At 39.4% G+C, this 288,358-nt stretch overlaps 4 protein-coding genes across 13 annotated transcripts in view; 1 reads left to right on the forward strand and 3 right to left on the reverse strand.

The window, feature by feature from the left end:
* IRAK1BP1 (interleukin 1 receptor associated kinase 1 binding protein 1) overlaps positions 1–10,581 on the forward strand; it is a 13,690-nt gene extending 3,109 nt beyond the window's left edge. Inside the window, exons 2-4 of the mRNA XM_054063301.1 lie at positions 5,043–5,108; positions 9,164–9,294; positions 10,277–10,581. Coding sequence (XP_053919276.1) covers positions 5,043–5,108; positions 9,164–9,294; positions 10,277–10,547 — 468 coding nt within the window. The 3' untranslated portion in view covers positions 10,548–10,581. The remainder of the gene's footprint in view (positions 1–5,042; positions 5,109–9,163; positions 9,295–10,276) is intronic.
* A 19,496-nt stretch (positions 10,582–30,077) lies between these two features.
* Positions 30,078–143,792, reverse strand: PHIP (pleckstrin homology domain interacting protein). Of its 3 annotated transcripts, none has more exons than XM_054063684.1 (40): positions 143,604–143,792; positions 143,452–143,510; positions 142,666–142,695; positions 142,484–142,543; positions 132,408–132,558; positions 132,197–132,295; positions 123,597–123,757; positions 113,659–113,880; positions 112,952–113,052; positions 106,057–106,127; positions 104,601–104,701; positions 104,446–104,486; positions 103,557–103,655; positions 101,395–101,548; positions 100,457–100,591; positions 85,426–85,554; positions 80,202–80,427; positions 77,065–77,202; positions 75,530–75,713; positions 74,761–74,884; positions 67,605–67,745; positions 66,416–66,492; positions 65,449–65,680; positions 62,545–62,664; positions 58,585–58,692; positions 58,056–58,180; positions 57,766–57,848; positions 52,869–52,980; positions 52,606–52,667; positions 50,943–51,098; positions 48,962–49,082; positions 47,002–47,127; positions 45,127–45,199; positions 44,679–44,729; positions 44,258–44,407; positions 42,462–42,614; positions 39,526–39,689; positions 38,777–39,057; positions 38,307–38,468; positions 30,078–36,405 (listed from the first exon to the last, which is right to left on the reverse strand). In XM_054063684.1, the coding sequence occupies exons 1-40, from the start codon at positions 143,650–143,652 to the stop codon at positions 35,765–35,767; spliced, it is 5,472 nt and encodes a 1,823-aa protein (XP_053919659.1). In that variant the 5' UTR covers positions 143,653–143,792; the 3' UTR covers positions 30,078–35,764. The 3 variants fall into 3 exon arrangements, with proteins under 3 accessions (XP_053919659.1, XP_053919658.1, XP_053919660.1); XM_054063683.1 differs by having other exon boundaries at positions 30,078–36,408; XM_054063685.1 differs by lacking the exon at positions 143,604–143,792 and having other exon boundaries at positions 30,079–36,408; positions 143,452–143,511.
* A 19,421-nt stretch (positions 143,793–163,213) lies between these two features.
* Positions 163,214–186,617, reverse strand: HMGN3 (high mobility group nucleosomal binding domain 3). Its single transcript, XM_054063687.1, is given in 7 exon segments — positions 163,214–163,516; positions 163,518–163,597; positions 163,714–163,827; positions 166,122–166,169; positions 166,805–166,834; positions 171,583–171,633; positions 186,456–186,617. Coding segments are annotated over 7 exon segments (381 nt in total). The 5' UTR covers positions 186,471–186,617; the 3' UTR covers positions 163,214–163,473.
* A 59,460-nt stretch (positions 186,618–246,077) lies between these two features.
* On the reverse strand, positions 246,078–265,575 carry LCA5 (lebercilin LCA5). Of its 8 annotated transcripts, XM_054063470.1 has the most exons (10): positions 265,475–265,573; positions 265,218–265,268; positions 264,277–264,463; positions 259,102–259,480; positions 255,984–256,513; positions 254,469–254,606; positions 253,108–253,204; positions 251,888–252,033; positions 249,863–250,001; positions 246,078–248,063 (listed from the first exon to the last, which is right to left on the reverse strand). In XM_054063470.1, exons 4-10 carry the CDS (start codon positions 259,295–259,297, stop codon positions 247,264–247,266), a joined length of 2,046 nt encoding a protein of 681 aa, XP_053919445.1. In that variant the 5' UTR covers positions 259,298–259,480; positions 264,277–264,463; positions 265,218–265,268; positions 265,475–265,573; the 3' UTR covers positions 246,078–247,263. The 8 variants fall into 8 exon arrangements, with proteins under 8 accessions (XP_053919445.1, XP_053919447.1, XP_053919446.1 ...); XM_054063472.1 differs by lacking the exon at positions 264,277–264,463 and having other exon boundaries at positions 265,475–265,575; XM_054063471.1 differs by lacking the exon at positions 265,475–265,573 and having other exon boundaries at positions 265,218–265,362.
* Positions 265,576–288,358: the final 22,783 nt, after the last annotated feature.

Consider the following 288,358-nt stretch of genomic DNA (forward strand, 5'->3'; position numbering starts at 1 on the left):
CCCTGCTTACTCCACTTTTCCCCTATGCATGTCTGGAAGCACAATTCCATTGCCATCAGAATGACTTGTTGGGTTGAAAACAGTGCATTTTTGTATGGGATTGCAGGCCGAATTTATTGAGTTTCCATTAAGTGAGTTAATGGGATTTTAAAGTCTGGTGGGTTTTCAGAGGAACAGAGGAAGACGAGGCAACTTGTCATGCTTTTGTATTTGTTAGTAGAGAAAATTATGTGCTTCGTACCCGCAGCCATGGTAAGCTATCAGATCATGGGGTATTTTTTCATTCTGGCTACAATTAAATGGCTTCTCAAGAGTGTGGATGGAATAGAAAAGGTAGTTGCAGATATTTACTTTAGGCTGAACCTGAAAGCTTCCAGTTTTGACGTGAGCTTGATTGAACTAGGATAGCACAGAGCATTCGGCATATGGTGGATGGCATACAAAGGAGTAGGCAGAATGTTAAATAGGTCAGTGTGCTTTAGAGGGGTTGTATGCCCTACTGCAGCCTAGAAAAAATAACTGCAAAAATGAAGTATGACCTGGACACACAAGTGGTTATATTTGGGTGTATGCAGTCAGATGCAGAAGTGTAATGGGAACAGGTAAGGAGTGGTGATGTAACCTAGGTGGAGAGTGGACTTTTTTTTACAGTGTGAGAGTTGAGCATTCAGTGTCTTATAATAATTTCACCGTAATCTTTTGCTGTTTCAGAGTTACCATGCATTGCAGAATGGAGATGATAGTTCTTTCTGCTTTCCTTCAGGGACTGTGAAATGCTGCTGAAGTTGTGGGTTTCTCAGTGTTAGCAAAGCGTTAGCTCTAGGGAACTCTGAGAAAAACAACATGAAGTTGGGGTTTTTTTCAGAGTAGTTCCCTGTGGTATAATTTTTAGCGCTTTGTTCCATCCAATTTTAAATCACTCCACTGCTGGAGCTTTTATTTGCCTTGTAGCTTTTTTACTAACAATTCTCACTGCTGGCAATTTGTTCTTAACTGCATTTGCTAACATCACTTGTAGCTAATACCATTCTAGAGCACTGTAAAATTAATATCTCTTCACAATCTCCATATGGTACTAGTTGTTGCAAGTTTATCTAAGATATCATCTGGCTATTCTATATATGTATGTTTAATTAATCTGTAAAACAATTTCCTTAACCCTCATTGCTACCGTAGGAAGTCTGAGATCAGAAGTGCATAACCTTTGCAGCAGCAGGAGCTTGCATTAGCAGCTTGTGAGGATGCCTGGGGGCAGCACCTAATTTCCATATATATTTACACAGGATTTTAATCGGAAGTAGATGCACATAGTAGCATTTATTTATAGAGTGCTGTAAGTATATGCAGCACTTCAGTGCACAGAATCAGCTTTGAAGGCTGCAGGGAAAGTAGAATCAATAGGGAAACCAATCTCTCTTACTCAGCCCAGCTGCTCCAAAGTAAGGTTTTTTAATCTTTCTCTACCAGCAAACTGATTTTATATTTCCCACCTCTGATTTATTTGGGGAAGATGGTGGGGATGACACTTGGGTTTTTTTAACCACCACTACTGGCATTCACCATCTTGTTTAAAAACAACATCAGTAATATATTTGTTGTACTAGCCAGATTGTTATTTGACAAAACAAATAAACCAGCTCAAAAACTATATCTGGTAGGCTCTGGCTTAGAGTTTCCCTGTACTGGGATATATCCTTGGATATATGTGCAACATTCTCCATATTTTGAACTGGTTATTTGGGAGTCACAGTTATGGATGCACACGTCCAAACAGTCAGTGAAAAAAAAAAAGATTTTCAAGTTTTGTTTACTCAGTTACAAAATCTTCCAATTTCAATATATCCTTCAAGAAAATAGAAACCTGCATAAGACATCACCTGTTTTAGACTACCACGTATTTTAAGAAATACCCCCTACGTATCCTTACATTTGCTGAGTTCATATCTGCTTTCTACCTTTCTTAAAATAACTGTTATGTATTTCTGTTATTTCTTGAATGGACATTAAGCTGCAGAAACTTCTTCACTCTAGATTTTTCCGTTGTTGTTCTGTCCATCTAATGCCAAACCGAGCAGACAGAGCTGTGAGGGGATGAGAAGCTGGAGGACAGGTACCCGTGCTGGGTATGCGCTGACTGTGGGTGCTCATCCTTAACTATCTGGGACATGACTGTCAGGAGACAGAGCACACATCAAGATCCCCATTAACTGTTTCTTTTGTACTGAGAACAAAAGTGCTGTGTTCAGGTGGAAGAAGCTAAGCCTTTGGGTTTTTAAATATCTTTATTTTTCGCAATGTAAAGTTATATTTGGTACATTAGTGCAAACGTACATTTTAAGAGGCATTTCCAAGTGTCTCCAGATTTTTTGTCTGTAACTACACGTCAGTGTAGTTACTACAGTGGTGTGTTAGTGTACATTTCCAAACTACAGATGTTTTCCCATACTGAGACTGGTCTTGTGTTTCATAAGACAGTCTCACAGTTATGTTAACTCAGTAACCAGGAACAGAACACAGAAACTTTATCTGCTGGTAGACTTTTCTCATACTGTATTGTTATATAGCTGTGTGTCCTTGAAGTGTGCTTTCGCTGATTATCTACTTAGTTTTTTCCCTATTCTCATATTGGGAAAGTACCAGTCATTTCTGTAAACAACAACAGTGTCATGAGGGTGGACGCAATAGTCCTCTGAAGAATAAATTGTTCAGAGGATACGCCATACTAGCAGAATGCAAGTGAGATTCTGTTAAGAACTGTTCAGTGGCTTCTGGAGTAATTATCACATATAGTAGTGTTATAGTAATTTAATTTTTTCTACTATGAATCTTGACCAGATTTAGAAAATGGACAAGTGCTTTTCCAGAAGTCTGGAATACCTGGCACATCAGAAGTGTAGCTTTCTCAAAGTCAGAGTGAAAACTATTTTTCCTGTGACTGTTGCAATCAAATGGATAGTACCTCAGCCAAAATATGAACGGTACACATAAGCAGTAGGAAAAAAAGCCTTTTGCTTTGGATGAAGTTGAAGTCCTGATTCCAATTTAAAATTCTGTTATCACCTACCTTTCTTTTCCATGTCTTTGTCCAAATGCACTCCCAAAGAGGAACATAGTATCTAACAGAAGCAGTATCACAGGAGGCCACCTTGCTATGACATCAGGGATTATTTCAGCCATTTATCTTCAATAACACATACAACTACTGTCAAATCTGATGGGATAAAAATTTGCATGAGGGCAATTTTATAATAGATGGCACAAAATGATCTTTCACTCAGTGCATTGATCTTGCAATAGTGCCTGGAGCCACAGGATGGCACTGTCCTTAAATACATTAGAACCTTACGGAGGGCAAAACCAAATTAGAAGACTAATCTGTTCTTCAGATAAGAGAACTCTTGTAGGAAGGATTAAGGAGCAGGGACAAGGGAAAACAAATGCACCTTTCCAGTGTTAACTCCAACTTTTTACTGCAGCATAGTTTTTTCTGTAAAGTATGAGTTGTATAAGCTGTCAGTGCTGGACTGACTTGATCACTTGTGACTATCTGTAAAAGGGGAACTACAGTCTTTGGTGATGAACTAGCCCTGGTCTTTGCACTTACTAGAAAAGATTTTCCAAAACCAGGATTCTTGTGCTTGTATTTGTGCACTGCCAATCAGAATCATTAGGTTGGAAAACACCTTTGAGATCAACTCCAACTGTACCTGTCCACTACTAAATCATATCCCTAAGCACTTCATCTACCTACATTTTAAATACCCCCGATCTTTCTCCTCCAGGCAGCTTTCCAGCCACTCTTCCCCAAGCCTGTAGCGCTGTATGGGGTTCGTGTGTCTTGAGTCCAGGACTCTGCACTTGGCCTTGTTAAACCTCATCCCACTGGTCTCAGCCCATCTATCAAGCCTATTCAGATGCTTCTGTAGAGCGTCCCTGCCCTCCAGCAACTCAACACTTCTTCCAGATTAATGTTGTCCACAAACTTGCTAAGGGTACACTCAGTCATAACATTGAATATCCAGAATTTTTTTCTTGTAGGCTGCTGTGCAATGGTAATTACGGATTTCATTTCTGTATGATATTTTAAAAGGAAAAATGAAATTTATATAAACTTACGCATGCATGTTACATTATAAACTTGAAGATTTGAGCCTCTGTAGGAAATATTGTGACACAAAGCATCTTCTGAAATGTGTCAACTCTGAAAGCAAATATTGTTTTCCTATGCAAATAAATTTAATGAGTAAAACTTATTCAGCAATTGGAAGGCTTAGTATCTGTTTCCCTATGGTTCCTAGGTATTAAATGCAAAGTTATCCTTACAATTAAATTGTAAACTGCGTTTTTTGGTGTGTTGTAGTAATTTTACAATAAATTGTTCATCCAGACTTTTTACCAAAGAGGGATGTGGGTGAAAGAAGAGCGATTGTTAGGCTGCTAGCAAGTTGGTCCACTATTCCGATGTAACCGGAGTTATTCGGTATCTTAATTCAGTATCTTGTTTGTAAGCCTTACAGGATTTGCTACTGCTCTGTGCAGCCAGTGTGTTGAACAATATAGTTGCTGTTAACACAGAAGTGTCAGTGGTGACATAGCCTCTTTTAAAGGTTACCGTTCTGCCAGAATAACCAGTGCTCAGTCATTGTCCAGATCATGTCACGACAAGCTACTGCAGTTAAAATATCTTAAAATAGGGGTCTGAAAAGCACTTTTCATGTATTAACTTTCTGAAAAGAAGCTGTTAGCTTTTTGAACCAGGTGAATTTACAGTCACCCACTGATACACACAGCTGCTAGCTAACAGTCACTTTTAAAACCTAATTGTTTTCTTTGAGTGAATAGCAGCAAAATTGCATTATAGAGCTACTGTATAATTTACTTTTAATAATGTCGAGATTTGCGTGGAAAATTCCAAGTTTCTGTTGCTAAGTCATAAGTAATAAGCTAAAACAGTTCAACTTTCACAGGACACAATGTACGTACATTTCCAACAAATGCTTAATTTCTGTCTTTTAAGATTATATTCTTGTGCTTTGCTTTAGGAAGAAAATATGACTATAACGGAGGATTTTAGCAGAGTAGAAAATACTTACCAAATGGAAGCAGAGGTATGTATTCAACCTAACCAAAGTAATCTAAAAAAAAGAATAAGAAATGTAGCAAGGACCAATGAAAATACTGAGGAGTGGATGTTCCCTACAGTAAAGGCAGCGTAGCCCGAAGGAACTGTTGAAGGACTGCAGTTTAAAGCAGAGTTCAGCTGCAGTCTTCTATGGTGTGCAAAACCTATTTTCTGGTACCATAATATAAAAAGAATTATTTTCTTCTCACATTATTGTGGGCTTTTTCAATATTACACCATGCTACAGCAGGGAATATTTGGTTCTGGGGCTCTAAGGTTGTCATTCTGTGGCTGTGTAAGCAAACCCACAATTCTGCACTCTCCTTCACCCCAACCCTTCCTGCCCTCTACTTTTTGCAAGGGGTTGTACTTAGGTTAGCAGGTGATAGGTCAGTTCAGAAAGCTGCTCCACTTAATAACATTTTTTTATTTTTCCACATTAGCTTTTATTTTTTCCCATTATTTTCGTTCTCTGAACTGCAGGCAATGCAAGGCAGAGGACAAGAGTGGATGGGGGACAACAGTGACATGACGGCCCTAACCCAGATCTGTTTAAGCCACAGCTGAACAGCATCTGGACTTTGGTCTGTTCTACACAACTGTGCCGTCAGCTTGCTGCAATAAAGGAAAGCTTATTGTTTTCTAGGTAATTGACTTGGAATTTTGTAGGTAAAAAGTCCTATGTGAAAGCTACATCTTATGGGATTAATCCCATTTACTTCAAAAGCAGCTCAGGGGAGTATATTTTTGCACGTTCATGCTATAGTAAGAAATAAATGCTGTGCTGGAAACATTAGCTGAGGGAAATGATGCATTTTCAGTCAATGAATCTTGAGAGCATCAAACATTAATCGCTACCCAGCAAATTTACTGTTTCTTATGAAGTGAACCTGGAAGTCTGCAATAAAATGATAGCTGTTTTATAGAGCTGTTATTTACAATCCCCTGAAACAGGGTTCAGTTTGCTTCCTTGAAGGCATATTCTCATCTAAATAACAGTAATAAAACCAGAAATAATTGAGAATTAGGAGAACAAAATTTGGATTTCAAAATGAGCTTTCAGATACTTAAGTGGTTTGCATCAATGTCATGTTCTGAATGACTTTAACTTCATAAATTAGACACCTACAATCATGAGAGCTTAAATTGCCAAGATTTTTAGATAAGCTATTCTTAAGGATTAGTAACACTATATCGAATTATTATTTGGGCTACAGACAAGCATAGGCTTACAATTTCAGTCTTAAGTGGTAACTTAACTGGTCATCTCTCTTCTGCTATTAGTTTCTATACAACAAAGATTGTAGGTGGAAAGCAAATTACATGGATACAGATGTTTGTTTTTAGGCAAGTGTAATTGCTGATCTAAAGTTGTATGGTTGTCCAAGACCTGGGTGTGAGAACTTGAAAAATCTAGCCATAGTGCTGTGATTTTGGCTGCCCTGTACACTTAAGCAGCAGTATGGTCCCTTTTTAAGCAGAGATTAGTTTCTCCTTGCTTTACCCTTTATATATTTACTTGTTTCATTAGTGCAGCTTCATAAACCAATGAAGTTCCATTGACCGCTGTGTTTGCATAATTTAGCAATATAAATGAATTTTGAATTAACTTCCAGTTGCTTTACTAAAGAGTTTGCCATTATATTTGTGTTATACATAATATCAGTATATTATTTCAGTCTCTAAACTCTTTTTACCGTTTGTCTACTGCAAGAGTTTTCAGAAGACACAAGAAATTCCCAGACAAATAGCTATTTTAAAGTATAATTAAGAATTCAAGACATGCTTTCGACTGATAAATTCTAATGTTATAACAAAGGAAAGTATGCAGAAGAATGAAGTTATGTATGAGGTCATGAAGCCCTATAATAATTTAATCATAATAGTTCATTTATTGCATGATGCTCTCATGGGATGAAGATTATGTTGGGTTTGTGCATTTCTTAATATACTTGCCTCCTTGTAAACCATAACTTCTTGTCCTTTACAGCCTTAGCCAAACTTTGTAATGGCCATAATGGTTTTGCAGACCCTCTTATTACTTTTTCACACTTTTAAACCTTAACTATAATGGAAGACATTTAAATGCTGCTTTGCATTTTAATGCTCAGGTATCCTCTGTAAATGTAAGTGGAATTTATTTGATCTAGCTCTAAATGAAAACTGTGATTGTTAGGGGGAGGAAACAACAAAATTAACAGCTAATCGCTCAGTTATGTTCTACCCCTGAGGGTACCTGTTTACATGTTTCTTTTTTAACAATGAGTTCCCGGGTGCCCAGAACTGCCCCAATCTGAGCAACTTATCTCTTGCGTAAAACCCACAGTTCTTTTGACTATTTTTTTTAATCCTTTTTAGGGAAGTGACATTGTAAACACTGATAGCAGTCTGGCAGACACGGTCTAATAGTGAGACATCCAACTTTCCACAAAATACAGCCATGACAGTTTTCTGGCAAAACAGCACAAGAGGATATATGCTTTTTATATACGTCCAGAACTCCCACAGAAGAAACAAATCTAGGTTTAGTCTTGTCTTCAGTCTTCGTTCAAATTGATACTGCACCTTCCAGAAAGTGATCTAGCCTCTAGGTTACAGATAAAGGGTGTGCAGCTGAGGTGAAGATGCAGACTTGGTGCAGTTTTGCACAGCAGGTGTGACCCTTTGTTCTTGAAGGATATGGAATATCCCTGGCACTCCATCTTAGTCAGTTTTTAAGGTGCTAAGCCTAGCTTTGGTCGGTTGTGTGAAGAGTGCTGAGCCAGTGCAAGGATTCAAGCCAAAATGAGGTATGTGTGCTGCACTCAGTACACCAAGGATAATAAGATGTGTGCATTAGTTACTTTGTGATAATTGTCAATATTAATTTTTTTACCTTACTCTGTATATGAAGGAGACTTCTCTCTCACTGAGAGTCAGTTCTGTGAAATATCTAATTTTCCATAAGGTAAATCTATGGGATCCACACAGGAAGCTACTGCAGGGCAACTGATATGCCATAACTTGAGTTTCTGTACCATGTACCTTCACCATATAGATTGCTGCATGGATTACAGCAAACACAGGGTTGTATGTCACAGGAGCTGGCAGTGGAATTTTCTTTACCATAGCTTTTTATCTTCCACTCCTGTCAAAGCTGTATTACTGTGCAAAAAGAAAGGAAAGAGTCAGGGATAAGAGAGAAGGTGAACCTGGCTTGGTGGTGAGAGTACTGTACTGGAAAGTGAAGATGAGGGTTTGGTTCTTCTAAAAAAAGAGTTTGGAACCTGGGTTTTCTGATTCCTTAATGTTGTAGCAGCTCAGCATCGTTGCTTTAATCATAGTGACTGTGCTTTCTTTGCCTGGAAAGTCACGACCTGGGTGGCACTTCCCAACAAGGAAGACTATACGGCTCTGGATCCAGGGCCTTTAGTGATGCCCTCTTCATAGTGCTTGGAAAAGCCCCTGAATTCCTGATTTAATCTGTATTTAATGCTTCTTATTGCCAGAGCAAGAGACAACTAGATTTTTTAGGTTTTTTTTAATCCAAGCGTGAAGTGTCCAGTTCTCTTTGAGCCCACTACAAGCTGGACTGGGCTAGGCTTAGTTTAATCTCGTAGTTCAACTTTCTTGAACATAATGCTTGGAACTAAAATGTGGTTTTCGTCCTGCACAATGTTTTCCACATCATTTTGCTTGGGCTTAGGCATAATTAACATGTAGTAATCTAAAAAGAGAAGAACCAGGATGCAGCTAGTCATGTGTTCCAAAGAACACATTCATTCTTCAGATCGTCTGCATACCAAGAATACCTTACTTCCTCACAAAACAGCATTTCCTAATCCTCAAATCATTTTATGACTTCTTTCTGTTGAAAACCTAAGGGTAGTCCATAGGGCTGTATAAAAGTGTCCTAAGTAAATAAATGTTGAAGTTACATACAGGACTAGCTTGTTTAGCTAGTTTGTATGTATCCGGCTTTATACTTATTTAAATACAGGTGTTTAATCATAGAGGGGAAATGAAAAAAATTACTTGTGTGACATCTGTTTTCACTCTCAGGTCTGTATTACATTCAGCGATTTTGGAAAAATGCAGAAAGTTTGCAATCTACTTATTGAAAAGTTAGGAACCTCTGTTACCATCAGTCCACCTCATTTCTACCATACACCAGAAGCTCTAGACACTCTTCGGTAAGTTCTCTGTCATGCCACAAATTTTACAGCCTTACATAATAGTTATTATGAATACATAATTTATACTGTTTGTAATGGGAGCAGATAGTTTCCTTTATGCCTATTAAAATTTATGTTGAAAGATTTCAGTATTTGTATTAAATGTAACTTATAAATTAATGTGATTCCAGCTTGTTCTTTCTACAGTGTCCCTATGCAAAGCAGAATGTCATAATTTCCCACTGATTTCCACTGGTAGTATAATCTATTGTGAATATTAGGTCTACAAAATGTAACTTAGGTTACATCGGCCTGTCTGCATTTAATTTGTATTTATTCATGAAGGTCCAAGTGTGTTACCAGATGTTGATAAATTGAAGTTCCCTTGCCAATTCCATTACTCTTAGCTGCTGCCATGATCTGAAAAGAACCATCTACGATGCTTGCTCGGCATCGAAACATGCTGCTTTGAAGCACTGTCTTGACATTTTAGGCATTAACTATTCAAAGTCCTGCTTCTCCCATTGACATTGGAGAGAAGCTTAGTTGTGGTTTGGAGTTTGCTTCTTTAAAGAAAAGAAGCATTCCTGGCCAACCAGCTGCTGCTCACTGGTTCTGGAGATGTCAGAAGTGTATTGTCTCAAAGATATCTCTGCAGGAGTCTAGAAGTAAGGCCATTGAGGTTAAATAGGTGCTGTCAGGCACTACAGCTCGGCCATCCAAATGCCTGGAGCAAGGGTTGATCTCCAGCTCTGCACCACACACCAGGGGTGCCTGCAGCATGTAGGTGTTAGAAATACTTGGTCATAGCTGATGAGAACACTTGACATTTTCTCCACACACTCCCTCCTCAGACTCCTAAAGTATCACTCCCCGGGGAAGGCGATGTGCTTTGCCTCTATGCAGTTACAAAAGCTGAGGTATTCAGAAAAGTGCTTGACGGGAATACTTGTACGTGAGTTGGCCTGCTTGTTATTGTGCTGCTTTTTCTGCCTCTCAGCCGCCAGGTATGCGTTGCTGCTGTTCGAAACACAAGGCGGAAAGCTCAAGAAGTCTGTCAACTGTTTGGCCAGTCACTGGGAAAACCTTTATTAATAAGAGAAGAAGAAACAAAAGAATGGGGATGCCACATAGACAGTCCTGTATCGAACTCCCCAGATTCACTGACTCTGCAGGAAAGAATCCAGAATGCTACTGCTTATGCTTCTTGTAGAGTGTTTGCTGTGTTTGAGATACGGGGAAAAGAACACAAAAGAAACAAGTTGCTTTAGAAACTTTCAAATACTACACATTTTCTTAATAAACTTTTTCATGCTTTCTTGAATTGTTTGTTGTTGTTTTTTTGCTTTATTCTTCTGGTAGCAAGTAAGGTTAAGAGAGGATATTAAGAATGTGGTCTACGTACTGAGCCAAAGCAGAAAATTTCTTAACGTGTCTGCCCAGGTGCAAAAAGCTAGACTTCCTAGAGTTTTCAGTCACTCAAAACTCTTCCTTTGCATGTATCATTGGAAAGCAGTGTGCTGCAGGCTTTCGTAAAAAGTGTAGTCAAAGTATTGCAGGCTTTGCGTACTGCAGCTCTTCTCAGAAATATTCCAGTTCCTGTTGGCCTTAGTTCTGTCCCCTGAAATTAAGGTTATGCTTAATTCTGAAAGTACGTTTCTTAACTGTTGCATTTCTTCCTCTGCCCCCTGTAAATGGGTAAGATACTTGATGTGCAAGACCTTTGGTACTCCTAGCTGAAACTCAGCTATATTTAAACCTTTCCTCTTAAATTTGGAAGAAAGTTATCCTTGTCCCAAGTCATGGTATACTGCATATATACTGTGTTTTGTTGTAGTGAAATGAATTGTTCAACATAAAACAAGCTTAGGAATGTTTTATTTCATCATTAGAAAAAAATACACATGAGTTTTATCCTAGAGTCTGGTTGCTCAGGTTTGAAAAGGGAATGTGTTGTGTGTGTGTGTATATTACGTGTACAAACATTTGAGTACTTCAGTCATGAGGATAGCTTTTTTTCAGCCATGGCAGCATTATGTATTTTGATCCATCATAGCCACTGAAATAGGCTTTCTTATCAGGATGATCTACCTGAGAAAAGTCTAAGGTGAATAAGCACCAGGGTTAGCAACAAATAAAAACTGATAGTTAAAAGGATCACTAAAGTTACTATGGGTAACTTTCTGAAAGCCCGCAATCAGTTTTTAAGTACGTGATATACATAGAGATAATTTCAGCAGGATTTTTTTCCATGTACCTTAACCTAATTGGCGTCATCAGAACAGTGGCTTTCTCAGACTGTCACAGTACTCTTCAAGTGCTTAACGTATATCACATGCTACATCTATACCAACATTAGTGTTTTAAAATCAAAACTGTTTCTTATTGTAGTAGTTGCCACTCATTTGTTGCTGGTAAAGCTATTTGTTATTTTTGTCAGCTCGATCAGTTACCTAATCCCACTAGGCAGCAGGAACAGGAAAGAAGTAGTTGGGGAACAGTGAGGACACACCAAATTGATGTTCTTAGGTAACACAGTGTCCAACGAAGGTACAACTCGCAAAGTGCAATCCAAGTTATGTGCTTTTTCATGATGCAGAAAGCTTGCAGTGAGCAGGTTAGACGTGTCGACTGCAGAAGGGTTAGGACATATCTAAGCATTTTCTCCCTAGTCTCAACTCCTCAGGCACTCTGCCCACTTAGGCTATAGGAAAGGCTGAGTAACAGCAATCCACAGACCTTTTGAACTTGAGGTACAGGCATGGCTTGCTCTTTGTAGTCAATCTCAACAGGACAGCTTCCAAATATCTGACTTTGTGAGTTTATTATCATCCATTCCCCTAATAATCTGTGGGCAAAATTAGCCTGTCATGCAGGGGAATAAAGCCATGCAATATCCTAAAGGCTAGTTTACACAAGGTAAATGTTTAAGGTGGAGTATCTGTTTCTGCCCATAGGGCTATAAGGGTAACTGAAGGGAGTCAGCTGACTGATGTAATGAAAGGAGCATTTTTTTAGACCCTAAATTAGAGTGGTCAGAACCCAGTTTGAAATACTTGTGACTCTTACCTGGAATAGCATAGTTCCTGCTCCTAAGTTCAGGCGTGTTAGCATGTTTTATATTACGATTGGCAGCTAAAACAGAAACAAGGTCTGGAACTAAGGCTTTCCCAAACAGAAGAGGTAACTGTCACACTGTTTGGCCCCGTGGGTTGAGGGACAGTTTCAATAGAGAGCCTAACTTACACAGTTCCCTGTGTTAAGGTTGTGAAAGGCAAAAGATGCTGATTTGAATCTCCTGTTTGACTCTGCCAAGCATCTCCTGTTAGGTGAATTAGTTATTTTAAATACAGATGTTGCCACTATCCAAAGTTTAAAAGAAGGCATCCATAATGGCACTGGATCCCTTGCAAAAAGTCGTTTGTATGTGGCATGCATGCCTGAAGGTTGCTTTCTGGGTCAGAGTCTCTGAGTAGTTTAAGAATCAGGTGTACCTTGCATAAGCTGGAAGTCAAAAGCTACTAAGACTGTGGTAGACAAAACAGAATCTTTGGCTCACAGAGAGTTTTGCAGTTAAGAAGGGAGACATTTTTCAGTCTGGGCATCAGCTGAACAGAAGCTGTTCGGAATGCAGATTTTTCAGAGTGAGATTGAGAAACTAATATACTTTGCTAGAACCGGTAGAAAGAGATTAAATGACTCATCCAACTTTGCTGGGTCAGTGAAATCCTAAAACAAAGTCCAGGTCTGCAACAGCCTGTACATAACAGAAGTCAAGTTGCTAAAGCACTTAAAAAACTAAGCAGTTGGATACTTTGGTAGGTAGTACCTGGGGTTGGTCATTTATGACCTTCTAAAAACAAGCATAGCAGTTAATTTATCTGCTTTCTCTATTAGTTTTCACAAACTTTTCAAAATAGATAGTATCTGTTAAGCCAAAGGCCAGCCAATTTTTAAATGATTACAAACAAGTTGCAACTGAATAAAAATAAACACTACCACTGATCCCATAATAATTGTTATCTCTTCCTCAGGAATGTATGCTGTAGATTTGCTGTTTCCATTCGCTTTGTTAATTAGGACTCGATAGTGAGGAGTATCTTTCAGATCCTGTAAAACCAGAAGGAAAGTAAATAGCCCCAAGGGAAAATGATGACTAAAGATTGCTTACAGAATCTAAACCCACTCAATATATACATGTAGCAAGTTCATTTTTATGATCTTACCAATGTCAGTTTATAAAAGAATCAAGACTGTAATACATGAAGTCTTGGCATATCTGAAACAATTTTTAAGAGTCAAGACTTTAATTAACCTTTTCTCCCATCTTGCAAAAAACACGTCTTAGAAAATCCCTGCTTTTTGTATATAGGTCCCATAACAATTTGTTAGTCACCCTTCTCCCTTCACAAGTGGCAACAGAGAACGCCGCAGAGATGCAAATTCAGGGCAAATTCACCTCTGATGGCCTTGGTCCCAATCCTGGACAGAGCTAAGACCACTTCCATGTATCTACAGCAATCTTCCAGACAAGAAAGGAAAAGTGTGGCTTACTACGATTTTTATGGTGCTTATGAAGACAAATAATGGGCCAGGGTCCGAGCATGCACATTACTATCCATAAACTGCCCAAAGGAACTCACAGATCTAAGCACAAAAAAGTTATGGATGAATGCAGGCAGATAACTGGAGTTTATGAAGCACTTAGTGTTGATGAACGCGACACGCAGTAGCCTCTGCTCAACAGCGTAGTAAAGAACTGCAAGGCAGAGAAAGGCAAGAAGTTGGGCTAAGCATCAGCTTGGCTGATGCTTAGAGGGGATTTGCAAGGACCAGGCTTAGCAGTTGCCTTGTAAAGGTCAGAAGTCATTTTCCATAGCTGCTGCAGTGTGAAAGGCAAGTTAAAAATACAAGAAGACAAAACAATTAAACTACAGTCATCACTACTGAAATTAACACAATAAAGATGAGCACAAGGACACAGGCAGAACAGAACAATGTAAGGTACACAAAAAGAGTCAGAATGCCTGATGAGAAATTCATGGCTGTTTAGTTGGAGACGACAATACCGAGAGGAGAACAAGAGAGGAGAAAAGAAAGCAAGGATGCAGGTGTTTCAGAAACCAAAGATGAGGGGCAGGTGGAAAAAATTATAGTGAGGAAGGCACGAAATACTCAAAACAGGACTGAATGTCTGCTCCCAGTTGAACATTAATTTGCTTCTCATTTTTTCTCATTCTCAGTCTTCTTTGACTTAATGATTAGTGCCTTCCAGCCACTTTAGCAGCAAGCCAACGGCCAACCCAGAGAGTTGCATTACCAGACCAGCAATGTCAGCAAAGATTTAGCATCTGATTTTCAAATGCAACAAAGACTTAGGGTAGAGCATTTCAAAAGCTTCAAGAACTCTAACAAAAATATGTCGTTAAATAGATTTACATTCCGAGTGTCCAGATTCCCAAAAACATTGCTTGTTAACTTAAATTAATTAAACACAAAGAATTACTTGCATTTCTTAGGTGACGATGTTACCAATTATATCTACAGTGGAAGATCAGAGAAAAGATTTAACAGTCTCTTAACTTCAGTTATGCACCAGAAGAAATATTCCCAAACATTATAGGCTGACACTGCTACTTTAAGTACAACGCTGTGTATTAAAAGTCAGTCATTTTAATTCGAGACATGTCCTGTACAACCCTGACCAGCAAAGCTTAACCAATTGGTGCAAAAGCAAAGCTCTACTGGAAGAACAGTGCAGAAGAAACAGAGGTGTCGCTCAGCTGCACAGGTGATATGGGATGTTGGAGTATTTTGCATTAGATTAGGAGGAAGTCTGTGTGTAACAGTGTTGCTGAGGCTTTTTATTAACCTGAGTTATTCTGTGTGTATTAATAAAGAATTTAATACATTTAAACCTGTTTCAGTGGAGGATATTTGTGCTGTAGCCATTCTTCTGGAGCTCTAGCTTTTACATCCCATCCAATAATGACTCCTGAATAGCAAGATCTTTTGTGAACTATTACCTGTCTCACACTGAAGGCTTCGGACTGTGTACATGAGTCGATTCTAATTTAACAAAGAAACAGACTTGGCAAGGGTAAGTGATCAAGTACATTAAACATTTAAACAGATGTTCTCCTGACTTCTACCAGAAGTGAAATGACTCACAGGCAAAGTAAACAAGGCAACAGGTAGCAAAATCCCTCAGAATTTCGCTGATATTTGAAAAAGCAGCGTCAAGCAAGGAAAGCATTTTTCTCTTTGTATGCCTTTGATATTACATAGGGGCCTTACTAGAGTTTTGGAAAGCATAAACACGTGTATATATTGATGATTACTTAAGCCTTACATACAATATTTTGCAATGCTTACACATCCTTACTGGTTTTGCCCATTTTTTTTCCAGTCTAAGCCACAGGATTCTTCTTTTCAGCCTGCAGGGAATTTCTTTCCAGGAGCAGGCTGATCAACTGCTTCTTTTATCAAGTTGATCTAAATCAGTTCATTCAAATCAAGTGAAAACTATGCCATATCATACATCAGTACAAAATAGACAGACTCAGATCTAGTCAATGAAATAGATACACACATATCGTATATCATATCGATACTGTTAACAACACAGGGTGAAAAGGATTTTATGCTTTCTGTTTTGCTTACTGAACATTATCAATAATGTTTCGAGAAGGGAAAAAAAAGACAAGCATTTACAAAGCAAGTATAGAAAGTTGCTGTAGAAGACCTTATAGAAGACAATATCACAAGCAAAATCCAAAAGGATTGCAAAGACCCCAATACCTGCAAAATAAGAATGTGTTTCTGCTTGTCACCAGTTTAGTTTTCTTTTCTCCATTATACCAATTCCTAAAATATGAAATTAATAACCCAGCATTCAAACAAGATCTTCAGAAACTGAGTTTTAGGAGAATCAGCCTTCTGATTATTACTGTCTTAAGCCTTTGTCTGAAGAGAGGGATACTGCAAAGCCTTTGATACAAAGTTCTTCATAATTTGAAGCCCAAACAGAACGAGTTTTATGTTAAAACTGCTTTTAAGGAATACAGAAGACAAAGGAATTTGTTCCAGTGGGAGAAAAGAGTAGGAATCTAATTTCTTTGCATATGTAACTCTGCAGTTGCATTATAATTTTTATATTAGAGGAAACCTATTTATTTTCTATAGATATTTTCTATACATTTTCTATACAATATATACATTATTCTGAACTCAAACAGAATGGTTCTTCAGTATCTTTTGTAAATTCTATTGTGAAATCTTTAAAGATTAGTTAACACTGCTATGGACAAGGTGTCTGGCAATAAGTCCCAGCTTAAGCCTATCGGAAGTACAACTTCTCCTTCTGCACTAGGTTGAATTTCATGGGAATTTAAAGGGTAAGTGCTAGGGGAGGGACGTCTTTTAAAAGGTGAAATGGTTTGTGGTTTTCATTGCCGTTGTGAATAAGAAAGCATAAAGAAACAATGAGCAAATTCAACACTTGAGAGGGGGGAGCTTTCAAATATTCCTTCTGCTGGTGACGTAACAGAAGCAGCCTGTGAACAAATGTATCTGGATTAACATTCTCCATCCATACCAGTCAGCAGCCTGTTGGTGCCAAAGAACTAAGAGTATAGGTTGTCCTAGTCTTCCTCCACTTTTATGGTGTTCACCACATTCCCTCTTTCAGTTTTATACCCTTCACCCTCCCTGGAAGAAAGTAGGAGCAGATTCCACAACTGTGCAAACAATACTTTTTTTTCAAAAAACAAGTCTTGGTTTAGCTCTAATCTGTAGGAAGACTTAAGGTTGACAAAAACCTTTTAACAGGGACTGGACTGGCTAAATATCCTGACTTGTCAGTCTGCATTCTTGAAAACAGCAGCTAATTTAGAAGGTTTGGAAGTTCTAAAATGTCAACATATTTTTAGTTCTTTATAGTATAAGATACTCAGAAGAAACAAGCAGCTCCAAAGAATGATTTGGTCTATTAAGGCTTTATCTTTAGATGTACCTTTAGCTTTCAACAAAGTTGCAAAGTGCTTTGTGGTGAACTTAAGAAAAGCACAGTTTCCCTTTCCATCCATATACTATTACCCCAGGCTTTCTTGGGGACAAAGCTAAGTCTGAATCCTCTGCAGCTCAGATGACTTAACAGCCTTGATTATTGCACATGGACCTAATAAAGGGTCTTTGAAGGTCCAGATACGGTAAAACTTTTGGACTATTTCTACTACACAAGAATTAAAACTCACAAATAAGCCTTTTAACCTCCCCAAACATCTCCAAGCAATGGTCTTCTGAGATTAAGATGGCACATATATATATATATAAAAATTGATATAATCTTAACTTTTCTATACCGACGCGTTGTTACGTGTCCACTAATGTAGTTTCTTCTTCCTAAAACCATAGATTTCTCATTTGCATTTTCTAATTCAAGTTTTCCTGAACTACCATATCCAGCACCATCCCATGGTACAGGACTGATCCTACAAACATGTAGCTGTTTACAATCACTAATATGGTTAATTCTCCTGATTTTGCAACAGGTAAATTTAAAGTGAAGGATTAAGTCGACAGAATTACTACCATGGTTTGTATTTAGTTTCATAAGGAGTTCAAATTTCCTGCTTGTGTAGAATACAGGCAAGAAGTTTTCTTAAAACTGGTCAAAAGTTCCAAATCAGTCTCAACAAGAAAATAAGAGGCATTTCCCCTTTGTTACTTATTTCACTCCTACAGCATAGCTTCTTGTTAAGACAAGGCCACATTTGAAATTTATTCATAAATGCAGATAGTGTGTAACATCCTACCTTTTTATAGCCACAGCTTTAAACGATCTGCCCATGCATCCAGACTCAAGTACGATTTTGTAAAGCTGCTCCACGAGGCAATCATCCTTTAATAACAAAAACAATAATCCCATTGTTATAAAAACCTTGTATAGTATTTGTATATGTATATATATTTTTTTAATATTTAAAATTTGCTTCTGTAGCAAACAGGAAAGAAAGTCAGTGACTAGGAAGAAGCTTTCCTCAAACTTAGTATCTAGACTGCAAATGAATATTATTTCAATTGTCACTTGTACCAATAAACCATACATAAATTTGGAAAAATTCCATTTTCCATGACAAGGTTGGTTGCTTTCTGTACTCAGACCATTAGAATTGCTAAGTTGCAACAAATTCTGCGGTTTCAACTGTAACTTGAGAATAGTGACCATGAAACATCTCAAAGATGGTGCATATAATCAAAAGACTATTAAAAAAAAGCCTACAAGTTTTTCATAAATCTAAATGGTTGTAGTTGGCTCATACCATGAAACCTGAAAATTTATTTAAGTCTCTGTCATTATGCATAAAGTTAGACTTAGTTCTTTTTTCATCAGGCCAATCTTTTGGTCTTATTACTTCACGTGTTAGAATTGAACAGATGAACCACATAACCAATGCACTACACAGGCTGCACTGATAAAACTGAGTCTCAGAATTCTGTCCTTGAATGGTTCATCATCGAGATCCCAACATTTGCCAGTGTTTACCACTATCAAATATTTCAACCTGATAAAGTATTCTCCACTTTACATTTGGAGATAGATACTTGCAACCTTGTCAATGCATAACTTCTTAATTCATGTACAAAGCAGCACTACTTTCTTAATTGTATCATTATGACTGCCTTAAGTAATTTACTACGAATGGGTTTTGTTGGCTAAGATTCCCTACTGAGTCATACTATGCAAGAAAATCTATTTTAACATTAAGTGTCAAAATGTAATGGAAAGTTAGAAATAGTCTTACTGATCAAACACTTCATTTTGCCCTTTTTAAAGGGAGGTAACCCATAGTAATATACATTGGAATGTCCAAAAGCAGAATGAGATTAAGGCAGTCACGCGCTCATGCGGATTACATACAGGTTTTTTATGTGAAGAAAACCATGGTTGTTATTCAAATTTTGAAGTATATCTTTAAACAGCTAAATGCAGTCACATTAAGCCACAAAAATATCTGAGCTGTGATGTGAATGTTGTTTTTTTGTAGGTCAGTGTGTTCCATCCACACTGACTTTCCAGCACAAAGTGTCACTGGGAATAAGAAAGAGAAGTCTCTTGTAAATAAATACAGTAGGGATGGAGAGACTTACAACCTTTCTGTTACTTGGATGCGTTGAGCAGAGTCCATCTCGTAACACTGGGATATGAAATATTGTGCAGGAAGCACAGACAGCAGCATGCGGAGCTGCAGCTGCACTGACGCGAGGCATTCCAAAGTTGCCTCAAAGACACTTCCCTGCTCTCTACTCTGAAAAGAGGAAGGAAAAACAACCAAGGAGAGACAAAAAATGTAGCCATCAACTTTTCTAGTTGTGCAGTACTTAAAAGTTCTCTTCAGATTGTTTTGTTGCTTCACAAGGTAACATACAATCTGTACACACATGTTCTGGTTACATCTGGAGCACACCTAAATGAGATCAAATGGAATGAAATTTGAGGGTAGTTATGAAAGCTAATCGAAGACTGATGCTGACAGCTTTGCAAGACAAAGAAAATGAAAACATATTTGAGAGTTATACAGACATCTCTTTCATCTAGAAAAACAAAAAAGGAGAAAAAGAAAAAGGAAAAAAAAGAAAAAAAAAGAAAAAAATGGAGCCAGGAAGTTGTATGGATGTCCAATTTCCAACTGAAAGCTGCTTTCCATGAACAAAATTAATCGCACTGTCTTATCATCTAATTAAGTGTATTAAATATGTCTGATATACCAGATTGATGGACTAAAGAAAAGTCTATTTAGATGCAGCGATTATTGTGCATATGACAGAACTGAGGGGTTTTTCTTTCAGATCCAAGGCATCCATGGCATCATGCCAAGATGATAACGATGTGTGCCACAGTCCCATCCCTAGAGTAGAAAAGGAATTGAGATTACCATTCATTCCACAGGCAGCTGCCACACCTTACCAGTGCATTAAGATATTCCTGACTCTTAATTAGACATTCACCTTCAGACTAGGTGCACATCTACTGTCTTTTTACATCTGCAAGGATTTTTTGGATCAGAACTAGGACTTCCTGAAACTCAAGATTAGGATCTTTTACACCGTAGTTCTCAAGAGTGCGCAGGTTTACTCTAACCGTCGGTCACCTGTGCCCTCTCAGTTCTATCTCCATTCTGCCTCCAACAGTGGCTGTTACAGACACTACTCTAATCTGTAGTACTCAGCATATGAACGTAAGTAATTGCTTCAGTGAGATACTGAAGTGAGATGTTTCTAGTTCCTGCTGTCCTAATTTATGCCATTTACAAAATAATTTGGGTTATAGCTATATATCCAGTACACGTGTATGTGGGAAACTGGATATATGAAAACTGCCCAGCAGGGTTAGGCAAGATCACAAAATGATGCTGGAGGAGGCACAAAGGATGTATTATACAGTATATGAAAACATCTGCGAAATGATGAATCGTTACCAGAAATGATATCTTTCACTTCTGCATTACGTGCTTTAGAGCCAACAGCAAAGCAAAAACACCTCCTAATTTTGACATGATCAGTAGTTGTACACCCAGAGGACTTGTTTATTCCTATATATTGAGCAGAGAGGGAGAGTCACAACCCAGTTCCACAGAACCACTCCCAGTACAATGTGAGGCTGAGGCTGGCCGGGACCCCTGGGAACACCACTGCTCTGCCCACTATGGAGAGGCTGCACAACTTCTGCTGCTGCAGGTCGTAGAATCAGAATTGCTAGGTTGGAAAAGACCTTTGAGATCAGAGTCCAACTGTACCTGTCCACTGCTAAACCATCTCCCTAAGCACTGCATCTACCCACCTCTTATATACCTCCAGGGATGGGGACTCCACCACCTCCCTGGGCGGCCTCTGCCAGTGTCTGATAGGCATTTCTGTGAAGAAATTTTTCCTGATGTCTAATCTGAACGTCTCTCAGCACAACTTGAGGCCATTCCCTCTCATTCTATCACCTGTCACCTGAGAGAAGAAACCAACACCCACCTCGCTACAACCTCCTTTCTGGTAGTTGCAGACAGTGATAAGGTCTCCCCTCAGCCTCCTTTTCTCCAGGCTAAACAACCCCAGTTCCCTCAGCCATTCCTCATAACATTTGTTCTCCAGCCCTTCACCAACTTCATTGCTCTTCTCTGGACACGCTCCAGGACCTCAAGGTCTTTCTTGTAGTGAGAGGCCCAGAACTGAACACAGGATTCGAGGTGCGGCCTCACCAGCGCTGAGCAGAGGGGCAGAATCACCTCCCTGGTCCTGCTGGTCACACTGTTTCTGATACAAGGCAAGATGCCATCAGCCTTATTGGCCACCTGGGCACACAGGTTCTCCTCTTGTTTCTAACAGCAGCTTTCCCAGCAACTGGATCCAACAGACAGAAAGGATGCGCTAGAGATGGAGATTGGGTCCATTTTGGCTGGACCAAAGCATCCAGCTGGGAGTCAAATTGAATGCTGCCCCAGCTGCCACCCAAACCTGTGACAAAAAATAGAAGCCTAATTTTTAATCTGAAAATATATCAGTTGCAAAGTGAACCTTTCTGGGTAGTTTCTTGAAGCTGAGCTCCATTCTATACATGTTGGGGTTGTTCAGCCTGGAGAAGAGAAGCCTCCGGGGAGACCTTATAGCGACCTTCCAGTGCCTGAAGGGGCTACAGGAGAGCTGGAGAGGGGCTGTTCACAAGGGCACAGAGTGATAGGATGAGGAAGAATGGCTTTAAATTGCAAGGGGGAAGGCAGCCCTGGATGTCCATACAGACTGGGGAGTGAGAGGCAGGAGAGCAGCCCTGCAGGAACCTGGGGATTCAGGTCAGTGGCAAGTGGAACACGAGCCAGCAATGCTCTGGTGATACCAAAAAATGCTGGCAAAGAAAACTCTCTAAGACTCATTCTGGAGTTTCAGAAAGCGAGCATCCTCTCTTAGACCTGGGTAACACGGAGGAGTGATCTCCGTAGATCACATGTGAGACCAGCGCTGGGGACGGAATGTGTTTCCCACTCACATGCATGTGTATAAATATTTCCTAGAAATCTTATGTATATTCTCTTACTTTCAAAGGTCTAATTTTATGAATTTTATGTTATTATGAAATTTCACAGCAGTTAAGTCTCTTGCTAATTTGGATCTGGCTCCAGCTCTGCCCGACCTTGCATTTGAGGTAGGGAGAAAACTCCAAGCAGAGGGTGATTACAGAAGAAGACACCTCTGCTCAGCACAGATCATCCTTCACACAAGACTTTATCATTTTCAAAGAATGAGTCGTGTCTGGAAAAACAGCATTCTAAAGAAAACACACTATCAGAGGGACATTCTGTCTACCTTTCAAAGAACACAGATGAAACTTCACTTTAGCTTAAATAAAAAAATTTCCATTTTTGTGTCAGTAACTACTTCTTGTATCACTGCCAGCCAAGAGGGCCAACCACATCCTGGGGTGCATCCAGCAGAGCATTGCCAGCTGGTGGATGGAGGGGATTGTCCCGCTCTACTCCACACCACCATGAGTACTGTGTGAAGTTATGGGCACCGCAGTATAAGAAGGATATCAAACTACTGGAGAGTGTCCAGAGGAGGCCACAAAGTTGGTGAGAGGAAGTCATATGAGGAAGAGGCTAAGTCACTTGGTTTCTTCAGCCTGGAGGAGACCGAGGGGACACCTCATTGCAGTTTACTGCTTACAAAGGGAGGAGGAGGAGCAGGCACTGATCTCTCTGGTGACCGGTGGCAGGACCTGAGAGAATGGCAGGAAGATGTGCCAGGGGGCTTAGGTTGGATATTAGGAAAAAGTTCTTCACCCAGAGGGTGGTGGAGCATTGGAACAGCCCCCCAGGGAAGCAGTTATGCCACCAAGCCTGACAACATTCAAGAAACATTTGGACAATACAGTCCGACACATGGTGTAAATTTTGGGATTGTCCTTTGCCCAGGTGGGACATCATGATTCTTGTTGGTCCTTTCCAAAACAAGTCATCCTATGATTCTGTGGGACAGGGCCACTCTTGGCTTCATGCCCTGCCCGGTGCCTGGCTGGAAAGGGTTTTAACCCCTAAAGTGAACCCAGAGTGGGGAATGCTGGGCCTGGCTCACCAGTCAGGTCTGCAGGCCAGGAGGTTACCTCCCTTTTGCTGGACTGGCAGTTGCCTTCCCATCGCACCAAAAGGGGTGGTTTGGGTCAGGATTTCTCTCTCTCAAAACACAACAAAACAAAGACCTGGTTAGACTTCCAACCCTCTTCATTTTTAAGGAAATGAAGGACAGAAGACAGACAGACAGAAAGTTAGTTTTATTTATTTATGCAGGTTTATTTTAAGTAGATGATATTTGCAACTCCCTTAAGTCATTTTTCTCTGCAAAGGTAGACAAGCATCTTCAAACCTGCTCTGAACTGAAGTCAGGAGGAAGTTCTCTAGGGTGCCTTTTATGCAAAAGGCGGCATGTTTTCTCACAAACTTTTAGCCCAGCCTCACTGCATGGCTCGAATCGCTGTGTTGGTATTTCTGAGAGCAGTTGGTGGTGGTCCCTGGGCCTGGTTCTGTCACAGGTGGATGAAAGTGTAACTGAAATAGAAGTCTGCTGTGTGGTTTGAGCAGGGCACGTGTCAGCCATCAGGCAGAGCTTCCCTCCGGGCCTGTGACTGCCGAGCTGCTTCATGGGGATCCAAGCCTCTTAATGAGCCTCCTCTTTCTCAAGGATTTCTTTGATGTAAAGTTAACAGCAAGCACATTCATTGATGACACCCAGATCAGAGTGTGAGCAAAGAAGAGGGTAGACTCAAACTGCAAGTGACCCAGAGAGGTGAGACCAACAGTGCTGTTACAGAGAGTGGGGAGAAATTCAGCAGTTGCAAATGTTGAGTCTTTCTGAGAGAGGAAATGTTCCAACCACCTCCTCTCACTCACCCTCTGCAAAGGGACGGTGTTATTGAGCTGTACCTACTTCAATAATGTAGCTTACGTTTCACTGTTTCTTCAGTATCTATAGTTATACTTTTCAAATGACAAACTTCAGAATGCACTTTTCCCTGCTAAAAGTGAAAAAGGTCTTAGAAATAATTTGGAAAAAAGCAAGAACTACAGCATGTGCTGATACAGGCTGAAATAGCCCTTGCTTTCTGTTGTGGATAAAATCAATGTGTAGCACAAATAGCGGCCCAACATACAACGTTATTAGATACCTAACAAGTCATTCTCCATCTTCTTCAGTAGTAGGACCTATAGCAATAGGGAAAGGGGGAATGGTTTAAACTGAAAAACGGTGGATTCAGACTAGATGGAGGGAAGAAATTTTTTACAATGAGGCAGGTGAAATACTGGAACAAGTTGGCAAGAGACATGGTAGATGCCCCATCCTGGGGTGGTCAAAGTCAGGTTGGAGCTCTGATCTCATTGAAGATGTCCCTGGTCACTGCAAGGGGCATAGGACCCAATGACCTTTAGAAGTCCCTTCCAACTGAAACCATTCTATGATTCTATAGATGGGGAAAATTGTGTAGCACCTCCTACGCTATGTCAGACACAGCAGGAGAGTAGTTAACTTTTAAGCAGAGCACATAATTGGCTGAGCAGTTCGACTTGCTGCTTGCGCTGAACTGAGGTTTCTTAGGCAGTAGTTTGAGCCTGGGGTCCATCAAAGATAGTGAAGAAAAACAAGCACAGTATCAGGGGACTTACATGCAGCATCCTGGGGCATGCAGTCAAACAAAGATAATCCATTTTTCTAGTGCATCAAGTGCTTTGAATTCCTGTGCCTTGGCTAGGCAGGAATCTAAGGAAAATAGCATCAGCATTCAGCACTGCTGTTTTCCCTTCTCCATTGCTTGTGTTGCTGCTTGATGTTCTTCCTTTCTCCTGCCATCTCAGGGTCTCCCAAGAGATCTTCTTGCTTTGGGACTGCCCGAGTTTGTCCATTGCATAACGGTTGTATAAAGATGATGAGGGGCTGGCAAATGTTACAACAGTGATTTCAAGGCAGCATTGGTGGAAAATACATGATGTGGGAACTAAGTAGACAGTCTTAGGGTTTTGTTTGTTGATGGATTTAAACTTGTGCAACATGGAAGGTATGCCCAGTTAAAAACTCACATAACTACTGACCTGGCCTAGAAATACAAATTTAACACAAGAAAAAAATACTTTTAAAACATAACCCATCAAGTTGTTTTTCTACATAAAATATAGTGGAAATATCTTCAGTTGAGTAATTCAACCATTTTTCCCCAACACAATTAAAATTTCATATTAGAAGGAAGTTAGCAGTTTAAGCTGTCTGAAGGTGTTTTGGAAGAGCTTGTCACAAAGGTGTCACAGATCATGGCCACATGAACACAAGAGAAGATGCCTGGTTATGCCCTTACATTGGCATTGCAGTAACAGAAGAATGAGTTTGGGACCTAAAGAGGAAAAATTGAAATACTGCATAAGAGCCCCACTTTCCTTCCAGCTCAGTCAGCACCAAAAGGAGAAAATCACACATAGCCCCAAGGAGAAAATCTGGGGCCGCCAATGCTGTGTTTGTCCCTCGCCAGCCCGGGCTGCAGTGAGCAGAGGGACCCAACCGCTCCCTTGGGCAAAACCTCAGGAGCCACATGAATACCTGATCCCACCTTAGGGTGGGTGAAGGTCTCAAAGTGTGACTCAAGCAACTTCCTCACAAACATTAAGACACCTTCCAGAAATACAAAGTGAATCAAACTGCAAGATGCTTCTGTCACAAAGCAAGTTGCTCCCCACATGTTTAAGCAGATGTTTGTAGTGCAAGAGCCATAGAGAGACTGAACGCCTGCGGGCTCTGTCGTGACTCAGAGGTGTGCAGAGAGGAGAGCCAAGCCCCTCCTTATTCCCTGCGGAACTGCAAGGCCTTGATACTGGTCTAACCAAAAGGATCTTCGTGGTCTGATTGCACTGGGATCCTGCACAGGATCACAGCGGTTTCCCTTACTTACCAGGCAATGGTTACCACAGCGGGAGTGCTTCCCGACCTTTCGACCGCAGCTGGGCCACCAGCAAGAGCCTCGGGCAGAGCAAGCACAGGCAAAGAGCCAGCCACAACTGTGTGACGAGTGCAGCCATGTGGGAGGGGAGAGACATCTTCCTCAACCACCTCTGCTTCATCCTGGAGACGTCAGCACAACATGCTTAAAGGAAGGTTTGAGCACCAGCTCTACCTGTCACTAACTGGCAACTCACAGAATAGTTTGGGTTGGAAGGGACCTTAAAGATCACCATCTCCAACCCCCCTGCCATGGGCAGGGACACCCAAGGCCCCATCCAACCTGGCCTTGAACACCTCCAGGAATGGGGCAGCCACAGCTTCCCTGGGCAACCTGTGCCAGTCCCTCACCACTCATGGGGCCCTGAGCAGCCTGATCTGGTGGGATGTCCCTGCCCATGGCAGGGGGGTTGGAACTGGATGGTCTTTAAGATCCCTTCCAACCCAAACTATTCTATGACTCTATGATTCTCTTGATAAGACAAGGCATATTTTCAGAGCTGTGAAACAACAGCAATTACCAAGCTGTAGAAAACAAGGAAAATTGTGTTCTGGTCTGTAAAAGTTGCAAACAACCTCCTTCATGAAGGCCAAGATCTCCATAAACCAGGTATAATCAAATCACATGCACAGAGGGAAATGGGAATTCTCAATAGATCTGCAAAATCCGGATAAGGGAACTGTTACTCAGGAAACTGCACTTCTGCCGTGAGTTTTCCCTGACAATTATAGTCCCCTAAGGAGGAGAGAGGAGGCTTAACAGGGAGTCAAGGGCGCCGAGACAAGTGCAAGAATAAAGCCCAAAGCTCACAAGAAGTTTTAATGAATCTAAATGTTGTAAAAAGGGTAGAGACAATGCTACACAGTCCCTTTCCAAAGCCAGAGGAAAATTACAACTCGATAAATTAGCATGTGAGGAAAAACACCCTTTCCATGAGACAATTTCAGATGATCTACCTTGCTTAAGACAAAGCTTATGAGTTCTCTAATAATTTTCCTAAATAATCTAACCTCTCATTTCCCCTGTAACTTATACTATCAGAAGAGTTTAGTATTAACACACATTTTAAAATCTCAAACCTTTTACAGCCATCAAACAGAATAAAAATTTCGAGTACTAGCTTTTTAATCCTTCCCCATATACTTGTGCATTCAGATTAACTGATGTCAGACAGCAGGAGGACAGAGCGCGCACACCCCCAGCTTTTCGCACTGCGATTCCAGTTGGGCAAAAATATGCAGGACACTGAAAGGAGCTGGTGTGATCATTCATTGAAGAATTTGACTGTTTTAATAATTTTGTTCAGTAAATGTCCTCAAAACCTTGGTGAATGGGAAATTTTTGACGGCTCTATTCCCTTTCTTAGCAGTTCACAGAAGCTTGCACCACTCTCCCTGACAATAAAGAGAATGCAATTTTTGAATTAGGGTGCTCAAATGTGAGAAAAGTAACCCCACAAGATTTCCCCGCTGTAGAATGTAAGTGAAATAATTCTTTCTAGTGTGTTAGTCATATTCCAACTACCTTTGCATTTAAGCTCGTCTATTAATTTGGATGTCCTTGTTCAAAGTCAAATTCAGAGACCTGAGACAAAACACAAATTAACAGATAAAGCTGTCTGGCCTTTGAATACTAAGGTTTAGTTTTAACTTGGAATCTTCAGGAATTTGTCTCTGCAGAAATCTGATGCTGAGTGAATCGATTGCCTTTCTCTGCTCTCGCTGACTCTTCCTTTTGGGTTTTTTTTTCACTCGTGCCTACAAGGTAAAGTAAAACTAGAGGCAGATAGGATGAGGCTTAGGTAAAACTGTCTCATTTCTGAGACAAGAGAAGGAAACATGAAGGAAATCTGCATGGCTGCTACTAGATTAGAAACAGCATTCCCAAATTCTTTCCTTTGTCCTCCCTTCAGTGTGTGCACAGCCTTCAAAGTACAAGAGCGGATTCAGAAATCCTCACTACACTCCTGTAAGAGAGTCAATTAAGCCTGTTATGAAGATGTCTAACTAAAGATTTCTCTGAGCTAGAAAAACAACTTGACATTTGGGGCTCTGAGTTTCCCGTCCACATTAGTAAGACCCACAAAAATTATATTTTGCATGCTAATTGTATGTCCAATAACTCAGTTATATGCTATTTAAATTCCAGTCACCTTCTACATTGCTTGCTGGTTCTAGTTCTCTGGCACTTGCTTTATTTTCACGTGTGCTTCAAATAGAAACGTTGATTAATTTTTAAAGCCATTCCAATTTGCTCATTTGTCTTTAGGAAAAATGACAAACACTCTTTTGCGAAGCTTATATTGATTGCCAGAGTGGGAAGGAACTCGGGTTTTGGCACAAGAACCTTGCACTCTGAAAAAAAAATGGTTAACTTCAGTGATCATACATCATTTCCATCATCTAATGAGCTTTATGATCTAGCAGGAATAAATGGTACTGACGAGGTAATGAAGTACTAGTACTGGCACAGTCAGCATCGAGCTGTCAGATACCAGCATTTCACAGCATCTGTTAATCCCAAGCGAAGTCTTGATTCCTACTCAAAGTAAAATAACCACAGAAGGTTTCAAAAAGACACCTGTCACAGGAATGACAAGAGAACTGGGAAACAAATCTATTTTAAGGATTCTGTATGAAGTTACACAGAAAAACAAGACCTTTACAAAACAAAAAGGTAATGATCTGCTTAAGACTATTCACAGCAACAAAGCTGAACCCCTGGACCTGAGGTAGCTTGGTTTTGGAAGAGCATACCGCTATGATAATCATACCGTAACGCTGAGGAGGCACAGACAATACAACTGTCACCTCCAGTCCTCAACACAAACGTGGAAGGAAGCGTGCTGCATTTTCAATATTCTAAAATTATTTCTCTCCAAAACAGGCCAGTTACTAAAATTACACAAATACCCGAGATAACAGAGATTTTTCCTCATATGCTAAAACAAGCCTTGCTTTTGCCAGACTCCATAGTGGACATGTCTGGAAAGCTACAGGGAACTCAATTCATTCTGCTGTGACCACCTCTGACCCCGTCGCTCAGCAGCGCACGTACCTGCATCTGGGCAGTGAGTCAGGGCTTCTTCGGTTACTTCCATGTCGATATCACGTAAGGTACATAAGGAGGAAAAGATCACCTGATAAAGCAAATAACACGTGAAATTATAACAGAATCCACATGGTGCAGGACTTATACGACAAAATAAATGTTTGCTTTTTTTCAATCTACTGAGCAGAAACATGTAGGAATAAGCAAACAAAACCTGCAGGACCATGCAGACGTGTCTCGTATTGACTTTTCTGTGCATCACCTGTTCTGGGCAACTAGACTGGAGAGCAGTACTCTACACGCAGGGAACTTCTCTGCCTACATGCTCTTAGCTTCTGGAGTTGTAGTGAAGCAGAGATTTGCACACAGACTGGACGAAGCTCTGGTAAAAACAGTTGTCACCTGAACAGGGATGGCTTCTCGGAGGATGAGGGGTACCCTGCTGCACATGGGAAAGTGAGCTAAGAGGACTGGCAAGGTGGGATCGTTAGTGCCAGATGCTAGTGCCTTTAAATTACCTCCAGAATTAATGGTTTTAGTGAAAAGCCCTACAGACCAGCACTCCAGAGCAGCATGCTTTTGTTGTAATTTTGTCTGTTCCCACATGATACACTATACCATACTGCATATTCTGTGAGGAATCAAAACAAACCAATTTTAGGCTGTTTAGGAATACATAAGCAATTGTCCCATAACACAGTAAATCACTAGAGAGAAACACACACTTTTGGACAGCTTAGAAAAACATGTTTTCTATTTATTTAAAAATAAGTTTGTAGTTACTACATTGCAGTGACAGTAATTCTTACACATACATTCTAGTTTGTATAAAAGGATTCAAAGTATTATGCATCAAAACTAACATAGAAAGTGTCCACATAACAGTAAAGAAATTTCCAATCCATATGTACAAAAAGAAAGGGCACTGTTATCCTGGTGAGATACTTCAGGTTATAACATGATAATCCAGATTTCCAGAAGGAAAAAAACCTTGATAAAGTTAAAGAATTATAGATTTCAAAACTGTTACTCATTACATACACCAGATTTGTGTTTTACATAATTCTGTACAAAATAAGCATAATTTTTAATCTGAAAATGTGTCAGTTTCAAAATTCACCTCTCTAGGTAATTTCCTTGAAGTTAAGCTCCACTCTATACATATTTAAGCATTATGACAGATTTAATTCACAAAAGATCATTATCCAGTTGTCTGCCACACTTCTGCAGTTTTAGTATGGTCCAAAAATGTAACTTCTGTACGGTCTCAATGTCTTGGCAAACCAACACACGCAGTTGTAAGCACAAAACAGTACATGTACATCATACAGGCATGTGCACGGTCGGCACTTCTATTTCTTTCTATGCCTAATTTGTATGACCTCATTCTTTGTTCTTTCACAGTAGAAATTCATAATATGGTACTACCTTCCTTCCCTAAAATGTATTGTTGGCATTATTTGAAGCGAATTTCCTGATGTATTTATCTGCATTAAAAGGATCCAAATCACTACTCACCTCACTACCTACCTCCTAAAAGCTAAATTTAATCACCTGTATTTTATTGCAGCATATAAGGTTTCTCCCTAGAGTGCCTTGAGGCTGTTATAACCTTGGGAAAAGGTGGGGAGGGGCGGGGGAGCTAATTGCCTTTTTCTGCATTTTAAGGTGCTTTTCAATCTGACTTTCCTGGGGCATTTCCTCCTCCAACACAATGTAAATACAACACGGCAAATCCCACATTAAAATTATCCCATAGCGAGAGCACCTAGAGGTTAGCTCTAGTTTAAAAGCTACCTGTTATTTACCCCAGACACAGCAGAAGTGTACAAGCTGTGTTCCCAATTCAGGAACAGGAAACTAGATAAGCTGTCAATACCAGATTTGTTATTGGAAACACATTGTCAAGCCTTGGCCAATTTTATGACATTTAATACACTTTCCTCCACGTATGAACAAGCATGTATATACATAATTTTACAGCGGAAAACTAACAGCCCTTTTATCACTTGAATATCTAGGTCCCCTTGGAAACCAATCTGTTACAAGAACCTCAAGGTAAAGAAAATATATATAATTTTACACAGTTAATTTGTCTTCATTAGGTAGTAAACAGAATATGAGCTTGTGCTGTTTCCAGGTGAAGTTTTAAAGCCTTCTACCTTCTTTATCACAGCACTGTTACAGAGTTGTATCTAAATTCTTGTTAAATAACCAACTCTTAAACATAAGGCAAAAAGAAAAAAAAAAAAACCTTTGAAAAAGTACTGCAGACAAAACGTACATCAGAGTAAGGTAAGGACTCAGGACACAATGCAATTATTGTGGTATAGCTGTATCTTGATGGACCAGCAAATATGTTAAATTACCTCAACAAGATTCGCATGCTTCAAACTAAATGCGAATGTTGATAAAGGTGAGCTTAAAACCTCTACCCTCCAATTTACTATGCAAGTACAGGGTGAAAGGGTCCCATCCAGTTAAGCCTATTGCTTTTCCAGAACAGGTCAACCATTTAACATGTGCCTAAATTCAAATTACACGCAAAAGCATTTACTCGTAGTCCTCGATCCAACAAAAATGAGCAAAAGATCTAACAATGTGGTGTAAAAATTGTAACAAGCTTGAAGTTACTGAACAGACAGACAATTTGTATGTTGTATGTAGTCTTTTTTTTTTGGTAAGACAAAAGCCTCTGGCACAAAATGGGAATTGGTACTTGAAAAAATATTTGTACAGCAATACAGTGAATAGGTTGTCTCTAAACTACAATTTATTTTTCATAGATATTAATATATCCTACGTGCTGCATCAGGGTCCTTTATCAATTAATACTTTTACAAATATTAAGCCATAGTAATATTTAACTCAACCAACTCAATCTTACAAGTCTATCAACAAACTGATCACGTGTACAACCCGGACACTGTACAAATAAACATATGCAAATATAATCACAGCAGTCTAATCACTGGAGGAAGACATTTTTCTGTAAAGTTGTATCACTGGTCATTGCCGAGTGATGAAGAGCTCTAGTTCAATATTGACAATGATGAACATCATAGTGGTAAAATTTAAGTTCAGTTCCCAGAGAACACACAAGAGAAACAAAATGGCTGGAGAGTTTTTAAGTAAGTAGGCACGGGTACAATGATTTCTGTTAAACATGTAGAGCACACTGGTATCACAAAAACAGAAGTGATTTCCTCACCGGCAGTTAGAGAACACACTGTTATTAAGATACCACCCAGTGGTAAATACCAATTTTAACGTTACCCAATATAGAGCAGAAATACCAGGACAATATCCTCATATCCATGTCAAATATAAATTAATTTAATGAATAAAACTGTGTGAATTGCTGCCAGGTCTGTAAGATCATTTGCACGTTTATGATTATGATCTTATGTAATATTTACAATGCATACATGAAACAAGCACACGATATTTTGATATTCCTTTTTCTGAACCAGTTGATAGGTACTTGGGATGGCATTATAAAACATGCACATAACTATAGTTCTCAAGTTATTTCAGAACATTGACCAACAGTTTATTGCTCACATTTAAAAGCTTAAGACTGTCTAATCAAAAGCTTTTTTTTGTGTTGATACAGAATGTCATAACAACCTCAAACAATACATTTTTCTCCGACCAAAATGCGTACTCTGATGGTGACGGAAGTCTCAGAAATAAAGTTTGCAACCTAGTGAAATTAAATTATAAAAATACAACTTTTAAATAAAGCTGGCATGAATTTCTAATAAAGTTTTAGTGTTGCTTCTATTAAAAAAAATGACCCAAATAATCCACAATTTATTTTAAAAGGAAAAACATTAATGTGCCTAACATGAGTTAAAAAATTACTGGCTAAAATCACCAATGTTTCGAGGTGGTAAGCAGTACCCAGGCTCTGTGGGTAAGGCCTTCTAGTCTCATAAAATTAAGATGCACAAATTTCTACCTACTGTTAGGGGAACGCAGATTATTTGTCTCTGAAACTTATATACAAGGTATTTTCGAGATATAAATATATACATAAACATGCCATATAAAACATTATTACAAATGGAGTAAATACAGAAGTTGAATTTTTGATATAATCTTTTATATATTACAATGCAGATAACATCAGGAAATTACACATTTTCAAATGATTGCCTTCATCAGTGAGATTTGACAAAATTAACAAGTAGAATTAGCTTTGATCTGTGAAGCTGTACTGCAACTGTACAACCCTAGCTTGTATTACCATGTGTTTAGTGACTCCATTTTAACTGAATGATAAAGAAATACTTGTTAGAAAAAATAAATATAGCAATACATGAAATGCAAGCTAATCCCTGCTCTCCAAATTCGTATCCAAAACAATTCAAAGAGAATCTGGAAAAATCTTTTAGTTATTTTTTGTAGCAAAATGCATTATGAACTACATGAAAATAGGTACAGTGGATACCAATTTGCTCTCCACGGTGGCATATTTATGTCCCTCTTGGTAGCAGATACCAATGTTCTTTGTTCAAATATTTAAGCTTTTGGGTTTTTTTTTTTTGTAACAGAAAATAAGAGTGAAGAATCAGTACGTGTACAGAATCTGTGCAAATTTAAGGTCTTAATTCTGTATGCCCTCCCTTCCAAATATTGCAGAGGGCGTTTGTAAAAAAAATTATTAAGTAAGGGTGTACAGAATTGAGGTTTCATTTCAGGTTTATTTTTTCAACTAAGTTAACGTCACACACCAAAAAGAAATCTTTCACACTACTCAAGCTTCCAAAACTATGTATAACCAGAAAATTTTGGTTACATTTTTGTACCATACCAGATCTCAGAAAATATGACTACTTCTGCATTTTTTTCCCTTAAAACTGGACAACATTTTAAGTGATAGAAAATGGTATTAAAGTTTGTTCGTAAAGGTATAAAATAACTAAATGTACCATAAACAAATAAATAACTGCTTCTCTTTTCCAGAGCAGTACATATAACAATACATTCCCCTAAGTCATATAGTTATCATTTACAATAGACAACTTAATTTTACTAAGGATGCGAGAAATAATAGAATACAAGGCACAATCATTAAATGGAATTTTTCTTTAGGGTGTATATTGACTCATGTCAGCGTGATATACCATAAAAAGTGCAGAAAAACACAATGTGCAATGAGACCACTGTATAAAACATGATTGCATAAAAAGTGATTTGGCCTTTTAACCTCAATAATTGAAAATAACCAATCTTCCCCTTAAAATTAAACTATAAAGTATGACACTTTAAAATTTATTTTCAATTCTAGTGCTATCTAAAAAATCCTGAAAAAAATTTATACCTGGGTAATATCTTATATGTATGTGTTTATGTATATATTAATATATACACATACACTTTTCTTTGTAGGTTAGTTTAGCCTCTTAAGCATGTCTAGAGTTGTAGAAACAACAATCTGGATCAGAAAGTAAACATAATTTCATACCTGTCCTGTAATTTCCTTGAATCCTTTAACCAATTATACATTTTGTCTAAAACATCTCTGTCAAAGGACCCCACCAGTGCATTATTTTCTACCAAAAGTACCAAAAAGGATACATTTCAGAACGTTAAGAACTTACTATTGAAAACAATACACAGCTTTTATCACTGCAAATGGTATGCTGTACTGACACTCAAAAAGAAAGAAAAAAGGCTTTCCACTGCACTGATTCTCAGTCTTTGGCACAATAAACAGAGATTTAGTGATTGATACAAGAATCAAGGTCTGAAAAATTAGACATTAGTCAAACTTTTTCCAATGTGGATATATATATATATTTGTGACAACATTTTTGCTATGTTTGGCAGAACTTGGATAAACCAACAGCCTGTGCTAGGCTTCTTTTGCAGTTGAACGTTCCATCACAACTGAAATCAAACATTTTCAGATTAGCAAAGTTTGGTATTTTTGTAGTTAACAGACATGTAAATGAATTTACTGCCACTTTTCGACAAAATCTGCCTTCCTAAACAACTTGACTTTACAATCAAAGTGTACCTTGCTCGGTCAAAAATAGACTCCTGTTTTCAGTTTGTGGCATAAAAAGTTCTATCACCTTTATTTAATCGTGTAGAGATAACTAAGCACTACTCGAGCAGAGTAGTTCTCAACTCTGTACGTCTGTGAGAGATTGCTTCAATTATTCTCAAATGTGAACAAAATGACTTGAAATGCATAACCTATTTGGAGGGCAATAAATAGCAAAAGTTTAAAATATATATTTCTTTCAAAGAATGTTCTTTCAGTTTATTTTTTGCTAAATTTTTCTCCTCAAATCAGAACATATTCTTCTAACCCATAATAGCAGCAGGGAAGCAGAATTCTGTTCTGCTGTTCCTCAACTGTACCTGCTTCATAGCATTCTGAAGTAAAACCCTTGACAAAAATTACCAACCAATTAAATTAGCTTTTGCTTTTTCAGTCAACTTTCGGACTCTGCCTCTACTAGATGTTCCAAAAGTTAAGGAGGTGTCTTCAAACAATAGCTGCCTTTGCTCTTCCTCAGAGTCATCTTCATTGTAAAAGGCTGTCCTCCTACCCTGGTTTCTAGTTCTCATGTGAGGTTCAGAATCTTTAAGCTCTTCAGAGCCCTCCTCCATAGGCTTAGCTATCTTTTTCCTCCTGCTTCTTGTTTGCATTTTAACATTCACAGGAACTAAGAGGTTCGAGCCTGGCTGATGGGTCTTTAACTTCCTTTTTGGCTTTCTACCCCCACGGCCTTTTTTTTGCAACAAGTCTTCCTTCATATTATTTCCAGAAAGAGAATTGCATGCAGTAGAAGCAGAGGCTTCTTCTGGTGTATCCCTTGAGGTCTGGATTGCATTCTGCTCTGCAGCCTTTTGCTGTTCAATCATTTGTAGCTTTTTTGGTTTCCTGCCTCTTTTCTTGTGCACCACTTCACAGCCAGTGTTATTAGTCTCCACCTTCGGTTTCCGTCCAGGACCTCTTTTAACTGGAGGTTTTGAAGGCTGTCCCCCATGTCCGTTCACCTGAATGCTTCCTGATGCCAAAGAGTTATTCTTGCAATCTGCTGTAAAGAAATGAGAGTACTCATCATGTAACAGATTTGCATTTGCATTTTCACACTGCCTTAATAAACCTCTTACTAATATATCTGAAAAGATTTGCAGTGATTGCAAATGTGTCAAAAACTAAGAAACCCAAAATCACGCTTCATGCCAGTATGCAATGAGGAGCAGCTTCTAGTGGGGTTTAGCTCAAGATAGCTTGAAGAGAAAAGGGGGGAGCAAGAGAACAGTTCAAGCATTTTTCTTCACTAGTATACCACCAGTGGACAAAAACTCCTATTTGGTATCTACAACTGCAAAATATTGCTCAAGAAGCATTGCTGCAAGGATTGGGAACGCTTCATAGCAAGTCATCTCTGGAGAAATGAAAAAATTTCTTTCAGCCTGACCCAGTGTGCTTTATAGCCAGTTCATAACCTGGTGATTCTATGATTCTATGATTAGACCAGGATTATTGCAACAAAAGCAAGGAAAATGGTAGAAATGTAGAAGACTAACAACAACAACAACAAAAAATTGTATGTGATTTTCACAGCTTTCCCACATTAATAGAAATATGGTAGAAAGTATTTAGTGGGATGTCCCTGCTCATGGCACGGGGGTTGGAACTAGATGATCTTTAAGGTCCCTTCCAACCCTAACTATTCTATGATTTTCTTGGAGACATTTATGGGTTATGAGTTTCTTAGACGAGTGGTACTCAGCTTCCTCAGCGCGGCAAGTCACAGGATCTCTTATGGAGAGGTTCTAATACCACCATCCTTGCCTAAAACACGACCAGGAACAGACTCAGTGCCAGCATGATAGTTCACCCAATCCTTTGTTGGAATGTCCATGCACTGCTCCTGCTGTGTTCAAATAAGCCCCATCATGCACAGAAGCACAGGCTGCCACTGTCACATGAGTGGATGTGCAGGAGAGCAAGGATCAAGTCAGCAACATTCAGATACCTCTGACATGACCAAACATCTCACTATATAATGGGTGCATATTTAACCACGCAATGAGTAACAGACTTAGGCCTTTGTGAGAAAGCTTGCAAGGAATAGACAGATGATTTGACTTGTCAGATCATAACTACTTTTTCAGAAGCGTGTAAGAACAAACAGATAACCCTTAGGGAGAGTAGGACTACAAGGAACAAACAGATTAGATAGGTGGGGCACAATTTGCTTTATCCATCTTCAGAGAAAAGATGTTTAGTGCATCTAGCTGCTTCACAGCAGCTTCATAACAGTTCAAAATGCCTTCATAAACAGGAAAGCTTTTATGACAAGGAGATCTTAAATATTTGAGTCTCCACAGAAGCTTTGAGTTAAGGTATCCACACATCAAAAGACCAAGCAAGTTCAGTCAGAAGATTACATGAAACTAGGTCTGACCAGTCCATACAAACACACGAAACAGAAGCAGTAAACAAGGCACAGTTGTACGTTGCTGTGGCAAAACATGAAAGAACAGAATTGCAGTTGGGGTGCTCTGATCTTTATGCTTGTGGCTGCGGAGAGTGGCATCACAGTCAGCGTTACAGACCCCAATACAACCCACAAGTTTTACTAGGTAAAACCCACAGGTTTTAAAGTGTGACCCTGCAGAAGTCTAGTTTGGAATCGGGCAACTCATAACACGACCCCTGAAATAGCTTAAATGAAGATACAAGTATGGTCACATATCAATGTTAGCTAGACAAGGCAGCATCACACATGGAAATGGTGCTAGGAATAGCCAAAACCATGCCCATTTTTTAAGTAGTAAATTAACTGGTGCTGAGATGCTCCACTAGATTTCCTTATTCTGCTAAATCATAATTCATATTAATTTCCCTACCCTAAAGTTACCATAACACTACAGCTACTACACCAATAACTGAGGAGGGCGAAGTTCCAAGAAAACTCCATACCTTGTTGATTAACAGTAGAAGATTTTACTTTGCGCTTGATTTGCTTCTCTTTGTCAGGATTTTCTTTTGTGGTATTATTCCTAGTGCTATGACTGTTATCAGATTGACTAGGGTTTAATACAATATTCTGGTTCTTGGAATGTTTGGTTGAATTCTCCAGTACTAGAAGGACAAAAAAAAATAAATAAATTATTCAGGTTTGGTAGCTTATACCACTAAATCTTATCTGTCTAAAAAACAAGTCACATTCTACTAGAAACAAACAATTTGAATCAACGATCTAGAAATGTGAAAGCTTCCTGTATAAAACAGCATTGCCTAGCTCATTCAGTTTTCCTCTGAAGAAACTCGAAGGCCCAGCAGCTTGAAAACAGAACCAGTCTTAAAATAGACAAATACATTCCATTTCCAAAAAGTTTTATGTTTAAAAATATTCACAGCTTAAAAAAAAAGTCACAAAACCAACTTGCCTGACTTTCCTGACCCTGCAGTAGTACTAGGCTTTGTAATTAAAGGCTTTATTGTTAAAGGCTTTGCTCCTGAAGAAGTAGATGGTTGCTCTGTAACACCCACATCTGTTATCCCCCTATTGCTTCGAGTCCGCACAAGGGAAGAGGTTTCAGCTGCTTTTCCATTCATCTGAGGTGGAGCATGTCTCAGTGCTGTTGACCGTGCAGGTGCAGAAGATGAAGAGGTGGCAGAAGTTTCTGCCTTCAGATGAGGTTTTATTAATCTCCTCTTCCTTTCAGGGCTGCAAAAGGAATAACAATTTGTATCCTGGATGACCACTTTTTTTATTTTACAGGAATAAAATTAAATGCTAGTGTCTGAGACCATGGCAGTAAAGCAGACATCTCTGCATGAAGTATGTTAAAAATATGACATTTACTCTGGAAATTGATATGCTTGTGAGCCTCTGAAAAGTGACTCTTTACAATAAATGCTATAGTTAAATGACAAAGCATGATGCCATCACTATCCTAACGATGCTGTTTTACAGTACATGTTTGGCACTTATCTGGATTTTAAGCACTTACACTACTATAGCTCTAAGTAAAGTTTTAACACTCTTCCACATCATAGGGACTTGCATGTCAAAGCTATCATTCTGCAACACAGGGAACAGCACAGGAAGTATTAAGAAAAGAACACACTGAGTTCTACTGTTTACATATATCAAACTTGCACGGTGTTTAATGAATACTGCAAAGGAATGTACCTGGATGCAACACTACTGGAAACTGAGCTGCTTCTACTTCTTTTTTTCCTTCGTTTCTTTATCGTATTTCGTTTATGGAAGCGTAGGGCAGATTTATAATCCGATAAAATAGAACTTATGTGTTCTTCAAAGAAAGCAGAAAGTCGCAAACTCATGCTGTAGATCTGAAAAAGAAAAGCCAACAAATAAGCAAGTGTTACACTTTTCCAAAGTATAATTTTATTTATCATTGAATATTAGCTAGAAAAGTAAACTGATTAATACAGATTTTTTTAAAAGGAAATTTAAAAGCTGTCTCAAAAAATTTACACCAATCCATGTGTGGCTTCCCTTTAACTATTTTCATGGGTTTGGAAAGTGTATTACAGCTGAAGATCATACACAAACCACAAAATTAGAAAAGCCACTTTTCCACCTGCCTTTCCAGAACGCATCCTTTTCTTGCTCCAGCAGAAACCACAAAGAGAGATCCTTAATGGAATTCTACTGTATCATACCTGGGGTCATGAACTCTAATTTTCTTCCACATTAAACTGCAACCTTATACCCTATATTTGAACACCAGTCTGCTCCTCTTATGAATGAATTGATATGACCAAAAAGTTGGTTGCAACAGATGCATTAAATGTATTACAATTGCACTGCCTCACATACTTCTCCTTTTTTTTAAGACAGAGATTCAAATCAATCTTGGTTTAAATTGCAATTAATTATTTAAGCACAGTTGCTATTAATTCTGGAAACAAAAACACCGAAGAGGGAACACAGCACCTTCTTAGAACATGAAGCACAAAGACAACGTTGAACAGTTGCCTGCCTAATAACACACTGGATAAACTGAGTGCCAGACTAAAAAGCAAGTGTGGCAAATTCTGAATGCACAGAGGACATCCAAAGAAATTCTGTAGAAAATATGTAAAGAAAATATAAAACCACATGTTTAATGTGCCAGGGGAAAAAAAAATGATAGGTTTAGATTTACTCTTAAAGTAAGCATCAGTGATTTAACATATGATGCTAAAAATACCACTGAATGATAAGTGAGGGTGAAATTATCACCATTCAGCAACTACATGTTAGATGCACTGAAAGTCCATAGGTTCTGAATATCCATTTTTAAGTAAAAGAAAAGAGCTGCAAGTTTACTACTATACCAGTCTGCTTGGAAGAAACACGAAAGACTACAAAAGTGTCAAAAATCTGTGAAATCACTCCAGAGCTGAGAAAATTTCACATATCATCCTCTTTGTTTAAAGAGATCAAGAGGAGAAAAAAACCCCAAAAGCAACAAAAGAATTCAGACCTGCCTCAAAAGCCCTGCCCTTTGAAGCAACCAGAAGACAAAATTCTGATTCTTAGGCAGCCCAAGCAGAGAGTGGGATTGTCTGTTAGTAACTGAAGAGAAACCAGCCACTGATCGGTCCTTCTTGCTAGTTGCCTGTTAAGAAATTTGTTCCGCATTTTAAGACAGTGAAGTCCTGATAATTGCACCAGTACAGGTTAGGGATTGACCTGCTGGAAAGCAGCTTTGCAGAGAAGGACCTGCTAGTTCTGGTGGACAACATGCTAATCATGATCCAGCAATGCACCCTTGCAGCCAAGAAGGCCAATGGGGTGCATTAAGGAGCCATGGCTAGCAGATCAAAGAAAGTTCTCCTCCTCCTCTACTCTGTTCTAGTGAGGCCCCATCTGGAGTACTGTGTCCAGTTCCAAGCCCCCCAGCTCAAGAAAGACAATCAATTCCTGGAGAGAGTCCAGTGAGGGCCACAAAGATGATCAGAGGCCTGGAGCATCTCAGTAATGAGGAAAGGCAGAAATATCTGGGTCTGTTTAGCCTGGAGAAGAGAAGACTGAGAGGGGATCTTATCAATACTTATAAATATCTAAAGGGCTGGTGTCAAGATGATGGGGTGACTCTTCAGTAGTGCCCAGTAACACAGGACAGGGGGCAATGGGCACAAACCGGAAGTTCCACCTGAATATGAGGAAAAACTCCTTTGTTGTGAGGGTGATGGAGCACTGGAACAGGCTGCCCAGAGCGGTTGTGGAATCTCCTTCTCTGGATGTATTCAAAACCTGCCTGGACGCATTCCTCTGCAACCTGCTCGGGGGGTAAACCTGCTTTAGCAGGGGAGTTGGACTGGATGATCTCCAGAGGTCCATTCTAATCCCTACCACTCTATGACTAATTTGCTATTTAGAACAGCCAAACATAAAAGCTATTAATAATTCTAGTCTAACACCTGAAGCACACTAGTATAAAAAACGCTACACAGAAGCCTTGAATACACCCGAGTATCCATTTGTGACCATTGCTGCTAACACATACTGCACATACAAGTCAACATGGGAGGAAACATTACTAACTGCCACTGGCAGAGCATTTCAGAAACAGCTCAGTAAGAAAGGCTTTATAGGCTCTTGCTTTATATAAATGCTTCATTACAATCGAGCTGCATACTGGCAAACAACAGGGAATTCCATTATCCTCTACTCTATACCTGGATATTTCAGCTTGGGACAATCTCCAAAGCGGAGGAGTTTGGGGCTCTGTGTGTGTGTAAGTGTGTTTTAAAAAATCCAGTTTCTTTGCAAATATATCAATTAAATTTCACTAGTATACCCACAATCATGTTTCTACAAATCTTTCCTCCAATGTGGCTCTCCCTTTAGATCCACTTGCAAATATTTACTTTTGAAACACACTTGCAGAACAGCAGACCTTAAGGCATTTAAACAGCATACAATCCTTTCCTTTAAAATATAAAGCTTTGCTACTTTCTCAGTAGCTGAGACTACTCTCTCAGTGTCTGGAGATCAGAAATAATTAAACTTCTTTTTAAAGTAATCAATTACACTGCCTCTCTGTTTTCCTGTCCTGTATTTTTCAAATGCAAGTATTCTTTCAAACAAAAAGAAAAAAAGAAAATTGTTACCCTTGATCTTTTACTTGGTGTATAGGCCTTGGAATTGCTGAAAATCAGTCTCACATCTTTACATAACTCCATCGGTGACTCATAGTTTCCAGCTTCCAGTGTTTCTCTAACAGTAGCAAAATCCATAGGAGTGTCGATAATATCCCGATAATCCTGTTAAGAAACAACACAGCAACCTATTACAATTTTTTTTGAAGTCTTAATGTATCATTTTCATTAGGTTGAATTTGATAAACCTCTTTAAACCAAACGTTGTCTTCAAACAGGTATGGATGACTGCTAAAGGTGTTTTGCTCTTCTCTACTCATACACAATATAACTCCTCACAGACATACCTGACAGGATCTAGGTTAGAAGATAAGTGATACAAGACTTAATTAATTTTGCAAATAGATTTACTGAAATACAGAGCTCAAAATCTTGTGTCCCAAGGGTTATATTACTGACATACTGTCACGAATATAACAACAGTATGCAAGTGTGACCACAAGCTCTCTGGATGGCTTAATAGCTCAAACTTAGGGCCCAATACTGTTCTGACATATGAGCTTTAAAATAATGAAGTTTGAATATTTGAATCTGATCAGAGGCTTAGCACATCCCTTCTGAAAGCCGAGCAGTTTCCCAAATGGAGACCTGCAATTTAGGAAAGTAATATTAAGATTTTGAAAACTCCACAGGCTTAAATAGGACCCTGTTCAAACCAATGACTGAACCTTTTTCCTAGGCTATGGAAGAAACAGACGAATATCCATATGACAAAAAGCTTAAAATACCAAAATTAACCACGAAGTTAACTTAATCCATCAGAACAAATTGAACCTATATGAAAGCCTCTGAATATTAAACAGGTTTGTGACACCAGGGAGCACCATGTTTCATGCCAAAGCCTAATAAGGTGTACTCCATCAGCTTATTCAAGTATCTCAAACACAAAGAGCCACTTGCAGTTGGCAACAACATAAACTTTAGGTTACTTCAAAAATTACAGTGCTCAATGACTGCAGAAGGCTCAAGACAGACCTAGCAGTGACTTCTGAAAGACAAGCACTTTTTTTCTCTAATTGGGATGATTACTTTCCCCCAAGCTAATCACCGTAGAGTGATATTTTAAATGAAAACTTAAGATGTGTTAGAAGGAAAGCATGCAGAACCTTTGCCTTGTTACTTAAAGTAAAACTAGCCTAAAAGGCTAAAACAGATCCAAGGCGACAAGGCTTTTGCGTTAAAATACTCTGTAATTACAAGTGGTTGCTCACAGCTATCCGAACTCCAGAGTTATCACCCAGGCAGAAAGTCAAATTCGTGAATGTCAGTCACTGTTACTACAGTTAATGGTTCACTACAGTTCGTCAGTGGGTATTTTTTCTGCATCAAACCCGGATGACTGCAATATGAAAATTACTTTGGTTTTATACTTCTGAAGTAAAAACAAAAATAATCCATGACAACATTTGTCACATGCAGCAACCAAACATATGTGCTTCATATATATCTCACCCAGAAAAGGAAAGATGCATCTTAATTGCAAAAGCTGTAATTTACTTTACAACATAGGCATCCCTGAACATAAAACATTTTATTTAAGAAAGCAGAGAAATACAGTTTTTATAAAAATTGCTTTAAGAAGACAAAAACCATTATCAAGTGACAACCAAGCACTGAAAAATAAATTTGTGTCAATAGAACTGTCTAAAGTTTCAATTAAAAGAACTGGAAAAATGGTAACAAGTTGAGGAAAAAAAAAAAATCTAAGAACTGGATTCTAACTAGTCTTCCTGTTGTTAAATACTCACTGGATATTCAAGGAGATCCACTGGTTGCCGAAATGGTTCAGAATCTTCGCACTGAAAAATAAGATTCAGCAACTCCTGGCATTGCTTCTTCCATGACTGAATGTCATACGACTGAGCTCTATTACGTAGCCTCCGCTTTGGCTGATGATCCTGAAATGACAATATTGTCTAGTATATATTAAATAAACTAGCTGGTTTTGCGAAACCTAACAGAAAAGGCACCCTGCAAGATATAGGTTCTCATCAATGAATTTGTAACGTGGCGGCACAGACAGAATAACACCTCACTTGAAGTTCAAAGCTTCCCAAAAGCTGAGATTACATGATAATAAAAACATTTTCAGTTTTACATTCCTTAGTTTACAAATGCATTTCTAATTATTTATAGCACTATAAATCATAAACAAACACACATATTTACCTTTCTTTTTCTAGTGGAAGTTCCTGGCACATTTGTATCTTTCTCTTCTTCCTTTGAGCAAGATAATGAGTCGCATAAAAAGGTTAAAAAAATATAAGCATATATGAGTAGGTGAGTTCTTTTATACGTCACTTATAATTTAAGTATTTACAGTTCTATCCCCGTCCCTCTGGGAAGCATTTATGTGACTGTCAGTTTTGAGAAACTCTCAGAAGTCTAAGCAGCATCTAAATTCTCCAATAAATAGCTAAAGCTCTCCAGAGAGAGAGGAGGGTGGATTTTTACCCAGATTTCCAGCTGACAAAAAAGAAACAGACAGAATGGACAGAAAAGAACACCCCACTCCTTTACAATGACTGAAAACAGTACTTTCGTATCCAGCAGGACAGAGACAGCGGTCCCGCTTCTCCAGTCTGTCAATGCCAATGTCTAAGACACAACCACTTACCTCATCAGAGTCAGACAACACTTTCTTCTTCATTGCATTGTATAATGGAATAATGTCATAGCAACTCTGGTCTCTGTGTAAAAAGAAACACATTAACACTTATTTTCCACCTTCAATTCATCTTGCCTAGAATAAGGAAAATGTTTACAAAGCCATTCCCACATAAAATAGTATCATTTAGTGTTATACGAATGCTAAAAAGGCTGCAGTAATAAAAGCTAATCTTCTGCTCAAAAAGCTGTAAAATATTATCCACACACTAAAAAATACAGACACTTAATGGTGTTAGTTTTTTTTAAATTAAAAAATCATAATCCTTTACCATGAATTTATTAGCATCAGAAAAATCTAATACAATACCATATAAAGGGCACTTTAATACATTAGCATCCATGATGCAAGTTATTTCTAAATGTAATGTTTATTTGTGTAAGGACTAAGACTGGTGTTGTATAAACCTCCATAATTAAATCAGCAAAACAAACACTGATTTTTAGTTCTTGCATAATATAGCAAACTCCTACATGAAAGAAAGCCCAAAGGTGTTCTACTACATAGCAATACAAATCACCAGAAAAAGGGAGTAAATACTCAGCAACTCTACACTGGAATTGCGATGAATAATATGGGCTACTGGGATTACCACTGTAACGGCTGGCGGAGAAGATCTCAAACAACACCCCCACGCTCCCACTTTCTGCTTTTTAAAAGACTCGGGTAACTTACAGACTACGCCTTAGACTCTCAGGGGCATCTAGACATCTCACTCTCCTTAGGACTATGGGGTTTGCCTTCCACATTCTAGGTCTTCCACCCTACAGATCAAACCCTTAAAAGAAAAGGTCTGGGCTTCATCTATATACTTTGCTAGTTCACTTCAATGAGTATATTAATAGACTCAACCTATAGGCCATTATTATATAAGAATATCCATGTGTTGCAATAATTTAGCCAAGCCAATTAAAAACACATACTTTGAAAAACCCTGAGTTGCTTAATTAATCAGAAAAAAAACATGCAGAACAAAGATGGTAAAGAAAAAGCAGTAACAAGAGAAGCCCTTTAGATACGTATCTGTTCCTAAAATTCTATTTCACTCAAGCTTTTAACATCTAAAGCAGGTTTTTTTCACTTTACAGCCAATATCAGAAATCACTGGCACTGAAGATAGCAAAGATCAGCACAGAGTCAAAAGTCCAAATGTCCAAATATGCAATGATATTCTAAAATTGACAACACACACAAAAAAGAAGAACAAGATTCAATTTAGCGCTTAAAAATCAAATCACTAAAAATGTTGATTTTTGTAAAACTAATGAAGTAGCTTGCCATTTCTACAAGGTGGGAGCAGCAGCGTTCACTCTAGCTCTGCAGATGTATCAAGTGACCATGAGAAATCAAACATTTCTCATTGAGTTTTTCTATAGAGTAATAAAAAAGAAGATTTGAAAGGCTACTATTTCTATAAACTACAAAGCTTCTGATTTTTATTTTGCATCTTGAACACCATTTTCAATGACATTATAAATGCCCACGATTATGCTAACAGAGGCAGTATTCAAACTCAAAATTAGAACTCCTAATTTACCTATAAATATATCTATCGCTCCATGAAGATACTCGGTCCCATTTTTATCATTTAGCAGAAAGGCTCTTGAAATAATACACCATGCCAATCTATCTACTAAAAAACTTAAATCTTGCTTTGCAAGATCACACGTTCTTTGTCAAGATAAGCTTTATGCTTTTTCACCCTAACATCAGAAAACAGGTTTATTCAAGTTGCAGAACTATCTCACTTTAAAATTCAGATCTGAAAAGGTTAAATACCTTGATATTCCTGCCTCTTACCAACAGACCTATAAAGCAACTCACTTTATGAAGTGCAGCAGAAGATCTGTGACAAATTTGGCAGATTTGACAATAGGACTTCCAGGTTCATTAAATGTGCGAGTGTTATGTTCTATGTACCGGACTTCCCACATTAATGAAGAAAGGCGCCTGTATAGGACAAGAGGGAAAGGAGTGGGGGAGAGACACTTGATTTCTAGTAATGTATATAAAACAGGAGTAAAAGCTTTACAACCTTCTTCCAGAGTATTATCCTATTCATAATTTTTTACAGTAAATCAGAAAACATGCACACTTCAATGTGTTAACCTATGTGACCAGCAGAAGGCAGCTTTCTCAGGCTTCCTGCTCTCATGTTACGTCCAGTAGTAATTTATATGAATGGCTTTAAGAATTTGCAGCTGATGTTCCTCAGGAAAATTCAGTTTTTATGAGTCCTTTATGATATACATATCCCACCCTATAGCACTTAATTCACAGATGAGGATTAACAAAATAGTAATAAAATTTACTGAAAGTATACATTTTTTGACAGACAAAGTGATCAGAATTCATCACATATTTCTGATTTAATGACCTAACCACAGAATAGCCACAACTTTGTAAAAAGTGATGCACAAAAGCAAAAAAAAAAAAACAAAAAAAATCCAAATGTAAAAAAGATGCAATAAAATAATACAATTTCAAATAAAAACTGACAGCATCGAAGTTGCAAATATACACAATCTTCTATTTTCACAGAAGCATAACATAATGAAAAGAAATCCTGCACAGTGTTTTATAGAGTTAAATAAGGGATCATTTAACATATTTAGTGTAGCATAAGCATTTAGATGTAATATAATCATTTTTATGGGTCTAGTATTTAGTTCTATACAATACCAGTAGTAACTGGAAAAGATCTTATTTTTTCTGTTTTGTTTTGCTTTTTTTAAAGAACCCCAAACTTACAGGCACGCTAAGACTCCTGGTTCAGAAGAGAAAAAATATATTTTAAGAAATGCCTCATGAAAAGCTACCAAAATCACAAGTAATCTGAAAAAAAAAAAAATCACTGGAAAACACAACACAAAGTGGTTGCTTATTGCCTAACCATGCCTTGACAATACTACAGAGGCCAGCTGAAGAAGTTATGCTGATTACCAACAATAACTTCCCACTCTTTTGACAACAGAAACAAAACCCAGCAAGAAGTTCTCACTTCTGATTGCAAAGTACATCACAGAGGTGAAATGTGGATTGCCACATACCACGCAATACACGTGGAACAATGTGCATTACTGCAATACATAGTATACATACAATACATAGTATATAAATATATATATACATAGTATATAAATATATATATATACATAGTATAAAAAAACAGGGAGGTTTTTGAAAATCAAAGACTTATTTTAATTCATAATTGAATCTTCAGTTAATAAGCATAAAGTGCTACAAATTTACTTCGAAATTTGGCCTCAAATAAAATGCTATACATGTTTATTCAAAACAAGTGTTAGAAGGACACTGATTTTCAAACCAGAAATATCTCAAGAACCAAAGGAAACAGCAGGACTTTAAAGGAGGATACTCTTACATGGATGTGCATCAGGACAAAAATAGCTGACATATTTCTAAGCTTTCTCTTATTAAAAAACAGTTATAAAAAAAAAAAAAAAAGAGTGAAGACAATCTTTTCCACTAAAAGTCATTGTACCAATCTAGTCTCTGGTCCTGCAATTTGAATCTCACACAGTACAGGGCACTTGCATAAGCAGGAATCTGAATGCCACATAATTCTAAAATACATTTTGGAGAAGAGATGTTCAGTCATTTTTAAACTTTATGAAGTGTAAACCTAGACCAAGGACAGAAGATGGGGGAAACAGAATGTGCACACCCATACCCCATCCCCGGTTGGGCATTAAAAGGCAAAGAGCTACCAAAACCATGGTTGGCGGTATTTCACAGCAGTAACTTGAGAATTCGATCTAACCTGTAAAATCTGCTTTCCAGTCTTTGTTTAATGGTACTGAGGTCTGTGGGATATGCCACAACAGTGCAATACATTGGGTAAGCTTGAAGATCCACAGGTGCCACAAATGCAGAAGCAATATCTAAACAGGATGAGGAAAAAAGGAAAATAATAAAAAAATCAAAGTTATATACACAGTGAAAGTCGATTAGTCATTTCATGACGACCCTCCCACAACATATGGTATTTCTTCATCTTTGAAATGCACAGCATTTTCCCCAAAACAGCAATAACAGCTGTAGATATCCTGAATTTTTGCGATAGTCCACATATAAAAGTGCTTGCCGAGGTGTATGCTGTAAGCATAATCACTACAGTGACTGCCCATTGTTGTGTATGAAGACTCCTCAGAGACATGGCACGTGCATGTAAAATATATATTTAAATCCACTTTTCAAATACGTGTAAATTACACGTATATGAATACATGCAATTCAGGGTTTTTATTTACAACACAGGCTCGTCTCATTTGGTTTTATATTGCCATTTTCCCATTTTCAAACAAAGCAATGCATTACATTCTAACCATAAATTTACACTACTATTTCAATCTCATTAAGGTATGGGGAAATTCACACATAAAATAGAAACACAACCTCCTATCCCTCCCTAACAGCAAAGGAGCGTTCTAAACCTCATCTACCATAATGCTAGAAGACTGCTGAGCAATTTAAGTCTGTGCACCTACACAAACTTGTCTTTTTTCTCCTGTACTTAGAAGCAGGAGTGCTTAGACACATCATCCTAACATTTTATACAAGGAGGGAAAGTATGGTAACACAAAAATAAAAAAACATTTAAACTCTTTCCCCAAAGTCTCTAAAAACAGAAAATATGTTGCTGCTAAACAGACTGCTCTTCTTCTAAAGCTGTTTACTTACGATTAGGAATGTTCTAGCAACTGCTACTTTGTACCAATCTGCACCACATATGTTCTACTTAAATCCCAAACCAAGCAGTATGCCATACAAGGTAATGCAAAATGTAAAACTGTAACTCTTAGAGTGAAAACAACTAAAATGTCATTTCCTCAAAAGTTTTCTTAATGTACTTCTATAATTTGAAGTACTACGTTGTATGGATATTGTGTTTCTTCTGGAAGCAAACAGAAGCTTTTTACCTAGTATGGCACCAAAGAAGCCATTACACAAGACATTTAGGTACCAGAAGGATTTTAAGAGTTAAGAGTTTTCTGGCTTTTTTGAAACGTAAGTGCCTTACCTTACTTTAAGTACTTATAAAAATCAGCTAAAACAAGCTATCCATAACAACTTATATATTTATGACCATAGCCACCCCCAAAACCCGCCTGCTGACCTAATAGAGTTTGCAGACCACAAAACCTACAGAAGACTTATGATTCAGCCTGTGTTTCACTGACAGATCTCTACTCGGGCACCCAACTTTGATCCTGTAAATGTTGCAGAGATGCGTTAAATGTTTTAACAGCTACCTTTTCAGAAGCTGTCTGTGAAGAGTAATTGCTCTACAACCAAACAGCAAGTGGCTTTTCATAATAAGTGAAATCAGGTATTTTTCCCTCAACATATTACATAACTACGGCAATGTGGGGAACAAAACGGGAATTAGAAAAGGCTAATACTGGGGAAATCTACACATTATAGCTAGCCATTCTCTAAGTAAGTATATTATATTCTGGGAGCTAAAGCAGAATCAAGTACTTGTTCTAACATGTAAAATCTGACATATGCTAGGGGGTTGGGTTTTCTATCAAAAAGCAACAGTCACATCTGAAAACAGAAAAAAATTTGGGGTTTTGTATGTACTCACTATACGAAAAATTTAAAAAAGTGTAAAGGAAATGTTGGTCCAGTTCATCAGGAGGTAAAAGGTGTATTTTATCACACTTGTTCTAGAGGTACACAAGCACAGTCTGAAAAATTTAACAAAAAAAATGTTTCCTGTATTATTCAGGATTTACCTAGAGTCATGAGTTGGTTTATTCCAGCAATAATTCTGTCACACTCCTCATCTCGAGTCCTGGAACCCCACTCTCCATCCAGAGGTTTGTAGAGCAGCGTTCTACGTTCATCATCTGTTAAAGGAACACTAGTTCCCAGTTCTTCTGGAAATACAGCTAGAATGTAACATGAAAACTAAATAAAAACTAAATCTTTGTATCTTGTGTAAGACATATACCTGTAATTCAAAGATATGTATCATTTTACTAACCAAAGCAAATGCCTAGATCTTGATTTGCTCAAAGACATTCTGGATGCATCCAGTATCCTTTCTGTGCATTGCTGTATGTTAAATCTAAATCCTCACAATGCAGTTTGGTGTACCAGTCCCGCATGAAACAAGATTTATTCCAAATAGCTAATGGCAGAATTTCTTTTCAAACCAACGAAGTATCAACCAACTCCTGTATCAAAGTTAAAGTTCATTGGGGTTTTCTTTGTTTCCTTCGGTTTGTTTTTTTTTTAACAGAAATTCTTGGTAATAAATTATTTTGGTAATGAATTGTCGATGATTTTAAGATGGAGTTTAAGATAATGACTTTGATGTAGAGGCTAAAACAGTCTCCAAGTAGTGGATCCACCTTGTCACAGTTTTATGAGGTCAAATACTAAAACCGGATCTTCTAAGCATCAAAATTAGAACCACCCTAGCCTTCTTAAGGGCCTACTTAACTTTAACAATTCATAATGTAACAGCAGATTTTCAGAGTAAAGGAAATCGTTCTGGATTTTCAGGAACAAAGTGCTCCTCTAACTTTTTCTTTAAAAGGAATGTGTAACAAAAGCCAGTAGTTGTGGATACAGCAGAAAAGTCAGGTTAAAGTTTGCTAATCTTCTTATTTTAATTATTTATTTTAGTTATGTTATAACTCTAACTTTTCTCTTTTACTAATGATTAAGAGGTACCCTCTAGAAGGGTTGAACCAAAATGAAAAATTGAAGTGAATACATTTACAACTGAAGAGAGTTAAGAAATAGTTATTTCTATTTATGAGTGACATCACGTTTCCTAGAAAAAAACAAGGAAAAATGCAGATTCCGCTTCATTCTAACAAGAATTCTACGAAATCTTCCAAAAACTTCAAGTGAGGAAAGAAGAAATACTACATTCTGGTCTGCAAACAGTGCCCATGCGATGCTGTCTGCTCTGTAGCATGTCTGTCTGCCACACATGCTGGGCCAGTCAGCGAGCAAATGTTACTGTTGTCAAACTATCTCACAGGTGAACGCTGAATCTTCAAAGCACTGAAGGTCTGCTGGCCTGCTGACAGGTCTCAGAGCAGCCAGCCTCCTCACAGCTGGCAAAGGGCACAGGTTTATCTTCAATCCTCCCTCACCGTACAAAAAGTTAACTTTAAGTGTATGACATCTGTTATAATTTGTGACATTTCTACTTCCAACATACACTTTGTTGGCCTAAATATGGCTGCTTTTCACAGTTCATTTATCTTGACCTGCTTTAGGTTTAATAATTGATTTAAGGATGTTCTTCAAATGCAACTTATTTGCAGTCCTTCCCTCTGCTCCCCAGGATAAACAGGATTATTTAGGTAAAACCACACAACATTATTTTTCTTCTTTAAATACACTCTTAAAGCAAATTACATTATTAATGTACCATACCATTACTTGGTATCAGCTCCATGTCCCAAGGGCTCATCTTCTCAGTATCACCATTGTCCCAGCTTAAAAATAACCACATTTAAATTATCTACTAATATTGCTTCAACAACGTAATTATTTAATGTTTGTAACGTTATTTATTTATATACCACAGAGTATTATAACAAACTGGTACAGTGAGATGCACAACTGAAATTAATGAAAGCAAGTTCATACAAAATAATTAATCTTAAAAAAAAAAAATTGAAGATAAATTTGCTAACCAGACATTGTAGCACTGAAATAAGCTATCAGGATAATCAGGCTGAAGAGGTTCTTGGCTTTCAATTGTTCCAAACCACCAAGCATCATCTATCACAGACCTGAAACGATCACCTAGGTAAGAGACAAAATAATTTAATCAAAACGAGGCTTCTTACTCCTTCTACAAAAAGCAGTTTTTAGACACCTTTGACTTGATCTTGAATACAGAAATCCCTTCCAACACTCGTAGAATCAACAGGCAAATGCAAGTCATACTCAGGTTTTAAAAAAAAACTGAATTCTTTCTGAAGGCTGCTTTTAAACCAAAATGAAAGTTAATATGGCATTAAAAATTTAATGATTTGCAAATCTATCTATATATTCTTTAATTTTATTTCTTAGTTTTATATAAAAGGCAAGACATTTAAATGCCATAACTTTTAAGACTCAAATCTAATTGCCTTAAACACTACAAACTCTTAAAAATCTGAGCAGCATTACACTTTTGTACAGGAAGTAGTATTTTACATGCTGCTGAGCTCCTCCCCCTTAGTTCCTGAAGTGCTTTTTCAGCTACACAAATGTAACTCGGACTCCTTTACCACTCAGGCAATGTGACTGATAAAAGAACAGAATTTATTAAAGCTTCTTCAAAAGGTTAGCAAGGTAATTCACTATGACTTGAAACAGTTTCACTACTGCAAAGCATTTGTCTATCTGAGAAAAAAGGTCAGAAGCATTATAAAAAAAAAAATTACACTTGAGAACACGTGTATTATACACCATCATAAATTCTAACATTTTCTGTTACACATGCCGTAGGACTTCAAAACAATTTTTAGGGAAGTATTCAGCTCGGTCAATACAAGAACAAATGTAATTTAAGCCTGAGGTTCCAAGAACTGCACATTTCTGGTTTTGTAGGATTTGAATACACGCACTCCCTCAACTGCTGCAATCCTTGTTCTTTTTCAATACATCCACACTCTGCCTAAATGTTTGCTGCTGTTGTCTACATTAATAGGAAGTAAATATATTCTCAAAAATGTTCCTTCTTCTTTACCGCGCTATTTTTTGAAGTTTAATGGATTTGAAATAATTCTAGGACAATTACAAAGCTTCCACCAATAGTCCTAATTTTGTGTTGAATGTAACTAAACCAAGTATGACAGAAATGCCTGAAATGGAAGATTAAAAACGTAAATAAGAGCTGATGCTTTATTTTAAAGGAACAAATTATTCTGAAGAGCTCTTATAGTACAGTCTCCCAACAAGGCATTCCCTCATGATCAGTTTTACAACGAAACGTGTGTAGGTGGAACTGTTAGTGCCTTCAAGGGCCTGAATATTAGGCAGATCAAAATCACTTAGGAGCGTACACTGCCAGCCGCTTCAGATTCCTCAAGAGCCACGGCATTCCTATGGACAGAATGCTAAAGCAGAAAACAACATGACTGAAAAAGCCCCCAGAGCAATCTCTTGAATCACTATTTTTCCAACGCCCTTTGTGTTATCTTATCTATGCAGACAGAAGACCAAACATTCTTATTATAACAAAGATTTGGCATAGTTTTCCAGAACTGTGCATCACCACATAATGTTAGCTTGATGAAGATGTAAAATATAGGTTGAACTTAATGTGGCCCTTTAAGAGACAGGTACAACCAACTGTCATACATAGACATACAGGTAAAGCTGCAAGAATCCTACTGAGATATCTTCTAGCCCACTAGTTACACTATAGTAAAAAAAAGACATGCAGTAAAGAGAATCAGAGTAGAAATAAGAGCCTGTCTCTACTCAAATTTCATTAGCCTGTTCTTTCTGAATGGACTCATACTTTAATATACATTTAATATTAAAAAATAGAAATATCACAGATTAGCACATATTCTTCCCTAAACCAAACATAACACAGACAAAAACAGACCAAAAAACACCAACCCCACCACCAAAACCACCAAGAATTGGTATCGGTTGAAAGATCAACATTTTAATGACTTAATGTGGAGTCAGAAAATGTATCATCCAGTGACTCTCTGACTAGTAGCTATAAAAAATATTGATTTGCAGGCTAAATGCCAAAAGTAACAGAGGAATGATAAAAGATAGTGACAGCAGTCCCAAGAAGACAAACCAGCAACTGCATGACATGAAAAAAATACCTGTTTGTTAATAAAGAGCATGGTGAAACTTTAAAAGAAATAAGCACATTAGATGAATCCTGTTTATTTCAGATTCAGTTAAATCAGTTCAATTAAATTCCTAGTCAAATAGTCAGGAACAGTTTCACGTACAGTTCTAAGAAATTTCTCCCTGTCCTGGTAGAAAAAGATCTACTTTCAAGGAACATTTTTATATTGTGTTCCACACTGCAATGAAAAAGCATACGATTCGTTCCAAGTACATAACCATACACTAAAAAAATATCCAAAGTGTCGATATAGAGAGTGGGAAAGCACTCTGCAAGGCTCCTGGAAGAGCAGCAACAGTTATAACAGCAGTGTCTTGGCTATCTCTGCTTTAGCATTTCATATGATCTCAAAGAAGATGATTTTACCACATAAAAGAATGAACTCTACTTGTCCAACTTACTAGCTGATATTAAGACACTTCCAGACTACTAGACATTATTTATATTTTAGGCTTGATAAGAGGTTCAGGCACTTTCAATGCTTCTTGTCTAGCTCCAATTCTTTCCACACTGCAAGTTTCTAGAAATACAGCTGCCAACCCAGGAAGGTGATGCTATCTGTGCTCACAGTCTTACAAGCAGAAAAGGTAACACGTTTAAGTCCCTTCTCCACTCCTGGATTTCTATCACAACAGTTGACAAGATGTTCTGGCTAGGCTGTTCACATACAAGGTACAGCAGTCATTCTACTGCTGCTGTGACCTTGTGGGAAAACGTTTATGGCACTGCAGAGGAGAACAAGACCACAGATCCACAACCATCAGGAAAAGAGCAAAGCTTGGTGACACATTAGTAGATGTTGAACAATCTCGTCTCCTAGGGAATCTTTAAACTGAAATGACTTTTAAAGAAGAAACCAAGGTTTACCTTTCCTATTGAATTCAAAGTCCAGGGTCTTTACTAAATTCCCTACACAATTGAAGACTAGCTGTCTTTTTCAATAACATAATGTAAAGCATGAGGTGACGTGGAATATAGTACCATGTAATTTATACATCTACTGCTAAGGCACACATCCCATGCAAGGATGCCATGATGTACTTCAAAAGACAAGAGACTCACTGCTCCTTTACAGAAAATGTGTAAAGCACTGAGACCTGTTTTGTTTTTTTTTTTTTTAAAAAAAAGGGCAAATTATCAATACTTCAACTTTTGGGAGCATTTCACTTCACAGAACATACTGAAACACTGGAAAGGACTTAATGGTGCATGTAAGACTGTAAACACGGTAACAAGGCCAAATGCCGGGTCCTGCACTTGGGGCACAACAAGCCTATGCAGCGCTACAGACTGGGGGAAGAATGGCTGGAGAGCTGCACGGAAGAGAAGGACCTGGGGGTGCTGGTTGACAGCCGACTGAACATGAGCCAGCAGTGTGCCCAGGTGGCCAAGAAGGCCAATGGCATCTTGGCTTGTATCAGAAATGGGGTCACCAGCAGGTCCAGGGAGGTTATTCTCCCTCTGTACTCAGTACTCGTGAGACCGCACCTTGAATACTGTGTTCAGTTCTGGACCCCTCACCACAAGAAGGATGTTGAGGCTCTGGAGCGTGTCCAGAGAAGAGCAACAAAGCTGGTGAGGGGGCTGGAGAACAAGTCTTACGAGGAGCGGCTGAGACAGCTGGGGTTGTTTAGCCTGGAGAAGAGGAGGCTGAGGGGAGACCTTATTACTCTCTACAACTACCTGAAAGGAGGTTGTGGAGAGGAGGGAGCTTGCCTCTTCTCCCAAGTGACAGGGGACAGGACAAGAGGGAATGGCCTGAAGCTCCGTCAGGGGAGGTTCAGGTTGGATATCAGAAAAAAATTCTTCACAGTAAGAGTCATTGGGCACTGGCAGAGGCTGCCCAGGGAGGTGGTCGAGTCACCTTCCCTGGAGGTGTTTAAGGAACGGGTGGATGAAGTGCTGAGGGACATGGTTTAGGGAGTGTTAGGAATGGTTGGACTCGATGATCCAATGGGTCCTTTCCAACCTTGTGATTCTGTGACATGCAAATTTCTCTCTTACGGGAACAGAGTTCATCCTGAAAGCTGAAGAAGTAATACTTGCTGATCTTTTAAATTTCGGGGGCAATCTAAGGCTGTTCTTATGAGTAAGAATATATGTATTTCCTAACTTTCATTCTTCCTAATTTTCATTCTCCAGTATCCAACACTTCAAAATAACTACGCACAAGCAAAATAGAAAGAATCAAAAACATTCCCACACCGCACAACAGTTATTTATAATTACATAAATTTCAATTAAGCTAAACTATATATATGGGTTTTAGAACACGGTTCAAACAATTATAAAGAGATCTAGAGATCATAGATTTTAAATGGCAAAGGTGTTCCTAATATTTCCAGCAGAAATACCAGAAATTAGGGGACACCTCCTCAAAAACAAAAAAACCCCTTGTAGTAGCAATACAGTTGTAAGAGAGCCTTCAACCCAAAGGAAGATAAATATATAGGCTACAGTATTTCTAAAAACTATTCTTAATTCCTCTCTGCAAACACACAACTGAGGTTTTTATAATTTTTTTTTGCACTTTCTTTTTCAGATCACATTTAGTATCTTGTTTGCTTGCTGTTCAGTTAAGAACAAAGTAGGACTCCACATCCAGATATGGACAGAGCTTATTCTCTGATTTCAGCATAATATCAGGACTTATTTACCATAAGGTACTTTTTAAAAAGTTGTTATGAAAATAGGTAGACCAAAAAACTCCCCCCACAACTCACCTATGTTCCATCGCCTGTGTTTTGCATCATCAAACTGCTGCCTCAAAACTAGGAAATCTATGACATCTGGCATATCATGGTACCTAATTACAACAGAACACACAACTATTAAGCGATAAAACAATAAAAACAAAGTAAAGCACTTAGATAAAAAAATAACACTTCGAATTCAACACTTCAAAAGCAAAAGCTCAAGTCATGACATTGATAGTATCTTTTAACTTTCAACCTCAACCTCACACTCCCCCCCAGAAAAAGCCCCAATTTTAATATAATCTTGCTTTCCTTACTTCATGGTGAATGATCCTCCAGTTAGTTTACCCGTATCAGGGTCAAGAAAAGCTAGTTTAAGACAGCAGAGAGTAGGCAATCCCACTTCATACTTAATCCCAACAATTTTCATCAGCTCTTGCTCCTGGAATAAACAAAATGTTATGTACCACCAGTGAAGTTAAGAGCACTTTCCAAATAGCTTTCCGAAACATGAAAACGGGGTATGCTGAAAAGATCAGTTTTCTGCCAGAACATGTCAAAATCAAGTATCTGAAATGTAGTCTCTGCATTTCCTTGAGCAGATGAGGTGGTTATGCTTCATAGCAAAACATTTTCCAAACAAGTTACATTGTGAAGTAATAGCTTATTTTCAAAGAGTATAGTTGAAAGTCTAATTTCATTTGATTATTTATTAAGTTAACTTTTTCTCCTTATCTTAAAATACTAAGAGCACAACATTAGAAACATCTGTATCAAGAATCTTTCAATTAGTTTCCAAACATTTTAAAATATTAATATACAAACAAAAATTTAAAAAACTCATACCCGTAATTCCATTTTATGCCATGGTTGTTTCTTGGGATTAATGCTATATATTTTGTTCTTCTTAGCCATTATAACGTATGCTTCATGACCTTGTCGGAAATAGTAGACCTGAAAGGGAAACGTGACAGTTATCTAATAAACACTTCAAGGAGCTGTAATACTAGCATAGCACTGCCATGCAGTGTATATAATTTCTATTTTATCATCAACATTTTTCCACTGTTTCCCTGCAAAAGTAGCAAGTTCTCAAAAAATTAATTAAGGTATAGCAGAAACATTTACAGAAAAAGCAGGAACTGTTTGGAACACCATTTTCCCTGTGAGCAAAATTACACGCAAGACCAAAACAAAATCAGTAACAAAAACATGTTTACCAGCACACAAAAGAATAATTCAGTGACAGTAACATGAACTCCACTAATCCACCCAGTTATTCATCACTCTCCTACAGTGATGAACAACATGACAATCACGCAACACTAAATTCACTATCTGGCTAATCATATCTTTTTTTGCGCAAGATATATAGAACGATAAAATGGTTTGGGTTGGAAGGAACCTTAAAGACCATTCAGTTCCAATCCCCCTGCCACAAACAGGGACGTCTCCCACCACAAGAACACCAGCTCAAGGCCCTGTCCAAGCTGGCCTTGAACACCTCCAGGTATGGCGCAGCCACAGCTTCCCTGGGCAACCTGCGCCAGTGCCTCACCACCCTCATCGTGAAGAATTTCTTCCTAATGTCTACTTCTAAATCTTCCCCTTCCAATTTAAAGCCATTCCCCCTTGACCTATCACTACTTGCCCCTGTAAAAAGTCCCTCCACAGATATCTTGTAGCCCCTTCAAGTACTGGAAGGTAACTTTAAGGTCTCCTTGGACGCTCTCTTCTCCAGGCTGAACAGCCCCAACTCTCTCAGATGAAATATATTTTCTCAGTAGAAATATACTCTTGAAGGAAAATTCATCTGTTTGTTATTGTTTTAAGATTTTGATGTTCGTTTCCTTATCACCAAGTAAACAGCCTAACAAAGACAGGAACAAACTGAAAATAGAAATTTCAAGAGCTTATTAAAAATTTTCAGGTCCTTCCACTACAGAATTCCACAGTTCACACATCCAGATTCTATTAGATTTACTTTGATCCCATTGTATATGATACTATGTGGATGCATGTTTTTCTTATAAACCATGACTGTAATGAAGCAGTGAGATGAAATCCTTACAGATACATTGAAGAAATATATCTGAAATGAGAAACAGAAAGTTCCCAAGCTATCTAGAACAAAGACCTGATAAACACCTGTATTCCATTTTGCATTCCAGAAGCATTCTGATTAAAAACATCCTCTAAAAGTGCCCTAATCCACAAACATGGGCTTTCCATCAAGTAGGATGAGGAAACAATAATTAATTGCACAGGTCCAACTCAACAACAAAAAAGCAGCGCAAAAAGCCCTCAGTAAGTGTTAAAATATTTATACAAACACACTAATATTTGTGTTTCTACATGCTTTCCAAAACTGCTACCTAATAAAGCATTGCAAACAAATGCCTGTCAGGTTTCTGCATTAAGAGCTGCTGAACTTTCTTAACGTCACATGGCAATTTTATTCAGTTTTTTTCCTAAATAGAGAAGGACTCGGCAGCACAATTATTTTTAAGCTTTTGTTTTTCAGAGTATTCAACACTGACAGTATCCTCATGGGGGAAAATGCACAACAGTTATAGAAGGCATGAAAGCAATGAGAATCTCCTATGCACTATCAGAACTGAATTAGCAGAAAAAGGAACAGAGGCTACAGAGAGACAGACCTAAAATAATGCCAATCTAAATCACGCTGTCAACATTGTGACAATTGTTTCCCATACCTTTCAGTGAATTAAAACAACAATCCACTGTGGCACAAGCTACAAACAATTCCTCCTACACTTACTGTTTCTGCTAAACCCTTACATAAATTCAACACATTGTTTACAGAAGCGAAACATTTTTATTTTGTAACTGGCTTCAAGCATCGCATCTTCTGCCAAAAGAACAAATTAGAAACATAATGTGGAAAAAAGAATTTATGTCTTTCTCCGGGAAATTATATTTTAAATCTTGATAAATTCCTGCTTCTGCATGTTTGTTGTAATACCCAGACAAAACTGTTCTTTATCGTGTTAATGGTAGAATACTCCAATGAATATGCATTCTGTTTTGATAATCAGACTGGGAAATTGCAGTCCCATCTCTCTGGTGTTTCCACTGTTCCTCAAGACACATGAAAATGATCCGTAAATGACAGTATTCAGAAAGAGAAAATGGATGGTATATGCTATTTTTATGCACTGAGTATAACTAAATATAGCACTACTGTTTTTTCTAACTTGTTTGTACAGCTGTAAGAGAATGAATTTGAAATCTCTCTCCTCCCAAACCTTATAGAACATGCCAACCATCCACCAAAATGTTTGAAGACCACATAATATTTCTCTATATTAAATTGATCTTTTATTTCTGCGGATCTCAAAAGTAACTTTCTAGACGAATAGCTTCTTTTCATATCTTAAACAAATCCGGGAAGGGCAAGCATCAGAGATGGAATTTTAGACTGAGCAGCTTGATTACAAACATGCTCTATATTGGTGCAACAACTCCCACTTTCTAGGCACAGAACAGGATATTTCCTGTCCACCAATATAAAGCATTTTTCAGCAAAAGGATGCAGCTGAATACTGAGATATTCCTAGTATGCCCTGCACATGCTGTTCAGCAGGTGCCAAACCAAACATACCAGTTTATCTTACAAACCTGATATGATGTTAAAGTCTCCTGAGTAATACGGTACTGATAAATCCTTGGCAGCTTCATTGTATGCAGATGGTATCAAGCACCAAATATATTTATTTGGACTTGATCTTTTGAATAGCACAGTCTCCAAAACATGCTTGCCGGAGGGTATAATAAATACATAAGCATTTTCTCCAGTTGCAGTCCTCAACTTGAAGTGCTCCTTCCCTCCCTCACTAGCAATGCTGATGTAATTTTTGCATAGCTGTGCTGCGAACAGCATCAGTGAAGTGATCCAGTGAAAACAAAACTGCTTGCATATTCAACCTCTGCTCTCAATTCGGTTTAAGGTGGTGTCTATAATCAGCTCTAGATCAGGACCAAATTCAATCAACTTTTCCACCATATCAAGTACTTCTCCAACTCCATTCTCAAAGTGTGAGCTATACAAGAACTCTGTTTATAATCTCAGAAACATGTCACTCCCTGAAAAGCCAATGAGACTACACATTACAGTGTACGCCAGCTATTTCTACTTATTATGACCTGAGTGGATTTTAGGAAACATGCAAAGACTACAGTTTTCATGATTGCCTTCTATCTGATACTTGTTATTCATAAAATTGACTCCAATGTTCACGTGCTATATATTCCAAAGTAGAAACTGCTGGGTGTCCACTTGTATTTTGAGACATCTGGACCATGTTTACAAGGTGTTTAAAGTCTAGTTTGTGTAATATATATATACAAAACTTCTCATGGTTTTCTATTATAAGAGAACAAAAGTCCCGAACTGAAGTTATTCAAACAACTTAAATTCACATTTGATTTCTTACCTGTTCTTAAGCACACAATATGCTCTACAACTAAGGAGGACTAGTTTTACTAGATAAAGCATCTCACACAGCCTGTATACATATCAAAGAAATAAAGATACTGAGCATAGTACGAAAAGGTATATTACTGCAACAGCATGGAAAAGTCAAAGCAACACTGTGCAGAATATTTTAAGCACGGGAAAGACTAAATGAAGTAAAAGAAAATTTTAGCCAGATCGAAGAATGTTTTGATGAAAATCCAAAACAGTCTGAAAATAAGTCTGTGGAAAAAAACACACATATGAAAATTTAAAAAGGCAAAAACAAGCTGAAAGAAGCAAGAACCCAGAGGGAAAAACTGCAATACCTCATCCCCCATCTGTGGCACAAATGGGCACCGACGAGGAACAGTGTCTGTAATCCATGCTGAAGGCAGCCATTCTTCCAGTGTCAAACCATTTTCTGCCAGAACTCCCACAGCCAGTCTCTGAAGAAAAGGCACACAGAAGATTAATATGAATAAACTAACATCTGGGGAAGCTTTGGGGGGTGTTTTATTAAAAGTCAACTGCTGTTTCTGCAGTACATTTAATGTAAAAAGGAAATTATTGCCAGTGTGAAGATAAACGTTACTTAACTGCATATAGTAACACCAAGACCGAAATCATTAATAATCCGAAAAACTCAATGGTCTTTTTAGTTGTGGGTTTTGGTTGTTCATTTTTGGGTTTTTTTTTTTGTTTTCTTTCCCTTTGTTTGTTTTGGGGGTGGCGGTGGGGCCCTTCTAAGAAAGACTGAATTTATTAACACTACAGTAACTATGTCTCTTACTCAAAAAGATAAAACTGAAATATGCTGCTCTCTTCAACTAAATTCAGGAGGTTGCCTCTGCCCATACAGCAGTGTCGAGTTAAGGAATGCCAAAGAATGAGGAGGAAGACATTAGCAAATACAAACAGAGGCAAAGCACGCGGAAATGACCTAGACTGGGTACACTCATTACCTACTGGCATATTTACTATAATATAATGTCCCGTGGAACTGCATTTTAAGATTCTATGTCCACATTGTGAGTTATTAATAAAGCTCACTGCAATTGCTGGTCCTAGGTGCACACTGCACATCAACATCTAATAGGCCAGATAAAGCAGATTTTTGTTCAACCATTTAAGCAAGATTGCTTTGAAATTATCAAAAGAATCTTGTGCATGTACTGAAAGCAACCTTGGATGGTTGTAGAGAAATCCACTCGATATGGCCAGTGACAGAAGACTCTCCATGTCCAGACTGCAAAAAAAGATACTCCAAGTGTAATTCCATTGCACAAATTCAAACTTAGTTTCAACCAGGATGGGAACTGCTTTGAGTGCACCACTGGAGTACCAGTGGGTACCCATAGGTAAAAGCATACACACAGTTAAACAAAATCAAAACAGAACCTCTCCATTGCAATAAATCACTAACACAGAAGGACCTTATGTATTTTGAGGTCTAACCATGTCTGCCTTGTGAAAAAATGATGCACTGGATCAAAGCAAAGTCAGTCTAGCTTATTGGTGAGCTATGTGAAGGTAGTAAGAAACAGCCTTTAAACAGAAAATCTTCCCTTGTTTTAACTTAACACATTAATCATCAGTTTAAGACCCTTAGGAAGTCAAGCCTGAAGTCAGTTAATCATCAAGAAGAGACTAGTCCCACAGAATTTGTCTAATAATTTCTGAAACTAAATCCTTTATTAATTAGTTCCACAATCTAATCACATACTCAGGTGGTTTGGGGATTTTGTTTGCTTTTGGGAGGTTGGGGTTTAATGGGGAAAGGCTCTTTTTTGAGCTTCAAGTCTGTGTCGTCAGGTGCTATATCTCACTGCTGAAGGAAGTAATTCCTTATTTACTAATTTCTAAACCATTTATAGTTTTATAAAAGCTTTTTTATCATATCTCCTCCAAACTCTCTCCCTTCTAAAAATCAGCCTCTGTGTCTGTCCCAAATTAAAGATATTCTGTACCCTTTGATCTTCCTAGGTGCTCCTTTCTTACCCTTCTTCACTGTTGTACCATTTTTTACATCGAATTTTGGTGCAGGGATTAGAAATGCAAGCACCATTAAAGATCTTATCAGCTAATGCATTAATAGGGAAGAATTACATTCACTGTCTGGTCCTTTCTTAATTCCTAAGATTCTGTGCCAGGCTACAAAGACAGTCAAAAATTCTTTCCTCAATGGAAAGTCCTAATTTCAATTCAGGTTCAGGAATTGGGAAGAACTTCTACCAGTGAGGACTTCGAGCTTCTTGCCCAGTAAGGAGTGCGTAAATAGCAAGATACTATTAGTATTGACACAGCGACTTATGACTGTGTACAACAAACAAAAAATAGTCTAATCAAAGAATAAAGACTATCACCTAATATCCTGCACATTGTTACAAAGATTCACAGCAAAGCTAATACTATGCCAACCAGATCTTTAAAACAGCTGTTTTGTCATTTGGCAATCTAATGAGGGCTGAAATAATGATCTTAAGGACTCCTAATCTTATAAATAAACAAAATACAGTTATTTGGTTTGTTTCCTTGGGCACTGCAAAAATAGAAGCTATGAGCTTATGAAAGCAATCAGCATCTCCCAGATAGATCACTTCTGGTCTCTTTAAAGAAAGAATGAAGAAACAAAGTCTTTGGATCTAATACTCAATTGAAAAACAAAACACACACACACACACACACCCTCAAACCACAACACACTGAAAATAAGAGAAGTCATTGAAAATTTCCATGTACTGATCTAAACTGGAATGACATGGTTATATTAGAAAGGAAACAAAACACAATCAGACAACAAAATCCCGATCAAGTGAAATTCCCTTTGGTAGAAATAGTGGCAAGCATGCAAATATCATGCATCATGGAGCTGATAGAAAAATTACACGATTGCACAATTATGCAGGGGAGAGATTCAGTACAGCTGAAAAATTACAAGCACATGTTATACCAATACATCAATACAAAGGAAGTTTCTGGTCTGAGAAAAGATGGTCTCGAGGACGTTAAAACTGTTCCTTAAATGAAATGCACCATATTTAGAAAGTGTATCATTACAGCAACCTATCATTTAACTTACAATGAGTAAGGAGTTGTCATTTATTATGAGTAAAAGTCACGGTGAGTTTTCAAATAAGACAATATTAAGTTGCATACATAACTGAATCATTAAACTTATTCTTTCTGAGACAGTAGAAAGGAGCATTCTTAATATACAAAGAACATCTAACCTTTTGTTTTCTCTCTTTGGGTTTCCTCTTCTTTGGTGAGGTTGATGGCCCATCTTTCTCCTCAATCCCTTTTTTCCTTTCCTTTTTGATTTGCTTCTTTTGTTTTTCAGGTCCTTCTTCATCCTCTGAACTACTATCTGCTTTCTTTGTTTTAATTTTAGGAATTTTCTTTGGTGGTTGCAAATTGATTCCTGCATCTGCCGTCCAGTCAGAATAATCACTTGAGTAGTCACTATGAATGATACACCACAGAAAAATCCCCAAAATTAAAGAAGTTAAAAAGCAACTCAGAGTGCATTTGATTATATCATATAACCCAGTACAAGATTAGAGTTAAAAGTCTAGATCACTACAATACTTTAATAGTTAAAACCCAGTGTCTAAAATCCTGTATTTATCTACAACTTAAAAGTCAGCAAACCAAAAGCCTTGAGATCATTCATCCTTGCAAGGATTAACATCTGGCACCACCAGGAACAAATTCAGCTTACTTGGTCAATTTAAGATGTTACGTGCTTAAGTCTGGATGTTGTTCTCAGGACTTCTGTTTTTTAATAGCTTTGAACAAAAATAATATGCTAAAGAAAAAACAAAGGATGGATTGAAGCCACCTCAATCTTTGCTGCCCAATTTCAAACCAAGGGTCAGCAGAGGCTGTCACACAGCTCAGACTGACAGTCATAGGAAACTGCTACCACATGCCTGAAGAGTGCACATGCCAGCAAATCATTATCCTTCTGCAAAACTGAATTGGAATTGATTACGGTTCTCACAAACAAGGATGAAACCTTCCCTAAATTTTTGTTAGCAATACAGCTGAAAAGTAAATCCTGGAAGTTTCAAGGTCTTTTTCATCTTTTCTTCTAAATGTGCACAAGTTTTAGTTATTACTTATCCACTATTTACAGATAAGTTTACTTAAAATTTATCAGCAGTACTTTACACTGTAAGGTATACTGTCACTTACCTAGAACTTCCATCACTGTGCCACGCCCTTTCATCATCTTCTGATGTTCCACCACTGGCAACAACAACTTCCCCTTCCTAGTGGAAGGGGGGAAAGGAGGTGGCAGGGAAAAAGAAAGCATTTTCTTTGAAATACAGAAAAGTTATAATACATGACAATATGAGTAAGAATTTTCTAGGCTTTACATATGTTATAAACATAGAGCATAACAAAAACTTGTTATTGCTAAAAAAGCATTTTACTTTGCAGATAGTTACTTTACATCAATGGGCTTAATTAAACAAAAAGAAGTAAGAAAATATCTATGCCTGGACGGACACACAGCATAGAGCAACAGTTACTCCAGTACAAACTTTACATACTCTTATTACTCATTTCTCTGCTGTAGATACAGAAGCAGAGAATGGTTGAGGCTGGAAAGGAACTCTGGAGGTCCTCTGCTATGAGGATAGGCTGAGTGAGTTGGGGTTGTTCACCCTGGAGAAGAGAAGGCCCCAGGGAGACCCTAAAGTGACCTTCCAGTACCTGAAGGGGCTGCAGGAAAGCTGGGGAGGAACTTTTTACAAGGGTGTGGAGTGATAGGATGAAGGGAGGTAGCTTTACATTGGAAGGGGGAAGATTTAGTTTAGACATTAGGAAGAAATTCTTCACGATGAGGGTGGTGAGGCACTGGCACAGGTTGCCCAGGGAAGTTGTGGATGCCCCATCCCTGGAAGTGTTCAAGGCCAGGCTGGATGGGGCTTTGAACAGCCTGGTCTGGTGGCAGGTGTCCCTGCATATGTCAGGGGGATTGGAACTGGATGATCTTATAGGTCCCTTCCAACCCAAACCATTCTATGATTCTTCCTGTTCAAGCAGGGCCACCTACAGCGGTGACCATACTTGGTAGGTCCAAGCTGATCAGGGGTACAAATATAGGGAAATATTTAACCTTGCACACATAGAGTTTGCAAATTGCCCTTACAAATAAGCATTTCTGCCTTTGGTCAATTACTTTTTAGGCAAAACCAAATACATACAACAGCATGGAGAAAGCTAATTCAACATCACTTTTAAAAGAGGTGAAAAAAAATGCACAATGAAAAATGTAACCAGAATTTCCACTAGAAACAATGTTTAATAAGCTATAGCAGGAGCTTAACAAGTAGAAATGGAATATATAAAACTGTCTCATGAATAAGGATCTTACATCTGAGGAACTGTGTCCATTTTCTAACTCTTCAGCAGGCCTAACAGGTTCTTCTACTGCGTATCTTGTACGGTAGTTGTGCTGATTAGCCTGCTGTTTTTTCGAGTCACTAGTGTCTAGTAAATGATCATGAGAATGGTTCTGCAAAGACACAAGTCAAAATACAGAATTATTGAGTACATATTTTACTAATATATAGTGTCTTCTTTAATAGTATCCAGGAATCAACTTTAGCAGTAGCAAAAAGATACAAGTTTCAACATCACAAAATTCAAAACAGGTGCAATACTAAAGAACTGCTGAAGAAAACACTCCACATACACAGTTAAATATAAGCACCAAGCAGTTCAGTATATTCTGAAAATAATTAAATTTCTTCCCAGATATAATAGAAAAAGTATCTTTAATTACTAAAACTCTTTATTTTCTAAAGCATTTAACTACTGAACAGGCTGCTAACAGCAGCTTGTAACAACTCAAAATTACATTTAAAGTGGCCAGACTCTCACAGAGAACTCCAGAGGATTTTATTTTGCAACTGAGGGGTCAGATCTGTTAGAAGAGAGTCCCATACAGTCACACATCCCTTAGCACACAGAGGTGACTGTTAGCAAGTGAAGGCCTTTAAATGGCACAATGATGCATGGGAGAGTTCAAATGAATGAGTCAGTTGGAAAGAATTTGAGTTCTTATAAAGCTTAGAACAATGAAATAAGGCTGTAATTAAGAAACACTTCACACTAGCATAAAGACATTTTCTTTCTCCTGTAGAATATACATAATACAAAAAATTGCTTTCAATATGAAGTGTATAACCTTGTATTAGTCCCCAAGCTCCAGCAAAAAAATCCAAGAGCAACAGTCTCAAGAGTTTTGTCTGCTTGTACCTATTCCTCTTGGATTTTTTTCTTTTGTAGGAAAGAGATGATCTTTCCCATCATGTATGATGAAAGCTGACTTATGAGGCAAAATTTTCTCTGAAATAAAGAACTGTACTAAAACTAGGATAAGCAGCAGTATCTAGCAGTATTTTCAGTTTCTTTAGCCAGAAAAACTTTCATTAAAATGCAGAACGCTGGTAGTTGTAGCTTGCCCACACATCGATCTGTACAACTGCATTACAGTTTTCACCAAAGCACACAGGACAAATGTGAAACTGCTCTATTCAATAAGCACTGTGTTTCTGTTGTTTTGCACGGTAAATTCAAGTGGGGAAGCTACCACTGACACCACAGCTACCAGAAACTCTGCTAATGGAACTGCTCACCAATCAGCATTTTAACATTGCCCAAGACTTTTGAGACCTGGGGCATTCCTCCTCCTGGATTCAAACTGGCAGCACATACCAGGTCTGCTCAAGCTGCTCTGACCTGACCCCAAACAGCTCCAAGGCAGCCCTAAGACTAGTGGCTCAGACCATCACACAGCCTTCTGTCCCTCAGCCTTCTGGGGCTGCTCACTTCTTGTCAAGCTCTTGGGATTCATTGCAGAAGTAAAGGTCACCCAAGCCAGCATTACAGCAATTTGCTTCTGCTGCTGAATTGTGACTTTTTTTATTAAGCCCATCTGCCTCTTAGTATAACGAAACACAGTACGAGGAAGCATGGACAGACTAAAATCACATGAGCACAATGAAAGAAATTAATCAATAGTTAATAATGAGAACATATTTTGCAGAAGCTACATTACAGCCCAACTGTAATGCTCATGTCTTACTCTGTAGAAACAAAAGCCCTAAAATTTACATACCTATTTCCATTCAGAGATGAGATTTCTTGAATTGTTATACAGCTTTTCTCTACTTATATTAGAACTATGGACCCTTGGAAAACTGAAGTGCTTTGCATTATTCTGATTCTGGAAAGAGCTTGAGGAAACAACCTCCCCAGTCCCCATCATTCCTTCATGGGAGCAAGTAACATCACTGTATGAATATTGGACAATAGGAATGCCAAAGAATAACAAAATGTTCTGGGAAAGACGCAATGCCAAAAAGAAGGGAGGGGAAAAAGAAAAAAAATCAAACCCATAAGTTATCGGTAAGTAGCAGAATGATGAAATGACTGAAACTGGAAAGGACCTCTGGATGTCACATTGTCCAGCCCCACTCATCAAGAAGGAACCAGAAATGGGTGTCCTTTCAGTTAGAAGGGAACATTAGTAAGTATTATTTTGTCATTGTTATATGAACAGAACTCATACATTTTGAAAGTTGATGTAAAAACTAGTATTTCTTACTGGTATGAATATAACTGAATTTGCATATGAGGACAATGCTTTAATACAAGCCTTGTTTACTTTGTTCCCAGACCAGCTGACAGTACTCTAGAAAGACACACTTTCTGGAATTCATGATGCTGTAAATTCTTAGGTCTACAAGATTGCTAGAAGAAAATGTTAACCCCTCCATTTAGACCTACAGACTACTAGAAGACATTAACCCCTCTATTTTGGTTAAGGTGTTCCCCATCTCCTCTAGATCATAAATTCTCTCATTAAACTTCTAAGAATTCATTAAACAACACAGAACGACTGTAGCTTCACAACACTATTGTAAAATAAAATGACAAGGCATCAGCATCAAAGCCAACTGCATGCACTCAAGGAAAAGCAAGATTTACACAGTACTTTCCAGTTCTATCATCAACCTAACAGAACTTGTATTCAAAGTCACACAGTCACCGTAAAGAACAGCACCGTGAGAGCTGCTATAATTAGGTTACTAATTTCTATTTTAAGAAAACTCTAGAAATATCACGCAACAGCTCTTGGAGTCCAGTCAGTCTTGCCTCTCTTTCCAGGTGTTTATTTGATTTTATTATGGAAACTACAGAAGATGACAACCCCCGTTCACCATTCTTATTGTTCAGACACTACTGAGAAAAAGTGTTGCTCGTGCTAACCATAAGCAACAATGAAAATTGCTAAAATCTGAGCTGTTTATTTAATTGGGAGATTCAATCACTAGGGATCAAACACCCTTTTCCTCTTGCAAATCTGCTTATTTAAAGCCCATTTGATACCTACTCATTTCTGAACCCCAGGATTTATCTCAAGGGATCTCAATTAGTGTACTAACAACTCAACTCCTCTAAAAAGAGACAAACCTAATGAAGAATAAACTATGGGAAAAATGTGAGATTTATTTGTCCCAAGATGCCATAGAAAAATATCCTGTAGGGTTTAAGAAGGATTCATTTAAATGTTCTGAAGGTGTGACTGAATTCAGCAATAATTTCTGTACAGAAAATTTACTGACATACTCAACTGCAGAAACCACAACTGTCTGCTTTCTGCTGTATTTCCTTGGGGCAAAGGTGGGGAGTGATAAAGGATTTACCAAGTTCTCTCTCGCTCGCATTCTGGGCATCAGAATCCAGATGACAGACCCTCCAGTGACTGAGATATATGAAGGACACATTCTTCTCTGGGTAAATAAACGAAACTGAAGAGAGATTTTCCTAAGCCACCTTTTGCTCGGAGGGATTTTAAAGGCATAAATATCCACACTGAAAGTATAGGGCTCAAAAGGATCCAGTGCTGCCTTTACGGTTTGGAGACTAAAAAATTTCTTCCGAAAAAGATTTTCCAAAAATATCCACATTAAGTTTGTCTGTTTCAAAGATGTAATAAAAGTAATTGCCAAAACCAAAATCCTGGACCAACAACCCTACTCTGCTATTTTTATGTCCTAGTAATATTTTAGGTAAATTGTAACCCAATTAGAGACTTAAGGGTAGGTTGGTGGGAATTCATGTTGTCAGAAAGGGTCTTTTCTGATAGTCTGTTATTTCAGTCTGTTATGAGTCCTGTCAGGGCCACCTACAAAACCGTAAGTGGCATAGAGCTTCTTCCCTCTATATACAAAAAAACCTCAAGATACACTGAAAAAAATATTTGTTGACTTTATCTTGAGCAAACATAATCAATGTTGGTGATTGCAGCATTGACGTTAGCTTATCGGTACCGTTTCTTAAGATAACAATGCATACAATTTTAATACAAATAATAAACTGAAGAAAAATTTAAGAAATTTAATAGAGAAATTGAAAATTACCAGGGAACTGTTTGGGGATTGGGGAGCGCTCATTTCACTTTTTTTTGAAAACTTTACTTAGGTGGAGTATGAAAAAAAGCAGCAAAAATGAACACTCAAATTTAGGATCAAACTTGCTCATCTCAAATTCATCTTCTACTGCACAGAAGAGTAATCCGCCATTATGAAAAACCAAATAGCACTACTAAGCATCTGAAATTTACTTACTATCAGATTGCTTTTGATCTCAGTCTATTCCTCACCAAGAAAGTGAGTAAGAAACAGCACAGGCACTAAGTATGGTGGTCTGATAAAGTTAAGAGCTGCAGAGTCTTTTGTATACTTTTAATAAATATTTTATTTCTTCATTTCTCCACCTTGAGCCCCATAAGTGATATTAACTTTTCAACAGACAATTTACAGGTGTTCTTGAAGGCCTGTATATTACTAAGCTTTCGATTAAGGGTGGAATAGTCTCATCTAGAATGCTAGTGTACTACAACACCCGAATCATGGGTTCCTTACAGTTGCTTAAAATTTACTTCCTTTATTACAAAATATATCTGGTTATTTAGCTAGAAAGATAAGACTAATCCCTAGCAAACAAGGGAAATTTATTTTCGTAAATATACAATATATGTCCTTTATATTTTTAAAAAACATAAAGGCATAAGATTATTTTTTTTGTAAATTACATGAAAACATTAAGTCAGTTCTAACAATCTCATTTTTAATACAACCTATTCCCTTCCATTTCATCTAACCTATTTTTCTCTTTTCTGAAAAATGCACTCCAGCTCTAGCAAAAAGCATGACTTGGAAATAACCAGTACAAAACCACAATGTGATTATTATGGTAGCATAACAGAAAATAACCAATTCTGTATTTGGAGATGCATTTAAATGTGTTAAGGTTAAGATCTGGGTTTCAATAGAAACTTTCCACAGAACAGTATGTCTAACAGCAGACAAGAGTAGCAGGAAGTACAAATTAACAGCAATAGACCCTTTACAGCAAATCAAGTCTCTAACACCAGATCACTACAGGTATATCAATCAAAAGAGGAAGATCAAAGAGAACGTACCCCCATTGATGACTGGAAATGAGGATCGCATATCAACAGATGAGGAGTCGGCTGAGGTACTTAACAACTTATTTGCCTCAGTCTTCACCGACAACTGCTCTCCTCGGCTGAGGTACTTAACAACTTATTTGCCTCAGTCTTCACCGACAACTGCTCTCCTCACCCCTCCTGGCTCACGGGAAAGAAAGATGGTGACCAGGGGGGTAGACCCCCTCCCACACTAGAGGAGGATCAGGTTCACAAACACCTGAGGAACCTGAACATATATAAGTCCATGGGACCTGATAAGATGCACCCCAGAGTCCTGAGAGAATTGGCAGACATGGTTGCCAAGTTACTCTCCATGATATTTGAAAAGTCATGGCAGTCAGGAGAAGTTCATGGTGACTAGAAGAAGGGTAATGTTGTGGCCATTTTTAAAAAGGGTAGAAAAGACGACCCTGAGAACTATCGACCTGTCAGCCTCACCTCTGTGCCTGGGAAGATCATGGAACAGATCCTCCTAGAAGCTATGCTAAAGCACATGGAGGGCAGGGAGGTGATTAATGGCAGCCAGCATGGCTTCACCAGGGGCAAGTCCTGTCTGACTGACTTGGTGGCTTTCTACAATGGGGTAACCGCAGCAGTGGACACGGGTAAACCAATGAATGTGATCTATCTGGACTTCTGTAAAGCCTTTGACACGGTCCCCCAAAACATCCTTCTCTCTAAATTGGAGAGGTACAGATTTGATGGGTAGACAGTAAGATGAATAAGAAATTGGCTGGATGGTCATATTCAGAGAGTAGTGGTCAATGGCTCAAAGTCCAGATGGAGATCTATGACAAGTGATGTCCCTTGGGGGTCTGTACTGGGACTGGTGCTGTTCAACATCTTTATCAATGATATTGACAGTGAGATTGAGTGCATCCTCAGCAAGTTTGAAGATGACAGCAAGCTGAGTGGTGCAGTTGCCACAACAGAAGGACAGGATGTCATCCAGAGGGACCTGGACAGGCTGGAGAAGTGGGCCTGTGAGAACCTCATGAAGTTCAACAAAGCTAAGTGTGAGGTCCTGCACCTGGGTCGGGGCAATCCCCGTTTTCAGTACACGATGGGGGATGACATGCTTGAGAACAGCCCTGCAGAGAAGGACTTGGAGGTGCTGGTCGATGAGAAGCTTGACATGAGCCGGCAATGTGCACTCGAGGCCCAGAAGGCCAACCGTGTCCTGGGCTGCATCAAAAGAAGCGTGGCCAGCAGATTGAGGGAAGTGATTCTGCCCCTCTATTCCTCTCTTGTGAGACTTCGTCTGGAGTATTGTGTCCAGTTCTGGAATCCTCAACATAAAAAGGATATGGAGCTGTGGAACGGGTCCAGAGGAGGACTACAAAGATGATCAGAGGGTGGAAGCACCTTCCCTAATGAGGACAGGCTGAGAGAGTTGGGCTTGTTCAGCCTCGAGAAGAGAAGGCTCAGAGGAGACCTTATAGCAACCTTCCAGTACCTGAAAGAGGCCTACAGGAAAGCTGGAGAGAGGCTATTTGTAAAGGCTTGTGGGGATAGGACCAGGGGGAACGGGTATCAACCGGAGAGGGGCAGATTTAGAGTGAACATTAGGAAGAATTTCTTCACCATGAGAGTGGTGAGACACTGGAACAGGCTGCCGAGGGAGGTTGTGGCTGCCCCATCCCTGGAGGTGTTCAAGGTCAAGCTGGATGGGGCCTTGGGCAGCCTGATTTAGTGGGATGTCCCTGCCCATGACAGGGGGGTTGGAACCAGATGATCTTTAAGGTCCCTTCCAACCCTAACTATTCTCTGATTCTATGATTTGAAGGGCTTTTCACTTAAGGGATTCTAAAAGCAAACCCCATTGTTTATTCAGAACATAGTGTAACTTCAGAGACGTGCTTCCTCATTCTGGGAAGGTAAACAAATTCGTGTACCCTTGGTTTTTAAATTTAAAACTGAGAAGAGGAATGTAAATTTATGTGGCCTAATACATCAAGTTAAATTTTATGCCTCTTACTGTGATGAGGTACAAGTGACTATTTACCTTAGAAAAAGTGGGTATTTTGTTTTCTCTCTGAATGTGACTCGGTACATGTTTTCTTTTCTCTTCTGATCGATACACCTTTATTTCTTCTTCTCCCTTTGCTGTTCTCCATTCCTCCTGCCTACTAAAAAAAGAAAATTGAGATGTTAACTTTAAAGCAAAATACTACAACTGAGAGGGTCTATTCCATATCAAGGAATAAACGTTCAACATTTATAATATTCTTTGAATAGTAGTTCTTCTCTTTACAGAGTAATTTTGTAGCCACATTCTGACTTTCTCAGCAAAGTAAGATTTCAATCTTATTTAAAAAAGCTAGAGTAGTTTATCTTTGATCATGGCTAGGAGGGTTTTTTGACGTATTGATGTAAATATTCATCACAAGAGCTAATTACTGAACGAAATCACGTTCCAGTGTGGAAATAAAAATTGACCTCAGGCACCTAGTATATTAGGGTCGATGTCCCAGCTGTAAAATGCCATATAATGCAAGGGACAAATAGAGTTAATACATACTGAAACATTACGCTCCAACTCAGCACACATCAAGGCAGCATATACAAGTTAAATTTTCATTCATATACTTCTATAATTTCAGAATATTTCAAATGACATGCAAGCAAAAACTCATTTCAAACTGAAACTGATTTTATAAGAAATGTGAGATCTGAGAATAGGCAAATAGTTCCATGATAATGTCAATATGAGAACTGTGCAATTTAATTAAGTTTACTAAACTAAAATTCCTGCAAACTTGGCCTATGTTTACCTGGCCACACCAGAAGACAGTTCAGGCACTACAACCCTTCGACTCCAAGCCACAAGGTCCCGCTCCGTGGCTATTTCACTTCTTGGTGCATTGCTATGCATCTGACGCACACCTTCAATTTGTCCACTACGTCTTAATCCTATATTTGGTGGTGAATGTACTTCTGAGGTAGAACTTACAGATCCTAAAATGTAAAAAGTTATAGTTGCACTTGATCTGAAATTTTAAAGGTGGAAGCATTTAAAAATAAAAACTTCAAAATTAAGGGAAAAAACTTGACCTATTACTTCAAAAGAAATCAAATATTAACTTAATGTAACAATTTAAGCAATTTCTATAGTCACTACAACACATACACATTGAAATAGCCACTGGGCCCCAGTACTTTGTTTAAAAATTCACACTGAAAAGGAGCAAATGGATTAACAATCTGAAGCAAAGTAAATGTTTCATTGGTTTGCTTTTATTTAAAAATGCTTTTGAAAATGTTTAGGCAAACATTATTGACTATTGCTACAGTCTAGATCTGCATTATTAAACAGGGAGTTATCTTACTGCATTTCTTACATAGTCTTCTACCTTTAAAAAAATGAAGCCACAACACTGGAAATTATTAGGAATCCAAACTGTAAAATTTACAGACAAGAAATTTAAATGGTTAAAAGATTAAAAAACAAACCAAAACCATATCATATGTGTAAGGTCCTTCAAGCACCTATGTCATAGCAAAATTTCAACATTCTTCCACAGAAACTATTCTTGCTTACTCACTCAGGTGGATTGCCAACCATTATTTTTTAAGTGTGGAAAGCTACTGTGTAATCAGACACTGAAACGTGGAACAGCTGCACTGTGAAACTAGCAGGTCCTCCCCCTTTTCTCTCTTGTATTTCATTATTTGAGAAAATTCAGATTTCAATCAAACAGATGGCTAATTCCAGACAAAACAGTCGAGTAGTTCCTTCTAAAGGAACAGTTGCTGTAAATTCCCTCAGTAAGCAGTCAATAACTTTAAAGAAGATATATTTGTAATGTTAAGAAACCCGAGATTTTGTAGAAAGGTAAAAAAAAGACAGAAAAGCCATATCATTTTCTATGGCTCCATACCTCCTTTATAGTAGTTCAATAAAATGCACAAATCACATGATTTCTTACTCTCAGCTGTTTCGATGGAAAAGACCTTATTACTCTCTACAACTACCTGAAAGGAGGTTGTAGAGAGGAGGGTGCTGGCCTCTTCTCCCAAGTGACTGAGGACAGGACAAGGGGGAATGGCCTCAAGCTCTGCCAGGGCAGGTTCAGGCTGGATATCAGAAAAAAATTCTTCAAAGAAAGAGTCATCAGGCACTGGCAGAGGCTGCCCAGGGAGGTGGTCGAGTCACCTTCCCTGGAGGTGTTTAAGGAACGGGTGGATGAAGTGCTTAGAGACATGGTTTAAGGGAGTGTTAGGAATGGTTGGACTCAATGATCCAGTGGGTCCTTTCCAACCTGGTGATTCTATGAAAAGCTACAACAGCCATCCCCCATGAACCTACCTCTGCTTATCCGGCTGGTACTACTGGTTCCTGCCTCCCCAGAACGTCTCTGGTCCTGCTCTTGCTGAAGTCTTTGAATCATGCTATCCAAAGGACTAACTTCTTGATTTGCTTGTTGACTAAGAACTTGATTCAATCCTGTGAAGTAAAATATACAAGAGAACAACACAAAAATGTTAATTTGAAAAACCAAATGTTCCAAACAATTAATCTTAAAACTTAAAATTACAGTATATAATCACAGGTGTAACTATGGGCTAATGCATATATTTGTAACAGCCATTTTTTCAAGAGGACAACTTGTCTTAACATATTGAAAGTAATATACTTTCTGGAATAGGATCAAGATGATCACATGCCATTCCTAATAAAAGTTTAAATTCAATCAAATGCCAGCAAATCATAGAATCTTAATTACAACTGTTGTTTGTCAGTTAAGTCAATGTAAATTGTTCACACGTGTGCTTAGCCTGCTCCAAATACATTATGAAACACTTTAGTGTAAGTTTAAAGAAAAATCTAGATCAAAAACGTTTAACAGAATTAGAAAAGAATTATCTATACCAGAGAACACCAAGCAGTAATAATGCTTGATTGAGTTCCACATAGGCGTAATGATGACACAGGTTAAGCAATGCTAATTTCTTTTGGTATGTAAAACAGTCAAGAAACCTCCTTTTGGGTCAGTGTCTTGAATAAAAGACAGGAAATAGTTCTCACAGAAGTCATTACAAGGCAATAATACTGTTTCTGTGCAGCAAGCAAAATACACAGCACCTAAGCATAAACAACACAAAATATCTTTTCATACTCACAACTGTCACAAAAAATTAGAGGTGTGGGGGAAAAGGCAAGAGTGATAGTACTGGTTTGGAAAGGAAGTCAGATTCCTCCACACAGAATATTTAAGATGGTGGAGTGAAGGAGTGGCAAGCTTTGGTGAAGAGAAGCAGAACTTGCAAAACTTTGTAATGAGGGATGACAACGTTCAAAGAAACAAGCTACAGAAATTATTTTTCTATCATGATTTCAAAGAGGTATCAGAGTACACACTGCACTTCGCAAGACAAAAGATATTACAGTAATTGTGCTACGAAATGAAGAGCTTTGATTAGGTGGCTAGACAAAAGCAGCCATGTCTCAATAGATGATGATATGCAGAAAGAACATAAATCTTTAGGATACTGCTCTCAGGATTTAAGTGTTATTGTAGTTGAAGTGAACTTCCCTAAAGCAGCAGAAGCTTGGAATCCTGGAATGTGCTCTGGTACAACCACAGCTAGATGTTTTCTGACTCATGTAGTGAGACAGTCAGATTTATTTGGTGATCTCATGAGCAGAGATATTGTCTACTGAAAACAATGGGAACACTACTAACCCAAGAATGATCTTAAATAAGTAAACTGCTACCTAAACAAAATGAATATTTTTTATATATCTAGCTTGTGAGATTTTGCCTTTGCAAGTAACAGCAAGTTGAGCAAGTTGGTTTTGGTTTGTTTTTTTTTTAAATGAAATAAGGGCACTGGTATATATTTGATTTTTTTTTTTCAAAATATACAGTTTAAAAGAGCTCTGTGTACATCTAAGCAGCAAATCAAGCATGATTATCTGAATTCCTCCAACTCATATAAACACCTACAGAAAACTTGACAAGAAATAAATTGCCTGTGCTGTGAGAGTTCCATCAAACCCCACAATAAAGTTCCAGAAAAAAATGGAGCTTCCTTAGTGGAAGGGAACATAGGAATTACATGAACACAGCTAAACTCTACGTAAGACTACATATATTATTGCTAAACTGTAAAGATGTAGAAAAAAAAGTCTTCTGTCCCTCCACAATCACTCTTGGCTATCTGACAGGCTGGTTGATGGTTTTCTGCTATAAAAATAGATGTTATGGACATCATTTTCCTACAGGCATTCGTGTGTCATGCAGCCACATCATTAAATTTAATATTGTTGGTTCTGCGTGCAGAGTCTGACTTGTTTCATTGGAGACTGTGCCCAGCACATCTTCAAATTTGGACAATTTTAGAACATCACGGATCCATGCTGTAATTATAACAACGAAGTAAAACCGCATCATTCCTTAGAAATCTAATTTTGTTTCAAAGCCACTAGCTAAAAAGTTAAGAGATAAAACATTGCATACATTCACCAGTAAGGATTTTTTTTCCTTCTTATAGTTGCTTCTCAGGTAGCCTTTCTTCCTATAGTTTTGGAGGAAATATGGAAATGCTCTTTAAGTATGTTAAACATACAGTGGCTTATAATCCTCTAGGTTATAAATGAGGACAAGGAGATTTTTTGGTAACAATACCATCAGTTAAACTTCCTGGAACAACTACACACCACAGGCTTAAGTATGGTCTACGCGTAAGCCAGTCCCTAGAGCCACAGTTTTTGGAGAGTCGTTAAAATATGGAAAAACTTAACAATGTTTATCTTGAAAACATTTAAAGCTACTTTCAGCGGTACCTGATTGCTCATTTATGCTAATAGTGAACTAGTGACTTATAACAAGTAGGTGCTGTTTTTAAATCCCCACTCACGTGGACCACATTTAGGCAGCCATTGGCCCAAATTAAACGGGGTCCCCCATGTTGTGTGCATGCAGAATACAGCTTCCAACGAACTTCCTGCATTTTGTATCCTCATCAAGTATTCCGAATTCTCTAACCAAACTATTAAAGCTTAGGTTGACTGATTGCCTTCATCTAAAGGGGTAAGCATTTTGCAGGTTTCAAGTGTCCTCTCATTTTTCTCTTCTTGTAGGTGTTCCCTCTTCCAACTGACCTGTGGAAGATCAGTCTACTTCCTAGGTTTTCTGAAGAAGGAAATCTCACCCCAAAGAGATAAATTGAAAGCTCATACAGCATCATACACTGTTCCAATAATGAAATGAGCTCCAAGCTAAGTGGAATTAAAGCATCAACTGTACTGACTTGATCAATGACAATACCACAAGTAAAACTGTCATAAGCAATCACAGCCAAGGACATCGCAATTCTTCCACACTACATGAACTACAATGCCAAGAAAGGAAGAAAAAGTACAAAGTGAAAGGGAAAGCGTAGAATATCTGGATAGGCTACTAGATAGGCTACTGTGTAGTGAAGTGAAATTTTCCATACCTGAAGATGTCACTCCCATCTGAGGAATAAGCTGTTCCTCCCTGCAGTTCTCACGACCAGGAACTAGTCTTTGATACCTTGCAGGATGAGGGTTGCCATCCACATCAACCAAAAATGGGGGAGGCATAAGGTGTGGAGCCTGCTGTGTCTGTTCATCCAGGACAAAGTTGTTGGCATCACGGATAAGGGGCCGATAATCACTATGAAAGAACATCTGATCTGCTATCTGTAAACAAAGCCATTTTGTAATTTTTTAAAGGAACTGATTAAAAAAAAAAAAACATACAGACGATAACTGCCAAGAAGTATTCCTAACAATCCTACTCACGGTCACATTTTGCAAAAACAGGGTTATAAGCTGACCTGTTTATCTCAGTTCAGTTTAAAGGGGGAAAATTAATGACTTCAAAGTACTTTTTTCCCCAGTACTCCTTTTCTATACTATAGTGTAAGGAGACTAATCCACATGTTTTAGGGTGGGGAGCATTTAAAGAAAAGGGGAATAGGGCAATATTTAACTACTTGAAGATATTTGATCAAACACAGCATGGACATATTAAATAGCTTATAAATTTTTGTCTATATTCCAAACATACGAATATATACCCCAATAATGAAAACTGTTACAAGAGTTATGGTGTAGGAAGAGGAGGAATAGCAAAAATATTTAACTCATCACATCATTGCCAAATATTTTAACATCAGTAGCCAAACACATATATATATATTCCTATTATAATGCCAGGTATTTTTAGAAGTTTCAGTAGATAAAATAAAGCTGACTTAAAGGTGGATTTTTCAGGTTCGAAGTTTTCTTTATTATTTCAGTCCACGTGCTCATAATTTATTCTAGATGACTTTCCACAGACACTCAAGACTGAGGAATGCCTCTGTCCAAATAGTATGTAAAAAAGCATACGCTCCATCCCTTGCTGGCACATGCATCTCAATATGATGCAACCAAAGATACTGAACAGCAAGGAGGAAAAGAGGAGAACAGAAGACAACACTACCTACTGTCAAGCAAATCCCTTGGCAGCTCATGTGCTCAGTTTAACTTCGATCAAGTAAAATCATAAAATCCTCATTCACACAAATTAGTTTTACAGTGCAGTATAAAGAATTATTAAACAATTGACTCAATGCATAGAGATCTCAAAAAAAAGTCTTGACTTAAGTGTTAAAGACAGGTATCTCAGCACAGACAGAGGGATGCCTAAATTATCATAGAATATACTCTGATTTCTGAAGAGGATGTTCTATCATGACCAATCCATAACAGAGCTTCCAGTAACTTGTTATGTAGAAATCAGTTAGACAGAAGTTATAGCATCTACTCAGAGATCTGGTCTCTCAATGACAAAGATTTCCTGTCCTGGATGTGAGAAAACCAGGAACGAAAGATGCCTATAAACATCTGTCGATTACAACATCAGAAAGTGTCTCTATGCATTCACAAGAGGTAGGAGAAAAAAAATAAGGAAAATAAAAAAAAAATCATAGAAAACATAGGATTTGGACCCCACAAAAATTCACAAAAGTAACAACAGGAGGAAATTGGAAAGGTGCATGGAAAGATGCAGTGGAAAATAATTCACTTCAGGATTTCAAAAGGTTACCCTTACAAAGTGCATATGGACAAGATGACATCCCACTGTAGTAAGCAGCCCTGACTGCATGAAGTATTGTTACCAGATTCTCTGTTAAAAGAGGCTGAATGAGAAGGATACAAGTACTTTCACGTGTTGGATTGACCGAATTAAGGCCTGATGAACAACTTTGTTCCTTCAGCTCAAATAGCTCAATATGATACAGATAGGTACTCTAAGAGGACCTATGATTTTACACAGAATGTTAATAGTAGAGTATCCAGTATCCCTAGTATAAAGTTTCCTAATAAGTACCACCCGCACTGAGAAAGAAGAGATTCCAATGGCATGATCCTACAGACTGAGTTTTGAAGTGCTGTTATGTGGCTGTAGGGTGTTGTTTGCATTCCAGGTTTTGTAAGAAAAGAAAGATCTGAAAATTCTTCTTTAGATTCAGTGACCTCTACCAGAATAGTCTCTAGTGTAAGATCGAGAGGGATGACTTAGCAATCACCCTTCTGTGTACTTGGTAGTGCAATCAGGTATGGTAGAGAGAGTAGACAACCATTTTCTACTCCACCAGATAAGAATGGCATTTTGTGGAGAACCCAGGCTCAGATCAAATCTCGGGGAGAACACTGCAATGTCCCTAATGGAACTCAGAGCAACAAACTTATCCTCAGGCTACTCCAAGTCCAGAAAAAAATCAGAAGAATTTAGATGTTTCAGAGAATCTTAAATAGCTATGTTCAGCACACAACCAGTACTAACAATCAGACCTATTTCTTGATACTAGAGATCAAATTTATGGCAAGAAGATAGTACACCACCATTAGGACACAAGTTCTCTCTGCATGGACTTCACAAACCCAGCTTGGCCAGCTTGGGTTTGAACACAGAAGCCTCCAACAAAGTCAGAGCTCTACAAATAAACTCTCCTTCAGCAACTACAATATATGTCCAGAATGCTGTTTCTCCAAATGGGTACACCTACACAAATGCAAAGAGCTTTTCCCCAGTACTGCATCAATGCACTTGACAGGAGCTCTGAACTTGCGACAAAGAACTGTGGTTTGGGCAGTTAACAGGATCAAAAGCCTCAGAAAGCTCAGAGATCTAGCCCAATCTAAGATTTAAAATCAACAGAAAAGTACCTTAGGCTTTAGGACAGTTAGGCATTCCTGGACAAGCTTCCATCTAAGCAAGAACTTCGGAAGCTCACATGCCCACCAGAGATGAGGTGAGCTCACTCTCAAAAGATCTTTACACACTCAGAAATGTCAGTGGAGATCAGCAAGTGCATCCATTTCCCACCCCCCCACTGAAAGATTACACCACAAAACCACATATCAACAAAAACAAAGCGGGGGTGGAAGGGGGGAAAGAAGAAGGAACCCATCACCTTCATCATGGCCAAGATCACACAGAGAAAAAGTTTGGTGGTTCCAGTCAATTAGGAAACAGAGACACTACCTGAAGAAACATAGAGATGGAAAACAAGAGCTTGCTCTCTCAGCAGAGTTAACTCTATCTCAGCTATAATCATTGTTCTGAGCACAAATCAAATGCAGGAATACAGGACAGGTTACCATACTCTGTTAGTCTGTAAAAATCACTCTCCAAGACAGATGGAAACCACTTTAAAGCCAAAAAACCCTGCAGGTCCTACCAGAGTATATTCTCACAAGATATCTGGAAAAAAACCAAATATCTGAGAGGGGAGGACAGAAAAAAGAACATCTAATCTCCAGCACTTACCACCTATCTGTGGCTACATTTTTCCATAAATCAAGTCAGACATAAACGAAAGAGGAGATGGAACCAGACTTTTTTGCAGAAACAATCTCTATAACCTGATATGAATACTTACCTATCAAGACAAGAAAGAGATTGGAAACTTCTGAGCTTTCTGAGACTAAAGAGGTAACAAATCTGAGTCCTGTTTGCTACCATTTCTTCTATGGTCAAGAGTGCAAAGATTACCATTGGAACAGTAACAGCTGGAGAGGATAATTTTGAATCACACACTTAGTAAAAAATTTGCAACATAACCTTTTCTCAGAGGCTGCAGCAAAAATCCCAAGAGAACAAAGGGTCTGTAGAATTCAAGAAGCTAAAAGCAATTGTTTTCATTCTTCAAACAGACCTAATTCCTCATAAGGTAAATTCTGAAGCGGCAGTGTAAAGGAAACTCCTAGTCTATCACAATGAAGAAAAAACGTCTTTTGGTTTTAATTTCATTTCCAACATTTCTGAGTGGCAGAGGAATATGTGCTTCCAAAATGATTGGGGAGAAAAATGAACCTAGAACAATCCATGGGCATGGTGAGAAAACTGTTTCTATTATAGCAAGCTTTAAAGTTTGGAAGAGTAACAACTCTGAAAGGCAAAGATCTTGTGAATGATCTGAAAATCCTGTTTTTCCTTGCTAGTAGTGTCTCTGCTCATTTGTTTTCTTTGGAATAGAAGAGGAAATGCATAGTTAGTGATAGCTGATGGACAGCAACAGCAGCCAAGTACCAGAGTATTTCAAATCCTAGTTGAAAGAGGAGGAAAAAAAAAAAAAAAAAATCCCTCCAGTATGCAAATGCTGCTGTAAGTAGTATCAAAATAAGAGCTAGAAGACTACAGAAAGAAATAGTAGCTTACAAGACAAAGATTAAACATTTTTTTGCCCTCTCTCCTTCAGGCCTGTCTGCATTGTCATCTGCCAAAAGGCTTTCAAGGCCAACCTGACTCCGAAGACCTAAAGCAAGAGGCAAGATCCAGAAGGCAGCGCATCACCAACAACCTTCAAGCATCAGCTACCAGAGGCAGCAATGAAAATCCTGGAGCAGATATGTCTGTTTAAGTTTTAGAAAGAGAGAGGAGAGACACCACACCTCTTCCCTGGGCAGTACTCCAAACCAGGTAACCTGTATGGCCCAGAGCGCACATGTGTCCGCAGAGGAAAAAAAACCACCACAGCTTTACAGCCATGAAGGTCTGTGGCAAGACACCCACACTTAAATACGCAATGTAGGCTATGACATTAGAATAAAGATGTAATATTTTAATCATACAGTAACTGTGAAACATTGCTGTGTAACAATCAAGGCATCTGAGACAGCAGAACTTCATTAGCATACATAAAACTGTATCACTAGAACATATAGTACCATTTATTGAAAATAATTGTCTGCATTGTCTAAACGTATGCATTGTTTAAATACAGAGAGCAGGAAGTAGTTCTATTACACACACCCACCCACCTTTCCCTCTTTAGTGGCCTTAGTTAGGAACCAGGAAACTATATAAACAAAAACGTTTAACCATTATCAATTCCACCGCAGCTTATTCGCATTATTCATGTGGACTCATTAGTAGACATTTGTAACTTTGTGGCTTAAGAGAGAGGACAGTGACTGGGAAATTCTTTTAAAAATCTTTTTAAACTCCCATGGAATCAGTAGCTTAATGGCGTGTTTCCAAAGTAAAAGACAGTAAAAGAATGCTCAATGTGAAAAACAGGAATCTGAAACATCCCATATTAATGGCTCGAAATTGTTAAGATACACTCTCTTGAAACAAAGCTCCAAAGGAAAGTTTACACAAATGCATTCAAAACAGACAAACATTTAAATTTTGCACTGTACCTTGTCATATTTGCTACTGGAACCAAAGCCAAAAATCAGAAGGTGACCGTGAGAATCAGTACATGCAAAATGCTGTCCATCAGGAGAGCACTTGCAGTCAAAAACTGCACCGTGTCCTTGTCCTTCAATCTGAAATACATCAACATACAAAATAATGAAGTTACGGGAAATAATATTCAATTATGATTCTCAAAACTGTGGTGCTGATGTTCAAATTTGTTATAAAATCTGTAAGACAGTATACTGCTAGATGGAAGTTACTTTAAAACGTAGTTTAATTATTAGCCATTCACTTGTCAGTGAATTTTGTAATAATGCTCATGAGAGATGCCAAATTGATAGTAGTAGAAACTGACAGACTCTATCCACAAAGCAGGCACAGTACAGGAAGTGAAAATAAAAGCTTCCCCTTGAACGTCCTGCTAATGAACCTAACCAGAGAGCTGGGTCCAGTTCAGGGCTTAGTCACTACATCCTTTCCATCCTCTGCCTTTCAGCTAAGCTAGCCCAGGAGAATAGGCTGTCACGGTGTTTCAGAACACCTGCCCGCTAGAAAACACGCTGACATAGACAACCCACATTACACAACTTAGCAACTGCCTCTTTCTCTAATTCCTATTCCTAATTTATTGGAGTGGGGAGGTGTAGATTTGTGTAAAAACTCCACTTTTTAAAGGAGAACTGCAAAGATTTTAAAAAAGGAATTTTTACCTGATACTCATTTTCTGTTTTCCAGTTCCATTAAGCCAGAACAAATGGGTTTTTGTTTTTCCCTGCAACCTGTCAATCAAGCAGAGGTGACCAATCACCACTCTGAATTTTCACGTCTTTAGCACCTCTTCAGAAAAGCCCCTTGCTATTCTCCCCAGCAAAGCACTTTTGCATTTTCTTTAAAGACACCAAACAAAATTCTTTCCCTAACTGTGGCAGAGCTATACACTGCCAGAAAAAACAATGGTACTCAGCCTAAAGGCAGTAACACTATGCACTTCTTAACACCTTCCAGAGGCCATCTGAATTATTTTAAAACGTTAAGGAACTAAGCCTCGAAAAACCTGCGAAGCAGGTTCTGTTCTCACTATTTTACAGGCTGAGACAAAGGCGAGAAGTCTAAATCTTTTGCCCATGGTCTTACAACACATCCACACCCACATCCCTGCACACCCCCCAATGGTAGAGGCTACTACACCTATTATCAGTGCTTACAGGTATTTGATAAAGGTCTTTCTTACTACAAACACTTTCTGTAGAAGTCAAATGAGTTTCTGGATTAGCAAAAGAGGAACATAAACCAACACGTTTTATGTTCTATTTTGCCCATTATTCCAGAAGAAATGAACAGAAGCATCCTATAGAAAGGGATGGAAAAGAAAAACAGAGCTTCAATCGAGTGACACTAACATCACAACAGCTAGGAATACAGAACTAATTTAGGCTAAGCAAGATCTAACAACCGTGGCAAAGTTACAACTTTGTACCGGTTTTTGTAAGTAGAAAGCTCACCGTATTAAAGGGAGACAGTCTGGGGAGGTAGGTGGAAAGGGGAAAAAACTTCAGCCCAAGAATAAGCTTTACAGATGTGTAGTAAAAAAAAAACTGGAAAAGGAATACTTAAGTAGAGATTTCTTTTCTCTTTCCCTTCTTCCATCAAAGGAAACATCTTAAGTATCAAGCTTCCTAACGAAGTCCTTCATAAATAGAATTTCAGGGTTCTGCTAGAGCCCAGGATTTGAAGACTTTTTGTTTTACGAGGAAAATCAGGCATGCTGTGCAAAGAACTATTTGCTAACCACGGTGAGGAGAAAAATAATAAATAGAAGAAAATAGCAGACTAGTATATTGACAGGTTTTTTAATCCTTCCCAGCAAGAAATGCTTTGGATGGACTGTTTTCAAGAAACCCCTGGGAACTGAGTGTTAGCTAGAAAACTTTCCCTACTTTAAAGGAAAAGAATAGTGATCTACTGTTTAGTGATTAGTACAGTGCAAATAGCTCCAAAAGTGGCCAGAATCTAGTTTAGAAAGTGTTTTTCAGAAGGACAACAGTAAGATCTTTTAGCACAACCCTTCATGTCTGATGTACAATTACTTGGAAATAAAGATGCTTAATATTATAAGAACAAAAAAAATTACTGTTGGATAAGCTTACAAGATATAATTACTACTACAAATTGAAGAGCAAAGCCTGCCAGAATGTACTACCCAGTACAGAAGCTTTTTTAAAAAAATAAAAATATTTTGGAATTAGTAAATAACAATTTACAACGGAATTTCTTCAATAATAAAGTTAACACAGCGGAACTGGTCATTTGAAACAGATACTAAATATTAAGTTGCAAAAGGAGAAGCTGTCATAAAAATCAGAGAAGCTGTAACTTCAGCAAGATAGATAAAAGCATCAGCAAGAAGGAAGCTGCTTTCCCCACTCCATCCCTTTTAAATCAAAGATGCAAGAACTATATAAAGACTGTATCCCAAAGAAGAAAAAGTGTTTATTCTGTCTGGAACTTTCTCCTGCTGAATAAAAGGATATAAATGGTGAAAGGAAGAGACTGATCATGAGAACAGGAAAAGAACTGGTCCGTCAAGAGCCATCTCAACAAAGCGCTAGCAAGGATGAACACGTTAAGACATTGCTACACTGCTTGTAGCAAAGATTCTTCCGCCACAAACAGGGATGAACCAGTGATGCTATACAATGAGGACTTAGATTACTTTTAGTCTGAACCCCAGGAATTAAGCTATTTGCCCAGATTTTCACTAGCAAGGAAACAGATGGACATCGGTACATCACAAAGGGAGAAAAGTTGAAGTAAGAGAATGAAAAAGGAAAGTTATTCTTTTCCTCTTAGTTTTGAAGAGAGTTTATTGTTCTCCTCCTAACTAGGAGAACAGAGTTTTGAAAGTAGTACACAAACCAACTCATATCCATAAAAATAATTTGGAGTGGTGCTACCTACACAAAGAATGAGCTCAACTTTAAGTCCTTTTGACTTGTCATCAATAGAGAGTATGAAAGACTTAAAATGTAGTCTTTAAGAAAAGTAAGAGATGTGGGGACAGGGACCCAAGAAAATACAACTCATTCTATCTAGCCAGATATCCAGGCATGATATGGCTCTGAAAACTTAGTTCAAATGATACAAATTGTGATTAGTACACAGAGCTAAAAGGATGTTATCAGTGAAGTTCCTTATGGCAGGCCCTTCTGTTACTGACTACAGAAAAAAGGAGTCCATTGATGAAATTAACATTAGACACCCAGAACGGACTAGGGACACAGCACAAATGATATTAACTAAAGCCATTAGAAGCCAACAGGTCAAAATGTAATAGGCCAAGAACCTGGCAAGAATATGAGAAATAACTAATACACTTACTGTCATAAAAAACAATGGAACTCAGTTTACACACAATTACATTATGCATTTCTATTATGCCTTCCAACACAAGTCATTAGCGCTGTTTAAAAAGTCAGTGAACTAGGCTTCTACTGGCCTGAGGTAGATAAGGTTCTTTCCTGTACTTCACATTAAGGAACTGAGGCAAGGAGTTTGAAACATGGGGAGAAAGTCCACTGTGTACTCTTTGCAATGCATCACATACAATGCAACAATAAAAAGAAAACTATAATCCTAAAATATACCAGAAATCTATTCAGAAGAGAAAGATAACATGCAGATATGGTCTGCAAACAGATGTTAAGAACAAACTCTTCCAATGCAATACACGTAAATTTTGCTTTCCATGTTCAAGACAAGGCAATTCTAAGGGCAACTGTTGGAAAGAAATCTGTACACTCCTGATAATGGGAAATCTAAGAGGTCAGCTTCTTCACATGGACAATAAGGAAAATGGATATTCAGTACGCCCATACAAAAAGACCTTTAGCAGGAAGGTAACTACTCAAATGGATAGGAACAAATGAAAACTAGTTACAAGCAACATTCAAACTTGAAAACTGAAATTTAGATTCTAACAGTCACAATGATGGTATGCTAGAACTTCATAAAATTGGAAAAAAAGCAAATTTAACTAATGGTTACTAAAACATATGACCCTGTTCATAAGTGACGAAACTACATCATAGCTGCCCAAGTCATATCAGCTTCCAAGTATGGAGTTCCTTTGCAGGTTTATGTTTTCCTTTGCTGTAAGGAACAATTTCTGATCAGAGCATGCTTCAGGTTAAGTCAAAAAGATTCTACCAAATTTTGGCAAAGTTAGAAGAGGTTGCTGCAGGTTTAGAGGAGTGGAAAGAACACTTAATTTTTAAGCCTTTTTTTTAAAAAAAAAAAAAATCAAAATCAACAGGGCTTCTACGCTGCTTCTAGAAGAGCAATAAAGGATCAAATGGTAGGAAGAGAACAAGAAGTAATTAAATTAAGAGTAAAATATTTACTAAAAATTTTTCTATCTTCCTACCACACAGGTCAGTCATCCACTCAGGAACGCTGTATTTGTCTTGAAAGATAAACTTATCAATTAAAAGATCCAACAGATCACCCACCCCATGGGTGCCTGAAGTTCTATTAAGACTATATAAAAAAATATTTATAGGTTTTTTTTTTTTATTATTAAGAAAAAAGAAATTTTTTCTTAATAAACATCTTGCAAATTCAGTACTGGCTTATACTTGTACCAGAGCATGATGCTGGCTTTGCTTTTCAGGATCTGTGCTTCAGGGTTAGCTCTTACATACTAGTTGAAGGTGCAGACTCTCAAAAATTTCAAAAACATTTCAGTAGGAATACACGTACCGACTCAAAAATAATGCATCTATAATTCTAAGTCCTTCTGTATTTCAGATGACTACGAAACCAGATCTAAAAATAGAATCCCATATAATCCCAGCAAAACTGGGAGTCTCTTCAGACTTCATGAAGGCCACAGCAAAAGAAATAACCAGATCCAGTGAACACTGGAGAGTACAAAATCTTGTCCATGAGCAAGTGGTATGCCTTTTGGACATTAGCCCAAAAAAATCACCTCACGTGGCAGAAAATCCATGCACAGAGCTTTCTGCTGAGCTGTCCTAGATGGAATCTGATCTTCCATGTTGTTCTTCTGACAGGGACTCCACAATTCTTCAGTATATCACTTAAGCTAAAGCTACTCAAGTAGTCGCCAACAAAGATCTAAGTAGGCCATGCAGGTTTACTGATTTACAAAAAGGAAACAAAGCTGTAAGCTTTGAGGTTGCATTGAAGGTAGAAGCAGCATTAGAAAGTAAGAAACTGCATCACACAGATCGGTGAACGATCAGACCTCGGAAGATGGGGCAGGAAAAACATTAAAATACACAAGACACAAGGAGGCACAGCATACAAATTGCCTGTAATGAACTGTCCAATCAAAGCTAAAAATAAAGGTCAGTCAACAACCAGCTCTCTGAAGAAGCAGGAGAACACATAAAAATCTTATTGCAACTCAGTAGCCTCTGCTTGATTGACACTTTGCAGGAAGAAAACCCTTTTGACCTGATTCAGTCAATGCTGTAACACTGACAGTAAATTCTAAACAAAAAAAAAAGATTAAGCTGTACTAAAACATTTAAACAGTCATTAACGGGGGGGTGTGTCCAAATTCACAAAAACTAAACATTGTCACCATCATGAAATACATTAACACTATCACCTCGACGAAGATTCCAAAATTTTCTTATTGATTTATATAAAAACATAAGACACGAGAAGAGGGCAGAGAGACTAGGGTGGGGAAACAACCAACACATCACTTCATTGAGACAGTCTGATTCTTCAGCCATAGTGCAGACTCTCCATTAACTTCAAGTAGGGTCAAAATTACACCCTCAACAATTTCCATTGCAGAAAACAGAAAAACTCTTATGGTCAAGTTCTGTATATGGCCATTTCAGGCACTGATTACACTAATAGCTTCAGACAAATCTACAATATATCCAAAGCTCACAAAGCTGAGAAAGTGTTTCTATCAAAAATTTTCAAAAGGTACATTAAGAGTCAGGGAATTGGGGAAAATGTATAAGCTTGAAATAGGACCACGCAATGCAACTACCATATATCCTATAAAAGTAATTAAGGACCCACTTGGAAAGAATTGCATGGAACCAGGAATAGTTTCAGATAACTTTACACTAATTAGACAACCAGCTGCAGGCTTGGAGACAAACTTCAACATTAGCTTAAGTGATCTTGCCCTTATTTCTTAAGGTCTACGTGGTCGGAACTTTCAACCTTTACAGCAACATGTAGTTAATTGGGTTTTTTTGGTTTGGGTTTGTTTAGGGTTTTTTTTTTCAATATAAAACATTTATCTGTATTTGCAGATTACTTAATATCTGGCTATGCAAAGGCATACATTAACCATGGCAACGCCACACAGTGGATGTAAAGCAAAACTAGTACAAATGCATCCACTTGCTTCAAGCTTCCTCATTGGATGCATGACAGTACGCATTTTAATTTCAAAAACAAGCTTAATGTTTTAAATACAACTATTGCTTTGTTATCATACGTATCACTTCATTTCCTGATCTTGAGCCAGCATTTCTAAGAATCTTAAACTGTTTCATTAAGACACCATTTGAAATAGCCACAGCACTTCGGAGCTATACAACTGTAACCATCAGAACCAGAAAAGGGTGACCTTACAAGGCAGGTTAATATCCACTTCCTGATTCTGCTACTTTGTTTTTTTTTCAAATGCAATCAAATTGATAGGAATGGTTGGGCTCTATGATCCAAGAGGTATTTTCCAACCTGGTGATTCTATGATATGAAATAAAGCAATTTCAGTGACCATCTTCAAGACAAGATATCAAATCCACTTTTGGTTTCCTCAGCCCTTTGTTTCCTCAGCCCAAGGCTTCTCAAGAAAGAACCAATGTGAAAAAGAAAACTAAGGACCAAAGAGACATTTTTTTCTTTACTATAGCACATTCTTAACAGTTTGGGTTTAAACTTTAAGACTGGTCAGGAAATCAAGGTAACTAAGTTTTTGAGTATTCACAAATAAGTTCTGTTCTTTTGATCATATGAGAGCATTACATACTTCACTGCATAAAAAGTTAGACCATAGTCTAATGAAAGCTACTGCAGAGTAAAAAGTATGGCTTTAATGAGCAGTTCTGCAGCACCACAGGATCCTTCTAACACACCTTTTCTTCTCCTAACTTTTCTTGTGGTAACTATTTGATATATGGTCATGCTGTAATCCTTTAAGTGTGAAAAGCAGATGCTGCAGTCTTATCTTCTCAAATATATATAGAGATCATGTAGTGAAGTAAAACTTTCATTCTTCACAACTATTCCTTCAGGAATACCCAAACACAACCACTGTGACTTTTCAAAAATGTCTATCAAGCTTTATTTACACCATTGTCTCACTTCATGTACCCAACACAGAGGTACAGAAATCAAAAAGGACATTTAAAACTAATTGGTAATGAATTTTAAAGCAATTGTATATAAACCTTCCTCTAAGAACTAAATAATGCTGAGAAAGACATTATGCATGTTTAACTGAAAACTATATAGACGAGCTATGGTATTTTTCTCTTTTTTCAGGTATTTTCTCTTTAATTTGTGGTAGGAAAACCACACTAAGTTGGTCACAATAAGTAGCTTGTATTAAGTCTTGCTAAGAAATCTTGAGCAGCTTTCTCAAGTACAACTCTGCATTTTTTTATATCAGGTAACAAGCACTTTTCCATCAAATGTGAGACTTCATTACAGAAGCCAACCCAAGTGTCTGGTCAACTTGTTGAGAGAGTAAAAGACATTTAATGCCATGCAAAAGAAGTCATAACCCAAACAATTCTACAGCCAAAAAGTTTACAGTTTCATTAACATTTTCACCCTGCTGTAACATTACAAGCCCCCACCTTTTTTTTTTTTTAACTTTCAAGGGCCATTAACTTCCGCGTACTTTCCTAACTCCAAGCAAGAACATAAGCTAAAGATCAGCCTACAGGTTTGTTAGCTTCACTGATAAAGTAGCTTATGCTTATTGGTAGCTTACATTTAAGTAGTTTGGGAAGTTTTTTAGTATGATGTACTTTAAAGTTGCTGTTCTCCATTATTGTACCTGTTAAGGGGAATGATTACATTTAAGTTTTGATGTGCCAATATAATGCAAAATCAAAGTAACTTTATCTTGTTGAAAGCATTCATAGTTATTTACATAAGATTCCAGTAAGATGTCCTTTAAGCTCCAAGAACAAAAAGTTTCGCCCCTATTTTTCTTTTAGTTGTCACAAATTTTCTTTAGAAGAAAACATAAAGAAAAAAGTAAATACAACTTTATTTAGGCATTTAATTCCACACTTTATCTTAAAATCTCAACTAATTTGCTTCTGGGCTGACAATTTTAAATTAAATTGGACAAAATCATATATTACTAAATCAATATTAAAGTTGCAACTGCAAGCTAACTTCTTAGGAAATGGACACTTTTCAATTCAGCTGCTTACATTGCACCTGTTGTAATCTATGGGTTTTAACACAGATCGAAGAAACAATACTCATTACACTAGTCAAATCTTTGGGCTATTTTATATTTTGTGAAATAAACACAAAAATGTTTAAATCCTTACTTTTTTTCAAAAAATGTTCATATTTAAAGGTTAAAGTTTCATCATCTGTTGCTAATTAATAAACATATTGGAAAACACATGCAAGTCACAAGCTTCCTAGCTTTGGGTACAATGCCTATTTACAGAAAATCTAAGTAATGTGTTTCACATGAACGTGTGGGACCATTTATCATAAGCTTTCAATAGAAAATTGCCTAGAATGAAAGCAAACAGCCACGATTCTGGTACGGAGAGCTAGATGGAAATTGGACTCAGTTAAAAAAGAAAATAATCGCAATTTTTTTTCTAGGACATTCAACAACATGTAAGAAGCTTCATCCTAACTTACAACAACTACAGCTATAAAATACATCATCCTCCTAGGTCTCAATGAAAAAGCACGTCTTGACCCACAGGATCAGAGTTTTTCAGGAACTGCGAAGAAATGCATCTGTACCTTACATCTCCAACAGTGATGGAACAGATCCAGGTCAGTGTTCCCCCTCAGGCTTTGCAATTCTGAAGTTGGTTTCTTTTTGTTTTGTTTTTTTTCCCTGATTGTTTCCAAGAACAGAGGGCATAAGAGTGATAGGCACCAATTCAAGCAGTAACAGTTACACTGCCTTAAGAAATCATCCAATATTCTTTAAGTACCAGTCTGGTTTCCAGGGTAAGCAACATTTACTCAGTGACACAAAGGAGAACAATGGTGTTGCTGGGAGAGATTAAAGCTTTCTTTTCACAAATTTAACAGAGTTAGTTGTTATTTCAAAGAGAGCTGAAGGTGGGCAAGGGGGAGAACAGGTTTGGTAGGGAATTTTTTCTTCCTCCTCCCCAAAAAGAATCAGAAGGTTGCTTCAAATCTCTAGTTTGCAGAGCTAGAGTTGTAATGCATTTCTCAAATATACTCATGATATTTCTGTATGCTCTAATAAAATATGCTTTGGCATTTAGAAAAAGACTCGTCATCAAATTCACAACAGCTGGAGATATATAGTGTGACCTTTAAGAGTCAAAGGCTAAGGTGGCATAGCCTTCCAGCGAGTTCAATAAAGTTATAAAGATAGGAGGATTTTGAAGTATTTGGAACTGTGAATTTAATACAAGACTAAAAACATTCTTTTCTATCAGTATTTCAAAGCATTCTTCAGAATACGATGAAAGGACTAAGGCCACCTTTGCACTCAGTTCAAAGTGGGTTCCAGAACTACCACTCACCCAGAGTGTGTTGCAAAGAACACTATTGCATGACAGTGCTCAGAACGACTGTCTTGGTAACTAATGTAACAGAGCAAGAATCAGTTTCACAACACTAGGAGGAACACATTAAGATTACAATTAATCAACTTTCTGGCCTTAACAGGTGTTCAGGCACACAGGAGGCCTACCAGCCTGACTTCTCAGATGCAACTCACAACAAGAGTCAATCTAGTAAGACAGAAGAGCAACACCTTGTCATAAAAGATCTTTTGCTGGTGGTTTTGCTTGTTTGTTTAAAATAAAAATATAAAAAAACTCTGTTGACAAGGAGAGCCATTTTTTATTTAAAGGCATCAGAATCCCTACTTGATTTATTCCTACATTACAGTGAGATTTCTTGAACACCGTAAAGCTAGTCTTTATCAACGAAGACACAAGCTTCCTAGTGCACTAACTGCAATGCCTACTTACAAAATCTGTTGAGTCAGGTATCAGATTCAGGCAAAGCACCTACACTCAAAGACGCAGTACAAAACCCCCACGTTCTACCGTGAAAGAGATTGTAAAAATACCTGCTCTCCCCTAGTCTTTCATTCATGTTACTGTAGTACAGTTTTCATAATTTCAACTGCAGTCAACACAGTCCTGCAACTGCTCATAAAGTCACATTGCTTTACTAAAATAAAATAAAAAAATAAATACAGACTACAGGCCTGTACGTATGCTGAAATGTGTTACGATTTTTTTTTTTTTATTATATTTTCTACAGGGCAACCCACTCACAGGATAAGAACTATCAGCTTTACCACAGGAGAAGCCTGTATTCTAGCACTCCAGACAGAATGCCTTTTGCAAAGCAGTCTGAATCAGCAGAGACTAGACTTGAGAGATTGTGCTTCAAGGAAAGCACGCTAAAAGAAAACTACCTAAGTCAAAAAATAAATAAATAAATAAATCAAGGCCAACACCATAATACCATAAACCTATTTGAGGTCAGACTCGAGTAACACCAGTAGTTAACGTCCAAATTGCAACACCCACAAAAACCCAGTCACCACAACAAACCAAAACCCATTTATCCAACCAACATTACTAGTTGCCTCCTATTTGATCTGGATGATTCTGCAGTCCTCATAGGGTTTTTTTTTAATCCCCTCATACATTTCCAAAATTGGGAAACTTCTGCTAAAAGGTACAGGAACTACAAGCATACGACTAAGCTGCAGAACATACCATCCAAGTGCCAACCCTGGCATTCTCAACAAATCAATGTCAGGTCTATTAAGAAGTAGCTTATTGAAAACACAGACCCTGTAACAACTGAGTGGTCTACAATTCTATTTATGATCTAGCAGAGTACTAAACCTGCAAGTTCAAGAGCTTGGTTGAAGCTTGAAACCAAAGGCTGTTTCTACCACCTTCTAATTTACCCAGACCATGATTTCCACACCCAAGAAAGCAAGCCTAGCTTGCTAGTGTCTAAACTCACAGGCTACATATTTGTGCCTCTCCACAGTAGTACAACTTCAAGAGAAAGCTGGGAAATAGTCCTGTCTAGATATTTATAGCTGAGATGCCCTCCTGGGTAAGTGGTAGATGTTGATTTGAACACCTTGCCACCGAGAGAACAGAACCTGGGTTTTTCCATTTCCCAGCTCACCAGCTTTACATTAGTTAAAACAATCCCAAAAGATGAGTGTCACCGACTCCTGCACCCGGCTTTTGGGATGCCAGGGATCTCCCTCAGCTAGTGGAAAGGTGCCTTATCACACCAGGGATCCACACACCTCATTGCAGCTTTGAGTAAGAAACTACATTTCAAATATATCTCTATGTACACTGTCATGCAGTGGCTTTCACTAGACAGCCCACAATCTCAGGTATTTATTTTATCTGGATCATCCACTAAAGCACCTAAATCTCATACACTACTCAGCAAACTGAGGATTTTGTAGGGTACAGCATTCCACGTTGGAGACTAAGGACATAGGCCCACAGTAACTTAGGTGCCACAACAGTCAAATCATTCAGTGAATCTAAGCCCTGGGTAATGAGCCACAATTTAAACATTTACAAGGGTTTGTGTTGTCCTTCTCTAAGTAAACACATTATTTTTGTGAAATATGTAAGTTCTGAAACAGTCAGCTGTACCAATCACTTAAGTTTTGTTACTCTCTTTCTTCAGAAGTCTGCTAAATGCTTATTTGTACCCGGGAAATATAGTACGTGAAACTGCCCTAATATTATAGCACCAAAGCCATGACTGCATGGGATTCCTTGGGAAAACAAATGACAAAAGTACACTGAGAATGCATTTTTCATTAGCAGCTGTATTAAGTCAGGACTGGCAGGGATATTACACAGGCCATAAAACAACAAATACCTGTTATTGGCACATGCAATTTTAAACCATGCCAGGACCGCATCTCAGAATTGCCTAAAAAGCTTTAGCCCTCTCAGCCTTGATATTTCTACAGCAAATTTCACTCTCTGTGTTAGCATATACATGCCCTGAGTCTAGCTGACTCACATTACTAAATTAAGTCAGTTTCGAATGCCCATGAAATCCAACCCTGAATTATGCAATACTTACAGAACTAGATCAAACCAAGGGAAGGCTACAGGTGAAAATGTGGAATATATAAAATGTATACATATTTACTGAAAGTAAAGCCATCTGTCTAGATAGTCACTTACGGGACTGAGTTTACTCTTGGTTATAAAGACTAAAATCTGGCAAACAGACCAATGATGCTACAAAACAACTGTGACTGTGACAAATGATTTAATAGCAAATCCGAAAGTTTAAAAACCTGGGAGAAAACCACCAGTCTCCTCGCGGCACCTATCTGCATCCACCAAGGTACAAATAAACTCTGATTCTCCCATTTAAGTTAAACACAAGCCAAAAACTATATTTGGTTACTATGGCTTTAAAATTTCCCATTTACTGACTGGATAAAAGGAATTAAGTTTCAAACTGATCCACACCACTTGCATTCCTCAAATTCTGATTTTTCATTATGACAATGAAGGAATTAGGGTGCGGTAGGGGTGTGTGTGGAACAACTTAAAAATATCTGACTCTACTTCAGAGATTTGCTATTGATGTACCAAGCAATCCATCTAGGACGGAAATACCCAACTAGACTTCCATTAAGCTAACAGTCATCTAAGATTTAGTTAATTCAACCAACAACCCCAAGGTCTGCAATTTTTTAAGAACCTTTTGTTACCACACAGCCATCCAGTGACAGTTCCGATACCACACACACTGTTTCGTCAAGCAATAATAATAAGAACTTCTTGAATGGTAAAGCAGATACCTTATGTCATTGATCTCTCAGCTTTGGTTTCTCCAGATGATGTTCCCCATCTGATCTAAAAGAACCTAATCTGCAAAAAATTCCAATCCCCTGATGGAAATAATGTTTTTCATAAGATGACATATTGAGCAAGTCAATGAAGGTTATCAGAGTAATTTAATAGTGGCAAATCTAATGAGGTTCCAGCTGATATGCCAGTTAGGAAACTGGAAAAAGACTAGCAGCTCTGTATGTATTCATGCCCTTCCTTAGTAAATCGGAACACTTAATATTTGCAGAGCTGCAGAGGTGACTACATAATCAAGTCTCATGGTCTAGAACCATCTCACCCCATCCCCCTAGTCATCTAAGAAAACCTCTAATTTCTACCCATGTCTTTTGAAGTATCAGACACGGAAGACCAGCTGGTGAAATATCCAAAGACCATAGAGATGCCTCTCTTACATACCTGGCTCATATGAGTTATTCACTGGTTCGAGACTAACTAACTACCAGATTTACAATTCTCCTCATCTCACAAAGCAGGCAGACTTTCATACATTTATTTCTAGCATGAAGCTGCTGAGATCTTTTGGTTGCCTACACATTTCTCTGACTCCAAAGATCTTAAAAGCTATGTGATTTTTACCCTTTTTACCTGTCTGTATTGCATTACACCCTTGATATAAATATTTCAGTCTTTCAGGGGCTTGCCTAATATGACAGGCATCTGTAATTTATATTTTGATAGCTCTTAAACGGACTTGCCTTATAAAGAAGAGATGACCTCAGCCTCTTCTGACCTTAAATTCCTTGAGAACTATCACACATCCATCATAAGTAGCAATGGAAAGGCAATGTAACCATGCAATGAGAACATACACCTCAACTGGTAACAGTGAGTAAGCACTGCATAATGAAGATCTGTACTCATTGCTCCAAGATGACTGTCTCAAATCCTCACAAGTTCCATTGCAGAAATCAATGCAGAGGGAAAAATACTGAACCTAGGGCAGTTCTGAGGGAGTCTAGGCTGGTAACTCTCCCATTAAGCTTGGCAGAATTTCCTCAGAGAGTTTATGAGCTGTACTGTATGATGCACATCTCAAAACCTTTCTTTAGGTTCAGAGTGACCTTGACTCAACTTCATTTCTAAATGCCCTTTTTTTGTGAGTACACGTATGGCATGTCTCTTCTTCAGATGATCTTCTCTATGCTGTCTCCAAGACTGCCATTGCAATACGGCTGGAGTCTGGATGAAGCCATTTGCCCACTCTCAGCACTCTCAGAATTCCTCATATTCTACAAAGACATCAGTAATTTTCTCCAGGAGACAAAGTCTGAACTGCACAATACATGATTACCTTTTGAGGAAAAAGATATGGACAAAGAACTACTTAATATCAACAAATAGATGGAAATACCTGTTTGATCCATCCTCCAGAAGAATTAGTTTAGTGCAGAACAGACCAAATTTGAAACCTGCACGCAGAGGTGCTCTACACAAAGGCTGACAGTGTTTCAGTCCAATGGGCCAAGGCATCATATAACAACATTGTATGAGATCAGGTGACTCCTGAAGAGCTTTAGCCAGATTAAGAATTAGTAATGCAAAAATAAACCAGGTTCCACCTTGGTTCCCCAGGCAGGAAACAGAGCACGATAGGAGGGTCTTGTTCACTCTGTCTTTTATGCATGATCTCTGACAATGTAAACTAAGATTCAAATTTCAAGTGGATGAAGCATGCAGAAAGATGACTCTATGAAATACAGCCGAAAAAACTAATTTTTACATTCTCCAGATTTAATCTTTGCCCCACTAAACTGAATAGGAATTGCTTTTGTCTTCACTGGATGCAGGATCTTGCCCTATACACAAATGCATGCTTCAAGATGGCCTACATAAGAATGTACTACAAGCAAAAAGTTTAGAAAGGTTGCTTTGACATATCTGCATGAAGTACAATAATTACCATGTTGAAGTAAGACCGGATTTTGACCCCTCTTGCCAAATCCCAAACTATGACATTTCCATCATGTCCAGCAGAGAAGAGAACTCTTGGATCAAATGGATGAGGTTCGAGTACAAACACTTCATCTTCATGTCCCTGAAATTAAAGATACGGCAAGATGAACAAGAATATTGCCTCAAATGCTTATCCAGGAATTCAGTACGGTAAAACCAGCAACTGCAACATTAACCTATGAAACTAATTAGCAAATGACTACTTCAACTACTTTGATCACACATTTCTCTTTTTTTGTAGCAGTGTATTATATTCTTCTCTTTCCAGCTGCCATTTCAACTTCCCCAAAATTACATCACCTTCATGAAATTTGAAATTTGAGAAGCACCAAGAATAAAATATATAACCAGAAGTTAAGAGAACAATATCCCCAAAATTAATACTAAATTTTAAAGCTTTGCATGCAATATTTACATCTCCAGTGGAGCATCTAGTTACCTGTTTTCTCAATTAAAATTACTAGACATTAGTTAAAACATTGTTTGATTTATTCCGGTTAGAAGACTACTTTTTTGTACTCATAGAATGATTAGGTTGCAGAAGCACCGCTGTTTGAACACGGCAAATTTATCCATTAATGATATTTTGAAACATCCGTCATATTGAATAAAGGTAAAAAGGAACAACTGTTTCCTTCTTTCCTTCAAGATAGCACTTCAGGAAAAAAGTCCAAAATTCTTTTCAGACACACTGAAGAGCAATGGTTATATGAGACTTTAAAGCTTTATTTTCTAATAAGCAGCTGACAGACATTTACTATGCCCTAATTATCCAGAAACATTTAAGGCAGTTTTCAGATAGAAAAACATGTCCAAGGAAGAATTTTGATGATATGAATGTAAATTTTGCATTTAGGACTGATGAATCAAGATGGAACAACTTACCATGAGAATATGAATGAGTTGGCCAGTGAAAGAATTCCAGACTTTCAGAGTCATGTTATTTACTGCAGTTATAACAGAGTTGTCATGGCGGTCCCATGCCACCATGGTTACTTTCAGCTTTGTAATTTTATCTTCAACTCCTTGTAAACTTTGTCTAAAACAAAACAAGAGTTTAAAGCAATCCTGGTTTGCCAAAACATTATGTCTTTAAGTAGTGAAAATACTTCTGTATTTGACTAGATTAAGAATAGAAGCACTACTTCTTCAAGAAATTGGAGAAATGAAGGATGTTTTTCATTTTGCAGCACACACAATCACAAAAGAATTGCAAATGCTTAATTGATTAATATAGGGTCCTCTTAATAAAATTAGATGTTGATCTGTTTTTTTCAAAAAATGCCCTCTGATACATAGCCTAACCCAATTAAATTTTATAGCTACAGTATTTGTTGTGACATACAAACAACAAAAATCCAAAATAGTCAATTAGTGAACAGTTCTGGACAATATTTGTATTAAGTAGTTATAAATAAGGAGAGAAGTACTCTAATACCTTCAAACAAATACTCGGGCTGCATTTAGTACTATACCACCCACCTTTGCATCACTTCACTATCAGTAATAACAGCATTTAACCTTGCATGTATTTTACTTTTATCCCAATGAAAACCAAACACTAAACATCTATATTATAATCTATCGGAATACGCCAAAATTACATTTTTTGTCAGTGTAGTTTAAAGATGACTCACCACTGAATTCTCTAGCACACTAATTTCTGGGAAAACAATCAATCAAATGCAACAATAGCTTGTTACCACCAAGTATGCAGGCAAAATACAGAATCTTCTATACAGTAAGCACTAAAATACATTACACAATCGTATATATTGTACAACTCAATCAAAAATGTAGTTATAGCCAGATTCCTTTTAGATTCAATGTAGAACCCAGGAGGCTTTATAAGCTAAATTCACTTTTCCTTTCAGCGCAGCAACTTCATTTTCTTTGATAAAATTGTGCTTGTGCAGAAAAGATCAAATTTGGAACTGCACTTATCCCTCTAGTCAAAAGGACAAAACAGAATTCAGCAAAAGGTGCTTTCCTGAAATGAGCAGCTCAGTTGCTTAAAGTTGTTCAGCACTGTGACCACAACGAACAAGAATCTATTCCTAATTTTCGCATGATCAGTTAAAACTAAGAATTTTTACAGGCTGCATTTTCAACAGAGGAGTAACACAGTTTGTTCTCAAAGCACCAGTGTTTTATACATATTCTTGTCCAACAGTTTTATATTCACGTTTTGATGCATCTGCCCATAACTGACAAGATATTCTCCGATCTAAACATCTACCTAAATTATAGCATATTTAGCATTCTCTTTCATCCCTCTCTTGGTCTTCCAAACATCTTTCCATAGGATTACTCTTCAAATAATTTTCTTTTTTTTTCTATTAAATATCATCCTTCAAACTACTCAGTATGATCAGTAAGGGGAAAAAGGTTTATCCCTTAAACGCATTACAAATCTTTCTAATGTATGTCTGTAAGAAAACCTCTCCCCGTGCCAAAATAAAAAGGTGCAACAACTCCTACTAAGTTCTTCTCTGCCCTCAAACCTCTTTTGTTGCTTGTTCCAGCACGCAGGAGTTTCCCTACCTACAAAGCCTTGTACAGTCTCAAATTATTTTAACAAACGAGATCCCGTTAGAGAACAAGCAACTTATCTGCTCCAGCATGGGGTATGAAAGAATCCAATATTGCTTTTCCAGGCATGCATATTGCCCAATATTACTAAAACATAAGCAGTCTCAAGAACAGATCTGATCTGGGTTTCTTGCTCCAGAAAGAAATGCCTATATAAAAAGCCATATAAATTTGACCTTTAATGGGTTTTGAGCACCTTTTATTCTTTTCTTCCAATCAAAATACTAGTGAAGCTATTATCAGGACAAGTTAGTTTCCACAGCTGAATATGCAGTCAAATATTTGTTTTCATTGAACTTTAAGAGCTAGAAAAGCATACTGTGCATTTAAGCAATAATAATTTAAGAAGGCCTCTCCCTGCTTCTCTTCCTTTCTCTGTTTTTTAAATAAGTCAGCAAATGATATCAATGGCCTTCAAGTATCTATCTGATACCAGAACATTTCACATCACTTACCCCGCTGGGCGAGTAGCCATATCTAACAAAATGCTTTTCCATTCCCTTCGCTTAAATTGCCAGATTCGTGCTGTTCCATCACGGCTTCCACTCACAAATCTAACAAAAGGGAAAAAAAGTTACTCAGAGATCAATGGCAGATCTGTACAGAAAAGACACTTGAAAATTCCAGTTCCAGAATTCAGAACTCAAAAAAGGAGGCTATAAGCAAGAACTCCAAATAGTGTCAGAATGTTGTACAACTGGTTTGAGCTGAAAAACACTTCCCAAACCTGTAAAAAAAAATTGAAGGCCTGCAAATAGTGGGACCTGCTTCCTTATCCTAAGCCCCTTCCCAACTAACTATGCTTTGACCTTTGGTACACCCTGCTTAATTATGACACCCCTTTGGTCACCAAAACCCAATACGCAGTCTAAGAAATTGACCCTATCACACCAGGTAAAGCTTAGCAAGAAATTGAAAGGGGTAGAAATAGCAGAAGGGCCAGGACTGCCTTGCAAGTGGAAGTACAGATGTGATTTAAAGCAAATAAAAACCTTCTCTCAATAACCTAACACTGTATGTTGAGGAAGTATTATGATACTTATTTGAAGAAGCGTTTCCCAGCTTGAGTTTCTCCCCTACCTTTTTCTCCTCTGCTTTTCGGGATGCAGGTGTAAATGGAGGAGAAAGAGGCAGGTGGAGCACAATGAAGCCTGGTATACAACTATTTGTATCATAATAAAAGTGTACATTAGAACATCAATTAAATGAGGTGTCAAACTTCATAATAAAACAAACCATTTTCTTTAGCATCCTTCACATCCAACATCACTTCCAGAAACTGACATTTTACAAGTGTCTACAAGGTCAAACAAACAGCTCTGAATAAATCAATTGTGTGCTTACCTGCTACTACTATTAGAAAACTGAATGCTGTCAACTTTATCCTAAAAAAAAAAAAAAAAAAGAGTAGAAAAAGAAAAAAATCAGGTATGATTCCAAGTTAGGAAAAAAACCCTACTTTACTCAAACACACATGTAATTTTTAAAAAAGTATTTACAGTATGAAACTCCAACTCTGATATCTTCTCTGGCTGACCTGATCCAAAGAAATAAACCCTAATGATGTGATCTGTGCTCCCAGTGGCCAAAAACATTCCACCTGAGAAAAATAAACAGATAAGATTTAAGAAAAACATGCAATCTAACGTTATTCAGTATTTTCAAACACCTATAACATCAAGTACTTTTTTTTCCCCCCCTTAAATTTATAGCTGTATCTCATTTCAGCTATGCCTGTAACTGACCTTTAAGCAAAACCAAGATTTAGAAACACAAAAGTTTAACTGGAGATGAATCAAAAGAAGCATGGGCCAGCAGGTCGAGGGAGGTGATTCTGCCCCTCTATTCCGCTCTTGTGAGACCTCATCTGGAGTAATGTGTCCAGTTCTGGAATCCTCAATACAAGAAGGATATGGAACTGTTGGAACAAGTCCAGAGGAGGGCTACAAAGATGATCAGAGGGCTGGAGCATCTCCCATATGAGGACAGTCTGAAAGAGTTGGGGTTGTTCTGAGAGAGCCTGGAGAAGGGAAGGCTCCAAGGAGAACTTATATAACAACCTTCCAGTACCTGAAGGAGTTACAGGAAAGCTGCGGAGGGACTGTTTACAAAAGCTTGTGGTGATAGGACGAGGGACAATGGGTACAAACTGGAGAGGGGCAGATTTAGACCAGACATAAGGAGGAATTTCTTCACCATAAGTGTGGTGAGGCACTGTCACAGGCTGCCCAAAGAAACTGTGGCTGCCCCATCCCTGGAGGTGTTCAAGGCCAGGTTGGATGGGGCCTTGGGCAGCCTGGTCTAGTGGGAGGTATCCCTGCCCAGGGAGTTGGAAGTGGATTATCTTTAAGGTCCCTTCCAACCCAAACTATTCAATGATTCTCTGATTTGCTGTCAGATTAATATGTACCTGCAGACACATCCGAAAAATCAGCTAACTACAGTGATTCATTCACAACTAAACCCTTAGAAGCCTCAATCTTAAAAAATGAATGGAACTAGAGCTACTGTATGATTTCTAAAAATCAGTTTCTGTCATATTTATGTTTAATCCAATTATTTCTGTTGTATACTTCAACTGCCAACTTTGGAATTAATGAAATTCAGACTGCGAAAGCCTGGTAATCAACACTTTGTCCTGATCCCTATAAATTTCATCTCAGATAAAGCCAATTCTCAGAATCTTTTTTCACTCTGAGAAAAAAGGTATACACTGTGGTTTCAGACTTTTCAATATTCCACATTTAACTGTTTTCAATAATTTCCTTATCACGAGTTAATGCATAGATTCTAAATTCCTATTTTTAATATTTGGGCTTTTTTAATAGTTATTTTAACTCAATTCCACCTTTTTAACAGGAAATACGCTAGAGTACCTGTTTTCTACTTCATTTTACTTTCTAAATGATGTCTTATATTGATATGAGGGAGAAAAATGAAAAAAAAATCTTTTACCAGCACTAAAAGAAGAACAGATCATTTGGACTCCAGGTCGAGGGCGTTCTGTAAACTTTGTTGGCCTTGGACTACAAATAAAGAAACAGTTAAATAATTTCCTAATAGGGCTTCAAAAAAATAAGTCAGCATCTAAGAAATAAGAGTACAAAATTAAGTACAGAACAACAGATGGCTGCCCATCTATAAAAAATTTTGTGTGACTAGTTTCCTGAAGATCAGATCATGAAGTACGACATCCAAATGGATTAAGTAATCCATGTATGGAAAGTTATGCCACAACTTAAATCCCGTTCCCCTTCCCCCTCTAGTATTGCTCTACAAAACACTCTCTCCTAAGACACAGTCAAAGCAGAACAGAAGATACTAGAGACAGTTGCCCAAAATGTTAAGTTTTAAACCACTGGATGTGCTAGAACTCTGTTTCTCTCCTGCAGCACACAACTGCTTTTACAAGAGAGAAACAGAGCTCGGTGGTCTTTGTAAGAAAGGATACAAAAGAAATGTAAATTTGTTTTTTTTCACTGTATTGGAATATACCAGTTTCTTCAGAGGACATGTATTCTTTGTGGGTTAGTTTCAAATAGTGCCCAAAGGCTGTCGTGAAAAGGACAGAAGTTTGTCAGGAATTTTATTTTATGGCCTGTGCTTTGTTTTAGGAACCTGATGTGCAAGCAGAACTAAAGCTTCAATGGATTTGGCACTTTAAGAGAGTATGAAACCAAAACAAATCAGATCTAGTTCTTCAATCATTACTTCAAGCCTGCTCATGCACTACAGCAACCTCAAACCAGTAGGTGATCTTGCAATGGTACGCCATCTGCAATCTCCACTCAAAGAATAAACTCAGTAGAGAACAACAGCATTACACCCACAATTGTCAGCGCTAAAGATCTGTTTTAACAAAAGAATGCATATTCATAACTTCTGCAAAATTTTCTGTTAAAAGCAAAATGGTCCATATAATTCATTTCAGCTGAAGGCAGATGCACAAGAGACCCTTCTTCACTAATCTGTTCTTGGTATCTCAAAGAAAGTAGTAAGCATTAAACCTTTGTGGCGCCCACGCACAAAACAAAGTAATAAACACAAGGAACACCAGTTAAGAAATTTTTCTCCATACTGTCCATTCAGTATAGGCTGCTTCTGTGAGCTTTCTCATAGGAGTTTTAAGGTAACTCTCTACAGGCTTATGACAAGGAAGCTTCACAAGATATACTAAACAAGACAAACACTCATTCTACAGAACAGTTAAAACTCTTCTTAACTGAAAGAGTAACATAAAAAGAACTATCAGCTGATTCAATATGCAGCTTACATAATTTGGAGCAAGTGTAAATAAATAAATAGGCTGCTGTTTTCTTCCAGCATTGTTTGTGAACTCTGCCTTTGGAGTTAGGTCAGACGCAAAATAGAGCAAGTATGCACTTGTGTTGCAGTTTGGATAACCAAGTTAAATTCTCCAATTTATGTCCCTCTTATGTGTGTTGCTTTAGGTGTTAGGAGACAAAAGATCATGTCGTTCTTTTACAATAGAGCAGACTGTGGTCTTCACAGAATGAGCTGGGCAAACAGTATTTTTGGGAAGCAAGTAAAGGGGACAAAAGCATAATTTCTTGCAACGTACAGAAACCAAGCCAATTGTTCAGCTTTGCAAACATTCTTAATCCAACTATTAAGCAGTTGGAAGGCATGAAGATACCTTCACAAACACTTCATAAAGGCCCAGCAAAGCCCTAGTAAACCATTGTCTTCCTGGAGGACACCTGTATTGAGCTCAACATGAACCCAGAAACAAGAGGGGCTGCAGTTAATAAAGAAATAACCTGCACTCTGAGAAGCAGATAAAGAAGCAGATAAAGAAGCAGATAAAGAAGCAATTTGGTCTATGTGCCTCAACTAAGGGATACGCTCACCAGTATAAACAGCTCAAGTTCATCTTCAAAATGCAGCAATAGTGCAGGAATGGTTACCTAATCCAAGCCCTGCAGACTAACCTCATTCTGAACATGTAGCAGCTTAAGTAAGACTTCTTCCCAAGATACTGACGTGATATGACCTTAAGCCTTTGTTCACAACCTAACAAAACACGGTTCAGTATATCTGAATACCGGTGTACTACTAGGTCCTTTAACACCAAGCGCCTTTGCTTAAAAAAGTAGATGTAAGTATCACACCACACTCATGACAATCGAGAAATCAACATCTTATCCAAAACAGGAACATCAAAGTCATCAGCGTATGTTTTCCCTAAGTTCTATCCCTCTTTTTAAAATTTGGGGGGAAAAAAATAGAAAAGGAAAGCAGTATAGTAAGCTCCTCTATGCAAATCTGTGAGACAGTTCTGCTGCCTTGTTCATACGGTCTGCCAGTAACAGACTAACACTGGGAACTTGTGATCCAAACAGGTGGCAGAATAACAAGGAAACTCAGCATCTTTGTCAAAGAAGATACATATGCAAATATTTTGCAGTGCAACTAATTTAACTTTGATGCACTCATCAGTTGTAATAATTCTCCCTTAAACTTGGAGGCAGACTAATCTTCAATTACAGACATCCCTCTTCTCCCTACTGCCAAATGATACAGGATCTGACTCCCGTGTTTTCTATCACCACCAGGAATAGTAAAAAAAAGAGTACATATGGGCACATCTTGATTGCCTAAATTTTTAATTGTTTTTCCAATTCATTTGGGCCACATTTCTTGACTTCCTTACCTGCAGCCACAAGCAACCTTACTGTTTCTCTGTCTGGAAACCAAATTTATCAGCCTGGAATGTTACTGCTCTTAGGCATACATGGTAACTGCCTGGTCAAAAATCTCTTCACTAAAAAAAAGTAGAGCACACAAGAGGCCCTATAACACCACAGAATAAGTGCTTCTGTGACTACTGTCAAATGCACGAATGAGGCTGATGACTCGCCTTTGAACAACATGAAAATTTGGTGGTCAGCCATGCCAATGTCTGTGTTTCATCCTATGGCACTAAAGCTACTGTAATGTGTCCTCTTGTAGTTTATCAAAACAGAGCTTCGTCACCAAGCGTCTCCTGTCTGGGCCACATCCATAACCCAGATACTGAACATGCCTCAGTCAACAAGGTTATCAAAAAATTGGGAGACCAACATGGGAAGCCTCTAATTTCAGAGGCTCTACTAATACTGCACCAGAACCACAGGAAAAATTACATAGGATACAAGGATTTTTGTGTTCTAAGAATGAAACAAAATAAACATTTGCAGAGATTAAAAAAAAACAAACTGAAAACAGAACCAGGATAGGGCACTAGACATAAGAAGGCTTAAAGGACGTCAAAAGTCCATTTTAATGGCAAATACTATAGTTTTCAAGGTACTGAGCATTCCAGTTTTTTATGATCTCTCAGGATAAATAATTGCTCCATAATATTTTGATCTTGTTTTGTAAGTGGGGAATAAAGAACATTTTTTAGTTTCCCCATGTCCTAAAGAAGCTGACATGGAAAGATTCTTTACATAGGGAGTTCTTCCCAGGAGGGACTAAGCACAATTTTCAGTTAAAGACAGGGTATTGATCCTGTCTTTAGACTTTACCATCTAAGCTGAAGGGTTCAACTGAAATTTTTCAGCACAGTTAAGAACAAAACCAGTTATTTTTAATTCAAAAGCACATTGTACACAGTAGTGTATCCAAATGCTGACTTTCCCACATTTCATGAAAAAGCTTAGAAAAGTACTGCAGGCACTGCCAATCATCTTGAAATTAAAATCAACTACATGATCATCAACAGCTCAATCTTATCTAGCTGCCAGATGATTCAAGCAGTACCGAGTTTAAAAAGCAGGGGTGGGGTATATATATGGGGGTTGGGGGGGGTTGCCTTTTCTGGTTTTTTTTTTTTTTTTTTTTTTTTAAGAGGTGAAATTTCAAGACTTCTCCTCATCACTGATAGCAATTGTAGTCTTGAAAGACAGTATGCAGTCAAGCTCAGGAGGAGCATAAAATCAAGCTCTGACTTCAGCATGTGGCAGCACCCTTCACCTGTACTATTCAGACCTTTTGGTCTTGCATGAATGCTCCCATTTCTCCTTCATGGAGTGGGAATGGTGCTGGAACTGAGATAGAAGGCAGCAATGACTGTGGGGAAAAATATTTTTTCTGCCAGCTTTTCTCCTTTTTAGAGACACTGAAGGGAAGCAAGCCTGTATTTTTCACTACAGTGACAAAAGGAAGGACAAACTTCCCACTCCACTAGTTATTCTCTCTTCCAGAGGGCGTACACACCATGTTTCAAAAAAAAAATAACCTCACAAAGGGCCCTATGAAAAAAATTAATAGGACTCTTGTCTTTCTTTTGATGCTCTCATATTGCTGGCACTCCTTTTTCCCCCAGCATATTACTGAATGGACGTGAGGGAAGCTGTCATGTTACAGCAGTTCTGGAAGCAGATCCAGATCCTGAGGTGTAAAAAAGTGTAACAAACTCATCGAAAACTGTGATGACAGTGTACACCCATTACTGAGACACATGGTCCACACAATGTGGCCTCCTTGTGGAAAACTGCACTCAACTCAGATTCTCAGTAACATTTATTTTGGTTTACTGGAATAACCAAAATAATCAGTTATAGAAGTTTGCAGTTTAGCACATAAAGTAAAACTTCCTGTAAATAGCAAATTCCCCTGATCTAGTATAGTGCTCAACTCAGGAAGAGCTCCGTGAAGACTTTTGTGGGTGTCCAATTACTTTTAAGTGTATGTGAGTGACATACAGTGATGTTCTAGTCTCAAAAGACACGTGTTTCTTAATTAGACTTTATCATATTTTCATCAACTTTTAGCTTGGATCACAAAGCATCAATTACTTCAAATACATAGCAGCTCTATTAAGTTCAAGTGAAGATCTAAAAGGAGTGTCCAGCCTCCAAAGTACCCAAAACAGGATGTTTAAGAGCAGAAAAACACCACAGTGATGACTTTTAGTATCTTCATAATGCATAAAACCATGTGGTGAGGTTTCATAACTGTGTTTTATAAAGAACCATCTCCTTCCAATTTAGAATTGGCTACCTTCACTTGACACCCTCCTGTACAGTAAGGGCCAACAAGCAATTACTCATTATATGCCCTCCTCAAGACACTCATTACTGTACAGGTCTCATCTTTGTGCATTCATCTTTTTCCAGACCAAAGAAACACAGCTTAAAGCATTCCTCCTTCTTCTCAACTGCAACATATAAACCAGTTCCAGAACGGAAGGTATGGATGGTACAAATTCTAGTCTCAAAATTCACTCTGCACTCTTGTAGTTAAGCAACATGAAAAACTGAAAAATCTTGGGTTACCAGACCACTTCCTTTCTGTGCTGCCCAAGACAGCTGAACTAATCATATTTATCTATGCCACTATCTGATCACATCTGCTGCAAATACTTATACGTGAAAAAATGACTCAAAAATCTTTTACTCCTTTAATATTTGCTGAGTGCATCTCAGGGAAAGTTTTTATTCTGCATTTACATATCATCATGAAAAGGTATTACCTGAGAAGCTCCTACCACTCCCTAAGTTTTACCTCAAGACAAATCCCACCCAACTCAATGATTCATCAACTTCATGAAACATTCATGATTTCTAAACATTCATCTCCATCTCATATAGTATAACCTACTTAAGTCTCATAGGTTCCATTATACTCAAATGACAATTTGTTTCAAAATTCAATTCCATAGACTCAAAACTTCACTCAGGAAAAGGAGGAAAAAAGAAAGGGAAAAAAGTAAAAGAGAAACAGAAACAAAACATGAGCTGGAAAGGTTTACCAATCAGGCAGTTAAGATTTCATCTGGTCAACAAAAGCTCAGACTTTAAGAGACTTTAAGATAAACAGTGTGGTGGCACGTCCTTTCTTTCACCTGTTAAAAAGAGGCACACAAGCCATCTCCTCTCCTCAGCAAGAAGGACAGTCTTACTTTGAATACAGCACGCACTGGGCAGCAAAGGATTAACACCCTGAGAAACAGTACCTCTACAGTATCAAGGGAGAGTCAAAACACCCAGAGAACACCAAAACAATTAAGGATCAGACAACTTGAGAAGTACATAAGAAAACACATCTACAAGCCCTGCATAATAACCTGGGCACCCTACTTGCCAGGAGAATATATCTGAGAGAACACATCCCATTCCCAATGCTAAATCACCAGAGATTACTAAAAGCAACTATTTCCAACTTTAAGCTACAGGTGTTTTGTGATGAAGGAACAAAAAGCCTTTGAAAATCATTGAACAAGACCATTTTTAAAAACTATCTTTGTTTGAGGGCCCTGACAACATTTTTAACATTATTATTTGAAGGCAGAAACTTGAGGCTCAACTTCAGTGACCAATACACAGCTGCCCAAGAATTCTGCCTCCTGCCACACTACAGTAAAGAGCAACTACTATAAGATAATACAAATAAGGAAAGAACAGACATAAAATAGCCCATCCTAATTTATACTAGGACATTAGTCTCCTAAAATTACCTGGATTTTCAACCCTAGATTGCCATCATTTTATCAATGTAATTTTAATTTAAGTTGAGATCATGAGATGAGAACAGAACCAAGATGCACCAACTTTGGACATCATATTAAAAAATAAAATCATTATACTTTTTTACTGAATTAACACAGATATCAAAAAAAATAGGTATACAGTTACTTGCTTCATTCCACAAAATGTTGTATTATTAACTTAGTCTTTAAAAGATAAGCAAGCAAACTACAGCTGTATCAGAAATAGATCATACTCAGCATTCATACAGTGAACCAGCCAGTGACAAGTTCTGTTTTAGTCAAATTTCCCCAACATTTGTAGATCATTCCTAATTACAAAAAAAAGAAATAGTAACAAATAAAATAGCAACTAACTTTATTTTAAGGGTTCCAGCATCCCACAGCCAAAAGCATATTGTTCCATCTGCCCCGGTTGAAGATAAGTATCTCTTTGAGCCACTGCACAGTGGAGAGAACTGGGAAGACAGAGGGAGAAAAAAAGAAAAGGTGTCCTGTTAATCTGTTCCAGACTCGCTAAGAAGTTCAAGTCATTGACTTCTCCCCCAAAAAAATAAGTAACAAACCATTCTTAAGGAAAATAAATTGCAACGAACACCAAATAACATGATGCTGCTCAGAGTCACTGTCTTCTTTCAGAATAACCCTTCTGAATAACTTGCCAAAACACTCTGGGTTCTCCCTCTCCACAACTCAAGTTGTGCAACAGCATGCAACTCTAAACATAAACAAACCAAAGTACTAAGTAGTGACTGCAGCTCTTACTCAATGTACCTGCACTCAGAACCACAAGCCTGCCAAGGAATGATTCTTCAAAACAGAACTGCCCACACGCGTTGTGCAATTTTTTTGAACAAGGATTAAATCTGGCATTTTTCAAGGGTCAGGCGTTTTGACAATAAACACATCTTATTTCACAGTGTGTACCATGAAGATTCCTTCACACTTCACGGCTTAGTTGCCAGGCACGCATTTTTAATACATAGAACATTCTCGGGTTGGTTGTTTTTTCAGTCAAATGATGCGTTTTATTGTTCAGGTGAGTTCACAAAGCAAAAACCTACCTGCAATGATGTTATAGATGCACTGTGGCCCTGCAGAACTGCTAAGGGTGCACAAGTTCGAAGGCACCAGACTCTGATCATTTTGTCACAGCTTCCAGCAGCTATCATGGTGTTTTCATAGTTCACTGCCATATCAGATATTTCAGCTGCGTGCCCTCTCAGGGTCGCCAACAACCTTCCATCATCTGTTGCCCAGATTTTTACAAGGCAATCATCTGACCCCTAGAAGACAGAAATTATTTGAGCCATTCCATAGCTGTTTCGATGTTACAGTTAAACACAAGGAACTGAAAAACAGAACCAGTGGCATACACAGATAAATATTCCTCCCTCTGCTTTTACCAGTCTTTCAACCTGCATTCAAAACACAATCTGAAACTACATTAGTTCTCAACAGTATATATAAACCATTGTGCATTTCAGATATGAAATCCTACGGCAAGTTGGATTTATGCTCTTCAGTGAGACTTTTTTCCCAAAACTCCAGCACAAACTGAAGAATCTGTTGCAATATACTAAAATCTACATTAAACATGTATATTTATTATTAGTTGGTACCATGACTGTCATTTAGCATTATACCTACTTAGGTTCCTTATCTTCCTAGTTTGATCTTCATGCCCTACCAGCACTAGTAGTATGCTTACCAAAGTAACAATGAGGTAAAAAGCCTGTATGAACAGCTATTCCACTAAGCTGAAATATTATAAATCTGCTTTGATACTCACATTAATGAACACTGAAGTGATCACTCTTTCTAGAGAAATTTCAGAGACTTCATGTACCTAATACCATGCTTGAATCACACTCTGCTGATCTTCCGACCTCACTGCAAAATTGCTTGCCTGTATACAACAAATTCACATCCCTGGCAAAAACTTCAGAACTCTGCCCTTCATTTTTCTTTGCATTCCCGCATCTTTGAAAGTCCGATTATCTTTGCACCTTGCTCAACATGACGACATTTGAATATGCACAGACACACAGACAGAGATTTGCTGTAGAAGTTACATTTGTTTGCCAAGGTTCAGAAGCAATACAAAGCTGAGTGTTAGGTTTTAACATCTGTAGCACTGATCTCCTACTGGACACACAGGTATCGCAGCAAGTCACAAAGTGACACCATCGTTATAAAATTCATCTGGATTCTTCCTCTTCCAGCTTCTTACAGTGCCTCTGCACAAGTTTATCTACTATTTGTCCTTTAAAGAAGTCAGAAGACAAGGCAATACTATTTCCAGCTTTTTATTTAAAAAAGGGCACCCAAAGCACAGGGACCAGTGTCTGAGGGAACTGGGTTTGTTTAGTCTGGAGAAAAGCAGGCTATGGCAACCTTAGCCCTCTCTACAGCTACCCGAAATAAGGTTGCAATGCGGTGGGTGTTGGTCTCTTCTCCCAAGTAACAAACACCAAGACAAGAGGGAATGGCTTTGAGTTGTGCCAGGGGTGGTTTAGACTGGATATTAGGTAAACATTTTTCACTGAAAGGGCTGTCAAGCACTGGAGCAGGCTGCCAGGGAGGTGGTTGAGTCACCATCCCTGGAGGTATTTAAAAAATGGGTAGATGTGGCACTTAGGGACGTGGTTTAGTGGTGAACTGTGTTATGTTTACAGTTGGACTCAATGATCTTAAGGGTTTTTCCAACCTAAATGAGCCTGTGATTCTACGACTTTGAAAAAACTGATAAGCATTCGGTGAATGTAAATGTCTAACAACCCTAAGTCTCTAAAAATATTTAGAGACTACTGATACTATTTTTAACATTACAGTTTTTGTAAACAAGTAAATGACATCTTTTCCTTACTTAATACACTCCTCAGTCTACGTTTATGTAACTATAGAAATCCCACACTGCCAAGGTTCAATTTAGCTGCTGTTCTGGGGCAGCTCAGTCCCAAGACACCAACATCCAACTCGGGAAGTTCTTACCAACACATCCACCACATGAGAAGTGGAACTGTCCAGCCAGAGAGCCAGGCAAACACTCCAGGAAATGCTTTCTAAAGGAACCCAGATACACCCTGCAGTTCCTTGAATGCATACAAGGACTTAGAAAGCCTCTTTCTTTTCTTTCTTCCCCTTTTTAAAATAAATATTGATAGTCTGTTTACACTACATTAATGCTAATCAACAGACAATTTATTTCCCCTTATTTCCATGTGAAATCAAGATAATTTAAAGTTTTGCTGTGTATTTGATTTCTGGACTGCCTTGGTAGATAATTTTTCTATACCAGCTGCCATGCTTCTAATCTTCCTCAGGCAGGCACGACTTTTCTTTGCTCGCAACTGTTTCAACTGATGCACACATGACTGCAGAGATGTGGGCAAGACAACTTCTCCCATACCTCTGCCCTAGCCATTTTTAGCATAGACTTCTGAGCCTTCAATTGAGGTTATCAAACAAATTCTGTGCCACTGCTAACACACTTCAAACAAGTACTTGTATTAAGAGAAGGTCCCTCTTCCCTCAAATGGAAAATTATGATTTGAGATTTCAGACTTCTCTTATGTCCTTCAAGGATGCTGAGGCTAAGCAGCAATCAGCATTACAAAAGAGCAGCACTTTGAACATTTAACCTCAACACTCAAGAAAGGACTGCCTCCTTGTACAGTCTTATTAGTTACTGCAAGCAACAGCTACTTCCAAAAACTTTGTCATAAGAGGGACTGTTGAAGGGATATGTCTATTTGACAAAGAAGATAAGGGAAGGCTGTTAGTATGTTTTCTGCCTCTTGGGTAAAAAGAGCAATGGTACAGCCTACATTATTGTTATTTATGCATAAAACTCACATGCTCAGGTTCTGTGGTAGACATCTGCCCTATCAAACTGGTAGACTGCTACAGTGCCAGACCAGGGAAAACAACCAGTCTGTAGAGTCCAACAGCGATGGACAGACATAATCACAGATTACTGATGTGGGAGGGGACCTCTGCAGCTAGTCTAGTCTAACATCCATGCTCAAACAGGGTCAGATAGAGCAGGTTAAAATGTACTGAGCTCAGTACCAGCCCTGTGGTACACCCCTCATGACAGGCCTCCAGCTGGACCTCCTGCCCTGTTCAACAGCCAACCCAAACTTTCCACAGTCTTCCCTTTGCTGCCAATATACTTGACAAAGCCATTCTTGTTGCTCTTCACATCCCTTGCCAGATGCAACTCCAGGTTGTCTGCAGCTTTCCCAACCCTATTGCTGAACTTTCAGAGAGCGGCTCTGTATTCCCCCCAAGTGATCTGTCCCTGCTTCCACCTCTTCCATTCTTCCTTTTTATGTCCAAATTTTGTCAGGAGCTACTTGCTTGTCCATGCAGGCCTCCTGCCAACCTTTGCTTGCCTTCCTGCACATCAAGATGGACCATTCTTCAGTCTGGAAGAGGTGATCCCTGAAAAAACACCCATCTCTATTGGACTCCTCCTCTCGGTCCCCAGACCATATCCCACAGGATTACTTCAAGCAAGCCCCACAGGCAGATCAAATTCTGCTCCTCTGAAGGTCAGTGCTGAGATCCTGCTTTTTACCTTGTTCCCTCCTCACAGGATCCTAGACTCCATCACCTCACAGGTCACTGCATTCAAGACTGCCCCTGACCTCCGCATCCACAAACAGTTCTTCACTGTTCGTAACTATCAAATCCAGCAGAGCATCTTTTCTTGTCAGTTCTCCAGTGGCTTGTGCCAGGAAGCTGTCATCAGTGCACCACTGCAGAAACTTCCTGGATTTCTTGCACACTGCTGTGCTGTCCCTCTAGCAGGTACTAGAACGGTTTAAGTCTGCCAGGAGGATCAGGTGAAGCTTCTTCTAATTGCCTGAAGATGGCCTGAAGAGGGGAGCGGCTCCAGCCCTCTCATCAACTTCGTGACTCTCCTCTGGACTTGCTCTAACAGATCCATGTCCATCCATCAACCCACCTATCTGCTCTTACACCACAAGTTCTGCACCTTAAGCATGCTAGAATATCTTATAAACAGGCATAATTTTCCAAACCTTTGGACAGTGCCGCAACCCTTTCCTGAGCATTAATCTTTAATATATTGGCATGAACCTCAAAAGCATCTCTGAATTACCTCATAACTTCAAATTGTAGCCTCAAACTGTAACAAGCGTTTGTAGTCTTTGCTCATTGCCCTAGCATGTTAGAATGTATGAATGAACGTGAAAAACATGTGCTCAATATTCTAACTTCTGTTATTTTTCTTTTTCTCTCAAAATTTGTATCAAACCCTTGAAATTATTCTCCATGATATTAGTAAAGTCATGGCAGTCAAGTGAAGTCCTTAGTGACTGGAAAAAGGGAAACATTGCACTCATTTTTAAACATAGTAGAAAGGAAAATCTTGGGAATTACTGACCTGTCAGCCTCACCTCTGCACCTGGAAGATCATGCAACAGATCCTCCTAAAAGCTATGCTAAAACACGTGGAGGAAAAGCAGGTGATTTGAGACAACCAGCATGGCTTTATCAAGAGCAAGTCCTGTCTGACAAAACTAGTGGCCTTCTATGACGGAATGACTACATCAATGGACAAGGGAAGAGCTTCAGATGTTATTATCTGGACTTCTGTAAGGCCTTTGACACAGTCCCCCACAATGCCCTTCTCTCCTAATTGGAGAGATACAGATTTGATGGATGGACAAGGAATTGTTTGGATGGATGCATCCAGAGTGGGTAGTGGTCAACAGCTCATTGTCCAGATGGAGATCAGTGCCAAGTGGCATACCTCAGGGGTCCATACTGGGGCCAGCGCTGTTTAATATCTTCATCAATGACACACAGTGAGTGCACTCTCAGCAAGTTTGTAGATGACACTAAGATGAGTGGTGTAGTTGACACACCTGAGGGATGGAATGCTAATCAGAGGGACTTGGACAAGCTCGAGAGGTGGGCCCACATGAACCTCATGAGGCCACATGCAATGTCCCATACCTGGGTCAGGTCAATCACCATTATCAGTACAGGATGGGGGATGAAAGGATGAGATCAGCCCCGTGGATAAGGACTTGCATGAAAAGTTGGACATGAGCCAACTGTATCCTCAGCTGCATTAAAAGCAGCATGGCTAGCAGACAGAGAGAGGTGTTTCTGCCCTTCTACTCCACTCTGGTGAGACTCTGCCCAGAGTACTACAGCCAGCTCCGGAGCCATCAGCAGAGGGAAGACATGGCCTTGTTGGGAGAGGTCCAGAGGAGGACCACAGATATGATCAGAGGGATGAAACACTGCTCCTATGAAGAAATAGTTAAAGAGACCTTATAAGAAAGATGGTGACAGACTTTTTAGCAGGGCCTGCTGTGATAGGACAAGAGGTAATGGTTTGAAACTAAAATAGAGTGGATTCAGAGGAGATATATGGGAGAATTTTTTTTTACAATGAGGGAGGTAAAACAGTGGAGCAGGCTGCCCAGAGAAATGGTTGAAGCCCCACCCCTGGAAACACTCATGGTCAAGCTGGACAGGGCTTTGAACAACCTCATCAAGTTGAAGATGTCTCACTGCATGGGGCTTGGACTAGATGACCTTAAAAGGTGCCTTCCAACCCAAACTGTTGTATGATTCTATAGCGATTTCCTTCTAGATTACCAACTTTTTCTTGAGTCAGACCCACTGAACTAAGAATCAATAGATGAACCTACCATGCATCTTATTCTACTTTTATTGCTACATTTAGCTCTGCTCAAATACTTATATGAAAATAAAGTAAAGCACCACCAGGAATACATTTGAATTAATAGGCAGAAATTGGGACCTCCCAGTAAGACACTCACTTACTCGGAACTTCTACAAGAAAGAAGATTCAAGGATCTCTTAAATTCGCAGTTGTTTAAATGTAGTTAAATGTAGTTTCTAGAATTTCATGCTCTTGAAAAGGCTCCAAATTTCAATTACATTTAATACGTTGAGTGAGAGACAGTGTTATTTATTGAAAAAAAAGAGTTTAAGTTATTAGGTCAGTTACAGAATGGTTTTGAAAATGGCATGACACAGGCTAATTTCATTTATAGCTTGTATTTACTCACTTCTAATAATTTGCTGAGAAGCTAAAGGGAAAGAAAAAATAAAGGAAAAAACTCGGTAAGCAATCTCTGTAAAGCATACTTCCAAATCAATTCCAATGAACAAGTTAACATAGGTTTACAACAGAACTAGTAAACTTGCTGTTTAGAGCTTTATAAGCAGTTTAGAGGAAAAAAGTACCCCTTTTTTCCTCTAAACTGCTTATAAAGCTCTAAGCTGATTCTGTTTTAATCTCTTTGCTTCCTTAAAGCAAACATACAAACACTCTATAAAGCACTCAGATTCAGTTTGTTCCCCCATGCTACTTAATTAATAAATTTCCATAATTGTTCCTGTGTTTCTAGATTCCAATTTGCACTTCTGTATCTAAAGCTTCAAAAAGTTTCAAACTTTACACCTATATGATGTAACAATTATCTGAAAACTAGTATCAACTCATTCTGTTCCATCATTATCATAGACTTGAAAAGAAAAAAGAAAACGAAAAACAAAAAAAAGGAAAGAAAAAATAGGAAGAAGGAACTACAAAAAAGACTATGGTAAAGTTGTAAGTTCTGTATCATTTTGGTGAGATATCAGAGTTCAAACTAATTCATGGGATTCTGCTTGAAATGAATGGAGCAATTCACAACTCTTAAAATACTGTTGCAGTTCTACCAGCAAGGGCGTTGGCCTACAGCACAGCTCAAGCTTCCAATGTGATGTCTACAACTGGTTTGAATTATGTGCCTATTAAAAAGCACTTGTCAAAAGTGAATCCTTGAACAAGTTCAGCACGAAGAGAGAACTGATGGCAGCACTGCCAAGGTATGGAGTAAAACTGCTTCACTTTCCTACCATTACACAGACTTGTGGGCTGAACTGAAACTAGCAAGAAATGTACAAATTAATCTTGGGTTGGAAACCTTACACAGACTATGACACAACGCTTTATATTATTCCCTAGAAAGAGTTATCTCAGAGAGGATAGGAAAATAAAGGTGGGGGAAAAGGAGATGGGCCATCCTTCTTTGCAGTCAGAAAATTAAGTAGTGCAGGAACCAGAGAAGACAATGCTTGTTTCCATTACCCTGCGTGGGTTCTGCAAGTCACAATTTTAAACACATCCAGAATACACAGTCTCAGAAATATTTAGATTTTCTTCACTGACAACTGATAGGTATTTTAACTGTGTTGTTGTAAGTAAAGATGCCTTAATTGTAATTAATTTTTTTAAAAAAACAACACCTAAATTAGCAACACAGTTTGCATATGAAGAATATTTTTGTATGATCAGAAAAAATAAATCAGGCAAGATGTTATCTTCAGAAATCTCTTATGAATTTCATAGAAGAATATAAATAGAAACAGTCATTGCATGACCTACTAGATAGTAGGAAAACTGCACGATGTCCTGTTTTCACTGCCTTTAGGCAAAGTAAAAGCATCATGTTCCTAGTAAAGATAGCATCTCCCAGAAGTGTATGACTCAAAAATGCACTGAGATCACTTTCTTTTCCTTTTTAATTTCAAGCACAACATAGACAGAACTTGTAGAGGATTTCAATCCTTCAAAGGTCAGGAGGAAAAGAAAACGGTTACGATGCATCTTCTAGAACCAATTATAAATCTAAAATAACCTCTTCACAGTTAATGTCACACTGAATCCCAGAGACTGTAGAATAACAACGAAGAGCAAGAATGATTCCCTATTGACGGATGCAAATTTACATGCTGGCAACATCCATATCTCAGATGAAGTCTGGTTTACTTTTTACTATGAATTCCTATTTCTACTCACTACACTAGAGACAGTAGAAGCTGTAGTGGTCTAGATAGAAAAGAACTGGCACCATTTCATAATACAGATGCAATTACAACAAGACATTTTGTGACTGTTTATCCACTGACAATGTCACACCAGCTACAGCAACTTGGATTTTACTGGAATGTAGAATGTAACCCACTGGGTTTCCATTTGCAAAATCCACTTAAACGTCTACATGAAAAAAAACCCCACTGGATTCAGGTAAGAACACAAAGATAAGAAGTTCTGTTCCAGGCACACCAAAAAGAAAATTCACTAGCCACAACTCATTTCTGTGGAAACTTTAATGCTAGATTGAAGTAATCATGATCGGAAACTGGCATCTTTTTCAAGAAATCATACCAGGATACCAGTATCTCTGTAAGCAAAAGACTGCCAAAAAATATCTGGGGCTGCAGAAGCAATATTGCTCCACCCGTTTTATTTCTGGTTCTTGTACTTTCCTTTGGGAAACAAATTGCTGTTGCAGTCAAGAGAATTCTCTGTCTTTAATCACTTTTAAGACAGACTGCAAAAAGCGAGGCAATGATCATTCTTTGTTGCACATTCCAGATGCACCCAAGAAGAATTTCAATACATCTCTGGAAGAGGAAACGTTTTAAGAACATGGGAAAGTTTTAGGAAAGTGAAGAATCTGAAGACTTCAAGAAGGAGTTTTATGCACTCCACCTAGGAAGCACAAACAGGATTTCTTATTTAGAGACAAACAGGGTGAGAAAAGGATACTTTTATATTTGGTACATGAAAAATCTCTAATCCGTTCTGCCATGTCACATACAAAATAAACCAACAACTGAGAGTACTTTTCCTGAGAGCACTTTTCCTGAGAGCTTTATCATGCATAAACTACAGGACATAAGAATTCAAAGCCTATGACTGTGGAGGGACTTAGCTTGCTGACGACAAAAGCCTTTGTTCACTTGTTACTTCAGGTATGACAAATAAACAGGTCTGTTCAAAACACTGTAAATGTCCCAATCCCTGTAACCACAAGCCCCTCCACACAACAAAGCAAAATGTATGTGGGCAAAAGAGCAGATTTTATTTAAAACTGGCTTGAAAGAATTTTAGGATTTAGGACTGCAATACGGAAAGTAGGAGAACTGAACTGTACTTCCACCTGCACCGTTGAAGTTATCTGCCATGAAGTCAGAGAGGACACAATGAAACTCCTGGATCCACAAAGGTATCAATTACACCAAGTGTCCCAGACTGGCATAAGGTGCGTATTTATGAGATCTTTGGCTCTGTTAAAATCGACTGCTTACCAAGAAAGCCAAATTACATGGGCAGCTATCTGCTCTTACATTTCCCATTACTTGGTAAACTTGCAGTTACAGTACTGATTTCAGACATCCATTAAAAAAACAAATTATTAAAAACACTAGTACAAACAAAGAATAGTTCCTGTGATTGCATAAAGACAATTCTTTGGGAACCAACATTTGTTACAGTGTATCATGTCAATTTTCAGCTTTCCAGTTTCCTTCAACACTGCTGTACCAAACCTAAGTGGCTGTTGAACTTAATAGTCATGCTTTAAGCTTAACAAAATTTATAGAAACAAGTTAAAATATCTTTAATTACACATTGATATCTCTGACTGTCAACTGATAAAGGATCCGACTCCTGTGTTTTCTATCACCACCAGGAATAGTAAAAAAAAAAGCCTAAATATGGGCACGTCTTGATTGCCTAAATTTTTAATTGTTTTTCAATTTATTTGGGCCACATTGCTTGACTTCCTTACCTGCAGCCACAACCATTCTTTTGCTTATGTTTTTACTAGAAGAAAGAAGTCCAGAGGAAACAATCTACACAGGGTAATTCCTTTAATTCCTTTCCACTAAAAGCAATCCAAGTTTTCTGACTGCACTACACAGATCAGCAATCACCATCACATCATCACATCTAGCCTCAAGACATGTATGCCAAAACTGCTTTAACATGCAAACCAGCATGGTTTTTAAAAGCATATTTGAAAGTAACTGTAGTAAAGCAATTACACTGCTCTTGATACGTAACATCAGTACATTTAGGTTTTGGAAACAATTAAGTGACAAGGCACCTGTACAATTAACAAAAAATTAACAAAAACAAAGATTTTGTACTTACAGTAAATATTCGTCTGCCAGTCCGATCAAAAGTTACACAGTATACAGAAGATAAATGTCCTAAAATTCGTTTGTGCATTTTCATGTGTTGATAGACTGCAGTTGGAACAAGGCGTTCAAGTCTATATTTTCCATTTAGTTTTCTTGAAAACAGGGTATCCACTACCAAATGGGGAAAGAAATAAAAGGAGACATGATATTAGGTTCATAAACTAAAATACTTCTTCAGAAGGGAAGGTTTACATCAACACTGGACCACTTGCTATATTAACAGCTTAACTATAGTAACGGTCTCATTTTGCCATAATTAAGGAAAAGTACATATAAAAGTAGTCTCGTACAAATGTGCAAAAAAAGTACTAAACTGCAAGGCAGAGCATGAAAATGCAATACAACTTTCAACCTCAAGTGCCCAAATACATGCTTCTCACGTTATACCTAGTGTGAGAAATTCAGGAGGACTGAGTCAGCTTCCATGGAGGAATAAACTACTTCAAATCTAACAAGCTTAAGAGCTTCCACACAGCTATCAGCTGAAGATCAACAAACATTTAAATCTTTTCCAAGGCAACCTGTTTTTTGAGGTCTACGCAATCAAACATTTATCCACCACTTGCAAGACAATCAATTTTTCTTTAAGAATATTACTACCTCCTACGGCTAAACAAACAAACAAAAACTAAACAAAAATTAACATACAATTTACCAAAATGTTATAGAAAATTCCTATTTTGACTCATAGGTCATTGTTTGAGGGGGTTGGGATTTTTTTCAAGTTTAAAGCTAATAAGGCTGAGGAGCAGCAGTCCACTTTGTTTTAAAATGGAAATCTTCAATCAAGAGATTCAGTAAGGAAAAGAAAACTCAGCGTTGTTAATTTTAAATTGCTACTCATGCAATGATAAAATAACAGAGTATAATTCTTATATGTGTGGATTCATAGATGTTAGTCAAACACTTTCCCATATCATCATTAGACCAAAGAATGGCTATGATGATACTTTGTGTACCCCACAGAATTGGGATAAAGCACATAATATATTCATATCTGCAGCTTCTGAATACGTGACAAGTAAAAAAATAAATGTTCAACAATATCCACAGCACTACACTACACGCACACACGAAAAATGAGACCTAGCAGTGCCAAGTGAGGTAGCCAATACTTTCATTACTACTCCGGTTAGGCATTCTTTATATGTAACCATGGCTATGTCTGTACTAGTGAATGGAGCAGGACCAGGGCAAGGGTCCGGACACCGAATCCCATTCACTCCCCAGCATAAACTGTGAAATGGCCACAAGCCTCTTACATTGCTTGGTTTTGGCCCTGATCAAACTGACAGTGGTTCATGAGTCAGCACAGATCAAACTACATCAAATACGCAAACTAGATTGTAGCTACTCCATAAGGAGCAAAAGTACTTAGTGGTATGGACAACTGCCAAGCCCCTTGGCCTCAGGCCAGAAGAACAGCCCCGAAACATTTTGGTTAACTGCATAGACCAAGGTTTCAAGGAAGTCTTCCTAGTTCAAGATGCTTTGTGAAGCAGCAGGATGATTAGCTGTGGAGTGAGGCACTCTTAATCAACGCCCCACTACTGCCTTAAGGTGCTACTATATCCTCTTCACCCTCTCCTTATACAAGGAAAAGAGGCAGTTGCATTTGCTTTATGACAAGCTTTTCCTTGCCAACAGTCTGTTTTAAAACAGTAGGAAACCAAGATTAGTTCAGTCACAAGATAAATCATCCCGCAGTATAAAAAAAAAAAGGAAGTAAAAAAAACCCAAACCCTACACACCTTCCCCACATATCCCCAAACAAATAAGCCCCCCAAATAAACCTATGCACACAGACAGACAGAATAAGGAAGGTCTTTGTCACAACAATAAGGTGAGCTGACCGGAATCCTGACCTACTCGCAAGTTACCTTTAGTTTGCTCTTCATGTAAGAGGTTGGAAATTAGCTTCTAGCAATGTCTTCAAATGAAACCATAGCTCACAAGTGGGGAAAAAAAAGCTTAACTAAAAGTTTAATTTGCAAAGATGTTCTGTCCATAAATGGAAACTGTAAGCACTCTTCAGGATAAACCAACCAATGGCTTCATATAAGCATGTAATTTTAAATCTACATGTGAATTTATTAAAAACTTTTTAAAATACTCCAGATGAAATTTCAAGTTTGGTGGGTTTGGGTGTTTGGTTTTTGTTTGTTGCATTTTTTTAAAAAAAATCACTGAAGAGGACAAAGTCTAAAAGAACCTAAGCCAGTATTTCCAGCCATATTCTCATAAACGTGAAGTGGTAATGAGCAAATCACTACTAGTTCAAACATCACTGGGAAGCCCAAGAGGTGAAATGCCCCTTGTTGAGCAACAATCAGCCTGCTGGAGAAAATGCAACAGTGACACTGGAAACAAGAAAACCGGGATCTCTCTCTCACTCTTTGTCCTTATCAAAACGCAAAACATACAAAACCCCCAAAACTGGTTAAAAATAAATTTAAGTAAATTAAAAAGTTATTTAACTTGGAAAAAAAAAAAAAACGAACCAAAACAAAACACCACAGTACTATGAACTTACATTCTATGGGAAGAAAATTGTCCACCAAGTTCATGCATTTGGCGGGAGGAGGGGTAAGAGAAACAGTCTCCTGCAAGTTCAAACACTGCCCATAAACGTATAAATTTTAAAAGCTTATTTAAAGTGAGATTTTTTCCTGTTGTTGTTTTAAATTACATTCTTACATCCACTATGGCTCTTCACTATGCCCTTCCATTTAACTACATTTATAGTTACTTTTGTTGACTTTGCCAAGTGATTCCGCTTGATTTCTCTGACTGACCTTCTCCCACATTTTATTCTCAACACTAACAACTCCAATGTGTCACCTGCAAACTTTGCTAGCACAATAGCTTTTTTTCCCCTCCACGCTACAGGCAAAAATTAAAATAGCCGTGTCTCAAAAATAAATTCCTGTGGCCGAAAAATAAAATTGATTTTTCTGGCACAAGCCAAGGTAAGAAAGGCTACCAACTGTTAATAATAATGCCTTTGTACTAATTATAGGCCCTTGGATTTACAACAATTGTTATGCATATCTAGCAACTACACTTGTCAGGCCTTATATAGCCTCTAACACAGTTTAAACTGCATTTGGAACAAAAAAATTTTAGAAATCCCCATGAGAACAAGTCTAATCTCCCTTGTTGTAGCCATATTAGTAGTTTTCAGTCTCTGCTTAAATTTTGGTTGGCCTCACACAAATGAGTCAGTATGAACAAAGGTGTTAATCACAGGAAGAGTGATAAGCAGCTAAATAGCTGCAGTGGGACCCAGAAACCAGACATAATAAGAGAGGGAAGGAGGATGAGATTTTATCCCAGGAAGGGTTAGAAAGCACTGGTTGGGCCCTTAGAGCAAGTCAACCAACAAGAAGAGAAAGTTTCAAAGGAAGAAAGCAACAGAACAGAGACTACCTCCTCCTTGATGGAAGGGCACTGTGAAGTGGACACTGCACAGAAAGAACTCCCACCCAATGCCTGGTCAACTAAGGAAATTAATATTAACTTAGCTCTACACCTCTGTCTACTACCCACATATAAGATCCTACTTAAAAAAAAAAATAAAGAGAACAAACAGAAAAAGCAGAAGTTACTAAGTAGTCTTTGTGCAGCACAGGATCACAATCCACTACTTCCAAGTGACATTTTGGGTTCAATAATCAGAATTCTTCATATTTAATAATGAAGCTACCTTTAGAAACCAATGCCTGAGCAAGCCACAGATTTTGTTTATGTTTTAAACATGTACACAACCGTTTTGCCATAAAATTCATCATTTCAGCTGCTATCATCATGTACAATTGGTTCAAAAAAATGAACTGGCTCCTAGTTTTTAGGTAACTGGGCTTGTTTTCACACAACATGACCAGCCTCAAAGAGTGAAGGGCCACTTGGGAACCTAAACTGTGACTGCAGAGTTCAGCACTTAAAACAAGTTAGTAAAATGGAACTTTGTTTTGGTTTTGTTTTTTTAAATCCTACTCCTAACGTCACAATTCATTGCTGGAAACAACCTTACTCTGAAAACTACACATCTCAAAGAGTCAAGATGATCTTACTTATTTGGTTTCCCTCAGAATAACTTAAAAATCACACATAAACATAATGCTGATGAAAGTAAAGTGGTGGGAGTTTTCAGTGGAACTAACAAAAGAGTAGATTTTCTCCCATTCAAAAGACACACAAGAGGCATCAACTTAAGGCCTTCAAAGTTTTAGAATGACTCCAAGCAGAAGAAGCAGCTCGGAGAAAAAGAGCAATCTGTAAAAGGAAGATAAATTTGGGGGCCTGAAAGATAAAGCAGTATCAGCTGTGCCTATCTCCCCTCCTACCCCTTTGGCTTTATTATTTTAATTATCAAAGTGATCAACTCCATCACCTTATTTACTTTTATCCTGGAATGTGAAATATGCCTTAATTATGGGGGACAATAATCTGCCTTATCCACTAGTCAGTGATACACTTGATACAAAACTAAATTGGCTTTAAGTTACATTTTAAAAAAGCACACACAAGCATCATTACGGCTTATCTTTAACTTGCTTTCTGTCCAGAGTTGTATTTAACTAAGGGAAATTCTGTTCCAAAGAACGGAATTCACCTTCGTTCTCTTTCTATTCGCATAAAAACAAAACCAAATTCAGAAGAAACTTGGAAGGACACCTGAATATACTTTACTTCCAATTTTAACCCATATTGAATCAAGTTTCATAACTTGAGAGGCCAGACACACCTCTAATGAATACCAAGGCATTCAGAACTGTTAAAAATAATAAAAAAGACTGCTAGATGACTCCTTTCACTCGCCAAGCTAGTAAAACTAAATGAATCAACAGCCCACTTTTGGGTGGCTGGTTTCCCCTCCCCCCCTTCTGTAAAGATGCCTAAGAGCGAAAAAGCAGCTTGAACTGGTGGCTTCTACCTTCCTACCATTTTTCTGTTCAACTTCTAGACTTCATGCAGCACTCCAAGTCTCCCGGCTTACAGATGACTGTCTACCAAGTAAAGGGTTAAGTTAGCAATTTGATCAAGCCAGGAATTGTTTCTGAGTATTTCAGGAAGTTAAAAGTACACCAACTCCTCTTGGAGCATTTCTGAAAATATAAACATTCTCTTATACACCAGTTTCAGAATCTCACAGCAGCAGCATTTAATACAGACATTGTGAGAAAAGCGCAAAATGCCTCAAAACTTTTCTTGAGGTGGACTATTCAGCAAGTCCATAAAATACTATTTTTGAAAGGCAGACACATTCAGTGGTCAGGACAAACACTCTTTGCTGTCTGGGTCAAACGGCCAATCTCATTCAGATCTTTGCACCTGAGTGACCATCTTCCTTCCCCAAGAGCTTTAAGCTCAAAGCTCTTTCTCTTTATGCTTTGGTTCTGTGCTTTTTCAGCAGTTCCTGAAAATTACTGAAAAAGAGTTCTTTTTCTGTTTCTGCATCCAAGAAAATGGGAACTTCAACAAAACAGATAAAGATATGACACAGCTCTTTTCGCTCTTAATTAAGCACTTCAACTTTTTATATGTTGCATGACTGATAACAACTGGACAAAGACTGTTCTCTATTCCAGCTTTGTTTCTCTTTCTTATATTCTACAGGCATCCTGTATTATGGTCCATATTTTATAGATGCATTTTAATTGTATAAAAGTTACCTTCAAGGCAACTGGTTCAACGTACACAAAAACTTAATCCATCAGCATCATAACTGCATTGGGTAGGAAACGAATATTTTGTCCTATGCAATGGAATGAAAATTAGGTTTTCCTGCACTAAATAGAAAGACCTCACCATCTTTTCTGCTCCTCAGGCATTACTGGGTTCTCCACCTGAAACACACACAGCCTGAAGAATAATAGGTTCCAAATTTTTTTTGTTGGGCAAATACATAAAATACAGTCTTCCCAAAAGAAAACTGAGAAGTTATTTCATGAAACAGTACTAAATTTTCTAGTTCAATTTATAAAAGATGTGCCATAGAATAATATCATGGAATCATAGAATGCTTTGGGTTGGAAGAGACCTTTACAGTCCGTCTAGTCTACCCCCTCTGCAGTGGGCAGGGACATCCTCAACCAGACCAGGTTGCTCAGAACTCCATCCAACCTGTTCATGTTTCACCATGCTCATCATAAAAAATTTCTTCCTAATATCCAGTCTAAATCTACCGTACCTTAGTATAAAGCTATTTCAGTCCATGATTTTGTTGAGAGCATCAGACTAGAATAGGATAAATTAAAACCAAATGGTTTAACACACAGCTCTGAAACAGACATCCAGAAAATGCAAATACACTTCACATTTGAAAATACTGAGTTACCAACACTTATCTCAATGTTTGGAAAAGGAAACTATTGGTCATGAAAAAAGTGATATGTTGAAATAACTGCAATTTTGCAAATATTCAGTGCTCTGCAAAAGGTTCAATAAAAATAACATTTATTTATAAAGCCTCACTTGTTCTTCCCTAAAGAGAGTCTGAAAGTTATTTTTCTTAACATTTAATTTCACTACCATGGCAACTCTACAACTTTCTTCAAACTCCAGCTGCCATAGATTTCATACAATGGTCTTTCTCCTCTTAAAAACTATATACCATGGATCAAGCTACAGCACAATGCAAAATAGTCCTCTTCCACTCCAACTTCTACAACACATTTTAAAATGTATTCCCAAGTAAAGGAAAACATAAGGAAACTGGTTAAAAAAGAAATCTTCACTTATTAGAAAGCTAACTCCTCCAGCCACTTTGCTGAAAATAGCTGCTAATCTAGTCCAAGATTTTCCAAGTTTACAATCTTTATTTTACTCAGCAAGGAGCATTTTCTCCCCCACATCTACAGAACAACATAGAAACAACTCTCTACACGAATACCAAAATAGCAGCTCTAAACAAAACCACACTGAAGGTGCAGGTGCAGGGTTTAAGTGAACCACTTCTGAAGAATACACATACTGGCCGAGGAGGCTCTGAAAACTTAGCTATGAACACCCAGACAAACCATGCTTTCTCCCCAAATTCCACACATCTACAGAAATACCATGGTAAGAATGCAACTTGTGCTTTAAAATGGAAGAGCTACTAGGACATCAAATACTTCACCATTTGAACAAGTCATAATTGTCTGCGCTCATCCTAAGAGCTTCTCAGCTGTAGCGTATTTCTGCTTCAGCTGTTAAGAGAGAACTATAATTCTCCAGCTAATGTGTGATGGTATACATTTTGAGATATGATTTTGAGTTTCTTCAACATCAGAAATAATATAACTAGCCCAAATTTAGCTCATGGAAAACTTACAGAGTACCAAGAGCCTTCAAAAGGAGTTTAGAGACTGAAAAATTGTAATGGCAAGTTACCACATTAAAAATGCCCCTGTTCTGAAGATCACCTGGCTATATCTTTGTAGATTGTTACACATTAGATTCTCCAATACACCCTCAGTCTTCTCTTATTTTGCCCTAAAGTCTTAGCAGCAGCTGCACCTGATCAGGAGCCAATCAATTGGGTATTCTCTGCCCACTCTCATGCAGTGCTGTACACACATCTATCTGCAACTACTTTTTTTGCATAAACCACTAATGTTTTGTAATTTGGGTAATTTGGCCTTAACCACTCACCCTTCCCTGGAGATAAGCAGAAAAAAAATGAAAAAACACAAATGATTTTGCATAATATCCTATCTATGACAAAAGACAAAAAAGATCCTTTAAGACAAAAAGGATCACAAATGATCACAAAAAGGATCACAAAGGATCACAAAAAGGATCACAAAGGATTTTGCATAATATCCTATCTATGACAAAAGACAAAAGATCCTTTAAGAATCTTCTAAAACATCACACCTCTTGATACCTCTAACAATTAAAAAAAACACCTAACTTGTTAAAAGGTTGAAAGGCAATGAATATGATTTAGTGACCATTTGAGAGCATAAAATAACTAAAAAAAGGAAAAGAAATTAAAAAAGAGAAAGAATACAGAATACCCCAACCTCCAGCTTCTCAGTTTTTGGACAGCACTTGCATGATTCATGATATAACATAGCAAACTAAAACATGGCTCCAGAAGTACCACATGGACCAGAGAGCAGAAAGAATAACTTCTACATGACACTCAAATCTTCCCAAAGAAAGCCATCACCAGCCTACATGACTTATTCTCTCCAACAATAGGTGCAGGCTGTGCTGTCCTGGTATTATGTTATTACATAGCACTAATTACCAATCTACTGACAGCTTTTTCTTTGTAGGGATTCACTGTAGAAATACATTTTATTCCATTTCATGCTTCAAAGACAAAATTAGCCTCAGAGCAGAACTAGAATTTACAATACCCATTCTTTCCCCATGTACAAACTGGTAAATATGACAACACAACACCTTAATAAAACTAATACTAAAGATAAGGTATATGACACAAAAAAAAGGACAAATATAAACAGAACTAGTACATAGCTCTCATCATCACAATAATCAATCATACTGGGAGTTAAGAATTACAAGGGCAATGCCATAATAAAATTGACTTACCTATACTAGGTGGACTGCCATAATTTACAGGGGACTCTGGAGGCCTCCCACAATGTAGTGCAGCAAGAGCAGATCCCTTCCATACAACATGTTTGCAACCTATTTGAAACAGTTACAAAAAAAAAAAAAAGTAGGCGTTTCTTTTCATGCAAAAATGCAGAAAAGGCACAAAATACCAAGAATTCCCAAAATTCTCAGAAAATTTCCATACTTTTGTTTGTACGGAGCAAAGACTGTCTGCCAGCTCCTAATAACGTCTGCACTCCAGGGACACTTTGGGGAATTTCTTGCTCTAGAAGTGGTCCAAGTCGATGGCATATTTGAAGCAAGTGATCAGGTGCCAAGTGTCTGTAATATTTCACCTATTATACAAAAAAGCAAAAAAAATTTGATAAGGAACATACTATTTTTGAAGAATTACTGCATTAATGATTTTCTTCCAGACTGTTACACAAATGCATAAGAAATTTCCAGTATATTAAAGACAAAAACAAATAATGACCTTTAAGTACAAGAATTCATTCCAGCTGGTCCCAATTAATTCTTTTCTATTCATCACAAGCCACTTTGTACAGAGAACTGTTGGTATTTACTACTTTCTGGCTTTAAGGCAAAGTTCATCATAGACTAATAAGCTCCATTATAATCATAGTTAAAAATGTAAAGCACACATTCAATATTATATTTAAATAGTGGTCTGGTGAATATAAGTTACCATAAAACAACTGTGAGACAAAGATTGTAAGGACAGCAACATTTACAGAATCCTTACAAGATCCAGATCTACCAAATAAATAACAGCTTTGTAGAAGACAATGCAAAACCACTCCATGTCAGCTCATCTAAGTTAGAACAACCTGTCAAAGCTCCACAATTATTTTACATCTAACACTTTTACACAAAAATGCTGGCTTAAGTAACTCTACTTTAAAAGTGGTGCATGTGGTACTCTATTAGGCTACAAACATGACCAGTTTTCATAACTGCGTATAGTTTTCAAGTGCACAGTACCAAAACAAGCTCCTGTTAATAGCAACAGATCTATTCATCACTTGATTATAATAATGTTGAACCAGTACTGACTGCCAGTGAAAAGCAGTTCATTCTTTTGAACTGCTACCATTCTAGATCAGAAGACCATCTTATATAACAAGGAAAAAAAAAACTTCAATATATCTACGACAACAGTAAAATCCTATCAACAAAAAGCTTTCAGTTAAGAAACATTTTCAAAATGCATGAGGTATTGTCAGCTTAAAGTATTCTAACAAAGAAAATTTAAAATAATGAAATAATGAGGGAGAATGGAAATAGTTTCTTCAGTTCTTGCATGGGGTTTTGTGTATAGTGGTTTTATCCTTCACACAGCCTGAAATACATCTTCACAGTTTTACTTTGCAGAAGGAAAAAAAAAAAAGTACTGCAGTAAAAGCTTGTGATGTTTTGCTATTCTGCAACTAGATAAGTCCATGACTGGCATTTAATGTAGACTGATTCTTCTGTATTACACCCAATTAACAGGAATATACCTCATTCTTCATCAAATGTGCTCACGTCTTGCTGACACACTGTAATCACTTCACATATTCTAGCAGTTTGTTAACACAAATAAGGCTGATGGCTGAAACCGAGGTTCTTGAAAAGCCTTGCTTACACCAGTAATTGCCACCACCAGCAACGCAACCTGCTAGTGAGGAAGGGTAAGTTTTCTCTTTTGCTCCTGTCACGGTTTAACTCTGACCAGCAGCTCAGCCACACACAGCCACTCGTCGTTCAATCCCCCCAAGCACGAGAGGTTTAAAATCATAAGAATAAAAGAGAGGAAATTTGTGGGCAGAGATAAAGACAGTTTAACAGGTAAAGTAAAAGTTGTGTGGCAAGCAAAGCAAAATAAGGAATTCATTCACTGCTTCCTATTGATGGGCAGATGTTTAGCTGTTCCCAGGAAATCAGGGCTTTCCTTCTGTGAATTATATTACATTCGTAGAAGGCCTTGCAAGCTGTCTGAATTTGACTGCCTAAAAGTTAAATTACTTACAAAATTCACATACGTTAAAAGAAAAGCTTTTCTTTTTTCTCTTTAAAAAAAGTTTAGAAATAATTTTATTTTTTTTCATAAAGTTAGTTATTATGCAGGCAGATTGTTTAATTTAAAATTACTAAATTTAATGTCATCAGACAGGCACCCTGTTAGAAAAGGGGCAAAAATTAGTCCACTGAATTCAGTTCTTGAGGGAGGAATCACAGTCAAAATACATGCTTCAGAGCCCTAAAATATAAGAATAGCCATAAGTAGTGACAAAGCTACCATCAACCGTTCTGATCCATTGCCTTAGATTTTAATGCTCCTTTGCTCCTATAAAAAGGAGCACAAAAGCTTAACAAATGCTGCCCTTTGCATAATTCTATCTGAAACCAGATAGAAAATGAGACAAGTTCAAATTCTGCAAAGATTAATACTAAGTGGTTTTTTTTTTTTTTTTTAGTTTAACCACAAATAGTAAAACTACATAAGCAATACAGCTGTAATGTTTTCCTTTTCAAGATCCTTCAGTTTTCAGCTTTACACATCTTCACAAATGCACAAAATCTAAGGTAAATGAAGCAAATCTGCTTTGGCGCATTCCGAAACTACAGCCAGCTGACATCTTGAGTCATACTTCTCATGATTTGTCATAAGCCATGTGTTCACTTTTTCACGTTAGCAGAAAAGAGGTAGGCTTAATTCCTCACACAGTTTTTAAAGCAATTGTTATGAAAAGGGGGATCTATTTGTATTACTCTTGACTATACTTACTACAGATCTTAATATATACATTACACCCACACTATAGTTTCTCTTCATTTAAGTCCATTTACGTGAAAATCGCTATTTATGCCATGTTATGCAGTACTTTGGTGGTATTTCGACACAGCATGTCTGAATAATCATTGTTCACAATTAAGCGACATTTGTAACCAGCTCATTAACAAATGGATTCAACAATACTAAACGAGCTGTAGCCTCAAAAAAAAGTGACACTGGCCATCGAAACATTTCTCAGCTAAAGAAAGTTTATAAAACTACTTCATGAACCATACACAGTCACAGAGGAAAATGAGAGTCAAATCTAAGGCACACACAAGAAACTTAAAAATAAAATGAGAGCTTCATTTCACTGCAAAATCTGCTAGGGAAAAACCCTTATTCCATTATGGGGTTTATTTGGTCTTACATCTTTCCCTTTTTCTCCTTCTATAAAGGAGTAAATGGTGGAACTTAAATAATTTATTAAAACAGGCTATTAAATACGTTTTCTCCAGGTGAAGTACTTTCTTTAAACAATATTAATATGTAAAATATAAATATTTTAACAATATTAATAGAATATTTCAATTGCAAAGGACTTAGAACTATAATCTAGTCCAGCTGCCTGACCACTCCAGGGCTGGCCAAAGGTTCAAGCATGTTATTCTCCAAATGCCTCATAAACACTGACAGGCTTAGGGCATTCACCATCTCTCTAGAAACCTGTTCTAGTGCCAATTTGAACGTATTAATTACTATGAGCATTACAGTAGAAGTTACAAATGGAAAAAAGTGCGTAACAGAAATTCACTTTAGTCCTGATTCCTCCCACTTGAGAAAAAAAAATTTAAAAAAAACAACCAAACAAAAAAACCTCAACTGCTGAAAATAGAACCACAATGTGGTAGCAACATCAAGAAAGAACAAGGTTAAGAAAGTTTATTTAATAAATTAAACAACAAAGAGTGGCTCGAAAGCTAAAATTATTTGGATTGTTCTAAGGTGCAGTCTGTCAGGAGACAATTCTTTCACTGACAAAAAAAAAAAAAAAAAAAACCAAAATGCTATAACCAGCATGAAATGTACCTATGCCATCACTGCATTCTCCTCCTAAAACAAGGAACAAGAAACCCCCACAACTGACAAAAGTCTTTTTTTTAAATCTGATTCAAAAGTAAATAAAATTATTTTTTCAAAGGACACTTCACAAGCTTTGTCAGAAACAGGAAAGGTCATGACAGTTCCAAAGAATGATAGAAATTCATCTTGATATCAATCTGATTCCAAGGAGAGAAAGTAAAAGCAAAAGGGGAAAAATAGCACATGTATACAGCTCTAAATGAAAAGTGAAAACTGGACTCTACAAACAAAAATTTCATGCCAAAATTGTGATGTCAACCGGTATATAAACAGCAGATTTTTTTTCTCTGCTAGTCCCATCTAGTTGAAATTCTAGCTGGTTTCTTTCCCCCCTATTAGGCTTTCTGAAATATCCAGTTCTGCTCTTTCCTTCCAACAGAAATGCACAGGAGATATGCTTTTAGAAGTATAATATTGAACTCCTTTTGTTCAAACAGATTTTTCACATAAGACCAGTTCATAACGTCTCTTAAACATTACTGTAATAAAACTCTCTTAGCAAGTACCAATTTTCAGATCTTAAGCACAAATATTTTCTATTTAACAAGAAGAAGCATTATCCTCAACTTCACCCTTTACCTACTACCCCCAACTTCACTTATTCCAAACAAACAGCATGGGAATACACAAAATGCAGCAACACAGCTATTTGGACTAACATTCAAATCTTTATTACCTTTGAAATAGACATAAGTGCTTATATTTTCATTCTGCATGACTCTGCAGAATAACTCAACATGGGAATCACAATGAATGCATCAACAGAATCATGATGTGACCGAGACTCTCCAGTTAAATTTGTTATAATGCAGTTATTTGCTGCCAGTGTTTCAGACATCAAGTAAAATACGACCCAGTTCTGCTCTAAGCGCTCTGCATACAGAAATGTTCCCCAAAGTATTGCTAATTTTTATCCTCCCCCCACATGCTAACAGTTACTAAGCTTAACTACAAGTTTGACTGGAAATATCTTCCAGAAAAACACATTTCCACATAAGGACATTTAACAACAAAATCCAAGGTACCTATATTTCAAGGTGCTAGAGCTCAATATCACTAATACCAGCAGCTATCCCAGCTTTAACTATTCTGCTGTGTAACATATTACCCAAAACAAACTTCAAATTGAATTACAGTAATTGTTGTACTATATCAGACCACCAATCTAATTGAGTGCCCCACACCACCAGCCACTGCCTTATCATTTTAAAATTGGGAACTGCAATGAAGTACAATTACTTTTCTCTGAAGCAATTTTTTTTGTGAGAGGGCTGGGGGGCGGTATGACGGAGAAGAGGGAGGGGAGAATCGGTGAATAAACTACTTTTCCCAAAGCATTTTTATTTCTCATGTATTTTAGACATGTATGAATACTTAGCCACTACTTCCTACAGGAACGCTCATTATTTTAACAGGAGATTACTCTTTCTGTAATGAAACAAACCTACACAAAATCAGCCATCCCAAGAACATACTAGTTCTTAATCACTTAATGCTTTTAATAGGTGTGAGGCCAGAGCAGATAAAAAATTAAACCATAGTATAAACAGTCTTCTGCAAGCTTCCTACTTAGCACATGAGAAAGTATGAACAGTAGCAATATTTTCAGCCTTATAGAGCAAGATGTTCAACTAAACCTATTACTGTTAGATTACCTATACCTATTTGCCTATCTTAAACTCATAATGTTTTGAAGGTGTTTTCTTGGGTTTTTTGTTTGTTTTGTTTTTAATAAAAGGTACACATTAGAAAGTCAGTATTCCTCTTCAGCCTACCTGCCGTTAGTGTTTCTTACTCTCAGTTTGAAAGAACTAGCGCAAAACAGTTGACTTAGCCAGTCCTCTTGATTATCTGTGGAACAAACATGGGGTACTTCCCACAATGAGCATGACTTCCCCCTCATCAATATAAAATAGCTTGAACAAAGACGCTCTAACACCATCTACATTCCCAGCTATGGGAATAATCCATAGAATATAAATACTTGTCTTTTAGAACTAAAAAAAAATCATTTCAGCTGATGTGCATTCAACACAAGCACCGAAAATGAGACCAAAACCATTCCTAAGGTACACAATCATTTCACAGGTTTCTTACCTCCAGTGCTAAGTCTTTCAGACCACCTTCCAAAACACTGTATAGACTTACTCCCAAGTACGGTTAATAATAAAAACTAGATGATGACACAGCTCTCCAATTCAATCCAAGATTTATTTTTGCTCCCTATTTCTTTAAAGACCTTTACAACACAAGATTTCCTGAAGAAACAAACCACTTATTATCTAGTTACTTATTAAGAAACAGAATTATTAAACAGTAACCACAGTGCTGCCTGAAAGGCTTTTACTAAGTAAGGTATTAGGCTAACAATGAGACACAGCATCAATGTACTTGGTGTCCCAGTGCCACAGATACTCTTAATTTCACATACTTTTGCCTAAACAAAAAGAAAGAACAGTAGAATGGGCTGAAAACAGTTTCGTCATTTTCACTTTAAATCACATTTAATAATTGCAAGTAGGTGCAGGGGAAAAGGAAGAGACAAAAGTTAGCAAAACAGTAAACAGTTCCTGAGAACAGCAAGGTGTAGTGCCTACTAAGCCCATTGCACCCATCTTCCTACTGTGAATTCCCTGCCTTCACCTTCCTCAACCACCACGATGAATAATATTCTAATTCAACCAAGAAGATAACAGTTATGTGAATATTTTAGATAAGAAAAAGAAAGTTAACACAATGGTTCTGACCATATACACTACGATGCTTGTTCTCTAAAAGACCTAAAAAACCTACACACAACACACACAAACCAAAACTACAAACAAAACTCACCCAATTACTCTTTACCATAGCTCTGAATTATTATAGTAAATCTTTAAACAATTGGCTTCTTGCAGCTGAAGCCCACTTTGCCCCCAAATGGAGCAAGCCCACCATATTCCACAAGCCTTCCACATGCACTCCACTCGTGGTGGTGGTGGTAGGACTCCCATTTCTGCACACAAAAGGAGAGCTGGACCATATGAAAATTATTGTCGGACTGTTCATTCCTCAGACAGTTCAGTTCCCTTATCTGACTGACTGCACATTTGGACGAGCACTCGTGCCTACACAAAGGATGCAGCAGAAATGCAAAGCTTTCATCCACAGCATACAATTAGAGCACCTACACCCATGGTGAAAATGCAACATGAAAAAACAATTACCCTGGAGTCAAATGATGCACCATAGCTTGTTCATGTGGCAAGGCCCTAACAAATGTGTTTTAAAGCCTGACTACACAACACTGAAGCAGCATCTTTAACCACAATCTATAAACAACTTACAAGGCTGCCTTAAACAAGACAAAAATAGCTAGCTTACAATTAATAAGTTTTCACAGCTAACGCAAGAGAATACAAAACATTCTGAGCTCTGTTACTGAAGAGTCCCACCATCCTTGGTACACATGGGTTGGAAGCAGCCTACCAGGATCTCAACTCCTAGAAAGTCTTTGGTTATCACACAAACAGAAATCTTAATACTGACACTATATAAGCAAGATTGGCACTCCAAAATAAGGGACTACACACTTAAAGCAAGATTCAAGTGGCTTATACCACAAATGGTGACTGCAGGAAAGTATAGGATAGAAATTTTTGAATTAATGAAAAATCACTTAAGAATATAAAACATACTATAATGGCATTTCTGAACTCACATGTTTTTCCAGTAGCATTACAAGCTCGCACAGCATGGTGTTAGCTTATAAGAAAATGAAACATTTACTTTCACTGACCAAACAGAAAAATGAAAGTAATTTACTAGATTAAAATTGCATCGGATTTAACATTATTTGCACAAATTAAGTTACAGAAATAAAATAACTAAGGCTGTGAATTTCAGTCTAACAACAGGAATTCTTATTATAGTTAGCTTTCCAACTAAATGCTTCCAAAACAAGAGATGATAGTGTTCCTGGTTTGACCTTGAAAAATATACCCACCTAAATAGATCTACAACAAAAGGCACGATTTTGCAAACAACAAAACAGAAGCCTGAAATTAAATTGTATCCCCAGTTACACAAAGCCTTTACTCCCTCCTAGAGTACAAGTGAGACATCTAACCCTACATTTACTGGTACATTTATTTCTTCGCTTTTCTCCCTTCAGCCCCTTCAGCCCCTTCTACGAAGTTTAGTGAAAGCAGAAGGCATTTAAGTCTGAGAATTGATACCAAAACATGACAGAACATGCCTTCTTCAGAAAGAAGAGTCAGCATCGTGCTTAAAACTGTGTTGGGTTTTTTTTTAGGGAAAAAAAAAAAACAAACGGAAAAAAAAAGTTAGCTATTCATCAGCCTCTATCTGAAAAGCTAAAGATTCTTTGGTTTGAAATAAACAAGATTTTGTTTAATGGAACAAAGTGTCCCGAAAAACACTACTTTTGCATGAAATGTACCTGTCAGCCTGCAAATACACTTCCACTTAAGCTTTTCAGAGGCCTAAACTGTAATAAACTGTAATACAAAGTAACACAAAGTTCACACATCTTTGTCTACTGAAGCAAGAGCAGACAGACAGGCTAGAGAAAAGAATCAAGAACAAAGTAACTCATTTCTTTTCTGGCCCCTCCCAACATCTAGGTAGGGAAAAGGTGAAAAGAGGGTATATCAACATTTATTAGAAAGCCTAAAGAAACTTTTTTAGGAAGAGAAGACTAGAAATAAAGAGAAAGGATCTAGACAGCATCACATTACCAAATACATGCACCTAGGATTAAGTCCAAATTTTAAGGAAGTACTTTTTATATCATTACACATCTATTCTGACTAAATTAATATTTACCTGCATTACAGCAAACAGCTGCTGTTTCTTGTAAAGAAGGGTCAAAACAAACTTATTCCTCATCAAGCCCTTTTACTTCAACCTTTAAAATCTTTTTCCTCACTCTTTCTTCACATCTTTTTATACTCTGAATAATATTCTACAGAAGAAATCCAAATCCATTCTACACCAAGATTGCACTTCCAATTCTTTATAATTCATAGAACAGGAAGAGTCATGGTAAGTTTTACCAAGCAACTTCTGACCTCTGTGTGAAATTAATAATAGGGCCCTGCAGTCTTACAAATACATACAGATTTAGATGAATAAATAAATAAGAACAGCATAATATATCTTGCAAAAGTACAAGCACTTTGAAACTCTCAGCTGAATGTCTTTATGATCTTTGATTTACGGAAAACTGAAAGGTTTTCAAAGGTATAAATGTGTTTTCAACAAATCAATTGCTATCAACGCTTCCACACCACATGCATTAAAATGCCTTGGCCAGTCCACCTCTCGCCCTAGAGGAAACCAATGCAGCAAGCAAGCCTGTTCTAAGTACGATAAATACCTATCATTTGTACTGTAACATCTCCAAGTAATACATATATAAAAAAAATATAAAGTTTATATATCTAAAATATATACGCACATAAATATATATATATATATATATAAAATATATACATACAGTGTTGTATATACCAACAGTCTTTATTGCATGTGTTACAGATGGGAACTGTTCTGCCTCCTTTTGCATGAGCTCAGAAGTTATCCACATGTCTAAATCTCAAAAATACCGTTCAGAGTTCAGAATGACTATAACCAACCAAAACGCCTGAAGGGACCTCCTGCTTTGATGAACGGTACAAACGAGACACGGTTTTCCTTAAAAAAACTATTCAGAAACTCAGAGGCTAAATTATACAAGAGCGCACCTGTATGTGAACACAATGCCAGCAACAAGTTGCTAACAGACACATCCTAATTGCTGTTTGCCCAACTACTGAAATAAAAAAAAAATTTAAAAAATAGGAAAAAATACATCCATGCCCTTCTCTTCCCGCAAGGACTAAGCCTGCGCAGGGAAGACCTTATTTTTTAATCACCGATCTGCATCCGAGATGAAAAGCGCTCACTGAGAGGTTTCAAAAAAAAAGGCGAAACGCAGCAAATCGCGGACTTTAGGATGCGGGCAGCTCTCGCACGCAGGCACACCGCGAACCGGGACGAGCCGCCCCACCCCCAGCGCGGCGGGCGGCCCGGGATGCGCCCCTCCACCCCCCACCCCCGCCGCCATTGTGCGCGCGGGCGGCCGCGAGCGCCCCCCCCCGCCCCGCGCGGCCATGGCGCCCCCGCCCCGGGCGGCACCGAACACCGCTCCGGGGAGGGTGGTTCGCTTTGGGGGTCGTTCGGTTGTTTCCTCCCCCTTTTCCAAGTTGTTGGATTTGTATTGGGTTTGGGTTTTTTTCTTTTTTTTGCGGGAAATTCAATTTTTTCCTTGTGCTGCTTAAAAAGACAGACGGGGAAAAGAGGCGCGTCCCGCTTACCAGGTTCTCGTAGCTGCGGGGATGCTCCTTGCCCGTCCAGTCCGTGCGCTTGGGCAGCAGCTGAAACGGAGGGAAGGGAGAGCAGCCCGTGAGCGGCTCCGCGGCCCCAGAGCCCCCAGCCCCGCCGGGACCGGGCGGAGGAGCGGGGCAGCGGGGAGGGCAGGGGGCGCAAAGCCTCTTACCTCCTTCTCGGCCACTTCTCGGATCAGGACCTGCGGCGACAACAAAAGGGGAGGGGGGGAAACAAGGGAGAGGAGAGGAGAGGAGAGGAGAGGAGAGGAGAGGAGAGGAGAGGAGAGGAGAGGAGAGGAGAGGAGAGGAGAGGAGAGGAGAGGAGAGGAGAGGGACAGGGGGCAGAAGATTGGGAGGACAAGAAGGAGGTGAAGGGAGAGATGATGGGGACAAGAGCGAGGAAAAGGGGAAGAAGAGAAGATGGGGTGACGAGAGAAGGGGAGAAGATGGGGAGAAGGGGGAGTGGGAGACGAGAAAGGGAGAGGGGGAAACGAGAGAGGATCAGGGGAGATGGGCAGAGGAGAGGGAGGAAGAGAGGGTCAGGGGACATGGGGGAGGAGACAAGAAAGGGGAAGGGGAGAGGGGGAGACAGAAAGGAGGGAAAGGGGAGAGGGAGGGAGACGAGAGAGGGGGAAGGGGAGACGAGAGAGGGGGAAGGGGAGACGAGAGAGGGGGAAGGGGAGACGGCGAATAAGAGAGGAGGAGAGGTTAATAGAGGGGATGAGGGGAAGAAGGGGGGGAAGAAAAAGAGAGGGGAGGGGGGAAAATAAGAGGGAGGAGAAAGAGAGGGGAGCGGTTTTTGAGAAAAAAAAGGAGAAAAACAGGGAGAAGGAGGACGCGGCTGCGAGCGTCGCCGTCCTCCCGCCGGGCCCGGTGGCGCCATCCATCCATCCCTCTATCCCTCCATCCCTCTATCCATCCATCCATCCCGCCACCTCCCCTCCCTCCCGCCCTACCTGAGCCGCTTGCTGGCAGGGTCCGTCCTCCAAGAAGCGGGCGATGAGGAAGTAGAGCTCTGCGCGGGGAGAGAGCAGGGAGAGGGCGGTGAGCGCCCGGCCGTGCCCCGCGGGATCCCCTTTCCCCGCGGCTCCCCCGGCCCCGCACTCACCCGCCCGCAGCTCCGCCGTGTGCCTGCTGCCGCCGCCGGGCCCGGACATGGCGAGGGACACCCGGGGAGGGAGGGAGGGAAGGAGGAATCCGGGCCGGGGCCCAGCGAAACGCGCCCGCCCGCCCGGTAGCTGTCACTGTTCGTTCAGTACGAAGGGTCTCGGCTCCACCATTCAACCCGCGGGCAGCAGCAGCAGCGGCGGCGGCGGGAGGAGGAGGAGGAGGAAACAACAACTCGCAGCGACGCCGCCGCCGCCAGCGACCGCGATCCCTCCGCGCGGAGAAAGAGTCCCCTCCTCCTCGCCCCCTCCCCAGCCCCGCAGCCCCTCCCCCGCGCCCCCTCCGAGGCGGGGGAGCTGCCAAAGCGGCACAGCGAGCGGGTTTCCTGCCCTCCCTCCCTTTTCTCCCGCCCTCCTTCCTTTATTTTTTTTTTTTTTTCCTGCCCTGCCTCCTTTTTTCTACTTCCCCCCCCCGTGTCTCCCTCCCACGGTGCCTCCCGCCCCGCCGCCGGGAGAAAAGGGGGCGAAGGCGCTCTCTAGGTGTTTACTACGCTTCGGGCGGGCAGAAAGAGAAGATGTCGGAGCGGTGGGCGGGTTGGGAAGCGCCTGAAAAGGGCGCTTTTTCCTCCTCGGTGCGGGCCGGAGCGCGGAGGGATCCGGCGGGGGGGGCGGAGCGGCAGCGGCGGCGCTGGAAGTTGCCGAGTTTCGGTGTCGCAGCGATGGGAAAAGGGGGCGCAGCCCGAAATACCCCCCGGGAGAGGCCGGGCCGGGGGAGCCCGTCCCCGCCATCCCTCCCCTCGGCTCCTCCGGCCCCGCCCGGGGTCACGCGTCGCTGTGTCGCAGCCTTGCAACATTGTGGCCCCGGGGGCTCGGGCTTGGGAGCGTGGGAGAAGGGGGGGGGGTTGGGGGGGGGAGAAAAATACAAACAAACCAACCCAACAAACCCCAAACAACCCAAAACGCGCTTTTTTTGGCCTCGTTTTCGTCTGAGTCCCCGCGGCGGCGGCGCTCGGTTTGAGAATTTCCCTTTATAAACAAAACCCGAAGAGCCGATAACGATTGTATTGGTTGTTCTTTGATTTTATTGGTTGTTTTCTGATTCTATTCCATTTTACTCGTCGTTCTTTGATTTTATTCGCCCTTCTTTGATTTTATTCACCGTTCTCTGCTTTTATTCAGCGTCCTCCGCTTCTATCCATTGTCCTGCCCGCCGAGCGCAGGGGCCGACGGCTCTCCCGGAGCGATGGAGGAGGAGGAGGCGCCCGAGCGAGGGACGGCGATGCCTTTGCACAACCTATTGCTGACCTGGAGGTAATTCAGGAGCGGATCAATAACGTGCCGAAGGTTCCTGAAAGGCTGCGGCATCGCACGGAACCCGACGAGCGATTAAATCTTCTCGAAGGCTTCGCTCCCTTTCACGCCGCCGACCGAGCGCCCCGAGCCGCGCCGCGGCTGCCGCTTCGGCTGCTTTACAGCCAGAAAAGGGGGAGGGGAAAAAAAAAAACAACCAAAAAACAAAGCAAAGGCTCACCGATAATTGCCTTTAAAAAAGAAAATCCGCATCCGATTCGGAAGGGGTTTAAAGTCGCGTAGTTATTTGTCTTTATTCGCAGCGCGCCCGCGGCGAGCCGAGGCCTGTGGAGAACCACCGAGTTTGGGGACAATGACAGAGGAATCAGCACAGATCGGTGTTAACGGGGAACCTGGCGTTTATTTTTTAGTGTTTGTTTTGGTTATAAAGTAGCGTAACTTGTGAGGCAAAGCCAGAAGTACGGCTGAAATGATGCAGAACCTAGACAAAGAATATCTCGTGCATAAAGACCCCGCCGCTCTCGCCGAGGGAACTTCTAATAAAATCCGATTTAAACCATATTTCTGCACAGCTGAGGGGAGGCTGAGCTGAGCATTTTTCTATCTAGGTTCCCGAGGCCCCTGAGCTCGGTTGATGAGCTCGAGCTTTGTGCTTGGCGTGGTGAGAAAGCTTGCTGCAGCCAGCCTTTCTGCTTTAGTGCACAAATGGAACCGTGAAAGCATTGAGAAAAGGGGCTAAAATGTCACCCCTATGTCCATAAAAGTCATGGGATAAAATGGGATAAAAACTACATTGATGTAGCAGATGACTGGTTGCCGTGCATTTTGCCATGCGATTATCAAGCGTCCTAAAAATCATTAAAATCATAATCTAGCATGTGGTCTGTAGTCATCAGCGTAAATGTATTTTCCAGTAGAGTTTTTTTCCTCAAGTAGTTAAATTGTGCATGCTAGGTTTGATCACTTTATCTGTACCTACACTCATTTTATATGTTTAAAAATGTACGGGTGTCTCCCTTTTCCCAGTTTTTATAACAATAACCGCTCTGTGTTCCATCTTAATTTTAAATCCACGCTTCAAATAATTGAAATGGCAATGAAGTCATACAATCTAATAAAGATTTTAAAAATAAAGCGACTCAAGTCTTTTCTTAACACTGTAGAATATGTATTGTAATATCTCTCATAGGTGGTTCTCACAACAAAGAGCTATGTGAATAATGAGATTAACATTTTAGTTTCCCTTGGTGTTTACATAAAAGAACGTATACTTATGTATGACATCACTAAAACCATAAACGGAGGAAAAAAGAATTTTTAACAGTTAGAAGAGTCTGAAAGTAGAGGAAAACTGTCCTGAAATATTGAACTTCCTTGTTCTTTTGGCAACTCTTAACTTTTCCTGATGCAGTTTAAAATACAGCCCACAGAATAAAAATGTTCTTGGTGCTTTGACAGTAAAGTAAGGATTGTGTCTTTTATTTAGTTTTTTGTAGCGCACCAAGCAAAATGGAACCCCAGTCCCTGACTTAAGCCTGAGCCCAGCAGTACTACGAGTAATGTTTAATGAACAGCTTTTACAAACATCCGTTCTACTTCTTTTTACAGATGAAACCTGATGGGGGATTTCGGCTTATTTGTGGGTTAACATGGAAGTCACACGGGCCACAAAAGAATATGACGAATTATTATTGTTTGGTTATGCATGTTAGGATGAATTTTAAGAATTCCTGTGGCAGTAATAAATACTCCATTATTTTTTTTCAGAGATGTTTTAAAAGTTTTTTTTTCCCTTGTTGCAGTTAAATTCAGGATGTTTTTATTACAGACACATGTGAGAAACACATCCTTATCTCTGAATTTTTACTGTCTTGGTTATTTTGCTTTCAAATAATTCCTTTTCTTTCATGTGATCTTGTCACCTTACATGATCCTTCAGTAAAAATACATCAGTTCTGCATTGTCAGTGAGATTTAATATTTTTAGGGCATATTTCCACTCTGAAAGACCTGCATTTTTAAAAAAAAAAGTAGTAATAATGGAAATATTTTCCTTTTTTTTAGCTATAATAATTGTTAACAGTTAAAAAGAAAATCTAACATTATTTTAATCTAGGAATTGAATTGTTTTAATATCTCTTAGCTTTACATATTCGTTTTGCAAATACTGTGTCCTGTTACTTTATTTTGTGATATTCAAATATGAATATTCACTCATGCTCACTAAAATAATTTTACAAAAAAAGGAACAATAAAGTTTATTAGATTTTCCTGTTAATAAAGTTGATATTTAAAACTTGCAACCAGTTATGGACCAATCCCAAGTGTTTGTTTGTTTGTTTTATTTTCACTACCGTGGCCTTATTTTTTTCTCTTCCTTTTTTTCTCACTTCCCCAGAAAGTGCTCTAAACACTGTTAAGTATACAAATACAGATATTTTAGAATTCTCTTGAATTACTGGTTACTTTTAACAGATAAGTATGTAGTAACTTCAGTTTCTTCTTGATTTTTCCGCATCTTGATAGCTTTTAGGGTTTTTTACTGATATTTTTTTCCTTCCACAATTGTTTATATCTGTGATCAGTATGGCTTAATAGCTCAAAACCAGAAAGTGTCTTACTTGAAACTTGATGGTAGCAATACTTGATATGAAAATCCTTTTTGTTTCTTGTGAAATTTGCTCTTTTCTTTACAGAATAAGGCAAGTATTTAGGGTTTGTAAATTGTCAAGCTGAACAACACAGCTAAATGTTTGAAAGCGCAGTACTGGAGCAGGGAGGTTGATTCAGAGCAACATAAAGCATTGACTAAGTTTTCCACAGGTTTGTTGGTCGGCAGGGGGTGGTGGGGTGGGGTTTTTTTTTACCTTAAATGAGAATTATCATTGCCAGTTGCTTGTCCTTTTGTGACTGTTGGTTCTCACTCTTGAAACCAACCATCAATCTTACAAGGGCAAGAAGTGAGCCATGCTACTTAGGAGTGCAGCCAACTTTTTTTTTTTATTATTATCGTATATATTAAACATCTGCAGAAAGAATCAAGTGTGCCAAAATACAGTACTACTAAGAGTAAATTCCTTCTACAGTTTTAAGCAATAACTTAAAATTTAACTAAGTAGCTTCACACCAAAATTGTTTTAAGTGCTCACTTGTTCTTGCTTCATGTCAAGAATATATCCCTCCTGCACCCAGGACCAGTAGCCCACCTGAACTTTCAACTATGAAGTTCTCTACAGAGTGCTTATCTGCTGTGTATTCTGCCCATATCAGGTATTAAACAGTGAGCTATATGCTTCGGTTCTTTACCTTGACTTCCATTTTTTTAGTGCACTTGTTACCATAGAATGTGGACGTTTTCCCACTGCAACCAAAACACACCATTTCACCTTTTGCTTGCTCCTTCCTGTCAGTAAAAAGTAGAGTAGCATCAGATACCGCATTGCCCAAACCACCATCAGCAAATAAACATTTTATAAAAGCACGCAAACAGATAAACCTCTTGATAAACATATTTCTAGGTTGTCTCTTCATGGGCAGCTAGAAGAGTAAAGCAAAATCAAGTCGCTCAAGAAGACATCATTCATTTTTGTGTGAAAATAAATAATAAACCACGAATCTACAAGCAAGCTTCTGAAAGTAGATCTCTGTGTCATTTACGTTTTGAGGACTAGAAGAGTCTGGTTGAAACTCATTCAATGACCCTAAAAACCTCTTTAGTCTGTTGTTACCCAAATAAATATGAATTGCACCAGCCACTACATTCTTTCAGTTTCACTATTATATCTTTGAATACAAAAACGTCCATTATAAAAGCAAACTAAGAATTTCACCCATGTAATTCCATTGAATAAAGGAATTCTACTGTTTTATGGCGGCGTTTTGTTCACTTTTTTTTTTTTTGTTTTAAAGCAATTTTATTCGTGTTCCTGTATTTTGTAGAAGACCCTCGATTAAAGTTACTGATCAGTTTGACAGTACAACTTTCTGTGCTGAATACGTTCTCTCATTATCCAGAGGATTTTGAGAAAATGATTGAACTGCTCTACTTAATTGTTGGCTATTGGACAGTTCTTCTCAGACAGTCTTGGACATCTGCCATGTTCAGTTTCACCCCTATTTGATGTCTCCAAAGTTTTCTGAGAATTCTAAGGATTATGCAGTTTTTTTAAGTAGAGCTTTAAAATAATTAATATACAGGGTGTACTCTAGAGGAGAGCTACTCCATAATTAAAACAGGAGCAGGAAAAAAAAGAATGTTTACTGTTTGCCTTGCATATTGACAATTATTTTCTAACGTTATTACTTCTAGAAAACTTCTGAAAACGTTTGCTGTTACTATACTTTCCAGTAAGGTATTCCAATATGCTAAGGCAATTTTTGTTGCACAGAGGATTCTCTAAACAAGGTGATCCACTGATTGGTTTCACCCTAGAGTTCTAAGAAGACGTGTTTTAAGACTTAAATGACAAATTTTTATTTATATTGTTAAATTCTAAAGTTTATTAAGACATGACTTAATAGGGTCCTCCAGTGACTATTTGTCTTTACATTTCTCTGCATGAAAATCTAGATTTCTGTTTAACCAAACTTGAGGGCCATTTGTGATTAGGGGTTTGGATTTGACTTTTTCAGTGGCAGCAGAAGCCTGTTAGAAGTGCAACTTTTAAAACTAAAGATGAGGCGTTACTGTCTGACTTCAGAATAGGGCTGGTTATCAGTAGCGTTGATATAAACTTGGAATTTCCCCAAAGTTAATACAGTGAACTATTAAAGTCTTACATCCTTGTAATAATCAGAGAGGTTCTGTCATATTGTTGACAGAGATACAGTCCGATATAGTTGTTAATGTATAATTACAGGAAAGACCGAAAGAAAATATTTCACTGTTTACAGATACTCATTGTACAATTTAGAAAAAAATAGAGCAGGCCATCAGAAATATCACAGAGATTTACCCAGAGAAAAGAAGAACAGAACAATGTAGGTAAAATTTCATGATGTTACATTTAAAATAATCTACCGGAAGAAATAATATGAGTCAGTCATGCCCATTATGGGCTCCTAATGCAATATAAGAAAAAAAGTACTATTCAACAGCTGGTAGTAAATCTTCTAAAAGACCATTCTGTTTATTACATACCTAACATTGAGAATATTGTAATTTCTTTTCTAGAACTCTAGAAGCAGTGAAAACAAAACAATGACACATCTTCTGTTGGAATAATGCGTTGAGTCTTTCAGCTTATCGCTAAAGAACTAGAGTTCAAAGATATATAAGGAAAGCAGTTAAGAAACAGAAAAAAAATTGTACAAATAGAATTAAAGAGCAAGGAAATTGAATAAAATATTTGGAGGAGGTAATATTTAAGTATGGCATACAAATTTTCTCTGCTTCACAGAAAATAAAGCAGGATCTTCTGTAAACTCTAGGACATAGTTCAAGAACCAAAATAGTTGCAAGATTTCAAATTAAAAATGATGGTTTTCTGCCACCACAAAATATAGCCATCCTGGCTTTACTTTTGCCTCAGAAATCACTAAAGCAAGGGTTTTAGCAGTCTTTAGAAGAACTGACACTTCTATAGGTAAGAACATCCAGTGACAGTGCACAGATATAATTAGAAGAATCGTTAGTCTGATCCAACACAGCCTTCCTGTGTTGCTAGCTTTAAGACAAACCTTAGTTTTTCCTGAGCATCTCCTCCTAGCATTGTTTGATTTCATTTAGAGCTGCAAAGTATTTTTATTTCTATGTAGTTGAAATGCTTTCCCCAAAATAGTAATGATGTAGCGCGAGTAGTACCAATATTTGCACTTACAGTAAAGATTTCAGTGCTGTTAGCATTGAACCATTTGGCTGACAGTGCCTACTTTGTGTAGCATATGTGATTTGTCAATCATCCATGAAATACACATCACTGAGATTCTGATCTCCATTTCTCATTCAGTCTATTGCAAAAATACTGGGCTGCTGATTCAGAATTCTCAATACTTTGTATTCCTCTACAGCATCTACTCAGTGCCTTGAAACGATTATTTTTCATTTCTGCAGTTTGCCCAGATAAACTGTTCAAAAGTTTCGGGGTGCCAAGTAGGCACAGCGTACCAATTGCCATATAAATTGTGTAAGGCAACCACTGATTTTAAATCACTGAATCAAATCTCTTGATTTTACAGCTTTGAAAGTACCAGAGACAGCAAGCACAATTAGACCACAAATGACCCTTGCCTACGCATGATGCTGGTTAAGATGTTTGTTTGCTTCCTTGTTTCTAACCTAATGCTAACATAAGATGGAGATTGGCATGTGTTTTCCCAGGTGAAGACCTGCCACAAGATTAAAAGACAGTGCTTGCTCTGCCTCAACTAATCTGTGGTTTTCCCTTGCATAGAGAAGCCGGTTACTCAATGGAGGCTAAGAAGAATCCTCTTTCAAGGACGTCTACTCAGCAGCTCGCTCTTTCTTTTCAGAAGTACAAAATACTGTTTTTCCTGTGGAGGAATTTGAACTGGTTGGATGCCCTTCTGCACCCGAGTGAGTAAAAATGACAAAGTTGTTGGACAAAAGGCACAATCACTGCTTTAGTTCAGACCTAGTTTGGTCAGCGTGCTCTGGAAACGATCCCTGAACGGGATGCACAAGCGAAACAAGCAGAAGATCTGTGGATCCTGAGCTAGTCAGAACAGGCAGCTCTGGGCACACTCAGAAGTCTTACAGACATCCCAGAAGCTTTTGCTGTTGGAAAATGAAGTACCGACAGTTTGAATGGGGATATCTAAAGATTATTTTATAGTGAGACTGTTCTACACATTCTCACCCATCTTTGGATCAGCTCACCACTGACGGGTAATGCTTCTTGCAGCGAGCTCTGGAGCACTAGCACACTGCTAGTTTCTGCATGTGTGTGTTTTATTAAAGCTCAGGCGAAGATCAAACAAAAAAAGAATTGAACTTGATCTTTCAGTGTCAAGTCTGATTACTACTAATTGCCTCTTGGCAGGCCTTTATAAGTAAAGCACTGAATAACACTAAAACTCAATCAACTAATGTAAAGAAACACAATGTCTTACAGACCAGACTGGGTATTTAGAGAAACACACAGGCATTTATTTTTAACATAGTTCTATTTTTGGAGTTGGTTATTCTAATAAAGCCACGTGTATTTAGTCCATGTATAATATAATTATATATATATTATATATAATAAAGTTTGGAAGTGCTTTACAAGAGAAATGCTTGTGTAGGACCTTTCCACCTAAATACAACTAAAGTTCAAATCACTTAGTTAAAGCGTAGGTAATGCCAAACACACATGTCAGCATTTGAGGAGTTGGGACCCTCCAAAATCCTTATCTAAAAATACAAAGGTTCTTTTCGTTTGCACGCAAGGTATTTGAGTACTGTGTTCAGTTCTGGACCCCTCACCACAAGAAGGATGTGGAGGCTCTGGAGCGTGTCCAGAGAAGAGCAACAAAGCTGGTGAGGGGGCTGGAGAACAAGTCTTACGAGGAGCAGCTGAGGGAACTGGGGTTGTTTAGCCTGGAGAAGAGGAGGCTGAGGGGAGACCTTATTGCTCTCTACAACTACCTAAAAGGAGGTTGTGGAGAGGAGGGAGCTGGCCTCTTCTCCCAAGTGACAGAGCACAGGACAAGGGGAAATGGCCTGAAGCTCCGCCAGGGGAGGGTCAGGCTGGACATCAGAAAAAAATTCTTCACGGAAAGAGTCATTGGGCACTGGCAGAGGCTGCCCAGGGAGGTGGTCGAGTCACCTTCACTGGAGGTGTTTAAGGAACGGATTGATGAAGTGCTTAGGGACATGGTTTAAGGGAGTGTTAGGAATGGTTGGACTCGATGATCTGGTGTGTCCTTTCCAACCTGGTGATTCTATGATTCTATGATTTTTGTTCTTAAGAAACACCTAGGCCATGGTTTAAGTTTTTTCAATTAGACATATATTCACATTTCACTTTCTTCTAGATCTGAGCAGCACAGTAAAATTCCCACAAACTGAGAAATAAAAATAGAAAACAATTTCTCCCATTTAGTCTCATACAATTTATAAAAATCATGATGCTTTGAGAAAAACAAGGGGTGCGGGGAGTGATCCATTGACCTGCAAGAGTAATTACCTACAGGAAAGCTATTTAGTCAGTATACTCTTTTCAATGTTACTTAAAGGATCACAGGGATTCTGGTGATCACAATTTCATCAGAATTTAATCTTTATGTCTCAAGGCTTAAATTTCGAGACATATTTAAGTTTCAGGGAATTCTAGAACATTTGTTTTGTAAAAACAGAAAAGAGAGTTGCCTAATAAATTACGAAAAAATATTTCCTGCAGATCCTGCTAGTTCTCAGGCTTTTCAGGTTCTGGTTTTGATGTTTTTAAGGGATGAACAAGGAGTGCAGAGAGAATGTGAGGAAGCAGCAGATGAAGCGGTAGAAGTCAGGGGTAAGACACTTGTTCCATAGCAAACTCCCAAACAAGAGGGAAAGCCATCTAAAAACTTCTAAAAACTGGGAAAAATAAAATAATTGGATAGTCCCTTAGGAAAAAAAGTTACATCAGCTTTCCATCCTTCAGGTAAATTCCCAAGTTAAAGAAGAATTGATTAATGCTAGAATTCAGAGTAAGTTACATAAAATCACAGAGGTTCCCACTCAAGTTCCAGTATCAATGTTTCTGGTTGCTGAGAGCTAAACGTTACAATAAGTTCTCAAACCCCAGCAGGACATTCCCTTTCCTCAGATCCTGCATAGCAGTTGCTGACAGTTTTAGCAACGCAGGCAGCTGATTTCTAACACGCATTCCCCAGCCCCAGTGCTGTTTAAATTATTAATTAAAACTTATTTTCAAAGTAGTCAGTGTTCTTAAAAAAAAAAAAAAATTCAGGAAGAGGTATTTACCTTCCTAATCCCATTTAAAACCAAAACACTACACACTTCTTAAATTCTAGCAACATAGCAGTACCTCAGCTCTATTCCCACCCCCCAAGCCCTTTCCTTTTGAAGTCCTTTAAAAGTCCTAACAAAACCAGTTCAAATTATAAGTCCTAAATCTCCTTTCTGTGGGTCTTCAGACTAAATAATTAACATCTAAGTAAAAATAACCCCCCCTCAACTTAAATTGACTTTTTGATTTATGGTCCACCACTCTGGATGCAGCTAAGATATCATCAGATACAGTGTAAATCTGAAATGTGTTGTTCACGTCTGCTCCCAACCCTGATAATCAATTTGAAATTTTTTAGCAGCCAGCATCCTTGGATTCTTCTCCTCCCTCCAGGAGTGTGGTGTGTACGCTTCTCTGTTCATTGACTGTCAGGTGTTCCTAACAGTGTAGGTCTCTCCATAGGCATATTTACAGACAGTAACATTTTGATTTCCAGCATGCAGACAGTAAGGAGTACTTGTTGCTGTATTGCTCATTTCTGAATGTTATAGAATCACAGATTAGTTTGGGTTGGAAGGGACCTTAAACATCATCCAGTTCCACCCCTCTGCCATGGGCAGGGACACCTCCCACCAGCCCAGGCTGTCCAAGGTCCCATCCAACCTGGCCTTGAACACTTCCAGGGATGGGGCAGCCACACCTTCCCTGGACAACCTGTGCCAGTGCCTCAGCGCTCTCATAGTGAAGAAATTCCTCTTTATGTCTAGTCTAAATCTGCCCCTCTCCCGTTTATATCCATTGCCCCTTGTCCTATCACCACAACCCTTTGTAAACAGTCCCTCCCCAGCTTTCTTGTAGCCCTTTCACGTAATGGAAGGTCACTATAAGATCTTCTCTGAGCCTTCTCTTCTCCAGGAACAAACCCCAACTCTCTCAGCCTGTCCTCACAGCAGAGGTGCTCCAGCCCTCCGATCATCTTTGTAGCCCTCCTCTGGACCCATTCCAACAGTTCCATATCCTTCTTACATTGAGGATTCCAGAACTGGACACAGTATTTCAGATGAGGTCTCACAAGAGAGGAATAGAGGGACAGAATCCCCTCCCTGGCCCTGCTGGCCACGCTGCTTTTGATGCGGCCCAGGACACGGTTGGCCTCCTGGGCTGCAAGCGCACATTGCCCGCTCATGTCAAGCTTCTCATCGACCATCACCCCCAAGTCCCTCTCTGCAGGGCTGCTCTCTATCATACCTTCCCCCATCGTGTACTGAAACTGGGGATTGCCCCAACCCAGGCGTAGGACCTTACACTTGGCCTTGTTGAACCTCATCATGTTCACACAGCCCCACTTCTCCAGCCTGTCCAGGTCCCTCTGGATGACAACTCAAAGAGCAGCAGTGCCCACTCCATTCCCAAGGCCTCATGCCGATGCCACACCCCTATTATTAAACTCTTGTAACCACCAAACCAGGATGGCTGCACCAGCATCGCCAGCTGAGGCTGAGCTACCCCTGACCCACACCGGGGGCTGCTCAGGAGGATGCTGCTCAGCCTGCACCAAGCGCACGCGCTCTGCCGACAACAATTAGGCAGCGTACGCAGCAGGCTTCAAGTCTCCAGCTCTGCACCCTGGGCACCTTTGTAAGCATAGGCAGAGCCTTTGCAACAAACAAAACCACAGACTGCCATCGTACTTCATTCATAAAAAAATCAGACGTCTTCTTAGTGAGGCATAGTATATAAAATCTAGAATATATCCAACACAGGTGTCCTCTGCAAGGAAGCTCTAGAGGCTGAGCTAAACCCTAGCTAGTTTTTAACAAAATCCTAATACACCTCAGTCCATTTCGCTCAGCATCCGAATTATTTGATTCTTCATTCTGTCCAGCAAATAACAGGAAAACTCTGAAATGTTTAAAATAATCAAAAAAGCTATTCAGGGCCACACTAGAGCTCACGAAAGGAAGAGTCAATGTAGGAAACAAACCTGGAAAACAGAGAGTAAAAAGCTGCAGAGAAACTGAGACAAAAAACATTAAATGGAGGTAAACAGAAATTAAGCTGTCAGGGAGAGGTACAGTAGATCTCAGACATTTACAGTGTTCTGAACTGGTACCACCTCTACTTAGAGGTAGTCAGGAGCTGTTTGCAGGTACCTTGCAATGAATCTATTTAACAGCGCTTGAGGGATATTGCAAAGGAGGTGCTACGGTGATCAAAGACTTTGTCAGACCTTAGTAGGAACCGGAGGGCTAGTGCATCAAAAGCACTTTAAAGAGTCCTTAAATGGGACTAGGGCATAAAACTTCTTGCTATCTTGCTCTTATCTGGCAAAAATAGGACTATTGAAGGGAAGAGGGAACACCCAGTTTTGAGAAAAAGTAATATATAACAGAGCCCTTCATTCATGGTCCAACAATAACATAAATGGTATCAATCTGCTAAACATGACAGATGCATTGTTGTAAAGAGATATATGATACCAAATGCATTGTTTCATTGCTTCATGAAATAATGGGGACGGTCAGTATCTTCCATGCCTGTTGATATAAAACAAGGCTATTGTTGTAAGTGATAAATTGAATCAGTCATTGAATGTTGTAAGAATGCAGTATTTGTGCTGCAGGCTGATTTCGACAAATTACTTCATGTGGTTCAGGATCTATAGACCTAACGCACCACCCCACCATGAAAGACTGAACCTAAGGCTAATACTGAAGCATTCAGCAGATGAGAAGCATTATTGTAATTTTCACAAAAGATCCAGCATTTCAAAAATAAGTTAAGACACCCCTGTGATCGTGCAAGTATGAATCTTTGACAGAGCCAAAGAAAAGCATCCTGACATCAGTAACTTAAAACTTGTGTGGCAGCGATCCCCCTGGCAGTTTCATCACCAAGGGTGACATCTGCTTGGAAATACAATTCATTTTTTACTGGGCTTTGGGATTCCTTTGCAACTATATTCAACTGCTGCTGTAATTGGCGCTTGTAATTCAACACTTAAAATTGGTTTCATACACTTCCCATCGTCCTAATGGCATCTCTACTACCAGAGAGCTAAGAGCCTCTTGTACTTAATTCCTACTAACATTATCCACATCCACGATCTCAAAATTATTGCCAGCTTTTGTTTAACAGAACCAGCCACCAAAGAAGTCAAAATCAAATTCTATCTTTATGTCCTCTTATGTACCTCTTGGAAGCGTGCCCTCTCTCTGCTACTCGCTATTGGAACGATCTGCAGCAGTCACATCCTTCCCTTAGATGAACACACACATTGTGAATTCAAGGCCCACACCTCACCGCTGGCAGCAGAAGCAAAGCAGCCCTCGTCTTTATAGTGACCACACACCAGAAGCTTCAAAGCAGCAGCAGAGATGCTAAGCTCACAAGGTGTTCCCCTGGCTCTCAACCTTCATTTCCAATCTTCCATCTCGCCTCAAAGGCTGGTAACTATTGCCATTGGTGGGGAGAGTAGATTCTCAGCAGCATCTTGATGCCAGGCAGATGCTTATCGTATATGATCAGCACCATGCATAAACAGGGCATGGAGATTTTTATCTTCTGACAACCTGAAACGTGGACTTCCATTCACATGCTGGGGGATGATGCTCTCCTGCTGACATTGGAAGGGGGCCTGAGCTCACTGAACCCTCCCACCATAAATGTGCTTTGCTGGATACTCACAAAAATTACTTTCAACTTTAATATAATACATTTATAAAAATGTGTAATATCTTGAGGTAAACTTTAATAAAGAGGTTGTGGACCCTGTTGCTCAGAATTACCTTTTAGTTGAAACTTTCACATACCTTGTTCCCTCCCCAGCTAAAGAGGGCTGAGCTTCCTGGAAGATTCTGGTAGTTGATCAACACAACTAGTAGTTATCTTACAGGTGGAAACTTGGTACTGATACACAAATGATACTTAAGTGCAAAAATGCCCTGAAGGAAATAGCAAAAAAATTTGAGTTACAAGGATTTACCAGAAGTGTATTGCAGAGGGAACAAGAAAAACAAAGCACACTCTGTACCTGGATTGTCGATAAAAGACCCAAGGGAAAAAAACATTAATCTACTGACACTCAAGGCTTGCTTACACATGCAAGGAATTCTGCCATTTCTCTCGCACCTATTCCTAGAAAAATCAGTTTCACTTGTATTGTGTGAAATCATAGAATGAATAATAGAATGGTTTGGGTTGGAAGGGAACTTAAAGATCACCCACTTCCAAGCTCCCCACCATGGGCAGGGACACCTTCCACTACATCAGGTTGCTCAAAGCCTCATTCAACTTAATCCTGAGAACCTCCAAAGTGTTCTCTTCCTCCACACCCACCCACCCTGACTACAAGCGCAGACTTTTCCTTCTCGCTGTTACTGCCTCCCCAGCCCTCCAGCTTGTGTTCCACAGAACAAGATGGCTTTGCAGACACTGCAAATCTCCTCTCCCAAATCCCGCCAAAAGGGAACTTTCTTACAGCCTCATCCTGGGACAACCCACAGCTGCCACGGGAGCAGCACTCCTCGCTCTCGGGGAAAAAAACCCACACTGCCCTTTTTAAAACGGCTGTGAACAGAATCACTGAACTTCTCCAGACCAGCTCCTCCTTTCTCATCCTCGGTTATTCTAGATGCACCTGACACATTTACATCAGTTTAATGTCTAATGGCTATGAATCCCTTGGTGATATTTTAAAAGCTCACATCATCTTCCACCTTCTTCCCTCACAGACTATTACCATAAATTAGGAGAGTTTGGTTTGAAGAAATTAGATCTTAAAATATTTTATGCTGATTCTTCAAAAGAAAGCTTCCAGCTTAAGTTCCAGGATAAGGCAAAAGCACTCATTCTACAACTTTTATTTTGTGAGGAAGTACAGCAACATATTCATTTCAGAAATGGACCGAATGCTTTGGCAAGATCACCACTTCCAGCCTCTGTGTTGTCACCTTAAATTATATTGTTTTGCATTAAACTGTTCATTATTAGAAGATTCATATCAGACAACCTAGTGCCAAAATAGTCCAATACATATTTGTTTTACAGGCTCCAAGTTGGAATTTTTTTCTGAATAAGAATCAAAACAGTCATAAAACACTTCCTACAAGTTATCATACTGTAACTTAGGTGCAGCAGCAAAATTAAGCACAATGGCCTTAATGCACTCAAGGTTATTTTTTGAGCATGAATTTAGATTACTAGATCTATCCTTATCTTAACAGGCATGCAAATGCACTTTTCCATACACATTTGGAAAAAAAGGTGGCTAATTAGTATCAATAGGCAAATTTGAAGTGTACTGTTAGCCAAGTCATTTTTCCCAGCACTCATTCAGAGCCGCTTCGAAGGTGCTTAGGGAAGAGAGTACATTGCTGTACCGGCCAAACACTTTTTAGTCTCCGCTTGTTGCTGATACTATGGTTCATCACAAAGGCAGTAATGTATCAAAACAGCTTACTTCTCATCTTGTCCATTGTTATTTCATTCTGATAAATTCTGATAAATGCAGAACTGAACATTATAGAAGGCAATCTGTAGCAATCTGGCCATAGTCAGCCAAATAACAGTGTTGCAATAAGTTTAGAGTTTCTGAATAAAGAAAAAAAGTATTCAGGTATGTTTATTACAGGGAATAGCAGTATAAAACTCTTGCCTTTGCAAAAAAATAATGGCACTGAACATTCTAGTGCTTCTGATGGTTATGTATAGAGCAACTTAACTGGCAGAAAAGTATCCAAGCTTTCCTACAAATAAAATAATAATAAACAATAAGGTAGGAGGACAACAGACTTCTTGCCACTGACCTTGTCTATAGACAGTCTCCTGTATCTTTTTGTGCTTTGATTCAAATGTAGACTGGTTTATTTAATACAAATTAACATAGTGAGCTAAACTGTTAATCGATACCAGGCAGCTGCCCAGCAGCACTCCAGACACAATGATACAAGTTAAAATACAGGTCCAGTAAGGTAGCCAAGTCAAAAGCAATTTATTCAGGAGAGACAAAGTCCTTCACATTTCAGGTTATTTGTCCTTTCTCATTTGATGACACCTTACCTTTACATAATACGGATTGGCCACTTGTTTCTCAGCTATGTAATCTCTTGGCAAATAAATTTGGTATAATTCAGTAGAAATATAATTTCCTTACAATTTTTTTCCGTATAACTTCAGTTGAAACGAAACCTACATTATGGCTTTTGGGGCTTGGTATCAGGATATATACCTTAGGATTGTAGAACAGGTTCAATTTTAAACCATGTTCTCCCTGGAATATGTAAGGGATCTTATTTTCTAAGACTACATTTAAAAAAAACACACAGAACTGAGCACATGAAAAATGAGAAACAAAAACTTTTCCCATTCCATATTTATTCTAATAAGGGATCTTATTTTCTTGCTGTTCCTTCTCCCTCTTCCTTTCTTTTTTGCAGCTATGAACAGATGAAATAACTCAACCTTTCAAGAGCTGAGCAAAATATATCAAAATACATTACTTTTCACTGCTGTTTAGCATAAGGATTAATTTTCCTTAGCACTCCCCTTAACTGCTCGCATCTCATCTGCAGTTCTTCATTGAGAAAAAGCTGCCTTTGCCATGTGAAGAGACAAAATACAAAGTGTAACCTCATGCTGACATATGCAACTAGCTCAAGGTCGGCCAAGGATAAGGAAGCAGCGGAAAGTAACAACTGAAATTATATAAAGCTAAAGGAAGGTGGACCTTTAACTGCTCCGGGTGGCTTTTTTTGATCATTCATCAAGTCTTGTTTCTGGGGTACCTGCCTTATTTAAAACATCCACCCTTCCAATTTACTTTTATTTTAACGTACCTCAAACTACCAATCTGTTACATCTCACAAAGGACAAATGCCACTTTCGGGGATCCCTCCAAACCTCGTGTTCAAATGTGAAGCAGTCGGTCATAAATACCAACAATGCAAATTTCTTCATGGCTGAGATGCAGCACCTGGCATTTTCAAGTGCCACTTTGAAACTAAAATACTCACGTACTTCCTGAAGGTGCTCTGCACATCACCAGCTGCCCAGAAAGCCTCTTGACACATATGTTCGAACGTGCAACTATTCTAATTTTAAAAGAAGTGTTCTAGAACTTGATACAGCGCTTTGAAAATTTTTCTGAAAACTTGACACAGAGGATAAAGGAAAGCAACACATTTACAAAGCACTTTTGAAAAATGAGAAACGTTATGTGAATCATCAGGATAGTGTGTTTCATTGAACTTCACTGGAGTGGATTTTCTGTCATTCAAATGCTTCTAACAGAACTATGACTGAATCTCCTAATCTGGTCAAAATGACACAAAAATCTTGTGCCAAAATTATTAGGTTAGGATATTGTGTGATTAGTTTAAGGACCCAACTTCTGCCTACCTTTTATGCACTTAGCAAAAGGAGCTCTGTGAAAACAAGCCCGTCCAGAGATGTGCCAGTGTCTTGTGATGCTCATGCCTAAGTTACATCAGTGTTAAAAGGGTCATTTCAAGAACTCCAACTGTCTAGATAGGATTAGGCAACTAATCTCTCAGTTATCCACACAAAATGATGAGTATACAAAACCCCTCCTCACAGGAACGATAAACGCACAAATTGACAAATGCTTAGAAACAGCACTTTGATGATCCTGTGAAAAAGTTCAGACAGTTAAACTTCCTATGAATGAACAGCCTTCTAAATGAACAGCCTTTCAACAGCATCCATCAGAAAGCAAACCAGAAGCACTGTGCAGGACTACCAAGTATCTATCGCTGAGTAACAATACAGACTTTCCTTCTCATTCAGCTACAAGTTTCGTTACAGCCCTCTGCTTTCCATCAGCAAAAGCCGAGAATTAGTTTACATTTTCTTCCAAAACCAAGTTCATGATGTAGAGAACAGCCTCCTATTTTCTTGTAGTAAGCCTATCACAAGAACAGCAGTGGCATTTATCTCAATGCAGGTTTTAGCTATTATTCTAGTTAGTGTATCTTCAATTTTTAAGTATAGAGAGGCTTTGCTTCTTTTCCATTTTAATTAGAGAAGGAAAATGGAGATTTCTTCCCAAAGAATAAATAGAACGCTAGCTCAGGCAACAGTCATTTATTTATTGACTTAAACAAGCAATAGGTATCCTCAGACATAATGGCCACCACTTGAGCAATACAAATCAATGCTACCGAAGAACACGGAACAGCTTTTCTCTCACCCCTCCCATCCCAGAAGTAACAATAGAAATACCAGGGCCCCTAGAGAAAAGAGAAGGAGAGAAATTATAAAAGGCGCTTAGAATGAGCTACAGAGTTGAAACACGGACACTAAAAAAAAAATTCATATCATTAGCTAATCCACCATACCACCACAATCACCTCGAAAATAACTTTCATTGTTCCATTTCTACCAGGTACCAAATATAAAGCGCTGTTTAACAGCTATTTCAATGTATTAACAACTGTCCTCAGCTGAAGCAGAACAGCAATTACTATTTAAATTTGAGGCTGCAGATCGAAAGAAAAGTGTCCAGTATATGATGCAAGTCTTCTCTAGTTAATGAGAAAGGACTGGGGGAGCAACAAAGATACTTCTAACTGTTACTGTACGCCTCCATCAATCAGGCAATTCGTTCTGTATTGATAGCTCATTATAGACACAAGATCCTGATAGAGTCCAGCAACTCTACTCACCCTGTGACAGTATAGCTGAAGAAAGTATCTGAAAGTCGCTTAAGCTGTGGGCCACTGAAAATCCCAGCCTGCTACTTCTGTGTGGGTATTTTTTCATCAGACATCAGCAGAAAAGCAAAGAGACTGCATGCAAAACAATTGTTGCCAAATCATTTAGTCTTCCTTGTAACAGCTGAAAACATGAGTAAGGCATTCTTCAGATTTAGAGAAAACATTAGGAGGCTGTAGTTTTGCAGGCAAGGAAACCTTTTATTTTAATCCATTAAAAGAACCCAAAATAGTCAGCAGGTGGCCACATCTATCCATGTTTCATTAAAATCACATAAACCCTAAGTACAAAAGCACCACTGATTATTGCTCTAGAAAAACTGCATGAAAAATTCAAATACGCACAGTAAAAACATCACCATACGCACAAGACTTAATTTCTTAAAGCAAGTGTATGGAATGCTGATCCAATTTTACACATACCTTGCAATATTAACTTGATATTTATATTACTTGGCAACAATGGGAATTTCTAAAAGCACTGTTATGAGAAGGGAAACGTTCATATACAGTTTAATATGTCAACTATCATAGTCCTAAAAAAATTAGCATTTACAAAATACTTGATAAAAATATCTTTTAAAAGTTGTCCAAGAGGTACATAAAATCAACCCAAAATTTTCATGATATTTCATTCATTCTTGTCACCTACAGATTCAGTTTTCTGAGCCTGCGGAGAAGAAAGAAAGAAATTAATTACTATAGTAAATGGCTGTTACGTACCTAAATACCCAAACTACCCTTATTCCTTCAATTCCTTATTTGCAATAGCTCAGTTTCAAACCTACGTCCATATTGCATTTAAATAAACAAAACAGGTACATTCACACCCTTTTCTTAAAATTATTGGTCCCAGCTTTTTGAAAGCAATACAAGCCTTACCTGTCAGCTTCCATTGTTCATACTGAAAAGCACCACACTACTATCTGTTTCTATTCACTGCACACATGCTGAATGCTCTACCGTACCCTTAACTTTCAATCTGCCCTTTTACTGACAGTGTGCTGGGTGGGGCACCTCTGGATGTTGAAACACTAACAGCTGAGCGAGAGATGCGAATCTGCAATAACATTATGGGCAATAAAAAGAAACATTATGAACATGCTATCAATGTCTGAAAGGCTGAGTAATTAAAAAACACTGATTCAATCAGCAGGAGGTATGTGTGGAAAGTACCTCTTCAGCTTTATTTTCACCATTTTCAGATGGTGTAGTACCTTCCTTTGCAGCTTCTTGCTTTTCATCCTTCTTCCCTTTAGCACCTTTGTTGGCCTTTGTTCCAGGTTCCTTCTGACAGAAGATTAAAAACAGGGGCACAGCCATCGTATGAGTAGCCAGCAGCCTACATCCTTGTCAAAAAAACTTCATATGAACTAAAAAGCAAATCTCTGCAAGATGCACGTGCTGGACTGAAACAGAACGCCAGCTAAAGACTACCTGGGAAACTTATATCCACAAAAGTTATACAGGGACACTGAAAAATTCTAGAAATACTCTTTATTTATATAAAGACTCTGCCTCTTTATTGTTTCTGCTAATTTACAGGGACACAACACCCCCTCAAACTGTTTTGGTAGTAAGCAGAGGTACATAGAAACTATCTGTATGAGCAGATCCAATTACAGTATATTGAGAGCACAAACACCATGCTGCTTGTGTAACAGCACTGCACTTTCCATTAACAGGAAATACTAAATTAGATTTAAAAAATTAAGCATTTTTGTTGGCTGTCCTTTTGTTAGTTCGATAACATCTGTGTTGTTCATTCCATGCCAATGAGAACCAACCAACACACAAGGGAGGCAAACACTGAGAAAATTCCATCTGCAGCAACACAACACAGAGAATTTATCAAAAGGAACCATTCCAACAGCTACAGTTTCATCTGGACATTTGCTTTTAAACAAACAATTCATATGTTGAAGTCTACTTTTTCATTAATCCTTACCCTATGTACATGTTTATATTTGTGATCTAAGGCTAACGGAGATATAGGTTAAGGATTTTAAGTGCAATGGGATACAGATGTAAGTGTTACTTAATTGAATATTTTACATTAGTATTTAAAGTGGTTTTGATAAACACTGTGGAGATCTTCCACGTGATCATTTGCTCCAGATTCTTCAGCAAAATGGCAACGGTAGCTGTGAATGGGACTATTAAAGTCCGTCTCCCTTCATTATCTACCTTTCTCCTGCGATCCCCATACAGGAGTGGGGTAGCAAGGAGGGACTATCAGTAATCCTAGTTCCAGGGCAGCCTTAATTACTCCTTTCCCCTTTCAGTTGCAATGCTACTGAGAAGCTTATTGGTGCTCTGAGTATATTCCCAAGTCTCCACCTACGAAAGAACAAGCTAAAGACTTGACTTAGTAAATATGCAAATTGCAACATTCTAACATAGAAAGTGATCTCAAATCTGTACCATCTTTGGTTGCTTACTAGCAGACTCAGAGTACACACTTGCTGTTTTCCATTTAGGAGATCAAGATTTATATACTCCTTAAAATGCAATCCAGTTTGGAAAAAAACAGATTAGCATATTAGAAAGTTACTTTGAATAATGTCATAAAGGATTCAAGTTGCCCGACATGAGCTTCAAATGTCTATTATGCAGCTTAGAATGACTCCATAATACTGAACTCACTTCATAATCTGCACATGAAGCTACAGAAGCTTCTGTATTCCCTTCTTTACTCTTTTATAGAGGGAAACAGGACGGACTCGGCAAGACTTTGTGGTTTATCAAATGAAATTACCAATAAAGTGCTCGAAGTCATAGAGTTTTACTTTCAGACACAGACTTTGTATCCTGATATTGCCCAACTGGGTTGCCAGTAAAAGGACTTGAAAAATATAAGTGAGAGAAGTGCTCAATTCAGTTTCCAGTACATTTTTTTCCCCAATAAAGCAATTGTTCTTACTGAGCATTAACCTCAGGCACAAATAAATCTACAGTTTCTGAAGTACATGATTTATATGCAGAAATCCTGAAAAGGTATTTCAGACACTAAGAAGATTTTAATTTGACTGTAACTGGCCTAGAAAACCCAAGCCATTCGATTTAAGTGTATTTAATTTCACCTTTAATTACAATCGTGTGTTCCCAGCAACAAGTAGGCTTCAAGAACAGGTAAGAGTTTCTCACTATGAAATGAAGTACTGCCCTCTCGACGAGGAAATAGGATGGCACAGAGCAACCTCAAATCCTACTGTAGAAATTCCTACATCTCAGGTAGAGCTTACTCAATCAAACCTGTACATTTCAGGAAAGGTGTAGGAAAGATAAAGATTCTTCTTAAACTAGCAATTCACTACAAACTAACATGGTCTGCATGTCAAACAGGCAAGACATTTTGTTTGGGCCAGTAATGAAGCCAGGAAGGGGTGGAACAGAAAGAAAAGAATGATCTAATTTGGTTTTTTTTTCCACAGTGTGGGGGTTGGGGCAGGGAGCTGCAGGGGGAGCAAGGGAGCTGATGCCTCACAAAACCACTGTGAATTGAACTGCTTGCAATGCAAGGGAGAAGTACACTCCGTTAGGGTTGGTTACAATGAATAGCAGCTAAAAAGAAGAGTATTTACCTTCGTGGTTTTCCTTGGTTTGGGTTCAGGTTTTGGTGGAGCAGGTTTCTATAAAAAATTTTTAGTTGCACAATGTGTTAGATACATTACCCAATGCCAGCCAGCCACCTCCACCCCACACCTTCCCCTCCTTCCTGCTCATTAGTACGCATCTAGAAAAAGACAGAAAAGCCCTAACGCACAAATGCGCCTCATCACTGTACACACCCGTTTTCATTAGCTCACTCATCTAGGAGTCAAAGCAATTTCAGGGTCACTTGAGTGGTAAAATGTGGAGATCAGTAGGAAGTATTAAAATAAAAATGTCAGATATCATCTAACAGAGAAGAGGAACTGAAACCAAGTACTAGAAGTGGCACCAAATGAAGTCCTTGAAGGACAGCTCTTTCTCCTTCCCAGGGAAGCAGTTGCATTTCCACAACTAACACCAGCCTGCAAAACGGTACAAAGTCATTACTGAGCATAACAGACAGTGTTGCACTGAGGCGGGGAAAAACATCTTTTGTCAGAACAACCTGAAAACCTGAAACCAAGAAAACAACAGATAACTTTAGCTCCACAGTTCTTAAATATCCCTCAGCAAGAATAAAAACCAAATCAAGAAAAATATAACAAACCTGTTTGGTCTGAGAAACCATGTGTGCCTAGAAAAGTATACACTAAGAGGTGTTACACATACTTACAGCTGACAATCTTGCTGATCGTCTCGTGGGCTACAGAAAAAGGGGAAAAAAAAGGAGAAAATATTTTCATAGGCTTACAGCTAACAGTATCTAAAACAACATCGTATCAGACATTTCATGATGAAAGCATAAAATATGCCCCTACCAAAATACACATCTATTGGTGAACAGAATTCAGACCTTCCTCATCTTGGATGATCAAAATTTTAAATGGATAAAGTGATGTGAAAAATAGTAATGAAAATTGTCCAAGAATTAAAATGTCTAAATCTCCATGTGGTTAAACACAATTTCCCCTCCCCCTATTTTACAAGTACTTCCGAGTCCCTCGCTGCTCTGTGAAAGGCTCACAGATACAGCAAGCTCGACACTTGCACAGAACACTGTATCTTTCTTATAAACACTTAGAATGATGTTTCTATAATCGAGCACATGCTACTTGTAATAGCAGGTAAAAATACCATCCGATTAACAGCAGAATAAAATGAACATTCCCCAGAGGACACAATTGCTAAAATTTCAAAACATGAAAGTAAGTCCTTCCACCTCCTCAGTTCCCCACACACTCAGTCCAAGAGTCCAGGTGCACAAAACAGCTGCAGGTTAAGAGAGAGAAATTATTTCTTCTATTTCAACACAATTCTAAAAAGGGAAGAAAGTCAGATAGTCTGCTTTCCTTCAGCTTTATCACTTCAACACATACTCCTTATTAAATTTTATTTCATTCTTTCTTTATTAAATTTTATTTCACTCTGTTCTTTGCCATAAATTTATCGCTGAAGATGAGTTAAGTCTTCAAAATAGTTGTAAGCTCAGTATTTTGTTCACAATATATTTTTGTATTCATTAAAACAGATGAACCCATGATCCAGCTACACAGCAGTGAAAATCTGGTCTGTGTCATAAAATTGGAATCAAACTTGTAGCCACACTAAAGGGACAACTCAACTGCAACAAACCTCCAATGTAACACAGATTAGGAAGTGACTCAAAAATACCTTCTTTATTATATATTAAGCATTTAAGTTGAGCTGAGGAAGCACCATTCCACACATCTTGCAAAGGGAAAAAAGCTGTTGTTAATATCTGAAGAACGCAGTAATTTGTACTCATTGGAGCCATTTAAGTATTCTAAATGGAAAGCAGTAGTGAATGGTTCAGATCTGTGTCCAGCAAATTAGAAGTCTTGTCAAAAATCACCTAAAGATATTTTCACCTATCAAGTATTTATGCATTGTTAAAAAATAAAAGTAAACCTCTCTTTCTTGGGAATTTAAATATTGATTGCTTGTTAAGCAGCCCAGTGCTATTCCACAACAGGCTCAATAAAGCATTTCAGTTAGTCAGGTAATCAAAGAACTCCTGGTGCAAGGCATCTTTTTCTACAAATCTGTCTTAACTGGCAATTTCTGTCCCTCAGAATTTGGCCATTGGAATGTCAAGTTAGCATCTACTTTTTAAAAGATAACACATCATTTTACATATTATAATTTTCTCCAGTGTTTTCCAACTGTTCCATGACTGGTTTCATAAAAGGCTTGTCCCACCATACAGAAGTCTACATAAAGCCTCAGTTCTTTAAAAGCACACAACATGTAAGTAATTATAATTCCCGTCCAGAATCTGCACGCATTTTATGTGATTATACAGAGGGAACTGCAATCAAAGCAGCAAAGGTCACATTTTAATTAGTTTTTTGAACCCTTGTCCCTCTCCGAACGCCTCTACTAAGCCAGGGACTAGCAGCTCACCGAAGAGCCTATTTGACACTGGCCCACTAGCCAACACCTGTGGAAAGAGTCTATGAAAGAGCACACAACAACTTTGCACCTCCCTACTGCACCAGCTTCTGGCAATCTACAGCTGTGAACTTTCTAACCTGAATATTATATCCACATCACACGTTTAGTAGTCCCCAAGGGCCATTTTCTCCAGAAATGTGCCTAATAATCCAGTGAACCCAGTTACACTTTGAGTTTCCATATCATCCTGTGGCAATGAGTTCCATGATAGGATTACGCACTGTGTGGAAAAGAAAAAGCAAAACCTTCCCCCATCTGTTGTCTTTCCTATAGACTTCTTGCCCATTTTACTTTCACTGGACTGCTCCTGGTTTCAGGTTACATGAGTAATAATTCCTTAACTGCCTTTCTCTGCATTACTGATGATTTTATCACACGTCTGTTATATACAAAGCCAAGAATCCTAGGAAATCTGGGTTGTGGTTTGTTGGTTTTTTTTTTTTTTTTTTCCCTTTAAAGCTGCTCTGCATCCCCTGCTTGTTCCACTATACTTGGTATCCTTTTCACTTTATCATGGTCTGGAGTCAGGAGAACCTCTTTTAGTAGTCCCGTATCTGGCAGCACAACAAATTAACCTTGTGATACACTTATGTTTCACTCTCCTCTAGTGTTTTCTCCTACATTCTAATTACCTTTCCGTAAGAACCACCAACATTTTCTAGTAATAATTTCACAATCTCTCCCCTGATTAGCAGCTGATTTGGTGACCAACACCCTCTTCCACTCCCTGCTGAGTACTAATTTGCATTTCTCTATATTGAATTTCTATTGATATTTTATTACCTACTTATCAGTCACCTAAGAGCCTTCTCAGTCTCTCTCACTTTTGACTACCCTGATATGTTTTTGTAAACTTCAAACTTCTTCATTTCTGCAGTACCTTTTCTCTTTGAGCATTAATGAATACATACAGCAGCACAAGCCCAAACACAAATTCTTCCAATACTCCACTGATAATTCTCCACCATTATGAAAATTAACTACTTCTTTCCTACTCTCTTCTCATATCCATATCTCTGAGCCTCTCTGATCTCCCTTGACATCCCACTGCCACTTCTATTATTGTGCTCAGATAATACCTGGCACAATTTCTACCCTATAAACTTCCCATTTACACATAGCTTGACAATTCATAAAGGATTCTGCTGTACTTATTAATACAATTAATCTAGGGAAATATTACAGACACATAACAGAAAGCCACTCGGCCACTAATGCAACTTTGCTCTCAACCCTGTGTAATTTGTGTGTTGGTGTCACTGCATCCCAACAAGTTTGAGTTGCCCATTGTATCAGCATCCTCACTTAAAGCCAGATAGTCTAAGTTGCCCACTATTACATTAACAACTTTACTATTTTGGCTTGACTGCCTGTTTTCATAGGCATGACTGAAACACGGCTTTATTTATCGAGACTGCTCTTTAACTTCTCAGATGCACAGAAGCTATAACAGTTGTTACCCCCAGCTCTCCACCCCAGCAGGGAGCTCTGACTTCACCTTACGTACTACCAAGAACTTGCCAGTGTCAGATGTTTAGCTTAAGATATTTCAGAAGACCTCCTCAGTGCCATCCACACAGGTCTCTTTTGAGCCATCCTTCCTACAGAAGATCTACCGACCCCAAGAGCTTCCATAGTTTCTAATCTAATCCTACAAATATTTTCCTTATTCACACAGTAAGAGCTACAAGTGTATCTGAGACCATCTTAATTTGGTTTGGTTTTGTTTTCTAGTAGCATCAACAGCCACTATTATACCACCTTGACTGAAGACTCCAAGAGCTCTCATATTTCAGAGCCAGCGGGCTCTCTAGAGAGTTTGTGTGAGCTTTTCTGTTTTTCTTCATTATAGCAATCAGGTCTCAAATTTTTAGGGGATGGAACTTTCAACTTTCACTTTTCTGGCTCCTGAAGAAATAATATTTAAACTTGTACAGAGAGGAACATTCATTCAGATCAAAGGAGGTTATACTTTCACTGTGATTTAGCTGACCGTTTCATACTTTATCAAAAAGAAACCAAGTTATCTTCCAGGAAACTCCATGGGAAGATACTAAGGTGTCAAAATCTATTCCTCTCATAGCTCCTTTTCACTCCACCTGTTTATTTCAGGAGCTTATTGTAAACATTACTATTGTCCAAAATATTTTGTCATTTCCACTGTATCAACCTTTTCTGCTGGACTGAGCAATAACCAACTTCTTAATTCAGAAAGTGTAAAACTTCATATTTGACTATTCTTCCTGTTCAAATATGATCAAAGATTTACGAGGCTACCAATTAATTGTTAATTCATTTGAATATTCACTCACTCTTTTCAAGGTCCTGATTTAACTTTGTCTGCCTCAAAAGACGACAACTTAAGAAACTTAATTCCCACAGTTCTCTACCTGTTTTTTAAAATTCACATTAAAGGCTCTGAAAAACTAGCAAACTTTACTGTTGAGGTCAAGGTAGCACCAGCTGTCTCCTTGCCTTCTCTGACACAAGTTACTGTGTCCTTAAAACAAATTCAGACAAAGAAAACACAAGTGTGTCAGCTGCTCCAGTTTCGAGCCTGGTATCTTAATTCAAGACACCCTTCCATCAGTCACTTAAGCTAAGAATAGTTTTGAAGTAGACTGGCTGAGGTGTGTGCATTAACCCTCTTCTGCCAACGCACTAGAATCAGAGCAAAATTTCCAGGCAGCAGCAACCGAAACTGTTGCCACAAGACCCACCAGAGCTTATCTATCAAAACCCTAAGCGTTTCTGAAATTTATTTGGTGAACTGATAAAGTTGTATAAATCTCAGTGTACCAAAACCAAATTATGCCAGATAAGCTACAAATGCATTTTACTGTCACTATTGCCACTGAAAACACCTCTTTGGAAGTGCCAGAGCAATGCATAGTCTTCCAACATGCAAGACTGCAGATCTCCAGTTAAATAATTATACGGCACAATAAATTAAAAGTAAAAAAGAAATATACTTGCCTCTTGTTTAGTTACTTTTGCTGCATCCTTGCCTTCAGCACCCTCTGGAGACTAAAAGAAAATACTATGTCAGTGTTGTTATTACAGGCTTAAAAGCATCTAGACAACAGCAAAACAAAGATTATGGTAAAGATTCTTCTTTTTATACATTGCAGCAACTTGAAGCCTGGCACACGCATGTCAGTACTTACCAGCAGCATTATACCAAAGTCCTAGATTTTCCAAGCAAGAACATGAGGATTGATCATCACCAAGTACATATCACCCAGCATCCCTCAGCGATCTCTCTAGCCAATTAACTAAAACATCCTCAGGCTTCAGTGTGAGCTCCACCTAGTCAGCAGCTGGTAGCACAGCAGTATGAACTAGAAATCTGAGGTCTGCTCTACCAGGGCTTTTGAAATCCACAGGAAATTTAACACATTTCTTCCCAAACGTGAACTTAATGACTAATAAGATGTGATGAAACGAACCAAAAAAGTACAGCATCACCAAAATTAGTGACTTCTTTACCTCATTTACTCCTTTTGTGACTCAGGCTCACTCAGCTGGAAGCTTTAACAGTAACTTTCCCTCATCTCCTCCATCAGGACAGCAAAAATCAGTAAAACACTGGGACATTAACAGTAAAGCTAGGGACAAAGTTTCTTCACAAGAACAAAGTATCAACCTGACCATTCCAAGCCCGATCTTCTAGAGTTTCCAGAGAAACATTAGTTAAGACACAGCAGAGGGAATGAATAAAAAAAAAATTAAAAAATCAAGTTTCTACCTTTCCTTTACAGCTCAAGAAGCATTATGTCACATTTTACAAATGACTGGGTTTTCACCGAGGAGCAAGCGATTAATGGACAAACAGCCAGAAGCAGCAGCAGACTGAGAACTACAAGAACGTTTCAAAAAGGCATTTAACAGGCAGCAGAGGAGGCAACTTGTTGTTGTTTCTGTCTTTCAGTCAGTAAAGGAGCAGGCTAGTTATCTTATCCTTTATTTTTCCATTTCAATCCTAACCCAAATCTCCCCTCGACTTTTGACACAGAATGTCTCAGACTTACACGGTTAAGGTTTGGATTAGAGAAAAAGGCTGGCTAGTTTGCAGCAGTTGACCACTTCATTCTCCTGGCGTGGGGCTTTAACATACTTACAGAAAGGCACCCCCCACCAGAGAATCAAAAGTGGCTTTGTTACTGTGCACTCTCCTGACAGAAAGGAAGCGTGCCACGAAAGCAGCTGGTTTAAAAAGAAGAAAAGCCGAGAACTGATCATCTAAGTAGGTAGAAAACAGCAGGAAGTTGAGCAGCACTGCGCAGCACAGAACAACTCAGAATAGCAACAGAGTCAGGCATCCAAAATGGAGCCGAGCTGTTCCTGCGCCACTGCAGCCTCACCAGCCGCCTGCAGGAGTGTTTCAGGTTTGCATTCCCAAAAGGCTTTCAGTTTGGTTACTAAAGAGTTGCTACAGCTTGATGGCATGATGTCACGGCGCATCAAAAGCCACAAGGAAAACAAACCCAAGAATTCTTCCACACAGATTTCTCTCAAGTCTCACGAACTTGCACTGCAGCTTTTCCCCAAAAGGGAACTCGAATCGCATCCTTCCTGTCCCAAACATCTATTTAAACAGGGTTCTCTCACACTTTATAATCTTTTCCTGACAGTGGCCAAGAGGCTCAAGATTTACAGGGGCAGTGGCACGATTCATCTCCTTTGGAAGTGACGACTAAAAAACTCACCATAAACTAAAAGAAGCTGAGTGACACTCCACAATCAGGCTGGTTCACCCTGCTTCACTTTTAGGAACCAGAAAGCTTTGAAATAGGGCTAAATCATTACAAGATGGCACCGCCACGTGCCAACAGCCTTGCAGTAACTGCCCAGGAGCAAACTCTCACCCTGCAAAACCACACAGCTACCAGTAAATTCACCCCATTCTCTTCAGCACTAATGAAAGAGAAGCCTCCTACATTTCTGACAGAGAGGATAGCCTGATTTTAGATGAGGGTATTATTGTCTGACTACTGATTTTAAAAACTGCTTATCCAGCTAACTGAGGGCAGGATTATATTAAAATACTCTTATTGTAACCACAACCCGTATAGTACTACGATATATTACCCAACATGCTGCAATTAAGTCAGCTAATTAGCCCAGCATTCCCTCTCGTTAGAAAATCCAGCAGCAATTCTGAAGGCCACAACTTTCTCCACATGCACAGAAATAATCTCAGAGGTGTGAATAAGCAGCAAGGGGTTCTGACACACTCTCATTTCCATGTCAGACCTGCTCCCTCCTCTCTGCAGTCACAAGTCCAGGTGTTTGGAGGCTGTGCTCATCCTCCTGGGGCCTCAGCTCCCCAGTATACCCGCAGAGCTGCGTGGGAAGCCATATCACGAATAAAGTAACTGATCCAGCTGAAAAACAGCCCGCTGCTTAAACAAATTTATAAATACTATAAATACATATACAAATTATAAATATATAGCCTTCCCTGCTCCAGCAGAACCATTTTACTGCACAGCTGCATAAACAACTGAGCCAGTACAACAGAAAAGAACGAAGTGGCACGGGGCAGTTGCGAGCACTCTGGGACTCTTTAAGCTGATAGACACACCAAAAAAAAAACCCCCAAAAAGATGTATGTCAGATACAGCTTCAGTGTATTTGTTAAAAGAGGAAGAGAAACTTATTTTCCCCTCCGAAAGTCCTATTTGGATATTCCAGTGAGTCCCAGACAATGTGGATCTTCATGCTAGTTTCTGCAGCACTCTCTCCTCTCCCTAAGGACTAGGGAGATTTGTATGCAAATGGATTTCAGCCAAGAATAGTTCCCAAAGAACTTGGCATGCCACAAGCAGTGACTGTCTGCATTAGTATGTGGAAGTCACAGGACTTTGATGTAGGTACCACTAAAACCTTTAAGCCCTTGTCCTTAACTCTTCCACGGGAACCCTTCCCCCATTTTTGTCCTGGTGACAAACTACTGAAGGAACTCTGGTTTCAAAGCAACAAAACGTACTAAGTAACCCGTCCCCCTAGCACTTTTCCCCCCCATGATGTAAGGACATGGCTCACAGTATTTGACATGACACCCCAGTAACATTAAAATGCACCCTGGAAACTGTGTCCAGCCTTGTAACTGGTCAGGAGAAGAACTGTCTAAGCTGCAAGTTTTGTGCAGCAAAATCAAACACCAATGCAAATGAATCGCTTGACAAAGGCAGTACTCCAGCCTCAATAATTCGTAAGCTGCACTCCATCGTATGCCTGTATTATACTCATAAAGCAGCCCCTATAGGCCTGCTGTGCTTGATACTGTGCTTGATAAAATAAAAAAGCAAATAAGGACACAGAAAACAGTGATTTTTTTATTTATTTTTTTCAACCTAAATCCAGAGGTACACAGAAGGAAATAAGCCAACTGGAGATGAGTGAGACTTCTTCTGCAGTATTGTATCCAGTTCTGGAATCCTCAACATAAGAAGGATATGGAGCTGTTGGAATGGGTCCAGAGGAGGCTACAAGAATGACCAGAGGGCTGGAGCACCTTCCATACGAGGACAGGCTGAGAGCATTGGGCTTGTTCAGCCTGGAGAAAAGAAGGCTTTGGGGAGACCTTATAGTGACTTTCCAGTACCTGAAAGGGGCTACAGCAAAGCTGGGAGGGACTGTTCACAAAGGCTTGTAGTGATAGGATGAAGGGCAATGGGTATAAACCGGAGAGGGGTTTAAACAGATTTAGACTAGACATAAGGAGGAATTTCTTCATTATGAGAGCGGTGAAGCACTGGCACAGGTTGCCCAGAGAGGTTGTGGCTGCCTCATCCCTGGAGGTGTTCAAGGCCAGGTTGGATGGGACCTTGGGCAGCCTGATCCAGTGGGATGTCCCTGCCCGTGACAGGAGGGTTGGAACCGGATGACCTTTAAGTTCCCTTCCAACCCACACCACCCTATGATTCTATGGCTAATCCTAAATATGCTTTTGACATTCAAACTAATACTAAGTTTTAGGTTTAGATGACCCGGATCACGACATACCTCAATGAGTACAACATACTGGCAATAAGACAGTAAATCAAGCTGTAGCTAACGTTTGTAAGATCTGTCAAAGCTGCATAACTTTTATACCATGAGATTAACCTGGAAGGCTGCATGGAAGATTCCCTATGTCTATCCACAACCTGCTTTTCTTTTTTGTCACTTGCTTTTTCCTCGCTTCTTTTTAAGGACAACCTAGAAAATTACTTTGAAAGAATCAGAAAAAAACCAAAAGTAATATTAACAGATTATAGCAAACATTAAAAAAAAAATTTCAAAGTAATATTAAAATTGAGCTTGATGGCATGCACGGTGCTTGCATTTCACCAGCTGTGAAGCATACATAAGAACCACTGTTTCCACACACCAGGACAACACTGCAGTATCTGCAATGCCAATACCATTGCAGAACTGCTAAGTCGAAAACACAGAACTAGGTAACTGTTTTAAGGGAGCATTTAATACAACATACAGGTAAATTGCGGATTTTTTTATTGTTCTTAAGGCTGAGTAACCTGGTCAAGATACACGACAAAAGAAACAAAGAGCTTCAATTTTTTGAATCAAAACCTTGCAAAATGAGAGTACAGTAACACAAAGTAGTGAAGTTATTGATGACTGTTTGAGAGCCAAAGGTATTACTGAACTTGCAGCAACCAGCTTCTGGATAAATATTTTGTTTGCACTGAAATGAATAGATTGCACAACTATAAAGACATATCTTCAAAAGCACAAAGAATAAGAACACAAGTATGTGAGAAGTAACAGCACAGAGGGCTGTTTATAAAATGAAATCGATTTGCTCATTCTCTGAAACATCTCTTTACTAGCTGAAACTCAATACCTTGGCCGTACAGGACAGAAATTAGTCTTTCATATGTGTGTGAAAAAAAATCCCCAAAATGCAGATGCCAATTTCATTCAAACTACCATGTTAAGAAGTTAGAGAGGTGGAAAGCCTTAACTGTCCTAGCACTTGAGTATTCTCTACAGTGTTTCCTCCCTTCTTTGCAAGTTGTTTTGTCCAGCCTCATCTCAATACACTGCCTGCAATGCAACTTGTCTGTAGATACTTTCCTGTCTTGCTGTTCTAGCTGCCATTTCCATGATGTAATTCTTTGGTCATTCCTACAACAACCTTTTCCACCAACCAAAACATGATAAAACCTTTCAAAAAAAAAAAAATCACAGCAGCAAGAAAAGACGACATGTCAACACCTAAGCCTTTTCCATGGTTTACTGCACTATTTTCCTAAAAATTTTCCTCCCCTCACTTCCCTGTCAACAGAACTCCGCATTAGACTAAATTTAATTAAATTGTTTCCCTATACATGCTAGATCTTCTAATTATTTGTCTTTTGAGCAGCTCTGAGTCTTGTGCCAGTTCGCGAATGTAATCAAAATGATGTTTATTTATTGTTTTAAAGTAATGAAGATTACGTGTTGACTAATTTAACACCAACCAACTCCCACAACACCCTTCTTAAACATTGTTTCCTCATTTAGCTCCTCCACCATCTTCTTCTTAACCTTTGTTTATAGCTAATTCTCTGATCTGTTTTCAGAGGATAAACCAGCACTCACTGCCAAGTCAATGTGAATGAACTTTCTAAGTAAAATTCATTGTCCCTAATAAATCCTTTAAGAAATCATGTATTCTTCCTACTACACCCCTTCATTTCTCTTTTTCTACCAAAAGCCTGATCCTGGAAGGGAGGAAAAAATTAAATGCATGCCACTAAATTAAAAAACAAGTAACTCTGCCAGAACCACAACCAAAGTGCAGAAAAAAAATCTGATTAATGTCTGGATGTTTAAAATATTTATCCAAAATTATATATGTATGTCTTTCAAAAAAAATGAGGGTTTGGGGTTTTTTTTTATATACGCTCTATATATGTACATATATTCTCCACAAAAAAAAAAAAATCAATAAAAAGTATCTATTCTTTAAATATATTTTAATATTTTATGTTAAGAAGTATTACAATGAAGTATTATTCAGTATATAATTTTTACAATGTTAATATCTACATTCTATATCTATTAAGAGTAGAATATTTAATTTTCTAATTCTTTGGGGGAGAACATCAAGACCATAAAGTTCTGAAAAAATAAAAAGGTACTTAAAAGTTTAAACACAAGGAAGAACATTAATAGCCCCTAGTATAAATAAGCTATTAGGGAAAATAAAAAAATCAGGGAAAACATTTCCTGGAAAAAAAGTATCCATTCCTGTTTACGGATTAAGCCAGACTGACTGGTTAAGACACACTGCATTTTCAAAGAATATATGAGAAAAGAAAATCACAAGCAGCCTATCAACAAAATCAGTAGGTTCAGAAAATGCATTTTATTAATCTCCTTAATTCTTAACTGGTAACTTCTGTGAGCTTTATACTCTTCCAGACAAGACAGAAAAGACAGAATGCAAGTTAGGCCTGGGGTATATCTAGGTATCCCAAACCAGACAAAAATAAATGCTTTTCCAAAAGCGGAAAATTCTTCATTGTATATTTTACTATTCCCACTAAAAAGAGCTCAAAGATTGGCCAATATAATTTAAAACACGTTTATATCTGATGGGACATTTTAAGTATCTCACAATTAATTTGGCTTTTATTTTTCTTTCCAAGCTTGTTTTCCCTGTAGTCAGTTGTTTGAACGACATCACCTACCTATAGCAGAGTCAAGTAGTAAGAGGAGTTTCCAAAGGCTCAGATTTAAAAAAAAACAACACCACATTATAATTTAAAATTAGACAGACAGTTCCTTCTTCAGACAGTGAAGTAATCAGCTGCATTTTGGAAAATACAGATCAGCAACAGAGCAGCAAGCACAATGCATTTAAAATTGTCGAGTCCCCTCTGAACACCAAAAGTGAGAATTTAGCTAGATAGTAAGTAAATTCTCATCTCAGTATCTGCTTAACCATTTCACTACCACCATAAAATAAAAAAAAGCAGATTCAAAGAATACAGGGATGAAATCCAATCTCTAATAATATTATTTCTCTGACCTTGCAAAGCTGATGCCAGTTCTGCAACTGAAAAGAAGCTGATGGACTCACTCAAGCCTACATACCGGAGTCAGTGTTTTTAAAACCTTCAAGATTAGCTTCCAAAATTTCTATCTAAATAGAATTGATCAGATCTGCAAAGCAAAACTAGCACAAAGTACTTCTGAAAAAAAAAAATTTAAAACTCCACAATTATCTACTTAGAGATTAACTTTAGACACCTACTTTCAGTAACAACTAATATCTGAATAGGCACCTCTGACAAAGGAAGATACTTTAAATGCCTGAAAGAACACATACAAATCCTCCCTGCCCGGAGGCAATAACTATGATAAAACCACAATAATCTAGGAAAGAACCTTTGTTGTTGTTGTTTCAACTCACTGGTGCCACAGAACGTCAAAGGTCTGAGATGATGACACCAGGCCTCCAAGTGAGAGGTTGGTACCAAAGGCAAAACTGGTACAACGCATTTAGATACACTGACCTCTTACATCCTTGTAATAATTCCAGGTGCAGTTAGCAGAAGTATTGCTCTACTACAACAACCAGAACGGAGAGCTTCATAGACAACCTAAACGTAGTGTCAACAGCAAAACAAAGTAAAATGTCTCCAAAAGGGTGCAGGGAGGATGAGTAAGAAAGGATGCAGCAAAGATAATGGATGTTTTCTAACTACAAATAGAGCACTGACACCTCAAATTCGCTTAAGAGGAACAAATGACTACGGAGGTAAAAATGTCATTAGATACTTGATTTCCAACTATGGAAGCACTTTCTACTGCTGCTAACTAGGGTAGCATTAGTACAGCAGAGAAAGTGAGGTGGGAAGAGCAAACACGCTCAGTCCCAATAAAGCCAGTGTTGATGAGAATACACTTTTTTTTTTTGTGCAGACAGATCTCCTAGCATTCTTAGGGAACACTGATTTTAATTTGCGGTTTTCACTGTTACTAAGTACACCCACTCTTTACTACAGGAATACAGGAGCTGTATCTCCCAAGTTACAGGAGTAATTTATTGAAAATTGGTAATTACCAAAGACAACAAAGGGGAAAACAAAACCAAAGCAAGAAACAAGCCTAATGCCCTCCCTCCCAAAACCGTGCAAGGACAATTTGACCATTGAATTGCTCTGATTATTCTAATGAATTAAAGAACACTCCTCTATGCACTCTAAGTTAGGGACAACCAAAGAAAAGCTGGCTAAGGCTGCCATCTGATTTTGCCTGGCTGCTGCTATGAAGAGTTCTGCCCTTCCCCATCCAACCATTCCGCCAACAAGCCAGCTTAACTCTCTGTGCCAAGGCATGGGAACCTAGATCAGCAGAGAGGTCTGCCCCAGAACTACCTCACACACACGATATTTCAGTCATTAAATCAGAGTAAGGACAACAATGTGTATCCGGAATTGCTTCTTTTGGCTTTTACATGCCAGCCTGAAGTATCTGTTGAACTACAGTCCAAACTGTAAAGTCTCACATTGCCAATTTTACCAACAATAAAATTGGTATAAGAGCATCTTCTGCATGCAGACAGTTGCTCATTCCCAGCCCTACTCCCTGCTTACACATGACCATACATGTATTGGGCCACTGTGCAGCATCTCTAAATTGCATCAGTAAAATGATGCAGGATAGAATAAATCTAAAGCACATTCAAATCCATTATGTAAACAAACAGCAAGAGGACTGTGGCCTGAAATCTAAGTCCAGCACCTGAAAACACCTTTTTGGCTACTCAACCATGGGATAAATCATTGTACTAACTTAGTGCAGCTAAAGAGCAGAAAATAGATGGTGGCCATTATGATACTAAGAGGTGCTAATTCCCAAGAGAAATCTCTGGATCTGGTTTACTTAAGCTCCACACAAACTACAAGATTACAACCATGTCAAGAATATTTCAACCTCATATAGTTTCTCTGAAACAACGACACACTTTGGAACATACCAGGTCTATCCATGGCTGCTGCTTGGGTATAAAGCAGCAGAGAAAGTGAAGTTTTTCAAGTAAAAGAGCATAAAAGCCGCTTATATAGCCCAGACCTATTGCATTCCATTTACAAACAGGACTCTTTTTTTTTTAAAAAAAAAAAAAACACCTTAACCATAATAACACTCTAGAATGCAAAAATACTCCTACTACCCTTGTTCAGGTGTTGAACTACTGTATATAAAAAGCTACCTGTACCTCATTAGTTTTGAACTCAGGGGTGATGATTTAGAAAGTAGATTGTACTACTGGCTACACTTCATCAGCTATCATGCTTTAACATGCCCAAGGAGCATTAAGAATGATTTTTAATTGATAATTTAATTGACAATTCAGTGAAAATCTAAGAATTTTTAGGTTGCCTTTTCATTAACTCCAGTTGTATTTCAGTGTAGTCTATGAATAAAATTTATACACATTGTTATCAATTGCTGGCAAATGTGTCAGAGTTTTACAGACTTACATAAAACAATCAGAAACATTTTAGAGCTATAAATCCTCCCTCAACTAGCTTTTAATCTCCATAACTCTCAAAAACAGTCAGCTAAAATTATATAATTAGCTTTCTGACACTTTAAAGTGTATCTTTAATGTAAAATGTGGACAAATATTTGCTACATGTACTTAATATTCCTGTAAACATAATTTATTGCAACATTGCACAGAAGCATTCTTCAAGCATGTTTTTTCTTCAGTGCCGTTCAAAACTGCTATGCTATATTATAGCTAAGTACACCATACCCAGATAAATATTTGTGATCTTTTCTGCTTAGTTTTTCTATGAAAGATGTAGATCCTTTGAGTCAGTTTGGTCAACAGATACTTGGAGTAGGCCAACTAAGCTGGTTTTAATTGCTTTAAATACATCAAGGTTTTACATTCTTAATAGTTACAAATTTAGTACAAATGGTACAATTCCTAAAATTGATAAGTGAGAAAACATCTTTTTCCTTTGTATTAGAAGACCTCTGCAACCTTTTAAAATGCTCTGGCAACTCTACTCTGTTTGCCTCGGTTTAATATTAAGTGCATCTCTGCATAGCAATCGTTTTACCTGCCCCTGCAAAGGATGCTGAAGGTAGAAACCTACCCGAAGACTCCACTGGTGTGTTAGGCTGGAGCTTGTCAAAGTCAGGGGTACCTCAGTGACAGAAATGCAATGAATGTCATGTTCTGCTTTTGCCTAACTCATTTTCTAGTGGTTACTGAGTGGTTTAGGATTGATCTAGCAGGAAAAGTGGAAAGAGAAGCAACTTTTTCAGAGCATTGACATCTGATCTTAGCCCCCATGTATCACAGGAAGAAAGGAAGAAGTAGTTTGGATGAAAAAGCAAAGGGAGTTCAAGCAAAAGCCTGGAGAGAGAAGTGGAACAGAATAGGAGTGGATAGAGGGCAGCAACCAAGACATCTGGTACTGACCCCCTTTTCCCTTCTTTTCTATAATCACATCCAGAGCGTGAAGCGAAATAAAATACAAACCCTCTCTGTTTCTATGCCCCACTGCTAACAGAGTGTGTCCTGTTGCATTCTAGGATAAACTGAAGAAAGCCTCTGCTACAAGCCAAGAGCTTACAGCTCCAGTGATGAAGCAAGTTGTTAGCAAGGTGCGAGTCTCCACAACATCACTGCTGCTTCTTTCTTGCCAATTAGCTTTAAAATGAAGATAACCTTAGCAGAAAAAACACTACATTATGCTGATGCTAATATGCTGAATTGACACGGACTGATACACAGCTGAATTATCAGACAAGGAAAGGGACATGAAGCGTAGCTCAGCAGCACTTGGGTGTACTTCATGCTGCTGTATTACGAACACAAACTCACCTGCTACTCTTCGCACAAGATCTACACCTCATTCCATGGACCACAGAGTGGTAACAGGACTATTCAGAGCCACAGCAAACAACTGTCATCTACAGGACCCTCAGCTTCATTAGTTAATTGGTGTTTGATCACATACAAATTGCTTCAACAAAATTTTAGAGAACCAGTTATTATTGCAAGTTCCTCAGTTTCTATGTCCACAAAACAAAGCAAGAAGACAAATTAGGAGAAATAACAACAAATGCACCATTCAGAGTGCAGGAGGTGCTTATTAGAGGGAATAACAAAAAAATCAGGACAGACATCAACCTGGCAATCCAAGAAGAAGGGACCATTCAAACAACTAGGCCATTTACTTCTCTGCCCCATTTCCCTATCAGGGGATGAGGAACGATATTTCTCTTTGAATATTCATGACACTTCAGAAATGCAAACTCAAAGGGAAGGATTTCACAAGGAGAACTGAGTTTAGATCCAGACAAAAAGTAGAATTTAACAGCTCTGGGTTAGTATATGTAAGAACATGTATCCAACCCCAAGGATTAGAAAGTACACTTATCAGATACTAGTTGTTTTGCCAACAAGGTAAGGTAAGAGTCCCACAAAAAACCTACTGTGTGATCATGTAACTGGAATATGGCACCTTCTAACTTCCACTAAAGAAGCGGCATTCCAAACAAAATATTCAGAGGTTTTGCATTTACTACAGAAAAACAACCAACGAGTCTCTTTGACCTTAAAGAAAGAGAGTTTGCATACCAGGACAGGAACCTGCCACAGATGTTCTCTATTACATTTTCAAAGCATTGTCTGTACTGCAGAAACTAACATTCCTGACTACAAGGTGGCAGTGCACAGCCTACTGAAATGGCTAATGAGACCACAGTATTTTTTTATTTGCTCTGAAGCAACAGCACTATTCAAAAATGTTATATATATATGTGTATATATATATATATACATACACACATAAGACTTAAGAAAAAGTTGCATCTAGTCCTCACATCTGATTTAACTGCAAGTGTTTAAGTGCAAGTGTTTTCAAAACAACATGTGAGGTGCGGGTCGTGTTGCACAGAGTCAGATCAAGAACAAGCTGCCTCATTTTAGAGTGCAACCCCAACTGACAACCTCCCCATTCAATACTGGACAAGTCACTACTTGACCTATTAATATCCCTCAGAGACGGTGCACGTTCTACATAAAGCTGCAAGTAGCATTCATCGCGATGATGATCACATTACAGCTGACGTATGTATGCTTATGCACATGGCTGTGTGCGACCACACCATGACTCTCCTTGTCATCAGGTGCAGAATGATTCTTCATTCTTTCGTGGCTAACATTGAGACATTTTACTGGGGCTGTTTCAAGGTCAAGGAATTTTCCAATACGACCCAAGAGCTAATTCCAGCAAGACAAGCCACAAAACAAACACTCCAATCCATTTCAAGGCGTTCGTTACTACCAATACCACAACAAGCATTCTAGTTTATCCCACACTGGGATGCCATTCTTGTGAAAGGCCATGTTCACACCACAACGCGTTATTACAACAGACAAAGGGTACAGAAATCCGACAGAAGGAGTCCAGAGTTCAACCTTTTTTCTCTTTTAGCACAGTATTTAACACTATTTCAAGCCACAAGAAGTTTTTTCCTTTTTGCTGTGACCCTCAACCAATGACTAACGATATTCCAATACCTTAGGCCACAGCTCTTTAGAGAAGGAGAGACAGCCTACATTTTTCTGATCATAATATTGATAATGAACATAAAGCCAGCAACTCAGCGACAGATGGACTGATGCCCTTTCTCCAATATTATTTATTTACTTATCCTCATAACAGTGAAAATTTCTCATTTTGACTTTTGATGTCTATTTCCATATAAAACTTTCAGGGTTAGCAGCTTTTCCATAAGTTAGAAACGTTAATAGAAGAATTGACAACTAGCTGCATGTGATGGTTCTGTCTCCATGCGGAAGCTGACCGGTGTAGTTATCCAGTTATTGCTGTAACACTAACTTCTCACTTCACAGATCTTATTCTGGAATAAAGTCCACTATTGTAGAATACTTAAGAAAACTCTGCTTTCCTCGAAAAGTGAATCCATTAATCACATGCTTTTCTTGGAACCAGTGCTTCCCTAAAACCATATTTCATTCACCTTGAAATTTAAATGTTTATCCATACAAAGCTAAGTAAATTAAAATTTACTATACCATTAAAATTCACCTCTCTGATCCCAGATCTAATGTTTTTATTACTCATTTATAATCCTCTAGAAATAAGATGTGTTCTCATGGCTTTACAATCCAAGACTGATATCCGTTGTGAAATGTTTATTAAAAGAAACCAAGACCTACAAAACCGATTTTAATTCAATCCTTTCTTAGAAAGGACAGCCTGAAACAACAATAGTGCAAGGGCACAGAAGGGCAAAGGAAACAGGGTAGGAAGTTTGCAAGGTTTTGAAGGTTGTGGAGAGTCCTACGAGCATGGGATAATTTTCAACTTCTTCCTGATGCCAAGCAACAGCGCTACAAAAGCAGAAGCACACGAGGCCTGTTAGAGGGTGCAATGATAGAAGAGCAAGAGGAAAAACCGCTTAACATTCCCTAACTTCAAGCCCAGTTATCACAATAAAGGCAATCAACTCCGCAGTTGTATCCATTCTCAGAATTGACAGCAGGTTCTTAACCATTAATTAATTAAGGCAGCGGCACATTTGAGAGGTTAACATTCCGCACTTCCCACACGGAAGGGACAAGAACTGAGCTACCTGTGAGCCATCGTCTACCTGGAACTTCACTGAAACACAGTTTTGCAGTCTGCCCAGCCCAGACACGGCGAATGAGGGGGTCACAAGTGACCTTTGGGGAATCATAGAATAGTTAGGGTTGGAAGGGACCTTAAAGCATATCTAGTTCAACCCCCCAGCCATGGGCAGGGGCATCCCACTGGATCAGGCTGCCCAAGGCCCCATCCAACCTGGCCTCGAACACCTCCAGGGATGGGGCATCCCCCAAACACCAGCGGGTGACCTAGTTTATAAAGGGCTGCAGCTCTTATTTCCCCTCGCTGCGTGTGTCGGTGCCGGCTCTCCCGTCACCCCCTCAGCGCCTGCAGAAGGGCGGGGGGGCTGCAAGCAGGGCACCGCAGATAAAGCTCCAGGTTCGAGAAAGCGAGGAGTAGGGGACAGAAAGCCGCGGAAAGGCTGTGTAAGTTTCTCCCCCTTCGAGAACGCGGTCTCACAACCAGATCCCCCTTCCTTCCACAGGACCTTCCCGCCCCGAGAGCAACACACGGACAGTGGAAGAAGGGAAACGCATCCGTGTGTCCGTCCCGCCACGGCCACCCCGGGGCAGACGTGCCCCCCCCGGTCCCCCCCCCCCGCCGCCTCCTCCACCACCAAAGGGCGCGGGGTCTGCGCGCCTTCCCGCCACCAGCGCGCGCCCTCCGCCACGGCGCCCCCCCCCCCCCGCGCCCCTCCCCGGGGGCCGCGCGCCCCCGCCCCGCCCCGCCCCCGTCGGCCCAGCCCAGCCCGGCTCGGGCGCCCGAGTTGGTACATACGGGTCTGCCGCGGGAGGGCGAGGAGAAAGGGTGTAGTTTGGTTTTAAACATGGCTTGCCTCTCCCCCACAACCCCCTCCCCGTTTTTTTTTTTTCTTTTTTTTTTTACACCTCCGAGCCATCCATCCATCCATCCACCTATCCATCCATCCATCCTCCGGGCACGGGTGGGAGTGGGAGAAATCCGATCGCCCCCGAGGAGTTTGCGAGGAGGAAACTCCTTCCCAGAGGGGACCCAGTGCCGAAGCCGCAGCGGCGGAGGGAGGGCTGGGGGAGTTGTGACAGCAGCGACTTCCCCCCCCAACCCCGGGAAAGTAAACAGCGGGCGGGAGGGGGCTGGCAACAGGCGGGGGATGCGCGGGAGAGCGGCGGTCCCGGTGTCCCCCCCGCACCCCGCCCGGGGGAGGCGGGACCCGCGGCGCCTCACCTTTCTCTTCGGCATGCTGCCCGCGGTGCGCGGCGGGAGGAGCCCCGGCAGCAGCGCGGATCCGCCTGGCTGGTGCCCGCGGCTCTGCCCGGCGCCCCCCGCGCCGCCCCCGGCAGCCCCCGCCCGCCTCGCCGCCGGGGCGGGCAGAGCGCGCGGCCCCGGCGCTGATTGGCTGAGGGCGGGCGGGGCGCGGGCCGGGCCGCGGGAGGGACCGGGGGCAGAGCTCGGACCGCCCCGAGGAGCGCCTGGGGGCTACGGTCCCTGCGCTGCTCCGACCCGTGCGGGTTGCCCTCCGCTTTCTGCTCCCAGGGGCTCGGCTTCCTTCTCCTCCTCGGCTGCAATCCCAGCATCGCTGGGATAGAAAAGACCTTTGAGGGCTGGAGCACCTCCCATGCGAGGACAGGCGGAGAGAGTTGGGGTTGTTCAGCCTGGAGAAGAGAAGGCTCTGAGGAGACCTTATAGCGACCTTCCAGTGCCTGAAGGGGCTACAGGAAAGCTGCGGAGGGACTGTTTAGAAAGGCTTGTGGGGACAGGACGAGGGGCAATGGGTATAAACTGGAGAGGGGCCGATTTAGGCTTGACGTGAGAAGGAATCTCTTCACCATGAGGGTGATGAGGCACTGGCACGGGTTGCCCAGGGAAGCTGTGGATGCCCCATCCCTGGAGGTGTTCAAGGCCGGGTTGGATGAGGCCTTGGACAGCCTAATCTAGTAGGAGGTGTCCCTGCCCACAGCAGGGGGGTTGGAACTAGGTGATCTTTAAAGTCCCTTGCAACCCAAACCATTCTATCACCACAGCCCCAGAGGAATCCACCAGTCTTTCCCCGTCATGACCATTCTCCCTTCTTAAACCCTGTGGGCTTGTGTTGCCATGTAGATCATTCATTTTCCAGTCCTTCAGATGTAACGAAGCTGTTCTTTCCAGTTTCCTCTTACCATGCCCTCATAAATCCCCAGTGAAATAAAATGGTATTGGTGACAGCAATGCTCCACGACGAGGTGGTGTCATCGATACTTCACTATGAAGTTCAAATGCCAGCAAACATCTTTCTAAAAAAAAATTTAACGAGAAAAATTAAAGCACTTGACTTGTTACTGAACTTGACTTGAAATTAAATGATGACTCCTTGAGCACCTGCAGAAGAAGCAGAGCTGAAACCAGAGGTTTGCCAAGGGGTCTGAGCCACCTTCCTTTTAGCCAAGAGCTATGTGGGTAGGATGCACATAAGGATAAGCCTGGTTTTCCTCTCTGCCTGCAGGGACTTGAACTCGTACCTCTTGTTCTCGCATAACATTATTTTGACAACAAACGACAGCATCCCTGCAGTAGGAGACCTTAGATTCTCCTGTTGATACTGTTTCAACAGCTTTGTTGAATGTATATTAATTAATTGGTACTAATAATCCACCAGGGCAGGCACCCAACTGGGTTTGCTCCCAGTTAAGTGTGTAAACCACTGAACTCGGGAGTCATGCCCACTTATTTGCATGTGACTTCCATGCATTTAAGTAGTTCATGCAAACTAGTATAGTTGCATGGGGAAGGACTGAGAAACATGCACTTCAGCAGCAGATGCCTGTGCTAATCAAAGACTTGGTCTAGCCTTACACAGTGTAATGCCTGGATAATGATTAATGTAGGAAGGAAATAAACCAAAAAGACTATAGCTTAACCTTTCCCTATTTCTTTTTTTTTTTCCCAGCATTTTTTCCCATGTGTCCTTAATTTATGGATGATGGGAGCAACCCCTACAGCTTGGCTGTGCCTGTACATTCAGAAAAGAAAGCAGAGCTAGGCCTCTGTTAATACAGATGAATGGTATTGAGAGAACAACTGCACGCAACTGCAGTGATGAACATAACTGTGGTGCTTCCTTTTATGTGACCCAAAAATTTGGGTAAAGTCCACATTGAATTCCAAACCCAAAACAACCTGGAACGCACACACACACATTTAATTGTTCTGATTAGCTCTATGACTGCCTTCTTCCTCATTTTATTAAATTCTTATTTCATCTTGGTTCTCTGCTTTGGGCTTATAAAATAATCCAGGTTGAAAGGGAACTCAGGAAGCCTCAAAGTACAACCCTCTGCTCAGAGCAGGTAGCCAGGGACCTCGTGGAATTCTAAGTGTCTCCACAAACAGAAATTCCATGTTCTCTCCAGGCACCCTGTGCCAGACCTTCAATTCTTTCCCTGCTCATACGTAAATTCAACTGTAAAATTGTCCCACCTTCTTTCCACAGTTAGTTACTTCAGTTTCTTTAAACTTTCAGCTAGTAGAAGACAACAGTTCCATGACAGCAGTAGGAGCTTGGGAAAAGGCAGAGAAAGTCCAGTAGACTTGAGGAGGTATTTTTTTCTGGCTTTACTGGAAGGGAAGAAACAATCCTGTTGACAGTTTATTCATCATTAGCTAAAACTAATTAGCAGTGTGGCAGAAAAGCAAAAATTTTAGCAGCAAGAAGCTGAGAGAAAGAACTGGTAGAGCTGAAAAGGTTTTTTTTGTAGATGCCTTTCTTCCCCTGTTGAGCCAAACTCGGGTTCACTGGAAACATTAGACCTCAGGATGAAATCACTCAGGAAAAGTTACTGCTCTGCAGAACAGTCCAGTTAGTGTCTTTCTTCACTTCCTCAGTAATTTCTGGGTTAGTACAGAATTGTTTCTGGTCACTTTTCTGTCACCGCAAGTCCTATCAGTTCTCTAGACAGTGGCTAGTTGTAAGGGGAATTCACTGAGAAGTAAGAAGAGCAGCAAGTTGTTTTTCTACTACACATGTACTCGCTCCCTGTGTCTGTTACACTCTGTAACAGAATTTATGTTCAGACTGGCTGGCTTACTGCTACAGCCTTCAGTTAAAAACCATGGGAATTATCTGGTAGTTTCTTCTTTCTGCAGCTGTTGTCTTTTTCCTGCATACCTGAACCACCAGTGTTAAAAAGATGCCTCTTGTCTGAAAAGAGCCACGCTGATCTGTAGGTTTTTTAAAGGGAAAATGCAAAAATACTGTCTTCCAACATGTGATGAAAACTTCTGCACCATAGACGTAGGCCATGCTGGAAAAGCCGTATTTTGTCTATATTTTTGTTGTAAAATAAGCTATAAACTGATTTCTATTAACCTCCCAACTGTTTCTATTTATAAAGTGTGCAAGGGATGCAACTGTAATGCATAACCACTTTTCTATAATAATATTTAGGAAGTATGCAGACCAAAGCAATGCAGTCCTACATCACCTTTCATGTCCAAGGGATGACACTTGTAATACAGAGCCACCCAGACAGTCTTGTGACTGTCAAAAGAGGCATTGTGATCAGTTCCTTATAAATCAGTATGTGATTGTAGGCCAGTAATTAGAAATAGTGGAGGTAAGGTGTTACAGATATGCAAACTAAGCAATCACACTTCTAGCTAGTTCTACTCTTTCAAACATAGGAATCCTGAGTTCTGGTAATTATTTTCTTCTTATTATTTTTAATCATTATTAACAATAATTATGTTTGCTTACAAGTAACAAATCTGAAGATACAGAAATTTCTGAACAACTCCAGATTATTAAAAATTTATGACAGTTACCTTCGGAGAGAAATGCATCAAGCAGTTCAGTTGGGATGAAGGAAGTCCCATAAATAATTTAAAATTAATTTCAGAACAGCCTTATGGCTTCAGATTCACCACACTTACTATTGTGATGGTTTCCAAGCTATCAAGCTTTTGGAACACATCACACTTCTCAGCAAAACTCTTCTAGCATTGGTTCATGGATATCTCTACCACTTTGAATGAGTACAACCATACTTTCAACTTCTCCTGTATTATAAGGAAAACAGCTTTCATTTAATAGTGCTCTGAACAAATACTGCAAAGAACTGACGGAAACAGACACACTTAGGAGGTGGCTGCTACAAAAGCCATAACCCATAACAAGACACTGAGAACCAGGAGCCACTCTCAGCAAACTTCCCACATATAAGCAGAGCATAATGTTCATGGTATGGAATACTTCTATTTGCCAGTTTTTGGTTAACTGCCCTGGCTCTGCTCCTCCCCGATTTACACACCTGCTCACTTGTAAAACATGGGAAACTGAAAAAAACCTAAGTCCTTGATTTCTTAGCAACAATAAGAAACATCAGTGTACTTTCAGCATTCTTCTTACACTAAAATCTAGAAAAATAGCAGCTGCTGGGAAGAAAATTAACTTTATCTCAGTTGAAGCCAAGGTACTTTCTCAACCTCAAGTAGTTCTTCATTATTTACAAGTGTTGTGGGTTAACATCAATAAGCAGCTAGGCACCACACAGCTTCTCACTCACTCCCCCCTCAACCACAGCAGGGCAGGGGGAACAGAGGCAAGAAAGCTTGTGGGTCGAGATGCAAATTGTTTAATAAGCAAAAGAGAAGTGGAAGAAGAGAGAAAGAAAACATAGCAAACTATGCAAAGGTGATCACTTTCCACTTCCTATGGACAGGCCAATGCCTAGTCAGTTCCCAAGCAAAATGTGGCCAACCTTCCTAAATGTTCTCCTCTCCCTTTTTATTGTTGTACATGAGATTGTATGGCACGGGATAGCACTTTGGTTAGTTTCGGTCGTCTGCCTGGTTCTGCGCTCCCAGTCTGTTTGCCAGGAAAAGCAGAGTAAGAAACAGAAGGCCCTGGCAGTGTAAAAACACTGCTCAGCAACAGCTAAAACAGTGTGTTATCAGCATTGCTTTGGTCCCAGATCTGGAACACAGCACCATATGAGCTGCTACAAAGAAAGTTCACTCCATCCCAGCCAGAGCTGGTACAGGAACTATCAGATTCATCTGAGCATCTGTTGTTGTCAGCTCCCCAATGGCCTGTCATTGACACACTGCAAAAAACCTCCTGGATTGCTAGCACTGTGCTGTGTCCACCCTCCAGCATACACTGTGGTGATTCAAGACTGCCAGGAGGACCCAGCCCCACAAGCGTGAGGCTTCTTACACTTGTCTGAAAAAGGCCTCATGTATTTCTTCCTGATCAGGCAGCTGGTAGAAGACACCCTCATTGGTCTGTCCTTTAACCCAACCAGGAGCTCTCAGCTGTCCCCAGGCAGAGCTCCATGCATTCTGTCACTTAAAGGGCGACTTCCATTCCTGCTATCCTTGCCTGTGCATCGTGAAGTGCTTGTATCCATCCACAGCAGCATTCCTATCATATGAGTTCTCAACATATCCAAGCAAAGCAAGTCTGTTTGGAAACTTCTTTGGAATCTTCTAGAACTGCTTTGGTTCCAGAGAATCAGGAACAAATGAAATAATGGGGGAAAAAACAAAACAAACCAGAGAGAACCTCTTAAGCGGGCAGTTCTTGAAGGCTTATTGAGCAAGTAAAATGACTCTTTTCAAATCGCTGTGAGAAAAGTCTTCAGTTAGATATCCTCAACATTCACTGTGACATATAAAAAATAAAGACTGCAGGAAAAGAAATATAAAAAGCTGAGGAGAATCAGGGTTTCATGAGAAGTCTATTAAGCCTTGATGGCAGTAGTACAGTGGAAACACAACCTGGAGAGGCAACTGCATGTTGAAGTTACATGGGAAGCACATCACATGGTTATCCAGCCTGTTGTCAAAGTAAGGCAGCCACCTGCCATTCTAGCTTTCTTACTCCATCACATAAATCCACAAGGCAACTTATGACCTATTTATACAAGCACATTGTTTTACGTGTCTCACTGAAGCAAGAGCAAGTCTTAGGTTCAGCTACATCTCCAGCTGTGATGATTGCTAAATACCAACATAGACACCAAATTGCCACAACTAACAGTAATATTACAATACTGTCTCAGCTTCTTACCTTCTAATCTCTTAGCATACAAAACCTGAACCAAGAAAGACTCCACCTTTTGAGATTAAGTAGTATTAAAAGTAGTAGATCTTGAATTAATCTGCACAGCCAGGGGAAGAGCCTTTCTGATCTCAATTAGATAAGAATTCCAAAGAACTGATTCTATCTTCTTAAACATTCTCCCAAATCATTCCACTTGCACTAGCCCTATCTTCAGAACTCTGTCTTTAATGCTATGCCAGGCCTTTCTGAAAGCACCACAAACACATACCTGCATGTATACACTTATACTTCCAGTTCAATGTTTCTGTTTGTTTTCTGAATGCTGGAGACTTACCTTACATACATTCCTTTCCACTATTGATTTCCATATTTATTCTTAGCATGCTTAAAAATGAAATATCTAATAAATGAGAACCGACAAATACTTTGAAGCGCTTTTCACATTGTAGCATACATCAAGCACACAAATATAGTTCTGAATCCTCTTCAGAGAGCTTTAACAAAAGTCTTGCGTTGCTCTCTCTACCGCTGAGCCAGGTGAAGCTAGAGATTCCTCTGAGGTCCACCCTGGTTCCCTGTTTATCAAAGTAGCTGGGTTATCAACACAAGTATTTAGCAGTATTTAATTAATCAAGCCATTTAACAGACCTGAGTCTGAGAGCAATCACAGTGTGGCATTTGGGCAAATGCTTGTGTCCAGTTAATGAGGCAGTGTAGCTGGGAGCAACGGACTTCATGTAGCTGCTGCTGGAACAGCCCATCTGACTGCAGTTGTACTGTAGCATTTTTCCTGCTTTCTAGCCTTGGGATGGTCAATGGCAGTGATGCTCCATGTCATTTGCATCTTTGCTAGGTTAAGGAACCCCTCCACCTCCTTCACCATAAAAATCCTCTAAAAGCTGCTGCCCTCAATTCTGCTGGCCCAGTCTTTCAGACAGTCACCCCCTGTCTCAGTTTGGGCAAACCGAAATGGACCTGCAAAGGAGTGAGTGGGCCTGGCTCATTTGGGAGCAATCACACAAGTTTTGCTGTCAGGACCTGAGAGCTGGAAATCTGTGATAGGGGTGGTAATAAGCATCTGGGGTTGCTCCAAATGTTCTTTGCTCAGCACAGCTACAGCCAGCACTAGCTGCGTGAACACAGACCGGTTGCCCTGAGCATCCTCTTTAATAGGTGGAGAGAGCTGGGCAGCTATTGCAGGTACTTGATCCTACTAAGTGTCTCAATCACCCTTTGAAATTACAAAGACCACACAAATACTGTGAGGAGGTTCATATATCTAGATTCATATCTTTCTGATAGTATAGAGCAGCATTTCCATCACTATCATGTTTTTCTGAAATACTTAAGCTGATTGACAAAAACAATATTGAACTTGGTTTTAAAGTTTAATTTTAAGGCAAGTTTAGGAAAGTGATAGGTCCTCTGTTAATATACCACCTTCCCGCCACCCACCCCCAAAAAAACCCCAACACCAAGCTATTAACTTATTCTGTTCCACGGCATTAAGCCCTGCAGTAAATAATCAGTAACAATTATTAAATATAATAAATATTATAAAGGGCCTAATTGAATCAGCTATTCTAAAAAAATTCTAAATGTGCTGGATACACATTTATTTACTTCAGTAAAAGGTAAATGGCTTTTTCTTTTTTTGGTGTAGACACTCTATCAAGCTCATCTTGGTTGCAGAATAGATGAGGCCACTTCGACTAATGACAAAATGCTGCTACAGTGCAGGAACAATAACATTTCTGAGCTTGTCATTTAATGACACTTCAAGCAGCTCAAACCAATGCTCTTAATGTCCTGTTGAAAGTCTGGACCACCTAAGCAAAGCAAACACTTCTTCTGCCTCCCTTCTTACTAGTTCTTTTCAATTTTTGCTTAGAGTTTCTCTGCAATCAGGAAAGGTAGGAAACATCCAAGAGAACGCAAACTGTAGCTGCAGTGGTCCGGCACAGAGTCCCTGAGACTACAGCAATGAGATGGCTCTCATCTCCTTTTTACGCTGAGGCTGCAGCCACTACTGGGTAAGAGTCTGCTGTGAGATGTTAAATATGAATCAGTCTTCTGTAAGTTTGTACTAGGGATGTAAAGGTTAGTTTATTAGCTATTTTGTAACAAGGAAGTAGTATAAATAGATATTAAGTCTTTCCATCTTCCTTACATATGTTTTCCTGGGCTAACTATGCTTTTCCTTTTTTTGTGTATATTTCTTGATAAATATGTCAATAAATAATTGATTGAGCTGACAGGAAGAAAAAGACAATGTGGTGGAAACATTGTCAAATAAGGCCTTTAAATAGCCGGTGTAATTTAGATGGGAAATCCTAAATTGACTGCTAGATAATGTAATGTGTAAACATATTAACCAGTAAGTAAACATAATAACCAGCCACAAAGCCATGAATTATGTTTGTTTCTATATCAAAGTCTAGTCATAACAGTCAACAAAGGCATGAGGAAGAGTTAATGAAACTCAGGAAATAAAGATAGGGTATAATTTTATGGACTTCTAAACAGCTTCTAAACACTCCTTGAAATAAGTATTTCCAGAGTGCTGCTTTAGAACCATTGTAGAAAAATATGTTTTGTTCCCTGTTAGATCTAACCACTTAGCAGATTTAGTGGCACTGATGCACAAAGGGTGCTTGAATTTCAGGAATGCATGATAGAACTTTTATCTTGGTTCTGTACAATAAATAGTATATAGTCATTGTACTGAAAAAGCATTTGTCGGAGAAATTTTCTCACTATTTAAAAAGAACCCCAAAACCTGTATATGCATGCATGCAGGATGTTTATGATGATAAATGTCTATTAAGATACTTTTATAAAAATTTTGGTGTGTTAAATATAGCTGTATTTAAAAGTCTCTTTTTCTTTTATTTACAGCATTCTTGAACCCATTCATGTTTTTTTTCTTCATTAAATGCAGATCTTTTTTTTTCTCTGAATTAATCTTGTAATTATCCCTTTTAGTGAAAAACAGATATGAGAATAACTCATCCACCCATTTCTGCCACAAACTGGCTACTAACACCCTAAGCTAAGTAAAACCAAACAAAAATAAAACAAGCACCGTCACCCCCAAGCCCACAAAACTTTACATCATGCATCCTCTTCAAACTTGGAGACAACATTGTTTGGGTTTTCCAAAGATTTGCTCTTAGTTGTCTGCTGCCAGTGAAAACAATGAAACCATTGTCTTTGATAGAAGCAAAGTTAGGCCAAAGCTGGGTGCTTCTATAAATCCTTTCCCTTGTCAACTGCTAAGACAAAAAACACTTGAAAATATGTATTATGCTTAAAATGTTTATAAGCCTGTATGGCTAACTCTGTAAACTCCCTAACACAAACTGAGCTAAAAGGAAACTAATCTTCCTGAAAATTCATATTGCTTTTTCTAATACTCAAATGATAAACAATTAGCTGTTGTGCTCATGGTTGTCTTAGGGGAACCTGTACAGCTGGGTGAACCAGAGAAATCAGCAATCATAGAATCATAGAATCATAGAATGGTTCGAGTTGGAAGGGACCTTAAAGATCATCCAGTTCCAACCCCCTACCATGGGCACGCACACCTCCCACTAGATCAGGCTGCCCAAGGTCCCATCCAGCCTGGCCTTGAACACCTCCAGGGATGGGGCATTCACAGCTTCCCTGGGCAACCTGTGCCAGTGCCTCACCACTCTCATGGTAAAGAAATTCTTCCTTCTGTCAAGCCTAAATCTGCCCCTCTGCAGTTTATACCCATTGCCCCGCGTCCTATCGCTACAAGCCTTTGTGAACAGCAAATACAGTAATTAAGTGTTTTCAGAGGGAACCTGTAGGGATCCCATAGTTGCTAATCTAGGCATTTGGATTTTAAACAGCGGAGAACTTTAGTGAGAAGAGGGTTAACTGAAGCTGATTGAAGATTGCTTTCTGTTGTGTTGGTTTGGTTTAACAAGTAGGCATTCATAGCGAAGGCTGTTTACCAGGTATGGCCTTTACTGATGCAGCAATGCCAGACCCAGAGCATTCTAACTGAAAACTTCAGAGGTCTACAACATCTACCAAACCTACTGCCGCTTTCTAGAGTAATTATGTTTTTTTCCAGTATGGTGATGATGTCGAATGTCGAAGCCTTAAGAGATGTTTCTGGCAGGCTCTGATAGGTGAAGCGATCACCCCCATGGGGATCAGCTTTGTATGTACAAGTAATGTGTCTCCCGGGTTTAATTTTCTTCATCCTAATTGCCAGCAGACTTTGTGATGATTGTTTTTGAGGGTTCACAGTACTATATCCAGCAAGGACATTTAAAGAATTAAAAGAAGTTGGTAAGCTGAACATAGATGTACTGATTTAGTGAATTTCTTCTTAACTCCTATGAGAAAAAAATCAAAGCTACTGAAGCACAATACACAAACGTACTCTGAAAGCACTTCCACATTGTACTTTGTAAAGCTGAACTGCCTCAGTGTTTTGCTACAGTATCTCTCTATGGCAGAGACATACAGAGACTTGTCTTTGAAGCAGAGAGGTGAGGTGGTTCTGCAATACCAACTACCATTTCACAGCATCACAGAGTGGCTGAGGATGGAAGGGACCTCTGGAGGTCATCTGGTCCACCCCCCCTGCTCAAGCAGGATATTTAAATTATATGAAAAAATCTAATGGCAATATTTTAGTTGATTCTACTATAAAACAGCAAAATATTACATAGCTATGGCGTTCAGTTTTTAGTTCTGACTCAGAAAAGAATTGAAACACATGCTTAATTCCATCTGTGTCATATATTGACTTTCATTAGTAGAGTTCAAATTTTAAATCTGTTCCTAAGGACTTCATATAACAGCAGGAAGAATACAGGACAGATGCTTTTGTTACGCAAAGTGGCAGGAAAACATTTTTACTTCCTTAAATTGAGAAGTAAACTCAGTTTTATATTTATACCTATAATTATATATACACACATATATAAAATGTATAAATAGACATGGAATGTACCACATAGTAGAAAATATAAAACAATATATCTTTGCCTCATGTACTATATATTGTAATGTATTACTGTAATGTATGTTACATATCACATGTTATAGTTTATATGCAGAATAAAATATACATTAAAAAGTTATGATGTTGATTTAAGATTTCTCAAGCTTCTTTGCTGGAAGTTTCTCTCAGTCCTTAGAGAGGAAATGAATGAGGTCACAGCCTCAAGCTCACCTCTGCAGCTTCATACATAAGCTATTCATCTGCTTCTTTCTTTGCCATTAAATACCTTATTTAAGACCGCGCAGGCAGCTAGATTATAAGAAAGAGATTTGCTAGAATTACTGTTACCTTGTAATGCATATGTAATATCTTTGTTGTGGAACCAGTGTGCCTGAGTGGTGCCGTAACGCACAGCATGTACTTCATGCTTCAGCATGAAACAGCCAGCTTCAGTCAGCTCTAGTTGGTAGCCCTCTGTAAAACCCTTCGTTATGTGTGATCGACATGCTTTCCACCACTGACTGAAAACATTACCAGGTTTGGCCATGATGCTGAGAAACACAAAGAAGTGATGTCTATGAAGAATAGAATCTTGTCCTTACTGAAACTAAGGAAAAAAACACCCAAAACCTTACACGGATTTACTTAGGGTCAACATTTCAAAACACAAGGTATGAAATTTTCATCCTGTTTTCTTTGGAGAAGATTGTTAGATGTGTGGAGTTCACACATTCATAGGACATATCAAGACAAGAAAAGACCTGGAGCGGTTGCCCTTGAAATGATACATATCAAGATAAATGCAATACAACCACGATAGCTGAGAAATCAGTGTCTTTCTTGGAAGGTTTCATCTGGGTTAAAAAGTGAACATTACAACAATGAAAGCCACAATCCCTTTGATCTTGTGCAGGATTTACAAAATTTCTGTACAGAGTCAGCTCTATGCGGTGTGAACAGAGGGAGGTAGCACTAAGACAGCATTTACGACCAGCACACTCTGAAGATATTGGCTTGCCTATCCCTAGTGAATGCTGACTGCTCTGCTCTGGAACTGAGACATTCAACATTATAAGAATCTCTTGTCTCCTCAGGCCATGTGGCAGCAATGTCTTTTTAAGAATAGGAGCAGACCTACAAACTTGACATCAGTGGTCGCTTGGCCATTATTTATGGACATCTGCTGCCAGTTGGAGCCGCAACTGCCAATAATTTATCAGCGCCAGAGGAATGAAAAAAAGTCTTTTGAGTTCCACCCAGTGGAAAAGAGGATGTGATCCTTGGCTCCTCAGCCTTAGGGCCCTTAACCAGGAGGAGGGAGATCTAGTTTTTTAGTTTTTGCTCCAAGAAATGTTCATGACTTTTCCTCACTGACTGTTTCTTACAAAATGCAGAAATTGTCAAAGCAGAGCTTGAATCCCAGATGTTTCTCTAAGGCCAACCAGTCTTCCTGATTTTCCTCTTCCTTCTCAGGGAGGCAGAGGAGCATCTTAGATTTGGTGCTCCAGCTGGTGCAAGTGGGAGACAGTTGCTCAGATGCTTCACATATATCTGTGGAAGAGAGCTGAGAGATTTGTAGAGATATGTCCAGAATGTGCTGAGTTTTTCAGATTGTCGTTTTGAACTCTCATTTAGGCTCCAGGTTTAGAGCCTGAGATCATTGCTCTTTTGGTTTTGTTTATTTTCTTTTCTTTAAATGTGCATATCAGTATTTGGGTTGATGGATACCACCTGGATTGAGCCAACATAATACAATATGGATGAGATGGTAGAGAACAGAAAAATGAGACAAACACAATTTCACAGCTGAAAGCTGAAGTCAGCAAAATACCAATGAAGATTAGCCCACTTATGGAACAGGTAACTGAATGTGTTACAGCTTCAAAATGAAGAACAGAAGTTTGTCAGAAATTATGTGTAGCCCCATGCTGAATTGCTAGATTGGAGAACAAGAACTGCAAGATGAATTTCTATGGCTCTGTGCTAGTAATAGCTTAGATTTATGGACAGTGCCGCACTGCAAGTCTAAGACCTATATACTTTTCGGAGAAGACACAACTTGTTTGTTCTGACAATGTCTGGAATTGTTTTTCTGGTCTCTTCTGGTTTTAACTGCACAGTTGTGAGCCTTTACTCTGGATAGGCATGAGTCAGCTCCAAACCATAAACAGTGTAGCCATGGTTAGTAAGCCTGAGCTACTAAGCCTTCGCTCATAGTGTGGGCGCAACAAGTTGTGTCTGCTTGGAGAACAACCAAAGCAAGCTCACATCTGCTTGCAAAAAAATAATAAAAAAAAATCGTTAACATATCTTCTCTGTTCTTTTCCTGCTTCTTCCCCCTGCCTTTCTCTTTCCCTCTCCCTTTTTCTTCCTATCCATCCCACCCACACACATCCACAAGAGCACTCATAGAAGCTCCGCCTATGTAAGCCCTCCACCCAGATAGTTCAAATTCCTGAGTGGGATCTCACAGGGCACACATTTGTTTAGACTGGTAACAAATGGCTATGTTTTGGTATGAGGCCCCTTGCACAGTTCCTTACAATGAACTTGAACAAAGAGCAGTTGTTATATTCATTCATTTCAACAAGGTTTTACTCAATAAGTGTTAATTTTTGCCGGCTGGTGCTGACTGAACCCAGAAAAGGGTACTCTAGGTGACAGTGGGGGAAGCTGCTACGCTGAGGTCCAAACAGTTTTTGAGGATTTCACTTGTCAGAAGGGACAAACTTACCATAAGTTTCACTAAATCCACTATGGCAGGATGTCCGAGCCCTGCAACTCATAGTACAGGCTCTGGCTGCAGAGATGTTGATAGCAGCCCTGCTTTGTTGTTGATGGTGGCAGCTGATGACATGTGGATTTGGGTGACTTTTCATGTGCCTGCAAGATTCAGGTTTCTATGGGGTTTTCTCATGCACAGGATAAGAAACAGGTTACCCTTTCCCTAAATTTTCTTTTAATCTACCTTTCCTTCCACTAGCTAGGTACTAATTATGTTGTACATCATCTGCCATTCTGGCACAAGTAGCATGTTGGCACAAGTTAGTGGAAATTCAACATTCATTAAGGTTAGACTGTATTTCCTGTGTAACTTCTCTTTTTTTTTTTTTTTTCCTTAAGAGGATCACTTACGAGAATGAGACTAACACTTCACTTAATTTTATAACAAGAAGCCCTCCACGTTAGACAGCAAAGCTATGTAAGCTGCATCTTGGCTATCATAGACTTGATGCCTGGGATTTAGTTTTTCTGAGATTTTGGGATTTTTATCAGAAGGTTTTGAAAAACATCAACAATCTTAGTCACTTGTGTGAGGACTATGTTCTCAAAGAAGCAGTACTTTTTGACAGAATATGAAGAATGCTGACAAGTAAAAGCATCATCACAGAACACATCCCTTTCTCTTTTTAAAATGTATAACCCTTACAAGAGATTATTGATGGGTGACTGCTAGAGCTGGTCCACCTTCTAGCCTGAAAGCTTATTTTCAGGGAAAGCTGTCTTCTGGCAAATGTTATGGAGGTGTTCTAGGCCAGGTTGGATGGCACCTTGGGCAGCCTGATCTAGTGGAAGTGTCCCTGCCCATGGCAGGGGCATTGGGACTGGATGATATTTAAAGTCCTTTCCAACCCAACCCATTCCGTGAAATTAAAGGAAATGGAGTTTCTCAGGTTCTCATTTCTCTCTACACAGGAGAAACTGATATAAAAGAAAGGAAGCTTGCATCTTCCTGTGAATTCTTTCTCTATGTATGTGTGTGTTTGTGTGTGATATTTTTATCCTGGTAAGAAATCTCAAACACATTAGGGACAGACGCTACCATTTTCTTTTCTCAGGTTATCTCAAGGAAACATCAGGAAGATAGATAAATATGGCCTCTGTCACTTATTCCTGCTACCTGCTGGATGCCACAGGTCCTGCATGTTCATCCACATGCTCTATACCTTGGCTGACTGTGAGAGGAATATTAGTTTCGCTGTTCTAGTTGGAAGATTGCTCCGCTATTACACCATAGTCATAAACATATATGTTTTCCATAAATCAATTGCAGTCAGACTACCACTGATATTCCTGTTGGAAAAGAGGGAACAGATAAAGAATCATAGAATCATAGAATCATAGAATAATAGAATCATAGAATCATAGAATGGTTTGGGTTGGAAGGGACCTTAAAGATCATCCAGTTCCAACCCCACTGCCATGGGCAGGGACATCCCACTAGATTAGGCTGCCCAAGGCCCCATCCAGCCTGGCCTTGAACACCTCCAGGGATGGGACAGCCACAACTTCCCTGGGCAACCTGTGACAGTGCCTTATCACTCTCATAGTGAAGAAATTCTTCATTATGTCAAGCCTAAATCTGCCCCTCTGCAGTTTATACCCATTCCCCCTTGTTCTATCACTACAAGCCTTTGTAAACAGTCCCTCTCCAGCTTTCTTGTAGTCTCTTCAGGTACTGGAGGGTTGCTATAAGGTCTCCTCGGAGCCTTCTCTTCTCCAGGCTGAACAAGCCCAACTCTCTCAGCCTGTCCTTGTATGGAAGGTGCTCCAGCCCTCTGATCATCTTTGTAGCTCTCCTCTGGACTGGTTCCAACAGCTCCATATCCTTCTTATGCTGAGGATTCCAGAACTGGACACAGTACTCCAGATGAGGTGTCACAAGAGAGGAATGAAGAATCACCTCCGTCGACTTGCTGGCCGCGATTTCTTCTGATGCAGCACCACATCGTGTATTGAAATTGTGGATTGCCATGACCCAGATGTAGGACCTTGCACTTAGCCTTATTGAGACTCATGAGGTTCTCAGAGGCCCGCTTCTCCAGCCTGTCCAGGTCCCTCTGGATGACATCCCGTCCTTCTAGTGTGTCATCTGCACGCTTGCTGAGGGTGCACTCAATCTTGCTGTTTATATCATTGATAAAGATTTTGAACAGCACTGGTCCCAGTATGGACCCCTGAGGGACACGACTCATCACGGATCTCTATCTGGACTTCAAGCCATTGACCACTACTCTTTGAATACGAGCATCCAACCAGTTTCTTATCCATTGAATAGTCCACCCATCAAATCCATATCTCTCCAGTTTAGAGAGAAGGATGTTGTAGGGGACCATGTCAAAGGCTTTACAGAAGTCTAGATAGATCACATCTGTCAGTTTACCTGACGTGTAAATTACTTGCCCAATTTACATATACCCATGGTTAAGTAAAATCACATTTGTTTCCTGGCAGAGCAAGGCTAGATTTGTTTCACCAGCCAAAACAATGCTTTTAAGAAGCCCACAATAAGGGCTTTAACCCTTACACCTCTAGAACAGTGCCTTGTTATGGTGGAATGAAGTATTATACAGTACCTAAAAAAAATACAGTTTTCTCGTATCTGCCAAGTATATATATATAAAAACTTCACAGTATTTGGGCTAAATGAGACAGTCAGGGATAACAGATGGAGCGTAGAGCTCCTCACTTTTATAACTGGTTTTGGGGCTTAGAAAGGTCAGTCAAAAAACTATCAAGTCCTACATGATCTTACCTGCTGGAGAAGAAGAGAATTCCATTCCTATATCTTCTGCAGGCTGATTTCATGTTCCTGCTCAAGATCCCAAAGCTTCACAGCATGCACTCTAGGGTATGCTATAGCATGAGGATAGAGAATCCAATTAATTATGTCCTACCTTGCACTGAGCTTTCAGCAAGCAATTATTAGACAAAACCTGGTAGAGGCCCTTATTTGATTTAGGAGGCTTGTATGTCTTGGCACTCATCAGAATTTACTGATGTTGATAAATTGCTCTTCTCTGTCATGGCTCTCAATAGATATATCAAGTTTGTCCAAGACTCCTTGCTGAGCATTGATCTGAATGTTTTTTCATCTAGAAGTATGGAGGAGCAGTTGTTTTTTTATCTTGAACTACAATACAGAGGTTGGAAGTAGTGAAACTGGCATAATTACTTATTCGGTTATTATTTTCTCTCCTCAGACAGCTGAGGGTAAACCCACATGAGTCTGTTTGAGTTAAGCTCTCTTCAACTAGCATAGTAAGATAAATTAGGAGTAATACGAGCCAAATATGTCTAAGATATCTTTACATGCAATATTTTAGAAAGCCTACGTTGCAATTTGCAGATTTGCTGTTGGTAGATTCAGTGCAACGGAACTGAAAGAGAGGGGTTGGGAATATATTCCCTGTGAAGACTCTGGGATGCTGCATCCTTCCAGCACCTACTTGTGTAAGCTGCTCTTTGAAGAGTGGTTGGAAGAGTAACATGCAGACAGATTAATAGAGGAGTATGCATACAGCCTCCTGGTAGTAGCATGAACTGATTGTACTAAGTTGATTTTAGTTAAATGTTGAGATAACTGATAGGGTGCTCAGAGCCCTGAGGGACTTCTGCTATACCTTAAGCCAAAGGAAAACCAAAGAAAGAGGAAAAACCCCGTAAATTAAATAATTTATTGTTTGTTCCTCTCAGCCTCCTATGTTCTTTACCAGGAGCTTTGTAAAGTACTTTAACTATTTTTTCAGACTACTTCTTGACAATAGCCACAATGGGCAGGAGTCTGCTCTTTCTCACACATGTACTGAACTGGAATTACTTGGGTTTTTTCCTCCTAAATTCATTCTAAGTTCTTGTGAGTCACTATATGATTTGACAGGTGAACTTAATGCATTCGATTGTTAAGTTCCTTAGCTGTGAAATGTTCAAAAATCACTTACTGGCAAATACCATGTAATGTCTGTAGAGTCGCTGCACATACATGTTAAGTAGCTTCTGAATTTTCTCTGTTAATGCCAGGTAATTCAGGCTAGACTCTTTTTTTATATAACCCAACACAAAATCTAATATGTTTTGGCCACCTCTATTTCATGTAGTATTCAAATTTGTGACAGTTTTACACCGAAAGCTACTTAATGGGACAATTGTGAACTTCAAGACTCCAAAGAACTGCCTCATACAACTATGTTCATACCCCAAATGTCACTAATGTAATGGGTTTTAAATGCTCACCACAATAATGAGATTATTCCTCATTGATGTAGCTGTATGTTTACAAAAAGAAAGTCTGTTTTTCCAGAAATAGTGTTTGCTATCAATCGTTTGCTACCTAGATGATTTAAAAGTTTGCTGTCTGATCAATAAATAGAAGACATGTGAAGAGTTACCCATCACAAGTGAAAAACAGAGGAAAAAAAAATCAAATCAGTAAGCATTTTCAAGTAAGTACACTCTGGAACTATAACCAACCTAAAAACTGCCATGAATGTTGCTCAAATGTTCACAAAGATGAGAAGAGCTTAAATTGCTGAAATGAGATTACCTGGAAAATACTGTGACTGTACAGCTCAATAGTCCATGAGCAACTTGCCTGATGCAGAAGTTCCTATCCCTGAAACGGAAGTGGTAGTCTTTGCTCTATTGCTGTACACCACCTTCAAGGGGAAATTCACCTCCACTTCACCAGTTCACCAGACAATCTTCTCAGCTGAGTGTGCAGAAATCAGCCAATCTTTTGGCACTGAGTATCTGTATATCACCTTAAGCTTTCCTATGTCAAAATGTGAGCAGTACGAGATATTTTTATACTGCTTAATATCGATATTATTGTTCTTTTATATGTCAGCCTGAAGATATAATAGTATCATGAAGTGGTCTAGATGTCAAAGTATTTCATTATTACTTATCAGTCAGTGCAGTTTGCTCTGCACTGCTTAGCCTTAGAGTAAAAGTTGATATGTACCTTTAGAAATATTTTTTTACCTCAGATATGTGATTAACATAACAACACACCAGGATATACATTTACAGGAAAGGTGTGTTGGACCTAACAATTAAATAATCAAACAAAAGCAAATACTCAATTGGATTATTTGTTGTTAGAATAATATTTTCAGTAGTAAATTTTCGTATGGATAATCAGAGGAAAAGCTATTCCTGTCTTGAAGAAAGGCATGGTAGATTTGTAATCTGTTGTTGTCTGCTTAACGAATAATATAGGAAAGCAAGGTTAATCAGGACAACACAGCATGAAGAAAGATGCTTTTTATATGGCCATACAAATTTAAGTGAACCATATAGTTTTAGACAAATAAGTGTATTTGTCTACACAGCACATCATTGTGTGACAAGTGAGTAATCATCTTTAGTAGGTAACCTTGTATGAGTGTATGCCAATTGATATGTACCAGATAATGCAGAGGTCTCCAGAAGCCTGCATTTTCTGTATAAAATCTAATTTACAATTTCAGGCAGATATTCAGACCAGCGCTTCATTTTGAGCATTGTCTTTTGTATTTATTATGTAAGACTGTTGAGGGATAATACTATTATCCAGCAAGTGAATCTCACTATTTTTAGGTATCAGTGAACTAAAATGTAAGTGACAGAATTATCTTGAAAAATGTCTGCAATAAGAACGTGCCACACTGTGTCATATCAAATGTCCCAGAAACCTAGTATCCTGCGTCCAGCAGTGGTAATAGGAAGCAAAGAGAATCCACAACCTTATTAGCACTGGAATGGGTACAATAGTTTGTTTCAGAAACAACTGGTTAAGGTACAGCAGGAGTTTGATTCACCTCCTTTAGCAGTTGTTGTCTCCAGTGTAAATGTCTACATCTGAGCTAACTGCCTATCCTCCCTGTAACAAATTAGTTATTAGAAGGACACAGAATTATTATAAATAATAATATAAATATTTATATATTTATTCTATAACATGTAATATTTATAAATAAATTATATAAATATCTGTTTCTCTCCAGAGACTGCAAGAGGACCTTGCAGTGACTATCTCAGACACAGACATTTACATGACTCCCTCCACAAGACCTTATGTTTTAAAACACTCGTGTGTTTATATGTGCAAGTAGGACAGGAATGCCAGGGGCACTGCATTCATCTTCTCTGCAAAAAAACCCTCCATGGAGATGCCTCAGGTAAAACAACTTCACTCAAACTCATTCTTCTGGATGTGTAAACCATAACCAAAACTACCAGAGTTCATAATCTTTTAGAGAAAGGGAATTCACCAAGGAACTTATTGTCTCACGAAGAAAGGCAATGGAATGTTAGGATTAACAAAAGTGATCTATACACACAGCGAGGATTTTAAATGGGCAAACTTTGATAAGCTGGGAAAACTATATAGTGAAGCAGGCAGGACTGAAATGCTTAGGGAAGGGAATGCTTCAACTAGATTTTTCTGAAGTCAAAACTGCAAAAATTACTATGGGACATCTAGAAACCTGTATGAAAAAGTTCAGAATAATGCTGGACAATTAAACACTGCAAAAGGGTATTAGAAATAAGTAGACACCCTTAGAGAAATAGCAAAATAGACTAAAGAGTTTCCTAGAGGGCAAAAAGTACAGAGTTAAATTAAGAATTGCTGAAAGTTAAAATGAATTAGATTTTGTAAAGGTAATTAGTAGGTTTTAATTTTAGCTGTATAAACAAAAAGAGAGAGGGAAAAGAAGAAGACAGGGTCTTAGGTAGCAGAGTTGAGCTTACTTGCTTTTTTGCCAGTATATCTGGGATAGAGGGAACAGAATCTGTTTTGTGTTCAGCAAAAGTAGATTATAGAATAATAACACAATTCTTCTTTTTCAGACAGAATTATTTATCTGTGTTGTCCTTCCCTTGAAATGCAGTTGCTTTAATCAACTTGGATATTACTCACTTACTTTCTATTCTACACAGAGAATCGTCAGTTTATGAAGAGAAGGATATATATATACACGCACAAGAGCTGAAAAGGATGGTTAGAACACAGATGACGAGAGTTTGTGCTGAAAACACAGTCATAATACTAGAGAGAAATATGTAGCAAAATTCCTTTAGGAACAGTTTTGGTCTGTCTTGATTTCTATTTCAATATTTTCATGTAGTATATATTGTCATGGGAAAATGTGCATATCCCAGTGAAATCTGGTGAGGATGCAAAATGGAGAGGCAACATTAACATAAAAAATGATTTGAATGTCAAGAGTATAAAACAGGATCAGAAGGTATAAAAGATAAGAGAAGACTTTGGGGATGGAATGACATTTATCAATGTCAAATCAATAGACTTAGGAAAAAGAATAAGAATCACTGCTTGTCATCGGATGACCACTGTGTGGTGCCAAGATGACATGGTCACAAAAGAGGCAAATGTGATTCCCACACATGTCACAAGTGTCAGAACCATATGCAGATCTGTCCCTGCCCTCTCTTCTGGATGGATGACCACTGTCTGGTGCAGTTCTGGTGATCATTTGTCCTAGAGATCGTTCCATGCAGAGAGAGATGGCTTCTAGTTGCCAGGTTTTCCTTCTTTGGGCCTTCACATTCCTCTAACACCAGCCTAGAAGGCTTAAGACACCCTTAAACTCCACTGGGCTGATGCCAGGCCCCAGACTAAGCAATACATACTTTCACCATCGTGCTATAAAAGCAGCTCTCTGGTGGGCTCCATCCAGCACAGTCCTTACGGCTCCCCCTGTCCAAACCAGAGTGGTGGTTGTTGTTATTATTATTATTGTTTAGGTCCACAGAGTCCCTCCTCTGTCCACGGGAAGACCCAAGTCAAGCGCTGTGCAGCGTGTACATGAGGAGCCTGTGCTGGAGGAAGTTTCGTTTTGGACGGGGGGATGCTGTCTCCTCTGCATCACCAGATCTGAAGGACATCTGAGAAGAAGTCTGCAGATACAGGTATTGACACAAACCGCCTGTGGACATTCAGGACTAGCATCTGCATCCTTCCTATAAGCTAAAGAGCTTTTCTGGCTGTCCCTGGAACATACCAATTATTTTCCTGATCTTTGTGATGCAAACTTTCAAAGGAGCTCTTGCAGCTGCCATGGGGAAACACTCCTTTTTCATTTTGCTACCCTAGGAAAGCTGGACGATTGCTAAAATCTCAGTTTAATGATTCATTGCCATTTTGCCAATCTAAAAGGAGTGTCTTGCTGAATAAGAGAGGTGTGGGACCAGTGCCTCTTAGCCAGTTACATCAATATTATACTTAAGACACAAGAAAAGAGAGACAACATATCAATTCCAAATGTAAAGCAGATGTCAGAATTGCAAATGTTAATGGAAACAAAAAGAAACTGGTTAATCTGCTGGTACCAAGAGAACAACATCCAGATGAAACAAAGTCTCTCCCTACAGTCAGAGTTTTATAGACGCACTGGGTACCTTTACTCTGGTAAACACAAAGGGCTGGGGAGTGAGCTTTAGCACTAAACCTCATGGTTGTCCTATTAAAATTTTAAGGAAACCTAGCAGCTCTGGCATGAGGAGGAAGTACCTGCATGGTTATATAATTGTTTCATTGTCAACTTACCCCAGGCTCCATATTTGACCGCTTTAACTTGTTCTCTGTAAGATAAAAATCCAGATACAGTTTTGGTTTTCTTTTTTTGCAGTAGCTCAATCCAGAAATCAATTCTAGCAGGCAGTTAGAAAAAGACTGTTAGGTTCAAATCCCCACACAATCCTCCAGCAAAGTCTTCTAGAAGAATTTGCACACTTCTGCTTCATAGAAAATACAAACCCTCCAGTTTCAGACTCCAATGATATACAATAATGGGTTGCCACACAATCCTGAACTTATTTAAGAGAACTTCTGATTAAAAAAAAAAGGTAATAATTATGTCTTAGGATCTTGGGGGAGGGGGGGAAATACATGGGGTCCAGAAGACACTTGGTGCCAAGTACTCTGTAGGATGTTCATGGTGGATTTCTCTAAGTGGAACTATCCCTAAGTAGTGGGAACCTTTGCTGATCTGTGCCATCTGTCCTTAGGGTCAAACATTGGTCGCAGACCTCTTTTACTTACCAGGACAAGCATACTCTTCACTGATTCTGTCTCCTTGTCTTCCCTACTCTCATAGTATGTTCCACAGTGGAAACCACCTCCTAACGTAACATCCTAACCTCTACAGACAATATTGTTTCTTTATACATTTCTGGGGAATCCATTCAGATGCAGTCATCCTGCCCCCAAACTTCCTTGCACTCAGTTAATCAAGAGAGAATTTTCATCCCGTTGATTTAAGAATAGACTCACTTTTTAAAAGCTGGAAGCGTCACGTTGCCAGAGTTGGTGTCATCTGTACTTGGATGACCTGGTCTTTGTATGGAGTAAAACACCCTCCTCTGTGTGACATTTTGGTGTGAAGTCATCTACTGAGCTGCTGTTTTGTATCAGCCTATAAACAGGAAAACCTACTTCTTACAAACATTTACATGAGTTTAATATGTATTATAGATTGTTGAAAGACACAAGAAAATATGGTAATATTTGGATAAAATGAGTTTGATGTTCTCCTTTTTGTGAGAGGAGAAAGAAAGATTTAGCGTGGGTAGCTTAACAAAATGAGAATTGAGACAAACAGAACAGTAGGATAGTTCGGGTTGGATGGGATCTCTGGAGCTCATCCAGTTCAACTTCTTTCTCAAATCCAGACCAAAATTCAAAGTTAGCTCAGGTCTTTGACCAGTGGAATTCAGAGTGTATCACCAGGGACTGAGATTCCACAGCCACTGTAGGCACCTGGTCCAGGGCTTGGTTCTCCTGTAAATTATTTTTTTTGTTTTATCCAGTCAGAATTTCTTTGCAGAATTGTGTGCCTGTTGCCTCTCGTCTTTTCCTCTGACTACTTTGAAGAAGTATCTGACTCTATCTTCTCTATAAGTCCCTAGTAGGCCCCTAAGCCTTCTTTTCTGGCTTAACAAACCCATGTCTCTCAGCCTTTCATACATCAGGTATTTCATGTTGAACTTGAAGATACAGGGTGGGCCTTTCTCTCCTCTGTTTTGATATTTGTGAAATCAGTTCTGGCATTTTTGGCTAGGACAATTTTTTCCAAGACTATCTTAACCAGTTCCTGCCTGCAGTGGCCTCATCACTGTGGGCAGGAAAGGTCTGAAGACATAGGGAAGATTTCTGAAATTATTATTTGGAATAAGGATCACATATGTCAGGTGCAGTTAATTCTAGCCAAACACATCCAGGAGTGTCCCAATTTATGGCATTCAGAGATGAATTAAAAAAAATAATTATGGCTTCTATAACTGCTGGATGCATTCAGGTCTCACTTTCAAGATTTTTTTGTACAAACATGAGTATAAGAAATGTATATTAAAAAAAAAAAAAAAAAGAAAAAAATGACCACTGCCTCATCTCAGTTCAGTTTTAGAAGCTGATGCCTCACAGAATCGTTCAATGCTGTGCACAAAAGACAGAAAAGAGGATAAAAATTCTTCCTCATGTCCTGTTGCAGAAATTATGTGGTATATTCTTCTTACTCCAAGGACCACTTTATATTTTCACTGGTAGTTACGAAAGGAAAAGAGAGAAATTAAAACAGAGGTGTCTCTCCAAGTCCCCCATGTCCGGGGTCCAGAACAAGCCGCGTGCTGCCCATCATTAGGCAGACTGTGAGGAAAAAAAAATTCTTTCCTTGCATTAATTCTATAGTCTGGAAAAAGTGTGTGAAATGGAGACCAAGGGATTAAAATTCAAAAGCTTTTGCTGAAGTGGAAAGATACAGACAGAAAGCGTTCACTGCAATGGATTTCTAGCTCTTGGCTATTGTTATTTTCCTTTCTTGGGAAGCTCAGCCTTTGCTAAGTAAAGAGTTAATGCAATGCTCTGTGTAACTGTGTTGAACATTCTCCAGCAGCACATTCGGTTTAACATTAAAAGGGAAATAATTCAGCTAGTGAGCTATAGAGTGCTGCTGCCTGCTCTAAAATTGCAGCTATTCTTACTGTGTTCTCTTTCGGTTAGTGATCAGGTCATAGAGACTCTACTTGTGTTTACAAATAATTTCTTTTTGAACTAATACCATCAGTGCTGCTAATGTTTTTGGGCTGACTGCAAATCATGTCTTTCTCCCATGCCTAAGCTAATCAAATAGAAATGAACCTTGATGGGCAGGTTCTCTAGGATGAGCAGTGTAATGGACCCCTGTCAGCAGCATGGATTTCAGGAGCATTTTTCATGCATGTAATCTGTTGACATGGATCAGATTGTACAGTTAGGTAGTGCCTATGATTTTGAAGGACTCAGACATTGTCAGTAGGAAGAAAAAATTCTCTTTTCAGGCAAAAAAATATCTGGCATGTTCTGAATAAAGCGCATTGAACCAGCTTGTTAGCATCTCTTAATGACTTTCCTGTTTCTTTTGACCTCCACCATGAATACTTTTCTTCCCAAGGAAAAAATGGATTATACAATTTTTCTAGCAGGTACTTGCTTTATATGCAGAAGAGAAATATTCATTACACAATAGAACCCCAATATTTGAAAACCTGTGACCTGAAATTCTTCCTCTAACAAGCTACTTCTTCCACTATTATATTCCACTTTTGTATTGATTTGCAATTAGCTGCAATCCTTGATGTTACCTAACTGATTTAGGCAATTAGGATTTCATTGCAAAGCAATGATACCCTAGCAGTCTATAAAGTGTTAGAGTGTTCTTTCTGGAGCGGCATTAATAAAAGAAACATGAACTTGCAACTCTAGTTTTATGATACTGTTATATTGTGCATACAGTCATGTTATATTGCATTAATTGATTTAAGAAAGTTTGAAAAAACCCCACCCTATGAAATGAGTTGTGAAATAAATACATAGACTTATTCAAAAGGCAAGATGAACTCACAAAACTTAATTATATTGCCATAACTTGTTCAGCTTAAGCAGCAATTTGGGTTCAATGGAACTTTAATTTATTCCTGAATCGTTTGCTCATCATTTGATATTAGATTGCCTGGTAGTAGCATTATTCTCTGCTGTTTTCAAAACGTGAGGTTACAGTTCGACACATACTGAATGAAAAGGCTCTATCAGGTGCTTGTTCTCTTGTCACTAGAATCAACAATAAAAGGAAGAAATCCACAATGCAACTAGCCATGCCAGGCAGTAAGACATTAAACCATCTTCCCTCTGTTCTTAGGAGCAGCACCTTTTTCTAGCACTGTACCTACATTTTAAATTGTCGTAATTCTTTTCTTCATTATTTCCATTCAAGTTCCAGTCCCTGGCTGCTTCCTCATTACTGTTTTGTGTTCTTGGCTTCTTATCTTAAAGGATTCTTGAAGACAAGGCAGGAATAGAAACACAGCACTTAAATTCACCAATGATTGAAGCAGCCTAGGAGACACTCATTAAGTATAATAATTAAGGAAACCATTAAGGAAACATTTGTAAAGCCTGTGACTTTGTAAATGGTGTACTATAGATTCATTGACAAACACAATCAGATTTTTTAGCTTGGAGAGGACTCTCATCTATTGTCCATATGCATACATTTCAGCTGTAAACTTGGGCCAGAATCTGTAGAGTTTTTCATATGCTTAAACCAATCTTAATTTATTTTACAAAGAACTAAAAAAGTACAAGTCTTGTATTGTCCTTTGCTTGGGAGTGTCAGTCTTCTAGCGGCACTATCAATGCTGTATATCCCTCCCAGCAGCATTGTTGATATTTAACATGTATTACAGAACAATAGAGGACATTCACCCACTTATTTTCGAAATGCTTTTGGGAATAATGTGGTACATTTGACAGGGTATTCCTGCTGATTGAAGCTTGAAGGAAACATTGTCAGCTCATGCTTTTTGTCTTTGTTAGCAATCCTGTGTTTTCCCTTAACATTAGCTGTGTACAAAGCTCAATACTAAAAGTTGACTCTACGCTGATTTTCCAGACTGACAAGCAGAAAATTGGCCAAGTATATATTGCTGAGCACATGTTAGACACTGTTAAGCACAAGCAGTTTAAAAAATTGTAAAGGCACATCCATCTCCAACCAATGGACTTCCAAAAGATGATCTATTGCTGAGGAGGCTCACTGGCACTCAATGCCACCCTTGAAGAAACTGCTTTACGCCAACACCATCATGAGCAGCTTACAGCCCCCACGGTCAGAGCGTGAATGGGGAAAGAGTGCACTGAGCCTCTCACTTGTATATATGTCAACATTATGGGTTTAATGAACCGCCTTGTCACAAATCCTGTGAGAACAGCAGTCCGGTGGGGACATCTGTTTGCAGAGCTTGGGATATATGCGAGAGCCTCGTCAACCACAGGGCTGTCCCACAACCATAGGTGAAGTCAAATCTCTTTATCAACTCCTCTCCAGTAGCTTTGGTGCTATCTGTCTTTCCATCACACTTGGAATTAGTGTAAAGGATGGTCATTCTGGAGTGGGGAACAGAAAGAAACGGAGACTGACAGGTTTAAAACTTTTCATTCTTCCCTTTCCAAAGGCTAAAGGTACTGCAAAAATACAGGAATCTTCAGTTTGGAGAGGAGAAAACTAAGGGTGAATTTAAAAAAATCACGTAGGAGGTAGATAAAATGAACCCCCTCAATCCTGCAATGCTGGAACCAGGGAAATTCCCTGAAATGAGCAATAGAGCATTTTAAAGCATATACAAGAAAGTGCTTATTTACATAGTGGATAGTGAACTTCTGTACTTTGTTGCCACAGGGGACATCGGGGAAGATGATATCGGCAGCTTCAAAGAGGCTGGACAAATTCATAGCCATAGGGTTGATATCCAGATACTGAAAAAAATGAGCAGAGTTGTACTCTGTGATGAACGTGGGATGTGGTGGCCTGTGAGAGAAAGAACTCAGAAAGTGTTAAGGCTCCTGTGCACTCTCTAAACAGCCTGTGGACATGCTTAGCAACAGATCTGTGGTGTTATCCATTTCTTGTATTTATACCTAGCAGGATGGTAGCAATGGAGGAACCTGAAAGCCATATCCCAGGCTTGCAAAATATTCGTGCGAGATAGAAAGTTGGCAGCAGTTTTCAGACTACATCTCACACAGTGTTGGAAGCATTGTCCATTCAACACCAGGAGCCTGAGATAATTTCTGATTTCTGCTCAGCAGCCGAGAAAAGCTGTGGCAGCAGCTGGATTGTACTTTGGATATGTGCCTGTGGGGACTGGCTCTACTCTCATTTGACTGCGGAGACAAGTCTCCCTTCTTGATGAGGTTTCCAGACAAACAGCCACAAATGATTATTTTTACAAAGGCTGTGAAAGGAAGCTACAGCCAAGTCCTTGTCAGTCTAAGCAGGGAGAACATCCTTTATGCCTGCTTCCCTTGGCCACAAGAAAACTGTGAGTTGGTGTGATACTTTAATACCATCCAGATCAGCTTTGTAAGATTGCTTTGAAACAATTCTGATTTATGGCAATCACACAGCTAATGAATTTATTTTAATTGAAGAGAATGAGCATAATCTAGTTATAACAACTTTAGAAAAGTGTGACCAGTTTTTACACTAAAGCCAAACAGGATGACCCAGATAATTATAGTTCTGACAGCCTCGTATAAATCCTTGGTAAATTAATGGAATGACTGATATAGGGCTTGATTTATCAAAAATTAAGAGGGGAATATAATTAATACCAGCCAACAAGGTTTTACTGAATGTAGATTAAATCCTACTATGTTGATTTCTTTTGCAAAATTAAATTTCATGTTTAATCTCTAAAGGTAACATAATAAATAAAAAATACATGACCTGGCATGTCACAACGCTTTGAGAAATTGTACACATTTAAAGTGTACTGACATATATATTATATGTAATAAAAAAAATTATAAACTCTTTAACTGATGCTGTCCAAATGTACTCATAAACTTGGAATCACCAGTGAGACCTGGTGTTTCCTATGGTTGCCAAAGGATTCAGTTGGGAGGAGGGCTGGACTTTGATGCTAATGCTGTTGGAAGATCACACAAGAAGGTGTGAAAGCAGTAAGTAAGACACCAAGGCAGCGTGGATTGCTCTCCAAGAGTGTTGAACATGGCCTTCGGGACAGTCTAAGGGAAATTGTACCTCTGTGGGACAAAAAAATTTAGGCAGTGTTTGAGAATCGGGGGATCTATCCTGTCAGCCAGTGGCAGTGAAGTTGGTGGGTCAGAGATGTAAAGACATGACTATGAAGTCTCAGTGTGGCCAGTCATAACACATACTGGCTGGTGGAAAGCCTAAGTAGCACTGCTGCACTGCTTAGCCTCCCTTTCTTGATATCACTTCTGTGGATACAGCTTTTGTATAACGTGCTTTCATCTCCTCGCTCTCTGTAGGGTATCTCTCTTTTATCTTTAGCAGCCTCATCAGTGCTGTTTCTGGAGGAATATGGCACAAGTTTCTGAGACAGATAGGATGAAAGATGTTCTAGAGGAGCCCACCTCTCTTCACTGAGAAAAGGGGAAATCTAGAAACTGGCTTAACCCCCTCCATTTTAGAGAGATAAAATTGAGTAAAATTAATCCTGCCTGATAACTGCAATTGTAGACGCACTTAGAGACCACAAATCCTTTTAAGTGTGAATGGTGATGAGACTATCTGGCACTGAAGTTGATTAAGCTTTCTTTCTAGTCAAGATAAAATGACAGTACTTGTTAAAATGTTTTGAAGTGGTTGTCTGTGTTCCTTGGAGCTGTCTATGATCCTTCAGACCAAAAGAACTTACAGTATTGAAATTAATATACTTTGTACCACAAGCTCCAGCCACATGACATGAAGGGCAAAGATAATGCGTTACAGAAGCTAAGACACTGCAAATTATTTTCAAGGGCTCGAGTGAGTTCAGCAGCAGAAACAGGTAAATTAGAACTTTCTACGAAATGTATTAAAACAGTTTTGAGTTGAGAAGGAGAGAGAGCCTTTAGACAGAATGTAGTGAAACAAATGTTCGTTATCATCAAAACTATGTATCATAAAAGATAAATTGCTGGTGCCATCAAAAAATCTATGTAGTCCTATTTATTGTTCTAATTGGCTACATCTTGGTTGAATATCAGTAAATTATTGATCTCTCATGACAGGTGCTTTGTGAGTTTAGTTTTGGTACATCACAAGCAATTTTAACAGCTGGGCAGAGTTATTACAATTCACTAATCAAACAAGGAATTTCCTTTAAATATTTCCAATGACATAAATTAGCTCTATAGTTAGAGTATTTCTTTGCCTCAGGTATATTGCAGATGCCTAAACCGTATACTAAAAAAGCCAAACTTTCTTGCACTTTGAGTAAAATCCTGCCTCACTGAGGTCAATTCACTATCTTCAATGGATGGGGATTTTCATTCGGTCTCTCCAATATTTCTGATTTTTATGAACATTAAATAATTACATTGAACTCAGCTGAAATGACTGCCTGCACTTGCAGAGTGGGACCTATGTGTAGAGAAACTGGAGCCCACTCATCGAGGAATATTTGTAGAGCTCGCTCAAGGTTGTCAAGAAAGCTGTCAGTGTAAAAACACTTTTAAAACTCTTTCAGCAGGAATAGTCTGATTTCATACAAAGAGTTCCAAATGTGCCGAGAGGATATTTGAAATATTTAATTCCATTCTTTTCTCCTGAATATTCATTAACTTCAGGGGAAAAGATCATAACATAAGATTAAGGACATAATGTTAGGACATCCATGGCTTGGAATGACTGACTAGTAAAATGGCAAGCCATAACACACATATAACGATTAGTACTGTGAAATTAATATTGTGAACTCATTTTGGCCTCAAACTTAACTGAGTTAATTCAGCCTCCATGTAGAGATTATGCTACAAAGATACTGGTGAATGTTAAATAACTATGGTGACATAAATTTCAGTGATGTCTTTTGATCCAGCCTCCTGCTATTCAGGGACCAGAAAAGTAATGGATAACTTAAGAAAATAGATAAAATTATAGTTATTCAGTGTATTGGACTACTTGTACCACAAAATGAAGCAGCGAGTAAATTAATGGCATGGTTTAGTAATAAAGCAGTTGTTGGAAAATTTTGTAGGCACAAGTAAAATTTGCCTGTATCATCTTTCTTGGATGCAAGACCCGGAAGAAAAGGGTACAGAGAATGTTAAAGACAAGCTTCTTTTGCTAAAGGAGATAACAAGATGTAGAGATAACAGGCTATGCGGCAGCATTTAGATTTTTAAATATTTTGTAAGCAATTCTATCATCAGTTTGTTGTCCTATGCTCAGCTTAAAGGACATGGGACCATTGAGGAACATGTATTTTAGATGTAACTAGGCAATGCTATTGTGAGCTTGTGAGTCTGAAGAGGGCATAAATATAAATATAAGGATCCTCAATGCTGATATGTGTACTAAAAGCATATTACAGGCAATCATTCAGACCCATGTATCATTTAATACCTCATGAGGCAGGACTAGGTGAGAGGTTTTATTCTTCAAAATAAAGCAACACTGCAGGCATTTAAAACAACTGGTCCACGTCTTTTACATATTCCTCACAGCTGGAGAAGACACTAGTATGGGAATTTCAGTTACATTGTGCACGTCCATGAAAACAGCTGATCAAAACTTTTTGGTAGCATAGAAGTAAACTTCCTACAGCCATTCCTCCATGCTCCCATTCCTTAATGTAATTCACCACACTTAATGTAATTAATTTGGAAAGAAAGAAGAGAATTTTTCCCAAAGGAATTTCTTGGCTGGCAGCTGTTTTACATAATCAGTGCAGAAACAGTGGTGGTGGAGCATACTCCAGCTATTACGTCTTAATGGACATTTATTTTGCTTTACTACTGTTTTCCTCAGCAAGATAACTAGATAGATTCAATATAAAATCCTTCCTCTATACAATTAATTCTTTAGCCAAGCGTGTAAGTTACAGAAGCTTCTGCTTTGGGGCAATAATGAGTACACAGTGGCCAGTGAGCCTGCCAGGCACTCAGATATTCCCCAGAAATATCAGCATCACAGAGCAAGTATCAGTTAAAAAATTCTCCTTCACAATGAGAAAATGCTAACATCTTAGGTACTCTTCACTTCATGTGACTGCAAAGTAAGGAAAATGCAAAGACCTCAATAACGTTTGTAAAATAACTTGTGGGTAATTAATGAGCAAAACTATATTCATTTTGTTAATTATTCAAGCCTCTTTGACTGAATTTGTGAGGTGAAATGGAAAAGGATTATAAAGAAAAAGCAAATCATCATTTGACGCTTTTGAGCAGCAAAGTCTAGTGAAGAGAAGGAGGTAGAGAGTAATAAATGTGTAATAAATGGAATATTTGATTCCTCCTGGAAAATGTTTACATAATTTGTGAGAGGGAAAGAATCACATCTTTCCCTCTTTACTCATATTATATACAGGTGACTTGTGGAATGTGTCTCTAATTTTCCATGTTTGTTTTAAATGAAAAGCTGTGTATTTTTCTATTCTAAATTTGGAAAGAACAATAAATCTGGTAGGAGTTCACACACACAGCCTCCCGCCACTGTACATATAGATGTTCGATGGTAGGTGGTGCTCCGAGGGCAGCACCTGTATATAGTCTAAAATGTATATTAGGGAAATTTTATTGAGGATGGAGAGATCTTTGGGGTTTTTAAAACTGTAATTGAGGAGTATATACAAGTGCAAAATCTCTAAAAAAGTCTTAAATATTATACTGACTGATTTCTAAATTCTGTGCAACAACGTGACTACTCAAACAAACATGGAAGATGTGCATTTTTCAGTCTGTTCTTCCAAATATTAACAGAATAAATAGTTCACTCAATATAACTACGGAATTCTCTCCATGTGCTTTATTGCCCTGATTTCATTCACACTTTCTGTTAGTATCAAAACCAAATTACCTGCATGGTTTTCTCAGTTGTTAAATGATTAATCTGTTTTATTAGCAATTGTACACTTTAAATATTCTTTTTGAATTACATCCTAGTTTTATAGCATGTACCATGGGATTATTAAAAATGCTAAAGTCTTTTCAAAGTTATAAATAGCAATAGAAGCTAACATTTTCTGTTGGGTTTCTTTGCTGTAGGCACTCTTCATTCAATATATGTTTGCTTTTCTGTTTTGTTGCTTGAATTTTCTGATACAAATAAGGTCTCACACACTCTTTATATGATCAGAGAGCATCATATGGGGGGCATAACTTAGTACACTCCAGTTCCAGCTTGAGTGGCAATGGCAGAGCATCCTACAAATTTTTAATGAAATATAGAACTGAAGTTAAAATTGCAGTTGAAAACAAACCACAAAGATCAAATGATCCAAATATAATAGCTTTCAAAGAAGAGAGTGTTGGTTTGGGTGGTTTTTTTTTAGTGAACATTGGCTTTAGTTTGCCTGTTTACGTTTCTGTAGGAGTTCAACAATATTTGTATGAATTACTATTTGTTTATACACAATCTGACAAATCTGGTAATTTGCAAACAGTGTATTTTGTTAATTATAGTAGGTGCTTTGGCTATTTATGCATTTGAGCAGCTTGAGCTAAATTGAGAGAATAAAACCAATGAGGCAGGAAAGTCCAATTAAGAGTACATTAATCAAATGCCCCCCAAATGCCTTTCCTCTCTCATACATATTGTTGTATTTCATGTAGATTGCCTGTTTGGTGTCAATTGTCCTTCTGTATCTAATGCAGTATCTCGCTCAGTCAATGTTGAATAATAAATGTAAAATAAATGTCAAACGCCTGGTTTTGGATAGTTCATTTTATATTTGTATAGATTTTGTAGTTCATTTAAATTCAAACTATTCTTCTTCTTAAGAGTAATTATAACCAAGAAACAAAGAGAAATGAGAAAATTACTACCATGTTAAGAAATGGCTGTTTAAAACCCAGGCTGCTTTTGATCTATCATAGTTGCAGTAGACTATCTTCTCATCTGCATTGGAATAAGTAGAAGTAGACTCTGTTGGTTTTCACATAAAATTCAAAATAGAAAAGCACTTCAACAGAGCACTTAAAATTCATTCCCTTGATATCTGATTGACAATATTAGCTTGACTCAGCTTCTAGTGTAATACCATAAATCAAGAATAGGTCTGTGGGAACCCATATGAAAAGTTTATTTTGCTGTACTGATGCATCTCTGAACAAAAAAAACAATGCGGACTTGCAGTTGTTCTGAAACACAAATTAGGTAGTCAAGTCATCTGAGAGGTGGTGGACATTGGAATTCCACTTCTCTGTTCCATCATAGAATGTTTATGTGATGCCAGGCAAGAATTTTATGACCAGATTTAAATAAAAAAGGAGGGACCATCTGAAAAAATGGATGTACCACTCTGTGGGTAAGGAATCGGCTGGATGGTTGCACTCAAAGAGTTGTGGTCAGCGGCTCAATGTCCAAGTGGAGACTGGTACAACATCCCAGAATTTAAAGGGGGTCTACAGGAAAGATGGGGAAGGACTCCTTATCAGGGAGTGATAGGATGCAGGAAATCAATGCAGTGATAGGATGAGGGGTTATGGTTTTAAGCTCAGAGAAGGTAGATTTAGATTAGATATTAGGAAGAAATTTTTTCTTGTGAGGGTGGTGACTCACTGGTATAGGTTGCTTGGAGAAGTTGTGGATGCCCCACTCCTGAAGGTGTTGAAGGCCAGTATGGATGAGGCTTTGAGCAACCTGATCCAGAGGAAGGTGTCTCTGCCCATGGCAGAGGGATTGGAACCAGCTAGTCTTTAAGTTCCCTTCCAACCCAAAGCATTCCATGATTCTATATGAAATTCTAAATAAGACAGGTATATTTTGTTGTTAATAAGGGGTAAATAAATATACTCAGGTATGTGATTGCCCTTTTCATTAGTAATGCTCCTCTGCAATCTGGCATGTATTAAAAAAAGCAGAAAAAAATGTTTGATAGTACTTTATGCCTTGGGGTAATTTGTTTAAATTTAAAATATTGTACTGAACTAAAATGAAAACATATGCTCTGCGCATATGTTATGCAGGCATAAAGCATTTTATACATGAAGTATTTCAGATTGATGTTTTTCTTATAAGTAAATTAAGACATTTTTAAAAATGTATACCTGATTTTTTTCTAGGGATATGCAGGCCAAGCAAACGTGCCTGGCCTCAGTACTGCTTTAAAAGCAGACTCATAGAGAACCTTGGATCAAATATTTGATACAATCCTTTGGCACGCAATGAGATATGTGTCATAGCAGCTTTTATGTTTATTCTTTTATTGCTGTATCTTGAAAAAATACCAAGAACACTGGCAAAAGTTTAACGTATGTATATAATAGTCCATTCTGCCTCCTAGCAAAAAATAGAACTTGTTATGTATTTATAAAGCACTGCATCCATTCCTCTGGCATTCCAGCAAGCAGTGTGACCTGTTGTTTTGCAGAAAAGGAGGACTGAGGGACCAAGAAGTTAGGAAGACTTGCCCAAAGTCATGGAGAGGTTAAAATAATAGAAGCAGAGAGAAAACAGAATAAAACCTGACTGCTTATCTCTCACAGCAAATTAATAGTTCTCTCCAGTGCTATTATTGAATTATAACACAGTCTTATATTCTCAATTTTCTTACCTCCAGTAGGATTCCCTCATAGTCCAGTAATGTTTTGCCACTTAATTAGCTCAACGGTAATCAGAGGCAGGAACCTGTTCCTCAGCCCATAAAATCCCCCTGTGTTTAAACTGAAATAATAAAGAATCATTTAAATGACAGAGAACCAAAAATCAAGATTTCTTTCACTAGGAAAATATACATTGTAGGAAGAAGTTACTGAGCAACACGTGCATATATGGCTGTAGGCTTCAGCTGTGCCATTGATTCTCCTTGTCCTGACACGAAAAATGATACCTACAGATAATATGAATTAAAGAAGTCAAAATAAAATTATCATCTCACAGAATAATTTGCTTTCCACAGGAATTTCTGAACCTCACAGTGTAAATCAAAGTTCTCAGCATGCCTGTAAACTTTATTTTCTAAATAGGCTCCTTGGCTACTGAGCTACTTTATTGACCTCTGCTATCCTGCTAAATAATATATCCTCCCACAATACATCCACTGTTTTATTTGGCCTGTAGACCTGTGGGACTCATTCCTTTTCCAAAATCATAAGTTATGGGATCATGTACTGATTACGGAGCATAGCCAAGGGTCTAAATACAGAGCAACTAAAATTACAGTTTCTGAGAACAAGTTGATAGCATCCAATCACGTTGCTTGGCTCTTGATTGCCAGGTAGCTCTAGTTTATATTTAAAAGCGAAGAAAAATAAGAGTTTCAAATTGGACTAAGCATGATTTACATGGTCAGGCAGTCTCTAAACATTGGTCTGTGCAGGACTGTATGTCCACTGGCTTTATCAACCTTGTACATGGCAGAATGTCCCTGGCAGCATTTTGAGTTCCAGGCTATGACCCAGTGTTAGGCATCTGTTCCTTTAGGCAGAGGTGATTCACCTAAAGCTCTTGCTGCCTCCTGCTGAGTCTGTTCCTGATGAAGTATCAGAGCTATCTAAAGGAGGCCTCACTCAGTCCTCTCTCTCCATCCCAGGCCATCATTTTTGCCCCTCTTCTGGATCATGGCAGTTGGGAGAGCTGGAAAATTTATGGAGAAAGCTCTGCCTGATCACAGACAACTGCACAGTGAAGAACATTAAATGTAAACGCAGCTGAGATTTCTGCTGGAATTTACAAGTTTGCTGGGTGTCTCTGCAGACAACTAATGTATTGGACATCTGTTTTAGCTTTGAGCTCAACCTAGGAACCTCTGTGCAGCAGTGTAAGGGAAACTACTGACAAACAGAGGTCCGTATGTCCTATCCAAAAAGAAATGAGGAATTATTTTTTTTTATATACTAATCAGGTCTCCAAAGCCAAATATCTATTCTGTAAATTGATAGGAAGTATGTTATTTTTGGCTTAGGCTTGCATTAACTCAAAATTTGGGCAGAAAATCTTTCTATTCTTTTTTTTGTTTTACTATTCAAATTAACAGATGCACTTCCTATCATTTGGTACTTCTTCTGTCAATAACACACAAATACCATGGAAACATGCCAAAGATTTTCTTAGCAACCAAGCCTCTTGCCTGATATATACATGATTAACTGTAACAGCCTGTTAAAAGCTTAAAATAAACCTGTCTTTTTTATTTAGAATTTCATATAGTGAAATGAGATTCATTGGTAATGAATTTAGCACAGTTTCAGAAGAATTTATTTATTTTTTTGGAAGCTGAGCATTCAAAGGATGTCACGGCAAAAGCAAGTGTCGCTGTAAAGGCAAATCTGCTGGGATCGGTCCAATGACTGAGTTCAGGTAAAGTAAAAGCACTCTCACAAATTGACAGTATTGGCTCCCCTATGATTAAAATGTGAATTGATTCATGCCTTGTTAGTGCGTAATACTGCTGCAGAGAGCATCCTTCTCCACCAAGCAGTAGTGAACTCCATTATGAAAGATGGGATTTTGACAGGGTATTTGTAGTTCCAAGTAGATAAACATTTTGGAGAATACTATATGGACTCTGGGCACTGCTTTCTAATTCTCTGGAAGATTAAGGTTAATCACATTTTGAGGAAACAGAAGTTGTAGTTTTTATGTCTTAGGTAAAGTAAAAAATAACAAAATATCACAAATTCTATCCCATTTCTAGGGAATCTTTTTTTATATTTACTTAGAATAATCTCCATTGAATTCATGGTCCTTGAATTAGACCCAAGGTGCAGGCTGATGGTATACAAAAAAGAATTATTTTTAGAAGCAGTGTACATAGCTGCTATAAAAACATAGAAAACAACAATATCTGAGGTAAAGACTGACATTCACTTGAACTCAGCTACTTGGAGGCTTATGTGGCGTGCTTTTGTCACACACTCGCCACCCGTTTATGTTGCAGCCATCAAAAACTGTAGAGACATTTAAGTGTCTCAGTAGGTATTAGACACAGCTAGCATTTACATATCCTATTTCTCCAATGATCCTAAAAATAGGTTTCCATGACCAGGAATTTTTCTGGCACTGAGGAAAAAAAAGCATTATTAAGCAGGAAAATAAGAAACAAAGGAACAGCAAGACACAGCATTAAGCATTATCAGCTGAAGACCTTACGTAGCCCTTTATTCTGGTCTTTTAAATAGTTTATGGACAATGGCAGCCTTAACGATCTCATAGGAAGAACGACTTCTCCAGTAAACCTGTTTGTTGAAATTTAATGATACGCCTCCAAGTACAATTCTCCTAATTTGTGCTTGCTATGGGCAAGCACAATACATCCTAAAAACTCTTCTCTCCACAAGTGACCCACAAGACGTAATGCAAACAGCTGCAGTATAGTAATGTGGAATGATCTAATGTAAGCTAAAGCTTACAGCAAGTTAGATATTCTTAAAGCTCTGCAAAGCTGTGCAGACTAGTAAGGAAAAAATAGTTAAAAAAAAATTAATTCTTGTTTTAGTGGGTTTTATAGGAAAAAAGGTGTTAGAAAAGTAAATATTAGATGTAACTTTGAAGACAAGGAATGCTTCGGTTACCTGGAGCTGAGCGGCTTGAGCTGTGCCCCACTCCTATCATTAGGGGTCTGTGAAATTGTACTGGTGCCAGATGTTAGCATGGAGAATAGTATTTGCCTGTGTTATGGCATGATAATAAAATGCAATGACCAGTACCAACCAGCTCTGTTATTCACTTCTGCTGTCAGGGGATGGGAAAAGGGCTTCCACAGCCATTTTGACAAACATGTTGGCGTGGCTCAGTGCACTGTGCTGATGCCGTTTCTAACCTTTCTACCTCTATCGCGGAGGTGGAAAATGACCTTGAAAAAACAGTCTTTTTTGTTAAAATTTGGTCTATGCATACATTTCTGAAGCAGTAATGTAGAAAATGGTCTTGTAGGTTAGGGATGTACTTTCATCTCTCGTCTCCTAAAACACAGACAGACATAATTTCTTATGGGTCTGATCCATACATAGGCAAAACACTCCTGAAGGAATTGAGGGAACTGTCTGACTTCTTAGTCCATGTGACATTTGCTGTCTGTCTGAATTAAGACTAGTTTTCTGCCATAAAGACAGTGTTTGTGGTAGAAAAAGAAGATAATTCAAATTGAGCCACGCGCCCCTGGAACCAATTGCTTTTAAGGCTGAGAAAGAAGTCTTTTTTATGCACAACGCATTCATAGTTCATTTCTCATTAATTTCAATTAGAAGTTGATGAAGTTCTTTGGTTTATTACACTGTCATTTGCACTACATTTTCAAATTGCAGTAAGACATTAAATATTCTCACAGGTGGTAACAGCTCACAGGGGATTTCATGCAATGCATGACACATAATGAAACCCAACTCATTATTATTATTAATTATTTGTATTACTTTATTGCCTAGGACTTGTAGTCATGGATCAAGACCTCATAGCGTGATGTACAAAGCTAGAACAAAAAGGCCATTACTTCTGTGATTGTTACAGATCTGAGGTTGTTAATGGCATTGCTTGGCTTAGGAGCCTGAATTTGAATTTTCATCTTTCCAAAACCTGGGCAATGCAATCTTAAGAGTCAATCAAGTTATCTGATGAGTGTTCAAACTGCCCTTCCAATCTCACTTAGGAATCTGTACTGCTCGAATAGCCATCCTCACTCAGCTGACCCCTGAGGAAATCCTCAGGATGTGGAAAACTTCGTTACTCACAGCAGTCTCAGTCCCCTAGCGCTCCTCCGCCTGGCCTCCCACAGACTGCTCCATCCTGAAGAACAGTGAGCACCTCTCAGCCCTGCCTGGTCCATTCCATTGCCAGTTCCTTGCACAGAATTGGCGCTAAGATTCTTTGTAGGTGCTAAGAAAATGCTGAGGTATCTTGTTGTATGTAACAGCCTCGGGAAGAAAGGGCTGTTGCATTGGGCACCTGTTTGTGACTTCTCTCCTGGCTTCACTGTGGAGGGTCTGAGAGCCCTTATACTCACATCAGGTGGCTTTCCTGGGACAAAAGTATGCTACCGGCCCTCTGTGGTCTAAAGCGGATGCTAGGAGGCAAGATTAATGCAAAACCCACCCCCGAAGCAGCATTGCAAGAGTTCAGCTAGCTCAAGGCCAGAAAAAAGGATTCTGCAGGTGGCAGTGTGAGCCTGGGCAGCAGTTCTGGGTAAGCAGTCAATAGTGAAACTACATCTCCTGGAAGACTTATGCCACGAATAAGTATATTTGATCCATACGATGTTTCACGTCTATAACTATATTTATGCAAGTTACAGGAAGAGACTGAAGATGAAAACTATGACTCACACACCAGCCTGTCCCCAGTTCTAGCGCTGTCGTGACCCAGCCTGGACAGTCTAGAGGTTGCTGGGGAAAGACTCATCATAAAATTTGTGGGTTCAGTATGCACTGGGCTGAATGAAGGCAAAATGATACCAAATAATTGGTCCAAAAAGGAATTTATTGGTACAGGCATTCTTAGGAGTAAGATTGGCATTGGCTTGCTAAATCTGTGTTAAGGGAAAAGAAATAAAGAGGGAAGAGGAGAGAGACAAGTGCATGGACACCACCTGGGCTCCAGTCCTCTTCTCCTCCGAGGATGGTGGGTGTGCTACCAATGTCCCTCTGACATTTACAGTTTTTTCAGTGGCCATACTCACTGCTTCTTCTAGGAAAGTCCTGGAACTGAGCTCGGGGGGCTGCTCCTTCCAGGAGGGCTGTCTGGGCAGCAAGTGCAGCTGGGCTGCTTGTGAGAGTGAGATAAGGTGTTGAAGGACACTGCCTCTGCTGCAGTCTCAGCTGTGGTTTGAGGCAGCAAAACAAGTGGTTTAAGGCAGCCAAAAAGAATCAGTCTCTTACAAGGGCCCGGAATGCTGGCAGTATGGGGTGGCCAGCACAATCTTTCCCCACAAAGAAAGGAGGCCAAGAGAAGGCTTGGCTGAGATGTGCATTAGTCATTCTGGGAGCTGATAATCATACAAGAAGTGTCAGCAAAATAGGCCTGAGGTGAACAGAGGAGGGAGGTCCGGGAGAGTGTTGTACCAGTTCTATCACCTGAGTAGAGATATTTCCTGTATATGGGATCACTCAGCAGCTACACATGAAGAGATAGTGGAACTCCAATGGAGCATCCCAAAAAGAGAGGTGAGTGAGGAGGATGGCCTGAAAATCATGTCAAGGTTTTAGCGAAATAGAGCAGAAACGTGAAGGAAGAGGTCTAAAAGGCAGGGAAAGAAATATATCTCTCTGTGTAGAGGGAGCGTTTGTTCTGCATTGAGTCTTGTCTCATTTGGGTGCTGCAGCTGCTAAACAAGCTTCTAGGCATTTGCACCTGGTGTAAGTACAGAACTCTTCCTTTCCCAGTGTATCTGGAGGGAACCTGTTTTGTCCTTGTCAATAAAGATTGTCTCCACCAGCAGACCGCATTCCAGATCGTAATTGCCCTTAAGACAAATCGTACATAGAATGAGGTCAAAGAAGAACAGAACAGTGGGAAAAAAATCAGCTCAATTCAGTACAGAGGCTGTGCCATTAGGCTGTATATAGAATCATAGAATAGTTTGAGTTGGAAGGGACCTTAAAGATCACCATCTTCAACCCCCCTGCCATGGGCAGGGACACCTCCCACTTGCTCAGGCTGCCCAAGGCCCCATCCAACCTGGCCTTGAACACCTCCAGGGATGGGACAGCCACAGCTTCCCTGGGCAACCTGTGACAGTGCCTCACCACTCCTGTGGTGAAGAAATTCTTCCTTATATCAAGCCTAAATCTGCCCCTCTCCAGTTTATCCCCATTCCCCCTCGCCCTATCACTACAAGCCTTTATGAATAGTCCCTCTCCACTTTTCTTGTAGGCCCCTTTCAGGTACTGGAAGGCTGCTTTAAGATCTCTTTGGAGACCTCATACTTCTTAAAGGAGAGGGAAAAAATAAAAGTCTGCAGGAATCAGTTGCCAAAACTATAGAACCTTGCTGTCAGCCACCCGCAACCTGAAAGAGAATACCTCCTTGGAGTCACTTTAACAAAAATTGCACATACATACTTCAGTTAGAAACACTCACCAACAGCTCCTAGATTTCTGATTTCCAAAGAATGTCAATTACTCTGAACACTGGCTGTCCTGGAGCACACACAATCTTTCAAGCCCCAATATTAAAGAAGAATCTGAATGAAGGACCTCGAAAAAGATGTGGAATTCTGTAAATATTTTCTGCTAATAGAATCAGAAATCAGGCAGTTTTCTGAGCTAAGACTTCTCAAAAGTATTTCTGAAAGTCGAAACTCCACATTTGCTGGGTATAGAAGTAGGAAGACGATGAATTTATTCAACCCTCAAAAACAGGAAAACAAACAGCCCTGATAGTTAACAGAGAACTGTGGCCAAGTAGTAACACTGAAAGGACTCACACTGAGGTAGGTGGGTATAGAAGTACGCTTAGGCTGGTAACTTCCTAGGCGTTTTTATTCAAAGCTTGTCATCCCAGTCAGCAAGAAGTGTGTGCGTGAGGAGGGAGAATTAAAAAAAGACATATCCTAACCTGCAGCACCAAGGCCGTTTTGGACTCAGGAACTTCAAAAGCAGGGTGGATGCAACAGGGCATGAAGAATCATGCTGAGATTGAGGAATCATGCAGAAATCTCTACTTAATTAATAGAGAATCACAACAGCTAAGTTAGGACATCATCATAGAGGAAACCTGCACTTGAACACCCTGTCAGTCCAAGCAAAGGGTTTGCATTCCCTCCTTACCCTTTAAAGAGGCTTGGGTAAGAAGTGATGTCAAGAGAAGTAGTTCTGTTCTTTTTATGTTGGAATTAAGCCAGAAAAAAAAAAGCCAATAGTCTAAGGATGGTAGTACATGAAGTAGTATTTTGAAAATACAAACTTAAAAACTCCATCTTAAGTACTAAAGTGGAGACAGAAAAGAGAGAGATTCTGAATGAGCCATTCTGGTTTCTGCAGAAGTGCCAGCCATGCGCTGCGTGTGCCATAGGGGTGAGCAGTTCAATGCAGTCTTTCAGAGTGAGCCTTCTGTGGCCCCTGGGCAGCATGACTGTGTGCAGACTCACCTCATTCATCCTCCAATGGCTGTATGTGCCCTTTCCTTGACGGGGTTAGATGCTGCCTGCTTGGTGGGACACCTCTGCGGGAAAGCTCAGACTTCCCGCCTTGTGGGCCAGCTACAGGAGCGAGAGTCAGGAAGGGTCATGGCTCCGCAATTCCCCCAAAGGGAGAGCTGCAGTCCAGGCAGGTGAATAAATATAAGCCCAGTTCATAAGCCTCATATGCCATGAAAACAGGTAGGTGGATGGAAGGAAACAGAATTCTCATCACTGCTCTGAACATGACCTGTGTTCCGAGTGTGTTAAGAACATTAAGGCTATGTTTAGGTCACAAATTTTGCATGTTTTTTTTTCTTAAAGTTCTCAGTTATCAAAGATTAGGTGGGTTTCCCACCCCCCACCCCCCTTCTTCCCCCCGAAATATTCTAGCTTTAAAAACAATTTTGTCATGAAGTTCTTATCAAAATACCAGTAATACCTCCTCTAGTAATATTCAACCACTTTTGGGATGCAGGAGTTGCTTCACTCTGATCCTTCTTCTGCCACTCTCCAACAAAATCTCAGCTGTTCAGAATGTTCCACATTGTAGAAAGAACAAATTTACCAACTGGAGAAAGAAACCTGTTTTTTACTTAGAATCATAGAATCATAGAGTGGTTTGGGTTGGAAGGAGCCTTAAATATCATCCAGTTCCAACCCCCTGACATGGGCAGGGACACCTCCCACTGGGTCATGCTGTTGAAGGCTCCATCCAACCTGGCCTTGAACCCCTCCAGAGATGGGGCATCCACAACTTCCCTGAGCAACCTGGGTGCCTCACCACCCTCATTGGGCAGAATTTCTTCCTCATGTCTAATCTAAATCTTCCCCCTTCCAATTTAAAGCCATTCCGCCTCTTTCTATCTCTCCACGCCCTTGTAAGAAGTCCCTCCCCAATTTCCAATATGCCCCCTTCAGTACCTTCAGGTACTGGAAGGTCATCATAAGGTCTACCTGGAGCCTTCTCCAGTCTGAACAACCACAACTCTCTCAGCCTGTCCTCATGGCAGAGGTTCTAGAGTCCTCTAATCATCTTCTTAACCCTCCTCTGGATCCATTCCAACAGTTTGATATTCTCCTTATATCGGGGATTCCAAAACTGGACACAATACTCCAGGTGGGATCTCGTGAGAGTGGAGTAGAGGGGGAGAATCCCCTCCCTCAACCTGCTGGTCACACTTCTTTAGATGCAGCCCAGGATACGGTTGGCTTTCTGGGCTGCAAGCACACATTGCCAGTTCATGTTGAGCTTCTCATTCACCAGCACCCCCAAGTCCTTCTCTCCAGGCACACTCTCAATCCATTCTCCACCCTGCCTGTATGTATGCTTGGGATTGCCCCGATCCAGGTGTTGGACTTTGCACTTGGCCTTGTTGAACCTCAGGAGGTTCACACAGGCCCATTTCTCCAGCTTGTTCCAGTCCATCTGGATGACATTCCATCCTTCTGTGTGTGTGTGACAACTGCATCACTCTGCTTGGTGTCATCTGCAAATGTGCTGAGGGTGCACTCAATCTCGCTGTCTATGTCATCAATGAAAATGTTAGACAGCACTGGTCCCAATATGGATCCCTGATGGATCTCCATCTGGATATCGAGCTATTGACCACTGCTTTCTAAATGTGACAATCCAACCAACTCCTTATCCACTGAACAATCTACCCATCAAATCTGCATCTCTCCAGTTTTGAGAGAAAGATGTTGTGGGGGACCATGTCAAAGGCTTTACAGAAGTCCAGATAGAGCATACCCATTGCTTTTCCTGTGTACACTGATGTGGTCACCCCATCCTAGAAAGCCACTAGGTCAGTGAGGCAGGTCTTGCTCTTGGTGAAGCCATGCTGGCTGTCTCTAATCACCTCCCTGCCCTCCGTGTGCTTTAGCAGAGCGTCTAGGCAGATCTGTTCCACAATCTTCCCAGGCACAGAGGTGAGGTTGACAGGTCAGTAGTTCCCAGGGTCGTCTTTTCTACCCTTTTTAAAAATGGGCACAACATTGACCTTCTTCCAGTCACCAGGGACTTCCCCTGACTGCCATGACTTTTCAAATATCATGGAGAGTGGCTTGGCAACTACATCTGCCAATTCCCTTGGGACTCTGGGATGCATCTCATCAGGTCCCTCTACTTGACTCAGGAGGTAATGGATTCAGGTCAAAGTCCCATCTCTATGCCACCTGGGGCTGTTTATTTAATGCAAGGGGTACAAATGGCTAGTAGACATCACACGGAAAGTAAGAGATGTGCACACTCATAAGGTTGGGCAGCCAGGCAGCCAAAATACAGACGGCATTTCAAAACCTCACACGTAGGTGACTGTATCAACTATTTACTTAGATAAACAAATGGAATCTTGGGAGGAGTAACAAAGTAAGTCTCAAGAGAGCAAACCCAACCTTAGAACTCCATAAATAGCAACAAAGGATGCTGAGAACAGAGACATGAGCAGCGCTCACCTAAAATTAATGGAGAAAGAAGAGTATGTCGAGGTGAAGAAGCATCAAAGTGAGAGCACAACATCAGTGACCATGTCCGCAAGATGAAAAGAAGTAAAGGGAGTTAATTCTCTCATCACAAAAAGGTGCTTCCTGGAAATAGATGCACTCTATATACAAATACGTGTAGCTCTGTCTGTTCTGGAGACTTCTGTCACGTTTTGTGTCTGATTAAAGAAAAACACTTTGGTAGTCTCATCTTGTCAAAAACTGAAAAGAAGGCAATATGTTGGTTTATGCCACAACAACTATATTTTGACGTATTTTTTGGTATTTGAAAGTGCATTTAATGAGAGAAGCAGGAATTAAAAAAAATAGCTATATAAGAATGTAAAAGGCATTAAAAGGATTACAAAATTAGCCACTCTTTTGTCAGCCTAATATCAGTACTAGTAAATACAATGAAAGACCAGATATAAGACTTCATTTTTAAACAAATGGAAGAAGAGATGTATAATCAATAGCAGTAAGAAAACAACAACAACAAAAAATTTCAGATGCAACTCAGTACCTTTTTGATCATGTTACAGATTTGCTTGATAAATGCATAAACCCCCATCTAATATATTAAATATAGGTTAACATAGGAAATTATTATATTTCTGCTGAATCATCATTGAAACTGCAGATGATAAAACCAGATAACTGACCAATCTCAAATGTCAGCATACGTAGGGAATCTTCACCAAGGATGTGCATTTTTAATGTGCTGTCACGTCTCTTCTCATTATTTAACTTTTATCACTGAAGCAGAAGGAAATATAATACAGCTGATAAAGTCAGCACATAAAGCAAAAAGGGGAGGTTTGTTAAATAACAGAAAGGATGCCTTCCCTCCAGCAGATGCAATAAACTGAGTAGAAACGAGCAAACAGAATTCATTTACAGCTAAAACAAATAGTTACATACTTGGAAAAAGAACATTTGTGACTATGGGAGCAGAGATTACACCCTGGCAAAAAGAAGTTGATCACAGTAGATGGTGAGTTAGTCATGAAGCTTCAGTACAAGGTGATGCTTTAAAGAATTAACTCAATCTTTAAATGCATAAGGGATGGCACACTGAGAAGGACTGGGGGATTCTATGAGCTCTTTATTTAACATCGGTTACTTGAAAGATGACATTTCTGGCCTCAGCAGAAACAAGGGGAAATTGTCCCTCATCACATCAGTTCTTTGTCCCTACGTTAGCTACATGTGAGAGGCAATTTACCTGTGAAGCTGAAAAATATCAGATACTGTGACTGCGTGTTGGATGTACGTGGGAGGGATGCCAAGTATATGGAAGATTAATTGGGACTAAGATAAAGAATGAAGCTGGTACCAAACACATCAGAATAAACATGATTAAAAGACCAGGTGCTCCGAACAAGAATCTTGAGTGTTTGAGAAAGCCAGGCTGGAAATCTCACCTGAGAATGGGAGTGTGGGTGTGAAACAGACAAAACAAAATATCCTGTTTGTTTCCTTAGTTGGGGAATTGAAAGGCTGCATAAGCCAGCTTTAAAGAGAGAAGCCAGTGTACTTTCTTATTTTGAATTCTGTATGCTGTGCTGATTGAAAGAATATAGTTAGAGAAAACTGCGAGATGTGCGTCTCCTTCATCGCCACAGATGTATACATTTATCTATAGGTCCGATCTGTTATCAGCAATACATTGGATGACAAATTTCATTATTATATCTATTTGAGTTAACTGTCATAAAATTTTAAAGCAGTTCCTAATCAGCCACATTTTCACTAGTGTGTTTCACTAGTGTGACTGACTGTGATCAGTAATAAATAATAATTAACAATTATTAAGAGACGTGGCAGAGATCATACACCTGGTTCCTAGCTCCCTTACCTTTGAAGCTGTTCATATCCACATATCATTTTAACCAAAATAATTCCTAATAATGATTCTAGCAAACATCCTCATCAATTTACCTTTGCCTGACAAGGTCATAAAGAGGTATAAGTACGGTAAATTGGCTACAGAGCCTATGTTTCCAGAGATAAGGGGAGCCTGACTTGTTTAGCATCATGAAGCCAAGCAAGAGCAGCTCCTTTCAGAAACACCTTGGAGCCAATGGAGACCCAGAAAAGTACCATGAAGGTTATTTTGAAAATTGCAGACTTTTCTTTTTTCACTAAAGCAGTGAGAACGGCTTTCTAGAAGGAAGCATGAGGCTTAAAAGGCAACTTATGTTAAGATTGAGATAAATCAGCTTAAATAAAGAATTGTATGACATGTTTTCTTGTCTGAGCATGGGACTAGTGATGAAGAGATGTCTTCTGCTCCTCTGCTGCTACACTGAAACAGAGGCTGGGAATTCTGAGTGGGTGCTGCTGAACTCTGTATGAAAGGTATACGAAGGTCATAAATGGAACAAACACAAAATCTTTGGAAAAAAAGTGAGAGAGGTTTAGGAGGCTGGAGTGCTATAGGGGCTTGCATGGATGCAGTGGGGCATGGTGTCAGGATCAGGGTGAACTCAAGAATGTCTGAAAAGAGAAAGAAGAAGAAGGCTTAAAAAGATAAAAAAAGACACAACATTGACACTGCTCTAAAGCAGGTACAGCCTGCCAGCCAGACATTTGTTTTCCATTCTAAAAGTCATAAGTCACCCTAACAATGCAACAATGCTTGAATGAAGTTGAACCTTCAGAGCAGTGTACAAAATATCGCACAAGGTTTCCATTCAGTACTGGAGGGTGCCCACAATAGAGGTATCTTGACCATCACTTTTATAGGCAATAGGAAAGCCAGTGGTTTGAGCAAACAGGGGTTTGATGGTGTGTCATTGGAAACAGGGCCAGAGGAAGAAGCCCTAGAACAAGTACCAGGATGTTACTGGTAGGGGAAAATGAGAAGTCAACTTCATTTTTCAGGCACAAGATGATTTTATGTTGTAAAGTGGCAACTCTATTGCTCCACACAAACTATGGGTATGCAAAAAACCCAGCAAGCTCTGGTAAAAAGCCCAGCCAAACAAATGCTGACATCAGCTGAAACCAAGTACCGCAGTGACGGCTGTGATTGAGAGCAGCAGCCAGGACTGATCACTGTCCAAACTCTTCAGGAAAGGCTACAAAAAACAGAACAAGCTTTGTGTCCAGGGAGTGATCTTTCCTATGGCGCTTCATGCAAACATTTTGCATTTGAGTGCCTTTCCGATAACTTGCATGGACCAGTCCTCCTAGGACGCCTTGAGCCCCGCTATAACTACATGTATAGCTCTGGCTTACCCAACATTCTTTAGCAACAGTTCTAGAATTTAACTAAGCATTACATCAGAAAAAGGAGTTCCTTTCATTTGATTTAAATACATTGCATTAATGTAATTGCCGCAGTTGTGATAATACTGTTACCACCTATTAAGTTAGTCACTGTTTTATAGCTTCTGTGGTACCCCCACTCCATCCCAGACATCTTTCTTTTCCCCCACTCTGAAGAATCTCATCGACTGACCACTGTCTCTTCACTGAGGGCTTCTTACAAACAAAGCAGTTGTGGGACAGCATTCAGAGTGCAAGGAATAAGTTGTCTTTGATATAAGATGCAAATCTATTGCTGTATTAACTACAATATACCCTTAAATAATGAAAATACAGCTGAATTTTTACTTTCAGGGGAGGCTGGTGACTGTTTTGGAGAGTTAAGTAAAGTTTAAAATTCAAGCAGCACCCATTACAGACAGTGACAGAGGAACAATTTTACATCAATGACTGCAGACCATCCAGTGGCAGCATTAGCAGTAAGTGGCCTTCAAACCAGGAAGATCTGCACACAACTTTTGGCTGAAGCGGGCGATGTGCTGCTGAGATAAGCCTCCAGAAAGAGGAGAAAGGATAGCTGAAAGTGTACTTGAAAGAAGAGAAGTAACCTCCTGTGCTGCTGAAAGCCTCTCTTCCAACTATGACGAAGATGCAGCCCCGGACCTGGCCTCTCTGCAGCACTAGAACTGTCTATGCTGCTTTGCAGTAGAAAGGTGAATTTGGAGCCTATGAGGTATCCAGGGTCCCAAGTACGTTTTAATGCTATATCTGAGCCCACAGCAGGGAGCTGCGCTGAAGGGGGAAGATACGCCAGGAGCAGCAAGTCGGCACAAGAACCAACTGCAGGCTCAGGTTTAGTCCGTGCCTGTGCCCACCTTTTTGTTTACTAGTTTTGATTTTTGACAGCAGGGAGTCCACTTATCATAAATCATTATGAGCAGCAGGCTAGTGAGGTAAACCTGGGATATCCTCTCTTATTTAGTAAGAATAAAGCATTCAGTGCAATGGCACAAACCAGCCTGAAACTCAGGGCCATCTTAATAGACACTTGAAGAGCTGTTTCGCCGAGCTACTCCAAAACCATCAATTATCACCTTCTGTCATGAAAATTGACTTGTTGGTTTTTTTAAAATGAAATATGCATTTAAAACTTCTATTATTTTATAATGTATTTTTATTTCTTAAATGTACTTTCTTTTCTTTTTGAGGCCTCTAGCTTCTAGCTTTCGAGGTTTTCTCCATAATTATAGGAAAAAACCCACAGTATTTTTAAAATCAAAGCTAAAAATGACATGGGATTTGCAGACAGTCAGCAGCTCTGAAACAAAATGCAGTTCCCTGAGGTTTAGGATCACAGAGACGTAAACATGCCTGCCATAGAGGACTACCCAAATAAACTAAAAGTTTGGGAGAAATAAATGTTCTTCCAACTTTGTTCTGCTTATACAACTAAAAAAGATTTTTGTAGAAGAGATTTCATGTTTTCAATGTGTTCTAATGGTGAGGCTGCAGCCTTTTGGGGATTGATGCACAACAGTGAATCTCACTAACACAAGATAAATTTACACCGAGTTCCCTGAATATCAGGTCCATTCAGAAAGTTTAATCTGGGGAGTGTTATGAAAATCTCCTACGGTAGGGATGGAAGAAGAGATAAGTGATGGGTTGGGAAGATTCATAGGATTACATACCTAGGGATTTCTGCTGGGCTGCCTTCCAGATAGTGCTGCTGCCCAACGAGTGCTTCTTGGTCCTTCCAAAGATCATGGAATGGCTTGGATTGAAAAGGACTTTTAAAGGTCATCTAGTCCACCTCCCACTGCAATGAACAGGGACATCTTCAGCTAGATGAGGTTGCTCAGAGGGCTTCTATCACCTCTCTGGGCAACCTGTTCCAGTGTTTCACCACCCTCATAATAAAATATCCTTTGCAAGCCGTCAAAGGATGATTGTTCCACACACATGAGCTTTTCTTCTTCCTTCAACCCAGTCCTCATAGTCTGCCTCTGACAGTCTGCTCCTGCTCTAGGCTATAGGTACCTTTTAAGCCAATGAAATAACACAATACTATGAGCGTGATCAAAAATTTGGTTCAAGGGCTACAAATGCCCTGAACAGTCCCCAGTCATCTGCAATGTTGGAGATGGTCTCACTGCAGATGTGCAGTTAATTAACTGTTAAGTATAAAATATAAACCCATGTTTTCAGGACCACATTGATGAAAATGCACAGAAGAGTACATAAGCAATCATAATAAGGAGTGTGAATGCAAGTGTCTGAGTAACCATTTTGTTGGATGTTCCTTCATCTCTATGAAAGGACGGTGATTATGTGTACTAATGAGATACTTCCTTTTGAGGGTTCATTTTTAAGCTCATTTTTTTATTGCAGAGCGGACATTTATTTACACAATTATCATGCTTATATCACTGTGGACTTCCCTTGAACGGTGCATTGCCTCAAGCTGGGAGATTGCAATAGGCACTTTTTATATTTCCCTGATATCTGTGCTTCTTAATTAAAAATTAAGAAGCAGAAGAATAGATTAAGAAATCTAAAAAGCAACTTTCTTCATTCTATGAAACAACTCATCTCACCAATCAGCCTCCTAAAGCTGCATCCTTTTGTCATCACTTTATCACGCAAGACGACCGCACAGCCGCATCCTGCCCAATGCGGATACAGTGTACAAGAAAAGAAAGTGAGAGTGAGGGAGATGCTACATCTGGCTGCATAAACATCACTTCTGCCAGAAAACAGGTAAAGCCGTAGGGAAGGAGAATCCACTATACATCTGTAGATCCAATGACTAGTCACACAAGATGGGAGACCACACAGATAATAAAGGTTAATTTGCCTGCTGGCCTCTATGGCTTGAAGCTAAGCCTTCCAGTCTTCTAAAACTCTTTATTAGAAGGCACAGTTCAGCATGCTGGACCGTGTGCTCCTCCTGGCTTGGTGACTAAGATGATCATAGTAGCCAAGGCCTGAGCAGTCTGTTGCAAGGTGTATTTTATGCCAAATGTTTGCATACAATAGATGGTGTGCACTAGCCCACAGCATCCCAAATATTTAGAACAAAAAATACTCAAATGGACCTCAGGTGTTTGGACTTGGATAACTACTCTCATTAACTGCAAGTACAGACCTTTATGTAGACTTCTGGGAAGTCAATGGTGCCCTCTAAAGGAAACTCATACGATGCACAGGAGCTCTTGACAGCTGTTGTGCCCACTGCCCATACAGCCACTGGAGGATCCATGAACTACTTCTGAGCAGTAATTTAAATAATCAATAAGACGACAGAATACAGAGTCCTTAATATCTCTTCTGAATCTGGGAAAGACAGCCTGTGCAAAGTTCATTTTTTTCCAAACATTTATTGCCTAAGGTAAGATGGCATCCTTGTCCCAAAACATGTAAATGCTATTGGGAGCAAGACCTCAGATCATGGCTCAGAAAAGAAAGCTACACCAAACTGGCAGGAGAGTCTGCACAAGTGACAGTGAGCCATGATATATTTCATAGAAGTTTATTGTGAGCTAGATAAAATAGCAGCAGGCACATAAAGGGCAGTTACAAGTGCCACTTAGGAATGAAGTGTATGAATATACAAGCCCCAGAGAGGATCTAGAGCTCTGTAGGCAGTGTTTTGTATTGGCCTTAGCTAACAGGAGTCTACAATTAGTCTGCATTTCACTTATAAAATTCAACATAGACTCTTTCAAGAAATATGAAATACCTTGAACAATAATGCATGCTTTGTTTCAAACTCCCAACTGAGCTCTGGCTGATTACACCAGCCAAAGAACATCATTTGGCCAAATCAGGAAAAGAGCTATTGATCTCCAATGTACTGATGTGCAGAGCCTGTACGCGGGTATACATTATTTCAGGACGACAGTCTGCTGTTCAGGAAGATTAATCTTGTGTTGAATTCAACTGGCACTGCAATTCTTTGCTGCCTAGAAAGTGAGGACAATAATTCCCAGGTTTTGTGATTGCAAGTCACTGAAATGAGGATTTACTTAATTAGGTTTTAACACTCTAGATCTCCGGGCGTAATTTACAACTGAGAAGAATAAAAAAAATATTAATATTCCTTAGAATTAAATATTTCTAGTGAATGTTGTAAATATTGCTCACACTTTAACTGTGCATTTTTTCACTGGGTCACGGGTACAGCATCATGAGGATGCCGTGAATTATCAGTTATATCCTTTGCTTACAGAAGTTATGTCTGTGTGCCAGCATGTGCAAAGCTGGGGAGGGACTGTGTACAAAGTCTTGTGGTGATAGGATGAAAGGCAATGGGTATAAACTGCAGAGGGGCAGATTTAGACTAGGTGTAAGGAGGAAATTCTTCACGATGAGGGTGGTGAGGCACTGGCACAGGTTGCCCAGGGAAGCTGTGGCTGCCCCATCCCTGGAGATGTTCAAGGTCAGGTTGGATGGGGTCTTGGGCAGCCTGGGCTGGTGGGATGTCCCTGCCCATAGCAAGGGGTTTGGAACTGGATGATCTTTAAGGTCCCTTCCAACCCAAACTATTCTATGATTCTATATATTGTGTGCTCACTAGAAACAAAAAATCAGAGACACACGATTTTTAGAAGATATGAGAGTATTCTCAGGAACTTTTTTAGATTTATGCTTTTCTTCAACAGAAGAAATTACACACTGCAGCTCATTCCAGCACTGAAGACTGGTGGAATGCCGTTTCATTAGAATACCTGAGATTGGGACAGAGGATGCCTGTACACATACAAAAATGGGGGCAGTGCATTATAACGCGTAAGAGTGTGGAAATTCCTAGTCAAACTTCCATCACCAACCAGTGTGACTAGGAGAATGTCTTTTGTACCTCTCATTTCCTCAGGGTTTCTGCATAGGCAGTACGATGCCAATAGATTTAGAGCAGATGTTGAGATAAAAATGTCTCTGAAACTGAAACACTGTTGCTATTATTCTATACAATGGGAAATGAGACAAAGAAAATCATGTACCTTTACTATTTAAATAAGAATCATTCCCTAGGGCTCAGGTGTTTGGTTCACAAAGACAGTTTAAGGCTTATTTTTGTGTTTTTTTTTTCAACTGAGAATTCAAAGCCAGAGTTAGCTTTACAGCAAGAGGAAGGTCAGGAATGGGAGTTCAGTTTGTGAGCTTCCCAATTCAAACTCTGTTTCTTCAAGCTGAGTACCAGTAATCAACTGATCTCTAGTGAATTACAGCACCTGGGTTATCCATCCTTGCTACCACGAGAATTATTAAGCAGCAACCTGTGAAGCTAACAGCTCATTAGTAGCTTTGCAAAACACAGCAGCACATAGCCTGAGTCCCACAGACTCCCAATATATCACAGTGTAGGGAACAGCAACAGAAACGAGAAGACTGGTATAAAGGGAAAATGTCTGGGAAAGTCTGGGATGAGGGAGCAGCAGGAGGATCAGCACAAGGGCTATAAGAGGCATCCAGAGTAGCAGGTGATCAACATCCTAGCAGAGCAACAAGCAGCTTTTCAGGTTACTTGGAACAGAGAGGGGCAGCCTATATCCAGACTAAAACAAAGTCTTAAGCCATTGAGGGGCAATGGTAAGAAGATGAAGAACAGGCTGGAGCTCTTGGAAGCTCAGAGGAGGTAAAAATGGACAGTAAGGAAATTCTGATGACTTGGAGAGGTGGGACAGGACACATCTGTGATTTTTCTACCAGCCCCTAAATGGTGCAAAAGGCCCTTCCCAAGCAGTCACCATCCCCAGCCAGCGCAGCGACAAGATGCGAGGGGGACTTCTGAGTAGGCAAGCCTTCTTCTCTGGGTTGCTGTAAGGACACCTGACCAGACCACCTGGGAACAAGTGCCTGGTGACTGGACAGGACAGACTGCTTGAGTACATGAATCTTAGTGTTCATTTGCAGGCGTGTGACTACCAGCAAAATCAAAATAAATCAAAACTTCACAGTAAGATCACCTGCCCTTCCTACAAGGCCTTTCCTACCTTCTTGCAACATTACTTCCATCCACGGGTGAGAAGCAGCACAGCACAACGTGGCTGGTAGGGAGCTCCAGAGTGAGGAAAGAAACTGTGAGAGAGAAGAGATAAAGGCAAGGACAAGAGGAGATCTTGTCCCTCAATCCATCCCACTCCTACCAGCTTGATGAAAGTGTCAGCAACAGATGTCCAGAGCCTGAAAAAGGATCATAAGTCAGCAGGAGAGCACTGAAGAGCAACAAAAAGGATTTCCAGCCAGGAAGACAGCTTCACTGGGGCCAAAAATTAAGTGCCTCTAAGCAAACAAATGTAGCACGGGGAATAAACAAGAGGAGTTAGATATGCACACACCTGCAGGGCTATGATCTCATTGGCATCAAAGAGACATGGTGGGGTAAGTCCTATGATTGCAGTGTTAGAACACAGGGATCCAGGCTCTTTAGGAAGGACAGGCAGGGGAGACAAGGAAAGGGTGTCACCCTCTATATCAATGACCAGCTGGAGTGCATGGAGCTCCACCTGGGGATGGATGAGGAGCCAAAAAAGCTTATGGTTCAGAATTAAAGGGAGGGCAGGTGACATTACAGTGGTGGGTCTGCTACAGGCCACCAGCCCAGGTAAAAGTAACAGGATGAGGACCTCTATAGGCAGATAAGCACAGCCTCACGTTCACAAGCCCTTGTCCTCATGGGAATATTCAACCGCCTGAATATCTGTTAGAGGGGCAACACAGCAGGGCACAAGCAATCCAGGAGATTTGTGGTACGCATTGATATTTCCTTCTCTAAGTGACAGGGGAGCCTATGAGGAAAGGTGCTATGCTGGACCTTATTCTCCTCAACTGCTGGTGGGGAGCGTGAAGCTCAGGGAAAGCCTGGGTTGAAATGGTGGAGTTCAAGATCCTTAAGGCAGTGAGGAGAGAGTGCAGCAAGTTCACTGCCCTACTTAAAGGTTTAGATGGGTATTAGGAAATATTACTTCACTAAAACGGTTGTCAAGCATTGGAACAGGCTGCTCAAGGAAGTGGTAGAGTCACCGTCCCTGGAGGTATTTAAAAGATGTGTAGATGTGGCACTTAGGGACATGGTTTAGTGGTGAACTTGGCAGCGTTAGTTTTATGGTTGGACTTCCTGATCTTAAACGTCTTTTCCAACCTGAACAATTCTATGATTCTATGAAAGTCAGATTAGGGAGAAAGTAGCTGGTGCTTAGGAGATGAAAAGCGGAAACCTGTTCAGATAGAATGAATGAATGAATGATGGTCCATCAATAGGAAAGACACAGTGGAAGCAGCAAGAAGAGTATATGACAGAGGGAAAGAGAAGAAAGAGGGTTGTGGTACAAGAGAAGACTCACAGAAATGACAGTAAAAGGTCCCAAAGAGAAAGTTTGAAGAAAATGTTTCTGGAAACAGGAAGGTGGAGGAAAAAAAAAAATGAGTATTGAAAGGATAAGCATGCACAAAGCAGCTATTATGGAGAGAGGAGAGCCAAGTTAGGATTTGTGTCCTGAATTCCAACACTTTCATATTCAAGAACAGATGGACACACAGGAGGTATCTGAGGCAACTTTGTGCAAGTAGCATGAAGGAGCTTTGTGTAAAGGCTTTCTGCTGGAAGGGAGCATTAGTACCAGTGGGACATGGCAAGGATGACAGAATCACAGAATAGCTCTCGTTGGGACCTCAGTAGGTCACCTCGTCCAAACCCCTGGTCAGAACGGGGGAAAAAAAAGCCTGTAGGAGATTCCATTATATCTTCATGGGTAGAAAAATTAATCCTTAGCTGTACACTTGAAACACATATCCAAAGTCAAACCATCCCTTGGTTCTTCTTCTCTTGTTTCCTTCTGGAAGCAATGCTTTTACAGATGACTGGAATTGCTACTATAATTACTCTGGATTATTTGCTATGGAGCACAGAGAGTTTTTTTGCATATCAAAAGCAGGCTAAAGACATACATGACAATCAACCGGTAGCTTGCTCTAAGCACACATGCACATGTGATACACAGTTGATGCCAGCATAAAACAAAGACAGGAAAAATATTTCACATGCAAACCGGGCTGGTGGTTAATCAAGTGAATCGTACCTTTTAGCGAGGTATCCTAGCAACTCCCCAGCAGCCACAAGTCCCGGCTGACAGTGCACACTGATGCAATTGTTCTCCTCCTGCAGACATCAAAACTTTGCAGCTAATCAAAGAGATAATTCGAAACAGGAGACCACATTAAATTTGACCCAACAAAAGGGAATTTTATAAATGAGCAGTGTCAGCCAGGGCATCTCTCATGCTTAAAGTCGTCATCTCAAAACAAGAGAAGGTCAGGCTTAGTGAAGCCATGCAACTTTGGGGGAAAAAAACCTCTTTACCTGCAATTGGCAGCACGATTCTCCGAAAGGCGTTTGCTTCTGCTGTGTCATTTTTTGCTGGTCTGTGCTTTAGAACACTACACAATACTAATTAGTATTTTCTTGAAGAGCAAAGGCTGACTCGAAGCACTCTTAAAAGCACAAGTAACAGCAAAAGCCCTGCTGATGCTTTTGTAGCCATTTGCCAAGTTTCTTCCTTGAACAAATTCCTACTCCAAGCATGCCAGATTAGCTATTCTTTCACATCTCCCAATAGTGTAAGCAGGCTCCGGGCTAGCTGGGTTAGACCTCCTGTCTCAGGACCAGCAGTGAACCTGAAGCTATGAAGTAGCCTAAGCACATCCTCTCTAAGCTGCCTCCATTTTGGAAGCATTAAGACTTGCAGTTCACCTCTTTAGGCATGTTTGCAATAGGTGAAGCAAAATCAGAAACATTGGATTTATTAAGGTTCTGAAAACTCTCTTTTTTTTTTTCCTTCACTCTTTAGCTAGCCTGAAGAAATCACAGATCTGAGAAAAACATTCCATATATTTAAGCATTTCCCAGTTCACTTTTCTTACCATTGCAGTGTTCTTCAAGCTTCCCAAGTTCTCCTGCTACAGCTTACATATCTTCCCCTGGATAACACAGATCTACCATGCTTCCCCCATCCTCTGCTATTCGTCTCTTCCAAAGAGAAAAGTCTTTATTCTTAAAAATCCCTGTTTTCTCTGTCAGGTGAGCCCTGGCACTTGACCATCTTCATCAGACGCTCCTCAGAGATCTTTGTTTGATGACTATGCTCCTAGGGATCAGAACTGAAAGACCAGTTATCCCAGGGCAGTAACAATCTCGCTGAATGTTCCACTAAACTGTTAATTAACGATCTCTTCTTGTTGGAATGGAGGAATGTCTCCTATCACCCCTGGTGATTCAGAAAGAAAACAAAATGCAACAGATGTAACAGCCATATGATCTGAACATCTAACCAATAAAATCTACAACTCATAGAATGGTTTGGGTTGGAAGGGACCTTAAAGGTCATTCAATTCCACCCCCCTGCCATTGGCAAGGACACTCCCCACCAGCCCAGACCGCTCTAGGCCCCAGCCTGATCTTGAACCCCTCCAAGGATGAGGCATCCACAAATTCACTGGACAACCCATGCCAGTGCCTCACCACCCTCATTATGAAGAATTTCTTCCTAACATCTACTCTAAATCTTCCTCTCTCCAATTTAAAGCCACTCCCTCTCATCCTAACTGGATATAAACATCAAATTAGATAAATAAATTACGTAAACATAGAGAAGTTATCATCAAACCATTTGTGACCTACTTTTTACCACTAAAGATGGATTCTTTTGCAGTCAATAGAGTGCTATTACACACAACAGTTGAGACCAGGGGTCAAGAGGACTACAGGGGATCAATGTGCTCAATCTGTTAAGGTCCATGGACCTTTTCAAGACCTTGCAATAGTTCCTTACCATCAGAAGAAAACTGTTAATCAACAGCAGAAATACTGCTTACAGATGTTAGAAGGACCCAAATATTTTCCACCAACAACAGAAGGTTACTTCTCTAAGTGCTGGCCTTATACATTTCAACTGCAATGATATTTGCATACAAGCTACTCTAAAGCTAGAAAGCCATCAAGAAAAGAGAACAAGTCGTAGAGATAAACAGCAATGAGGGGAAAGGGGAAACTATACCTGCGATACTGTTGTCAGCAAATTAGTCTATTTTCACTTTTCTACTGCAGATACAACTTTTTTTTTGAACAGGTCACTGCAGCGTTTGCTTCTGGAAAAGCCTGGTAACGGGACTGGAACGCTTGTGAACTTAAGAAGGGGCTGATAGTATGAAACAGCTTAGAAACTACCCATTCGTGATTGAAACAGCAGGGCACATCAGTTCAGCACGATGGTTAGAATTTGCCAGATGTTAACAGGCTGACTTGCAAAGAAACAAAACCCAACCCTCCATACGCTACAGGATCCTTAACAGCCACAGCAGCTACATCATTGTTCTTTGCCTTCAAAGCTGCAGTCACAGGAAAGAAAAATAAATAACTCACCCCAGCAGTATCTTCAAGTATACTTGCAAAGCGCCTTCTTTTAGAAGGGCAGCAGTCAGGCACAATTAGGACAAGGAAGTTAAGACAAATAACCACCCACTCCCAAACACCCACAGTGTTTACCCAGACTTCTCCTACCTCTTACACCACAGTACTCTCCAAAAGAAGTCATTGCAGAAGAGTAACATAGATAGTTTAATTCACCATTGCTGATCACAATTGTCCTGATATTCTGACCATCTGTAGGCAAAATGAACCAGCTCAATTTTTAATCTTATAATCAATGGAATTGGAACTGTAAGGAAGTGGGTGAACATGAGCTGATCTTCACTACAGGGTGCCTTCTGAGAACGGTCCCACTTTCTCGGTCACAGGAAAATCTGTGACCAATTTTCCTCCTGAATGGGGGAGCAAACAGTCATTGCATGATGCAGACACCAGCCTTTCTTTTCAGAAGAGCCAACGTGTTCAGAGAAATCTTGGCTCAAAGCATCTTGAAATCAGATGCTTTCGAATCATGCTCATAGGGGGGCATATCAGAGAGGCATTTAAAAATCTGTTGTTCTAGTAAGGAATGACCTTCAGCTTATTTTCTGGAATGCTTCTGGTAAATCCTTCATTGCCTACCTTTTTAATTCCTGTATGTGGCACCATGCAGTGAATAACATCACTAGCAATGTTGCTAACAACACTCCCTCCCACCTCTAGCATCAATCACATGATATAAAAATTCAGAACTCTGTGTTAAAGATGAGCTGCACACAAAAACTTTACTCAAGTCATTTAATAAAACCATTTCGTTAAAAAACAACTTAGTAGTGATTGGAATTTTACACAGAAAATTCAGAAATTACAAAAATTGGCATTATATAATAAATATAACCAGAATATATAAGAACAGTTAGACAAATTTGGTAGCAAGGTCTACAGAAAACCTATGAAGAGAGATCAGCCATTCCTGAGTTAACTGTTTTTGTTGTTCTGAGATAACATGATTGCAAAGTAAAATGTTCTCTCTCTACATGAGCCTTTGTGTTAGGTGCATCTCTTCTGTCCATTTCATGACACTAATGTTACACATGCCTTCTCTTGGCACAGCTCAGAGGCTCTCCAAATGCCTGAGAAAGAAAATATCCGAGGCCTAGAAGCAGTACTCTAAAAGAAAAGCAGTGTACTGTGTACAGTCTACAGGTAAGACAATCCAAATGACTGCTATGCTGGCTAGCCAGATGCTCATCTAGTAGCTACTCTGAATGACCTAGCCACCACAGAAAAGCTTGCTACCTTCTTAACCAACTCATTCTATTATAAACAACAATGCTCCCTTGTGAGAAGTACAATTTTATTTAACATACTACTGCACATCAGTAAGGCTCAAGCATTTAGAGAGCAATGGCATTCAGAGAGGTTGAGAGCAGGCAAAGGGCAAGAGCGAGAGAGGACAGAGGGAGGAAGAGAGCAAGGGCACAGGACAGCAAGAGCGAAAGGGAGCATGAAGGCTGCCTGAGAGCCTGAGCAAAGGGTGTGAGCATAAGCCTCTGCAAGTCCCTCCATTCCTATGGCACCCTACCAGCTCTCTACTACCGAGCCTCTCAGATGCCAAGTCAGATGGTGCCACATGGCAACAGTGACAGTTGGTCTGGATGCCAAGCTGGGGTAAAAGCATCTCTGACTGACTGAAGCAGCCAGCCAGCACCTATCTCATCTATCAAAGTCCCATACGACACCTTCCCAGACTTTCAGCCAAAAAAGTCACTGCCAGTTCTCCCGAGGTCTGTGTTTGGTTACATTCTAGAAGAAGTTTCCTGGTTTTCTAGGTTAGGCTGTTCAATCAAAGTGCATCTTTCCTCTATTCATATACACATTTATGTAAATTATTCTAGGCTTTATAGTATATCTGAAGTGTTCCATATCTGTATCTAATAAATATTACATGAAAATATTTTTTCAGTATTTACATACGAAACATATAAAAATATAATCATTGTAGGATTACTTCTTCGATTTCATCTTCTAAAGAACCAAGAGTCTTAACTCCTGCCTTGCTTGTAGTGTTTTGCAAACGGTGCCTGCTTAGGTTTCTTCCTTCAGCAAGAAGCTCATTGTCTTCTTTTACTTTAACTTTGCTGGTTTTGTCAACAAGGAGAGTATTACTAGATTCCCAACCTATGTCAAAAGGTGTTGCATCATTATTTTTAGAAAGGATGGTACTGGCACTGCTTCCAAAGAGTTCTTCCATTAAATTAGACTTCTTTTCCTTCTTAGTATTGAAATCCACATTTTCCTTAACATTTTCATCTAGGTTGTCACTTTTTTGAGTAAGCCAACTTGGTCGCCCTGATCCTTTCCCAAAGGAAGGTACATAACTACCAAATGTTAACTCGTTACTTAAATCTGCAGTCCTTCGATATCGTTGCTTCTGCCCTTGTGCTCTTGTGGCATCATCCTGGCTGCCGTCTACAGGAAATCCATTAGTCGCCTTCCTGGGAATCTCAAAGAATTGATTAGTTTTTTCTTTCTTCTCCAGGGAATCTGAGCTTGCTCTATTTATGAATGGTGCTTGTGAAATAGGTTTCGTGTTTGTTACATTTTGCATTTCTTTATCAATTTCTCGCATTTTAGCAAGCAGGAACTCTCTTTTCCGCCGCTCTTCCAGCATTTCAGTGCTTTCTCTCTCTACTTCAGGTTTACGGATTTCTGTCTCCATCTTCGTTTTCTCCTCTTCATCCAATAAAATGCTACTTTCATTTTTCTTTTTGTTATATTCCTCCTTTTCCAACTCTGCAGGAAATGTTAAAACATTATTTAAAATGTTTTATTTTTAAAATACCTTTAAAATAATATTTTGAATACAACGTAAACAAAAAAAATTGAGTTTTTAATATACACTTCTATGAACAACATGGTTCTCCTACTGCAAAAATTAATTCTTCAAAACTTAAAACTAAATTCACACCCAGTTCTCTGCTAGGATATAAAAGTTTACTGCCATCTTCCAAAGATGTTAGGACATTGTTCACGTTTTGCAGTTTTCAGAGGAATTTCATTTCCCATTTCCTGGGTTTGGATGAAAATGAATACAACATCATTGATTTCAATAGGTCTGACTTGCACAGAACTCTATTTTTCTTTGTCCGCACCAATAATTACGATAGTTCTGGAACACATACTTAGGGGTTTGTTCTATAAAGGAGCTACTCCTGTGAAAATATCAGGCCACAAAGTCATGGGAGTCATTACTAGTTTCAGGTAAGGAATAATTTAAAATATACTGCATCTGCTGCACACAGAAAACACCTTTGCACGAGTGTTCCGTGCATCACCACATGGACTCCATGATAGTGTCTGTGCAAATACCACATGTCAGTTCGCACAGCTATAAAGGAGTGCCAAAGGTGCAAACCAGGAATAAATAACTAGCGAGAATCTTCAAATACTTAGGCGTCAAAGAAAAAGGAAGCTTCCCAAATATTTCTCTCTTCCAAATATTTTTCAGTCAAGACAACAGACATGTATGGCCAGAAGTTAAATACAACTGCCTTCAACATGCCAGCATTCCCCTTTTAAAACTTTATTCAAATTCTGACCGATGTTTTCAAAGTTCCACATTATCTGTTGTACTTCTGATCAAGCTTGCATAAATATCTGCAACAATTCAGTTAATGTATTTAATATATATGCTTTTTCAGTAGCACATCATTATACCAAGTAAAGTAAGGAGTTACTGTTCTGTACGTAAGGTGGGGAAAATATCATCTTATGCTGTAAGATGGGAAAGTAGGTCAGAATCATCTTACGTAGAGACAAAACAGAGCAGATTCTTCACTTGTGTAAGTTGTGCCCTGATGTCAGTTGAGGCAGGAGATTCTACATAGAATTTACCTCTGAAAGCTGCTACAGGTTTTTAGAATTCTTCCTTGTCATTTAGAGCGTGTGTTACTGTTCATTAACTATAAACACTGAAAGAGTATTTCAGTACGACAGGAAGCAGTCTATCTAAAATATTTTAAGTTAAGAGACTTATGAATGTAAGCCACTGAGATGTGAAAACCAAATGAATAAAAAAGCAATACTAAAATATAAAGATAGAAACTGACATTTCTCAGATATCCACACCAAATGATTGAGATTACCACAAGTGAAAAGAGAAACAACAGTTTCAAATGAGCCAAGTGAAGTAGATATGTACTGGAAAAAACAGGCCGCATTAAGGAAAACAGATGTTCTATAATATCAAAAATCTACTGCCTACCTCCATAACATCTAGCAAGTCAGAAATAACATCAGCATTTACCTTCTAAGTCATCTTTGTTTTGTAAAAGAAAGTATCTCAGGCTTTAATACTTTTTCATGGACAACATTTTTTGCTGCTGCATACTTAATCACAGCTGAGTACAGGGCACAAACTATTCTATTTCCTGTATTAATTTCTGATTTTCTTTGCATAATATAAATGAAAATAATTTTCCACTGTAGTGATCTCTGCAAAATCATTTTGCTCTCCTCACAAGAATCTAACAGCCTCACTTGATTAGTATTCTATGGCGTATTTTTCAGCCTTCAGCTGCCTGTTTCCTTACCATCACGTAGTTTTTGAAATCTCTCCTCTAAACCCTGTACTTCCTGAAAATGTTTTGGTTTCTCTTCTCTTTCCCTGTCTCGGTCTTGTCTTAATAGGTCTGCTTGCTCTTCCCATCCCTTGTCTTGAATTTCTTTTTCCTGAAATAAATTAATACAAAACTGAAACTGATGGGGAAAAATAATCAATAAAACAAACAAACTCATATGAACTTCTATGCCAATGTGAAATCCCATTCTTATTGCCAAGCATAAAACCAAGCAAGTCATTTAAACCCAACCAGCTCTGACAGCCCAGGGGTTTGGCCCTAAAAATCTTATCACCTCTAACAGTTTTATGCACGTAAAACGAATGAATAGGCCAACTCTATTCTGTATTATACATTTCAGGAAAGTTGCAGCTCAAGTATCATAAAGCAAAAGCATCACTGTGTAAGGGTAGTTCTCTTTAGAAGTCAGAAGATATTTTTATCAAGAGCTTTAAAGGAATGCCAGATCCCACTACCTTATAACAAGCAAACAATTAGTTATACTCTATTTCAATGATCTAATATTTTTACTCGTCAGTTGTTTGTGGATTCAGATAGTTTCACGATGATAATTAAAGTTATGGTGTATTACGTACCAAACAGTGAAAGAGAAAGGTTTAATCTTGGCTGAAAAAATTGGCTAGTGAGTATACACATGCATTTAAAAGGAAAGAACACACAAAAAAAAGATGTTAAATCAGCAGTAAAACCACTAACACAGAAAAGTAGTGGCAATGAAGTGAAGAGAAAGATGGCATAATCCAATATGTTGATGTTAACTTGTAGCTTGTGCTTATTTTAGAGTAAAATAAGCTTCTAGATTAAAATACACTTCTAAAAGAAATGAAAAAGTTACTACTTCATATATACTTGAACAAATAAAGCATGACTAATAGCCAAACCAACTTCAGGTATTTTTCCCTCGAAGATCATCATTACTACATTAAAAAAAAAAAACACCCAAAAATTCATGAATAGATGGCAGCCTAGTGTTTAAAATGCTTGACTTAGGGGAAAAAGAAAAAGAAACACAGCTGCCCAAATCTAATTTATGTTACACAAGGCAATAGCCACATGCAATCTAGACAGGTTTGTAAAATGACATTTAGTTGGATTCCATGAGCTGCACTCATACCAGTTGTGCAGTTCTGTAACTCACGCACTAAAGTACATGCTGGAAGAATGCATACATTAAACTACATCCATACTTACAGAAAGGATTTTGTAAGAGAGAATACATATGAAACAGCCACGAAAAAGCTTCAGTCCTATCAGGAAGCCAGTCAAGACCTTCATCAGAGCATTATTTCTGACAAACAGTCTTTGCCTTATGTAATTTGAATTTGTATAATTTGTACCAGAATCTGTGTCATTCTGATTTGTATTACTTTACCAATCACTTCAAGTTTAGCTTGAGGTCACAGAAGTATTAGCAGTACTTCTAATGGTATTATTTTTACTATAAAAGGGAAATGGAAAAACAAAAAAAAATATCCAACCATATTCACAAAGCTGGAAAAACAACAGAAGAAATACCAGCACTATGACAATAAGAGGAAGTGTTAGATTTATGCATTGTGAAATAAATCTGGGAAGTAAAAGACACCATAATTAGGACCAAAGCAAAAAGAGAGACAAGGCAGCCAGGACAGTTACAACATATTTCCTTATTTCTAATGGTTACTTAAGCAAAGGGCAGAAAGCAAAATGAAGTCTTAAAAACTTCAAAGAAATGACCATGGCAGAAAAAGAAAGTGAGCTAATGGTTATTAGTAAAAAAAAAAAAAGAATATGATGACCTAAGTGTCACAAAAATGGAGTATGATATTCATGGAAACGTAGTTTCTTTTAAAAATAAGAATGTTTTCTAAAATATATTTCCTGTATGTTTATATTTGTACATTCACGCTTATTTTCTAAAATATAAGCTCTGCATTAAACATTCAATCTGACAGATGAGTTAATCTGGAGCAAGTCTCAAATTTTTACTGCACTCACTATTGTAGGAAGAATCTCTTCTTTCTTGTTTACTTTATCACCACAGACAAGTTCCGATTCTGGAAGAAACTCTACTGGTGAGAAGTATCCACTGGTCTGTACGCCTTTTGTGATCTGGGTTCCTTTTTTAATACTTTGGTTGTTGGCTGTAGAAAATACAATCTAATCAACTCATGTTTTCATTTGAAAATGTACCATTATACATCTATCTCTTATTTTTAATGACTTGCATCTAACAAAAGACTGGAAGTGGCAAGTATTGATGAGCTTCACAGTTGTATTTAGCATCTGTAAAAGCTAATTCAAAAAAAATTACATGCAAAACTTCTACTGAAAAGAACCTCCACCTTAAAGCTACTAATAAAATCATTACAGTATACCTAATATTTGTTAAGAAATCCCCATGAAATATCTCTCTTACTCATCTTACTGCTTGTCACAGAAGCTACATGTAGAGAAGCAAACTTATAAAATTAATTTTGCTTATTTGCATCCTTGAAATTGAATAATAGTAGAGCATCTATAATAAAATGAGCACCAGACAAACTGTTTGAAATGCTGGCATTAAATATTTAAAACAGTTCCCTAAATTCCTGCTTATTCTGACAAGTAGATTCTACCGATACAGTGAAAACAGTCTAAGTACACACACAGATACACATTTATACACACATATTTATGTGGGTAGCATAAGGCTCAAGGCTGCCTTGCCACACCAGAAGAAAACACTGCACTGATACTCATAGAAGATTATGTTTGGGGACATATGTGCTCTTTAAGGAAAGAGAGAATGCAGCTCATCTGACAGACAGTAAATTTGAATTAGCAAAAAATAAATAAAAACATCATCAAAATATTCATAGCAGTGAAGTTACAGATTTTTAAAGCCTCTGTAATTTATTGTCATGTTGATGTTATCTACAATCCACTAGAGAATTTACTAAACTACATCCTCCTCCTTCACCCAGGAACATCTGCTATGAAAGAAGTTAAGAACATTGTTCGATGAAATTCTGGGTTTTGGATCCGCCGCAGTTACAGTCAAACAAACAATGCACCCTTCTTTGTAACCAGTGCTGAGTCGAAAGCAGTGCAAAAAAGAAAATGTTCCCCAACAAGCATTGCTAGAAACACTGAACAGCATGAATGATGAAACACAGCACAATAATTTAAAAGTGTTGCTATTAATTTTTCTGCCTTTATTGCTTTATGTAAGTTACCTCTTTTTCTTTGTAGAATATCCGTGTCTTTTCTTGGCGATAGCTTCACCATACGATTGGCATATATATTTTTTGCTTCAAGTTCTCTTTCTTTTTCCTGTGTGTGAAACAGATAGGTATAAAGAATCAGTTACTAACATTTAACACACAAGTCAATAGCAAAGCTGTAAATTAAATAAAAAATACACATTGTACATAGAACCAGAGTAAAGTAATTCCTTGTCATAGCCAACATTTTAAGAAGCAAAATCACATTGCTAACTTTTCCAATGCTGTAAGAAAGCAGATATAACCCCCCCTGAAAAACCTCATTAGCAAAATATTCAGGGGGAAAAAAAAAGCTCCTCTGCAGTGAAGATAAAACCAAGTTCCAATGCTTCCACAAATTTGAATAAGGCTTACAACGTATGGATGGACTGCGCAACTGAACTTCCAGTATTGTAGAGAGTGAAACATTTCAATGCTAGCAACGTTACTTGTCACAGGGCATGTCAGTACCACAGGGCAGAGGCACACTGCATGTTAGAGGCAGAGATATATTCTCCCTTCATGACATTTATTGAATAAAATACATAAATGAAGAGTGAATTATCAGAAATCATCTGATAATAAAGACATTTTTAAAATATCAAACTCTCCACTAAAAAATCAGGCTTAAACCACTCAAAAAAATTTTTTTTTTTTGAGTTACTAATGCTACTGTTAATTCCTTGACAGCTAGTAAGGTGGAAAACCAATGCATCTCCATTATAGAAGTACGTTTGAGAGCTGGGGTTTCAAGGAAATTTTCCTGGAAACAAAGTATTTGCTCAAGTCTTATTTATTTTTTGCGTTAAGATAAAGTGTGTAGGTAGACAACAACAATATTTTTAGTCAAATTTAGAATTTGGGCAAAGATAGGGTGGGGACATGCAAATAAACCTTTGCACAAATTCAGTAAAACACGTATATATCATAAATACATTAAATTAATCTTCTCACAAGCCTACTGTGATGCTACTATACTAGTAACAAAATACTGTATACATTTGCAGATTTCGTTTTATAAACTAAGCCTTCACAACCTAATTCTCCAGTAAATCTTATGATTTAATCACAATGCTTGGCTACATACTTGATCTCGCTTTTCTTAACTAGTGCTAACAATGACGATTAACATAGAGACATTCCTCTTATAAACACTGCAGGGTCAGTGCACAGAACATTTCAATTTAAAACAGGAAAAGAAATCACATGTGGTATATAATTAAATACATATCAGAGAGAGCAGTCACCAGTAAACTATCCAAACCTGACTACAGATACTTCCAAAGATAAAATGCCAGCACGTGGTAAGCAGCTTGTATTGCTTTAAATTTTACCTTCAGCTTTTGATTTAGTTGACAAAGCTCTTCTTGGAGAACTCTGTTTTCTTCTTGAGCCTCATATATCTTTTTTTTCTTTGAATGTAATTCACGTTGAAAACTGCTACCACTTAATTCAAGATTTTTTTCCAGATCCTTCAATTAAAACAAAATAATATTTTTTGAATTACTGAAGTACTTTTTTAATAGTTAAATTACTTAAATAAAATCAGAGTAAACCAGCATCTTGGATTCAGATATTGGCTCCACCACTACTGTAATAGTGAATACGCTTCAACCCTTTATGCTAACTTTGAGGGGGCAGACAGAGCACCTGCAGATGCTGCAGTTCATCTTCCTGGAATACTGAGAGGTGGTTTGAAGACATGATGGGAACACACATTACTTTCTGCAAGGCTCTTGGCACACTAGACCTCCAGATACCGAAGACAAGTTTCAAACTGATGGTTAAGAAACAGAACGCTTCCCTGAAAGTGCAGGATTAGAAGGAACAAGATAAGAATCAATTTTGAACCTTTCTACTAGAAACAAATTTGTGATTTTGTTTACATACCCTCACCTTGCAATAGCTGTTTTAAGTGAACCTGCGATGATGGGAAAAGATAAAAACGTAGAAGAAAATACTTTACTTTTTAGAGAATGATTCATTTTAACATTTTCCAGTACCACAAATGCTGAAATGCGTGATCATAAAACTACAGATGCCAGATGGTGACTCTACAGGGTGAGGCGATTTGGGTAACTCAGCATTTTTTACCTTGGTATTTTGGGATTTATTTTATGGAAGCTTAGTTTCCAGCTTAATCCCTCGGATTTCCAGATCCATTATCTCCGTAATGTAATTTAGGTTTAATTACTAATATAGACAAACTTTAACATCATTTTAATGGCCAACAGTTTCAGCTAAAAATAGTATTGCATACTATAAAATACCAACAGTTTATTAGTGTTACCATAATTATTTTTAAGACGAAGCTTTAGACATATTTGTAAACATTTTTGCTGAATAAAACATAATGCAAAACTTCTTAAAATGGATACCTGTAACATATTCTAAAGCTCACTTAGGTATTAAAAAAATGTTGCCATTTTTTTCAGCTATACATGTTTCTCAGAATTTTAGTACAGAGTTCTGTAAATACCCAGAAAATGTTGAACAAATGCTTCCCATCCAAGAGGTTAAGTTAGTTTGCATAAAGATGTATTATAGCTGCACGCATTTCTGAAACATTGTTACCAGTTACAAAAATACTTAAAAGCACAAGTCCACAGTATATATTCTGACAAAATATATTTAATTTGTAAACAAAAATTTGAATGCACAGCTTCCAAGTATGTGACTATATAATCACCTTGGAAATAATTTACTTGAGGATTGTTATGTGCAAAAAAAACCCAAAACAAAACTGATTTTCCATTTGCTACACTACTGTGAAAAGGTACAATTCATGAAGCTCTTTATGGTAAGAAATATCTGTCCCAGAATTCCTTACAAAAAGAAAGCCATCTCACCTTGATCCTTTTTTCACTGTCCTCTAGCCTGTTCTCTGCATAGGCTAGTTTCTTTGCCAGGTCATCTCTTTCGGCAAGGTGCTTATCTGCAGACAGCTTTTTCAGTTTCTGTAAGACAGTTTTTGTCCTGTACAGTTCATCTTCCGAATCTTTCAGCCGTCTCTCGGTTGCACGTTCTCTCTCTTGAGATTTTCGTAGGCGCTCCCTTAATATTCTAACCTCATTGTTGTGCCGAGCAAGGAGCTGAGAGATTTCGTTTTCTGTATCTTCAAACTTATTCAAGGCTTTCTCCTGCCTGTGCTGAAGCCTCTTCAGTGCCCTGTTTTCTTTCTGCAGCTCATCCAGTTTGATGTGGAGTTCAGTCAGTTCATTTCGGAGCTCATTGATTTTCAGCAGCCTGGCAGAAAGAACTCTTTTTGTAACAAGATCTATATCTTTTGCAGGAGAATCCCTAGTGAGGCTCTGAGAACGGAATCCCCACTGTGTCCCTCTTTTGCTTGGTGCATATTTGGAACTCAGTTTTTTTGTGGCTAAGAAAGGACAAATAAAAAGCATGTTTACTATAAGGCAATGCAATTCGTCTATCCAGACATCCTTCTTGGAATAAAGCTCTGCCTGAAACTATTTTACAATACTTAGACGAGATTTCAGCTCTCAAAACAGACAATAAAATCATAAACATGATAGGCTTATGTTCCTTTTCATAGATAAAAAAAATAGAGATTTATGTTCGTGATGTACTATGAGAGGTAATATTTGCAGCCATCAATATAGAACCACTGTAAAGCAATCATCTGCAAATTGTATCAGAAATAACAGCCATATTCTGTTACTATTTGAAGATGCTTATTAAAATGTTTTAGAAATACTGTACTCTTATGCATACAATGTTATCAAATGCTTTTAAAATGGCAACAATTAGCTGAGTGTTAGTTAGTTATGTTTTATGCAAGATGTAATTCTCAGATATATGCAGTAGTATTTTCAAATCCAGCTGCCGTGCTTACAGACAAAACAGCAGATTTCAAAGGCTCAATGCAAAAAGCCTCCAAAGCAAAATTACAAATCCCACGGAAATTCATTCTCCTTTGAATAATTTATTCTTGTATCACAAATTATTTTCCACAGAGTATCCCTATTTGATTACTAGTATGCACCACTCACACTCCTATTTGATATTATTATTTTATTATCATCCCTATAGATAAAAGCTAAACATTTTGTTTCTATCATATTTGCCTCTCAAGCCACTCACAGAATGAAGCATATAATCCACCAAAAATATCTCTTAAAACAACTGAATATACAGAGAGTACATAATTCATTAAGGTACATCAGTGTTCAGAAGAAACATGCTGAGCAGCAGCTTATAATTCAGGTTTGAAAGCTGAGATACAGCAGTAGTGCAGTCACCTATAAACAGACAGTGAGTGTGTGCGACAGCAAATTCTTCCCTTTGGCATTCACCATATTTCTATTATACAGCGAAAATAACAGCTTTAAAATATTTTCTTACAATTTCCTTTAAACATTTTGCACACGCATTCATTTTCTGCTTGATGCTCATTTTTATCATAGCTTGGGCAAACAAAAGAAGGGCTCTTTTCCCTCTACAAAGAACACTTACGTAACATTCAGGTGCAAAAATACTATCTAATACATGCACTGCAGGTACAATGCCACTCCAATCACCAATTAAGAGAGTTCCCATTAACCCTAGTCTTCCAGCCCCTTTGAAGGATTTCTTCACATTTAGGGCAGAACAGAAAATTCCAATACCAAGTTTGCACTTTTGACCAAATAGTTAAATCAGGGGATAGTGTCTTTCAAGAACAACATGACATTCACAACACCTTCATGTAACGATTATGTTCAATTCACAGAACCGGAATCACTAGGTTGGAAAAGACCTTTGAGATCACCAAGTCCAACCATACCTGTCCACTGTTAAACCATATCCCCGAGCACCTCATCCACTCATCTTTTAAATACCTGCACAGATGGTGACTCAAAACCCTCCCTGAGCAGCCTCTCTGCCAGTGCCTGATAACCCTTTAGAAATTCTTCCTGACATCTAATCTGAATCTCTCCTGGCACATCCTAAGGCCATTCCCTCTCGTCCTATCACCTATCACTTGGGAGAAAAGACCAACACCTACCTCAGTACGACCTCCTTTCAGCGACTTGTAAACACTGATAAGGTCTCCCCTCAGCCTCCTTTTCTCCAGGCTAAGCAACCCCACCTCCCTCAGCCACTCCTCATAATGCTTGTTCTGCAGCTCTTTCACCAGCTTCATTGCCCTTCTCTGGACACGCTCCAGAATCTCAATGTCTTTCTTCTAATGAGGGGCCCCACACTGAACACAGGATTTGAGGTGTGGCCCCAGCAATGCTGAGTACAGGCGCAAACCCACCTCCCTGGTCCTGCTGGCCGCACTGTTTCCGATACAGGCCAAGATGCTATTGGCCTTCTTGGCTACCTGGGCACACTGCAGACTCATATCCAGCCACTGCTGGCCAACACTCCCAGGTCTTTCTCTGCCAGGCAGCTTTCAAGCCACTCATCCCCCAGTCTGCAGCACTGCACGGGGTTGTTGTATTCTGGCTATGTAATCAAAGAACTAGTCATTCTATACTGCCACATTAGTAGACTTTCATTTGTCAGTTTTTTGCAAGTGCCCAGTGTTACACTGTAAGGCTCAGTCAACCAGGCTTCCACAGGAGACGCATCTTTAGGAGTACTTTGTCAGAGAAATCTTAATTGTCTCTCTTTTACAGACTGCACAGTAAGGACTTGCCTTGAGTCCTTGGCCTCAAGTCTTTTTGTCAAAGGCAAAAAGACAACATTAGCAACAAAAGGCTATAATAAAAGCCACATTAACTTGTTATGAAAAATATTAATAATTCTGAAAATCACCCTCCTCCTCATGCATGAACATCGTCCTCCTTATGCAGGAACAGGTTAATTTCAGTTTTCAGAAGAGTAGTTGCTGTCTACCTGCCATTTGTAGCATAATTCAGTCTTATTTGTAGAGTCTCATAATGGTAGTTTCCCACTTCTATTTTAGTTTTCAAAGATAATTAAGTTACATAGCAGCAATTTCCGCTATTTACCTACCTTGGTAGTGCACAAGGCTGTTGGAAGTTCGGGTTTTGTGATCTTTTTCTTGGCTTGTAGATGGATAGCTTAGTGTTGGCGACTGGCCAGATGAATGAGATGTGTTATCTTCATCTGAATAATAGGAGTCACTATTTTTATCCCCCTCTGATTTCCTGTCGTGTTCAGAATCTGGGGTCCTTACTCTTTCTCCCATTTTTCAGATTTAATTGCTTTCCAGATTTTTCTCAAAGACTCTTCATTTTGACACAAAGGACTTTTCAGTTGTCACAATGGAAGCAGCTGGATTATTTCCTTGGATTTATCATCTTTGTCTCCAAAGCATGAGATCGTGGCATTTCAGTCCAGCAAACAGTTAACATTTAGAATGCATTTTTTCCTGTAACGATTTAGAGAGGAAAAATAGTGAGAATGGTCTTGCTGTTCAGTTGAGAAAGAAAGGTTAAAAATAGTAAAAAAAGAAAGATAAAAAAATCAGTAAAATTATTCTGAATTCCTATAACCTTATGCCATGCGCTGTGCTACATTAGTTTTATTATTTATATTAAATGTGACAGATATCACTCTAGGAATGCTACTAGCATTATACTCAGTATTTTGAGGCACTTCATCCCTGAAAGAGAAACCAGAAAACTAACAAATCTGAATCTAGAATAAGGAATTACTCTCAGGTTAAAGAATGGGAAAAAGCAGCATTCAGAAAACAAAACAGAGGACAAGCAAAAGCTTGACTCTAGTCAGGAAAATAATTTAAACATATTTTACAATTTTTTAACCAAATAAATTATCAACCTGCTCATACGACTAGAACTGAGATATCTGCAGAATTTGACCATATCTTCCATATTTAAATTTCTGACACTCCAGTGATGTAAAATAATGGGCTTGGAAATTGTTCGGCCCATTTGTTTGGAGGACATTCTGTCCCTGACTACTGATGAGGCTGCACGTGGTTATCACAGTCTTTTCCTCAGAAAGTACTATCATCCTCTACAACATCTAGTGTTTCATGCCTTCAAGAACTGGCAGTAGCACACACGTTTGTGTTGTGTGCTTCATAGGAAAAATGCAAATACAGCCTTTTGGGTTTTTTATATCTGATAAGAGAGATCACACTGTTAGTATATATCTGCAGCAGACATAAAATGAGAAAGGATGCTCCAGCCGCCTGTCTTCTGATGTAAACTGAAAAATCCCTAATTTCAACTTAAAATCTTATTTTGCATTTTTTGGAGCCATTTTCTGAGAATATTATGGAGAAAATAGATTCAAAGTTTTCCCCACCTTCTCCATCAAAAGAATTTTCTCATCAGCTTAAGAAGTATTTTACCAAACGCACTAAGCCTCCCATGTCTTTTGTCTTTCTTGCCACTCTTCACGGCTCTCAAGCTTATTTCACCATCTACGTTCCCTCAATCCAGCTTCAGGACATCAAGTCTCTAGTGGGTGAATAAATAGGACTTGTAGCGGAGCCCATCAGTTCTGCCTGTTGAATGACATAAGCTCCTTGCCCATTTCTAAATGGTAAAGCAAATTACACACAAAAAATTGAGCAGCTTTCAATCAAAACTCTTCTCTACTGCAGGGCATACAACAAGCTTGTAAATGAGCTATAAATCTTTCACTATATTATTCCCCAATAAAATAAACCTAGCATGCTTCTCGGCCTTCTGTTCCCCTGTCTAGACACGCAAAATTGCATACCCAAGGAGAATAGAAGTGTCAGCTGCTTCATTACAGGTTTCATTACAAATTCAAGCTTTCTGGCTCAGTTCACTCTTAGCACAACTGTCTGCATTGGAATCCATTTGCCCTCATAATCTATACAAAAGGAATTACAGGAATAAATATCCCAACACATTTCTAAATTGGAAAGCTACTGGGAAATAAATCCTGAATGATTTGGAAGAGGTATGTTTTTCTTTACTCAGGGAGTAAGTTTCCAGAATAATGTTTTTTTAAACACCTAAATATTTACAAAATGCTCCAAATAAATGTCATGCTTAAAATTTATGTCAGAGAGGATTCTGATGAAAACTAAAATTGCATTGCAATGTCCAGAAAGATGATAACCATGCTTGAGATCACTTATCCTAGCAATTTCTAAACACATCCTGGAAGGTATCAGTTACTGCAAACATTCAAACGACCAGTAATGACTGTTCTTTTTATTTCTGAAATAATGCAGTTTTTGAAGATATTTCATAAGTATATACCTAACCATGTATACCAAAGCTACAAGCTGGTAACAGTTCCATTGCTGATCATCAATGGCATGCAGTTTTGGGAGCTGGGTAAAAAAACTTCTATAGGCAACATACAGAAAAAGAACAAGTACTTAACCTATGTAAAACACACCACATGTAGTAAATTCAGATGTAATGTGGAATCATGAATCAACGAATAGACTAAAGAGCAAGGAGCACAGTGTTTCAAAAGGATAAAAAAAATGATCTCAAATGTACCCCAGGCAAGGAAGAAGAAGCCATGACTATCCTTCTCCAACCAGGGAAGGATTTGGGATGCTGATGACTTCCTGCAAAGACTTCCCACTCCCAGCTGAAGCCATTTAAGTCCCAGAAGAAGAGTTGCGGAAGAATGTAACACCAGATAAAGGGTTTGGTACTATAGCTTGTGCCTTTATCACTGTGACTTAACGTAGCTTGAACCATCTTAGTACCTGGACTTATACTACGTCTTTGATTAGACTGTTAAGATTTTGATTAGACTAACAATCAGTTGTTGACTCTATACCGAAAATGCGTTCCTATTTTGCTCATAACAACGTGCTGAATAAAACAAACTGGTGGAAATTCAAGCAACCTAGTCTGTTACATGGAAATCTGCCCCAGTGCCACGGGGACATACGTGGCATCCACAGGAGTCCTGGACTCCAGGAGTGGGCACATCAGTGTTAGAGGCACTACCATATTTACAGGTGTTAACCATGCCTACCTGGGGGCAGGGATTACTCTATGTGGCAAATATCTGCAGATATAGCCAAGATACACCGAAACTATATCTGCCTTCAGGACACAAAAGGACAGAAAGACATCATCATGCATAGACATTTTGTTGAGAAGAAAACAAAAATGAATGAAAACAAATGGGATCGGCATTTAGGGAAAACATCCTGATGATTGAACTGTAGGCATTAATGTCTAATCATATATATATATAAAATAAGAACACTCACTTTCACTTACTGACTTAAAGCTGATCAGTTACTTTAGAGTCCCACAAGTGTTTACTTAGGAGCAATAATCTTTCAGAAGAATGCTTTTCGGAACTCATACACCAGACAAATTGTAAGAACTGGAGGATTAGAATTATCTATCACTGCTATACTAGATATTCCCCACTTTTGAGAATATTTTGCTAAGCATCATTCTGACATACAGCAACATAAATGAACAGTAATTTTTGATGTGTTCTAGAAGTACTTTTTCAATGAATTGAAAACAAATTGAGAAAGATGAACTAATAAAAGCTCCCTTGAGGAATCACCGAAACCATTTTATGAATCTTCCAAAGGTTTTCAGTTTTATAAATTGGTAATTTTACCATATTTTCCATACAAACCAAGAAACCTTAGTCTGCCAAGTGTTGCCAAATTCAGTTTTCCACCAGTTTATAATGTAATTTGATTAACAAAGAATGCACAGGTTATCTCAAGAACAAATTAATAACTAGGATATTTGAGCTTTACTTCAGTTAGCCTAAGGACTGTCTAATTAAGAAATGTTTGGGTTCATTGACTTTTCAATTGTTACCACCTAGTTTGAGTTGATTATTCTGTGACCAAGATCCACAAAGATATCTATTTTCCCTTGGTACATTCAGTAAGTTTGTGAGGAGTGTGTGTACTGAACTCCATAACCACCACCAACCCCCCAGCTCTCTACCTGTGAAAGCTCCACGCACGCTTTTAGAAGCCAAGATCAAGACCAGATCAGTATAGAGTAGCTGAAGCAAATCTGGGATTTGTACAAACTTTAGGAAGAGTTTTGGTTGCAGAATTTCATACTCCTTCACTTCAGCAACTTCTACTACTACTTTTCTTTATGTATTTTGCATTGAAAACACAGAATCACGAAATCGTTTAGGTTGGAAAAAACCTTTAAGATCATCAACTCCAACCCTTACTCTAACACTGTCAACTCCACCACTATGTCCTGCCCCTAAGCACCACATCTACAAGTCTTTTAAATACCTCCAGGGATTGCAACTCCACCACTTTCCTGGACAGCCTGTTCCAGTGCTTATTATTACAAGAACAGTCAATCTCCAGGTCACTATGAAGGATGTGACAGATAAAATAGAGGACATAAAACAACTGCAATGGTGGCAGACTACTGTTGCTTTATCACTCATAAGTAAATCACAGAAACAGAACTATACTTACAGGTATTAAGCAATAGAGAGAAAGGAATATTACTCAATCATTCTTCTCTCACAATAGATGCAGAGCTTAGTTCCGTAATGCAAGACTCATAATACTTCTAAATTCCTTTTCAAACTTAACACCTTTCTATGACCAGAAGCTAGACGCTTTTACTGGTCACCATATGACACCTCCTCAATACAAATGCTGATCTTTAATGGTCCACTCAGTTTTCCTACCTACTCTGAGAGAGGGGCAGCACACGCAAGAGCCAGCTTCCACACAGTACAAAAGCATCAATCCAAATTATTAAAGCACTCAACTTAAGAATAAAGAATAACCTCAAAAGAGATTTGTCTTCTTCTTCCACCTGTCTTTTTCAGATCCAGATACAGTATTTTTTTCCAGAATAGATAAGAGCAAAAGAATTTACCTGTATCACATCAAAACATATTCACTGATGAGGCTTTAGTGAGAAGTAAACCTTTCATTAGGGAAGCTTTCTGCAGCTGCTGATTTAACTGTACGCTTTTCTTCTAAGTTTACCAGCTTTTGGTAAATTACAATGCTCTATGGTTTCAAGCCAATGTTAAATTTATCTGACTCTGTGACAGTAATACTTTATGTTACTTTCATCAGAGATCTCAAAATGAAAAACTTGCTCTGAGTCTCAAGTCACACAATCATAGAATTGCTGGTTGGAAAAGACCTTTCATACGATCAAGTTTAACTGTACCTGTCCACTACTAAACCATATCCCTAAATACTTATTCTACCCATCTTTTAAATACCTCCAGGATGACAACTGAAGTGAAGAAATTTTTCCCATTGTCCAATCTGACCCTCCCCTGGCACAATGTGATGCCATCGATGTTTGGGCTGGAGCACCTCCCATGTAAGGACAGGCTGAGAGAGTTGGGCTTGTTCAGCCTGGAGAAGAGAAGGCTCAGAGCAGACCTTAGAGCGACCTTCCAATACCTGAAAGGGGCGACAAGAAAATTGGGGAGGAATTGTTCAAAAAGGCTTGTAGTAATAGGACTAGGGGTAATAGGTATAAACCGGAGATGGGCAGATTTAGACTAGATATAAGGAAGAATTTCTTTACCATGAGCGGTGAGGCACTGGCACAGGTTGCCCAGGGAAACTGTGGCTGCCCCATCCCTGGAGGTGTTCAAGGCCAGGTTGGATGGGGCCTTAGGCAGCCTGATCTAGTGGGAGGTGTCCCTCCCCATGGCAGGAGGATTGGAACGGGATGAGCTTTAAGGTCTGTTCCAACCCAAACTATTCTCTGATTCTATGATTCTCTCTCGTTCTACCACCTGTCAGTGGGAAGTAAAGACCAACACTCACCTCTATACAACCTCCTTTCAGACAGTTTTAGACAGAGATAAGGTCCCCTCTCAGCCCCCTTTTATTCAGGCTAAACAACTTCAGTTCCCTCAGCTGTTCCACCCAACACATGTCCTCCAGCCCCTTCACCAGCTTTGTTACTCTTCTCTGGACATGCTCCAGCACTTCAATGTCCTTCTTGTAGCGAGAGGCCCAAAACTGAACACAGGATTCCAGGTGCAGCCTCACCAGCGCTGAGTACAGGGGCAAGGAAGAGATGCTGGAGATGTTTTTCCAAATCAGATAACGCGCAGACTAGTCCCCGCAACCAGGAAAGAGAGATCACGCTTTGAAATCCTCACCCAAGGCGGCCCAGGACCTGGTGTTCCCTGCTTCAACTCACCCATTCCCGAGGACACCTCTCCCGTTCCCAGAGCGTCAGCAAGCCCTTCTCCTTCCAAAGAACAACATACTCCGCATTACTTCAAACGAACCCTTTAAAACCACAAGCGGCCGCACATGGACCGTTCAACCCCACCACAAATGACACCCTCTCCCTTCCCCACTCCGGGACGAGCCTCCTCTCCCCCCTCCGCCAGTTCCCAGCGTCTCCCCCCACTTCCCACATCCCGGTCCCAGCGTCTCTCCCCTCACACCCACCCCGCACGCCGAGGCCGACAGCACCCCCTCAGCCCCTCGGGCCCCGCGCGGACGCGCCGGCCGTTGCCACGCTACGCTTAAGGGGGCCGCGCGACGCCCATTCACTGCGGCTGCGCGAGCGGGGGTGGGTGGGGGTGGGTGGGCTCTTCTCGCCAGCCACTGGCCAGCCGGCCTGTCAGCGTGACGGCGCGCGGAGGATGGCGGCGGATGATTGGCTGAGGAGCTAAGGGGGCGTGGCGTATGTATGCGTGCGCTACGTTGAAGCGCTACGTGACCCCCACAACGCCTCCGTCACGTGACGCCTCAGCGGCAGGGGCCGGGCCGGGCTTTGATCCACGTGGCCCGAGCGGCCGGGTGGGGGGGGGCGGGGGCGAGCGGGCAGCGCCGCCATCTTAGTTGGGGGGTGTGCGGAGGAGTGGGCCTTGCAAAGAGTAGTTGCTGTTACAAAAGTGGGATATTTCTATTTAAGCTAAAGTAAAGTTTTCATACAAGTATCTGTATAACTGTAACGAGGAGCAGCTGAGGGACCTGGGGTTGTTTAGCCTGGAGAAGAGGAGGCTGAGGGGAGACATTATTGCTCTCTACAACTACCTGAAAGGAGGTTGTGGAGAGGAGGGAGGTGGCCTCTTCTCCCAGGTGTCAGGGGACAGGACAAGGGGGAATGGCCTCAAGCTTTGCCAGGAGAGGTTCAGGCTGGACATCAGGATAAAACTTTTCACAGAAAGGGTCACTGGGCACTGGCAGAGGCTGCCCAGGGAGGGGTGGAGTTCCCGTCCGTGGAGGTGTTTAAAAGACGGGTAGATGAGGTGGTTTAGTGGCAGATAGGGATGGTTGGACTTTATGATCCAAGAGTTCTTTTCCAACCTAGTGATTCTATTATATTTTTGATACTGTGATAGTATGGGTTTACTTATAGCATGGTTGGGTTTTATTTTTTCAAATACTGTTTCTTCCAGGCTCTCTTACACTAGTCCTTTTGGAAATGTTAACGTCTCATGTCAAGTATGGTCTGTGCTGAGCAGAGGTGTCTTCTGTAATCACCTCTATCTGCAGTTGCTCCATATCTCAAATGCAAGGTCAGGCAGAGCTGGAGCCAAAGCTCCAAATTAGCAAGAGAGTTGACACTTGTGAAGTTCATAATCACATTAAAACTAATACTCAGAAAGTCATAGAATATGCATAAGACTTCCTGGGGAAGTTTATACATATGCACATAAGCAGGAAACATATTCTGCGACTTTGTCTCGCTGCACATGATTGATTGAGATCAAAGAATGGTTTGGGTTGTAAGGGACCTAAAGCCCATCCAGTTCCAACCCTCTGCCGTGGGCAGGGACACCTCCCACCTCCCACCAGACCAGGCAACCAGCCTGCCCTTGAACACTTCCAGGGATGGAGCAGCCACAGCTCCCCTGGGCAATCTGTGCCAGTGCCTCACCACTCTTATTGGGAAGAATTTCTTCCTAATGTCTAATCTAAATCTTCTCCCCTTGAGTTTAAAGCCATTCCCCCTCATCCTGTCACTCCATGCCTTTTTAAAAAAGCCCTTCCCAGCTTTCCTGTAGCCGCTTCAGGTATTGGAAAGTCGCTCTAAGGTCCCCACAGAGCCTTCTGTTCTGCACGCTGAACAACCCCAACTCTTGCAGCCTGTTCTAGTGGCAGACTTGTTCCATTCATCTGATCATCTTCGTAGCCCTGCTCTGGACCGGTTCCAACAGTTCCATATCCTTCTTGTGTTAAGGATCCAGAACTGGACACAATACTCCTGCTGGGGTCTCAAAAGAGCAGAGTAGAGGGGGAGAATCCTCTCCCTCAACCTGCTAGTCACGTTTCTTTTGATGCAGCCTGTGATGCAGTTGGCTGCCTGGGCTGAGAGCACACATTGCTGGCTCAAGTCGAGCTTCTCATCAATCAGCAGGCAGTGGTCCACCTTGGTGCTAGCACCCAGCATGAACCATCCTCCTCATACCCTTCGGAGAAGAGAGGCAGAGAGGAGCCTCAGGTGGCCTTGGCCACTGACTGTCATCTGGGGAATGGGGGTTTGTGTCAGAGCGACCTCTGGGAATAATGGCTCATCAGAGAGCAAAAGGGGAAAAAATCTCTTAGCTTTAATATTTAAGTACATCAGGAAGCTGGATGAATAAGCAATATACAACAGGTTCTATGCATATGTGTCTGCATGTGCACTGTGTGTGTGTCATGTAAAGTAAGAGCACAACTCTCTTAAACCTGGACAAAAGAAAAAAGAGGTATCAAATAAAATCATAGAATATACTAGAACTTAAAGCAAAATGGATTGTACTGACAAAAGGATAAGAGCGCTGAGTAAAGCTAGCAAGTAAGCTTGAATTAAAGGGCAGGCCAACAAGGCTGTTGTGTTTTATTCCACAAAGAATTAACAACTTCTGCAGTGCTACGGGCTTGGGCAAGAGTGGCTAGAAAGCTACCTGGTGAAAAAAGAACCTGGGGATGCTCATCAACAGCCACCTGAACATGAGCCAGCAGTGTGCCCAGGTGGCCAAGAAGGCCAACAGAATCCTGGTGTGTATCAAAAATGGTGTGGCCAGGAGGACTGGGGAAGTGATAGTGCCCCTATATTCAGTGGTGATGAGACCACACCATGAATATTATGTTCAGTTTTGGGCCCCTCAGTAGAAGAAAGACATTGAGCTGCTGGAGCATGTCCAGAGAAAGGCAACAAAGCTGGTGAAGGGTTTGGAGAGCAAGTCTTAAAAAGAGCGGCTGACGGAACTGGGGTTGTTTAGCTTGGAGAAGAGGAGGCTGAGGGGAGACCTTATTGCTCTCTATAGATGGCTGCCTGAAAGGAGGTTGTAGCCAGGTGGGTGCCAGTATGTTCACACAAGTTACAAGTGATAGGCTAAGAGGAAATGACCTGAAGTTTTGTTGGGGGAGGTTTAGATTGGATATTAGGAAAAATTCCTTTACTAAGAGTGGTGAAGCCTTGGAGCAGGCTGCAAGCGGTGGAATCTCCATTCCTGGAGGTAGTAAAAAAGGCATGTAGATGTGGCGCTTCACAACATGGTGTAGTAGACATTTTGGTACTGTGTCGGACTTGGTCTTGGAGGGCTTTTCCAACCTTAACGGTTCTATGATCTATGGTTTCTAAACTGCCTTTTATTACTGCAAGGTACTGCAATTTTTTATTTTTTTAATGCTAACTTTTAGCAGTGAATGTAGTCAAGCAAACTGTGTTCAGGAGGAAGGAAGGGAAAAAGGAACAACTAGCAGCTCTTGCTTGCCTCACTTGACTTACTGATTAAATATAATCCCACAGTGATGAAAATGACATAAAAATATAAGTGGAGTAGAATAAAACAGAATATTTCTTAGGAAAGTTATAACATTCAGGAGAGGGAGACGTATTTGCTTTTGACAGAACTGTCTTTCTGCAGTTCTGAATGATCAAAATTAACACTCATTAACGTCTACATGAAAATAAAAAAACATGGAGCAACAGGACAAGGTACCAGTTTTGCTAACCAAGATAATGGAAAAAACCTCACCTTCTTCACAATAAAATATAAAGAAATATGTAGAAAATGCAGTTTTAATGCACTTGAAATTAAGATTGCCATCCCACTCCCAATATAATTTTTAGGAGGAAAAATGGTAACCATTTCAATGGGAAAAGAATAAAACTAATTCATTATTATTAAAGTCAGAATTGAGAGATTGTCAGAACTGACTTGCACGACTGATGTTGTGCACAAGAGCTCCGAATATGGTTAATTAAATTTCTTGAAAATGTGATTTAGTGAGTGGGCTAGAATGCAATTGTGAACGTGTTGGCATAAACTATAGAAGGTGAGCAGACAGGAAGAGGTATTTCAAAACCACGGAAACACCTGGAAGGCATAGAGCTGATACGAGGTCTCCCAAGCTGAATGGAGCTTTTAATTTTTTGATCCTAATATACCATAAAGCAGGCATGAAGGATGCAAAAAAACCAACAGTCAGTCCATGAGTTTTGTAGTTTTGATTGTCTCCCTAATCACAGGTAATATTTTTGCTATATTTGCATTACTATTATAAAATTTGCTTTAAAAAAACCCAATAAAAACTCATGGATAATTTTTTAAATTCATCCTCCTGTGGCCTTGCATAGCTCACCCTTGTGCTAAACAGCTAAAGCAGATAATTCATCACAGCTATGCTGGCAGAGAGTCATTGCTGTCCTTCAAAAAGATCCAGGGAAATGCAAAATAACAAAGACAGAATAATTTTATTGCTTGCAACTGGAGGAAATGTATTGCTTGTATCTGGCAGCAGGCCAAGCCAGAATCTGAAATGCTGTTGCTGCTGTAAATAGGATGAAAGGGATTCGTAATCCATCTCCATGCCCACTGTAGCTAGGAAAATTATAAGCAGAAAAAGCAATTAAAAAAACACAAGAGAAAGCATTAAAAAAATGTGGTAGAGCCTTCTTTTGTGTTGGTAATTTATAAACTAATTGTCATGACTAACCGTTCAGGTCTTGGTTAGCAACTTGCTAATCATTAGTTATTGAATATAGGTAATAGATGTATTGAATTTAAGCAGTGTGTACATTTAATACATGCATTGAATACAAGTTTTGAATTATACTGAACACAGGCCTCTTGTTCAGAACGAATGATATCTCAACAGACTTCTCCATCAGCTGCTCCATCCTGAGTAATGCTAACATACTTGAATCAGCTGCTGGACTGTAATAAATTCACATTTTATGCAATATCGGCATAGGGATTAATTGATGGATGTTTGTTAATGTAAAACCTACAAGTAATGTATTTAAGGTATTGTCCTCTACGTAACAGTTGATACAGTGCAGATAAATAGTGTGGTATTTCAGATTCCCTTGGTCAGGATAAGTGTATGAATCACCTGAACAAGAAATAATGTTTCGTAGCTTTCTTCTGTCTGTGTAGAGCACGTCTGATGTCTTAACTGCTTGATTGGATGGGAAAGTCTCTGAAACAGAATATTTAATTCAAGAGCCAGAGAGTGAAGTAGAAGGCTTGAAAGGAATGGCCCGAGCCTCAGAGCTTAACTGAGGGGAAGGCTGCTTCAGAAGGGAGGGTGGAAACATTCAAAATCTAAATCAGGTCTAAGTGTCGCACAGCTTGATATTCCCAAGGGTACCAAGAGGGATAAAGCCCCTGGGCTTATTCAGATAAGTGGAACCTGTGCTCATTTAGTTGTTTTACATAAATATCAACGGGGAAATCCCTGATGCATAGAAAAAATGCTATTGATTTCCTGTGCACTATAGCGATGTCTGTGGCATATGGGGGGGAAGCTATTACAATGACAGTATCTAAAGTGATGGATAAAACAGGTCCCTGAATTGCCAGAATAAAGATAGCGCTAAAATTTGGAAAGGAATCGTCTTCCTGGTATTGCTTTGAATACCCTACCTTGATGAAGAAGTGGGGACATAAAGAACGCACGATGATGTAAATGAGGGAGCCAAAGTAACGTGCTGCTTGCTGTAACCAGGAGTATGGCATGATGTAAAACTTGGCTCTGAGATTCAGACTTAGACACTCCCTTTCTGGAAAAGATCAAAGGTCGGTGAAAACCATCATATTGAGTCTGAAGTAGCGAAGATGATCCCTTTTGGCTCCTTGAGCCTTCATGTTTTCATGTTTTTTCTCAGAACGGACCATGTGATACTGCCTTGCCCATTGGAACAGATGCATAAACATTTGTAGAGACCTCTCTAAATATACACCAGAGGTAGTGGCTTGCATCTGTGCTTGCGGGGAAGCTTTGTTCAAAATCCATGAATTTATAGTAAAGAGATTTTGGCGCAAAGCAGATTCCACAGATCTGGGTAGCCAGGAGTGCCAGTTCAGGCTGGTGTTTCCAGAAGGAGGGTAGATATTTGTTTCCTCTCTCCACTGCCATAAATGTAGCCAACAATGTGACTAAGATCTCTATTAAGAGCCTGAGTATGGATGTAGTAAGGTGCAGCTGAAGTTTTTTTACTTAGCATATGTTGGAATATTCTCCTGGACACAAGATGTGTTGTGTATCAGCACATACTTCCCTTTGCTCTCAATTAACTGCAATCATCAAAACATTTTCAATTCCAGTGCAAATAAAATAAAATATCAGTCTGTTTCAATGCTAAAAATATTCGTGGTCTCCTTGTATGCCTTAATGCTGTTGTCAAAATAAGCTATGGTGGTATTGGAGGCTGGCTGCTTCTCTTATTGCGTGTTCACCCACCTTGAAAAATGAGAAGCTCCGCATCACTTAGAAAGACTATCTCATGCCCTGCACTCTAAAGCAACCTGAAATCTTTTCACTGTTTCTTTTCTCAAGTGCTCCTGGGTCATCTGCTGGAAACTGACTGCTTACCTTTTGCAATTTAGCTTTATAATTCTTTGAAAGAATGTCTATTGGTGTCACTTCTCATACTATGACTACTTTCGACCCCCTTGGGGGGATTTTCTCTGACTGCACTGGCATTGGAGCTGCCGCACTGTTGCTGCCGCCCCTTTTGTGTCTCTGACAGGCAACAGAGAATGGGCTTCTATGAACTCAGCTGAACTTGAAGATGTGTAAAAGAAGCACGTTGGACATTGTTTGTGGCAAATTGTTTTTAACAATACCATTTTCCAAGCTGTGAAATATTGAAATATTAAAGAGGAAATATAGCACAATGAAAGAAATGTTCACATATACTTCACACCACCAGTTGATGTCAGAGACTTTTTGAATTTGTTAAAACTCTTTGTTTTAGTATATCTGCTTCGATTCTGAGCTTACAGCTGCCTTGGGGAGAAATACTGGGTGAACAGCAAAAGTGGTTGCTGGCGAATCACAGGAATATAATTTACAATGCGATGATTTAACACTTCCACGTAATAAAATAAGACATTCTATTACTAAAATATGAAGATTTAACTGCTCATGATGTGCATGTAGGTGTGTTTTAATAGAGTCCCAAATTAAAACAATGTCATCATTGCTTATAGGCTAGCGGCAAGTATTCTGTAAGCAATTTATGTAACAAAAAAGCCCAATAAAGCCTGGGAATCATAGAATTGTAGAATAGTTACGGTTGGAAGGGACTTTAAAGATCATCAAGTTCCAACCTCCCTGCCATGGGCAGGGACATCCCACTAAATCAGGCTGTCCAAGGCCACATCCAACCTGGCCTTGAACACCTCCAGGGATGGGGCATCCACAACCTCCCTTGGCAGCCTGTTCCAGTGTCTCACCATTCTCATGGTGAAGAAATTCTTTCTAATGTCTAGTTAAATCTGTCCCTCTCCAGTTTGTACCAGTTCCCCCTGGTCCTATCCCCACAAGCCTTTATGAATAGCCCCTCTCCAGCTTTCCTGTAGGCCTCCTTCAGGTACTGGAAGGTTGCTATAAGATCTGCTCTGAGCCTTCTCTTTTCCAGGCTGAACAAGCCTCTCTCAGCCTGTCCTGGTAGGGAAGTGATCCAGCCCTCGGATCATCTTTGTAGCCCTCCTCTGGACCTGTTCCAACAGTTCCATATCCCTCTGACATTGAGGATTCTAGAACTGGACGCAGTATTCCAGATGAGGTCTCACAAGTGAGGAATAGAGGGGCAGAATCACTTCCCTCGACCTGCTGGCCCATGCTTCTTTTGATGCAGCCCAGTTGGCCTTCTGGGCCTCAAGTGCACATTGCTGGCTCATGTCGAGCTTCTCATCGACCAGCACCCCCAAGTCCTTCTCTGCAGGGCTGCTCTCAATCACATCATCCCCCATCGTGTACTGAAAATGGGGATTGCCCCGGCCCAGGCGCAGGACCTTCCACTTGGCTTTCTTGAACCTCCTGAAGTTGTCACAGGCCCACTTCTCCAGTCTGTCCAGGTCCTTCTGGATGACACCTCGTCCTTCCAGTGTGGCTACTACACCACTCAGCTTGGTGTCATCTTCAGACTTGCTGAGGGTGCACTCAATCTCACTGTCAATATCATTGATAAAGATATTGATCAGCACTGGTCCCAGTACAGACCCCTGAGGGACACTACTTGTCGTGGACACTACTTATCTGGACTTTGAGCCATTGATACTACTCTCTGAATACAACCATCCAACCAATTTCTTAGCCACCTTACTGTCCACCCATCAAATCCATATCTCCCCAATTTAGAGAGAAGGATGTTTTGGGGGACCGTGTCAAAGGCTTTACAGAAGTCTAGATAGATCACATCTGTCGGTTTACTCATGTCCGCTGCTGTGGTTACCCCATCATAGAAAGCCACCAAGTCAGTCAGACAGGACTTGCCCCTGGTGAAGCTGTGATGGCTGCCATTAATCACCTCACTGCCCTTTATGTGCTTTAGCATAGCTTCTAGGAGGATCTGTTCCATGATCTTCCCAGGCACACAGGGAAGCTGGGGAGATGCTGAAGAAACAAGTATTGAATGTTTGAGTAGAAAAAAATATTGTTTGATGGAGACATTTCAGTTAAGGACATTTTTCTCCAGAAGGCATATGCTACTGGGAAGAAAATTTCATGCAGATTGTTCAGGATCTGGCGGTTTTATATTAAATGCTGCATTTCTTCTTAGTAGGTTTTAGTAATGTTTTTCCAGAAACTGCTTTTTGAAGGACAAACGTGGTATCTGTGGACTTGTTTCTACTGCTTTTGCATAATCTACAGTGTCATATTCACAATATGTATATTAGTCTTTGACAAAAAAAATAGAGTGACCAAATAATTTTGACATATTCTTTAATCAAAAGCAATATGTGTTGCTTCTAACATCCATCTCTTTTGGGTTTAAAATTCATTTCTATTGCTAGGACAGCAAATGAATTTTGTTCTGTCTCCGTAGAGTTTAGTGATATAAATTATGTTGTAGAGAAATAAAGTCTGATGTATCTTTGAAACAGTAAAATGAATGGATGTTATATCAAAGTAAATTTCACCTTAGTGTTGAATGCAACTGCTTTGAAAACATTTTTATTGTCCCAGTTACGTAAGTGGCGTATAGTGATGAAGGAAAATCTTGCCCTTAAAAAAATCTTCATTCAAAATATAAACATATCTTATTAGTGTTAGACTCAGAAAGAGGCCACTCACACTGCTTCCCAGCACCTGATCGTATCATTGTTGTTTTGGGTTTTTTCTTATGCAAGACGGAGCACTTCCAGTGACGGGGGAGGAGTGCCAACATCTCAGCCCACAGTCTTACTTTTCACAGACTGGGCAGGTAGGAGGAGGGAGCTGAAACTTGAGTTCTTGGATTTCTGGATGTGTCTCCCAAGTCCAGCTTGTCATGGGAGTGTAGGCAGACTGAAATTTTCCATGAGGTATATCCCGAGCTGTCTATCACTGTGAAGGCTGAGATGCTCTTGAGCAGAACATGTGCCTTGGGAAATTCGGGCAACGCTGATTAGGCCTGCAACTTGGAGAAGACATTCTTGACATAATTACCTTAATTTGTTAAAATCTTACTTGGAGTAGGCCTGAGCCTTTTATGGCCTGAAGTGTATAAACTCTTGGAACGTATGTATCAACTTACTGGAATTCTCTTTATTGTAGTTAAATAACATTAAACGTGACAACCTTTTCGTCTTCTTGGGCTTTGCAGTAGTTTAACTTTCTTTGGTTATAAAAGAGCTAGAATATTCTATTATTCATGTTGGGTCTCCATACTGTGCTTCAAGGATGCTTTGATTGATGAAGACTACTTCCTAGATGTTTTTCCCTTTGTGTTTTTATAACCAAAACTGTCAGTCCTCCCCTAAGACCCAGTAAATAATGAGATCAATCACTCTGTAGTCGGCAGAAACTCAAGGACAGTGACTAAGCCAACGCTGGGCTGCAGGTGAACAAAGACAGGAGGGATATTTCAGATAGTGAAAGCAAAATCCTGCTCAGAGAGATTGAAGGGTGGCACAAGGGATGTTCTAGACATAACGAAGAATTTCTTCACCATGAAGGTGGTGAGTCACTGGAACAGGTTGCCCAGGGAAGCTGTGGATGCCCCATCCCTGGAGGTGTTCAGGGTCAGGTTGGATAAGGCCTTGGGCAGCCTGGGCTGGTGGGATGTCCCTGCCCAAGACAGAGGGGTTGGAGCTAAATGATCTTTAAGGTCTGTTCCAACCCAAACTATTCTATGATTCTGTGATTCTATGATTCTATGATTCTATGTTTACAGCGGCTGACGTTAGGCTCGAGGGGCTAGTCCTCTGGACAACTCATGTCATCAATAAAAAAGGGAGAGACACCTGTTCAGACAGAGCAGGTGAAGTAGGCTTTACTCTCATTTGCTTTGTCGCTTTCTGTTCACCACACAGGACACCTTCTAGAAGCCCTGCACAGTGACACAAACTGCCTCACCATCTGAAGTGTGGTGAGCCAGCTACTATAAGGTGGGGAAGGCAGTGATGGGGAATGCTTCTTCCAGAAAGAAGAAACCCAGAAAGGATTGGATTAATCTGTACCACAGAGCAGATTCTCCTCCTTTCTTTCTGTCCTGAACCTTTCATGGTCATGAGTTTACTACAGTTCTGGAGATGGAGAAAAGGTCAATTTGTAATTTGGGCTTTAAGTCCATTTTAGTTAAAAGTAATAAAAAAATGATAAGAAATCATGATCATTGGGGGCTTTGGAGAGGAAAGTGGCATTGCATCTTTATGTGCCACAAGTGAATCCTGTCAACTGAAATATCTTGAAGGAAGATGTTGAAAAACTAAAAAGGCTACAGAGGCACAGTTCAAGATTCACTAGGATCCCTAAAACTCGGTGTTATAGGGAGAGACCCAAGAGAAGATTCAGTACAAGAAAGGGTTGAGAAATCATTTGATAGTGAATTCTGTTGTTCCTGGTGGTAGGTGGTGGTAGTCTAGCAGTAAAAAGGTGCAATGAACAGTAATGGTCAGAAATTGGAGCTTGTTCTAAGCAAAAAGTGTACATTTTTAGCATTGAAAGGAAGTGATTTACCCAGATGCGCTGAGCAGAAGAGGTGGGAGATTTAGGTCGTGAGTGCCCCCAGCTGTCTGCTCTGCCCCACTGCTACAGGTGACTGCTCTTACAAGAGCCTACAGAAGGAGCTGATGGGCTGTATCTTGGGTACTTCAGAGTAAATCTAGTATTTTCAGTCAAACTCTTCTTCACTGGTAACTGAAGCTGCTGTTTGGGGAAGAGGGAATTGTACCATGCTAAATGACCATAGCAGTGTTTGCACTTGGGGCTGTAGGAGGGGGAGTGCTGCCAGGAGGTGAAAGAGTGACCCTTCTCCTCTGCTTAGCAATGGTGAAGCCACACCTGGAGTGCTGGGACTAGCTCTGGGCTCACCAGCACATGAGATTCATGGACATACTGGAGTGAGTCCAGTGAAGGTGATGAAGGGGTTGAGGCATCTGACACAGGAGGAGAGGCTGAGCAGGCTGGGACTGTTCAGCCTTCAGAAGAGAAGGCTCAGGGGAATCTTGTCGATGCCTAAAAATACATGATGGGGGGAGTAAGGGAAAAGGACCCAGTCTCAGTGGTGCCTAGGGACAGGATGAGAAGCAGTGGGTGCACTTTGAAGTCTAGGAAATTCCTTTAACTGCACAGGTGATCAAAGACACGGAGTTTGTCCAAGGAAGTTTTAGAATCTCTCACCTTTAAGGTACTCAAAACCTGAATGGACATGGTCCTGGCTGAACCTGCTTGATCAGAGTGGGGTTGGGCAGGATGATCTCCAGAGGTCCCCCAACCTCAGCCATTCTGTGATTCTGCAATACCAGAATGCATATAATGTTCAAGGAGTGCTGGGGCTGACAATACTGGTTATTTGAATTCTCATGTATGGCATGTTTTGATTAGGACTTCTCGCTGTGGTATCAGCACCCAGCTGCTGTTGACTCACCCCTCGGGATTTCTTCTGATGGAGTTTGTTCTCCATGTCCAGTTGCATTTTAGGACTCAGCCTCAGATGTAGGGATTTGTGGATGTTTTTTGTTCTTAGGTGCATGAATTTGCATTTGGGTTCACATATACATTAACAAAACTGGACATTTTTTTGTCTTAACAAATGGTCGATCAGTCTGTATAATATCACTATTGCCTCTATTGTTTTCCATTGTAGCGATTTGTGTTTCGTATCGCAGATTTTACATGCAGTAAAGCTACTTTCATCAAGGGCATTGATAAAAGTATTGAAAAAAGATCGTGCCAAAACAGATCCCTCTATGAACTCCCAAAATAGGTAATCCTGTAGGATGAAAACACTTCACCTCTAGTATATTTTTATGACCTGGTTGTTAACCAGTTTTTAAAATTATCATTTCATATATGTTACATTGATTTTGTGTAGAGTTATTTTTTAATGCAAGATTATGTCATATGTTTGGTAAAGATGCTTTTCAACCACAATCTTCATTATCAGCCTGTCGCTTAATCTCATTAAAACAGCATCAAATTTGTTTGACAGTCTCAGTTCCTGGAAAACCATGTCAACTTACATTAATAAATCCATAATCCATTAATTCATTCATTAGTATCCCAAATAATTTCCATTCATTTGCTTGATAACACTTGCTAGCTAGAGCTGCCTGTGGTTACCCAAGTGATTCTATTTATTGTCTGAAAATAAAGGTCCAACTTTAACTTTTATCTGTACAGAGCCTGAAATTCAAATGATCGAGGCACCATCGCCGAGGGACTGGGCGGCAGAAGCACAGGATTGTCGCACAGACCTTTTGCTTTTGGTTTCTTTGCCCTTGGCCGGTTCCTTGCAGGTGCTGGGTAGATTTTTGCGGGGTGATGCGGGCGCAGTAGCGCAGTGATGCTCTAGATGGGGCCTCAGCACCGGCAGAGGCAGCGAGCCGAGCTGCCCACCGCTGGCACAGGAACACCAGCCCTTAGGGGCGATGGACGGATTCGAAACAGCTTTCATAGAATCATTTAGTTTGGAACGGACCTTCAAGATCATTGAATCCAACCAAAGCTGGTGAAGGGGCTGGAGAACAACTCTTATGAGGAGCGGCTGAGGGAACTGGGGTTGTTTAGCCTGGAGAAGAGGAGGCTGAGGGGAGACATTATTGCTCTCTACAACTACCTGAAAGGAGGTTGTGAGAGGAGGGTGCTGGCCTCTTCTCCCAAGTGACAGGGGACAGGACAAGGGGGAATGGCCTCAAGCTGTGCCAGGGGAGGTTCAGACTGAACATCAGGAAAAGATTTTTCACAGAAAGGGCCATCGGGCACTGGTAGAGGCTGCCCAGGGAGGTGGTGGAGTCACCATCCTTGGAGGTATTCAAAAGACAGGTAGACAAGGTACTCAAGGACATGGTTTAGTGGCAGATAGAAATGGTTGGACTTGATGATCTAAGAGGTCTTTTCCAACCTAGTGATTCTATGATTAACTTAACACTGTCAAGTCCACTACTAAACCATGTTGCTGAACACCACACCTACATATCTTTTAAATCCCTCCAAGGATGGTGACTCCACCATTTCCTTGGGCAGTCTTGGAAGTTCCCTCTGTGCCACGTCTAGATCCTGTAGTCATGTTGCTGTAAATGTGGGATGCAAGCTTGGTCTTCTCCCCTGCCAAAAAAACCCCCAAGAACACATAAAATGCAGCTTGTTCAAACCATTAAGATCAAATAAAAGTCACTTAATCTTCATTTTCGTGCTTTGCAGGCAAGTGTATATCATTGGTGGAAATACCGCCAAACTTCTTGTTTAAATATAGAAGCAGTGCTTATTTGTGCTGTTAATGGTCCCCATGAGGACCTACTCTCCTTAGACAGGGATGGTGTTTATGATGAAAACTGAGCTGGCCACTCTGCCATTAAAATTCTGTGCCAGCCTAGCAGTGACAATATTGAAGCTCTGCTAAATGTGTATACATGTAAGTTCATTAAATGGATGCTGGCTGTTGTTACACAAGTACAGCAGTTGAGTGCTTTCTGTATTAACCTTATCACCTGATGGGCAAAAGAAAAGTTTTAACTAAAGCTTAGGACTAATTGAATAGCATTTCAGTATTTTCATATGTAAAACAGTTTTTTATTTATTTGCAATAACTATGCTGATTCGAAGTCTGTAATAACACTGCCATGGGTGAACATAATTTGCTTTAAGTATTATTCTCCCTTTTCCTATCTCCTGCCTCCTCTAAACTGTCTCTCAGGAGAAAATCTGCAACAAGCCTGGTGGAAAGACAACTCTCTAACTACACAGCTATTTTGGGAGATATGTTCCAAAGCTGTGTTTTTAAATTACTTTAGAAGTTCCTCTTTACTTTTTCTGCCTGCCTTTCTTGTGTGGAACAGGAGGAGATAGGAGAGAATAAGTCTCCCATGGAGAGATCGGAGGCGTCTCACCAAGAAACCGCACAAAACCACTTTCTTTGCTCAGTTGCCACTAGAGTATGCTCTTGTGCTACAAGTTCCAGGGATTCTTTTTTTTTTTTTTTTAATAAATCAATATGTGTAGCACAAGGCTACCTTTCAAATGTTTTCTACTTGCCCTAGTGTGGCTTTTCTTTCCCCCTAAGCAATACTTTTTATCACTGTTGAGCCCATCCTAAGTGCTTTTGAGAAAGCCCCAGAGGGTTGCTATGTGTTGCTTCGTGGTGAGGTGAATCTAACTTGGGTTTGGACAACTCTGAATTTTCAGAGAACGAATGGAAACAGTTAAAAAAATATATGCCTGGCTCTAACAGAACAAAAAAAAACAGAGGGTCTACCTCTTCCTCTTGTCTTGCTGGGCTCCCTGGGTTATGCCTGGTGAGGAAGGGGGAGTCAAATCTCCTGAATTAGTAGATTTCTGCTACCTGAAGAAAAATGTAAATGCACTCTTTAAAGCATTTGTGCCAACATAAAGTTTGTCTGTAATCCCAGCCTTTGAAATGGTGGTAGTTGTTCAGTAAGATAAAGGCTGTTGTGAGCCTGCTGTACCATATTACAGCACAGTACTTTGGCACCGGCACCCTAAAGGTTCCAGTTTCTGCATGACAAAGATGTAAAACAACTTGCAGAACAATTAAAGAATAGTTTGTCCTTACCATATTATTACCAGCCATTCTTCCACATTTCAATACTCACCTTTAAATTGGTACCTCCCTCATCAATATAATTAACATACATTAACAGTTAACATTTGTCTTTGGATGCCTTTTTCAAGTTAAATACAAAGAAAGAAAAATACAGCAAAGAAAAAAGCCGTGCTTTGGATAAAGAGCCTCGCCACCAGCCTGCTTTCACTCACGGACTGTGCACTTCACTGCTAAAATTACATTTTAGCAGCCCCAACGGGTGTGAGAACAATGACCCCTCTCATTACCATAGTGACAATGACTGGTGGAGGATTGCAACATATCTTTTTCTTCTCCACGATGAACCTCAGCCAATAACAGCAGAAACCTGCCAGCAAGTTGAGTGTATTGAAGCTCACTTGGTCACCACAGAGCCAAGTGTTTGCCTCCTGGATGGAAGGCAGCCACGTGAGCCCAGACGTTATTCAGCCGGCATTCATAAACCTCAAACACCAATTCGTTCAAGCAATCCAATTAACTTCTGAGTGGGTTGCAACTTCAGCTTCTTTAGCTGTCTCCATACATACCTGCTAGAGTGTGTAAAAAGACCTTCCTAAATACCTTTAATACTTCTCTTGGTTTCGGCTCATGCCCTTACGGGGTTTTGTGGCGGCAGTTTCAAAGGGTCCTTTGGCACCAGCTTCTCCAGTCCCCAGAACGGGATGCGTGGTCTTTCAGTCGTGTCAACCCTTAATCCTGCTCATTTTTTTTAATAAATGCAAGGAAGCTATTTGCCTTCTTTAACTACTCCTGCAGTGGGAATCACTGCTTTTAATATTCTATATGCCGACACCTTCGATCTTGTTCTTCAACAGCATCTCCTGTAACCCTGTTCAGGACATAAATCTTGATGATCTGTGTGCCACCACATGTGTACGTGGAGCTGTAGAAGAGTCAAGGCATGGTGAGTCAGGCTGTGGTGTGCACCCTCCATCTGGGCTTCACACCCCACCCAGCACCCATCCACTAGCACAAGCTCCAGCAGCATGAGAGGAGCCTGTGGTGGCCCAAGGTGGCCCAGAAACTGCTTGGCCAGCCTGGGAGTGGTGTATTGAAGATAAATGTTCATAGAATTGTAGAATGGGTTGGGTTCAAAGCCCCATCCAACCTGACCTTGAATGTTTCCAAGGATGGAATATCCACCACTTCTCTGGACAACCTGTGCCAGTGCCTCACCACCTGCAGTGTAAAAAATGTCTCACTAACATCTAGCCTAAACCTCCTCTCTTTTAGTTCGAAACCATCATCCTTTGTCCTATTGCTACAGGCCCTGCTACAAACTTTCCCCCCATTTTTCTTATCAGCCTCCTTTTAACTATTAAAAGGCAGCAATAAAGTCTCACCAAATACTCCTCTTCTGCAAGCTGGACAACACAACTCAGCCTCTCCTCGTAAGAGAGACATTCCAGGTCTTTGATCATTTTCATGTGGATGTTTTACAAGGCCCGGGGCCCATCCAAGCACCAACCTCAGCTCCTGCCCCAGCCCTGTAGCAGAGGAGGCATGGACTTCACTTGTGATACAAACGAAATCGTTTATCGAGTGAAAGTACAAGGCTTATATACTCTAATCTGCCTCATTAACATCTACCCCAGTAAAATTCCATAGCTAGAGTTTCCATAGCTACATAAGACAAGAACTGCAGCTAGAGATGTACACCTTATCTCCTTGTTATGCTTTCTGCTTCTTCGATTCTTGCATACTTGACCAGTATCCCACAAGTACAGCTAATGATTCCAAGGACTTTAAGCTAGCTAGCAAGCTTCAGACCAATAGTCGCTTTCTCTGTGCTCGCTGCTGATATCATGGGCATGCCAAGGCATCAGCCGCTTGAGTTGACATACACACAACAGTGGAATCTTTAAGTCTGTACAGATTCAGGGACAGAGTCTTCTCTCATCAAGTTCAAACCCAAACATGCTTTCTCCCATACAGCCCCAACTCCTGCTCCAGCCCCAGCTCCTGTCCCAGACGCAGAATCAGCACCATCTCCCGCACCAGACCCAGACCCAGAAATAGAACCTGCCCAGGACCAGCCCCAGCCTCAGGAGCAGCCTCAGCACCAGCTTCAGGAGCTTTGTCCATCTTTAAATTCATCCTTGCTCCTTTGATCTGATTCCTCTTTTTTACACTGGCTTGGCTTGTTGGGGTGCTTCCTTTCATTGTACTTAAGAGAGAAATCCTTTTGAGGGGATGACATGATGGAGGGCTGCCCCACAGAGAAGGACTTGGGGGTGCTGGTCGATGAGAAGGTCGACATGAGCTGTGCTCGCAGCCCAGAAGGCCAACTGTGTCCTGGGCTGCATCAAAAGAAGCGTGGCTGGCAGGTCAAGGGAGGTGATTCTGCCCCTCTATTCCTCTCTTGTGAGACCTCGTCTGGAATACTATGGAACTATTGGAATGGGCCCAGAGGAGGGCTACAAAGATGATCCGAGGGCTGGAGCACCTTCCATAGGAGGACAGGCTGAGAGAGCTGGGCTTGTTCAGCCTCGAGAAGAGAAGGCTCTGAGGGACCTTAGAGCGACCTTCTGGTACCTGAAAGGGGGCTACAGGAAAGCTGGAGAGGGACTATCCATAAAGGCTTGTGGTGATAGGATGAAGGGGAACAGGTATAAACTGGAGAGGGACTATTCATAAAGGCTTGTGGTGATAGGATGAATAGGAACAGGTATAAACTGGAGAGGGACAGGTTTAGACTGGACATTAGGAAGAATTTCTTCACCATGAGAGTGGTGAGACACTGGAACAAGTTGCCCAGGGAAGCTGTGGCTGCCCCGTCCATGGAGGTGTTCAAGGCCAGGTTGGATGTGGCCTTGGGCAGCCTGTTCTAGTGGGATGTCTAGTTGGAACTAGATGATCTTTAAGGTCCCTGCCAACTCTAACTATTCTATGATTCTATGATTCTATGATTCTATGATTCTGTCTGGTCCTGTTTATCTTCTCTTAACATTCACACGTGTGTGGCAACCAACTAATGTGGTGGAGGAGGTTTGCACATCAGTGCAAGGGTGTATAGTCTTGTTAGCAGAAGATACATCCACAAGTCCTCTAAACTATTTTGAAGATTTCAACCTCCCACCCTACTGCACCAGTGGGGAACAGTATTGCCTTGATCTGGCACCAAGGGCTCTGCAGGCAGAAGGAGAACTATAGACTATAGAACTATAGACGGAGCTACAGGCTGGGACTTGAAATCTTCTGTAGTGAACTGAACCATGCTGGGAACCTCTTGGTAACACAGCTTCCAGTTGCTGCGATCTACCCACTTCCACATTTTTAAGTCTCTTAGCCTCCACAGGACACAAAAGTGGAGACTTAATAAGGTGAGTGAAATCTGCCAGACTCAAAAGTTTGTGATCAACAGTAAAAATTCCAGCTGGCTGATAGTGAATAGAAGCATCCCTCAGGGAGGGATACTGGAGCCAGTATTGATTAATGTCTGCCTTACTGAGCTGGGCAAGGGGATAGGGTTTGTTGGGTCTTTGGGTATATACTCTCATACCTTGGGCTTGGGGCTAGCTCTGTGCCTGTGCAGCCAAGAGTGACCTCTGTGGATTGAGGTGGAGGGGGAGAGGGACCTTCAGATGTGGAGGGTTTGCAGCCAGGACTAGCCCTTGCCATCAGGAGCTGCTTTCAGCTGTGTGTCTTGTGCCAAGGGTACTGACCTGTCAACAGGACATCTCAGCTCATCCACAGGCAGGCCCATAGCTGTAGACCAGCCTAGCAACCACGGGGTCTGAGCTGACCCCATCACCTTCCCGGTCTAGCCCTGCTGGTTTTGCAGGTGCTGTGGGGCTGGCCTCAGCCAGTGAGACCCTCTGGGCCCCACTGTCACCTTTGGGGATGGAGTAACCCTATGCTGTGGTGCATGCTGGGCAAGTATGGGCCAGGAAGCAGCTCTCCAGAAAAAGCCCTGCCATCCTGGTGGACAACAGTTTGAATGTGAGTCAGAAATGTGCCCTGGGATTGCCAGTATAAGATAAACATTGAAAGCCTGGGATGAACCCTGTAGAGGAGCACCAAGTTAGTGAGGGGCTGAAGCACAGGATGTTTGAGGAGAGGCTGGATTTGCTCAGCCTGGAGGAGAGATGCCTCGAGGATATCTTACTGCTGTCTACAGTTTGTAACCTGCTGGGAGGATGTGGAGATGATGGGTCCAGACTCTTCCTTGAGGTGCTTGGTGGAAGGACGAGGGGCTGCTGGGCACGCTTTGCAACATGGGGAATTCTGACCAGAGGTTAGGAAAAAATTGTTCACCACAAGGTTGGTCAAACACTGCAGAAAGCTGCCCAGAGAGATTCTGGAGTTCTGGAGATATTCAAAACTTGACTGGACAAAACCCTGAGCAACCCAATCTAGTCGCCCCTACTCTGAGCAGATTGTCTGACTGATGACCTCCACAAGTCCCTACCAAATTCTGTTATTCTGTGAGCCTGTGATTCTGAAATTGGGTAGCTGTATTCAAACTAGTGGTGCTCCCTAGCCTGTGCTGCTCCCCAAACCATACATGGGAATCGCTGGGGAGAGCATTAGCTGAGTAGGGGGAAAGCCATGGCACTGGCGATGGTCACAATTCAACAGTGAAGGAGATCAAGTTTCAGTGTCCTGTATGATTTAAGTAAATAAACAGTTTCCAAAGTGGTATCGCTGAAGGCTTGTGTACACCATTACAACAATATGCAATTATCTTGTTGTTAGCAATGATATTTAATTTTTGCTTCTGTACAATGACAAATCTTTTTGAAACGGAAAAATTTTAGAACTGAACTAAATTTTTACATTTGACTGATTTTCTGTAATAATACGTGTATTTAATTAATTCCTTATTTCTTAAGATCCATTCATATCAAGATTTATAAAACATGATGACTTTTAAGATTGCCCTATTTTTTTGCATGTAGGAGACTGTATTTACTATATGCACATTTTTAAGCAGGTTTTCTGGAAAACGAGAAAGCTGAGAATCTTTCCTGCACCTTCCAAGTTCACAGTATCATTCCTAGAGGGGGAATATAATCCAAAGTAACTGAAAATGCCCTGCCATCAGCTTTTCTCTGTTTAATCTATTAGCCACTCAGCTGTATAATGTATTATCTGACACACAGTGATAAGCAGCTTAGCTGTCCAAGATCATATTAAATATGTTCGGTTTAGCCTAATTCTGCAGCGCTCCGTGAGGACACACCCTGAGGTCCATCTGGAGCCCTTTTGAAATCAGTGCAGCTCTTTGCAGGGATGGGGACTTTCCTGCACAGCTCGTGGCCTTGGAGGAGGATGTACTTTCTGATTGTCTGGCCCTTCTTTCTTTTCTAAAATCCTTTCTTCAGCTCCTGTTCCTGTACTTAAGAAATGAAATATTCAAGTGAGCCCATGCCCTAGAAAACAAAAATATCCTTTAGCAGATGAGCCAGAAGTTTATAGGTTAGAATGGAATTGCTTTGATTTCTTGTTTAACGAGTGTCACAGGAAAAGTATTTTAAACTCCTACCCTGTATTTCCCATACTTTAAAAATACATCCTTTTAGTATTTTGTTAGTGATTCATTGGAAGTTTGACAATCACATCTATTGCCTATATTCTCTTTTTAATTGCTAGTAAAATTCATGTCACCTTGCAAAAAAACCCCGAATAATCAAGTTTCTCTTGAATCTGCCATAAGCTCTGACACTAATACACAGGTGAGGTCTTTGCCTCTTTTTAACACCTCTCTGAGGTCGAAGGGATAAAGACTCATAACGACAGATCCTCTCAGCCCCCTTGCCACTGTGGCTCCAACTGTTCCCAGCACAGATGTGTGGACTCCTTTTGCTGTTCAGGGAGCTCCATCTGTAGCTCAGTGATCACAAGCTGAATTTTAACCAACAGATATAAATAGATTTGACAGGGATGATGAATGTGATAGTCATCCCTAGACAGTCACTGCCAAGAAAACAGTGAGATTATTTAAGAAAAGAAATCCAAATTGTTTGGCTTTTAGGGGTGAAATAGGGCAAACTGGTGAAGGAACCAGTCAAGGCAACCTTAAAACTAAAAAATTGTATTAACTGATATTAACAATGGCTAAATATAATGGATACAGCACTGGCTAAAACGCAGATCTACCTGTATTGGTGGGTGACCCTAAAGTAAGAACTGATGAATACTGCTTGTGGTAGGAAAAAAGAACAAGCACAAATTTCTTCTTTTTTTTTTTTTTTTTTTCTTTTTTTTGCTTATCTTTTCTACTAATTCTTTGCATATGTTTAAAAACAATCACAGCCCTTGGATCGTCAGCTTAAAAAAAAAATCTGCTCAGGCTTCTTCTCCTTATAAATTTGAAAAAGCCTGTTTTAAGAAGATTGCTTGTACTCCTTTTGGTGGGAAATTACATTCGACCCTGGAGTTAAAGGTCATATGACCTCAAATAAGATGGGTGCCAGTGCTGAGAAAACTGAACAGAGTGGTACAATTTCCACAGGATTTAAAATTAACCTCATTGCATGATTGGCTTACATTTCTAATCCGATATATCAGACTAAATATAGCCTTTGAAGACAATTTCTTTCCATGCAAATAATCACTACAGGCTAAATATGAGTAAAAATGTAAACTAAGAAATAAAAATGTTGAATTAAATTATAGAAGAACTGTTGTTTTTTTAGAACATTGACCTGAAACTGTGCATATAGGTGATACCTACAAGGGAGAGAAGGCAAAAGGGAAAAAATAGAGAGATTGGTATGTTTCAATATATATTTATAGAGGGAGAGCTTCTGATGCTGTCAGCAATTCCTGTCAATGATCTACCTACAGAGGCACAACTGCTGACTTTCAAGCATTTCATGTTTGATTATTGCATTTCCTTCATTAACTATGAATGGTGTCCCTGGATGATCTGCAGGAGCTATGAATCATTCATTATAACTGAAACAGACTCTCCCTCTTTTTTAATTAAAATAAACAAATGCTAAATAGGTTTTTAAAAAAATCAGGAGAGCAAAACCTTTAAAAAATGACTAATATTTTAGGAAATGCTACTGATTGATACCACGAAAAACTCTAAGGTCAGAAAAGGAACCAGAGAGTGGAGAGCTGAGATTAAGACTGTGTGTAGTTTTTTGCTTTCTCCTCTAGTCTCCTAAAGTCCTGAAGAACGTAAATATCATAAAATGTATTATATAGGCAGATGTAATTCCAATTTAGTAAGTCCACACTAATATTTTATAGATAAAAGAGCTGCTGCTGTGCAAGAACCAGCTCTATGGCACTAACCCTGTTTGGGAAGAGTCTTTCATTTCCCATATTAGTGCGACATGAATTTCCATGTGACAGACAAAAAAAGATCTGCTTCGCTGACAAAGGTTCTTATCCCTGTTGGAATTCAGCAAGCTCCAAACATAGGAGAAATATTATAGCTCAGTTCACTTGGTTTTATTTACTTGTTAGTGTTACTTGTACCAAGAAATATAAATAGCCCTTAGTTCCTGGGGAAGTTCACAGCACAGTTTTTGGTCAGACTCACAAGAAATTTGCTCTGAATCATAGAATCATAGAATAGTTAGGGTTGGAAGGGATCTTAAAGATCATCCAGTTCCAACCTCCCTGGGCAGGGATACCTCCCACCAGCCCAGGCTGCCCAAGGCCCCATCCAACCTGGCCTTGAACACCTCCAGGGATGGGACAGCCACAGCTTCCCTGGGCAACCTGTGCCAGTGCCTCACCACTCTCATGGTGAAGAAATTCTTCCTAATGTCTAGTCTAAATCTGCCCCTCTCCAGTTTATACCGGTTCCCCCAGTCCTATCCCCACAATCTTTTAATCCGTAAGGAATTTATTCTTAATACATAAATTTGAACCTATGAGAGAAACTACATCTTTAA

The sequence above is a fragment of the Cuculus canorus genome, chromosome 3, assembly GCF_017976375.1.
Source record: "Cuculus canorus isolate bCucCan1 chromosome 3, bCucCan1.pri, whole genome shotgun sequence".
Classification (NCBI taxonomy): Eukaryota; Metazoa; Chordata; class Aves; order Cuculiformes; family Cuculidae; genus Cuculus; species Cuculus canorus.

Coding starts and splice junctions, on each gene's coding strand:
- PHIP (XM_054063683.1), bottom strand. CDS start 143,652: ATGTCCGGGCCCGGCGGCGGCAGCAGGCACACGGCGGAGCTGCGGGCG. Junction 58,181..58,584: donor GGCATAAAATGGAATTACGG/GTATGAGTTTTT, acceptor TGTTTATTCCAG/GAGCAAGAGCTGATGAAAAT. Junction 39,058..39,525: donor TCCAGTAGTGTTGCATCCAG/GTACATTCCTTT, acceptor TTCCTTTTGCAG/CCCTGAAAGGAAGAGGAGAT.
- LCA5 (XM_054063472.1), bottom strand. CDS start 259,297: ATGGGAGAAAGAGTAAGGACCCCAGATTCTGAACACGACAGGAAATCA. Junction 256,514..259,101: donor CAGCCTTGTGCACTACCAAG/GTAGGTAAATAG, acceptor GTCCTTTCTTAG/CCACAAAAAAACTGAGTTCC. Junction 253,205..254,468: donor AACTAAATCAAAAGCTGAAG/GTAAAATTTAAA, acceptor TTTCACACACAG/GAAAAAGAAAGAGAACTTGA.